This window comes from Balaenoptera borealis, assembly GCF_965194805.1.
Source record: "Balaenoptera borealis genome assembly, chromosome: 3".
NCBI classification, from domain to species: domain Eukaryota; kingdom Metazoa; phylum Chordata; class Mammalia; order Artiodactyla; family Balaenopteridae; genus Balaenoptera; species Balaenoptera borealis.
Window position 1 is genome coordinate 4,732,092 of NC_138866.1, and position 219,626 is coordinate 4,951,717.

The 219,626-nt window shown below is 45.5% G+C and overlaps 1 protein-coding gene across 10 annotated transcripts; it reads right to left on the reverse strand.

Annotated features, from left to right (window-relative positions):
* Positions 1-6,887: 6,887 nt before the first annotated feature.
* Positions 6,888-211,706, reverse strand: EML1 (EMAP like 1). Of its 10 annotated transcripts, none has more exons than XM_082387711.1 (26): positions 156,445-156,715; positions 94,896-95,078; positions 79,128-79,263; positions 65,034-65,090; positions 61,916-62,050; positions 49,835-49,863; positions 48,858-48,914; positions 46,373-46,502; positions 45,651-45,800; positions 44,809-44,878; positions 42,979-43,089; positions 42,030-42,125; positions 40,345-40,479; positions 39,516-39,615; positions 37,823-37,977; positions 37,251-37,283; positions 35,679-35,804; positions 35,292-35,423; positions 31,992-32,059; positions 29,195-29,283; positions 12,220-12,317; positions 12,021-12,108; positions 10,556-10,651; positions 9,166-9,296; positions 8,435-8,598; positions 6,888-7,583 (listed from the first exon to the last, which is right to left on the reverse strand). In XM_082387711.1, exons 1-25 carry the CDS (start codon positions 156,650-156,652, stop codon positions 8,473-8,475), a joined length of 2,739 nt encoding a protein of 912 aa, XP_082243837.1. In that variant the 5' UTR covers positions 156,653-156,715; the 3' UTR covers positions 6,888-7,583; positions 8,435-8,472. The 10 variants fall into 10 exon arrangements, with proteins under 10 accessions (XP_082243837.1, XP_082243838.1, XP_082243836.1 ...); XM_082387712.1 differs by having other exon boundaries at positions 6,888-7,280; positions 156,445-156,714; XM_082387710.1 differs by lacking the exon at positions 156,445-156,715 and adding an exon at positions 211,539-211,706 and having other exon boundaries at positions 6,888-8,598.
* Positions 211,707-219,626: the final 7,920 nt, after the last annotated feature.

Consider the following 219,626-nt stretch of genomic DNA (forward strand, 5'->3'; position numbering starts at 1 on the left):
CTAAAACTTCCAAACTATGTTGAATAATAGTGGTGAGAGTGGGCAACCTTTTCTTGTTCCTGATCTTAGAGGAAATGGTTTCAGTTTTTCACCATTGAGGACGAGGTTGGCTGTGGGTTTGTCATATATGGCCTTTATTATGTTCAGGTAAGTTCTCTCTATGCCTACTTTCTGGAGGGTTTTTATCATAAATGGGTGTTGAATTTTGTCAAAAGCTTTTTCTGCATCTATTGAGATGATCATATGGTTTTTCTCCTTCAATTTGTTAACATAGTGTATCACATGGATTGATTTGCATATATTGAAGAATCCTTGCATTCCAGGGATAAACCCCACTTGATCATGGGGTATGATCCTTTTAATGTGCTGTTGGATTCTTTTACTTAATTAATTAATTAATTAATTTTTGGCTGCATAGGGTCTTTACTGCTGCACACGGGCTTTCTCTAGTTGAGGAGAGTGTGGTCTACTCTTCGTTGTGGTGCGCAGGCTTCTCATTATGGCGGCTTCTCTTGTTGCAGGCTCTAAGCATGTGGGCTTCAGTAGTTGTGGCACATGGACTCAGTAGTTGTGGCTCACGGGGTCTAGAGTGCAGCCTAAGTAGTTGTGGCGCACGAGCTTAGTTGCTCCACGGCATGTGGGATCTTCCCGGACCAGGGCTTGAACCTCTGTCTCCTGCATTGGCAGGTGGATTCTTAACCACTGCGCCAGCAGGGAAGCCCCTGTGCTGTTGGATTCTGTTTGCTAGTATTTTGTTGAGGATTTTTGCATCTATGTTCATCAGAGATATTGGCCTGTACTTTTCTTTTTTGGCGACATCCTTGTGTGGTTTTGGTATCAGGGTGATGGTGGCCTCATCGAATGAGTTTGGGAGTGTTCCTCCCTCTTTTATATTTTGGAAGAGCTTGAGAAGGATAGGTGTTAACTCTTCTCTAAATGTGTGACAGAATTCACCTGTGATGTCACCTGGTCCTGGGCTTCTGTTTGTTGGAAGATTTTTAATCACAGTTTCAATTTCAGTGTTTGTGATTGGTCTGTTTATATTTTCTGTTTCTTCCTGGTTCAGTCTTGGAAGGTTGTGCTTTTCTAAGAAGTTATCCATTTCTTCCAGGTTGTCCATTTTATTGACATATAGTTGCTTGTACTAATCTCTCATGATCCTTTGTATTTCTGCAGTGTCAGTTGTTACTTCTTTTTCATTTCTAATTCTGTTGATTTGAGTCTTCTCCCTTTTTTTCTTGATGAGTCTGGCTAATGGTTTATCAATTTTGTTTATCTTCTCAAAGGACCAGTTTTTAGTTTTATTGATCTTTGCTATTGTTTCCTTCATTTCTTTTTCATTTATTTCTGATCTGATCTTTATGATTTCTTTCCTTCTGCTAACTTTGGGGTTTTTTTGTTCTTCTTTCTCTAATTGCTTTAGGTGTAAGGTTAGGTTGTTTATTTGAGGTGTTTCTTGTTTCTTGAGGTAGGATTGTATTGCTATAAACTTCCCTCTTCGAACTGCTTTTGCTGCATCCCATAGGTTTTGGGTCATCATGTTTTCATTGTCATTTGTTTCTAGGTATTTTTTGATTTCCTCTTTGATTTCTTCAGTGATCTCTTGGTTATTTAGTAGTGTATTGTTTAGCCTCCATGTGTTTGTATTTTTTATAGTTTGTTTCCTGTAATTGATATCTAGTCTCATAGCATTGTGGTCAAAAAAGATTATTGATACAATTTCAATTTTCTTAAATTTACCAAGGCTTGATTTGTGACCCAAGATATGGTCTATCCTGGAGAATGTTCCATGAGCACTTGAGAAGAAAGTGTATTTTGTTGTTTTTGGATGGAATGTCCTATAAATATCAATTAATTCCATCTTGTTTAATGTGTCATTTGAAGCTTGTGTTTCCTTATTTATTTTCATTTTGGATGATCTGTCCATTCGTGAAAGTGGGGTGTTAAAGTCCCCTACTATGATTGTGTTACTGTCGATTTCCCCTTTTATGGCTGTTAGCACTTGCCTTATGTATTGAGGTGCTCCTACCTTGGGTGCATAAATATTTACAATTGTTATATATTCTTGGATTGATCCTTTGATCATTATGTACTGTCCTTCTTTGTCTCTTGTAATAGTCTTTATTTTAAAGTCTATTTTGTCTGATATGAGAATTGCTACTCCAGCTTTCATTTGATTTCCATTTGCATGGAATATCTTTTTCCATCCCCCCACTTTCAGTCTGTATGTGTCCCTAGGTCTGAAGTGGGTCTCTTGTAGACATCATATATACGTGTCTTGTTTTTGTATCCATTCAGCCAGTCTATGTCTTTTGGTTGGAGCATTTAATCCATTTACATTTAAGGTAATTATTGATATGTATGTTCCTATTACCATTTTCTTAATTGTTTTGGGTTTGTTATTTTAGGTCTTTTCCTTCTCTTGTGTTTCCTGCCTAGAGAAGTTCCTTTAGCATTTGTTGTAAAGCTGGTTTGGTGGTGCTGAATTCTCTTAACTTTTGCGTATCTGTAAAGGTTTTAATTTCTCCATCGAATCTGAATGAGATCCTTGCTGGGTAGAGTAATCTTGGTTGTAGGTTTTTCCCTTTCATCACTTTAAATATGTCCTGACACTCCCTTCTGGCTTGCAGAGTTTCTGCTGAAACATCAGCTGTTAACCTTATGGGGATTCCCTTATATGTTATTTGTTGCTTTTCCCTTGCTGCTTTTACTATTTTTTCTTTGTATTTAATTTTTGATAGTTTGATTAATATGTGTCTCGGCATGTTTCTCCTTGGGTTTATCCTGTATGGTACTCTCTGTGCTTTCTGGACTTGATTGACTATTTCCTTTCCCATGTTAGGGAGGTTTTCAACTATAATCTCTTCAAATATTTTCTAAGACCCTTTCTTCTTCTCTTCTTCTGGGACCCCTATAATTCGAATGTTAGCACGTTTAATGTTGTCCCAGAGATCTCTGAGACTGTACTCAATTCTTTTCATTCTTTTTTCTTTATTCTGCTCCCTGGCAGTTATTTCCACCATTTTATCTTCCAGCTCACTTATCTGTTCTTCTGCCTCAGTTATTCTGTTATTGATTCCTTCTAGACTATTTTTAATTTCAGTAATTGTGGTATTCATCACTGTTTGTTTACTCTTTAGTTCTTCTGGATCCTTGTTAAATGTTTCTTGTATTTTGTCCATTCTGTCTCTGAGATTTTGGATCATCTTTACTATCATTACTGTGAATTCTTTTTCAGGTAGGTTGCCTATTTCATCTTCATTTATTTGGTCTTGTAGGTTTTTACCTTGCTCCTTCATCTGTAACATATTTTTTTGTCGTTTCATTTTTCTAATCTTTGATGGGTGGTGTTGTATTCCTGTCTTACTGGTTGTTTGGCCTGAGATGTCCAGCACTGGAGTTTGCAGGCAGTTGGATGGAGCTGGGACTTGGTGCTGAGATGAGGACCTCCGGGAGGCCTCACTCCGATTGATATTCCCTGGGGTCTGAGGTTCTGTGTTACTCCAGTGGTTTGGACTCGAATCTCCCACCACAAGAGCTTGGGCCCTACCTCCGGCCTGGGAATCAAGATCCCGCAAGCTTCATGGTGTGGTTAAAAAAAAAAAAAGGAAGAAAGAAAGAAAAAAAGGAGCCGTATAATATCAAAGAATAAAAAATAAAATAAAATTAGATAAAAAATATATTAGGAAAAATAAAACTATAATTGAAACAACTGCAACAAGGTCAAATAAAACCACAACAGAAAAAAGGAAAAAAAAAAGGGCGGGGGGGGGGCGTGGGTAGGGAACAAGCCAAAAGGAGGGACCACTAACAAAGTATAAAGAATAAAATAAAATTAGAAAAATAAAAGATTTATTAGGAAAAATAAAAATATAAAAGAATCAACAACAATGAATCAACAATATAAAACAGAACCCCAATCTAAAAGAGGAAAAAGGAAAAGAAAAAAAAAAAGCCTTGGCTATGGGGGAAAGAGTTTAGGTGGGGAGTGGAACTTAGGCAGGGGCGGGGTTTAGGGTGGGGCGGGACCTAGGCGGGTGGGGGGGAGACGTTTGAGTGTGGGGCGGGGCCTAGGTGGGGTGACGTTCAAGCATGGTCGGGGCCTCTGCTTAGGATCTGCTCCGAAGGGGAGAGGCTGTATGTTGGAAGTAGGGCCTCTGGAGTGTGGGGTTGCGGAGTTTGGCGGTAGGGCCCTGAGTGAGGGTGTGTGGGTGGGGCTTAGGCCCAGCGTGTTGGAGAGGGTCTCAGAGGGGGTCTCCGAGTGTAGAGGTAGGGCCCTGGATGGGTTTGCAGGGGCAGGGCTTGGGCCTGCATGGCAGGACGGAGGCTCCGAGGGCAGAGGATTAGGCCCTGGAGCCCAGGAGGCGCCCCAGTGCCTGAGTGGACAGGGAAAGCACTGGCCCTGTTCCCTTCCGTTCCTTCGTGCCCTCCCCCACCGTCTCCCCCAGGGTCTCCCCCGTCCCCACTGGACCCCTAACTGTGGGTGGGTCCCGCTGGGCGTAGGAACTCCTCCCCTCTCCCAGCCGCCCCTCAGGGGTGCAGGCCCCGGAGGTCCGGCCTTTACTTTTGCTCCCCTTTCCCTCCCTCCCTCTCCCTCAGGATCCGCCCGGCTGGAGGGGGCCTCAGTGGGCAGAGGATCAGGCCCGGGATCTCAGCAGGCTCCCGGGGGCCCACGTGGTCAGGGGAAACCTGGCCACGCTCCCTTTTGATCCTCTGCCCTCCCAGTGGTCCCCCAATTTCCCCCTTTGGGCGTGGGATCCCTTCCCCTCCCCCAGCCGCCCCTCAGGGGCGCCTGTCCTGTCCCGCCTCCACCTAACCTCCCCCCTCACTCCCCCCAAGCCCCACGTCCTACCCGGTCGCTGGGGGTTCCTCCCGCCCCCTTAGGTGTCCGCGGTCCCCCGCCGGGGCCTGGTCGGTGCCCTGGCTGTGAGACGCGAATTCCGCGTCCTCCTGGTCCGCCATCTGCTGGACTTTTAAAGTCCTCCAGGCCCCTCCCCACCCACAGTTAGGAGAGAGAGTAGCAACGAGGCTTTCAAGATGCCAATAAGTTTTGAAGCTGGGTGAGAGGCTTTCTCTACTTCTGTGTATGTTTGAAATTTTCTATTAAAAAAATTGAGAACCAGTACGAAGAGTAGCCTGGAATCAGTTTCTACCTCGCAAGAAGTACACACTATTCAGCTTGCTTCCCGGTTGTGTATTAGATTGACCCCCTTTGAGAAAGCCAGAGAGTCTCCAACGTTACTTCTTCTGCGCGCTCTTCTGCCTCAAAGATTAGATGATGGTAGCCTGTTCCCAAATCAGAGAAAAAATGACCAATGAGTGCTGTGTGCAACCTCTGGGCAGTGGAAGCGATCCCTCAAGAAAAACTGGAGGGGTTGGGAAGATGTCTGAGTGGGCTTTCCAGTGGACCACGGACAGCCCCTCTGACCCACTGCCAGGGTGCACCTCATGCAGTGGAAACCGCAGATGTGAGTCCACGGATGCCAGGATCCACTTAACGAAATTTCCCCCCATGCAGCTCCAGCTGGCTCTGGAGGCCTCCCACCCCGTGCCCTCACCCCTGACCTCGTGCCCTCTCTCCTCCACTTGCCGAGGCTCTCCCACCACGCCTGGATCCCTGCCCAGCATCACTCTGTACACAGATGCTGGAAAACCATTTGCTAAACGAGTAAAGAGCCCACAGTGGCTCCACAGCGAGCACCAAATCAAGCCACCCGGCTGCCGGGTCCTCCACAGCCCTCGTGTGGGTCTCTTTTCTGCCCCACCCAGCCCTCTGCTGGCTTTTCTCCTTCCCTGCTGACAGCTCATGCTCTACCTGCCCTTGAAGTCCATCGGAGTCCCCCTGGCTGGGTCGGAGGCCCTCTCCTCACCCTGCTTGCCCAGGACCCGCAGACTCAGCACACCCTGGCTTCCGTGTCGGCCTCCTGCGGAGAGCGTCACTCACGATGGCACCTCCAGCCCGATTTCTGTTCTGCACCTGCTAGCCAAACACCTGCTTCGCACTTAACACCTGGATGTCTCAGCGGCCCCTCACCTCACTCCAGCCTGTCCCAGGCCTGACTCATTATCCTCTTTCAAACTTGCAGTGCCCCCCATCTTAGCCGACGGCACCAACATCTGCCCAGAGAACAGTCGGGGACCTGGGCCTCACCCACCGCCCCCATCCCGTCCATCGCCAGGCCCTGCTGACGTCACCCCAGAAACCTCTCTCAGACACTCCATTCACCTCTCCCCTGTCCACCGCCTGCACCTTAGTCCACGCCACCATCACTTCACCAAGATTAGGGTAATAGTCCCTCAACTGTTACTCTCTGCAGTAGGGCTGAGAGCTGATGTGGCCATAGGCCACTGGGAGGAACAGGCCTGGCTCTGCTTCTGGGGTCTCTCATTCCAGCAGAATCCTGGGGTTCTAGGCCTAGTTTGCCTGAGAGATGGTAAGTCGTGGTACGTGGCCACTGCTTGCTATGTTAATGAATACCTGCAAAGTTAATACTGAGAATTTCATTTAAAAGGTAGGCAAGTATGAAGGTAGCAATAATGATTTATATACATACCCCTTTTCCATTATTGAGCTTGGGAAATACTGAAAGTGTATAGAAATAAAAGTAGATCTTATAACTTTTGAGTTAATAATGGGTTTCCTTCCTTTCTCTGATCTGGTTATTCCTTAAATATTAATTTTAAAATGATTATTTTTGCCAGTATTTACATAACCAGGTAAACTAACAACTGGGTATGGTAATTAAGCTAAATTCTTGGGAGTTCCCTGGCGGCCTAGCGGTTAGGATTCTGGCCTTTCACTGCTGTGCCCTGGGTTCAATCCCTGGTCAGGGAACTGAGATCCCACAAGCCACGTGGGGTGGCCAAAAACAACAACAACAACAACAAAAAGCTGAATTCTTTATAGTTATCTAATCTGATGAATGCTTACACACCATATGCAAACTGCTGTTTTATTTGCAAATGACCCAGGTGAGAAAAAAAAATCTGGATATGAAACAATATAGTGTGAATCATATCTAATTTTAAATATTTTAATTTATATACTTTCGTGATTATAGGTCAATAAGAAATCCACTTTTCAGATTTTATTTCATTACAGAATATATTTGATAAGGATACATACAAACAGAATCATCTTTAATACATATCGTTTACTGGTGCCCGGCATTTCCGCAGCAGGCTGGAGATGTAATAAAAAATGCTTCCCAATGTTCAGCTTCGTCGGCCACTCTAAACAACCAGTGCTGTAGAGTTGATGGTTCAATTCATTTACTTGCCTAGAACAAGTAAAAATCTTAACATTCGTCTTTAAGTCTGTTTATTACTCTTCTATTTTAAAATCTGAGATACATTCCCCAATGTAAACAATAAATTCCAATCTGCCACACAACTGAAATGGATAAGGCCTTCTCTGTTTTACTCAGCAGAGCGCAATCTTATTTCATAGCGTGATAAGCCGTCCATGCACAAAAGACAGGAAAAGAAGCTGCCCTTAGTACCTGGTGGAGCCTTCCAGACTTCTCCCCGCTGCAGGTGTATGGTACACTAGAGAGATATCTTTTTGACTTGGTCTACTTGGTCTTAAAATACAAATATACAATGTCCGTAAGCATTAAAATAGTAAAGCCTAGCCTTACGTATTCATTATGAATTGCTAAAATCCTATACAAGTACAAATACCATATCATGCCAATTAATATACAGAGGAAGGTGGCTAGTTGTCTCCACCATTCACCAGGGCCTGTGAACAGGGAACAGAGGGGACGTGATTCGTGTAGGCTTTAAGTGGCTGACTGCATATGGTTAGGCAGACAGTCTAGCTGGAACTCTGAAATGCCTGGGTACCCTGCTGCAATAGTTAAGTTAATCTGGAGTAGAATCTGCTTAACACAAGAAGAATCTGACCCCTTTCTCACCAGCCTCCCAGAGGGAGAACTGAATGAAACCTTAGAAAATGTTAACCAAATAAAGTCTTATTTGCATTTCCTGATTCAGTTGTGCAAATCAGTTATCCATACTCTTCTCCATCGACTTATCCTTTTAGGACCAGTTAATCAACAGCGATCATGATTCAGTACCTCGTTATCATAAATATTTGACTTAGCAACCTCCATGGTGACATAGTAAAGCCTATATACAATCTTTGAAAAGGCATCTGTGACCGTTTTTGAAGAGTTCATAGAAAAGTTATGAAGGATACACCAGTCACTTCTCGATGTCACCGTAATGTAAACCTTGGCATCTTTTTTATATTAAGTGTTTTATATATTGTACAACAAAAGAGAGACCTGAATGGCTGACCCGCTGTGACGCTCACCGATCCACTAAGCTAAGGTAACCAGTAAAGGGCAAAATTTTCCTGAGGTTTGTGAGAACTCTTCAAACAAAGCAGAAATCACAGTGACCGAGTGAGCGAAACTCGAGTCTGTACCTCCTGGCCCGTTCTGCTCCCCCGGGTTCTTGCCGGGACTAAATGACCCGCCACTGCATGATGCTCGTGTCTTTGCCGCCAGTGGAGATGAGGTGGCTGTCGTCACAGAGGAAATCGACGTTGGTCACGTGACTGCTGTGCCCGCTGTACACGTGGCTGGGAGCCTGGGGAAGAATGACATGGAGGGAGCTGAACGCAAAGCCATCGAGGCGGGCTTGGAAGTGCTGGACGTCTACGTTCGTGCCAAACCGCATGGCGCCCCTATACATTGAGAATCTGGTCTGGAGGGGACGGAGGCGGGCAGGGAGAGGTTCAACCCCAGAGGCTGCACCAGGCACAGGCCGGCCCAAAGGAGGGCGGACCGGGTGCAGGGGTGGAGGGGAGGGTCTCCTAGGAGGAGGGTCAGGTCTGGGAAGAACGAGGAGGGGTGTTCCAGGCACTGGTGTGGGCTCGGCTCAGCAGGGCTGGAGCAGAGGAAGCCATGGTGGACAGCAGAGGAGGGGGGCCCACGAAGTGCAGAGGTGGGCGAGCCAGAACCAGATGGGGGGGGCGGGGTTCTCTCCGGAGGGCAGTGGAGGGGGGCCTGAAGTGCCCTGGGGCAGCCGAAGGACGGTCACCCCTGCGTTTGTGACTGGTGGCATCACTCACAGCAGCTTTCTATTCAGTTACCAACAGGCCAGGCGGTAAGTGCGCCCCGTGGGGTAAGGCTAGAGAAGGAGATGGGCCTTTACCCTGAACCGTGAGCAGGGGTAGGAGAAGAGGTGCACTTTGCCAAAGTCGTCACCGGTTGACAGGAGTTTTTTCTCGTGGGCCCGACAGGCGGCATTGATGTCGGTTCCGTCCGAGCCTTCTGGCCACACTCCTAAAACAAAGACCCCAGACAGAGCACTGGAAATACCAGGACACAGGGCCACACTGTGTGGGGACTGGCCATCGAACTCTCACGAAAATAGAAATGTCCCAGATTTAGAAACCAGGCCCAAGGAATGCTTTGTCTCAGATCATCTCCCTGCAGGCTGTTCCGGGAAACCCTCACTGCGTATGCTGTTCTGCTGCATGAGAGTTGCGGTGACAGGCCTTCAGGGCTTCCACCTCTTTCGGGCCCCTTCTTGACGCTACAGCAGAAAGCAGGCCAGAATCCCTGGTTCTGGACACAATGGCTTGCTTTTTCCCCAAAGCATCTGATGGGAAGCTGACTAGTCCTAAGCCTGCAGTTTCCTAACTTTTCTTTTTTGGGGCTAACGCTTTACATATGAGAGGCCCTCCAAAGGGCTTTTTAACTCTGGGACTGCCTGTGTGTTTCAGGCGTTCCTTGGTGTCAGCCCTTCATGGCTGCTGTCTGCCTGGTGGTACTGGGCAGGTGGGGTGTCTGCTCACTGTGGGCTGGGTGAGGCAGCAGCTCTGACTCCACAGCCCTGTGCCCAGGTGGGCCTGGGGTGTGGTCTGGGGGATGGGGTCTCCTGACCATTGCTTCAGGAAACCCTGTTGGTCCCAATAACTTTGGATATGAGAGAGCTGCAGGCACATCAGTTTCTTAACAGGCAGATCTAGAGTAAACCCAGGGCGTCCTAGTATTCAACACCAGAAGATGGTAAAACGCCAGCCCTAAGGAGGCTTGTGAAATTCTGACGAACTTACTTACAGTCATACATACAGAGATTATAAGTACTGCCTTTTCTTTTTTATTCTACTAAATTGTGGCAATTTATTTTAGACCATTTATAAACATATTCCTAATCTTAACTTTGAAGGAGGTGAAAAATTTAGTTTAAGGGCCAAAAAGATACAATCACTCTAACAAATCGTAAATAAATTGATCGGGTGCCATCTGGTCCATTTATCTAGGACGTTTGGCACTACCTCATATAAGAGGCTTCTAGAGAATTATCTCAGGACCCATTTCGTACGAGAGAAAAGGGTTCTGGTTCCTCTCGCCTGGCCAGAGCTGGGCAAGCCCTGACCCTTCCCCAGGGCTGCAGGGACTGTGTCCTGTGTCCTGTGGGGTCCACAGGGTAGCAGAGCAGTTTGAAGCCGACCAAGAGATTTCATTACTATTAGCAAGTCATTCTAAAAGTAGATACATCCTACGTTTGAACAGAATGAAAGGTGCAGAAACCTTACCAAAGACGTGGAATCCCAAAGTGCACGTGTATGTGGCCCATTCGATGTCTCTCGTAGTTTCCACACTTACAACTTGCTTACAAGCAGAGGGAACCCCTGGAAAGGCAAATGCAGGTCTGGTGACATCCGTGCCAAAGCCCTCTCTCCTTCTTGGGCAAGGCTGGGCCCTCGGAGCCAGGCCCCATCGGCTACAGAGCCCTCTGGGAGGGGGAGACCATCCACCTCCCAGCTCCGCGGGGACCGTGCTCACTGCCCAAGCCCCAGGGCCTCAGCAGGGACCCCTCTTCTTCCGTTTCTGCTCGTCTCCTTCTCTGGGTCTGTTCCCCCAGTCCGGCTTCTTTTCTTTGACCACCTCTGGTTCTGAGGCCTCTGTCTGCTCACTGTCTCCCTGGATACAACTCTACCCCCTGCTGTTAGGCTCCCTGGCCCTCTCCCAACATACGCTTGGGCGTGCGCACGCACACACAGATGCACACACGCGCGCACACACAGATGCACACACACACACACACAAACCCCATCCCTTCAGCTCTGAGTCAGGGATGGAAGCTTACGGAAACCAGTCATACCAAGTACCTGGGGCGTTGCAGGTGATTTGTTTGTTCCCCAGTTAAACTCTCACTAGTGGAGTATGAGACCACGTCTGAGAAGATTCTAGACCCCTGGCCTGTCCCTGAAAACCATCCCCCACTTCTGCCCCACATCAGGCAGGGCCTCCTGCCCCGCCCCAGGGAGGCCCCTTTCCGCCACCACCAGCAGCCCTGCCCAGGCCTGCTCCTCAACAAGGGGGTGCCCCCCCCACCCACTGGCTCTTGATGCCTGTGGCCTTGTATCTGAGATGATATTTCCTCTTCCTTAAAATGGGACAAGCCAGAAAGTGCTGTGGATCACTTGAGAGCCTGTGGGTGAAGCACGCTGCACTTGCTGGTACCTTCCGCTGGGGCAGAGACTGGGCCCGCCTCTGCCCCGGGACCCTGCACTTGGCACGCGGCAGGTGCTTGCCAGATGCTGGAGGAAGCAGTGCACGGCACGTAGCATGCGCCTGGCAAGTGCAGTCTTCACCATTCGTGCCTCCGCTGCCCGGCCCTGCCTGCGCTCAGACCTGGCCGGGAGGGGCTGAGGGAGGAGGCGGAGGGGCCCAGGGGGCTGCTGGGTCTCTGCCCGTGAGGGTGATGCCTTCACGAGGGTCCATCCCTCTCGCCCGGACAGCTCTGACCCGCTCTCTCTGCCTCTCCCTGCAGGGCCCGGCCTTCTCCTCCTGGGGGCCCGAACCCCAAGTATCTCAGTGCCAAGGCGGGGGTGTCCAGCCCAACTCCTGTACTGCGCAGAGGAGGGGCCCAGGCCCAGAGACACCATCATGTGCCCACGTTGTATGGGGCGAGGGTTTTTGCAGGAGGCCCCATTTGGTCTCAGAGTGAAGGTTCTACGTGATCTGCACCCAGACCACACCTGGGGAGCCACTCACAGTAAAGGATTTCATAGTCTCCGGAATTCGACATGAGGAATTGTGAGTTTACAGACCAGTCCAGGTGAGTGATGAAGCTGGAATGACCCTGGGAGAGAAAACACTGGGTGAGTTTCACTCGCCTGATGGATTCCCACCCACACTGTCCTGGCGTGACAAACAACTGCACAGACCCACGAGGAGAGACCAGCACGCTCACCGAGCACTTGCCGACCCGTGCGTACTTCCTCCCGTTGTCGCTGACTCCGTATATGTAGATGCAGTTGTCATGGGAGCCTATTGCTAAGAAATTCCCATCTGCGAAAACACGCAGGATTACATCTCAGTTGTTAAGAATAAACATTTTATCAATTACAAGCGATAATGCTAGTGGCCATTACAGAGTTAGAAAAAACAGCCATGAATTATTTCAAAGAGACAAAATTTGCTTTTAAATGAATCTTATACCACTTCCAAAGCTATCTTTTGAAAATCCACATCTGATCAGATTCTGCCCCTTAAGAAAACCTTCCCTGGTTGTCCCCACTGCTGAAGGATCAAGACTCAGTTCCTCAGTGGGGCCCCCAAGGCCCTCCAGGATGCGGCCGCATCACTCCTCATTGAAGAGACCGGGTTCTCTCAGGCCTCTGGCACACTTCCTCCTGCCCCCCCCCGACCTGGAAAGCCCTCCCCCTCACCTCTGTGCACACTGCCCCTCCCCCCCTGCCTGGAGGGTCTTCTCCCCTCACCTCTGTGCACGCTGCCCCCTCCCCCCCTGCCTGGAAAGCCCTCCCCCTCACCTCTGTGCACACTGCCCCTCCCCCCGTGCCTGGAAGGCCCTCCCCCTCACCTCTGTGCACACTGCCCCTCCCCCCCTGCCTGAAGGCCCTCCCCCTCACCTCTGTGCACACTGCCCCCTCCCCCCATGCCTGGAGGGTCTTCTCCCCTCACCTCTGTGCACACTGCCCCTCCCCCCATGCCTGGAGGGTCTTCTCCCCTCACCTCTGTGCACACAGCGCCCCCCTTATCCCCCCCCGCCCCACCCGGAAGGCCCTTCCTGCTGCTCTTCCAATGGGCCATCAGTTAGCACCTCCTTTACCCAGGTTTCTGGCATCAGGAAAGCTTAAGGAATGAGGCCATGACGCTCGTGTAGAAACACAAGGGAAGGAGCTCACTGTAATGTAAAAGCAGAGCAGCCCCTGTCTCTGGCAGATGAACCTGCCAAGTGTGAAGCCAAAGTGGGGAGGCCCAGAGTGTACTGGGAAGGAAGTAGGGCCTGAGAGACTAGTCTGGAGGAGGTCAGACTTTCCTGGGGCCAGGAACCGGAAGGAAGGAGAAAGGAACCACATGGGGGGCGGACAACCTGCACCCAGAATGGAGCCTAGAGAAGGGGGGTCTCTGCCCACGAGCTCGGGGACAGCAAATGCGTCCCTCCTCTCACTGAGCGCCAGTTCCTCCATCCACGAAGCACGGCACCTTCTCATCGAAATTCAGAGGATTCCCTTGGACAATGTCTGTAAAGGTCCTAGCGGCCAGTGGCACGTCATGAGGTCAATAAGGGTTCTCCCCCCACCTCTTCCCCCTGGTTTTCCTTCTCGCGAGGTAGGAAGACCTACAGGAAATAGCATGGCCTGGCACCATCAGGAAATGGTATTTTCGGAAGTCTTGGCCAATGCCTGGTCAAAATCCAGGTGTCGGCAAGTCAGAGTTAGCCTGTGCAAAGCAGGACTCGTGAGTGGGTGGGGTAAGTGGGCCGAGGACTGCTGAAGCTGGGGGACGGGCCACCCTCTGCTGCTGATGGTTCTAGAGAAGGCCAGAGAGCTGCCCGGCAGACCACCTGCACTTGATCCTCCAGCAGATGAAGCCCTGACGATAGTGCTGAGGATGACAGTAGACAGTAAATGCTAACAAGAATTACTATCAAATAATCATAACAGTCGACATTTGTTGAGTAACTACTATGTACCAGTACTATTATAAACTCTTCCTGTATTCACTTATTTAATCCTCATAGACCCCTGTGAGGTAGATATTATCTCCACTTTTCAGGAGAGGAAACTGAGGCATGGATGGTAAAGTAACTTGCACAAGGTCACACAGGTTTATGGAAGCTGGGATTCGAACCCAGAAGTCTGACCAGAGCCTGAGCATTTCTTTGCTAAATGCCACTGCCCCTGGGACAAAGAATAAGGGTAAAGAACAGCTGAAAATCTGATAAATGATGTACGCATCCTGGCTTGTACACTCTTTGTTTTAACATCTTTATTGGAGTATAATTGCTTTACAATGGTGTGTTAGTTTCTGCTTTATAACAAAGTGAATCAGCTATACATATACATATATCCCCATATCTCCTCCCTCTTGCGTCTCCCTCCCATCCTCCCTATCCCACGCCTCTAGGTGGTCACAAAGCACTAAGCTGATCTCCCTGTGCTATGCAGCTGCTTCCCACTATATCTACTGGCTTGTACACTCTTAAGCACAACGATCTTTAGATAAGAACGACCTCATCATTTGTTAACTCTAAAATAATGAGCTCTCTTTCATCATGGAACCATTTGTTATGATTTTGCCTACTCCATCTTTTATGATTTTGACTACTCTAAGTACCTTATAAGTGAAATCATAGAATATTTGTCTTTTGGTGACTGGCTTATTTCACTTGGCATGATGTCAAGGTTCTTCCATGTTGTAGCATGTGTTAGAATTTCCTTCCTTTTCAAGGCTGAATAATATTCCACTGTATATCACATTTTACTTATCTGTTCATCTGTTGATGGACACCTGGATTGCCTCCATGGTTACTTATTGTCAATAACGATGCTATGAACATGGGTGTACACATACCTCTTTGAGACTCTGCTTTCAATTCTTTTGGGTATGTATCCAGAAGTGAATTGCTGGACCATATGCTAACTCTACTTTTAATTTTTTTAGGAACCACTGTACTGTTTTCTGCAATGGCTGTACCATTTTACATTCCCACCAACGGTGCACATTTCTCCGCATCCTCACCAACACTTGTTGTTTTCTGTTTTTTTTTTGATAGTAGCCATCTTAATGGGTGTGAGATGGCGTCTCATTGTAGTTTTGACTTGCATTTCCCTAATGAGAAGTGATGTTGAGCATCTTTTCACGTGCTTACTGGCCATTTGTATGTCTTCTCTGAAGAAATGCCCATTCGAGCCTTTTGCCCGTTTTTGAGTGGGTTGCTAGTTTTTCGGTTGTTGCTCCAGGAGCACATGAACAGTTGCCTGTCAGGGGACTGGAGGTGAGGGGTGGGTAGCTGCCACTGTGCTAAGAGCTGAAACTGACTGAAATTAACTGCAACTTAACCATCCAAGTCTTTCTCTGGAAGTTGCAAGCCTTCAATAGACTCTGGCTTTCCAAAACAGTTCTATCAGGCAGATTCTGCCAGTTGCTGTCTAGGTGGGGAGACAGATTCCTGCTGGTTCCTACTCACCATCTTCCCAGAATCCTCTCTCAAACCCCCCACTTAAAAGCCAACTTTGAGGTATAATCTACACGCAATAAAATGCACATATTCTAAGAGCTTTGACAAAAATACCTGTATAACTACCATCTCCATATCTGTTTTTAAAGATGAATGAAAAATAGGATTTCACAATCTCCCTTGGCAATTCACTTCTAACAGCCTAATGAGATTGTAATTTCTCCTTAAAATTCGAAATAGAAAGTTTTCATGTAACGGTTTAAGCTCATTCATAAATATGTAATAAAACTGTCTGCCTAATACATCAAAACCAAGCAGTTTCAGTCAATATGCTAATCAGAGGCCAGATGAAACCCAAGTGCTGCCTATTTCTCGGGCCTCCAGAGCACTTTCTCATCCTGTGAACCACGTCCTTTCACCCATAAACTCTCTATGCCTCACCCCCAGCTCTCTCTGAGACTACAAAATTCCTAAACTTACTCGACTAAAAGAAGCTGGCATTTGATCCCAAATAGAAATCAGCTGGAGGACTGACTCATAAGAACAGAGAGCAGGGGTCTGGTCACCCGGAGGAGAAAGATAGCACCATAGCCAGTTTCACTGACTGCCTCTTGACAGGGTTTGGGGATGGGTTTCCACACAGCTCTTAACTAAGTCCAGCAGTATTTTAGGAGCAGGGAGAATTTGTCCAGCTGTGCAAACGACGAAACTGAGGTTCAGTAACTTGCCTGAGACGACACAGCTCAGTGCGTGGCAGGGCTTGGCCTGGGCTGGAAGGACGAGTGAACTGTGGGCATGGGAGGCAGTGCGCCAGGTGGGGGCACAGCAGGGTCTCCAGGGTAGCTGTATGGCTGCTGTGCATCTGCCCTGCTTGTCACACGGGGCAGGTGATCCGGGGCTCCGCGGGAGACTGCTGCACCTGTACGGGGAGCACGCCTGGTGGAGCGCAGGCTCGGGGACGTTGTGTGGGCAGGAGAGAGGTTGGCTGGGTGGCAGGGGCTGCATCCCAGCGGGTCTCTAGTCCCACCTGGGCAGCAGAGGTGGGATTCGATGCTGGGGTGATGCAAGTGAACACCAGATTCTGATTCATTCTTATAAAAGCAGAGAAACTCCACGTTTCAATGATACGGATAAGATTAAAGAAGAGATCAGTATAATCACATGAGCAATGCATTAGTTCACTGTGATCTTCCCTTTTTCATCTTCACGTTTAGGGTTTTAGATTTTTAATCCAAGTTTCAACAGGTTGAAACTAGACCAGGCAGGCTAAGTGTTTGCAGTTGGGCTTAACAAACATGAAATTATCTTCTTCCTATCTCTTCTTTTAAAAAATTTACAAATTTAATCCAATCAAAACTCCATTGGTCCACTGACAAAGTGCTCTGTAAGGTTCCTGATGTGCGTGTCAAGTTTGAGAACTGCCCCTACTACAGTTCTATATTTAATGAACCTACGAGGGGCCTGGCAATCGTAGTTGACTATGGTTTCAGTAAAAATTCACATAACATTAGCTTATTAGCATTAGGCCATCTTATGTAAGATATTGCATAAATGAAAACATGTAATAAAATGTGACTGAAATGGTTATCAGATGACCCACAGAAATGCCTACAGGTTTGCGGTTCTCAGGATGCCAAAGAACCCCTCCACCAGCCCACCCACTCTGGGCGATTCTAATGCACGCCAAAGGCTCTGCTTCACTGGCTCCCAGCGTGCACCTGTGTCTGGGACTATCGCTCTGAACCTCCCACTTCAACCAAACGCCAGATACAGATTAGCCACTGAAGCCTGGACCTCTCACTAGTGCCTGCGGAATTGAGAAATTATCTGAAAAGATTTAGTTCTCAGCCCATACAGTTTAACTTCAGGAAGCAACTGCTCACCTCTCACCCCCCCCTGCACAACATAACATCAACCTTAAAGAGGTTTTACAAAGCAGTCTCACTTCCACCTAAGCTCATCCTACACAACCCATCTGCGGCAGCAGGTAGGTGTCTGCTAGCGAAGAAATGTGATCATGCTGAAGTTTGGGGAAGGCATTCTGGCTTATTCATGATTTAACTTGAATTTTAGGCTAGCTAAAACAGCCTATTTGTGGCCTATCAAACATACACTGTACATCTGCTTTACTCATTAAAGAAAAGGGTGCATTGACCAGAAGTAAAGAATATCCACGTTAAAAATAAAGATTAAATGCCTCTCTTCCTGGGATGCCAGTGCTGGGCCTCCCTCAATGATAAGATTCCTTTTCCAGGCACCAGGTGCCGTCCTGACTTGCTGTGTATGTGCTCATCTGTTCTTTTTTTTAAACCTTGAAGAAATGTCTCCCTGACTTGTTTGAAGTTCTTTGTTCTGACAAGAATAAAACTGTGCTGCAAACCATGCTTCTCCGGAGCAGCGCCTCAGAATTATCTGAGAGGCTGTCTCCTGGGCTATGGTCCTCACTTTGGCTCAGTTCTATGCCCATTAGAGACTGGCTTATTGATTATTTCCATCTACATTGCTTGGTGTAGTTGGCAGGATATCAAAAAAAAAAAAAAAAACCCCACGTGGGGTCACCTGGAGTCTACTTTTCTCCCCCCAGCCTTTGATATTTATTTATTTATTTATTTTTGGCTGCGTCGGGTTTTAGTTGCGGCCCGTGGGATCTTTCGTTGCGGCGCACGGGATTCTCTCTAGTTATGGCGTGCGAGCTCCAAGGCGCATGGGCTCTGTAGTTGCAGCACGTGGGCTCTCTAGATGAGGTGTGCGAGCTCAGTAGTTGTGGTGCACGGGCTTAGTGGCCCCGCGGCATGTGGGATCTTGGTTCCCTGACCAGGGATCGAACCTGCGTCCCCTGCACTGGAAGGCGGATTCTTTACCACTGGACCACCAGGGAAGTCGCTGGAGTCTACTTTGGATGGATGCTGGGTATCAAGCACGGACCCTCTGAGCCCCAGCCCCAGACCCCCAGCTTCACAGCACTCTTCGGTGGTTGAAGTTCGGTGAGTTGAGTTCAGTTGAGGTTGGTTGGTTCGGTGAGGTTTTCCTGATGTCTGGGTCTTCTTGTATGAAGTGGCAGTCCGTGACTTTTATTTGAGCTGTCATCTTAAGACCTGGACTCTTAAGGGGGTACCAGTACATTTCCTAGGTGAAAGGAACCTAGCGGGAAGTTACAGGCAAGGGATCTAGATGGAGTTTCCAGGTAAGAAAACTAGAAGGAATTTCCAGGCAGGAAAGGCCTAGAAGGAACTTTGGGGTAAACTGGGTTGGTTGACTTTTTCTAAAATGTGGCTTAAAATTGGAAAGATTTGTACTGTATAATAAAATGAAACTAAAATAAATCAGGAAATTGCGCTTCTAACGCCTAACGGCTCCCAGACAGGCCAGCCACTCACTGGAACTCCGGCTGGCTTCTACAATTGTAGAAATAATCTAGCTCTAAAATGGCCAGAAGGGGACTCTTCTGACATTCTAAAACTGATTTTTGCATGTGCAATTAAAGAAAGCTGGCTTGATAAATCATTTTTCTTCAAAATTCTGACCTGAGAGAATAAAAGTACTCCTAGGAGCAAACTTGAAGGTATAACTCTTATCATGTCCTTGAAATGCAAGCACAGCCCACACCGCCTGAGACCACAGCCTTGGCTCAACTAGTAGAACCTAAAACTGCAGAAAAGGGGAAATGAGACCTTTAAAAACTCAAGCAGGAAAACTATGAGATCTCTGTCTGTCTATCTGGATGTGTGTATGTCTGTATGTACATTATAAATATAACATGCTTCTACCTCCAAATGATATTATCAAAATTAATTTGAAAAAGAGCTCTATTTAATTGACTTAAAAGTAAGTGCTTACTAATGAAATATTTCTAACTATAACAAGAAACTAACCCCTCACATTTTTAAAGTATCATATGATCCAGGATTAATCTTAAATGAAAATAAGTTTAAGTTGTTGGTTTGGTTAATACAGACACGTCTTTAAGTCATCAGCATTAAGTAAAATACTTTTATTATACCTAGGTTTATTGAAAGGAAATTAAGGGACTTCCCTGGTGGTGCAGTGGTAAAGAATCCGCCTTCCAATGCAGGGGACGCAGGTTCGATCCTGGGTCAGGGAACTAAGATCCCACATGTCGTGGTGCAACTAAGCCCGTGCGCCACAACTACTGAGCTCGTGTAACTCAACTGGAGCCCGTGTGCTGCAAAGTACAGAGCCCATGCGCCTTGGAGCCTGCACGCCACAACTAGAGAAGAGAAAAAAAACCCCGCACACCACAACTAGAGAGAAGCCCGTGCACCACAACGAAGAGCCGGCGCGCCACAACAAAAGATCCCGAATGCCTCAACGGAGATCCCACGTGCCGCAACTAAGACCCGACGCAGCCAAAAAAATCTTTAAAAAAAAGTCAATAAGCTCATGTTATCTCTGTTCCAAAACTTGTCAACAAGAAAATTAACTTAGTATGATGATGTTTTCATAAGTAGGGAAATAGAGATACATGAGATAAAACTTTTTAGGTAAACTCTTTAAGAATAATTAAGTTTTATATATAGTACGTTTACTTAAAAATAGTTCCTCCAGATTTTGGTAACTTGAAACTTTATAGAGTTTTGCTAAGTTAATATAAATTATGGAAATTCATTAAATATACAGATCATTTCCAAATAAGATAAAATACTAAAACTTTAATTGCTAAGCAAATCTAAGTTTACCTACTTTGTCTTCTTATTAGAGAAAAACTAAAGATGTTTGGGTTTATTGGACACACATCTTTTTAAAATTTATTTATTTATTTATTTATTTTTGGGTGTGTTGGGTCTTCGTTTCTGTGCGAGGGCTTTCTCTAGTTGCGGTGAGCGGGGGCCACTCTTCATCGTGGTGCGGGACACACATCTTATACCACATTGAGAAAAGAAATTATGCTATAAGAAGATGTATGTTTCTAGACGTTATAGAAAATGTTCATAAGTTTGCCAATCGGGAAATGTTAATATGGGAAACAGTTCACAATTGCTTCTTGGTTTTTGCTAGAGGTTAATGTTTTTTAAGGGTTAAAAATTATAATATATATGTAATTCATGCTACTAGAAATAATAAGGGAAATATTTCAGTATACAAGGAAAATAAGATGTGTGTTTTCAGTAAAAGAAGATACGGAATGGAAATGCATTTTGTTAAGGGAAAAGAAAGTGATTTTGTCCTGAAGCATCTCAAAGAGAGATATTAAACTAATTAGGTTTATTTGGTGTGTTAAATAACATGGGAAGCATGGTCAAATAAAAGATAACATTAAGCCTTCTTTATGTTCTGTCTATGTAAGTATATATTATAGGTGTTCCAGAAATTATATGAAATTCTTGGAAATCTTATCTGTCCCGACATAAAATGCTATTTGTCATCAAAATTGAGGCTCACACTAAAGGGCCTGAACCCAAGTATTAGGGAAATGCTCCAGCTGACTTTCAGGCAAAGGCAACAACAAAATCTGTAAAGGTTATGTAACGATGTAGATACAAAAAATTTTCTGCTTCTACAAAAGTTAACCCCCCATTGTTAGACTTCTGCCATCCTGACGCTTGTGACGTGGCAGCAGTCTGCTCCTAAACCAGATAAGATGGGCAGACAGTAGCTGTGAGGTAAAACAGCCAGGGCTATGGGAAACCCATGACGGCTGCTTGGCTCTCCCTGCTCCCTGGAAAACCCCATTTTTGTTTGATGGGTTAAAGCCTTCTCTTGCTGCAAGGCTAATGTCCTCACAATGACAAAGAAACTGTTAGAAATGGTGCTTTCCACTTGGGATATACTTTCCACAATCTCCAGTGTTCAAAGGCACCCATGTCACTGGGAAAATCATATAAGCCTTAACAAAAACCTTAAAAATTACTTGAAATTATCACTGTCACTATCACTCTCAATCGTCAGACAAGGTCAACAGAACTGATGGAAAAACTGGACTCAAGTGGAACAAAAATTAATTACATGGGATTGAATGAACTGATAAATATGATTATAAGTTTTGTGACTTTCATCTGAAATATTACTGGCTTTTAATCTTTGTTTTCCAGATAAGGGAACCTTTCCCCTTAAGCTAATTATGACTTACAGCAGTTTAGTAAATTATACCTTTGTAAACAGAATTGAAGCATTTATCTTTTCTCTTTACCTGACCTCTCCAGAATTTGGAAACTCTTAGGTTCCCAGCAGCCTTTCCAGGTGAATAAGGAAGGCCCTTTCCTGGCAGGTGCAGTAACCTCAAGATATTTTGGACCTTGAGAAAAGAGCAATTCACCTAAGTCTATAGGTATCGCAGGCAGAATCTAATGGCAAGTCTTTGGTGTGGCTTTCCTGGCTTTGAGAGGGCTTTTGAAAGTTCAATTTGAGATTCCCTATGAAAAGTTCCAGCAAAGCCAAATTTAAAAGAGCTTATATGATCAATTACATTTATTTAAGTAATCAGGCCAAGTTTACTGAAACCAGACGTATTTTGCAAACAATTTAGTCTTAATTTGACTATATTTGGTAAAAATGAGGATTATCTATTTATTTAACATAGAATTGTATATATTTATTTAAAAGCCTGCATGTTCTTCCCTGGACTTAAAACAAAGCACAGCACGTTGAATGCTGGCCACATGACTAAATACGAAATTTCTCTTCACTCACACGTGAATCTGGGCTGGGGATGGGCATCAGATTAAGTTCTTTTTTTTCATCCTTAAGACCATTTCAAGGTCAAGTTATTTGCTTTGTTAGTTTTTCAAATATTTATTAGCTAAAATGAGGATAATTTGGAAAGAAAAATTATGTTTCAATAACACACCTTTGTGGATATTGAGGTTTCATATATATTGAGGTTTCTGTATTTACTACCTACATCCAAGATGCTTCTTTGTTGCTATGTTACATTAAAGTTTAACTGAATTATTAACAGGATATTCTAAGCTTGTTTCTGAAGCTGATTACAGTTATTTATCTTTGGATGAAGATCAGATGCACCATGACCTGCACCCAGGAGATTATGAATACTGTAAAAGACATTTTTTAAAGAACTCTCTCTCCAACCTAGATGGAAGGATCCTTATCAGGTACTCTGCACAGTGAAAGTGAAGGGAATTGACTCCTGAATTCATATTCCCCACTTAAAAAGGGCCTCCGCACCAGACTGCTCTACCTCTACCTTTGAGGACTGCTAACCTCAAACTCACCTTAAAACAACCATCAAGCCAGGTAGAGAAGATGACAACAACAGTAGACCGGTGGTCCACAAATCCAGACTAGGTCTGGAAGACCCATCCTACCAGTTCAATTGAACTGTTTACTAAATGTTTGTCTCCCTATCAAAATTGAAGGTTACTGTTTTATTTTTAGCTATATTTTTGCCCCAAAGTTCAGGATGGAAAAAAAATTCTTTAGTAAAGTTATCACAGAGTATAGCTATGGGGGGAAAATCTAACCAATTGGTGGATCTGTCGTCAAATTCCTTGGTCAATACAAGACCGATATAAGCCCCTCATAATACGTATCGCTGACCGTTCAGGTTTTCCTAATGTGACCACTCACCCAGACTAACCTCTCTCTGACCTAATCTTTCAGGTTCAAACTTTTCAACATATTAATATGTCCATCCCTTGTCTGATACTATCCTCAGTCCTTAGAGACCGAGCACAACTTACCCTAGGGCCCCTTGATCTGTCCCTTACTTAACTGAAAAATGTCTTGAAGAGAAAAATGCGAGTAAATTATGCCAGCAACTACTGTATATTAAATACCATGCAAATGAGTTTTGGAAAGTCTACAAGAGAAGTGATCCATAGTTTAATATTGTGTTGACAGGCTTCTCTGGTGGCGCAATGGTTAAGAATCCATCTGCCAATGCAGGGGACACAGGTTCAAGCCCTGGTCCGGGAAGATCCCACATGCTGCGGAGCAACTAAGCCCATGCACCACAACTACTGAGCCTGCGCTCTAGAGCCTGCGAGCCACAACTACTGAGCCCACATGCCACAACTACTGAAGCCCACACGCCTAGAGCTTCTGCTCCGCAACAAGAGAAGCCACCGCAATGAGAAGCCTGCGCACCGCAACGAAGAGTAGCCCCCACTCACCGCAACTAGAGAAAAGCCCGTGCGCAGCAACGAAGACCCAACGCAGCCAAAAATAAATAAATAAATAAATTTATAAAAAAAAATTGTGTTGACAAAACTCCCAATTCATGAGGCTATCAATGAGAGCACTCTGGGAGGGATCACCTGTGCTCCCCCAGGTTTTGTCTTCATAAGTGGTATTGGAATTGACCCACCTTCCCAAGGATGGGCACATAAATTTCTTAAAAGCTGACAAATAGAAGGTTTACTCTTATTGGGACATTATGTTACTCCATTGTCTGTACATCAGGAAATAGATGAACCTCCTTTGTCTCTTCATTACAGAGTCAAGAGAACCATGTTAGCAAGATACTAAGATACCTGGTGGCAAAATCTTTGGGGAATCTTAATTCCTAGTGCAGGATATATGGTTTACATATTGTTACAAAAAAGATGATCAGAAATCTATCAGCCATCGTTGGTTAAATAGCCAAAGAGACAGCAAGAAGCATTGCAGCACAACAGACATCCCTAAATTCCTTAGCCCAAGTAACATTAGATAACAGGGCTGCCTTAGATTTTCTACTGGCTAAACAAGGGGGTGTTTGTGCTATTATTGCTCATACTGTTTGTTGCACTTATATCAGTACCTCTGGAGAAACTGAGATGCACCTAGAAAGAATGTCCCAAAAGGCAAAACGGTCATAAGATATAAGAAAAACTGACCCTTTAAATGATCTGTTTGGTTGGCTCCCCTCAGATATAGGCAATTTTTTTGTTCTGCTTGACAGATGATTATCATTTTCATAATGTGTATTATTATTCTTTTCCTAGCCATCAAGTTACTCATGACATATATCACTGCTTGCTTTAAGCCTACTGCTAAAAGCACATGTACAATGTTTGCATGACAATTTGATACAACTGAAAAAATATATAGCCTATAAAATATTTCCCAATTAGCATACCTCTGTACTTGTTCACTATGTCTGCTTAGTTTCCCCCTAATGTGCATAACTAGGCAAATCTCCATACATATATAAACAACAAAAAAGAGGCCAAGCACCAAGGGACATGATGGACACAGGGCAGGCAGCAACCACCCTGACATCAAGGGACAAACATTTTGATCATCAATGCTTTCTATTGAAAGATTTATGATCAAAAGAGGCAATTAACGCAAAAATTTTCACATACTGAGACATGGAGAAATCATTCTGGCTTATACATGATTTAACTTGAATTTTACACTAACTAAAACAGTCTGTTTGTGGCTTATCAAACATACATCTGCTTTAATCATTAAAGAAAAGGGTGCACTGACCAGAAGTAAAGAATGTCCATGTTAATTTACATTCCCACCAACAGTGCAAGAGGGTTCCCTTTTCTCCACACACTCTCCAGCATTTATTGTTTCTAGATTTTTTGATGATGGCCATTCTGACTGGTGTGAGGTGATACCTCACTGTAGTTTTGATTTGCATTTCTCTAATGATTAGTGATGTTGAGCATCCTTTCATGTGTTTGTTGGCAATATGTATATCTTCGAACCTAGGGGCAGGACAGGAATAAAGACGCAGACGTAGAGAATGGACTTGAGGACACGGGGAGGGGGAAGGGTAAGCTGGGACGAAGTGAGAGTGGCATGGACATATATACACTACCAAGTGTAAAATAGATAGCTAGTGGGAAGCAGCCACATAGCACAGGGAGATCAGCTCGGTGCTTTGTGACCACCTAGAGGGGTGGGATAGGGAGGGTGGGAGGGAGACGCAAGAGGGAGGAGATATGGGGAAATATGTATATGTATAGCTGATTCACTTTGTTATAAAGCAGAAACTAACACACCATTGTAAAGCAATTATACTCCAAGAGAGATGTTAAAAAAAAAAAAAAAAGAAGAATGTCCATGTTAAAAATAAGGATCAAATGCCTCTTTTCCTAGGATGCCAAAGCTGTTACTCCTTCAATGATAAGACTCCCTTCCTAGGCACCAGGTGCCATACTGACTTCCTGTGTACATGTTGATTTGTTTTTTTTAACCTTGCAGAAATCTACCCTTGACTTGTTTGATGTTCTTTGTTCTGACAAGACATAAAACTGCTGAAAACCACACTTCTCTGGAGAAGTTCCTCAGAGTTATCTGAGAGGCCATCTCCCGGGCAATAGTCCTCAGTTTGACTCCAAGAAAGCTCTTTTCTACCCCTATTATAGACTGGTTTATTGATTATTTCCCTCGACACTGCCTATGTCACTGACTGCAAAGGCAGCATTTATCACGGTCAAGCCTGGCAGCTGGAGTGTATTGGTCCTTCCCAGCATCCTGGGGGTGAGCTCCACCCATAAAGTTCAAGAATTGTTTGCTTTTCCTCTAGCTGCTAGCACAACATCCAGAACTTGCAAGACACTGATGGAATGAGAAAAAAGCCCTCATAGTTTGATGTCTTCTCTTAGCAAAGCACAGCTCAGGGAGCCACTGGGAGATGGCTGCAAATGCAGGCTGGGATTTGGCAGCAGTTTCCTGTGTGGCAGCCTGTGTTTGGGCATCTAATTGTGTGTGTGTGTGTGTGTGTGTGTGTGTGTCTAAAATCTGTAAATACCTGAATCCGAAAAGGAGCCAGCCGGTTATCTACAATAGTATAGCCCACGTGCCTGAAAAATCTCGTGTGCAACGAGAAAACTCATAATGACGATCACAGTGTGCTTTGCAGCTAGTCAGATGCACTGTAGTTAGTCTGTCTGCATTCATGCATCAACTAATATTCACCGAGCATCTATTCTGTCTATGTATATATTACCTCCTCTTTGTACTCTGTTGCATCTCCTCCCAGCTAGGTGCTGGGCATACAGTGCTGAATAAAACACTATGGGACTCGAGGCCACAGCCCGAGGATCTGGGGCCACCACCACTGCCACTGCTGCTGATGACATCACATCACCCATGCCATCTGCATAATGCTCTGCTCTTCAGAGGGCACGTTCACACCTCCTCTTTTGGTTGAGCCCCACAATAACCTGTCTGATTTGACAAGGGACAGCTGGCTAATGAAGAGAGGGCACTGGATCCACATGCAGGTCGCCCTGATTTGGCCCAGGCTCATCACCTCTGCCCCACACAGCCTCCAGTCAATGACTCTAAAACCTGAGAGGCAGAGTTACTGGTAGTGAGAGCTCTCTGGTCTCCAGGGGACAGTCATTAGTATAACTGACAAGAAATAGAAATGGACTCCCGAAAGGACTCTGCTATGTTAGCAGGAGCTAATAGATATCTGAGGGCTTTCTAGAAAAGCAGCTGTAGATGAGGCCCTCCTGCACTCAGCAGAGGTTCAAAATAACTAAGAAAATGATGAGAAGCACGTAGGAGGATGCAAAATATTGCCCAGGATGAACAGAACGAAATAGGACACTTAAAATGTCGAGTGAAGTAAGGTACTTCTCAACATGGAGAAAAGGTCCCCAAGGTGGCTGTGCAGTTGTCTGTTTAGGATGAGAAGTTATAAGTCTTTGGGTGCAAGGGTCTAAAAAGGGTATTCTTTCTACAAGGTTACCTCTAGAGAACAAGAACATAGCCCCACCATGAGATAGGTACGACCGTCTATCAGCTTATAAAATAGAAGACTCCTACAGAGTGATGGCAAGTCTTGGCCAAGTATTTCCAAGGACTAAAACTGCTATTTCCAGTAGTGTTCACATAGCTGAAGGTCCTACATATCACAGAGAAAGAGTGCTTCCTAAACCAAAAGCATAAATGATGAGGCTTAGAAACAATGACCTACCCAGTAGCCATGAGCATCCCAGGAACCCAAGCTGTCAAAAGGACTCAGGAGCCAAACTGAAGTGGCCAATAATGGATAAACTGTTCCACGTACCATAACCATCACAGACTGAAACTTACCAAATACACTTACATTCATAATGGCACCAAAACCCCCACCAGCAGCAACTGATCATTGTTAAAGGGAGCAGAGAACAAACTCACTATCTTGGAAACTGGTAAATAAAGGGAAAGAAACTAAGCATTTATCTTGGTTAACTCTACCATATGACTGGGTAGCAAAATAGTATACTATTTGGGTAACAAAAAGTAGATGAAGGGAAGTTTCTCTTTATAGAAGTACTATATCTGATAAATGAAGAAAGGCTAAAATAGAAAAACCAGTCCCCTTATGGATCTAAGTGTTGGGCAGTGACGGCTCTAATGGCATAGACAGCGAGACAAGCAGACCTCATGTGTCTCTTGTAGGAAGAGGAGACCAATACACATAGAGCCGGAAGAGGATCTAGATCCCAAATTACATTACAGGAAATATGGGGGACAGAGGGACATGTTAAGCAACACCACAGAGATGCACTCACAAAAATCCAGAGTGTGGAAAATGCTCTGGGAAAAATGAAGCAGCTTCTTCAACAAATGAACTGCAAGTGAGGGTGGCGTGTGTTTGCCTGTGTGTGTGGAGAGAGAGAGAGAGAGAGAGAGAGAGAGAGAGAGAGAGAGAGGGCACCTATGGAGTAAAAGAGACTTATGAGTACAAAATGTACATATGGGGACTTCTTCCCTGGCAGTCCAGTGGTTAGAACTCCGAGCTTTCACTGCTGAGGGTGTGGGTTCGATCCCTGATCGGGGAACTAAGATCCCGCAAGCCATGAGGCGCGGCCAAAAAAAAAGAAACCAACCAAAATGGACATATGATCAATGTTCCTAGCAGCATTATTCATAATAGCCAAAACACAGAAACAATCCAAATATCCCCTAACTGTTGAATGGATAAACCAAACATGACATATCCGTAAAATGGGATACTATCTAGCAATTAAAAAGGAATAAACTACTGATACACATACAATAACATGAATAACCTCACAAACATTATTTTAACTTAAAGAAGTCAGATGCAACAGGTGACGTGTTGTACGACTCCACTGATATGAAATGTTCAGAAAAGGCCGTTTATGTTGCCTAGGGCTGGGGGTGGGAGTAGAGATTAATTACTAATAGGCAGGGAGGGAACTTTTGGGGGTGATGGGAAGGTTCTAGAACTGGATGGTGGTGATGGTCGCACAACTCTACAAATTTACTAAGAATCACTGAATTGTACGTTCATAAAGAGAAATATTGTATGTAAATTATACCTCAATAAAGCTGTTAAAAAAGGGTCCTCATCTTTTTTAGATCTCTCTATTTATTAACATTAACAGATGAAAGGATAAGATGTCTGGGAACGGCTTCAGCAACAACATGGGAGGGGGCAGTGGGTGGGGCTATGGGTGAACAAAATGGCTAAGAGTCGATAATTGCTGAAGCTGGGTGATGGGTACATGGGGGCTCGTTACGCTATTCTGTCCAATTTTGTCCCCGTTTGAAATTTTCCGTAATAAAAAGTTAAAAAACACACAAGTAAACTGTTCCAAAGGCACCTGGCAAGAAAGCATGAGTGCATGAGAGGCTATTATAAATATAATAAAGGTTCTTTTTGACATGCTGAAACAAACAAACAAAAAAACCCACACAAGCATAGTGACCCAAAGAAGGGAGGTTGAGAACGCCCAAGTGCCACAATTATGTGCAGATATAGTTTAAATTTTGCTCTTGAGGGGGCTTGTGAATGTTTTTCTTTAAAGACATCTACAGAGAACTTCATCAATCTGTCAGAGTGAATGGACCGTATTCTAACCTGGTGAGTAACGCATTACAGACAGCTGTTCATTTCCATCCGTGTGGACGGTGACCAAGTCTTTCGTTTCTGTGTCAAACACGAACCACCTGTTGTAAACATGGGGAAAAGTACAAATCAGTTGTTTAGTGAGAAAATGAAGACTATTACAGTCACAGCAAGGCTATTAAAAACAATTAACCTAAGAGTTTAAAAATGCTCTGTATTTGCTTAATAAGAATTCTTATTCCCAGCTTTCATTTAAAGAAAATTTCCTACATATGAGCATTTCCTAAAGATAGGAGCAGCAAACTGGGTACTATGGGAAATGATTCAGTTACTGATGCTATGGCAGGGTTCCCTGGTGTTTGAGTTTTGTCACTTACACATTAAAGGAGAGAAAGCCCTGGGCAGGGAAGATGAACCAACACCTACCCCCAGCCTGTGGCCAGAGGAAGCAGCAAAGGGGCCACTGCACAAGCTCACTCAGAGATCTGGCCCAGGGCAAGGCAGGATGGGTATAGGAGGATGGGGCCGGGAAAACATCCAGTGCTGCTGCAAGCAGAGCTGGGCCAGCATCTGACCTTCTGTGATGCTGGTGTGCAACCAGCTGGGTGAAAGAAATGACCCAGAGAATGGCAGAAGGGCGAGTAGAGGACTGGCCTTTGAATTTAGCCTCTCTGGGCTCAGTTTCCCCAACTGTAAAATGGGAATAAAGGCCCAGAATGACTTTGCAGGCCCAGCGTCCAATCAGTCAAATTATAATGGACATGGAAGTGCGCCGAATCCTCTAATCAGGACACGGTACTCGGTCAATGTTTGTTAAATGGTGGGAAGATTGAACTCTCCTGCCCACATGTTCTCAAGTAGTGGCAGTGAGTGGGATCCCAGTGTTTTCAGGGATGAAAAGGAATGTGGACTCCCTGCTGCTGCCGTTTCAAACCTTGATGACACACATCCGTCGGCGTGTCCACTGAGCCGGAGTCACTATCCACTCAGGGCCCTAATCAGCACCACTCAAGGGGACTGGCTGACCCCTGACATCTGGATTTGGCGTCTCAGCTTTGCTTCCTTGCATCTTTAACAACCATTTACCTTTAATGTGTGCTATTTAACTTTTTTTTTAATATAAATTTATTTATTTATTTTTGGCTGCCTTGGGTTGCTGCACGTGAGCTTTCTCTAATTGTGGCGAGCGGGGGCTTCTCTTCATTGCGGTGCGCGGGCTTCTCATTGTGGTGGCTTCTCTTGTTGCGGAGCATGGGCTCTAGGCGTGCGGGCTTCAGTAGTTGTGGCGCACGGGCTCTAGAGTGCAGGCTCAGTAGTTGTGGCGCATGGGCTTAGCTGCTCCGCCGCACGTGGGATCTTCCCGGACCAGGGCTCGCACCCGTGTCCCCTGCATTGGCAGGCAGATTCTTAACCACTGCACCACCAGGGAAGTCCCTGTGCTATTTAACTTTAACAGAGGTCAGAATAGAAGAAGCAGAGAGACTGGGCTGTCTGGGCTGTGCCTTTGAAACATCGTGTTAACCTGCCCCATCGAGAGCTAAGCCCGGTACCAGGACCAGGGGTGGGGGAGGCATAAACGAGGGGAAGGATTAGGTTGCATGTTCCATCTCTCTTCCTCCTACAGGACACTGTCTGTGATTCTGAGCAGCTGGCACTGTCCCATACCCTGTCCTGCCACACAGAGTCAGCACGTAGCTGACGGCAGTAACTGGCTGGCAGCCATTCATCAGAGCCTGCTGAGTTGGAAGCTTCAGATGTCTCTAAGAGAGGTCAAAGGAGTGTGAGTGTGTGTGTGTGTGTGTGTGTGTGTGCGTGCAAACATTTTCACGAAGGATTCTGTTGGATACAAGGTGCCCAACTCTTTAAGATGTTGCCACCTATGACTTATAAATGGTTACTCTTTCTTTATACATACTCTAAGTTCCTAGCAACAGAATCTAAGTGGCATTCCTTTTTTTTTGAAGCACAGTTGCTATACAATATTTTATAAGTTACAAGCGTACAATGTAGTGATTCACAATTTTTAAAGCTTACACTCCATTTATAGTTATTATAAAATATTGGCTATATTCCCCATGGTGTACAATATATCCTTGTAGCTTACTGTATACTTAATAGTTTGTACCTCTTACTCCCCTACCCCTGTGTTGCCCCTCCCCACTTCCCTCTCCATAAGTGGGACGCTCTTTAGAGAGGAGGGGATCACCAATGGTATATGAATTAAGCTATAATACGTGTAGATACTATGGGAAACAATACAAAAGTATAATCGAATCTTATATCGTCACAACTTACAGAGGAAGAAACAAACTCAGAGAGGTTATGTAACTGGCTCAAAGACACACTGCGGCTAAGTGGTAAAGCTGGGATTCAAGCGCAGAGCTAGGGCCTGGCATATCAGAGGCGCTTTGGCAAATAAGTGTTGGCTGAATCAGACATGAGGCTCAGGATCTGGGCAGTTTCTAAAAGTCTGACAGGGCAGCGAGAAAAAGCATTTAAAATCCGCAGTGCTTTGAAATGCTTTGTTGCCCCATTCCGAAGCTGAGAAGCCCCACAGTCCTGTGTGTGCGGAGCTGGGGCCTCTTCTGGGAGAGGGGTCCACAGCTTCCCTCGGGTTTTCCCAAAGTCCAAAACGTGAAGGGCCACTGCCTCAGGTTTCACTTTCGAGCTCGGACTTAATTCCCGGCAAGTCATTAGGAGCTGAGAGGGGCAGCCGAGAGCTACCCTGTGCCTGTCGCTGGGGACACACAGACAACAAGCCTCTTTCCCGTGAACTCTGAAAGCCCAAGCCATGCTGACGTGCACTTACCTCCCAGTCAGCGTTCCGACTGCAACCACAGACCCTGAAGGATGAAAACCAGAAGACTGAGCTGGGTCCTAGAACATTGTAAAGGAAGTGTAAATGGACGGCCAGACACCGCGCGGCCACATAAAACACTCGCAGGCACGGCTCTCACCCCTTAGCGCTACCTGGCCCCACTTAGAAAACCTCCTTTCTCTCCAGAGAGGAAAACATTTTCCTACTTTAAGGAAGGTCATGTCTCAATAACACTAAATTTTTTTTCTTTTTTTTTAAGGGATAGTTAGGGAGTTTTGGGATTGACATGGACACACTGTTATATTTAAATTTATTTATTTATTTATTTATTTATTTTTGGCTGTGTTGGGTCTTCGTTTCTGCGCGAGGGCTTTCCCCAGTTGCGGAGAGCGGGGGCCACTCTTCATCGCGGTGCACGGGCCTCTCACTGTCACGGCCTCTCCAGGTGCGGAGCACAGGCTCCAGACGCGCAGGCTCAGTAGTTGTGGCGCACAGGCCTAGTTGCTCTGCGGCATGTGGGATCTTCCCAGACCAGGGCTCGAACTCGCGTCCCCTGCATTGGCAGGCGGATTCTCAACCACTGCGCCACCAGGGAAGCCAATACTAAATTTTTATCCTCTTATAATTTTTCTCTTTCTGTCTTATATCCTTTCACAGCTACAGTCATCAGATGACAGATCAACAAAGACACGTTCTTCCTCCAAGTCTTGGAAGTTCCTTCAGTTGACCCCCATGCTGAATGGGAAGCTTGTGCTCAATCTGTCTAGAATTATGACCCCTGCACCCAATGCCATCAGGTCGATACTGGGTAAACGCCCCCCACTGGGTGCAAGACACCATGGTAGCCCCAGACGGATCTCAAGGTGAGCAGGGCACGTTCCAGGTTTGGCTCTAGTGGGACACGTACGTGTTTGTTCCTAACAAGGTGCAACAAGACTGATGAGAGAGGTAAAAGGAGCTGGAGAGGGAGCATTAGGTGAAGTCAGACGGAGAAGCTGGGCCGAGGCATCCCGGTGCTGGAAGCCTTTGACTCGGGCCTTCCGGTATAGGTGAAGGCGGACGTGGACACATCAATATTTTTTTTGGATCGAGTGTTAAGGGGACAACAATATGGTCAAGGAGGTAGAAGCATCACAGTGTGGGGCATATGTGAGGAATGGCAGGTGGAGTCAGCGGGTTTACAGGGTGGGGAACGGGACAGTGCATGGGTGATACTAGTAACGTGGGCTGCCCTGCCATGTCAAGGACGGTGATCACTGGGAAAAACACAGTGAGAATAACTTTTTCTTTTCACTAAAAAGAACGATGTGATCGAATCTATGTTTTACATCACTTGGTAGGCGGGCTCAGGATGAACTGAAGTGAGAAGAGATTAATCACAGGAAGAACAAGAAAATAGTAGCACTGGAAATGGAAATGGAAGGAGGCACTGAGATACCACTGGAGAAACCGACGAAAAAAGAGAGAGAGACCAGAGAGAAACTCTTCAGGGACTGATGACATTACTGCGATGCTTTTCCAAAGCGGGAGCTGTGATTAAGCTCAGGGCCTCCACTGACACACAGAGAGAAATCATGTGCCCTTGAAGCTTTACTGCCTAGTTGATTTGAGGCTCATAACATTTTTGAGATGAAGACACTTGAGTGTTTCTGTCTAGTGGCCAGTGGGTAAAGAAGCTACGGAACTGCAGATCTTTTTGGGCTCCGGTTTGGCGCCCGTGCCCTGATGCCAGGCTGGTGATGGAGTAACTGGCATTGCTTTCGGCCAGACTGCTGTGTAGACCGAGGCCGCAGGGAAGGCTGCTCTCCTGGACCGTCATGTCCCTGATGCATCAGTGGCTGCCAGCTCTGCACCAGCCCTTCATGTATTCGCCATTCCACCTGGTCCTCCAAGCCCCCACCAGGGGACAGTCACGACATGGGCCGCCACTTCCGGAAGCTATGCCTTGCCACCTGGGCCACTCCCGCTCTTCCCTCTGGTGGCGGTGTCACCCCCAGGCCTGTCATCTCAGTGATCAGCTCCCCCAGTGACCAGCCAGCTCCAGTCTCTCACAGACCTTCTCCAAAAGCGAAGGGCAGGGGCTTCCCTGGTGGTGCAGTGGTTAAGAATCCGCCTGCCAATGCAGGGGACATGGGTTCGAGCCCTGGTCTGGGAAGATCCCACATGTTGCAGAACAACTAAGCCCGTGAGCCACAACTACTGAGCCCGTGTGCCACAACTACTGAAGCCCGCGCGCCTAGAGCCCATGCTCCGCAACAAGAGAAGCCACCGCAATGAGAAACCCATGCACCGCAACGAAGAGTAGCCCCCGCTCGCCGCAACTAGAGAAAGCCTGTGTGCAGCAACGAAGACCCAACGTAGCCAAAATTAAATAAATCAATAAATTTATCTATTAAAAAAAGCGAAGGGCAGGAGGGCTGAAACATGGACCCAGCACATCAGGAAATGCCGGCAACTCTGCGGGGGCTGAAAGGAGGACGTGTGGGGTCTACAGAGGGGCAACCCCTTACCTGGGGCTGGATGTGTCATTAAGGGCGCAAGCAAGATGGGAGGTGTATTTCACTCACTACAGTATGATGTGGCGGAAGACCCTGACTTTGGGAGTCAGATTGAGCTGGGGGTGAACACTGGCTCCATCACGGATTCAGGGACCTTGGTGAGCTATTGACTTACCTAAGCTTCAATTTCCTAATCAATAAAATCAGGGTAAAAAACTTCAACCTGCAAGGCTGCTGCAAGGATTAAGGATAATACATGTACAACGCTTGGTATGCAAACAGTGCTCGATAAATGCAGACACTGCTGTGTGGTACGTAGGGAAAGGATACTTCAGCACTCTGATGTACAATTGGAGTTCCTTTTGCAAAGGTCAAAGACATGCTGACTTTAAACTTTACCTTTACTGTCAAACTCAAAGTGCAGAGATAAATTAAACTATACGCTGTTACAATAGTTAATAAATTCTCATTCAAAAGGTACTCTGTAAATAGAATGCAGGCTCATAACAAGGGTTTTTCAGGCTTTAAGCCAGAAGAGATTGCACTTGGGAAACCCAGCAACCAACTCGGAAAGGCTCACTTGCTGTCCAAAAATGCAACAGCAAACTTCCGAATTACATGGATGAGACCACTTGAGGCAATGTTTAAAGCAGTGCAATTTGAAGGAGATAAAGGAAGTGACATTTGCTTTGGGACGAATTTATATCACTATTAATCTCATGCAAAAAAAAAAAAATCAACATGTTCCAGATGAATTTTTATAAGAAAGATGGAATATAACATGCATGTCTACCTCTATTATTTTGTCCCAGACAGGCCGGTGACCAACAGCGTCCCACAGGGTGGCATGCCTGTCATGCCCACAGGTCAAGAACTGAGGTTTTGAGGCATGGATAGCCAGTCCCCAGAGCTCATCAGTGTGACCCTATAAAGAACCGAGACAAACAAAAGCTCTCTGAAATATTACAGCCAACACTCAGGAGCCCTGCAGGACCATGAACCATGGCTTACTGCACACTCTGGAATTTCTCTCATCTGTTTTTCTTCCTCGCTGACTGAAGCCGAGCAAGGCGATGTTAGTATAAAACACAGGAAGAATCTCCTCTTTGTAACTCTGTCTTACGTTCTACTGTTACACAGAATGAACGTTGTTTGGTGGGCTTACTGAGCTGGCGCGTACCTGAGTGATGGGTGTGAAGTTTCCGGACAGCGTGCCCTGTAGAACAAAGTTTCTGGTCGTGCCTATCAAGATCACATCGCCTTTCCCCTCAGCCACTGTCCGTATGGGACCAAACTGTTCTGGAATCTGCATTGAAAAGATTTCAAATGTCATTAAATTCTTAGCTCCATCATTCAAAATACTTGTTTATCATGATGATAGCTCCTATCACAAAGACATACACACACGCATGTGCTATGGAGAGAAAGTACTTGAGTGAATGATCTCAAATCTTACATTTAAACTCCAAACATTTCATATACCTTAAAAAAATCAGCAATAGTAAGGTTTTTTTTTTTTTAAATATAAATTTATTTAGTTTTGGTTGCATTGGGTCTTCCTTGCTGCGCACGGGCTTTCTCTAGTTGCGGCGAGCGGGGGCTACTCTTCGTTGCAGTGCGTGGGCTTCTCATTGTGGTGGCTTCTCTTGTTGTGGAGCACAGGCTCTAGGCGCACGGGCTTCACTAGTTGTGGCTCACGGGCTCAGTTGTTGTGGCACGTGGCCTCAGTAGTTGTGGCTCATGGGCTCTAGAGCTCAGGCTCAGTAGTTGTGGCGCACGGGCTTAGCTGCTCCGTGGCATGTGGGATCGTCCCAGACCAGGGCTCAGAACCCACGTCCCCTGCATTGGCAGGCGGATTCTTAACCACTGCGCCACCAGGGAAGCCCAGCAAGGTTGTTTAAAAAACAAAGAATAAAACATTTTTTTCTTGACAAAATATAAAAATAAGAAATACAACTGAGTAGTCTACTCTTTACTTGTTATGACTTCTGATAGCAGAACCAGGTAAAATTTGGAAAGTAAAGAATATGTAACATGCTGTAATAAGAGTTCCTAAACATTTTTTATAACTTAAAAGGATAAATTCTTTGGCAACGTCATTTAGTTTTGAAATCCACTGCTCATGTTGGCAAACATATACGATTATCTAAGTGTTAATAAAAATAATTTCAAAATACACCAGCCAAGAACAATTTGCGATGATAAAATAAACAGAGGTTCTTGCACTCTATAAAAAGAACAAAAAATCGCAGCGAAACCCTGGGGTGGACTCCAGGCGCTGCGGCTCTGGGACGGTGCGGAGCAGCCGGCTCTCACACAAACTTCCTACTTCCAGCTGGTTTGTTAGCGCGGATTTGAGAAAAGCTGGTAACAATCCATGCTAATGAAGAGGAGTTACAGGTACTTAAAAATGATGAGTATCTTCTATAAAACTAGGTGAGACTTTGGAGTATTTGTTAGGATTATAATGTCACTTGGGTTCATCAGATGCTGGTCAAATCTTATTATAAAAAATGCTACCGCAATTAAAGTCTCCATGAAAGGAAGGTGATTTCCAAAGCTCAGATAAAGGCCTTCCTTTATGAAGAGGAGGAATCAACAAAACCAAATTCTCATCCTGTCAGAGCACCAGGCCATGCTGCTCTCTGATGTAACTGTGCTGGGTGCATCTGACTTAGAAGTTGGAAGAGTTCTACAAGGTGTCCATGCTATGCTAGAGAGGAAGAAACTCAACCTTCGGATTGATGCCGACCTTGGTATCTGTCTGCTCATAATTTCCCAGGGCCTGGGGGAGAGAAAATTCAGTGAGTGTGTAGAAGGAATATTGAATTTCTTGCCTCTGGCTCCTGTTGGGAGGCCAGGGCTGCTAACCAGGTAATAAGGAGGTGAAAGAGATGCCAAAAGGGGTCAGAGCTCTAGAGATGATACTGGCACTCAGCCGCGCACAAAGTAGATACTCCGTAAACACTAGTTCAAAGTGAAAATGTCTCCAAAGTAACACGCTGGAAATTAAAGTGAAAAGAGAAGAAACGTTTTAACGATTAATCAAAATGTGGATAAATGTTCCTTTGGAAAAGTGAGATTGGGTCTCTGATAAAAATATTCTAGACGTGAAACGCGACCACCTCACATTTTATAAACCTAATTCCCTTTTAGTACTTAAACTGCCTTCGTGATTTTAGTAAAATACTACCCTGTTTAGGAAAATTTTATCTAAACAATTCTCAAAACGGTAAGCTGAAGATTTCAAACTAACAAGGAAACTGGTCAGTGTAACAGTTTAACGTTCAAAATGAATGTCAATAGCATGACTTGCTGTCTTACCTCGGTTTTATGAAGTTTCTGGTAGTTTCCATCCCAAGAAATGAGCTTCCGGTCCTTCCCTCCTCCCGACACCAGCGTGCCGTCCCTCAACATACAAAGTGCAAAAATACCGCCCTCGTGGGCCCCTTGAACTGCGTAGCTTATTCGATTCGTACCTAAACACAGCAAGACCAAGCTGAGGACATCGTCAAAGGCTCACCTCTGCCCATCTCATTTCATTTTTGTTTTAAAACGCGATACTGTTGGTTACAACATCATTGCAGTGTGAATCTATAAAGGATCCACTTTCTAGAAGTTCCCAGAGCACCAGACAAGCATGAATTGGATTACTTTATAATTAAGGAAAACAGGGGGAGGGGGTTGGGGGAGGGACGGACTGGGAGTTTGGGGTTAGCAGATACAAACTATTACATATAGGATGGGTAAACAACAAGGTCCTACTGTATAGCACAGGGAACTATATTCAATATCCTGTGATAAACCATAATGGAAAAGAATATGAAAAAATATATATATGTATATGTATAACTGAATCTCCTTGCTGTACAGCAGAAATTAACACGTTGTAAATCAACTATACTTCAATAAAATAAACTAAAAAAAAAATAATTACGGAAAACACGCTAACACGAAGCATAGTGTGTGAAGAGTACAGCCAGACTACATGTGGCTGAGAAATGAGCTGTGTGTCTCTGGACAAGTGACTTAACTGCTCTGTCTCAGTTTCCCCCTTGGTGTAATGGGGCTACTGCTTATCCCACTGGATTGCTCTAAGGGTGAAATGAACTGATGTATACGTAGAGTCCGTGGCACCCAGAGTAGCAGGGATACTACAAAGGTCACCGTATTAGTCTGAAATTACATTGGTGGGTCTGTTTTCACCTTCACCCCCAACTCAAATACTAAGATCCTTGAGGACAGGGATGGTGCATTTTCCCTTTTTTCCTGGCATATGGTAAGCACTCATAAGTGCTCAGTGAAGAACTTCCCTGGTGGTCCAGTGGGTAAGATGCCGAGCTCCCAATGCAGGGGGCCCGGGTTTGATCCCTGGTCGGGGAACTAGATCCTGCATGCCGCAACTAAGAAGTCCGCATGCCGCATCTAAGACCCAGTGCAGCCAAAATAAATAATAAGTAAGTAAATAAATAAATAATTTAAAGTAAATAAATAAATGCTCATTGAGCTTGACCGAACAAATGTTTCTGAGCAAGGAGACCTCCTTACCACACCGCTTGCCCACTGACAGCGGGGATGCCCATCTGACTCATACGTACGCTCAGCATCCAGCGTGCTGCCTCAGACACAGTTAGACTCAGTCAACGCCTGCCAAGCACTACGTGGGCCAGAGAAGTTAAATACCGTAGAGCTAAATAAACAGCCTTTGACGACTTCATCATCATAAGCTGTTATCAGATCTCCTAAATAAGCTATTAATTCCATTATAACGTCTTGGGCTTAAAGAGCCTTTTAGAGCGACAGAAGTCCACAGCTTACTAGTCTCATCTTCCTCAGTCCCAGTTTTTTTTTGGTTCCAAGTTACACCCGCACACATGCACGTATGTACCTATGTACCTTGGAATCGAATGGTAAACCTGGAAATGATATGAACAGACAATTCTTACAGGAGCCACGTTTGGCTTCATACTTATAACATCACCCAGAAATGTCTGCTTTGGGAGGAATCACTTGTTACCTTTTCCCCATACCAGGATGTTGCCACTTGAATCTCCGGTGATGGTGTCACCATTTTCAGAAAAAGTCACACAGAGGACAAACTTTGGCTTTTCTTGCTTCTGCAGAATATTGAAGAAGAATACATATATACAATCAAGACACCCTTTTGTTCGTATTAATACCATCTAGAAGCACAGTCACCCCAAGCTGGATAGTGTCAGCTTCTGCTACCACACTGTGTGCCTTTCGTTCTTATCCACCATTACGTAACTTATGCCCTGAGATTACCTGGTCTAAAATAAAGAGATTTCTGGTACTTATCAGGTTGAAGGCAGTTCGAGCAGAGGAGGGTGTTGGAGAGGCTAAGGGGCCGTGTTGCCGTGACTATGGCCTGAAGGATGGGCCTGGCATCCTCTTAACTCAGCCTCTGGGCCCACAGGGCAGCAGGTGCCCTCCCGGTGCTCTCACAAGGCCCGCAGATGCTGGACTCAGTGGCACAGAGACTGCCCATCGCTCTCTGCAGAGTCCCACTGAGGTCTCCTGGGCGCCTTCCTCCTTGCTCTTTGCAGCCAGCAGGCCTCGGCGAGGGCCCCAGCCCCTGGCCATCCTTTCCTGGTGCTTCTCCCTGTGTTGGTCCTTCCTTCTCAGCATCGCCAGTGTTACCCATGAGATACGAGGGGCTCCCCAACTCTGCCAGGGATCTCCAGGAACAGTCTTTATCACGACACCCTCGCATTTGCCAATTAAAACAAATTCTAGCACTGGGATGCCTCAAAGCTTCCTTAAAAGCTAGGTGACTGCAAGTACCATTGGTGAAAAATAAAACGACGGATGCAATTTCACTTTACCTCGAATAATCCTTGCTTCTTAATAAGGGAGCTTCCCTCTAGTGTCCAAAAGTAGAGATGGGATTTTCCACAGGTAACAATTATATTCGTGTCCGTGGGGTGGAAATCCGCAGCAAATACAGCTTCATTGGAACACTTCGTGCAAAACAGGAGAATCAGATGTCTCAAGTCTCTTAAGACACTTAAGAAAATAAATAAAATCTGAACCACAAATAAATAATTCATCAAGGTAAGCACTAGGCCTCTTGATATTTTCTCCCACTGAATTCATCTGTTGTAATCACTGAACCTGTGTCTGTGCGTGCCGACCCCTCCCCCCCCTCCTCTGTCTCCCCCACTGCACTGAGCCCTGAGGATGGGGCCACGACGTCATCCTTCTGTACGGGGACTCACAGGAACTGGGACAAAGCAGGCACACAGTGAGCTCCGGCTGAAGGGCGGCCGGGGAACTAAGAATCGCAGGTTCATCGCCATCTAGCGATCGGAAGGGCCCCGGAGTCCGGATTGCATTCGGCTCCATCGCGCCTGGCCCACTTTGGCTGCCTTGTCTGTCTGGGGAGTCCCTCCTGATTCTCATCCCCAGGACTGTGCCGGTGGTTTGGCGAACGAGCCTGGAATCCAGTAGGGGATCTGGCTCTTTGGGTACCACTTCACCACCCTCACCCTGCTATCTTGATTTCCACGACTTGCACCCTGGTCCCATGAATCTGACCCTGATGGCTCCTTCTGCTTGATAATTCAGTTATACATTCTTAAACCTGGAAAATAACTTGCTCTGATTGCTTCCAACCCAGCGACGTGGCAAGAACTTAAATACTTGAGCAGACTATTAGAAGGCACAGCTATAGAGTAGAAATAGTTATTTAATGCCTTATTAGAATACAGGGTCTGCATCCCACACACAAATAAGAGAGAAAGTTATGTAAGTGAGGTGATCCAATGGCGCTCCTAATGTTAGGTAGGTAAAGTGACCCAATGGTGATCCTAATCTTAGGTAAGTCAGGTGGTCCAGGGGTGATGCTAATCTTAGGTAAGTCAGGTGATCTAAGGTTAATGGATGCCAGGGTGAGAAATCTGAAGTCAGTTCTATAAGAATAGATCCAATCATGGTTTTAACAGGAGGAAAGCATAAGAAAGCTTAAGGAAAGTACACTGACATAAGGAAAGTCCAGTGGGTCCCACTGCAGGAAGAGCCCCGCTGGGAGGACCCCATTCCCGAGTCCACTCAGCTCGGGACAAGCTCCGTGCTGGCTGTGCTGCCCGCCCCCCCCCGTCCCCCGGCTCCCTGCCTGGCCCTCCCGCTGGGCAGCAGGCACATCTCACTTGTCACCATCGCGCCAATGTCTCCTCAACACGTGTGTTCAAAGGGGACGCTCGGCATTTGTGGATGACGGAGAGAACGTGAGCAAATGAGCGATGGAGCAAATTAAAAGGGTGGTGACTGTAAAATGAGGAGGGAAAACCCTTACAGACGCTGTGGTGAGAAGAAACCCTACCAGGCCTTGGGAATGGGGGAGGGGTGCCGGTGGCCAGAGGGCTTCTCGGTGAAGGGGTCCTGCCTGGGGGCCGCGGCGGGGACAGAGCCCACAGCCCACCGAGACACAGAAAGCTGGCCAGGAGCCAGCAGGGGAAGGCGCCACATGGGAAAAGGACAACACAGCCCAACACGAGGCTTGGAGAGAGACCTTGACATCCGCCAGTCTCTCTTCCTTTTGCCAGTCCCACACGGACAGCACGTGGTCATTGGAGTCATCCACGGCACAGAGGTTGCTTCCTCCATTCTGGAAAAATAAAAAGGTATTCACAGGAAGATTGCATTTGAGAATAAGCTAGGTTGAGAGTGATTAAAAAGGAACATAATTTTATTGTTAATAAAGAGTCCGCTACATCTTCATTAAAGGATATTTACCCACCACCGTCGAGACCTGCTCATGACTTGGGCAGACAGACAGGGGGAGCAGGGGAATGCGGGGTGACAAGGGACAGGAGCGGGAGGGAGGGGTCGGGGGGTGCGCTTCACCACTGGTGCCGTTAGAACCGGCCTCCTAGGGGCTGCAGAGCCCCCGCCCTGGAGGAGAAGGCACCTGCGGCTCCGGGGCACAGGTGTGTGCTGAGCGAGGGCCACGCTACCGCAAGGCCGTACAAGGGGAGGGGGCACTGGGGGTGAGGTGCGCGGTGTACGGATGTGAACGCATGCACGTTTCTGAACTGGCTGAACAAGTGCTTTAAAGGTGGCTCTGTTGAACGGGCACAACCTGAGGAAGCCTGGGAGACCACGAGGTCCAGCCAGCCCCTGCTTATGGCCAGGCAGCGAGCCAGCCGGGCTGGGGACGGCACAGACAGGCAGGGGAAATTCAAGGCCAGAGCAGGCAAGACTGCTCCAGGAGCCTGAAGACAGTGTGGCTGCAGGGCCTCTTCTCATCACCGTGGAAACGTCTGATTGGGAGCGTGTGTCACCGAGGGGGCGCATGCGACCTCTGAATGAGGGACCTGGGATGCGGGACGTTTCAGAGTCCAAATCTGTACATACACCTGGGCAGTTACGGGCGTGTTAACTCTCTCCCTCTTCAACCTTGAGCTGATTCTCTCCTCCCTGTGGACAAAGGCTGCAATACCCACAGGGCTCATACTTACGGATTTTGAGAACGCGATACAGGTGACGGCTCGGTCAAAAAACCCGATTCCGATGACGTGCAGCGTATTCAGTGTCACAGAATCCCAGATGCGCACGTTCGGGGGCAACTGCTGCTTAGAAAACAATGCAGAGTCACCCATTGTGTCCAGTCTACAAACTTATCTTTACCTTGAAATTATGAGATTAATGTTGTCAAAAAAAAAATTTTTTTTTTAATGCATTTGAGGACTCTGCCTTTTTATATAAATAAAACATTCCCAATCTCTCCCAGAGGTCGTGGCTCCTGGGGCCAATTTAACCTTAGGAGAGGTCTACCGAGCTTTAAATTTTGAAGAGCCTGTTATTGATAACTACACCACAGGAAGTGATATTCTCATTTGTATATCGAATGTGTCTGAGTTTTAAAAATGAAAAATGACGAAGAAAATGGAATCTCATTTAAGGGTTGTTCTCGCAAAGTCTGTATTGTTACTAAGGAGCAAGTGTAGTTCAATTCATCACGATGGTCGCCACCAACGGTATTAAGATCTTAACATCCTTGGGCCCCACAGGAAATTGATTGTACACAAACGAAAATTTAGAATTGTTATGATTAGTTCAAAACCCTCTCAACTATGTTAATTTTCCTCTTCCTTAATAGAAGAAAGCATCACAGAATAATCAGCAGGTTTATCAAGAAAAGGACTAGCATTGTACCCCGTAGACGGGTGAACTAGGTTCTAGGTTGGACTTGTCTCTAAGTGGCTGGGCGTCTGCAGACAGTCCCTCGGTCTCTCCAGACTTCTCCACTTGTAAATGCAAAGGGATGGTTCAGATAGCGATGACATTTTCTCTGGCTCTAAGGTTCTGATTCAATTTCAAGGCCAGAAACTGAAATACACAGTTAATCCACTAGAGGGAGGAACAAATGATTTACTACTGATTTCAAATAACTTTTAAAGATCATTTAACAGTAAAAAAAAAAGAAGATGAAGACCCTGTTCCCTCTGTGTTTACAGAATAGTAGTCTGATTTCCACTGTTCCTGTTACCTCCTTTCAAGTACAGGATTTTAACGGAAAATAGCATAAATATTTAAAATTTGATGTTATTAAAATATTTTCTGAAAAATGGTAGCACTCATGATAAAAATGGAAGAACTTAATGTAATTCGTTTCAGATCATACACTGTGCATGGATACACAATGCTATACAAAAATAGACATCAGAAAAGTAACAAGAAGTTTTGGATAAGACATGACAATGACCACAGATGGTGGTAAATAAGTACGTGGAAGCCAGTTCTGAGTTGTTCTAATTTGTCAAATTCTACTAGCTCCTTCTCTGATTCCTTAAAATACAAACTGAAGTCTTGCTGAAGTGCTTACAAAATTTGTGCTAAAATCCTTCCAGCAGCCCTTATAGATTACACCCAGGCACAAATTCCACGGGTTGAAGTCATGATTACAGGGAATTCATGGCAGAGGGTGTCTGAAAGTCACTGAAGAGGCAACATGCCCCAAATTCAAATGATTATTTATTATGATTTTAACTATGCTTATTAAATGTGTACTTAACATTTTAATGTTTATCATGTGTGTAAATAAGTATCTTAAGAGTTAATGGATTCTTAGGCAAGAACAATGCTATTTAAAAATTAGCTGAAACTAAGGTGAGCTCAAGGGGCTTTTAAAGTCAGAGTAAGAACTTTAATTTGCAATAGAAAATTCAAATGAGGGATTAAGAAGTACTCAGACATTTTATATCTAAGCAGGTTTATTCGTCAGCAAAATTTTCAGAAAATTATTTTGTGTTACCAGTTCATTACAAAAATATGAAAATATAACTCACTTTTCCATCCTTAGATGTGCCTGCAACTTGTCCTGTGGCTATCGTGATCCTATCAGGATGAACTGCAAGGCTAAAAAGAGATATTTAAAAAACATCTACTCTTTAAAGGTAAGCTTCACTCTTCCCTTGATCAAATATAATCTGGTCAAAAATTTACAAGTAAGATATACACAGTGCCTAACTTCTTACAGACTCATGATAAATTCTCTAAGCACCTCATTTCATTTCATCTTAATTCCTTTATCTATAGAGAATTTTCAAATTCAAAGAAAAAGTACCCTCTGCTTGGGAAATACCATTTCAATCTCAGAACCACTTCATTAGTATACAATCTTTATTAAGAAGTCATTTGAGTATATCAAATAGTAAAAGCACCATCTTTTTCCAACAGCATTTTAATAACTGACCAGGGAATTAGGATAAATAGAAATACATAAATCCATCTATTCATCCATCATCTTTCCCAGATACATAAAATCACTACCAAAGGTATAAATGAATTATAGGAATAGCAGACCCAGACATGCACACGAGGCAAAACATTTTTATTAAAAAATAAAGACCCAAATTAGAAGCCGTTAGCACGAGAAAGCCTCCAGATAGGGGTCTGTTAGAGCTATTTGTTTAGGTTAACACGGTTGGTTAAGATGATGTGTTATCAGGATAGAAAACTAAAAAGGTGTCTTAGAGAGTAGGCTACGCAGACCACAAAGAAGAGTTTTCCCCAAAGATCCTGTTTTCTCAGATCCCTTTCTTTCTCTTTAGTTATAGCCCATCACTGAACCCTTTCTGCCAATGCTCTTCCCACAGGTGTCAGAGGAATCCCAGTTTTGAGGACTCACCACTTCACGTCATCATTATGGCCCGTGTAATGCCTCTGAAGCTGCTCCTCCACATTGTACAGCACGACCACGGATGCGATGAAATACACAGTCTCGCCCGTCGGAAGCAAGTACAGGTTGTTACGACAGTCTCGACCCCTGTACCCATAGCTTCGGGTACGTCAAGACAAAATAAAAAATGTTTTTTAAAAGTAAAAAATAAAGTAAAATAAAAACCCAACTCTTTCACATGCTCTGTTTTCTTGTCTTTCATTTTTTTCTTCTTGGAAGCTCATTCACGTTCCCAAATCTCATACTACGAAGGCTCCAGCAGCTTTATTTCAAGAATGCTAGTCATACGGCTGACTCAGATTTTTGTGGCTTAGATTTTGTGGGAGATTTTTCGTTTTCTTTTTTTTTAAAGGGTATTATATCTGCGCTACATGTCCATTTAATATAAGCCACACACTGTATTTCCTTCATTTAGTACTGGGTTCATCCTCATTTCTTCCCTTAATTAGTCGGTGTTAACTTGAAGTTAGGCTCCCAAGGTTGGCCAAGTCCCTATTTGGCTGAGGGGGGAATGCTAGTCCTTTCTTCCAGGGTAACCCTCTTTCTTTCTTTGGGTTTAAAAACTTTTTGCCAGCACGGTTTAGTTACATGATTTTCTACAGCTGAATTTCGATAAAAGCATTCATCGACTGATTACTTCGTGTAAGACATAATCAATAAATAAAGGATACACCCATTCCAGCTTAAGTCTCTTCGTTGGTAGTTCTACTTTTGCTTCCAAACTGTAAGAATCCACTTGATCTTTGGGCATGTGCATGGTAACAGGGCGTCCACGAAGAAACATTTTTACATATCCTTCTTCTATGAAAAGAACAAAGAGGTCAGTAAGATACCTCAGTGCCCAGCGTACCTGAAAAAAGGTTATATTGTCTCTAGCCTTTCAGTGGGAAAGCGGAAACTTTGCCCTTTATGTCATTTCTGGTTAAAGTCCTAGGGAAAACTACCTAAAACACAAACAGTTTGAAACAAAATTTTTCATCTTGTTTGCCTTTGACATTCTGCTTACTTAAGTAATGTAAGAAATTGTAAAAGGCAGGAAAGAACTGGATTCCAACAATTATTTTCCATGAGAGATTTTAGTGCTTACGTTTCATCATCAGGAGGGGGAAAAATGCCATCCCCCCCAAAAAATTACAACTAACACAAGAAATCCACTTCAATTCTTTATTGAGTTCAATGTATATACAATTTCAGTATCAAAATTCACAAAATATCTTTCAATATTTAAATTGGTGTGTTATAGTGCAATGTAAAAATGTGTCTTTATGTATCTTTTACACTGGACAATTCTTTCAAGTGTAAAGAACACAAAATCAGAAGTACATGCTAGGATGCATGCAAAAAGGAAAATGCTCAAAGAAAAGCTAGAAATAGAAAACCAAAGAACAAAAGACCCATTAGAGAGAGAAACTGGGAAATAAACCTTTCTTAAACAAACATTTTTAATAACAAAATAACTTATGATGTTTTGATAAATTATAGGGATGAAAGTAAAACCCAATAATATATTGACAAGGGGCAACTCCTGGACTTTTAAAAAGAAACGACTTCGGGTTTTCTGGCTACAGTTTTCAGGATATAATAAGACCAAAGAAAATGTCTTGTGAGCTCTTGATGAATTCTGTTCCGATTCAGAACTCACTGCATTCTGATGCTTCACTGCAGATCAAAGGACTGGGTCTTAATGGCATTTAAATTGGGCAGTTGGGACCACGGATATCTGTACATCACTCAACAGAAAAATCCTCCGCAGAGAGGAAATTGCTGAGGAAGTCATAAGGTAATTATAGTGTCGTAAGTACCACATTTACAAATTAGTTTTGTAAGTCTTATTCCTAAGGATTTGCAAACAATGCCACATGCAACATTGCCTAAAAGTTGAGAGGCCATCCCACTTTTATGTTATGGTGTGCGTGCAATTCAGGTCATAAATGCATGCGTGTGATACACTCTTCACTCCTGCGTACAGCGTGCCAGTTGCTGTGTTCTGTGATCCTCCTCCCCAGCTCCGCTGGGACTAGCCCGTCTGAGGCCCACAGCACCGCAGGCTTTCTTATCACCCCCCCACCCCACCCCAGGTCATCTTAGATACTGCTGCCAAACCTGTCAAGGCCCACAATGGATTCAGAATCCTTCTCCCATTCTCTTACCTGCTGGACCCAAAGCTCTAACTGTCCTGCCCCCCTCTTCCCGTACGTGACCTCACTGGCCACAGCTACCCCCCACCCCACGGATCCTTCTCTCTCTCTGCCCCCTACACACCAATCCTGCTCCGTGCCTCTACCCATGCTCGCCTCAGCTGACCTCTGCCCTTCCTTAATCCCTCACCCAAATCTCAGTTCATCACACAGTGTGGCCACCTCAACTGAAGACCCTAAAAACACCCAGCAGACCGACAGAAGGGGGACAAAGAGGGGCGGGTGTGACAGCTTAAATGACAAGCGATTCCGTTAATTCTCTTTGTAAGGGGAATCATGGAATGCAGATTCAGAATAAAGGGAATATAATGCCATCCCACAGCACACACAAGAAGCCTAGTGTGGGTGTATATCATCAACGTAAGTGAAACATCTACTTGAGTATATCGTTGTTATGTGCTGGTAAAGTCCTTATGATGGAGGTTTGCTCACTGGGCAGTTCTACATCACTGGACTGGGCAAAAAAAGCGCTGGAGTTAGCCTTGGCACTGTTTTGTACTGGTAAGTCAGACATTCTACATGTAAAATAAAAAAGGCAGCAAGGGAAAGCAATGGTTTTTTTTTTGTTTTTTTTGGGTTTTTTTTTCAGGCATATTAGGATAACAGCACACACCCACCAAACCCCAAGGTGCTAGAGGGAGCGGCCAGCAGCAGTGCAGGTTTCAAACAGTGGGGCATCCAGGGGTTGCCCTATAGCTCTCTTAAGGTTCATACAGATTTTAAAAAGAGTTCCTATAATCAGCCAATAATCAATCAAGATCCAATTTATAGCTACTCGTTAAAACCCACCCAAGTAAATGCTCAGGAATGCTTTTAACTTCCAACGAATCCACGCGGTTTGCATCACAAAAACATTTTCATACAAGGAGACTATCTGTTGGCCTGTATGAAAAGAGTTTCTGCAGCCTGGGTCACGGCTTTGCTCAGAGAGCTATGAGGTTTCAGAAGTGCCGCCTACCTTTGCAGTGTGTCACCCGGCGTTTCCCTTGTGATTTCGGAGACAGAGACAGAAGTGCTGGGTAAAGAGACGATGGGGCACTGCAAGAGTGACTCGCCTGTCGGGGAGCACTCCCGAGCCCTCAGGCCCAGAGGCTCCCGGCCCCCCTGCTAGAAAAACCTGGACACGTTTCCGGGATTCTGACAAGTGCACTCCAGACCTAGCTCTGCAGGCTTCGGGCGATTACATTTTCAGTGAGTAATTTCATGCTTCTCGAAAACGAAATGAATACTGAAGCACATGCGGATAAATAGGAAAGTCCGACTTTTACATTTCAGTTGTGCACTCAAGGGGAAAAAAAAAACTTGGAAAATTAAGTGAATTTATTTAACCCGCTGCACACTTGTCAGTGATTTTGCGTTTTGAAATACGCTTTCAAATAAGGTCACTATTCTCAAAATAGCAGCTCCCTTATTATAAAATGTGTTAGAAAAGACATATAGAAAGGTATATATGAACTATTAGTTTGCAGTTTAGGAAATCAAAGGCAGAAAAAGAAACAAAAAAGTTGCTTTTAGACAAAGTTATAACTGGATGCATCAGAAACTTTCCCCTTCAGAGAAATGCAAATGTTGATGATGGGGGGGGGAGCCCCATTAGTAAGGAAGGGATAACAAAGGCAACAGGAGTCTTTTAACCTAGACTTTTGTTTCAGTATAATGGCATCTCACTCTTGCTCCTTATTGATGTATGTTGAATCGGTTTAAAGGGGGTGAGTAAAGGGTTTAGTCTTTATGACCATCTTCTGGGTGGTCTCTGTATGACGTGAGCCATCAGACCCCCAGGTACAGGCTGACAGTGAGTACTCAGCCCCCAGTCCTGCCACGTGGACCCCCATGTTCTGCCCGTCCCAGCTGCCCCTGAATAACTACTTCTTATCGCCCCTCAAGTTCTGAGGTGAGTGAGGGGCGCCCGCACCAACATTCAATCAGCCTTACCTGCGCTGAAGACCGGCTCCTTGGGTTTGCTGTGGAGATAAAACCAAACCAGTTTGTAAAGGGAGGCTGGGGGTGGTGGTTAGTCTCATTCACAGAAGACCCCACACCCACTAGCTGCCGCAGTTTGTCACACGGATGCTGTTAAAAAGAAAAACAAAACCATGTAACTGCAAAGAGGAAGAACGTAAACAAAAATGTCCAAAACCAGGTGCCAGAGACGACAATCCTGACTTTATCACCAAAGCTGTGCTTTTTATGAGAGCAAATAAAGGTTTGGAGACAGAAAACATGTGGTTCATCATGACGGGAACAGCCCTGCCTAAATGTGTAGAAAGGTTTGTTTTCCTTCCCCACGCTCTTCTGGCAGATTATTTGAAGAACTTACTTAAAACTAGCAAACTCCTGTCACAGGGGCTTTGGGGAGAGAACTTTTAGCGCCCAGCTCCCAGCAGGGATGGGTACGGGGTGGGTGGAGGGAAGATGAGGGGATGGGAGAAAGGAGGGAAGAATAAGGAATATGGGGGTGTGGCCACATCCTGGGACATATGGGGATCCCCACTGTGGGCCTTGGCCAGGCCGAGACCCCCCCACGACTGCACCTGGGAAACCAGAACCCCACCGTGTTCAAGGTCACACCACGAGGGACTGAGGTCATCCCTAGGGGCAATTCTCCCACAGGACGAGGCTGCACGGGGAGTCCCCCCAAGTGCAGGAGAGCACAGCCCTCCCCGTGACAACCTGACAGCCGCCTGTGGGAAGACTGTCACCTCGTGCCAGACGAGGGAAGGGACGCCCAAGCACGGCAGGAAGTGCGTCCTGTTCAAACCCAGAGCCGGTGCTTGAAGCCAAGCCTGTGAGACTCCGACGTCCACGCCGTCTTCCAAGGTACCCCTACCCCACCAGAGTACCTCCCGCTTTAAGATGGGGCACAAGACACAGTAAATAAATGAAGCCCGTCCCAAAGAGGGCTGGGAGAGCTCTGAGCCTGCAGAGGCACCTACATTTTTTGTCCGCGCATGTTGAAAACTACCTACTGGAGCAGATACAGTCCTAATGTTACTTTTCTCCTTCATTTTAAACTTGAAATACATTGAGAAACACCACCAGTAAAAACTACCCCTAATTCCATGATGTAATAAATGATATTATTTATTAATGGCCTTGATTGTCAGATAATTTTATGAGTACATGGCGGGAAACTCTTTACTGATGCTTTAAAAGTGGTTTACTGTGTTTCAAGTGGCGGATCTGCTATGGGCTGAGATTTCCGAATGCGAACCACTGGTCACTGAAAATAGTACTCTGCAGGCCCCGCACACCTTTTAACACAAAAGCCTAACTTCCATCAGCCCTAAAGGCCCAAAACAACCTCTGTGGACCCCGATATTTTTCCGATCTCATCTTCCTGTCTCTCCCCTTAGTCACGGACTTCCAGACACTCTGTCCCTGCTGTCCCGAGACTGGGCCAGCAGCTCCCAAGCCCGGCGTGGACCCCAGCTTCCCACCCTCCCCTGGACAGCGCATGGCCGGGCGTGTGCTCAGAGCCGCCCCGAGAGGCCTTCTTCGATGCTCCACTTTGCGGCCTCCTCGGTCCTGCTCGCCACGCCCCGCCTGGCTTTATCTTTATTAATCTGTCTGTCCCCGTCAGGAGGGAAGCGCAGGAGAGCAGAGATCTTTGTTCACGACCGTGTCCCGGGGCCTGTAACAGCCTTCAGCTGCTGCCTGGAAGCTGGTAAGGCCTGGAGCCCTCCCTGCCTCTGATTCCAGCTGGCCCCGTGGGTGCGCGTCTGGCCGGGTGGGCTGGGGGCTGTCCCGACGGCCCTGCTGCCCCCCACCTCCCCCGAGGTAGCCGGTACTTCCTGGCGCTTCTCGCTGTCCTCCTGGTCAGTCCTCAGCCTTTACTGCACCTTCACTGCACGCCCCCCCCCCTCCACGGCCCCCTCTCAGCATCTTTGTCCCTCCTTCGGGGTGGTACCCGCACAAGGCCCAGTGTGGAGCGTCCCTCCCGGGCCTCCTGCGGGGCCCTCGGCAGGTGCCATGCCTGCGCTCAGAAAGGGTGGCTGCAGGACTCCTGTCCTGCTCCCAGGCTTTGTCACAAGCTCACCGAAGGTCTGTGGAAAAGGGTGTGTGTGTGTGTGAAGGTTCCCCTTGTGCCTGGGGCTCCCGAGAGGTCTACACCACTCGGCCTCTCGGGATTCTACAAGCTTTCAGCTACTTTCTTCTTACACCCGTTCCTTCTCCTCCTGCGGCTCTGCCAAAGATCCCAGCAGCCAGGGCAGTCCCTCCTAAGAGGGGCTTGTCACTTTTGGGGTTGGAGTTCGTCATATCACTCGGTGACCTGGGCTCCACGGTGGGCTCACCTGGCTTGTTCTCGTCGCTGGGGGGAGCGACACTCTTGTGACTTTCTAAGCAGGAGCATAAGTCTTAACTGCAACGTTTATATCTTATTAGATTGACAGGCAGGGCAAGGACACAAGAGGAAAAGCTAAAACAGAAGACTACAAAGCAAACCTACTGGTTAGGTAAGCCAGGCAGGGAATTAGAAGACAGGAATGTTATGTTTCCATCATGACTTTGATCACAAAAGCAGAAAGATGCCAAGTCCATGAAACAGACATAAGCAATCTGGAACCCTCCCTAGAGGTAGAAAAGAGCAATTACAGATTATGTTCCTCTTAGAAAGAGAACATCCATAGGGGAATGTGAACTTCAAATATAGGGAGGCCCGTGGAATTCTGATGCTGAAGCACCATAAGAAGATGGATGAAAGATCTGTTAAAAGATCAGAAAAAGGCAGCCTAAGTGTTAACAGCTAAAGGTCACTGAGAGGTACCAGGTACTGAAGTTCGCACAGTTCTTTACACCTTGCTCTAAACGATGCATTACCTTTTGGGTATACAGGTATTGTATTTAGAAAACATACTATCGCTAGGCTTCGTTATTTTAGAAAGTTCAATTTTTATAGAAAAACATACTACATTTACTTTAGAACCCACGATTCCTGCCCACGTACCACCCTCCTGAAAGGCAAGAAGCCTGGGAAAAGGTACTATTCCACTCACACATGCACGTCTTATAAATACAAACCTATAAAATGACAATAAATCTTCCCAACTATTGATAGAAGGGCAAACCCACAGAACATGTGATGATGATCCAAAGTTAAAGGTGCTGTGGCCCCAGGTCAAAATCAGTCAATGGGAGCCGCGCGCCAATCACCTGTCCCACCATGAATAGAGCTGACAGTGGGCCCTTCAGACCCAGCACGCTGGAAACACACTCGGGCTGTGAACTCACTTGGAACGGGAGATGACAGCCTCTCAAGGTGTGGTGTAATTTGTCCCTGGGCTCCCATTCCTTAATGTGAGCTAAGCGGAAAACTGAAGTGGGTGACTTCGCACTGCCTCTGCCGCCAGGGTGTGGTTCCTGGGGGCGGGGGGACAGTGAATAAACTCTGGGACCAGAATGAGGCTCCATCCATCCCTATCCAAGTTCGGAGTCAGTGCAGATGTTCCCCACCCTGAAGCCCAGGACAGAAGTAAGCCCACAGGAGAGAAAGGATTTCCCTTCTGGCAAGCAAACCCTCGTCTCTTGGCTATTCCGGCCTCAGGCTGCTGGGCCCAAGATCTCCAAAATGAACCGTGGTGCAATCCGGTGCGGGTTTTTTTACTGCTCTGTTTTTGGCAGGAAGGAGATGTGCTGAAAGAGCTTGGCTGTACACTCCCTAAAGCTGGAAGGTTCGGGAGACTCTCCTAAGGACTCTTCTAACTAGAAGCAGTACCTGGGGGTCACGGAGGACGCGAGGCAGCCTGGAGCCTTCACCAGACCAGTAGCTGGATCTAGAGGCAGTAGGAGGAAACCAGACAGTTGGCCCAAAGGAAAACTCCCACCCGGAGCTGTGAGCTCACACCACGAAGCAGCTATAATCACCTAAGTCACATGGTATCCCCGAAAATGTTCACTGTGGACTTTGGTTGCCAGGACTGTCAAAAGCAGCTGTTTCCCCTTCATCTGATATCATTCAGATGACTCACTGTGGGCTGGGTGTTTGTAAGGGGGAGAGTCCAGCCAAGAACTCGTTCAGACTCAGATGCAACGAGTATTCCCTGCACTGCTCCTCTGCGGTGGGATCCGCGCTTAGCACGTTCGTATCTGTTACTAATTTACCCCAGGGTCCTGAAAGCCGGTCTCCGACACATGGGTGACGCAGGTAACAGGGAGCTCTGGAGATGGGAATTAGGGCAGACTGACAGTGGCCAAATGCTTCCGAGCAGAGATGCTTGCTTTACAAAATGATTAACAAGGGCTGATCGAGGAGGAAACCGTTCCAAAGTCAAACATGTTTTTTCCCTGCAACTTGTTCATCTACAAAAACGGCACCTCTCGGCATACCATGCCTCCTTCTGAAAATGACTTCACTTGATGAATTGTGATCCCTGCTGGGAGTCAAGATACTCTGCTGTGTAAATAATGATTCTTTTTATAAATTGCCCTTAAGTAAGCAGCTGTTAACTACAGGTAGGGTCATTCAGGAACCATCTATTTAAAATATTTAGAAGTTGCTATTGGGGACAAAAGCTACTGCTTCATGGACATTTCCAACCAATACTTCCAGTTTAACGTGGCAGAAGGAGCACAGGATTTTTTTTTTTTGGTTGCACTGGGTCTTAGTTGAGGCTCGCGGGCTCCTTAATTGCAGCAGGTGGGCTCCTTAGTTGCAGCAGGTGGGCTCCTTAGTTGCAGCTCCAGGGCTCCTTAGTTGCAGCAGGCGGGCTCCTTAATTGTGGCATGTGAACTCTTAGTTGTAGCATGTGGGATCTAGTTCCCTGACCAGGGATCGAACCCAGGCCCCCTGCATTGGAAGCACGGAGCCTTACCCACTGCACCACCAGGGAAGTCTCAGGAGCACAGATTTTGAAGGCAGTTGGATTCGTGTTTCATTTGGGCAAATCATTTTACCTCCATAAACTTTAGATTCTTTCATCTACAAAAATGGGGCTAAAACCACTGTGAGGTATAGGGTACCAGCAGGATCATATATAACATGTAACAAAGTATCTAACACATGGTTATTAATTAATATGACTTCCCTCTTCCTCCTAATTTCACTGACAATAACCTATCAATACATGTATGTATTTTTGAGCTCTTCACCTAACAGCCTCAAAACTAAAACAAAATAAAGAATACCATACCAGCACTTATTATTTTAACATTTGTTAAAAACTAAATGACCCCTTGGCTTAAAGAGTGAAACAATCTTTTCATTTGAAAAAAAAAATAATAAGATGATTCATTTAAATCACCTAATTTCCAGTGTTTCGGAATCCAAAATGCAGTGTTAAAATCATCTACCAATAGGTGGTGCTGTTTGCATAGTTCTTAAATGACTACGGTTTTAAAATCTCAGTACAGTATATAGGTAACATCCTTTCATTCATTCAGCGAATGTTTATTGAGCACTTACTGTGTGCCAGAACTGTGCAAAGTGCTAGGAATACAAAGAAGAAAAAATGACACAGCTCTGCCCTCCCAAAGCTTAAGGGGGCGGGGGGCGGAATGTGTGGGGAGCCCCTGGAGGGTGGGGAGGGAGTTACAGTTACAGATAAAGTTAAGGGGCAGGAACAAAGCAATCTGGAAGGCAGCTAACTCACCAGGGCGCTAAGGCAGGCTTCCCAGAGAAAGGGGCACCCTGAGCTGGGTCCTGAAGGATTAGCTGAAGTTCTCCTCCTGCCAAGTTTCCAGGCACATACATATGCCACTCAGGACAAGGGACAAACCTCCACTTACTAAGTGTTAAAAAGTGTAATTCATCAAGCTATGCATTTGTTTGGTTTTGGTATCTGTTTGATTTTCTAATACTACAATAAAAAGATTTTTCTACATATGCTACCTTCTTACTTTCATTCGGGTTTCTTTAATGAAGACTGAGTTTGAATATCTTTTCCTTAGTTAATTGGCTACGCGTGTTTCTTTCTCAGTGAACTGTCTCTGTTCAAACCTTTTACCCACTTTCCGATTGAGTTAACTGTCTTTTCCCTCACTGGTGTGTGTTGTGACCTTTGGAAATGAAGGACATTGGCCCTTTTCAGTTGTGGGTGTCATTCACAGTTGTGGGTGTCATTCACATTTTCAGTTGTGGGTGTATTTGTTGAGAGGATGAGTCTTCGTGGATTGCTCCTTCCCACTTCCCGCCAAGCCTTAAGCTCTGTCCTGCAAATGGTAGGTGCTCAGTGAGTCAAGCAGTGCTGGGAAAGGGTATGAGTAAGGTGAGAGAAATGTTCAGAATTTCTGATTCCTCCCTTTTCGGGTTGGGATGAGATCAGAAATGGGAGTTGGAGAATTCTGGAATGTCCCAAGAAAGAGAGGCACTCAAGACTGGGGAGTGGGGTGAGCAAAGGTGTGCAAGCATCAGCTCCGACTCTGGGATGGAGAAGGCATATAACAGTAGTCATACCATCTATGGAGCGCCAATGTCGGCAAGCCCCATGCTACGTACACCATCTTGTTTAATCCGCACAACAGCCCTGAGAGGTAGGTATTAGTTTTTACTGGTGCTGAGGGAAACCCCAAGGAGGTTAAGTAACTAGTTCACGGTCACATAACAAAAGTGGCAGAGCTGGGATTAAAATTTGGCTATGGCTATAGTGCCCCATCCGTCTACACTCTTTTTGTTATGTTGACTGGGGTAAAAAGATTCATTCAACAAATATTTATTGGGTACCCACTGTATGCTGGGCATTGTTCTAGATGTTGGGCCGGTCTGACTGGACTAGAAAAGCCTTGTTGGTATCCAAATGTCCAACAAAAGTGCATTCGCCTAGATAAATAATGATCCACATCTGAAATAACGTTGTAAGAGTATATTTCCTGACACAAAGACATGCTCATACAGCACATGAAAAAGAGGGTTACAAAATGTATGCAGAAGAATATCCTTTATGTAAAAATTGTATACTACACACATGCAACACCCTAGAAATAAAAGTCTGGATGGAAACACAATAAAATGGTAGCTGTGAGTTCTCTGAGTGCTGAGATTATAGGGGATTTTCCTTTCCTCTGTTTTGTACACTGGGATATCCTAAAACACATGTTTACTTGTGTAATAAATAGATTACTTCAAAAAGGAAAATAAATTCTGCTGGGGGAAAGGGAGAGCCAGTGTTGGAAGTCATGGATTTCAGGGTACAAGACGGGGTAATGAGCCAGTAGATGAAGGACCTTGAACCCAGGCTGAAGATTAAGATTTAGATTCCAAAAAAAAAAAAAAAAAAAGATTTAGATTCCACCATCAGTGATGCTAAAGGAAAAGAAAAGCAATGCTGAGCCTTGAGGACCTTGACGTGTCAATCAAAAGACTGCCTCATTGGTGTGCGGAAAAGGGAACCCTCCTGCATTGTTGGTGGGAATGTAAATTGGTGCAGCCACTATGGAGAACAGTACGGAGGTTCCTCAAAAAACTAAAAATAGAGTTGCCATATGATCCAGCAATCCCACTCCTGGGCATATATCTGGACAAAACTATAATTCGAAAAGATACATGCACCCCCTATGTTCATAGTAGCACTATTCACAACAGCCAAGATGTGGAAGCAACCTAAATGTCCATCGATAGATGAATGGACAAAGAAGATGTGTGTGTGTGTGTGTGTGTGTGTGTGTGTGTAATGGAATATTACTCAGCATAAAAAAGAATGAAATAATGCCATTTGCAGTAATATGGATGGACCTAGAGATCATCATACTGAGTGAAGTCAGACAAATACCATATGATATCACTTATATGTGGAATCTAAAATATGACATAAATGAACTTATCCATGGAACAGAAACAGACTCACAGACATAGAGAACAGACTTGTGGTTGCCAAGGGCGGGGGGGTGGGGTGCGGGGTAGGGATGGATTGGGAGTTTGGGATTCGCAGATGCAAACTATTGTATATAGAATGGATAACCAACAAGGACCTACTGTATAGCACATGGAACTATATTCAATACCCTGTGATAAACCATAATAGAAAAGAATATACATATATTATAATTATATATATTATATATGTAACTGAATCACTTTGCTGTACAGCAGAAACTAACACAACATTGTAAATCAACTATGCTTAAATAAAATAAATTAAAAAAAAAAAAAGACTGCCTCACTGAACGCTAGAGCTTAAAGAAGGATGGAGCTAAGCGTTGCGCTCAGGGCTCTGAACCTTACAGCCTGGACAAAGCAGCCAGTTGCACAACACAAAAGGGGATCTAAGGGAACACTTTTATGTGGTAGACATCTTCCTAATTTTGAAGCTTTTTCCATATTTGTTTACTCCAAAGACGGGCAGTTTACTTGTGTGTTACAACAAGGTTTCCAGCAGATGGCTGAAACATTTCTTGTTCTAACAAAATCAGCTCATATTGCAACAACTTTTTGATGGAAACAAAGTGTCTTGCTTACAAAGTTGATATATCTTATTCCCATCAGAATTACAAAGGGGGAACCAGTTGGATAATTGAAACATTTTATCAGTCTAGCAACATCTAACATAAACTATGCATTATAAACAGTAGTTGTTTTTCTGTCTGATATAAAACATCTTTTTAAAAAAATTTAAAAAAAACCTCTCTTGGATTAGTCTACTGGTGACATGAGATAGTACAGGTTGTTTATCAGAATGTTATTGGCGATTCCCTATTGAAATTTAGTAAGTACTTCATTATGACACAAATCACTGTATAACTGCTAATATTCACTTACGATCAATAATATATAAAGTGACTATTACATTGCCATATATTGTTTTTGTTCTTATGAAAGTTTTGTCAGTACAACGATTAATAAGCGCTGTTAAAATTCTGTGGCTGATTACAAGCAAAATATTTTAAAATGTTAACTATTCTAAGATAAAAGTCTACAATGTCACAAGAAAAACTGTTGACTCTCACGACCATTTCCAGAGAAAATGAGATACAGGAGCAAGAAAAGTGAAACTCTCAGGAATAATAGTTTCTATGAACCCAAAACACATAATTATTATTAAATAAATTAATGTATCTTGGAAAATGTGAATGTTTAGGACATCAAAAACACTATTATTTTATGTTCGACAGTAAGATCTGTACAGTTTATAGGGAGTGTAATTATTATTATGGAGAAATATAAATGTTGAAAGGAGCCTCTTTCTAATTTTCACAAAAGTGCCAGATGCACTGAAGACAGCTTTGTATATGGTGTGCGGTAATTGTGAGCTTTATAGCAAATAGTCTGTGATTGATACAAGTTAAAGCACTGCCCTGTGTGAATGACTTACTTCTGCAAATCAGGACAGACCCAAAGTTACACCTCACTCACTCACATTCTGATGAGCTTTCCTGTGAATCTCGGGGCCTGCACACCAGCTCATTCTGATGTGACATTAACAATCATGAGAATATATGGCCGGTCCTCTGAATCCACAGGTTCTGCATCCGTGGAATTAAACAACCACAATCATAAAGATCCACGGTTGGTTGAATCTGTGGATGCAAAATCCACTGACTCAAGGACTTGAGTGTCTGTCCTTGGTATGGGGGTGGGGTCCTGGAACCAATCCCCCTCGGACACCCTGGGATGACTGTATAATACTTTATTTCTCCCCAACCAATTTTACATTTTGCCAAAATCCAGGTTGCACTCATAGGACTGTGTCCTGTGAATGTACGTTAATATGTGTTAGACCAAAAAAACACTAATAATTTCAGACGTCATCCATCACCTTCATCTCACCAATGAGGAAATGAAGTTCAGAATTTTGGAAAGCCTCATGAATTATTTTCTTCTACTCTGCACAGGTCTCGATTTATAACAGCTGCCGTTACTGAGTGCCAAGTGCTACGATAGGTGTTTTCCTACTCAGTTAGCTCTTTGACAAGATTCAAGGGAATTAGGTATAAAATCCCTAATTCACAGAGGGGAAAAACTGAGGCTCAGAGAAGTTAACTGGCCAAATTCACTTACAAATCCAGATCTCCCTTTTACTCCAGAGCCTGTGTCCTTTCCATTACATCTTGCTGTTTATAGTAACCAAACACGGACAATGTGTTAAAATGCAAGACAGTATCCTGGCACCATGGACAAATACTTGTGTGTGATGCAGAAGAGGTCACGCTGCCTTAGACCACCGAGGATCATGTTTCAAAGGGGAACTGCATCGAGGCCACCTCTCTATCCCTTTCTTTGCCTGCTTTAAGCCATGGGGACTGGGCACTGGTCCATTCGACTCCAGTTTTGATTTGGTACAAGGTCAAGGTAGCCCAAGAGTGGGGCTCTTCATATGGGAATGGAAAGGAAAGATGAAGGTCAACGGACAGGCAGTAACAGAGCACCAGCTTGACCTTCGCCTCTATTGCTTCTCAGCTACTTCTTCCTTCTGTCTGAGTTCCTGCTGCCATCATTCCCACGGGCCCCTAAAGGTGTCTGTCGGTACCAGCAATGACCTAAGAGAAGGCAGGAACTTTCTCTCTGAAGCTCCTTAGGTGCAACTCAACCAGTTCAGTGCTACGTGGGCCTCAACTACTATTCCTGGGTTCTAATGAGACAAAGAATTTATGTTTAAATGAACATGTTTAGTTGCCTGAATTATTTTTATAAAACGATTAGTAAATTTTCCCAGTCCCTCATTTCCAAATCAGAATTTCCTACAGTAGCATTAAAAAACAAAACCCAAAAAAACCCTTTGTAAATATCTTTCATGGAAATCTTTACCCAGCGCACTCAGCAAAGCCATAGGATTTAAAAGATACAACAGATCTGGAGTTTGCACAATGCAGATTCTTTTTGGAAATTCTTAATACAAATCAGATGTGCAGAGAAGGAGCCAAGTTTTTAAGAACTGCCAAGATCTAGACATCTCAGGTCAACTTCCAAGCTTACGCTGAATTCAGAGAAGCCTAAAGGCCACCCTGCATCTCCCACTTACGCTCCGCTACCATTGTAACTACTTGGCCTTATTTCCAAGGTATTATCACCCAATTAGCATAATCTTCTGATAAGAAGTTCTATTAATAGTCTAAATTAGAAGACAACCCCATGTTAGTGGCTTTGAGATTGTTAATGGACTGTGGACTTGACCTGCTAGAGATATGAGAGGCCCCTGTATCTCTTTCTACAAAACATATCTTTTAGGAATAAAACTGAAAAAGGGTTTAAGCTTCCTTTACAGGACTGAATCAGAATGGACTTACAAGCCTGGAATTTTTCCAGCCTGTGGGTTGGCGTCCACTGCTTTATGACTAAGCCTTCTCCTTACACGAACATTTGGAAAAAAACAAAACAAAACATGGTTAGCCTGTGAAGCTGAAATTCCTTCCTAAGCCTTGCTCAATAGAGAGAACAGAATTAAAGCACAATGTTTAAAAAGAGAGAATAAAGTACATTGAGTAGATATATACAGAGACAGAGAAACTGATCTCATATACACGATACATTCTTAAACATAAAACAAGCTCTTAAAATGCCCCAAATTAGCTTTCACTAATAAAATGTTACTATTAGTTTAACAGGGAGCTATCATAATCCATTATAAAACCAACCTCAAAGGAAAAACTCAAAGCATGTCTCATGAAACCAGAAAGAAAATGGTTCCTAGTTCTGGTGTTAGCTCAATATTAAAAAGAGTTTCTGACAAATCATAAAATGACAACTTTTCACCCAGTCTGTCGTAGGAAATACTGTTCACAAACAAGCCACTAAAATTAATTTTAAAATGGCAGCAGAGAGTATTAGAAATATAAAGTGCTCCGTATGGAAATTCAGAACAGGTTCTCAAATTCCATGGAGTTGGTACTAAGCAAATTCTCAGAAACGACTTCTGTCTGAATAGGAGCCCTGAGAGTTCAAGTTGTAATTTTCTACTCGCATGATAGCTGGTGTGAGCTGTGACCGGCAGCTGTTTGATTAGCGCCCACAATGACGTCAGGAGAAGGCGTATGTGGCATGGAGGGCTCACAGCTTGTGTGCGTATTAGGGGGTCTTCTGATTCACCTCTGGGAAAAGAGGCCACACAATATCTGAACCGCAGGAACCAGCAGTAAGACGCCCCTTACCTTTCACTGTTCTTTTTGCCACTAGAAGAACTGCTGGTGGATCCCGTGCGATTCCGGTTTCCTTTGGAATCCCCATAGCTTTCCCTTCGACCACCAGGAGATACCCGTTCGGAAGAGCTGGTCCTCTTGATGGTACTAAAAGTACAAAGTAAATGACAATGAAATCCTTCACGGAGTGATTTTATTTTACTGCTGAGTGTGAAAATACATACATAGAACATTCTATTTCCATGTGGATATTTAAAAGATAGACTGGTTCGAAATTCCTAACTATAGAGATCAAAAAACTTTTCAGAGTGTCACTTGAGATCAGTGCCTCTACTCATTGCCTTTGTAACTGTGGCAATTAGTGTAGTTCAAGGTCTTAGACGAAGCTGAAAGGTAAGATTCCTGACAATACCGTGAGAACTCTCCAGGGGCTTAGTGGGGTGACCCCGCCCTTGCGCAGGTTTCAGTTGAGACTGGTGGTGCTCAACCAGGGGTGACTCTGCCCCCCAGGGACACCTGACAATGTCTGGAGACACTTTTGCTTGTCACAACTGGGGCAGGGGGAGGGCTGCTACATCTAATGCACAGAGGCCAGGGACGCTGCTAAACACCCTGTAATGCCCAGGACAGCCCCGCGACAAAGAAGGATCCAGCCCCAGATGTCAATAGTGCTGATATGGAAGAACTCTGGTCTAAAGGCATATGTGGAACAAAGACATGCCACTCTCTGTAGGAGGCCTCTGTTTAGAGGTGGTACCCATGCAAGTGCTTACTTCCTTCTGAATAACCAGAGGGACTAGAGCGGTTGGAAGCCTGGTGAGGGATGTCTGGGGAGGACTTCCTGAAGATTGTCAGTTTCTGGGAGACAGAAAGCGAACGGCTTGAACGTGTTATAACGACACAGTCGGGAAGAGCCTGTCCTAGGAAAAGGGATACCCCACGCACAGGTAATTCACAGGCGTGAGGGGTCAGTTAGCCAGGGCAGGGGCTGTAGGTTGATGGTTTGCTCTTGGAGCCCGGAAGTGTATTACAGGCATCCCTGTAAAGTCTGTTTGTTTGTTTGTTTTTATCTTCATCATTAGGCCATATGTTTCCTGAGATCCCGTCTCATTTATCATTCTTATATTCTTTGCAGAGCATAGTATAGAAGCTTGATAAATATTAATTAAATGAAAGGGTGAAATAAATGAAACGATCAATGGTAGTGTCACACTGACCCTGTCACAGGTAGAGGCATGTGATGCTATAATTTAGCACCTGCTCCGTGAGAAAGAAAGAAGGACAAGAGTGGATGGTGGTACCGCTCCCGGGTGGGGCTGCGGGGGGAGGTCTGGTCTGGATGCACAGAGTCAAGGTGCAGGTGGGCGATAACGCAAGTCTGCAACCCAGGAGGTGGCTCGGGTCTGGCCCTGTCAACTGGGGGGGGGGGGCACTGAACCATGGACGCGGAGGAAATCTCCACGCCAGGAAGGAGAGAAGATGAGAACGAAGAGAACCTCCCCGGGAAAGAGTAACTTTATAAGACGTGGGATGAGGAACTGCCACAGGAATCTCAGGTAGCAGATAAACCCCGAGGGACTGGGGAGGAAGAACCCCCCGAGGACAGTGAAGGTGCTGGGGTTGTGGATGCAGGAGGGGGACCTCGATGATAAAGCCTCAGGGCCTCCAGTCAGGGGAGGGTGGAGACGGACCTGAATTTCAATCCGGAGGACACAGCAGCTGAGAAGCTTGAGACAGTGAGACTACCGCCCCTGGGCTGGATTCCAAAGCCCTCCTTTCTCACAATTAAATAACACAGAATGTGCAAGAGCCTTGCACACGGGATGCTCTGCTGTCTTCCCTTCATTCTCTTTTTCCTCCTCATCTCTGCCTCCCTTTGGGCCAACTTTAAGTCCTTTTTCCTCTGTAACTTCCAATCGGTCAGTAAATAATCTCTTAGCACGTTTTCAAAAACTGCACGGTGTATCGGCTTTTGAAAAACCATCTCGCTCCCTGAATGAATGAACATAAATAAAATGACCATAATCATGATGATCTGAACACACTTTCTGCGTAGTCTTTTTGGTCACTGAGGAAACACTGAATTGACAGCCCCAGGATCTCACAGTTGGGATCTGCACCGGTGTGTCTTAAGGTCAAAATGTGAATTTTTAGAACTCTCAATTTGAGGACAAGGAAATTATAGACCTTAGGAGAGCATTACATTTCTGAAATTTAGGATTGAAGTCTAAAAATTACAGAAACCTTTGTGTTTAAAGTTCAAGATCTTCCAGTGACGAAAAACACCAAGCTAATTTCACGTTGTGGGAGCGCTCTATGCTAAGCATCTGGCCTGCCGAGGCTCTCAGGCATGCTGCCCCAGCAGCTGGCAGCCCTGAGCAGCACCTCCGTAGTGTCCTTGTGGGAGTTCAGGGCAAGTTCATGGCAATTTAAAGGCTTGTATAAAACACCCTTAAAGAGCTGAAAAGCCATGACTGTTAATCAATGATAGCAAACGTTAACCGATTTTCTAATAATCAACACTCAACCTGGTGGCTGGAAGAGTTAAGAGGGGAGATCAATGATGGAACCATGGGCAGCAACGGTTCACATATATTAAGAGCTTCGCGTTTTATATGAATCGTTTAATTTAAACCTCAAATCCCCTGCAAAAGTATCATTATCCCTATTCTACAGATGAGGGGACAGCTTCAGGGATATAAAGCAACACGTCTGAGGTTACTTGACCCCCTTGCTCTCTACTGGGCCTCCTAGTTAAGGCCACCTAGGGAATTCCCTGGTGGGCCAGTGGTTAGGACTCCTCGCTTTCACTGCAGAGGGCCCGCGTTTGATCCCTGCTCAGGGAACTAAGATCCCACAAGCTGTGCGGCATGGCCAAAAAATAAATAAATAAAATAAAGACCACCTGCAATTTATGAAACACCGAAGTACATTAGTTTTGAGGACCTGTTGAACAGAGATGTTGAACGCCTAAAAATCCAATAAAGGTCAATAATTAATACAGTTATATGATTTAAGACTTGATCAATGGCAGGCATCAGATAAGGCCCTCTAAGCTACTGCACTAAAAGGGTGGTAAAACTACCGAAGCAGCAGCGAGGGTTACAAAGTAAATCTAAGTGCTCCTCACCTGGGTGTGGAACTGTTCAGTTTGCATGCACTGAGAAGACTCACAGACCTGTTTAATCTACGTATGAGAGGCACGGAAACAAAGCAGAATAAACATGAGTGCGATAATAGAAGCGTGGAAGAATATTTTGGTAAACTTCAATAAGTTACAGAATACACCGCACATTAAAATGGGAAAACATTTTGGTTTGCATATATAGACTTGGATATAATCTATCGCGGCTCTTTCAAGATATTTGTCATTCACGCATTTGCATTAAAATGTTAAGCTTATAAAAAAATCTACTATTGTTGTATACGTAGAAAAAACAAGAAATTTCCTTTTGAGAGTCAAGAGCTCTCATGAATTAAAGAGGATTTACTAGGGCTCAGAGTGAAGGACAGAAAATAGAGCTTGAAGACAAGACATTTGCAGGAACAAGGGCGGCCAGAGGAAGTAATACTGTATACTCGCTGAGAGAAGCCTCCTTCAATAACCAGCAGGGAATATCAAGGAAGTTATGCTCCCTCTGGACAGCAAGTGAGAAATCATGCTCTTTATTTTGAAAGTGGTAGAAGTCCTAGCTTGTGAAAGACTGTATAATAACACAGCCCATTTTTTATTGCTTAAGGCAAGCATTTTTGGTGTAGAAATGCAGATACCATCATTTCTCTTTTCCCTTCTGCTCTCAACCTCCACTCTCAAACCCAAAGTTCTGAAAATACAATGGTTCTTTACCTTACACTACAGTTGCATTCAATGGTTTTTGCCAATTTGAACTAAATTTTAGACATAATAAAATCTCTGCAAAGGGAGAACAGAGGAAAAATGGCCATCTTTCTTCTTTTGGTTAGATAATAACTCTAAATGTAATAAGCTACCATAGCATCTTTCTTTCATTATGTGATTTAAAACCAAGAATTGGTTTTCCAAAATTTTGCAAAAAAGATCCCAAACTTTTACAATGGAAAAAAAATACTGGGACTTCCCTGGTGGTCTGGTGGAAGATTCTGCGCTCCCAATGCAGGGGGCCCAGGTTCGATCTCTGGTCAGGAAACTAGATCCCGCATGCCGCAACTAAAAGATCCCGCATGCTGCAACGAAGACCTGGCACAGCCGGGTCCTATTTATAAATAAATAAATAATAGAAAAGAAAAAAAGAAAGAAAATACTAATCTGAGGGGAAGCTTGTACTCGTGACCCAAGATTTTCTGATGAGGTCATTAGTCATGACAGCCGGAGGGATTAACGCTAGATTAAAACGATTATCTACTCAACAAATACTCATTTGGAATCAATTTATACTGGGCTCTACGCTGAGCACGGGCAAATCAACATGGGACCAGGAGTAACCTGGTTTTTGTCCTGCAAGGGGTGAGGTAATTGTGACAGATTGAGGTCATGCAACTTCAGTAATTAGGAAATGCTCTTATCTTTGTCTAAAGACATCTTTGTAGCAAAAACCAAGGCATTTTCTAAGAAGGTTGGTGGCCTTAAGAGAATTTGACAGACCAAAATAAGTTTTTTTTCTATCATATGAAGCCAACTACCTGAGCCCAGAGGGGGCTCAACACTTGTAACACTTCTGATAAGACAATAAGTACCAATTCATCTTCCTCTGTTCAACAGCACCAACTCCCATTTCTAGCTTGTTACAGAGATCACACTCAAAACCTGAATTTATCACATACATTTCAATGGATCTCAATGATAAAGAATATATTAGAAAAAAAAAAAAAACCCAAAGCAGATTTAAACCATGTAAGTACCTGGCACTGACTTTGGTGCTTTTACAAATGCTGTATTTCTAATGAGTGCAACTATTTTTCTAAAGGACTATCAGCTGTTTGTTTGAAAGCCATAGATATTTACCATCCTACCTTCCAACTGGAGCAGAGCATTTTAAAAATAATGCTCTCTTTTTGTACCAGTTTTGTTCTTTTGATCTCTCTTCTCACAGCTTTGCCCTATTGTAAAGCTCTACTTAGGAGTGGAAAGAATGAGTGATTGTTTTGAGCCAGTGGAAATGTTATTCTATTGTCAGCTCCAGCATCCCCACTGAGGAAGGTATGACCCTACAATGTCTTCCCCGGATTTTCTGCCTTTTCTCCTTTCACTAAAGGAAACAAAGCTTTTCCCGAGGATTCCAAATCACGCCCCCAATCGAAGTCTTAATTGGCAACACAAAGCACAGCCCCTGGGTGCTGGACGATTTCCAAAGGGGATTTTGTTCTTTAGTACTAGGCTGAAAAAGCCCCAGAGAAAAGAAAACAAACATATACCCATCCACACACCAGAGATGCCCCAGCTTGGTTAATTTGGAACTCTGATTACAGAAAAATTCCTACATGATTATAAATGTATTTGAAATGGCTCGGAGGTTGTTTTAATCCTAACAGGCAGAATGCCCAGCTTGCTTCTGTTTTCAAAATTCTCTCCTAAGGAGAGATCTATAGGAACTTCGTCACAGAGTAATTATTATATGCCACTGTTTGGGTTTCCAACTTCCAGACAGATGGGAATTCACATCCACGGAAGCCCACAAAAGGCAGAGAAACAAAATAAATGAATCACTATGCTCCACACCGAAACACCAAGAGTCTCAGACACTCAGTCTAGAAAACCACGTATTTCTAGTTGGCTGCCGGACAATAGCTTATCAAATGAATAAAACTGATTATTTTGTAAATTAAAAAGAAAAGTCTACAGAGGCCTAAGAACATTTCTAGAAAGAAGGTTATTGTTTAAATGCTAATACACACACGCACGCACACACGCACATACACATATATATAAAATATGATGGCTACTGATTATCCTTCCCCGCCACCATCCTTTCCTTCTAAGGTAATATTGCTGAGGGCAAGCAGTGTCCATGAGCTCCTTCATACACGGCTGAAACGGGGGGCAGAGGACCCAGGCTTCTGCTCACAGCAAGGGGCCTGGTCCTGTAATGGGAGTTCAGGCCCTGCAGCCCCATATTAATGGGCAGTTCTGCCTCTCAGAGTTGCAACTTGCTGCCAATCTCTGCTCAGAGTCACCCTCGCCCCTGCCTGCTACTCCTGTCAGCACCCTCAGGGGCATCTCAGAACATCACTGTTTCTAAAGAGCACCATCCAGACAGGATGGGGCACACAAAAGGGATGGTTTCCAAAGAGTAATTATATCAAGCATTTTTTTATGAGTAGATGTAAGCGCTGACCTGGAAATCTTTGCAAGAAGCAGCCTATCACAGTGAAAGGAGTGTGAGCTCTGGATCCAGGCAGACCTGGGTTTGAGCCCAGGTTCTCTACTCACTTGATCCCGGGCAAGTTACTTCACTTCTTTGAGCGTCAGTTTACCCACTGGTAAAACAGGGATAATAATATCTACCTTGGAAGGTTGTTTTGAGGATCAGTGATAATGGTATTAAAAGCTTGATGCTTAGTGTGCTTTTATTATCAAAAGATAATTTCTATCATCATCACTGATTTAAAGAGGGGCTGAAGCACCATTATGGCTCTTTGTCTTTTTCACATCCTGTGAAAAGAAAGTATCAATTAGATTCTTCAGCAGAGCCTCACTCCTGTAGTCATCTGCATAAATCTCCTCCCCCAGCCTTATCCTACCCTGAATCAGTGTTTCAAATACTAGAACTCAACACACAATTTGCCAGGGATTCTAACAGTTGTGCCAATTAATCCTGCAAGGTCTAAGAAAAGCATAAACAGTCTATTAAGTGAAGGACATTATTGTACTACATCAAAGTTACTTTGGATCAAACACAGAGCCTTCTACAAAATCAAAGTGCAAGAATGCTTGACATATGCTCTCATGAAAGGAACTGAAAGCTAGAAATTGTATCTACATTTCAAATTTTACTTTTATGATTTTTTGCTCTGAAAAAAAATTTTCCTTTTACTTAAATGCCAAATATGTAAAGAGATATAAATTTTAAAAGTTTATTTTCTTTAAGAATAAAGAAAAAGAATCTCATTTTTTCATTAACTACTTGCTACTTTAAAAAGTCAATCTTGAAATTCAACAACTCACTCTTAAACAGCCAATGAGTTAAAGAAGAAATCGCAAGAGAATTTTGAAAATATCTAGAGACAAATGAAAACAAAAACAAAACATTCTAAAACTTGTGGGATGCAGAGAAAGCAGTGCTAAGAGGGAAGTTTATAGCTGTGAAAACACATTAAAGAGAAGAAAGATCTGAAATCAACAACTTAGCTTTATACCTCAAGGAAACAGAAGAAAACAAGAACAAATAAAGCTAAAAGTTAGCAGAGGGAAGGTAATAATAAAGATTACAGTAGAGATAAACAAAATGGAGAAAAGAAAAACAGTAGAAAAAAATCAATGAAACCAAGAGTTGATTTTTGAAAAGATCAATAAAATTGCCAAATCCTCCATTAAACTGAGAAAAAGAGAGAAGACTCAAATAACTAAAATTAGAAACTAAAGAGGGACCATTACAACTGATATCACAGAAATAAAAAGGATTATAAGAGACTACTATGAATAAATGCATGCCAACAAATTGAATAAACTAGAAGAAATGAATAAATTCCTAGAAACATACAACCTATAAAGACTGAATCCTGAAGTATTGAAAACTCTGAATAGACCTATAACTAAGTAAGGAGATTGAAGCAGTAATCAAAACTCTCCCAACAAAGCAAAGCCCAGGACCAGATGGCATGACTCCAGAATTCTACCAAACATTTAAAGAACTAATACCAATCCTTCTCAAACTCTTCTAAAGACTAAAGGGGCAGTGGGGGCACATCCAATCTCATTCTAGGAGGCCAGCATTATTCTGATACTAAAAAAAAAAAAAAAAAAAAAAGACACAACAAGAAAAAATACACGCCAATAACTCTGATAAATAATGATGCAAAAATCAACAAAATACTACTAAACTGAATTTAACAGCACATTAAAAGGATTATACACCATGACCAAGTGGGATTTACACCTGTAATGCAAGGATGGTTCAACATAAGAAAATCGATATAATATTGTACATCACATTAAGAGAATGAAAGACAAAAACCACATGATCATCTAAATTGATGCAGAAAAAGCACTTGACAAAACTCAACACTCTTCATGATAAAAACACTCAAACTAAGAATAGAAGAAAACTACCCCAACATAGTAAAAACCATATATGAAAAGCCCACAGTGAGCTCATACTCAATGGTGAAAGACTCAATGGTGAAAGCTTTTCTCCTAAGGTCAGGAACAAGGCAAGGATACTTACTCTCATCACTATTGAACACAGTACTGGAAGTCCTAGCCAGAGTAATAAGACATGTAAAAAAATAAAAGGCATCCACATTGGAAAGGAAGAAGTAAAACTATCTCTGTTTGCAGATGACATGATCTTAGGGAAAACCCTAAAGATTCCACAAAAAAACTGTTAAAACTAATAATTTCACCAAAGTTGCAGAATACAAAAACCAAAACACAGAAATCAGTTGTATTTCTATTCACTAACAATGACCAATCTGAAAAGGAAATTCAGAAAATAATCATAACATTTATGATAGCATCAAAAAGGACAAACTACTTAGGAATAAACTTAACCAAGGAGGTGAAAGACTTGTAGACAGAAAACTACAAAACACTGCTGAAAGAAATCAAAGAAGATACAAATAAATGGAAAGTCATCCTATTTTTGTGGGATTGGAAGACTTAATATGTTAAAATGTCTACACTACCCAAAGTGATTTACAGATTCAATGCAATCCCTATCAAAATACCAATGGCATTTTTTGTAGAAATAGAAAAAAAATCCTAAAATTCATATGGAATCTAAAGGGACCCCCAAATAGCCAAAACAATCTTGAAAAAGAAGAACAAAATTGGAGGACTCACATTTCCTGATTTCAAAACATACTACAAAGTAACAGTAATCAAGACAGTGTGGTACTGGAATAAAGACAGATAATATAGACCAATGGAACAGAATAGAGAGCCCAGAAATAATCCCTTGCATGTATGGGCAAATGATTTTCAGCAAGGGTGCCAATACTACACAAGGGGGAAAGTCAGTTTCATCAACAAATGGTGTAGGGAAAACTGGACATCCACGTGCAAAAGAATGAAGTTGGACCCTTACCTTACGCTACATACAAAAATTAACTTGAAATGTGTTAAAGACCTAGAACTATGAAACTCCTAGAAGAAAACAGGGGGAAAGCTTTAGGACGTTGGATTCAGCAATTATTTCTTGGATATGACACCAAATGTAAAAATAAACAAATGGGACTGCACCAAACTTAAAAACTTCTGTGCAAAGGAAACTATCAATAGAGTGAGAAAGCAATGTATGGAATAGGAGAAAATATTTGTGAATCATGTATCTGGTAAGGGATTAATATCCAGAATATATAAGGAACTCCTACAATTCAACAACAAAAAAATGAATAACCCAATTAAAAATGGGAAAAGGACTTGAATAGAAAATTTTCCAAAAGATATATACAAATGGCCAACAAGCATATGAAAAAGATTCTCAACATCACTAATAATAAGAGAAATGCAAATGAAAACCATAATGAGATATCACCTCACACCCATTAGAATGGCCACTATCAAGAACAGAAAACAACAAATGTGGGCAAGGATGAGGAGAAATTGGAACCCTTGTGCACTGTTAGTGGGAATGTAAAATGGTGCAGTCATTATGGAAAACATTATGGAGGTTCCTCAAAAAATTAAAAATAGAATTACCATATGACTCAGCAATCCCACTTCTGAGTATATATCCAAAAGAATTCAAAGCAGGATCTCAAAGAGATATGTGCACACCTATGTTGATTGCAGCATTATTCACAATAGCCAAGAGGTGGAAGAAACCCTATGTCCATCGACATGAATGGATAAAGAAAAGGTGATATATATGCACAACGGAATGTTATACAGACTTAAAAAAGAAGGAAATCTTGGGACTTCCCTGGTGGTCCAGTGGGTAAGACTCCACGTTCCCTGTGCAGGGGGCCCGGGTTCGATCCCTGGTGGGGGAACTAGATGCTGCATGCTGCAACTAAGAGTCGGCATGCCACAGCTAAAGATCCCGCATGCTGCAACTAAAAGATCATACATGCCGCAGTGAAGATCCCGCGAGCTGTAACTAAGACCTAGCGCAGCCTAAATAAATAAATAAAATACAAAGCCACTTAAAAAAAAAAAAGGAAATACTGTCACATGCTACAATATGAATGAACCTTGATGGTATTATGTTAAGTGAAATAAGTCAGCCACAAAAGGACAAATACTGCATGATTCCACTCATATGAAGTATCTAATGTAGTCAAATCATAGAAACAGAAAGGACAAAGGTGGTCACCAAAAGCTCTGAGGAGGATTTACTGTTGAAGAGATATATTGGGTTGGCCAAAAAGTTTGTTCGGGCTTTTCCTTCCCATCTTAAGGAAAAATCCGAACGAACTTTTTGGCCAACAAATAGTTTCAGTTCTGCAAGACGAAAAAGTTCTGGAGACCTGCTGTACAACAATGAGAATATACTTGACACTAGTGAACTGTACACTTAAAAATGGTTAAGATAGTAAATTTAATGTGATGTGGTTTTTACCACAATTAAAAATAAAAGAAGAAAAAAATGGTAACAGATGGCAACCTGAAACTTAAAAAGTCAGTCTGTCAATCTTATAACATCTAGATGAATAAAAGACAGTCCATATCTACTGCTGCCAATCAGAATCCAGAAGGTCATTTCATGTTGATTATAAATGAACGATTCAAAGAAGTATTAAAAAGGTATGAAATGAGGCTGAGAATTTCATTTTAAAGTTCTAAAAAGCCCTGCAAAACCAATTTTCTTAAAATTCACAAACAATAAGTACATGAAACTCTATCTGATGAAACACAATGCAAATTTGCTTGGTGAAGGATAAGCCTTTACGTATAAACACTATATGTTTAAGAGCTAAGACGGGACTGTTACATTTTCATTCCGAGTCACAACGCAGCATCAAATCTACTCTCACCAGCCCAGTGGGTATCCCAGCACGCTGCAAAGCATACTCACACCCCGAATCCCCAGTGCACATAAAGCAAGTTAGCATTTTTTTTTTTTTTTTTTTTGGGCTGTATTGGGTCTTTGTTTCCGTGCGAGGGCTTTCTCTAGTTGTGGCAAGCGGGGGCCACTCTTTTTTTTTTTTTTTTTAATCAGTCATCAATTTTATACACATCACTTTATACATGTCAATCCCAAATGCCCAATTCAGCACACCACCATCCCCACCCCACTGCAGTTTTCCCCCTTGGTGTCCATATGTCCATTCTCTACATCTGTGTCTCAACTTCTGCCCTGCAACCCGGTTCATCTGTACCATTTTTCTAGGTTCCACGTACATGCATTAATATACGATATTTGTTTTTCTCTTTCTGACTTACTTCACTCTGTATGACAGTCTCTAGATCCATCCACGTCTCAACAAATGACTCAATTTCGTTTCTTTTTATGGCTGAGTAATATTCCATTGTATATATGTACCACAACTTCTTTATCCATTCGTCTGTTGATGGGCATTTAGGTTGCTTCCATGACCTGGCTATTGTAAATAGTGCTGCAATGAACATTCGGGTGCATGTGTCTTTTTGAATTACGGTTTTCTCTGGGTATATGCCCAGTACTGGGATTGCTGGGTCATATGGTAATTCTATTTTTAGTTTTCTAAGGAACCTCTATACTGTTCTCCATAGTGGCTGTATCAATTTACATTCCCACCAACAGTGCAAGAGGGTTCCCTTTTCTCCACACCCTCTCCAGCATTTGTTGTTTGTAGATTTTCTGATGATGCCCATTCTAACTGGTGTGAGGTGATACATCATTGTAGTTTTGATTTGCATTTCTCTAATAATTAGTGATGTTGAGCATCTTTTCATGTGCTTCGTGGCCGTCTGTATGTCTTCTTTGGAGAAATGTCTATTTAGGTCTTCTGCCCATTTTTGGATTGGGTTGTTTGTTTCTTTAATATTGAGCTGCATGAGCTGTTTATATATTTTGGAGATTAATCCTTTGTCCGTTGATTCGTTTGCAAATATTTTCTCCCATTCTGAGGGTTGTCTTTTCGTCTTGTTTATGGTTTCCTTTGCTGTGCAAAAGCTTTGAAGTTTCATTAGGTCCCACTTGTTTATTTCTGTTTTTATTTCCATTACTCTAGGAGGTGGATCAAAAAAGATCTTGCTGTGATTTATGTCAAAGAGTGTTCTTCCTATGTTTTCCTCTAAGAGTTTTATAGTGTCCAGTCTTACATTTAGGTCTCTAATCCATTTTGAGTTTATTTTTGTGTATGGTGTTAGGGAGTGTTCTAATTTCATTCTTTTACATGTAGCTGTCCAGTTTTCCCAGCACCACTTATTGAAGAGACTGTCTTTTCTCCACTGTATATCTTTGCCTCCTTTGTCATAGATTAGTTGACCATAGGTGCGTGGGTTTATCTCTGGGCTTTCTATCTTGTTCCATTGATCCATGTTTCTGTTTTTGTGCCAGTACCATATTGTCTTGATTACTGTAGCTTTGTAGTATAGTCTGAAGTCAGGGAGTCTGATTCCTCCAGCTCCGTTTTTTTCCCTCAAGACTGCTTTGGCTATTCGGGGTCTCTTGTGTCTCCATACAAATTTTAAGATGATTTGTTCTAGTTCCGTAAAAAATGCCATTGGTAATTTGATAGGGATTGTATTGAATCTGTAGATTGCTTTGGGTAGTATAGTCATTTTCACAATGTTGATTCTTCCAATCCGAGAACATGGTATATCTCTCCATCTGTTGGTATCATCTTTAATTTCTTTCATCAGTGTCTTATAGTTTTCTGCATACAGGTCTTTTGTCTCCCTAGGTAGGTTTATTCCTAGGTATTTTATTCTTTTTGTTGCAATGGTAAATGGGAGTGTTTCCATAATTTCTCTTTCAGATTTTTCATCATTAGTGTATAGGAATGCAAGAGATTTCTGTGCATTAATTTTGTATCCTGCAACTTTACCATATTCATTAATTAGCTCTAGCAGTTTTCTGGTGGCAGTTTTAGGATTCTCTATGTATAGTATCATGTCATCTGCAAACAGTGACAGTTTTACGTCTTCTTTTCCAATTTGTATTCCTTTTATTTCTTTTTCTTCTCTCATTGCCGTGGCTAGGACTTCCAGAACTATGTTGAATAACAGTGGTGAGAGTGGACATCCTTGTCTCGTTCCTGATCTTAGAGGAAATGCTTTCAGTTTTTCACCGTTGAGAATGATGTTTGCTGTGGGTTTGTCATATATGGCCTTTATTATGTTGAGGTAGGTTCCCTCTATGCCCACTTTCTGGAGAGTTTTTATCATAAATGGGTGTTGAATTTTGTCAAAAGCTTTTTCTGCATCTATTGAGATGATCATATGGTTTTTCTTCTTCAATTTGTTAATATGGTGTATCACATTGATTGATTTGTGTATACTGAAGAATCCTTGCATCCCTGGAATAAATCCCACTTGATCGTGGTGTATGATCCTTTTAATGTGTTGTTGGATTCTGTTTGCTAGTATTTTGTTGAGGATTTTTGCATCTATATTCATCAGTGATATTGGTCTGTAATTTTCTTTTTTTGTAGTGTCTTTGTCTGGTTTTGATATCAGGGTGATGGTGGCCTCATAGAATGAGTTTGGGAGTGTTAATTCCTCTGCAATTTTTTGGAAGAGTTTGAGAAGGATAGGTATTAGCTCTTCTCTAAATGTTTGATAGATTTCACCTGTGAAGCCATCTGGTCCTGGACTTCTGTTTGTTGGAAGATTTTTAATCACAGTTTCAATTTCATTACTTGTGATTGGTCTGTTCATATTTTCTATTTCTTCCTGGTTCAGTCTTGGAAGGTTATACCTTTCTAAGAATTTGTCCATTTCTTCCAGGTTGTCCATTTTATTGGCATAGAGTTGCTTGTAGTAGTCTCTTAGGATGCTTTGTATTTCTGCAGTGTCTGTTATAACTTCTCCTTTTTCATTTCTGATTTTATTGATTCGAGTCCTCTCCCTCTTTTTCTTGATGACTCTGGCTAATGGCTTATCAATTTTGTTTATCTTCTCAAAGAACCAGCTTTTAGTTTTATTGATCTTTGCTACGGTTTTCTTTGTTTCTATTTCATTTATTTCCACTCTGATCTTTATGATTTCTTTCCTTCTGCTAACTTTGGGTTTTGTTTGTTCTTCTTTCTCTAGTTTCTTTAGGTGTAAGGTTAGATTGTTTACTTGAGATTTTTCTTGTTTCTTTAGGTAGGCTTGTATAGCTATAAACTTCCCTCTTAGAACTGCTTTTGCTGCATCCCATAGGTTTTGGGTCGTCGTGTTTTCATTATCATTTGTCTCTAGGTATTTTTTGATTTCCTCTTTGATTTCTTCAGTGATCTCTTGGTTATTTAGTAACGTATTGTTTAGCCTCCATGTGTTTGTGTTTTTTACGTTTTTTTCCCTGTAATTCATTTCTAATCTCATAGCGTTGTGGTCAGAAAAGATGCTTGATAGGATTTCAATTTTCTTAAATTTACTGAGGCTTGATTTGTGACCCAAGATGTGATCTATCCTGGAGAATGTTCCGTGCGCACTTGAGAAGAACGTGTAATCTGCTGTTTTTGGATGGAATGTCCTATAAATATCAATTAAATCTATCTGGTCTATTGTGTCATTTAAAGCTTCTGTTTCCTTATTTATTTCCATTTTGGATGATCTGTCCATTGGTGTAAGTGAGGTGTTAAAGCCCCCCACTATTATTGTGTTACTGTCGATTTCCTCTTTTATAGCTGTTAGCAGTTGCCTTATGTATTGAGGTGCTCCTATGTTGGGTGCATATATATTTATAATTGTTATATCTTCTTCTTGGATTGATCCCTGGATCATTATGTAGTGTCCTTCCTTGTCTCTTGTAACATTCTTTATTTTAAAGTCTATTTTATCTGATATGAGTATAGCTACTCCAGCTTTCTTTTGATTTCCATTTGCATGGAATATCTTTTTCCATCCTGTCACCTTCAGTCTGTATGTGTCCCTAGGTCTGAAGTGGGTCTCTTGTAGACAGCATATATATGGGTCTTGTTTTTGTATCCATTCAGCAAGCCTGTGTCTTTTGCTTGGAGCATTTAATCCATTCATGTTTAAGGTAATTATCGATATATATGTTCCTATGACCATTTTCTTAATTGTTTTGGGTTTGTTTTTGTAGGTCCTTTCCTTCTCTTGTGTTTCCCACTTAGAGAAGTTCCTTTAGCATATGTTGTAGAGCTGGTTTGGTGGTGCTGAATTCTCTTAGCTTTTGCTTGTCTGTAAAGCTTTTGATTTCTCCATCAAATCTAAATGAGGTCCTTGCCGGGTAGAGTAATCTTGGTTGTAGGTTCTTCCCTTTCATCACTTTAAGTATATCCTGCCACTCCCTTCTGGCTTGTAGAGTTTCTGCTGAGAAATCAGCTGTTAATGTTATGGGAGTTCCCTTGTATGTTATTTGTCGTTTTTCCCTTGCTGCTTTCAATAATTTTTCTTTGTCTTTAATTTTTGCCACTTTGATTACTATGTGTCTCGGTGTGTTTCTCCTTGGGTTTATCCTGTATGGGACTCTCTGCGCTTCCTGGACTTGGGTGGCTATTTCCTTTCCCATGTTAGGGAAGTTTTCGACTATAATCTCTTCAAATATTTTCTCTGGTCCTTTCTCTCTCTCTTCTCCTTCTGGGACCCCTATAATGCGAATGTTATTGCATTTAATGTTGTCCCAGAGGTCTCTAAGGCTGTCTTCATTTCTTTTCATTCTTTTTTCTTTAGTCTGTTCTGCAGCAGTGAATTCTACCATTCTGTCTTCCAGGTCACTTATCCGTTCCTCTGCCTCAGTTATTCTGCTATTGATTCCTTCTAGTGTAGCTTTCATTTCAGTTATTGTATTGGTCATCTCTGTTTGTTTGTTCTTTAATTCTTCTAGGTCTTTGTTAATCATTTCTTGCATCTTCTCAATCTTTGCCTCCGTTCTTATTCCGAGGTCCTGGATCATCTTCACTATCATTATTCTGAATTCTTTTTCTGGAAGGTTGCCTATCTCCACTTCATTTAGTTGTTTTTCTGGGGTTTTTTCTTGTTCCTTCATCTGGTATATAGCCCTCTGCCTTTTCATCTTGTCTATCTTTCTGTAAATGTGGTTTTTGTTCCACAGGCTGCAGGATTGTAGTTTTTCTTGCTTCTGCTGTCTGCCCTCTGGTGGTTGAGGCTATCTAACGGGGGCCACTCTTCATTGCGGTGCACGGGCCTCTCATTATCGCGGCCTCTCTTGTTGCGGAGCACAGGCTCCAGACGCTCAGGCTCAGTAATTGTGGCTCACGGGCCTAGTTGCTCCGCGGCATGTGGGATCTTCCCAGACCAGGGCCCGAACCCGTGTCCCCTGCACTGGCAGGCAGATTCTCAACCACTGCACCACCAGGGAAGCCCAGCAAGTTAGCATTTTAATGAACTTTACGAGTTCTTCTAACAAGCCCATGAGGTAGCATTGCAGAAAGAATTTCTTTAAGGTTTTCTATGCTATATTACTACCAGATATTTCGTTTTTTTAGGGCATAAAAATTTAGAAAACTGGCCTGGCATATAAAATGTACAATTTTAATATGACAACTATGAAATTACAGAAAATTAAGAGCAACCTATGCTCTATCTGACAAACATAAACACCTGAAGCTCCACTGTTAGGCATCATTTAAAAGTACGAGCTTATACAAATTTTACTGATAAAAATTTACGCTCGGTACAGCAATCTGAATTTTGCTATATTCCAAGCCCTTGGGACTTGGGGGCAGCATATTCATTTTTTATATAGGGTATACTCCCACTTGTTTTTCCAAAAGAGAAGTTTAAGTAAAAACACAAAATGGTGCACTGCGGCTTTAGTGAATGAGATTTCAAAGACTGTATGATTACAACTAAAAAAACGCAGAAAAATAAATCGACATGGTTCCTGTTTTGGCAACACACCAAATAGTGTGCTTTTATAAGCTTTAACTCAAAGGAGAAATTTTAAAGTGTCATATAAAAGAGTAATACTTATTTTAGCATCTGAGCCAGAACTGCTTTCAGAGTTCATCTAAGGCGCTTCTTGCCTACCTTTTGGCTGTGGCAGGTACAGCGGTTTCTTTCCTGGCCCCCGAGGGGGCTGGCAGGGAGCCACTGGCTTTCTTTGGTACCACAGTGCCGTTGTTGACGGTGGTTCTTAAAGGCAAGGTCTGCACCAGTGGTCTTGCTGTAAGACAAGCAGAAAAGGCAATCAGAACTTTCGCCTTTTCAAGGAAACTCCTTACAGGACTTAAGATAATGTAGAAAGAAAAAGGACGTCCATTTCAAATGCTAGCAGAATCGACAAAGGTGCAAAGACAACGGAGCTTTTCAACAATGGTGCTGAAACAATGAACCCGGACACCAACCTCAGACCTTACACAAAAATTAACTCAGAAGGGACCACTGGCCTATGTGTAAAATGCAAAACTATAAAACTTCTAGATGAAAATATAGGAGAAAAATCTGGGTGACCTTGGGTTTGGTGATGGGTTTTTAGATACAATACCAAAAGCACATCCATGAAAGGAAAAATTGATAGCTTGGACCTCATTAAAATGAAAACAACAACAAAACTTTTGCTCTGTAAAAGACATCATTAAGAGGATGAAAAGACAATTTATAGACTGGGGGAAATATTTGCCAATCACATAGCTGATAAAGGACTTGTATACAGAATATAAAAAGAACTCTTAAAATTCGACAATAAGAAAATGAAGAGCCCAATTAAAAAAATGGGCAAAAGATCTGAACAGAAACCTCACCAAAGAATATATACAGATGGCAAATAAGCATATGAAAAGATGCTCAACATCTTTTATCATTAGGGAAATGCAAATTAAAACAATAATGAGATATCTCTATTACACCTATTAGGATGGCTAAAATCCAAAACACAGACAACATACCAACTGCTGGCCAGGATGCAGACCAACAGGAACTCTCCTTCATTGCTGGTGGGAATGCAAAATGGTACAGCCACTTGGGAAGCCAGTTTGGCAGTTTCTTACAAAGTTGAGGCTTATAAATTTTCCCATAGGATCCAGTAATTGTGCTTACACTAAGTATTAACCCAAATGATTTGAAAACTTATGTCTACACAAAAGTTTCATTTAATATTTATAGCAAGCTTTATTTATAACTGTGAAAACTGGAAGCAACCAAGATGTCCTTCAGTTGGTGATGGATAAACAAACTGTGGTCCATCCAGACAATGGAATAGGATTCAGTGATAACAGGAATGAACCAATCCACACAACCGTGGTTGAGTCTTAAATCCGTATTGCCAAGTGAAAGGAGCCAGTCTGAGAGGCTATATACTACATGATTCCATTTAAAATGACATTCTACAAAAGGTTAAACTATAGAGACAGAAAGTGGATCAGTGGTTGCCAGAGACTGGGGGTGGTGTCACTAGGTGAAGCACAGAGATTCTTCAGGGTGGTAAAGCTATTCTGTGTGATATCGTAGTGGTGGATGTGTGAGGCTATGCATTTGTCAAAACCCACAGACCCTTACAGCACAAAGAGTGAACCTTAATACACGCAAATACAATAATAGCCAATAAGGAGATAGGGGAACCCCATGACGGAATGCAGACTGTGACAAAAGAATCTAACTGCATTACAACTGCATTACAAACATGCAATGTAACGGAAGGGGGTGGAGAGGAAAGGTGCAGACAAAGTAATTCTGGTAATGAGCACAGACTGGAAGACTACAAAAGGAACTGCACATAAGCACTGTATTCTAGTTGGTAAAGTTGTTTCCCACAGGGCCATATGGTAGGAGCCAGGCTTCTCACTGTTGGAGAGGGAGGTTACAGACCAGCAAGGGGGGAAGGCTAGAATGAACCAGGTGGAATGGAGAAGAGGAGGAGACATCAGTGTGAACTCATGTCTAGCTTAATAGAGACAGAGACACACAGAGACGTAATTATAGGTAAGTCTGTGTACATGGGTTGTATAAACACATCTATTTCCCAGCTCTGTCTGCTGAGAGACCCAGGGCCCAAACCTGGGTTTCTAATACCATTCTACAGCAAAAGGAACCAGGGCTCCTTGGGGAAGCACCTGAATCCAGGGCTGAGACAGGGAATATCCAACATGAGCCTGGAGCATCTTATGGTGCCAGAAAGTAAGGAAGTGCTCACAAAACCCACACTGATGGGGGTGTGGCAAAGGGACCCAGGAGCCAATGGGAAGAGCCAAAGCCACAATAATGTGAGCAACAGAATAAATAGAGTAGTACTGGATTATACCCCCAACTATCAAATAAATATCCACAGGTTCACACTGATATAAATACATGATGGAATAAATACATGAGGAGGACAAATCCCCAGGCAGAAGAATTCTGAATAATTTATGTAGATACTTTGTCCTTGAGATGGTGGAGCATATTCTCCACTCTTTCCGTGTGGGCCGTGCATAGTGACTTCCTTCTAAACCATGCAGAGCGGAGATGTGGCGAGAAGGAGAAACCTAACAAACACATCTCAGGTGATCAAGGTCAACATCAACAGTGGTAAGTCATGTTCATAGTACACATCCTTGGTAGATGTGATGAGAATGGCACCTTACCCCTGTGGTCTTTCTCGCTAAACCCACCCCCAGTCTAATCATGAGAAAAACATCAGACAAACTCAAATTGAAGGACAGTCAATGGATTATCTAAGCAGTACTCCTCAGAACTGTCAAGGTCATCAAGAGCAAGGAAAATCTGAGAAACTGTCAGTTCAGAGGAGCCTAAGGAGGGACCATGACTAAATATAATCCCAAATGGGATCCTGGGACCAAAAAAGGACATAAGGGATAAACTAAGGAAATCTGAATAAAGTATGCCCCTTGATTGAAAATAATGTATCAATATCGTGCCATTAGTTGTGACAAATGCGCCATGCTAATATAAGATGTTAATAATAGGGGAAACCGGGTGCAGGAGATATGGGAACCATCTGTATTCTGCTTGCAACGTTTCTGTAAATCTAAAACTACTCTAAAATTAAAAGTTTATTTTAAAATGCTAGCAGAATTTATTTTCTTCATCCCAGAATTAAATCTACCTCAGTGCAGGCTCTTAAAGACACTACCAGTGACAAAACTGCCTAGAATGTCAAAATTTTAATATATTGAAACTTTTCAGTGCCTAAAGCTGAGGGCCAGACTACCTTTTTTTTTTTTTAATTGTGAAAGAGACTTTAAAAAGCCACCGTCAGGCCCCTCCAGCCAGAGCAGAACACCCTTCTCCACTCTCTCCAAGCGCTCTCTTTCCTCATTCCCTGAACACCTGCTCCAGCCAAGGGCCTAGACCAGGGCTCAGAGCTAATATTCCACAGTGAAAATACCACAGTTCCAAAACAGAGATCCTGAATCTTTCCTAACACACACAATCCGCTCCCCGTGCTGATGTCCACTCTCTGCAGGGACAGAACCCTTCCCAAGTAGGAAGAAATGCCATCCTGGGCCTCCCTGGTGGCGCAGTGGTTGAGAATCTGCCTGCTAATGCAGAGGACATGGGTTCGAGCCCTGGTCTGGGAAGATCCCACATGCCACGGAGCAACTAAGCCCGTGCGCCACAACTACTGAGCCTGCGCGTCTGGAGCCTGTGCTCCGCAACAAGAGAGGCCGCGATAGTGAGAGGCCCACGCACCGCGATGAAGAGTGGCCCCTGCTTGCCGCAACTAGAGAAAGCCGTCGCACAGAAACGAAGACCCAACACAGCCATAAATAAATAAATAAATAAATAAAAATTAAAAAAAAAAGAAATGCCATCCTCACCTCATCTCTATCTCCTCTTTCTACTTCACCTACCATTTCAGTCTCCATTCTGTCTTTTGTTTTTTAAATACATGTACTGTGTTAGTGTCCTCCCCAAAATTCACGTCCACTCAGAACCTCAGAATGTGATCTTATTAGGAAACAGTGTCTTTGAAGATGTAATTGGTTAAGATGAGGTCATACTGGATTTGGGTGGGCCCTGAATCCAATGACTCGTGTCCTTTCAAGAAGCCCATGTGTATATATGTACATATAATGGAATACTACTCAGCCATAAAAAAGAATGAAATAATGCCATTTGCAGCAACATGGATGGAACTAGAGATGATCATACTAAGTGAAGTAAGTCAGACAGAGAAAGACAAATACAATATGATTACACTTACATGAGGAATCTAAAATATGACACAAATAAACTTATCTACGAAACAGAAACAGACTCACAGACATAGAGAAGAGACGTGTTTGCCAAGGGAAGGAGGGGTGGGGGAGGGATGGATTGGGAGTTTGGGAGTAGCAGGTGCAAACTATTATATATAGAATGGATAAACAAGGTCCTACTGTATAGCACGGTGAACTATATTCAATATCTTGTGATAAACCATACAGAAAAGAATATGAAAAAGAATGGCATTGACATATATACACTACCAAATGTAAAATAGATAGCTAGTGGGAAGCAGCAGCATAGCACAGGGAGATCAGCTCGGTGCTTTGTGACCACCTAGAGGGATGGCACGGGGAGGGTGGGAGGGAGATGCAAGAGGGAGGGGATATGGGGATATATGTATACGTATAGCTGATTCACTTCGTTATACAGCAGCAACTAACACAACAATGTAAAGCAATTATACTCCAATAAAGATGTTAAAAAAAAAAGACTAGTAATACAAGAAAAAAAAAAGAATGCATGTATATGAATAACTGAATCACTTTGCTGTACAGCAGAAATTAACACAACATTGTAAATCAACTATACTTCAATAAGATAAATTAAGGGGAAAAAAAGAGGCCCAGGTGAAGATGCATAAGGAGGAGAGCTCGCCACGTAAAGACAGAGGCAAGAGACTGGAGTGGCACGTCCTCTAGCCAAGGACAGACAGCAGCCACGAAGCCCGGCAACAGGCATGGACCAGTTTCTCCCTCAGAGCCTCCAGGAGGGACAATGTTGCCAGCACCCTGATTTCAGCCCGGTGGCACTGACTTCAGACATCTGGTCTCCAGAACTGTGAGGGAGTCAATTTCTGTTTGTACTAATTCACAACAGAGGCCCTAGGGAGTGACTACAGTACGCATATCAGCTTGCTGGGCGTCTTTCATTCCAGTGTCACCATCTCTGCAGTGGCTCCCCCAGCACAGCTCCTAGAACCGAGGGCTGGTTTCCCAGTGCACTCAGCCGGTTCTGTTCAGGCCAATCTCCTTAAAAACATCCCTCATCCATGGTCGCCAACGGCTCCTGACAGCCCGCTACACCACGTGACAGGTCATCAGAACCCACCAAAGTGTAAAAGCTGAAACAACGATGGCAGCTCTGAGTGCCCGGCGCCAGGCAGAGTGCTAACAACTTGAAATGCGTTATCTTGTCCAGCGGGGACAACACGACTGGTCCAGCTGCATTTCACACCCGGGCCTAGAGGAGGGAGGGAAGAGGACAACGTCCCCCGACTCCCAAGCCCCTGTGCCTCCAGGCCACTCGCTATCATCCTGCTCTTTTACAACCTCAGTGATCAGAGCTCATTCTCTCCACCGATTTTCTTTTTCCCACCACGCACCCAGGCGCTCCAATATCCACCCCCCCACCCCCCAACAAGCAAATCCGGCCTCATTCCTACCTCCTTAGCTTGTTTCTGTGGAGAAGAATTCCCTGGACTTAAAATCCAGATCGCTGGGCCCCATCCCCAGATTCAGGAGGTCTGGGGCAGAGCCTGAGACTCTGCATTTCTAACCAGTTTCCAGGTTGCTGCCGCTGCTGTTCCAGGGATCACACTTTGAGAACCATTGGTCTGTGCCATCCTCCAGCTTCGAAGGGCCTCTCCTCGTTAGCCCAGGCCTCCCTGGTTGCCCCACTCTGATCTTCTGTCACACGTCAGTCTGTAGCTCACAGCTGAGTGCCTGATTGCGGGCTGTTGTTTCAGGCGGGCTAGCCTTACTTCCCCAGTTAGAGTGGGTGTAGACGTCGTGCTGGGAGGGGGCATCACCTAGATCCTTCTCCGTGTGCTTGGGGAGTGGCCTGGACTCCACACCGAGCCCCAGGCTTACTGCCCCGTCTCCTAGGCTGAGAGCAGCACAGCTATAGCTAATCCCATGCCTGCAGGGCCAAGGGGAGGTAGGTCACCAGACCCTAAGAGAAGAGACGTTGCTGGGGGAGCAGCTACATCCAGGGGGTGGGGACACAGCCAACCTGAGGGGCCCCGTGTGGAAGGAGTCCGGGGGTAGATCCTCTGACCTCACTCTCCCTCCTTCCACTCCCCAGCTGGGGGTCCCCCTGCTCAAACCTCACCGGAGCGGAGAGCGTGGGGCTGGTCGGTGTGGTCCATACAGCTCAGCTCCCGGGGCAGAGAGCTGGCTGGGGGAGGGTAAAGGAAAGGGCCTGGAGGGGCTGATGGAAGACGCCTGGCCCCCAGCTCCTCTCCGGCACCTGGGCCAGGACCTGCCTCACCCACTTACATGCCCACCCAACCAGGCTGGGCGAGCCTCCTGGGCTCCCCTGGTCCCTGCTTTGCCGCTGTCCTCACATTGTTTATTCCTGCCCACTCCATTGCCCGGGGGCTCCACGAAGGCAGCAGCCCCTGTAATGTTGACACAGACGGTGTTCAACATGCATTTGTTGATCAGACTAAATTTCAAGAACAAAGACCCCACTTTCAAGAAAAGGCATTGTGTTGCCATTTCTGAGCCACTGTTGTTTTTTTTTTGGAATTTTATTTTTTATTTTTTGGCCGTGCCACACGGCATGTGGGATCCTAGTTCCCCCACTAGGGATCAAACCCTCACCCCCTGCAGTGGAAGCACGGGGTCTCAACCACTGGACCCCCAGGGAAGTCCGTCTGAGTCACTGTTTTTTATTTTTCCTTGAGTCATAATTTCAAAATTCAGTCTCATAATAATCTAGTATTGTCCTTCTCCCCAAAAAGGAAATGGGATTTTTTTAAAGCCCATAGAAAGAACATCAATTGCAGGCAACGGGTCTTCTCAGAGGGCATAATAAACCTTACACATTAAACTATAACAGAGTAGCATCAAAAGCAAACAGAATTGTTAAAGTTGTAATGAGAAATCATAAAAGAAAAATAGTGGATATGGAGAGGAGGAGGGGGAGAAGGAGGGAGGGGGGGATGGCGGCCACTCTTGGAGTGACAAGAAGTTGGAAAGGTTCTCATTTTGGCAAGATCCAATCATCACTACATCCTTATCTTGATAATATCCTTGGCTTTTTGTCACCACTGACTTCTTAAATAGCATCACGACTACACCAATATGCTTGCTAAATACCTATTTTGCACACGACATCACGTCAGGTCTCTTTCATGTTTCCGTATCTAAACATGATTTAGGAAAAAATGTTGCCACCATAAAGAAAAGTTCTGGAAGAAAACAGTGTCTCCTAATGTCCACTTTGAACAGGTACTAGCTTGGACCATGAGGACAGCAGGACACGAGAACAGCCATAATGAGTCACTTTTCAGACAAGTGATCTCAGAAACTGCAGAAGAGAAACAGCACCAGGGAAGGTTCAGACAAAATTTCCTGCTCATCAGGTGCTAAGATAAATGGATCCCTGGCTTTGAGATGACACCAAGATATGAGACATTCTTCCAGTTCGTAACAGGTTTTTAAAAAATAATTATTTTAATTGTTCTCAGGGGCCGAACATAGATACATAGCACTGAAAGGAGAATTTCTCAAAATAAAAGGAGAATGAGTGATACATGATATATGTTTAGAAGGGATTGCTGCCGCTGCTGTTCCAGGGACCACACTTTGAGAACCACTGGTCTGTGCCATCCTCCAGCTTCAAAGGGCCTCTCCTCGTTATTGGAAGGGATATCGGGATGGTTGGAGGAGCACAGAGGAATAAAGGGCAAAGAGTCTTGAGTTAGGACCGACTCATTCTCAACTCGGCTTTATTACGTAGCCTTGGACAAGTCACCTTTCCAAGCCTCGGCTTCTTTGTAAAATAGGATAAGAGTGCCCACCTTGCAGGGCTGCTGTGAGGGTCTGGAATGAGGAGTGGCAAGCTGCATAGTGTCCTGCATGTAGCAGCACGTAAAAGGTGGTAGCTATTATCCCACGGCCACACCCAGATGATGAAATGCTGTGTTTTGGACACCGGGATGCAATGTCATATCTTGAATGCAATGTCATCTTGAATGCAACGTCGTATCTTGAATACAATGTGAGAAGAATTAAATGCAGGATTTCAGTTATGAGCAAAGGTGCCTGAGGCAGAATCAGGTCCAGTGAGTGTCCCCACTGCATCTTGCACACACACGGAGGGGTCGAGGAAGACCCCAGACAGTTCTCAGCCCCAAAACAGTTGCTTTCCTCCTCGTGCCCAGGCAAAGTGAGAGGGGGGAGGAGAGTGCAGAAGGAGCTCAGGTCTGGGAGTCGGGGGCCAGGGCGCGAATTCCAGTGTGTCCTCGACTGGCAGTGTGACTGCAGACAAGACCCTCTGGGCCCCACTTCCCTGATCCATAAAGGAAAGACTTCAGTCTATAAGTGCTCTAAGGGTGGCTCTTCCTGCTCTGAAATCTAGGACCCTAATTCATGTGAGAAGAGTGTCCAGGAGAGAAACACCCGAGCTTCTGTGGGACTTTTCACACTGTGTAAGTTCCCTTAGATCCACCAACCCACCAGAAGTGAAGGAGAGGGGCCACTGAAGCGGACAGGCCTTGTCAGAGGGACAGATGCAGTCACATGCACAGTGTTCATGGCCCCCAGTGTCCTGTTACCGTGCGTACTATTTAGTATAAGGTCCCCATAAACTACCTCGAGTTAACATCCCTGAAAAATGACTCCAGAGCGTGGGAACTGAAAATCTCTAACATGGGACATCCCCGGCAGTCCAGTGGTTAAGACTTCGCCTTCCAATGCAGGGGGTGCGGATTCGATCCCTGGTCAGGGAGCTGAGATCCCACCTGCCTCGTGGCCAAAAAAACCCAAAAAACATAAAACAGAACCAATATTGTAACAAATTCAATAAAGACTTTAAAAATGGTCCACATCAAAAAAATCTTAAAAAAAAAAATCTCTAACAAAGGTATTCAGAATCTCAGGTCTAAAGCATTCACAAGTATGCCTGAAATAAAAAGGTTTCATCATTCTAAACAGGGGGATTGGAATACTCAGACTTCCATGAAGTACTATCTGTGGCAATATATTTCCAAAACTACAGTTGATGTGAATATAGAAATTCAAGTATAGGTAGTCAAATCTACTAATGCTTATTATTATGATACTGTCATAATCTAAAGATGAAGAAATCCTTTTAACTTACATCACATTAATAACTCAGTGTGCAATATTTGATAAGTAAAACTTTCCATTAGGTTTCACAATAAATTTAATTATGCAAAGCATGACCATGTATGTGATTATGTGTAGAAATTCAAAGTTTAACACACCTGACCATTATGAACCCAGAATTCCTAATTATCTACTTCGAAATTGAAAAGATGTCTATATTTGGAATTGGAGAAGGCAACTTGCTTTTGCTAAATTGTCAGACAAAGTAGATAATTACTTACGTGCTGGGGAAGGTTCCCGTCACTAATACCTAGCAATATTACAGATGCATTTATCCTTGGATCCAGCAATCCCACTTCCAGGAACCTATCCTAAAGATATACTGGCAAAAATAAAAAATGCCATACACACAAGGCCAATTATTTGTAAAACAAAAGACCACCCATAGGGAGTGGCACATGCCCACTTTTTTCTACTTTTATATGCATTTCAACATTTTCATAATACAAAGTTTAAAAACAATCTTTCTCAGTCTCTGAAAAACTGAATATATCTACCAAGCCTTTTCTACAAATCACTAACGAACACCTATTTAAACTGGGGAAGGCAATTAAAGAGGAAAATGGAAGAAACTATAGCATGTTCTGTCTAAAAGAAAGCACAAGTTACTTTCTGCAATTAAGCAATTTGTAAGGAGAAAGATAAGGAGAAAGCACAGTAGACGAGAGAGGGAAAAATTGCTAATTTGGTTAACCGGGATAAAGAACTAAGTTAAATATTCATTAATTTCATTCACTGCAAAGAACTTAAAATTTTTTCATTTGTTAGTTGCACCTAGCTAATAAAATTTGTGAAAGGACTATGATACAATATTTTACACAATTATATGCTGAATATGATTTGTTGTATTTGGGACACTTTGCAAATCAAATTAAACCTTGAAAAAAGAACTCTCATTTCAAGTCATATACTTATTCATTTCTTAAATATTTGGTTTGATTTGAATAATGCTAATTTAAATAATACTGCTAAGGGGGATATGCATAGCCAAGCAACACAGATGGCAGAAAGAACGTATGTTCAGCCAGGCTTTGGGTCTAGTCCCAGATTTTCCCTAACCAGCTGTGTAACCTGGGGCAAATTATTCCATCTCCTAGAGGCTGCTTTCTCATCTGTAAAATGGGCACAGTAATACCTACCTCAAAGGGTTGTGGAGCGGTGAAATGAGCTAATGCATCCAAAATATCTATTGCAAAGGCCTGTACCCACCCAATTAATAAATGGTAGCTACAAGAATTATTATGACTATCAGGGCTAAGTGTTAATGTAGCAGAGGCTACTTAAAGACAACCTGCAGTCAGCTTTCAACACCAGTTGCAGAGACTAAATTCTGAGACCAGATTTTGATGTCCTGGAGCAACAGGACTGTCTTGCTTGTCAGCATCTCCAGCTGAAGGTTTTTGCTTATATTTATTCACTCTCCGATCTGTTAATTAATGGGGCTATTAATATAAAGAAAAGTTTGCAAAAGGTGCATTCAAGTTTTTTAAAAGGCAAGCTGCCCAAAGACAGTCTGAACTCCCAAGCAAAATCGAAAATGAGAAACAGGAACTCTTGCTGGTTAATACATAGCGAAGCAGACCATCCCCACATACATGGGACAATGACAATATTTTAACCTACATTTTACATTGAAATCCTGTAACACTCCCCTAGCACGGAAATGGAAATTAGCCGTGCATGTCTACAATGGATCTATTATGAACTTAACTCCAAACCATGATTCCTTCTCTTCTTTTATTTTAAAATTTTATTTATTTTATTTTATTTATTTTTGGCTGCATTGGGTCTTCATTGCTGCACGCAGGCTTTCTCTAGCTGTGGCGAGCGGGGGCTACTTTTCATTGCAGTGCGTGGGCTTCTCATTGCGGTGGCTTCTCTTGTTGTGGAGCATGGGCTCTTCAGTAGTCATGGCACGCAGGCTCAGTAGTTGTGGCTTGTCGGCTCTAGAGCACAGGCTCAGTAGTTGTGGCGCACGGGCTTAGTTGCTCCGCGGCATGTGGGATCTTCCCAGACCAGGGATCGAACCCGTGTCCCCTGCATTGCCAGGCAGATTCTCAACCACTGCGCCGCCAGGGAAGTCCCTCCTTGTCTTCTTGAGAACACACGTTAGCACGCTCCAGCCTCTGGACATTTGCTCTGAGCTACTGACCTTGGTGCAGTGAAGATCAGCTTCAGTGGTAAGAAAGGAGTCACTTTTAAAACACAAATTCCTTCTGCTTATTAAAGAATACACACCAAAGAACATTTAGAAACGAAGTAAAAGTATAAAAAAAGAAAAAAAATCATCCTCCTCCCACTCAGAAAAAAAGAAAGATAACTCTTGTTATACTTCTCTCCATTCTTCTTTGCATAGATTTTGCCTATTTAGTTGAAAAATACAACATATCCAGTTTTATATCCTGATTCTACCTTTTAATATAATACACAAGCATCTTTCCTGTTGTTACCGAGAACACAAACATTTTTAAAGATTACATGGCTTTCCATCATACGAGGATCCACAGTTTTCTGGCCATACCCCTATTGCTTGCTTTTGCTCAATTGTTTCCTACACAATTTTTCTCCAATATACGTAATTCTGCAAGGAACTCCCTACTTCATCACATGTTTTTCTGTATTTACACTCAGAATAGCAATATAATGGTGTCTGTTCACTGCATTCTGTGCCCCCAGTCCAACCACAATACTGGAAAAACTTTAATATCAGCAAGAATTTTAAGAATACAGGCCTCCAGAAACTATTTGATTCTCTTTTCTCCACTGTATGGGAGCCCAAGCTCAGTATAATTAAAACATCCCGAATCTTCCTATCTGAAAGTAAATCCCACCTGAACAAAGCAAACTTTGCAGGCTGAGGTTCTCTACAGTCGAGATGCATGACAAGGCAACAAGTTCTTCATATGTCTTTCTTTTTAAATAACAAAAGCAAAGGAAAAGGAGAATAGCAATCCTAAAACCCAGGGCAGTATCACCGGGTTAAAAAGAGGTGGAAAATTAGCACAAAAAGCCAATCCCGGGGACAGAAAAAGGTTACCAAGAAAAAGTAGAGTCTGAGACATAACTCTCTCTCTATAAACTGTGTGTCCACAGGCCTCATATTTTACAGGGTTGGCCACAATCTTTCCTCTGTTTCAGGAGACCTTGAACTTGATCTGTTAGTGAATTATCTTCATGAGACTGCAGTTCTCATTGGTGTACTAGTTAAGTCATGTGAAGAATGATGATAAAGTAAGTCAAAGTTTAGATGTCAGAACACCTTTCTTCAAATAAGTGAAGTACCATCGTGAAAAGGATAAGCGTTATTATCCGTGGTCTCCCAGGCAATTACTAAGGCCAGAGAGTGGACACGGCGGTCTGACGGTTCAGGACGGCGGCAGAGGGGATGTCGTGCTCACCACGCACTTCCTTTAGGCTGACCCACACGGATGCTCACTGCCTTCCAAGGCAGCCTGTTTCTCTGTGGCACAGCCGTCCCTGTCACTGGGCAAGCGGCACAAAGATGTGCACCAGCAGCTCAAAACACTGAGCCCTAAGCTTCTGACAACTATCTTTGGGGAAAAAAATCATTTAATATTTAAAAATTAGAATGCCACGTGTCCAGGCTACTTCAAGCCTGTATTAGGATGGCAAGCCCAAAGAATGGCAAATGATAATAATAATGTGGCCTTCTAAGAACCAAAGGAGGTTTGTCTCAAAGCCGTCTTGTCTAAATATCCCCTAACTAAGCCACGGCTATGGAGTGCCAGCTGTCCAGATAGAGGTGTACATACCGTGCCAACACGGCACTCTCTGAAAGAGAAGCAGCGACCCAGGGCTTCTTATGGAATCACTCCTCCTTCTCCCCTCTGCTCCCACCGCCCTCTAACTGCACCCACAGCCCACTGAATTCAGGGCGTGCCGCTCACCAGCTTTCTTACAATCTTTTTTCTGTTTCTTGGTGTGACTTTGGCTCTCGTACTTTGGTTTATTTTCACTTTTGAAAATAACGTTAAAAAGAAACATCAGATCTAACTACGAAAAAAAGTTAAAAGTTTCCAAAATTCAAACTGTACTCTTAAGCAAGAAAATAAAATTCCTGGGCAGGCCCCTTGTATTATTTTTCCCCCTCCTTTTCTAAAAATAGAAGTTTTAGAAGCCTGAAGTTGTATATAAAGCAACGACTTCAAATGTACCCTTTAGGATACGGTAGTCATCAGATTTATTTTTGGAAAGCCGAGTGGGTCAAGAATACCTAGAATAACCTGGTTTCTATTTAAAATACCCTAATTGCTTTGTAACTTAGGAGAAAAAGATTATTTAAAAAGATTATTCAAAATGTAGACATCGCCCAGTGTGTATATCTCACATGGAGCTGGTGATAATTATCCTGAAGGACAAGGAAATAGATTTCTTTCCATAAACGTGTGAAAATGTATCCAAGACCAGAGAAAAAACTAACATATGCAACATCAAGACAGTACCCTCTCTTGACTCCAAGGAAAAGCTGGTAACTGTGAAATAATTTGTTAAATCCAAACAAAATAAGAAAGTTAATTTTAAGGGGACATTTACATGCCGCAGACTCAAAATGTTTTAACTAAAGGAATTTTACAGCCAAGATGAATTCTGTTTTGTAGAGTTAGCCATGAGGAAAAGCCGTTCTGGCAAAAGACGAGCAATGCATATTGGTTGAAAGCAGACGTCAGGGTACTAACTAGGAGGAGAGAAGCTTTTACGAGGCGTTTTATTTCCAAAATTGTAAGAAGAGGGTCACTACAAAGTTATTTAAAGCACAAATATTGCTTTTTGTTTTGTTCCCAGGCACCACTGGGAAATGAAATGGTGATTTAAATGTGCCAGAAATCCACTATTTATAGGTATAGAATTCTGTTGTAGGCTATGTTCTTCTGGACAAAAGAAAAAGGGATTTAAAAAAACCAGGAGGCTTTGCCCCAAATGAGCTTACTCGCTAGAAGGCGGAGGGAAAGTTGGCGATGAGCTTCAGGGTTCTGAGCAAATCAGGGAGGGGCCTGCCCGCCTCTGGGTCCCAGTCCTCAACTCAGAGCTTCAAGTGTGGCATGTGATCAAGTAAGTGTTTGCTGTGCTGAACTGGACAACAGTGTAAACTGAGGACAGGCTTCCCTGGTGGTACAGTGGTTGGGAATCCGCCTGCCAATGCAGGGGACACAGGTTCGAGCCCTGGTCCGGGAAGATCCCACATGCCGTGGAGCAACTGAGCCTGTGCGCCACAACCACTGAGCTTGCGCTCTAGAGCCCGCGAGCCACAACTACTGAGACCGTGTGCCACAACTACTGAAACCCACATGCCTAGAGCCCGTGCTCCACAACAAGAGAAGCCACCGCAATGAGAAGCCCATGCACCTCAACGAAGACCCAATGCAGCCAAAAAACTAAATAAATAAAATAAAAATCTTTAAACTGAGGACAGAGAAAGAGATGAGAGTCACCAAAAGTTTCTAGGTGAAACAGCCTCCACAGGGGCCCAAAGAATCGTGTTTGCTTTGGTTTTCGGTTTTGTTTTGCAAGCTCTCTCTATCCCAGAGAGTCTGGATAAATGACTGTTCTCTGGTCCACTGTGGACATTCCTTCCTTGACTTAACCAGCATTTACTGGTCACCTACAACTGTGCACCGCTGGGCTACAATTCACCAACGTCCAGCCAAAAAATACTGTCACACTTTGTGTGATGATTTCAACAATCCTAAGGCTGCTTCACTGTTTTTCTAAGCTTGGGTTCTCTGTCAATATGAAGAGAGCAACATATTTGCTGGAGCAAGAATCTGCGATGAGCTACCATATGATCCATCAATTCCACTCCTGGGCATATATCCAGAGAAAACCTTAATTTGAAAAGATACGTGCACCTCTATGTTCACTGCAGCACTATTTACAATAGCCAAGACGTGCAAGCAAGCTAAGTGTCCATCGACAGAGGAGTGGATAAAGAAGATGTGGTATATATATAAATGGAATACTACTCAGTCATAAAAAAAGAATGAAATAATGCCATTTTCAGCAATATGGATGGACCTAGAGATTATCATACTAAGTGAAGTAAGCCAAACAAGGACAAATATCATATGATATCACTGCTATGTGGAATCTAAAAAAAAAAAATGATACAAATGAACTTATTTACAAAACAGAAATAGACCCACAGACACAGAAAACAAACTTATGGTTACCGAAGGGGAAAGGAGTGGGAGGGATAAATTAGGAGGTTGGAATTAACATTGACTCACTACTGTATATAAAATAGATAACCAACAAGGACCTACTGTATAGCACAGGGAACTATATTCAATATTTTATAATAACCTATAAGGGGAAAGAATCTGAAAGAAATAGATACATAGGTATGTACAACTGAATCACTTTGCTGTACACCTGAAACTAACACAACACTAAATCAACTATACTTCAATCAAATTAACAAATAAGGATACTTAGAATGAAAGAAAAAAAAAAGAATGTGCCATGAGCCCGATTCCCGTGAGTCTCGAATGCCCACCTTTGGTAGGTCCTTTCCTGTTGAGCACGGCCTGCTGCTCCTCGGTGATGTTCAGCCGCCGAACCACATCGGCCAGAGCCGACTTGAGCAGCTGGATGTCGTCTTCCTGCATCTGGACTTTCTGCTCCAGGGAGGCGATGCGGTCTGTCACCTCCATGCTACTGGCGGCAGAAGCGCTGTCATCTAGACCGAGGGAAAGGGGCAAATGAGTCTCAGCTGCTCCCCAGAGAAACCAGACTAAGAAACATACACCAACACGTTGCTATTATGTAACACAACAATATTTAAAAGCTGGAGACCACTGCTTGTAGGCAAAACTCGTGCAAAATCTTTTTTTTTTATTTAATTATTTATTTATTTATATTTTGGCTGCGTTGGGTCTTCATTGCTGTGCGCGGGCTTTCTCTAGTTGCGACGAGCAGGGGCTACTCTTCATTGCTGTGCGCGGGCTTCTCTTGTTTTGGAACATGGGCTCTAGGCGTGCGGGCTACAGTAGTTGTGGCTCGTGGGCTCTAGAGTGCAGGCTCAGTAGTTGTGGTGCATGGGCTTAGTTGCTCCGCGGCATGTGGGATCCTCCCAGACCAGGGCTCGAACCTGTGTCCCCTGCATTGGCAGGCGGATTCTTAACCACTGCGCCACTAGGGAAGTCCCCGTGTGAAATCTTTTAAAATTAAGAAGAACTGCACTGCTTCATTCTGCTACCGTCTTTTCATTCTCTAGGTTTGTGCTTTTCATTTTTTTTTTAAACTGTGGTTTTAATTGTCATGATATTTTTCTAGATTCAGGCCATTTTCTTTTCCGTGATATCAGAGAATCTCAGAACTAGAGTGGATATTAGAATACATCTACTACAACTTCCCACACATGGCAGAAATTGACTGCATGGTCGTCTAGCTTTTGTTCCAATGATGCTGACAGGTTGTGCAGATAATCACAGGGTCATATTATCTTCCAGTCAAGATTCTTAAGGATTGGCTATTCTGACAAAACAACAGGAGTGGTCAAATCTGTTTGGTAAGCACACCCTTACAGCTAGAGTGATCATAGTTTCTTATCTAGAGGCACTAACTCCCAGTTCCTTACCACGGTCTACCAGGGCCCTTCATGATCTTCCTTACCTCTCCAACCTCATTTTACACCCTTCTTCTCTTCTCTTCCCATTCTCCAGCCAAACTGCCCTTTTTCGCTTACTTTAGGGATTTGGTATCTGCTGTTGCCTTTGCCAGAAGCATTTCTCAACCAGATATTTTCATGACCAAGTTCTGTTCTTTCGGTCTCAACTCAAATGGGAGTTTTTCAGAGAACCTTGCTAATAACCTTCCTTTAAGTTGTTCCTTTCAGTCATGTCCACTTTCTTTCTTTCATAGCATCACTATGACCCAGAATCATCTTGCTTGTTTGCTTCCTGTCTATGTCTCCCAACTAACATGTAAGCATCATGGAGTCTCTTCTGCTTCCGGGTATGAGAAACCCCTACTGGACAGCACCCCCTGAAGAAAGTAATTGTTAAGCCTGGAAATTATACAAATAATAGCAGAAGTACTGGAGCGTGGACACAAGCATATAGACTCTGGTGGGAGTTTGCATTCACTTGGTAGAAGGCAGATGGGGAACTATACAAGTAAATTCCCTTTTTCATGGCTTTGAGCCCAGGGCTAAGTGTTGTATACAATGGGGGTGAGGACACACTCAGAAAATCCTGTTGCCTTTTTGTCCTTAAAAAATAAAAAAGTGAAGTCTGAAAACAATGAACACTAAAAAGAGTGGGGAAATCCCAGAAGGAAAAAAAAAACTAGAGAGGGGATCCCCAAACTCTATCTCTTTACATCTCTGACTGACCTGTGAATCACACAGGCACAGAAGAGACTCGAAGCAGAGCCTGAAGTTCAAGCCCAACCAATTAAGGTACCCACTGAAACAAAGAAACAATACTTGTCAGAGAAAAAATAATAGAATACAGAATCTCCATAACTTAACATTCATAATGTCCAGGATATAATCCAAAATTAGTAACATACTAAGAATCAAGAAACAGAACACATTCTCACGAGAAAAGAAAATAAATTGAGTCCAACTCCAAAATGAACAAAACATTGGAACTAACAGATAAGGAATTTAAAATGGCTATAAGGACTATCCTCTATATGTAAAATGAGTATTTTTTTCAATGAATGAAAATTTCAGAGAGAAGTGGGAAGTATCGGCAGAAAGATAGAAATGAAAAATGAACTGAGTGGAAATTCAGGAACTGAAAAATATAATTTATGACAATAAAAAATTCACTAAATGGAATTAACAGATATGACAGATGAAAAACCAAGCAAATCTGAAGACAGATCAATTGGAAGTATCCAAGGTGAATAACACAGAGGGAAAAAATTAACAGAGCCCTTGGGACTTGTTAAGACAATCTCAAACAGTCCAACATACATTAAATTGGAATATAAAAAGAGAGAGAAGGGCTTCCCTGGTGGCGCAGTGGTTGAGAGTCTGCCTGCCAATGCAGGGGACACGGGTTCGAGCCCTGGTCTGGGAAGATCCTACATGCCACGGAGCAACTGGGCCCATGGGCCACAATTACTGAGCCTGCGCGTCTGGAGCCTGTGCTCCGCAGCAAGAGAGGCCGTAATAGTGAGAGGCCCGCGCACCGTGATGAGGAGTGGCCCCCGCTTGCCACAATTAGAGAAAGCCCTCGCACAGAAACGAAGACACAACACAGCCATAAATAAATTTAAAAAACAAAAACAAACTTGACCTAAAAAAAAAAAAAAAAAAAAAGAGGGAGAGCAGGACAGAAAAAAATATCTGAAAAATAATGGCCCCAAACATCCCAAGTTCAATAAAGGAAAGAAATGTAAAATTACAAAATGCTGAGCAACAACCAAGCAAAATAAACACAAAAAAGACCACCTCAAGGTCTATCATAATCAAACTGTTGAAAACCAAAGATAAAGTACACATCTTGAACACAGCAAGAGAAAAACAACATATATAACTATACAGGGAACAATAATCTGATTAATAGCTGGTTGTCATAAACCATGGAGACTAGAAGAGAGTGAAGCAACATCTTTAAAGTACTGGATGAAAAAAAATTCAATCTAGAATTCTATATCCTGAAAAAATGTCCTCCAAGAATGAAGGCAAATTAAGGCATTTTCAGATAAATGAAAACTGAAAGAATTTATTGCCAGTAGATCTGCATTACAAGAAGTTAAAGGAAGTTCTTCAGAGTAAAGGGAAATTACATACAATGGAAACTCAGACCCTCAGAAAAGAATGAAGAGCACTGGAAATGATAAATATTTGAAGGAGCTCAAGACTTTTTTTCTTTTTGCATTTTCCTTTGAGAATTTCAGGGGGAAAAAAAAAAGCAAGACTCAACTATATGCTGATCACAAGACACACACTTTAAATGCAAAGACACAGATAGACTGAAAGTAAATGAATGGAGAAAAAGATATAGCATGCAAATAGTAAGCATAAGAAGGCTGGAGTAGCAATATTAATATCAGATAAAATAGATGTCAAATAAAATGTATTACCAGCTATAAAGAAGAACATTTCATAATGAAAAAAGTATTAACTTATCAGAAAGACAATCAAAAATATGCCCAATAACAGAGCTTTAAAATACATGAAACTCTATTTGCAGCAACATAGATGGACCTAGAGTTTGTCATACTAAGTGAAGTAAGTCAGACAAATTTCATATATCATTTACATGTGGAATCTAAAAAAAGTGATACAAATGAACTTATTTACAAAACAAACAGACTCACAGACTTCGAAAATAAACTTATGGTTACCAAAGGGGAAATGTGTGTGTGGGGGAATAAATTAGGAGTTTGGGATTAACATATACACACTACTATGTATAATGAATAAAACAGATAATCAGCAAGGACCTACTGTATAGCACAAGGAACTCTACTCAATATTCTATAATAACTGACTATTAAAAAGAATCTGAAAAAAGAATGGATATATGTATATGTATAACTGAATCACTTTGCTGTATACCTGAAACTAACACAACATTGTAAATCAACTATACTCCAATATAAAATTAAAAAATTGAATTAAAAAATTATTAAGTAAAATACATGAAACAAAAATTGACAGAATTAAAGTGAGAAATAGACAATTCCACAGTTATTCCTCAAGATTTTAACACACCTTTCTCAGCAACTGATGGAACAACTCATTTAAAAAATCAGTAAAGACAGGGCTTCCCTGGTGGCGCAGTGGTTGAGAATCTGCCTGCCAATGCAGGGGACACGGGTTCGAGCCCTGGTCTGGGAAGATCCCACATGCCGCGGAGCAACTAGGCCCGTGAGCCACAACTACTGAGCCTGCGCGTCTGGAGCCTGTGCTCCGCAACAAGAGAGGCCGCGATAGTGAGAGGCCCACGCGCCGCGATGAGGAGTGGTCCCCGCTCGCCGCAACTAGAGAAAGCCCTCGCACAGAAACGAAGACCCAACACAGCCAAAAATAATTAATTAATTAATCAATTAATTTAAAAAAAATCAGTAAAGACAGAAGATATGAACAACATTATAAAGCACTTTGACTTAATTGATATGTATAAGAAACTACAGCCAATGATAGCAGTGTACATGGTACATTTACCAAGACACATCATATTCTGGGTCATGAAACAGACCTGAATAAACCTAAAGATTGAAAGAGTATGTTCTTTGACCACAGTGACAATAAATTAGAAATCAAAAACAATAAGAGAACAAGGAAACCCCCCCAAATTTTGGAATTTAAACAACACACTTCTATATAATCATTAGGTAAAAGAAGACATCACAGGAGAGAATAGAAAATATTTTAAGTTGAATGATAATGAAAATATAACATATCAAAATGTATGGGTTGCAGGTAAAGCAGGTCTTTGAGGAAAATCAATAGCTGTAAGTCTATTAGAAAAGGAGAGTATTCTCAAATCAATGATTCTCAGCTATCACATTAAGTAACAAGAAAAAGAAGAGCAAATTAAACCCAAATCAAGCAAAGGAAAGGGAAAGAGCAAAGAGCAGAAATCAATGGAGTAAAACATGAACAAGCAATGAAGAAAATCAATGAACTCAAAGGCTGGTTCTCTAAAATATCAATAAAGTGTAAGCTCCATGAAAGCAGGGATCTTTTTTGCTGGTTCACTGCTCTATGTTTCCAATATGTAACACAGAGTAAGAACTCAATAAATATTTGGTAAATGAATGAATAAATGTGTAAATGGGTATCTTTTATGAAGCATACATCAAATTAGTTTCTGGGGATGTAAAGATGACTGATTCACAGTCCTTTCTTTAGAAGCTCTTTTTGTGGTGGAGAATACAAATGTCCCCAAATTTCTAAAACAATGTGATAAGTTATATAATTGAGAAATATACAGAGTGATAAATGAACACAGAGAAGAAATATTAATGGTATTTGGAAAAACAGAAGAAAGTAGGAGGTTGGCCATGAAAGATAAAAACATTTACAAGGTGGAAAAGCAAGAAGAATCCTTTGTCCTTTTGGACTCACCTCCTAGAGAAATGGAAATAAAAACAAAAATAAACAAATGAGACCTAATGAAATGCTTTTGCACAACAAAGGAAACCAAAAACAAGACGAAAAGACAACCCTCAGAATGGGAGGAAATATTTGCAAACGCAGCAACCGACAAAGGATTAATCTCCAAAATTTACAAGCAGCTCATGCAGCTCAATATCAAAAATACAACAACCCAATCCAAAAATGGGCAGAAGACCTAAATAGACATTTCTCCAAAGAAGATATACAGATTGCCAACAAACACATGGAAGGGTGTTCAACATCATTAATCATTAGAGAAATGCAAATCAAAACTACAATGAGGTATCACCTCACACCAGTCAGAATGGCCATCATCAAAAAATCCACAAACAATAAATGCTGGAGAGGGTGTGGAGAAAAGGGAACCCTCTTGCACTGTTGGTGGGAATGTAAATTGATACAGCCACTATGCAGAACAGTATGGAGGTTCCCTGAAAAACTAAAAATAGAACTACCATATGACCCAGCAATCCCACTACTGGGCATATACCCTGAGAAAACCATAATTCAAAAAGAGTCATGTACCACAATGTTCACTGCAGCACTATTTACAATAGCCAGGACATGGAAGCAACCTAAGTGTCCATCAACAGATGAATGGATAAAGAAGATGTGGCACATATATACAATGGAATATTACTCAGCCATTAAAAGAAATGAAATTGAGTTATTTGTAGTGAGGTGGATGGACCTAGAGTCTGTCATACAGAGTGAAGTAAGTCAGAAAGAGAAAAAAAAATACCGTATGCTAACACATATATGTGGAATCTAAAAAAAAGAAAAAAATTGGTTCTGATGAACCTAGGGGCACCTAGGGGCAGGACAGGAATAAAGACGCAGACGTAGAGAATGGACTTGAGGACACGGGGAGGGGGAAGGGTAAGCGGGGACGAAGTGAGAGAGTAACATTGACATATATACACTACCAAATGTAAAACAGATCGCTAGTGGGAAGCTGCTGCATAGCACAGGGAGATCAGCTCGGTGCTTTGTGACCACCTAGAGGGGTGGGATAAGGAGGGTGGGAGGGAGATGCAAGAGGGAGGGGATATGGGGATATATGTATACATATAGCTGATTCACTTCGTTATACAGCAGAAACTAACACACCATTGTAAAGCAACTATACTCCAATAAAGATGTTAAAATAAATAAATAAAAGAGCAAGATGGAAGCATATGTACTAACATGGATAAATTTCTAAGACATCTTGTTGAGAAAAAAAATCATGTTTCAAAAAGACAAAATAATATATGTATTCTACAATATTCATTTATATGTATGCAAATGTATAGAAAAAGTTCTAGAAGGATAAGCACAAATTGTCATCTCTGGAGAATGCAGCAAGTATGGGATTAGAGGTGGTGGTCAAAGAGAAATTTAGACTTGCCTGTAATATTACAGTGTTTTAGAAAGATTATATATATGTGTGTGTGTATTACTCGTGCAGTTTGAAATTAATTTTAAACGAAGTGTAAGACAGATCCACAAAGAGCAATATGGAAAATATCATAAATAAATTGCCAAGTGAAAACAAGAAAACAAAACAAAACAAAACAAAACAACCAAAAAAAGAAGAATCCTTGCATTCCAGACAAAGGAAACAATTTAAACAAAACATGGGAACATGAAAGCATAAGGAATATTCAGATAATCATGGCCTTTGAAATTGAAATCTACCATCTCGTAACTTCTACTTACTGGATATAATTCTGTCTTGCCCTGAAATTCAAGCTCTGCCAACTTCCTAAGTAATTTAATTGTTTCATACATAGAAATGTTTTTCAAGTCAATGTCAAGTCAAGTGTCAATGGCACTTCTGAGGGAGAATAACAGGTATTAAATATCTGATAACCCAGAGAACTTATTAAGCACTCACACACATCTAAAATTGTTACCCTCTTATGAAGAGACATTATATAACTCTTCAAAAAAATGTATCAAGACATGTTTCTTTAAAGAAATCAAACTGTGAGGTAAGAACTTACAAACAATCCTCTTCTCACACTCCTCCCCTTCCTAGAACTGCGTACTGCATCCCTTACACTAATAATATAGAATTCACACTGTTTCAGCTAGGAACATGGGGGTAACCTTTTTCTCTGTCTCTTCCTGTTGATTGAGACATATAAAGAACTTTAAAAACCCAACAGTGAGAAAAGAAATAACCTGATTAAAAAAGAGAGAAAAGAAAAAAATAGGCAAAAGTCTCAAACAGACACTGCCAAAGAAGATATACAGATGACAGACACATGAAAAGATGCCAATGTCACTAGCCATTAGGGAAATGCAAATTAAAACCACAATGAGACATTGCTGCATACCTATTAGAATGGTTAAAACACAAAATATTAACAAAACAAAATGCAGGTCTTCTCTGGTGGCACAGTGGTTGAGACTCTGCCTGCCAATGCAGGGGACACGGGTTCGAGCCCTGGTCTGGGAAGATCCCACATGCCGCAGAGCAACTAGGCCTGTGAGCCACAGCTATTGAGCCTGCGTGTCTGGAGCTTGTGCTCCGCAACAAGAGAGGCCGCAATAGTGAGAGGCCCGCGCACCGCGATGAAGAGTGGCCCCCACTTGCCACAACTAGAGAAAGCCCTTGCACAGAAACGAAGACCCAACACAGCCATAAATAAATAAATAAATAAATTTAAAAAAAACAAAAAAAACCCAGAATGCAATGAGGATATGGAGCAAATGAAACTCTCCTACGTTGCTGGTGGGCACATAAAATGGTATGGTCACTCTGGTGACCATACCATTGCAGTTTCTTATAAAGATAAACATACACTTACCATGTGATCTAGCAATCCTAAGCACTTACTCTTAGTCTAGAGAAATGCACATTCGCATTCATACAAAGCCTGTATATCAGTGTTTATAGTGGCTCAATTCATACTTGGTAAAAACTGGAAACTACTCAAATGTGTATACACTGTGGTATATCCAACATAGTGGAATACCACTCAGCAATAAAAAAGGAACAAACTACTGATGCATGCAACGATTTGGATGGATGTCAAGGGCATTATGCTGAATGAAGACAGCCAGTCTCAGGAGGTTACACATTGCATGATTCCATTTATCTGATATTCTCTAAAAGACAAAACCATAGTGAAGGAGTATAGATCAGTGGTTGCCAAGGGTTAGGGTAGGGATAGAGCACAGGTGAGTTTTGGGGGGGTGATGGAAATGTTCTGTCCTGATGGTGGTGGTAGTTACATGAATCTATACTGTGTTAAAATACATAGAATTCTCTCAAAAAAAGATTTGTTGAATGTTAACATAAATAAAACAACTTCCTGAGAGTTCAAGTGAGATAAAGTCTTAAAGTCTTCTTCAAGTGAGATAAAGGCTTTGTCAATGAGAGGTTATTATTTTTGCTTGTTGAAGTTGGTTGCTTTTATACCATGAGATCTCAGCAAAGAAATATTTCAATGAAAACTGAATACTGGTTGCTCATTAGAAAGAGACCGTCCTTTAAGTTCTAGATAACTTCTTGTGAATGGACAGCGGTTCTGTTAAATTTCTCCATTTGTCCTTTGACGTGGATGGGAGAGCGCGAAAGTCCCACTTCATAATGTCAAGCTGATTGGAAGGGAGAAGTGGCGAGGATAAGATGGTATTTTATATCTGTCTTCCCTCTGGGCTCAATTACAGAGCTGACTAAAACCTTCAGTCACGTGCAAGCCTGGGCCATTGCAGACCTAACTGGGAAGGTCTCTGGCCTCAGGAAGCAGGCGGTGGGGGGATGGGGGACGGTTCTAGAGCTAAGTTAGTGTGGGAGAGAGTACTTGTAGGACCAGCGTGTACTTCAGTCATTAAAAGCATGACCTCTGACGTCAAGCTTCCTGGGTTCAAATTGCAGCCCTACTACCTACTAGCTACGTGACATAGGGCAAATTATTTAATCACAACGTGCCTCAGTTTCTCCATTCGGGAAGAAACAGCAGTTATCTACCTCAGAGGGTTGTTGTAATATTAAATGAGTTAATATAGAGAGAGCACTTGAGATCTGTTTTTGCATATAGTAAATGTTCTAAAAATGTAAGCTGTAAGCTATTGTCATTATTCTTACTGATAAAGATGACCAAAGCAAATTCAAGTTTAACATTTTTCCGTCAAGACTTCTATGTGCTGTCTGAACATTGTGATGCAAAAGAGCACGGAAAAATTAATTAGAAATTAGCGTTTTAACAAAATGTTTTCTAAGTCATAAAAGAATCTGGCATATAGAATCATGTATTCCTCTGATCTTTTTGGGCTGTCTGCCTAGACAGCTGCTTTGAAGAGGGTGCTACACCCATCAATGGGACCTGAGCACACGGACAGTGGTGGCCAGCAGTCCTGGAGGTCAATAAGTTGGCCTCTATCATCCAACCTTGCATTTTCTAATCACTATCATATAACCTACCAAGTAAGACAAGGCAGGCCTGCTCTACGTTCTCAAAATTTATGATGCAAAACAGCTTCCCTGTGGCCTCAGTTTACACTATAGATGGCTTTAATAAACTGCATAAATCAGACTCTATTTTAATTAGATTGCCAAGTTTGCATAGGAAAAAGTCTAATTTTAATATTTTACCCAAAAAAACCCTTCAAAACCCAAAAACCAAAACCCTAACCACCTGAATATCTGCCTTCAAATACAAACGATTAAAAACTGAAATGTCTGATCTGCTTAAGAGACCCTCCATTTGCGAGATGGGCTGAAATTTTCCCCAGGCCATAATCCTAGCGCTTATCAAATCCTGCCAGCACCACTGCTATAACCTGTCAGGGACTGACTTCTGCTCCTCCAGGTAACTGACTCTCGAGAACGGACCGGAGGCTTCTTGGCAGCAGTGGGAGCTGCCTGAGGTCCTCAGCCTTCTTGCGCACAGAAAAGGCCAGTGTTGTTCAAATGACTTTACATTCCAATTCAGCTGGGGCCAAACTGATTAGCATAATGAAAAACAAAACCCAAAGCTTGGTTTAACCAAGGCAAACCGTTTCCGACCTCTGTACATTGCACAGGAGTCTGGAGCACAGAATGGGAGAGCTTATCTGAATTCCATCAAAGAAAAGCTCACTAGATTGGGAATCCGGCCCAAATAAAACCTTCATACATTATTTATTTTAAAGTAATTTTCATTTCAGTGCCTCTAAAATTTATCTACGGAGGTCATTAAAACGGTGTTAACATGAGAGTGGCTTTATCTTTTTTCAAAGTTTTCGCATTCTTTCAAGCACCACTGCACTTTGTGGTGTTAGGGGAGGTTTGAAAAAGATGATATTAGTTTATATTTTCACTTGTTGAGTTTTGAGCTAAAACCACTGGCTGGGGCTGGGGTACCTTCTCATTTCCTCAGGAAGGCACGGGGATCTATTTACACACGGCAGGTAGGGTGTCCCTTTATCTTGGTATTGGGTAACCATCTCTCAGGTGGTGATCATGCTATGGGCAAGGGGGTAGACAGGATTTAATCTGAGATAGAACCAGACCCACAGTGGTACGAGGACCTTAATGTAGATGTCTCAGCTGGCCAACTTCTCTAGAAGATGCTCTGCCAGCAGCAGACCTTCCTGGGGCTACAATTTGCAGCCTCCTGGCATTTTGTCAAGGTCCAAATGTGGTTCAGTAAACTGGCTCTTGGAAAGCCTAGTAATCAGTGTCACCTGCACTGAATGGTCTGGGTCCTGGGGCTTTAGAGAGGACGCTGACCTGGGATTCAAATCGGGCAGCATTCAATTCCTGGGCCTGGCACTTAGGAGCTGTGTAACCTTGGCAAACGACTTGACCACTCCAGGAATAATACCATAACCTGTCTTCTGAAGTTCTTGTGAGGATAAACGTTAATGTATATGAAACATCTAATAGAATGGTGGCAAATAGGCGCTCAACACAAATGGTAGTTTAGTATTTCCATAGTCGATTGTTGTTAATATTGTTTATCATAGACCATCAGTAAAATCAACATTAACAATAGTTACTGAACAAATTCTGCGAGTATGTGCAGTGCTCGCCCCACGAGACAGGTCAAGGCTAGACTAAAAGGTACCATTCCTGGTCTGCAGCACCTCAGGTCAAGTTGAGGAAACGTGACATTAAGCTTAAGGTGAAGAATAGTTCCATAAAAGCCCTCTCCCATGACAGCACCTGATCAGTGGCCAAAGGATGGACCGAGCATTACACCAACGGCTCCATCCTGACTTCCCTCTCGTGAGAACCTAGCCAAATGCCGGCTTCTTTCTGAGTTTCAAGTGATGTCATGGACCCAGGTAGGTCCTACGTCACCCCTGGTTCCACAGGTAAAAAGATGACCTTGAGCTCTGCCCTTTCCCTAGATCTTCGTGTAGCTATTTGTGGCGATGACTTTCAAGTTTAATTACCGTTTTACAGTAAAAAGTGGCACAAAAAGATCTTCAGGTAACTTGTCTGTTTTACTCTATTTAAAAGGCAAGGAAAGTATACTTTTTCCTCCATTCATATGATTATCTCATTACCTGGAGATAAAAACAGGCTCTTGCCTCTAAATCTTCTGGTGATATGAAGGTACTGCTATTATCTGAGTAATAATGTTCCAAGAGCTCAAAGGGGGCCTATTCATTTTTTTTTTTTTTTTAATTTATGGCTGTGTTGGGTCTTCGTTTCTGTGCGAGGGCTTTCTCTAGTTGTGGCAAATGGGGGCCACTCTTCATCGCGGTGCGCGGGCCTCTCACTATCGCGGCCTCTCTTGTTGCGGAGCACAGGCTCCAGACGCGCAGGCTCAGCAATTGTGGCTCACGGGCCTAGTCGCTCCGCAGCATGTGGGATCTTCCCAGACCAGGGCTCGAACCCGTGTCCCCTGCATTGGCAGGCAGACTCTCAACCACTGCGCCACCAGGGAATCCCCCTATTCATTTTAAAAGGTAAACTTAGAATCTGTCCCCTTTATGTTGAGATGGTCTCTCTTTTCCCTAACTATCTAAAACAATAAGGATAGCACCAAAACAATAATAGCTACCCTTATTCCCCACCCACTATGTGTCAGACCCTATGTCTTGCAGTGCATTATCTCCAACCCATACAGCTTCCTCCAGCTGGGTGCTGTCCTCATTTCAGAGATGAGGTTGAAGAAGTTAGGTTTCTCATCCACCTCATCTGAAGTCACGCAGTGAAAGTGGCAAGCCAAGGGCTAGCCTTTACACCGTTTCCTGTGGTCCATCCAAATGAGAAGCTTTAATTCCAGTGGGACTTGTGTGGTACTAAGTAAAATATACATACAACTTTTGCATCATTTTACTTTTCTAAAATATTAGACAAATGCTATTTAGAAATCTTATTATAAGGTTCTAGTATTTTAGGAACCAATCATATAAGCAATAAGGACTAACAACCTTTCACTCAATAACCTGTAGGTAGACATCTATGTAAAAGCTGGCTTTCCATATTATGCACTGCTTGCAGAAAAGTTATATTTTGTTGTCATAGTCTGAACCACTATAGTATCCACTAGCAAAAGAAAAATGGAAACAGGTGGCGCAGAGAAACAACATATCCCCTGTCATTTTAAGGTCTGGATTTCAGCCCTACTGTCAGATCTGCAGCCCTGTACACTACTCCTGGCTGAAGGGCTCCAGCTTTATTTCACTTCTGAGACTGGCTTCTTCTTTGATCATCTGGGTCAGTCAGGAACTCTGAGCCTTGCTCATCCCTGGGCTGGACCTGTCACTTGAGTTCTCTCTCTGAGATTCATCACTTCAGAGATAATTACAAGAACTGACCCTATGCATCAGTAAACCCGTCTCAAATGACGCTGAGCAAACGTTCGTATACTTGATTGTGAGAGAATTCTACAACAGCCCTTAACTGCTATAAAAATGCTGGCATTGCCTACTGATTAAAGGAACTTCAGCAGAGCCTCTTGAATCTGGAAGGAAATGCATCAAGTTATTTTATGAGTCTTGGGTTGGAAAACAGTGGTGCTGGAGACCAGAAAAAAAACGCATAAGGTCACCCTAAGAAGCAATATGTGACTGGGCTGCATTTAGGTGACACAGAGTTTAAAGCTAACAAACTTTCCACTCAGTTCAATGAAACGTTACCAAGCGTCTTCTGGACCAGACCTGCAATCAACACTGCGACCTTCCATCTAGCAGAGGAGAGACTGGCTAACAAATAACTCTGCAGGAAATACAGGGACACAGACAAGAGAGCAATTAAACTGTCCCCACCCCGCCCCCATCACAAGCTGGGCATAAAAGCTGGCTGGAAATGTAATATGAGGACTAGTCAAACCTAGAACAAAACACAGGTGAAGGAGGAAGAGCAGGATTTCAGGTGAGCTACTGGGTTTCAATTAATGCATAACGGATGAGGCAAAAGAGGAAGAATAAGAACAATCGCTTATGGAAAGAACAGCCTTGAAATTCTCTAGTTGCCTATTTAGGAAATGTGTTAATTACTTTATCTTGAAAGATGCTAATTTCATTTTGCCTAAACCATAGTTACCAAGCCAGCAAAGACTTCCCATGGAGCCCTGAGATTCTTTGAAATCCTTAGAATGCTTATTTAACAATGAACACTTTAATATTTAATACTTAAATGTTTATTTTTAACACTATACACGCACTCCCACACATACCCACACGCACACGCAGACACACACGTGCATGCACACACACCCCTACCTTTGCAGACGTAATTCTGTTTCTTGTTTCTGTTAGATACTAAAAGACCTAGGTACTGTAAAGTCGTTAATACCTTTCCCCCACCCACTTTACAGTTTTCAAGCAAACAAGACATGCTGCAACTGAGCAGAAGAGAAACTTCCAACTGTGTGTGAAGTGATCTGCCCTGAAACTTGGGCTTTGCTCTGAAGTTCAGAAGCACAGGAGCACTGAGGCAGAAGTGGCATATCCAGTCTCTGGGACAGCTGGGATGAGAGGGAGGGGAAAGGGGTAGAGGGGAGGGGAGAGGAGAGGAGGGGAGGAGAGGGAGAAGAAACAAAACTAAAGCTTTGTAATAAAGCTCCTAGCAAGTCATGCAGGATCACCAAATCCTTACCATAAAAGGAAAGATTAAAGTTATGGAGGTGGGGAAGGGGAGAGCAGACAGAATGACAAGCCTAAGGATGGAACTTGATAAAGATCTAAAACCATAGTCTAAGTTTTTCTTTTACCTGGAGACTATGCAATATTTGCTCGTTACATTTGTCGTACACTTCTCCATAAGACGGCCTCAGTTCATAAACTGACCTAATAAAGAGTATCTAAAAAGGTAGGTTTAACAAGTTTTTATTTGATACAATGGTTTTAAAACCTTTCAGCAAAAGCAATAAAATAAAAGCTATTCTTATCTTCATTTTTTTCTACTAATTTCCATTAGTATAAAAATATTTCTATTTAAAGTACTCTACGAGGGAGTTCCCTGGTGGCCTAGTGGTTAGGATTCAGGGCTTTCACTGCTGTGGCCCGGGTTCAATCCCTGGTCAGGGAAGGGACGTTCCCGCAAGCCACGCGGTGCAGCCAAAAAATAAATAAATAAATAAAATCCACAGAACTCCCCGGCAGTCCAGTTGTTAGGACTCGGCGCTTTCACTGCTGTGGCCTGGGTTCAATCCCTGGTCAGGGAACTAAGATCCCACACGCTGCACGGCATGGTCAAAAAAAATAAAAATAAAAAATAAATAAAAAGTAAAAAAATTGAGTACTCTACGGTTACATTACCCTTAACACTAACTGTCTTCTAGACCGAATCGTTTTCATTAGTTTTAGACAATATTCCCTCATGTGAGAGCCTGTGCTTTAATAGTTGAGATGAAGGTCAGAAAAGCACAGTTTAAATGGTCTGAAATCCACCACTAGGGCTAAAGCCAGACCACTGGTCTTCAAGTTCTAAAACATACTGAAACTAGTGGTCCACCTTCAGGATAATACGGTAGATATGACTGGTTCATAGAAGACATTACAAGTGAAAATACCTAGGTTCTCGTTGTAGCACTTATCTTTTAGGTTCCTTTCAAAAAAGTGGAGCTACAACATTCTAAGGTTGGAATCTAAAGGGAGGTTTGAAATCTAACCTCTTCCACCCACATTCTTTTTTGTGATTATTGTTCTTGCTGTAAAGCTTTTTCTTTGCCCTTTCTTATTGACACTGTGTAACTACTTTTTTTTTTCAATTGCCATTAACTTCTGCTTTCAGCCAAGATAGAGCAACAGGGACTGGATTTGCCATCCTACCTAAAACAGCTAAAAAGAACAGACAAAATGTATTACACAATGGTTTTTAAGACATTGGACATCGGACAATGAGGGATAGTGATTGCTCAGTGATGACAAGCAAAAGAGGTGAACCCTATGACTGCCCCAGGATACAGCCTGAAGACTTTCCAGGAAGTGATGCCAGGAGGGGAACCAGGTGGAACCTGGAGGTCTCCCTTGGTGGAGGAGACCGTGCTGGAAGCCCAGAAAAGCCAAGATGACTAGAGTTCAGAAGGCAGAATACCGAAGAGGAGACACTTGCAAAGGGAGGAAACTTCAGAAATCTGCAGAGAATACCCCCCAAGTCTTCAGCTGAGTATTGATCAGCATTCACGTATGAGGAAATTACCCAGGTCTGGGGAAGGAACCATCCAATACGAACAGAGAGAGCACTCACCAGAGCTCACACAGGGCTGGGAATAGTTCCTGTCACCCTTAGCTGGAGTGGAAAACCACAAAATCCACAGGGCACTGGGTAGAGAACGCAGAGAATTTTACCCTAGACTAAATGCTACTCTGGTTCCCCCTAATAAAGCTTAAGAGCAAGACATGAAAGGACCAAACTGTTTCCAAGTAACTTAACCACATCCCAGAACAAAGCTCAAAAATTTTTATGGGAACATAAAAATATCCATCTCCCAACAAGGTAAAATTCATAATGTCTGGCATCCAACAAAAAACTACCAGGCATTCAAAGAAGCAGGAAAATATATGACCCATAATAAGGAAAAGAACCAATGGAGCAAAACTAACCTGGAAATGATAGAATTACTAGGCAAAGAAAATTAAAGTTATTATAACTGTACTGCCTATGTTCAAGAAGCTAAAAGAAAAAACTGGATGTGTTAGGTAGAGGCATAGAAGGTATATATTTAAAAAATAAGGCAAACTTCTAGAGAGGAAAACTACAATATACTAGATGAGAGTAAATGAAAAGATTACTGAACATGAAGAAACAACAATAGAAACTACCCAAAATGAAATTTCGAGAAAAAAAAAAGACTCAAGGGAAGGAGGGAGGGAGAGAGAGACAGAGAGAAAATGAATAAGAATGAAGCATCAGGGGTGTTGTAAGACAACTCCAAGTGTACTAATATCTGTGTAGCTCAAGTCTCTAAAGGAGAGGAGAGAGGGGGGAAACAAATAATAATTAGAGAAATAATGGCTGAAAAAATTCCAAATTTGATGAAAATTATAAAGTCACAGATCAAGAAGCTCAATGAATCCCAGGCACAGAAAACATGAAGAAAATTACACCAAGGCAGATCAAAATCAAATTGCTTAAGACCAGAGAAAAAGAGAAAATCAGGCAAACTAGGAATCCAGGTGAACTTCCTCAACTTATTGATAAAGAACATCTACAAAAAGCCTACAGCTGACACCACCCTTAATGGTGAGAAACAGGATGCTTCCCCCTAAGACTGGGAACAAAGAAGAGATGTCCCCACTCACCACTCCTATTCGACGTCATACTGGAAGTCCTGGCTAGTGCAAGAAGACCAAAAACGGAAGTGAACGGTATACAAATTGGGAAGGAAGAAATAAAACTGTCTGTTTGCAGATGACATGATTGTTTATGTAGAAAACTGCAAAGAATTGATCAAAGAACCTCCTAAAACTAAATAGTGACTAGAACACTGTTGCATGAAACAAGATTAACATACAAAAGTCAACTGCTTTCCCATGTACTATTGATGAACAATTGCAATTTGAAATTAAAAACATAATACCATTTACAATAGCACCAAAAAAAAAGAAAGTTATAAATCTAACAAAATATATTCAGAATCTATATGCAGAAAACTATAAAATTATGATCAAAGAAATAATAAAAGAACTAAAGAAATGGAAAGATATTCCGTGTTCATGTATTAGAAATCCCGATATTTTATGATGTTGATTCTTCCCAACTTGATCTATAGATTCTACACAGTCCCTGTCATAATCCCAGCAAGCTATTTTGTGAATATTGACAAACTGATTTATATGAAAAGGCAAAGGACCCAGAATAGCCAACACAATACTGAAGAAGGGCAACAAAGTTGGAGAACTGATATTACCTTTAAGACATCATGCTATTGGTGAAACAAGGGTCATATAGATCAATGGAACAGAACAGAGAGCCCAGAAACAGACCTACTCATGCAGTCAACCTTTGACAAAGGAGCAAAGGCAATTCAATGGAGAAAGGACAGTATTTTCACCATAAATAAATAAATACATATAAATAAATAAATAAAATCTAGACACAGACCTTACAACTTGCAGAAAAATTAACTCAAACTTTATAGAAAGGAAAATTAGAACATAGTTTGAACTGAATGAACATGAAAACACAGCATATCAAAATCTGTGGAATGTTGCTAAAATAGTTCTTAAAGAGAGTTTTATAGCTCTAAACACCTACATTAGAAAAGAAGAAGAAGGAAGAGGAGGAGGTGAAGGAAGATGACCTCAGCATCTGACTTAAGAAACCTAAAGTAAGCAGAAGAAAGTAAGTAATACACAGCAGAGCAGAAATCAATTAAATAGGGAAAATCATGAAACCAAAAGCTAGTTCTTGTGGAAATAAATTTGACAAACCTGTAGTCAAATTATTCAGAAAAAAAAAGAGAAAAAGAGAAAGGACACAAAATATTAATATGAGGAACCAGAGGTGACATTACTACAGATCTACAGATTAGAAGGATAATAGGAAATATTAAGAATAACTTTATACCAATAAATTCAATAACTTAGATGAAATACAAAAATTCTTTGAGAGACAAAACTACCAAAGCTCCTGTAAGAATAAATAGGCAATGTAAATAGTACTACTAAAGAAATGAAATTTTGGGCTTCCCTGGTGGCACAGTGGTTGAGAGTCTGCCTGCCAATGCAGGGGACACGGGTTCGAGCCCTGGTCTGGGAAGATCCCACATGCCACGGAGCAACTAGGCCCATGAGCCACAGCTACTGAGCCTGCGCGTCTGGAGCTTGTGCTCCGCCACAAGAGAGGCCGCGACAGTGAGAGGCCCGTGCACTGCGATGAAGAGTGGCCCCCGCTCGCCGCAACTAGAGGAAGCCCTTGCATAGAAAACGAAGACCCAACACAGCCAAAAATAAATAAACTAAATAAATTAAAAAAAAAAAAAAGAAATGAAATTTTTAGTTAAAAACTTTTCAAAATAAACAAACCCAGACTCAGATAACTTCACCAGTAGATTCTACCAAACATTTCAGGAAGAAATAACACCAATTCTACACACACTCTTCCAGATAACTGAAGAGGAGGAACTATTTCTCAACTCATCTATTAGACCAGCATTACTCTAATGTTCAAATCAGACCAATATGAGACAAAAAAAGTGCTGGCTAGCACATGGAGCAACTGAGTCTCTGATATGCTGCTGTGGGTGTGTAAATTGGTGCAGCCACTCTGGGAAATGGTTAAACCCACACCCACTGCCTGATCCAATCATTCCACTCATAGGTGTTTACCCAAGAGAAATAAAAACATATGCAGAGGGCTTCCCTGGTGGCGCAGTGGTTGAGAATCTGCCTGCCAATGCAGGGGACACGGGTTCGAGCCCTGGTCTGGGAAGATCCCACATGCCGCGGAGCAACTAGGCCTGTGAGCCACAACTACTGAGCCTGCGCGTCTGGAGCCTGTGTTCCGCAACAAGAGAGGCCGCGATAGTGAGAGGCCCGCGCACCGCGATGAAGAGTGGCCCCCGCTTGCCCCAACTAGAGAAAGCCCTCGCACAGAAACGAAGACCCAACACAGCCAAAAATAAATAAATAAAATTAAAATTAAGGAATTCCTAAAAAAAAAAAAAAAAAAAAAATGCAGATACAAAGACTGGAAACAGCCCAAATGTCCATCAAATGAATGCATAAACAAACTGTGGTATGTCCACACAGCGGACACACTAGTCAGGAATAAAAATATACTAACACTGAACAAGCAACAACATGGAGGAATCTCAAAATAATTACGCTGAGTAAAAGAAGCCAGAAAAGAGTACGTGCTGTATGATTCCATTTATATAAAATTACACAAGAAGCAAACTAATCTACAGTGACTGAAGATCAGTGGTTGGAAGGGTGGGCGAGGCAGAGGGATGATGAAGGGGCACAAAGAAACTTTAGGGGATGATGATTATCCTCATTATCTTGATTGTGGTTACGGTTTCATGGATACATGCATATGTCAAAACTTATCAAATTGTTCCTTTAAATATGTTTAGATTATTGTGTGTCAATGATACTTCCAGAAAGCTTTTTTTTTTTAAAAGGGGAGGAAAAAAGCAGCAAAAAAAAAAAAAAAGAAGAAAAGAAAAAAAAGTATATATACATTTTAATGATTCCAAAAAATCAAGTGTTACATGATACCAAAAATCCTTTGTAGAATGAGGCAAGATACAAAAAATAAGAAAATATTTGGCTTGGATAAAGAAAGGAAAAGGATAAATTGACCTGTTTCTGGACCTAAAGTTATAGCAGATTTTTTTCTTAATGGGCTTTAAAAAAAAAAGGAAAAATATTTTTGATTAAGGCCAGTGCTATATATGCCAGCAGTCATAGGAAAACTGTATTTCCCCCATCTCCCACCCCTGCAATTTTACTCTCTTAGAATAGCTTTTAAAACCCCACTGGAGGCGCAGTGGTTAAGAATCCTCTTGCCAATGCAGGGGACACGGATTCAAGCCCCGGTCCGGGAAGATCCCACATGCCACAGAGCAACTAAGCCCATGCGCCACAACTACTAAGCCTGCGCTCTAGAGCCCGTGAGCCACAACTACTGAGCCCGCATGCCACAACTACTGAAGCCCACACGCCTAGAGCCTGTGCTCCGCAACAAGAGAAGCCACCGCAGTGAGAAGCCCATGCGCCGCAACAAAGAGTAGCCCCCGCTTGCCGCAACTAGAGAAAGCCTGCACGCAGCAACCAAGATCTAACGCAGCCAAAAATAAATGAATAAAATAAATAAATTTATTTAAAAAAAAATCCCACTGGAAATTCCTCATTCCAAATTCTATAAAAGATACAAACTCCCTGGCTCACAGCTGCTAATGGTCCAGTGGGAGCAGTGCCACGGAGCCAAGGGCTCAGGTCCAAGGCCCTGCCAGATGCACTTCCATGGTACCTGTCCTAAGGGCTGCTGTCCTCCCCACCTGGTTCTCTTTCCACTGAGAGTTTAGAGAGTGAGACTGAGATTAAACAACCAACGGAACCATTCAGCTGAACATTCAGATCTATCCACAAAGACATTTGCCTCTCCACATTCGAAACCCTGCTTCCAACCCCCATACCCAAACACATTGGCAAATACTGCTCAGAGTACATTTCTATAATGTTATCACCTTCAAACAGCATTCAAATAACACAAATTGACAATCTAGTTCTCTAATTTCTTTAATGCACTTGAAAAGGATATTGGCACATTTGAGCATTTTCCAAAGCAAAATTTTGCAGTTTGATTTTTTTTTATATATTTTATTATCATTATTACTTTTTAAAATTTTTATTTATTTTTGGCTGCGTTGGGTCTTCGTTGCTGTGCGGGGGCTTTCTCTAGTTGTGGCGAGCGGGGGCTACTCTTCCTTGCGATGTGTGGGCTTCTCACTGCAGTGCCTTCTCTTGTTGCGGAGCATGGGCTCTAGGCGGTCAGGCTTCAGTAGTTGCAGCACACGGGCTCAGTAGTTGCAGTGCGCAGCCTTCAGTAGTTGTGGCACACAGGCTCAGTAGTTGCGGCATGTGGGCTCTAGGGCACAGGCTCAGTAGTTGTGGCACACGGGCTTCATTGCTCCGCGGCATGTGGGATCTTCCCGGACCAGGGATCGAACCTGTGTCCCCTGCATTGGTAGGCGGATTCTCAACCACTGCACCACCAGGGAAGTCCCAGTTTGATTCTTTATTCGAGTACCATTTGAAGTTTAATCTGAAAGATGAATGCTAGAAAAAATGGTGGGGGGGGAGAGCCAAGAGAGTGGGAGGGGGAGGGACAGGAGATGATTAAAATAACCTTGTCAATCTAGAACCCTCGGAGAATAAGCTTCCTAGAAAGCCAAGTATTAGGAGGGGTCATCCTTTCAAGGAACACATTTCTTTAAAGTTTCAAACATTCTGTTCAATAACAGAAAGATAAATCGCCCAATTAAAAAATGGTCAAAGGACTTGAATAGACATTTCTCCAAAGAAAGTGCACAAATGTCCATTAAGCACATGAAAAAATGTTCAACATCATTAGGGAATTGTAAATCAAAACCACAACGAGACACCCCTTCACATATACTAAAATGGGTATAATCAACAAAACTGAAAATGACAAGTGATGGAGAGGGTGTGGAGAAATTGAACCTTGTACATTGCTGGTGGGAATGTAAAATGGTGCAGCCTCTGTGGAAAACAGTCTGGTGGTTCCTCAAAAAGGTAAACATAGAATTATCACAGAATTACCACTCTACCTCTAGGGTATACACAGAAAAAGAACTGAAAACAGGGACTCCAAAGGGTATCTGTACACTCATGTGATGGCAGCATTCGTCACAACAGCCAAAAGGTAGAAATAACCCAGGTGTCCGTTAGCTGATGAGTGAATAAACAAAATGTGGTCTTTCCACAAACTTGACTCTCACTCAGACATAAAAAGAAATGAAGTTCTGATACATGCTACAACATGGATGGAACTTGAAAACATGATGCCAAGTGAAATAAGCCAGTTATAAAAAGCCAAATACTGTGCGATTCCACTTATATGAAATGCCTAGAATAGGCAAATTCATAGCGGCAGAAAGTAGATTAGTGGTTACCTGGGCCTGGGGGATTGCCGGAGAAAGAATGGGGAGTTACTGCCTCATGGGTACAGTTTTTGCTTGGGGTGATGAAAAATTCTTGCAAACAGATGGTGGTGATAGCTGCACAATGCTGTGAATGCAATTAATGTCATTGCATTTGTACACGTAACAATGGTTAAAATCTCAAATTTCATTATATGTTTTTTACAATAAAAAAGTACCCAGAAAACTCCAACCATTTTGAACGATTGGCTCTCAAGGGAACGATATGTCCATTCTTTCGTTCATCTGCTCACTCTGTAGCAGAGGCTGTCGGCACAGATGACGGCACCGAACAGTGCAGTGGCAGAAAAACAGCATGGACAGGGGCCCTCAGACCAGACTGGAGGGTCTGGAAGGCTTCTTGGTCCCGGTAACAGTGGTGGCTGAGTTTTAAAGGACTAAAGGAGCAAGCCAAACAGAAAAAAAAAAGGCATCCCAAGAAGTGCCACTCTGTATAAGAACAGCTAACAGAGTGTTCCAAACAAGAGCTAATGCATCTGGTATTTTAAAATAAAGAAAATGAAGGATGTGAAGAAAAAGGAACATTTGTACACTGTTGGTGGGAATGTAAATTAGTGCAGCCACTGTGGAAAACAGTATGGAGATTGCCCCGAAAACTAAAAACAGAACTACCATATGACCCAGCAATTCCACTGCTGGATATATATCTGAAAAAAAACAAAACACTAATTTGAAAAGATACATGCACCCCAGTGTTCACAGCAGCATTATTTACAATAGCCAAGATATGGAAGCAACCTAAATGTCCATCAACAGATGAATGGACAAAGAAGACTGGTGTATATATACAATGGAATACTACTCAGCCATAAAAAGAATTAAATTTTGCCATCTGCAGAAACATGGATGGACTTGGAGGGTATTATGCTAAGTGAAATAAGCCAGGCAGAAAAAGACATATACTCTATGATATAGCTTATATGTGGAATCTAAAAAATACAACAAACTAGTGAATATAACAAAAAAGAAGCAGACTCACAGATACAGAGAACAAACTAGTGTTTACCAGTGGGGAGAGGGAAGAGGGGAGGGGTAGGGGATTAAGAGATACAAACTATTAGGTATAAAATAAGCTACAAAGATCTATTGTACAACATGGGGCATATAGCCAATATTTTATAATAACTATAAATGGAGTATAACCTTTAAAAATTGTGAATCACTATATTATATACCTGTAACTTATATAACATTGTACATCAACTATACTTCAACTTTTAAATTTTAATTAAAAAAAAAGAAAATGAAATGCCAGTGGATAATAAACATAAATGATTTGGAACCATCAAGAGAAAGAACTGAAACTATCAAACATCTTTGAAATGAACCTAGAGATCAATACCCGGGCTGCAGGCACACCGACAACTTCAATTCCTTCACGGGTGAAGACTCTGCAGAGGAAAAGCACCTATTTGTCTTCCTACACCGCATGTGCACTGCAAGCCTCCTGGGTCCAGATGCTCTGCTGGGGTATTTCCAGCACGCATGTCAACTAGGTCCAAAAACTCTACGAGGGCGGCTGGGGCTGCCGTAACCAAGAAGCACAGACCAGGGGCCTCAAACAACCAAATTCACTTCCTCGCAGTTCTGGAGGCTGGAAGTCCGAGATCAAGGTCTTGGCAGGGTTGGGTTCTCCTGAGACCTCTCTCTCTAGCTTGCAGACGGCCGTCTTCTCCGTGTGTCCTCACGTGGTCTTCCCCATGTTCATGTCTGTGTCCCCATCTCCTCTTCTCATAAGGACACCAGGCAGATTGGATTAGGGGCCACCCTAATGACTTCATTTTAACCTAATTACCTCTGCCAAGACCCTATCTCCAAATAAGGTCACATTCTGAGGTTCCGGGGGTTAGAGCTTCAACATATGAATTTGGGAGTGGACACGATTCAGCCCATAACAGACAGTATTTGCAACACCCATGCCTTCTAGGTCCGCAGGCGCTACGAGGATATTGACACAGTGCTAGGACCGACCAGGTCCGGCTGCTCTGCCAGCGTGTTTGCTGGCTGCTAAATGGCTCTTTGTGGGGCAGGACTGTGACCGCCGTCACCACTGCGGTATTTATTTTGCACCTCGTGTGTGCACAATGCCTGGCTCTGAATGAATGAAAAAATAAATGGATGAATTTACTGACATTCTAACTCGCTGAAATCAGTATCTGGAACCACCTTGAATAGTCTTCTTCACTGTTCTGAACCACAGTCGTGTTCTGTCCCCAGTCAATACAAAAGTCTTTGTTTTGTAGAACATTCCTGGTCACAACAAAGTTCTAAACGCTCTCTGTTCCTGACTCATTTCTTCTCCTTGGCATTGACGTGACTTCAGCTTTCTTTCCTTTAAAATGGAATCACATTTGTAACGCTCAGAATTCTTGAATAGTCCAAACAGTCATGCTTTGCCCTAAGATGTTTTTCAAGAAGCAGGACAATACTAAAATTGGACAACTACCACTGTCTTACAGGGTGGTGCTGTCAGTGAACAAAGCAAAGTGTCCATCTGTGATGGCACGTGAGCCACAGTTCATTTTCACAAGGCTCAAGGGAGCTGTGGAGGGCTGTGGCACGTGGCTAAAAGTAACGATGCTCTGAGCGGCTGGATTGCAGTCCCCTGGAGAAGGGAGCGGTCAGGACTGGAATGCTAGCCCTCCCTGACAGTTGCTCAGTGCATCCACATAACTTGACTGTATCCTTTTCCTGCTCCAAAGCAATGCACGGAAGCACGCTTTAAACACTACAGACTTTCCAGATGTCAAACGGTCACCCCTCCCAAGAACGACCACTCATGATAAGCCAATTGTCTGTTACGTGCAACTGTGCACCAAGGCTTTTCAGCTGTCATAGGTACAGATCTCTACTTGCTGACGGTGAAGTTGAGTGGCAAGACTTTCAAACAAGTCATCGCTCCTGTGAACGGAGATGCCTAATGTCTAAAACAATTTTTTAACATGAAAGAACCTTCCTTTTCCCTTATCTTCTCTCCAAACATATCCAGCTTGACCATTCCCTGCAGTCTGTAGAGCAGAATTCTGGGAACCCGTAAGTGGAAATCCACGGCGTCCGTACACATGGCCGGGGCCTGTTGTGGCTGGAGCTGGTTATGGATTTAGTGAACTTGGGATAAGCTCCCGGGAACCACCAGGCACTGCTCCAGGTGCTATAGGTAACAGTTCCCATCCTTCGGGAACTCGGAGGCTCAGAGGGGAAAAACACAGGAAAACGTCAATGTCCACAGGCTATGGTGAGTGTTGGATGAACATATGGTCCTGAGGGAACAGGGAGGATAGGAGGTGTGGTAGAAAGGGTAGAGACTGCAGTCAGACATTCACTTCTGCTGCTTTCTAGCTCTGAGGTATCGGGCAAGTGCTGATCTCTCTGAGTCTGGGTCTCCTTATTAAAAAGTGTTATATATACTATAAGTGCTAGAGAGGAGAGTGAAGATTAGAAATAACGCATAGGAAAGTCCTTGGCTCCTAACAGTTACTCAGAAAACCACAGATATTCTTGTTTCATCTGGACAATCAGGGAGAGCTTCCTGGAGGAAATGGTACTTAACCCCGAGTGATCCTAAGTGATACCCAGACAACTCAATCCACGTCATTTCAGTCACTGGTTCATTTTCTTCAGAGGACTTAATACTCTAGGAAGTGACCTTGTTACTTACCTGCTTACTTACTGTCCCTCTCCCACTAGGATGTAATGCCCTTTCCGGGTTTGTTTTCTTCACTGCTCTTTCCCCAGAGCCTAAAAGTGGGCTTGGCCAGCTGGAGGCACGCAATAAACACATGTTGGAAGATTAAGCAGGCCAACTCTCCTCTAGTGCTTGTATAGCCCACAGTCTTTGCACACACGCTGTTTCATCTGCCTCTACAATGAACAAGCCATTGGGATAGATCTTATTTGGTCACTTAATCCAATTTCATAGATGACAGAAATTCAGCCTCAGAGAGGATGTATCACATGTGGACCCTAGGTCTCCTGTGGCTCTCGTGATGCCAGGCCACGTGGCCCTCTGCCACACCACACTCCACCAGAAGGGGCTCCGGCTCTGATGCCTAGGCTGGGACACAGCTCTGCCAGGCCAGGACAAGAGCAACACCCACTTGCAGCCAACAAGGTCCACATACGGTCAGATGCTGCTGGAGCTGGGAGCCAGCACCAGCCTAAGAAAAGAAGCTATTCTGCTGGCAGCGGGATCTCCTAAGTGACATATTTTATACAAAGAAGTGGAGTCAGTATAAAAAGAGGCCGGTTACACACCCTAAGGCAGCGTCCCCACCATCCCCTGGAACTGACGGGCATGGCAGGATGGTGAGTCTCAGAGACAGGGGGATGTGTGGGGCCGGGGGGCTCGGGCCTCTTCCTGGAGGAGGTGGCTGCTGGAGTGCCTGGGCCTTCGATGCACGGGGACCCAGCTTTTCAAGGCTTTGGCACTTGTGCGAATCCAGAAAACACAGATGGATTGGACTGGTGACAACCAGCATGTCTGCTGGGGCAAAGGAGGCCAAAAAGAGGGAGTGTTAAAATATGAAAAGGCTCGAGAGAGGTTCCAGCAGCCTGAAACGGGGACCAAAAGAATGGAAATAAAGAAACAATCGGAGAAAGGAGCCGGGTGAGGTGCTGGCCAGCAGATCCGCTCCAAGGGGGTGTCCTAGCCTGTGCTAACCTGTGCGGGCAAATTCAAGCCCAAGGGCCTTTCATTTGGGACACACGGGATAACAAAAGGAAAATTAACGGCATTTTAAAACAAACCCAACAAAGGTGTTCACAACAGTCACTGGTTCTGGGAGACCCAGCCCAAGAGGTGTTTTATAATAGAGGCTGAGAAGGGAACCGGGGAGGAGGCGGGGGGTGGAAAAATGACATCAATGTGAATAAAGGAAATCAAAGCAAGAGAGGGAAGGGATGGAGGGGGGCATATCTCTGCTTCCCCACCCTCACCCCCCAAGCTGGGAGCTCAACCTCCTCAGAGCATTGGTGGGAACAGTAATGATCTGTAACTCTAACTGAATTATCATTCAAATGATATCTGGGCAAGCACTTTGGAAATGTTAATGTACCTTATAAATATAAGGGATTATTACTAGTGTTATTCAAACAATTGAATGTTGTTAAATGATTATTCATCAGCCACCAGGGTCCCCTCCACACACACACACACACACACACACACACACACACACACCCTCCCCCTCTCTCTCTCACATAGATTCTCATACATAGCTCCTGTATTTGATATTCAAAAATGCCATTCATGACAGTGTTATGGTTTAAAAAGGTGGAATTTTTTTAAAAAAAAGAACCTTAGAATGACAAGCAGTCCTAGCCATACTGAAAATATACATGGTCTGCCCTCCGGTTAGATGCCAGAGCTTCTATTCACAATCATTTCCCACCACCCCACAGGCTGCAAAATGCCTTTGTTCAAAAAAGAGCAACGCAATCTCTCATTTCTGCACACCAGGCTGTCTGTCTGCTCCTATTACCGAGTGTTCCACAGCGACGTGCCATCACCGAAGCTGCGCTTCAACCTGCTTTCCTGATTTACTGCCCTCCTGATAGGGAGTGAATACTCTAGTTTTCTAACCACAGACACGCTTACTGTTAATGGTCTGTGGTTAGCCACAGAGGTACATTATAGAGACGAAACACAACTGTAGATCCTAATCTAAATGCTTTTTAGATCGGATCCTATTCCGTGTCATCATTTGCTGTCTCACGGTGTAGAACCTCTAGGACTGAGGAGATGAATGTCCCTTTCCTCCTGGTGCAGAAGGCACCAGTGCAATAACCGGAGCCCTTAAAAGACCCAGGTCAGGGGTATGTTACCCCAGACACGTCCTTTAACCCTCGATTCAATTTCCTCATCTGTACAATAGGGATAATGACCCTATTTCACAAGGTCATACTACTGAGATGCTCAAATTTACAGAGATCTATATAAAAGCAGGAAAAACTGTAAAGTTAGTGCAAGAATCCCTTCTGTAATAACCATGTTAGTTATCAGCCTCTGTTTCCACCTGCAAATGATGTCAGGGGAGGCTACTTTCTAAGGCACAGCTGGGAAGTGTGTAGGTTTTTTTAAAAAATCTTAGCCGAAATCTGCTACTGGGCCTCTGTGGGCTTCCGCCGTCAGCTGCTTCCTCCTGCGCCTTCCCCCATCTCCTCGTAATCAATGCGCTTCAGCTCACTTGACAGCAACTACTTAGATATTACACTTTAACACAGTTGTTAATGGAGGAGTCAAACTACGGCAAACGCAGCTTCGGTTGTGAACCTGCTCCTGGATCCTTACATGACGTCAGGACACGATGGGAAGTGGTTTGCTCAGAGAAAGTGCAATAGGTTAATGGAAAAATAATGATTCTGTGTCTTTGGTCTGACGTTTCGCCTATTACCAGAACTAGACATAGGACTTTCCTAAGAATTTGCTTCACACCAAACAGTAAAACTCTGATGCAGAAACCAGACTGGGAAGGTGCTGGGATATCAAGATTCTCCCTCTTCATCCTCGATAACCCTCTCCCTGCAAGCTGCCACGTGCTGAGCCTCAAAAGGTGTGAAGTTTCCTTCTGAAGGTCTCCTCCACGCCAGGCAATGTGGTTGAGTCTGGATTTCTCGGGACACATCAACACTCACTACGAGGAAGAGCAACACGCCATATGATTCATTTTCAGTAAACGCAAAACTAAGAATCTACTGAAAAAACTACCCCCCACCCCCAGAAAAGATACAGTGTATATGTAGGGCTAAAAAGCTTCAAATACAGATAGTTAAAGATAGATCAACTTTCACAACCACCTAGCAGGTTGATAAAGCCTCGAAAACCCTTGCTGGCAAGCTGCCTGCTTAGGAGATGGTACCACCCTCTGCGTGTAGGCACAATCCTTCCATCATAACTAACCCTCCTGGATCCTGAGTTATGGGGGAGTCCCTTTAATACACAGTCTGGGTTATAAGCAAATTGTCTGAGTGTCCCAAGTGTAGGATTAGAAGATATTTTAACTGGTTATCCTTTTTTTTTATTTTGATTTTTAAAGTACAGAAACATATTAGAAAAGATTTTAAAATGTAAAGAGAAATGGAAAGTAATCATCAGCCCTTCCCCCTCCCAAGTGAGGCTGCCAGTGCCAAGCCATGGCTCAGGCCCAACCTAGGCATTTATCAGGGATGCTGGGGGGCGGGGGAGGGGGAAAGGCTGAACTCCCAGTCCAGACTCTCCCGTCTTGCCACCCACGTCCGCTTCACACCTGCCACCATGGGGGAAACCACTAGAAAATGCTCCTGATACTACTTAGTTCTAAGATGGGAACAAATCCCCCTACTTCCCTCTTCCTGCCACTGCAATGCCAAAGCCCAGAGCTCATCCAAACCTCACGTGACAGATGGCACTTCTGATGTTATTGTTCCCATCTTTGGCCATCCGACAGAATGAAAATCATAACTTCTAAAAGTACCAGTATATCTTATTAGTATAAAGGAAGAAGGGTAAAATTTCTGCGAACTGGAAAACCATAGATGGGGGAAAAGCCACCCTATTTTTAAAAGAAAAAAAATATTCAAAGGGGTGGGTAAGGAAATATAAATCATAATTGGTATTTTCACCATCCTTTACAGATTTAAAGTCTGTGTTAGTTCGGGAACAAAAATATGTGTTATAGGCACCGTACTGCTCATAAAGCATCGTGTTTAGTATGAAACATTTAAAAGCATGCTCGGACCGTAACTAAACATTTAGTTGAAGAGTTATGACTTAAAATCTTTTCTCTACTCTTTTCTGCACGTGACAGGGACTAGGAAGACCCAGGTCTGGGTTTCCTTCCTCCCAGACCTACTGAGCTGCTGTGACTTCTCTCCTGACGTGAGCCCTCCTCCTCCTGGGTGACCTCACCAACCCTCCCGGTTGCAGCCACGACCTCTGCTGTTGACTCCTCAATTGACATCTCTGACCAGAGTCGTCTCGAGCTCCAGATCTGACTCCATCAGCCCACTGACATCTTCACCTGAAGACACGGGCATGTACAGACATGTATACACACGTGTGTGCGTAGGAACATGATACATGAAGTTAAACTGGCCGTCTTGCCTGTAACCACCTCCGCTGCTCCCTCACCTCTATGAATGCAGCACCGTGCAGCCTACTGTTGATCTACAAATCTCAGAGTATCCTTGGCTGCTTCCGTATTTCTTACCCATAGCATCAAATCAATCCTCAAATCCTGCTGACTCTTAAGCACCTAAGTATTCAGAATATTAAATACCGTCTCAGTATCTACAGATCTCATCTCCACTACCACACCCTGGTCTGGCCCTGGTCACATGATCTCTAGACTCCATCCAGCCTCCACTGGCTCACCTGTCGACAGTCTTACCCGTTCCCTTCCCACTCTTTTTCATACGGCAGCGTGATCTTTCTAAAATACAAATTGGATCACATCTCTGCTTAAATCCACTGTCTTTGGGATAAAATACTCAGCGCTTGGGATCAATCTGCCCTGTATATGTCTTCAGTCCATGTGACGCCCCAGCTCCTGTGCTCCAGCTCTAGCTGGACTCTTGTAGCTTCTCAAATACAGTAAGTCCCCTACATATGAACGAGTTCCGTTCCGAGACCGTGTTCCTAAGTCCAATTTGTTCGTAAGTCCAACAAAGTTAGCCTAGGTACCCAACTAACACAATCAGCTATATAGTACTGTACTGTAATAGGTTTATAATACTTTTTGCACAAATAATACATAAAAAACAAACAAACACAAAAAATAAAGAAAACATTTTTAATCTTACAGTACAGTACCCTGAAAAGTACAGCAGTCCAGTACAACAGCTGGCATACGGGGGCTGGCATCGAGTGAACAGGCAAGAAGAGTTACTGACTGGAGGAGGGAGAGGAGGTGGGAGATGGTAGAGCTGAAGGATCGTCAGCAATAGGAGACGGAGGGCAAGCTGCAATTTCACTCACGCCTGATGATGATGGTACAGGTTCTGGTTCCTTACTGGAATCAGATGCACATTCACATCTTGAAGGTTCATATGTAGTGCTCTTACTGTATTTCAAGCTCTCTCCTGCTTCCAAGCCTTCTCCCAAGCCACTCAATCTTCGTGGGACTCTCCCCCTCTTCTTCACCTGGATTACTTCTCCTCTCAAAGTTCATCAGCTCAGGGCTATTCCCTCCAAGACACACCCCTCACCACCTACTGCTAGAAGAGCAAGCTGGGCTGAGTGGTCCTCCGGCGTATTTCCAGAGCATCCCCTCGGCTGACCATTATCACTGCACTTACTAGGATGTTTTGAAGGCATCCATTTACTTGAGCCCTTCTCCACTAGCCTGAGAGCTCCTTGAAAACAGGGACGGGCCATTCACACTGGGCATCCTCAGCCCCTAGCACATTACCTGGCACAAAGCCGCCCCACTCCACCCTCGTGAAGGTGCCGAATGAAAAGCTGTTTCTAACACTGACAGCAGCAGTTCCAAAAGTACAGGGCAAAGACCCCTGAGAGTCCCTGAGACCCCTTGAGGACATCCGTGAGGTCAAAACGATCCTCACAATAATACCCAGATAGTATTGCCTCTGTCGCTGTGCTGACACGTGCGCTGATAGCACGGAAGCTGCCAGGGGGTAGGGGCAATGCTGTTGTGCCTTAGCCCAGACCCTTGCTGCCACTGAGGGCGAAAAGCTAAGTTCACGCAAGATGTCTTTAGTGAAGCTGCGTGATATCCTCACGTTATTCAAGCAAACCCTCGAGAACGTGCCTCTTTCCTCTGTGAGAGGAACGGAAAGCACAGGAGGCCCTTGGCTGCCTGAGGCCCGCAGGCCGTCTCAGCCGCCGTGGGCTCTGATTCGGGAAGCATCATTTTCACCTGAAGGAACGACAGAGCGGCAAACGGCGCTTATTCAGACGGAAGTGCTGTGCAGTCATTTTCTCAACAGTGAATGAAGTGAGCCTGTCCCGTCAAGATAAACAATTGACAGTGTTTGCTGCCCATGATAAAATCTGAGCTTTCAAGAAAAAAACAGAACATTGGAAAATTTGTATCAGCCCCCGTGAGCTGGACAACATCCCATACTTTAAGACTTTTCTGAAGACTTGGTGGTGATATTAACCCATATGATTCTTCTAAATTGTATAATGAAATGTGTCAACATTTGGAAGACCTGCATAACCAGCGAATCAATACTTTTCACGTGACTGAAGTGTGACATTAGAAAATCATGCATGATCCAAAGAGATGTTCAAATGAAACATGGACCAAAAGGTTTGAGAACCTCCAACCGCCAGGGTCAAACTGAAGGACTCAGAGTAGAAAGACAGGCCGACAAATTTCCAGCAAAATGGACTCCTCCCCTCTCTCAGGAATTGGCCGTGTGCTCTAGCAGTTAGAGGTATGACTTGTACTTGCATCTGACAATGGTACCATTTCAACTTAAGCTTTCCCCATTTAAAAGGAAACATGCACCTTTCGAAGCTGGGGAAAACTGAGAGGTGATGTGAATCAGGAGGAAGCCTGTGGACCAGGAGCCACAAGAACTGCCCTCCAGTTGTCAGCAGGGGCCCCAGGTGCCACCGGGTAAGCTAAGCAAAGCATCCAGCTTGCAAGACGGCAGTGCCTTCACCTGCAGCGGGAGGAGGCCTGTGTGCTTGCAGAGCACCTGTCTGAGGGGAAGACCTGCAGCTGAGCTCCTTGAGCACAGGGGTCCCCAGGCCACATGTCAGGTGTCACCCAACAGCATTTGGTATCAGTACTAATCCTCCAAAAGGAAGGCGTATCAAAAGTCAACGGTTGGGCTTCCCTGGTGGCGCAGTGGTTGAGAATCTGCCCGCCAATGCAGGGGACACGGGTTCGAGCCCTGGTCTGGGAAGATCCCACGCGCCGCAGAGCAGCTGGGCCCGTGAGCCACAACTACTGAGCCTGCGCGTCTGGAGCCTGTGCTCCGCAGCAAGAGAGGCCGCGATAGTGAGAGGCCCGCGCACCGCGATGAAGAGTGGCCCCCGCTTGCCACAACTAGAGAAAGCCCTCGCACAGAAACGAAGACCCAAACACAGCCATAAATAAATAAATTAAAAAAAAAAAAAAAAGTCAATGGTTACAGGGACTTTCCAGGTGGTCTGGTAGTTAAGACTGTGCTTCCATTGGAGGGGGGCAAGGGTTTGATCACTGGTCCGGGAACTAAGATCCCACATGCCGCATGGCGTGGCACGGCCAATAGAAAAAAAAAAAATCAATGGTTACAGTCGGGAGAGGGAAGGGGGAAGGGGCAGTATAGGGGTAGGGAATTAAGAGGTACAAACTATTAGGTATAAAATAAGCTACAAGGATATATTGTACAGGGAACATAGCCAATATTTTACAATAAATATCAACGGAGTATAACCTTTAAAAATTGTGACTCACTATATTGTACACCTGTATATTATATAATATTGTACAGCAAATATACTTCAATTAAAAAAAAATTTTTAAGTCAATGGGACGAATATGGTATGGAGAAATAAAGTGGAAAAGGCTAGAACGAGGGAAGAGTGAAACAGTATTTAAACATCTGTGCTCTGAAGTCAGCAGGCACCTCTGGAAGTACCTGCTTCACAGGAATCCCCACATTCTTAATCCTGCCAGATTCCTATCTCATAGGAGCCACCTTTTCCCTGTAAGCAAACACAAAATGCTGATAAGCATCTTCACCACAGAAGTAATGCCAGTGTCACCAACGTGGTTTATCTTTCAAATCACAAAGAAGATAAAGAAGAGATATCACCAACACCCTAAAGGTCCTCTCAGTTTACGCAACCCAGCAAAAAGCAACTCTGAGCTATGCTACCAGCTCCAATTCTGCTGCCCCATCAAAATCGTTCTTCCCAATGGCAGAAAGTATTACACAGAGCTGCTGCATTTGGCTACCGAAAATAAATATTGATTCCTCCCCATTTTAACAAAGACAAGAAGAAACCATTGTTTGCAGAAAAGAAAAAAACCAGATCATTTTAGATTTTGCCTCAAATAAATCAATGTTAATCGTGACGCAACAAGGGGTGTTATCATTACTTTATTAGAAGGTGTACAGTTTGTTTTTCAAATGAAGCCTCACAGATCTCAGTTGAAGCACCAGGGAAAATGCGAGCTCACAGATATCAAAGTGACAGGCAATGCTTGAACCATGAAATGTGGGTCGTACAATAATCAAACAGACCCGAATCTGAGTACTGGTTCTGTCCCTCCTTAGCTGTGTGACCTCAAGCAAGTTACTCTGCCTCTCTGAGGCTCAGTTACACCATCTCTAAACCTGGGGTAACCTGCCTACCACCGGATGGCTGTGAAGAGTAAGGAGCATAGAGACCTAGCATAGTGTCTGGCACAAAGGCATGCACTCAGGGGCTGTCTTTGCTAGAATAACGACCACCGAGACACATCTGCATGACAGCTGCCCTGCACCAGCCGTGCAGCTGTGGCCTGGGAAAGTGGGAAACGGTAGGGCATCTCTTGGCTCTGAGATAACCGGTCCTCGGGTTGGGATTCACCGAGGGGGGAGGGGGGAGGGGGAGAGGGCAGCGGGATGAGAGCCTCTGCGTTCTGTAAAACAGAACCCGTTTATATAACCCATTCTTTCCTTTATAGTTTTATGACCTATTAATTTCAAAGCTGTTTCATAATAAAATTGGTTCAGGGACGTCCCTGGAGGTCCAGTGGTTAAGACTCCGCGCTTCCACTGCAGGGGGCCTGGGTTCAATCCCTGGTTGGGGAACTGAGATCCTGCATGCTGTGCATCGTGGCCAAAAGAAGAAGAAAGAAAGAAGAAAGAAAGGAGGAAAATTGGTTCATTTGACCTTCTTTTTGGACTCTTTTTTTAAAAGATGAACTTTCACCCTGAATCCTTTTAGGTCCCTTCCATCTCCAGGTTTCCATGACAACAACAGCTCTACATCATCAGTGTTTGGGGGAAAGAACAGTGTCAGCTCTTAGAAGTGGCAGTAACACAAAACACGGTTGAAGGCTACGGTGTGTCAAGCACACGGACCTTCACCGTCTGGTGATGCTCTTGGCCTTGCAGTCTGCAGGGCCTTGAAGCCTTGGTCAGCTGAGAAAGATCTCGGCGGCCGGCTCGGCGCCCGGGCGGCCGACTTAGGCATTAGCAACCTCCCAGTAGGGAGGAAAGGAATTCTGGGGTCAGAGCTTCCAGCGCATAAACAGAAGTATTCTATTCACTTAAATTTTCATTAATTTTAGTTGATAACTAGTTTTTAATTTGAATTAGCATAATTACATGCAAAGTTTACAGTCTTCTTACATCTCTGTATTTTTTAACAGGTAAAGACAGTTATTTTTGTTGGCCTTGATAATCTACCAGATTATTTTTTCTACAAACAAGAACAACAACAGCATATAAATGTATAGGCTAGGGCATCTGAATTTTTGCCTTGAAGACTAGAAAGAAAAAAAAAAAAGTAAGCAAGATTTGTTTCCCCTTAAATCAAAAGCCAGTATTTCTCTTGCATGAGACTGACATTTGCTGTCGCTGATTGAGAAACACAAAATTGACAAGGTTGGAATTTCAAAGCATACAAAACTGGTTTGCTCAGCATAATGAGATTAATCATCTTTCCTCCAGAAAGGTAGCTAATGAAGATTCCTTGGCCAAACGTGGCGCTTTTTTTCTAAGGGCGGCAACTAATTTATTCAGCCTTAAGGCGCAAAATGCGGAGCTGACAGAGCAAGGAATGGAGTTTTTAGCAGAGCAAATTAGAGATCCTTTGCATTATGGCCCCTCTACCTACTCTCGGCTTGTTAGCCATGGATCAGAAGAGAGAATTATTACACTTAGAAACACTTTATATCCGTTCACTTGCTTTAAAAACCATGTAAGAACAGAAGCAAATTGTAACAAAGCAGTTGGTAACTGAGATGCTAGTCACTGGGAACTCCAAACAAACTATTCAGGGGCCTCTATTCAAAGGTTTGTATTATTTCCTTGACCCCTGAAACATTCCGCAACCCTGCAGAGAGGCCTGCATCCCCCTCCCACCCCCTCCCACCTCAAACCAGCCCTAAATCTTGACTCTGGGAGTCTCTTTGGTATGGAGGAAACCTCTGAGGCAGACAGATTGTAGCAGCCATTGTATACGGAGGGACAGCAGAATGCAGGGAGAAAGGGTCACCCAGAGGTTCCTGGCAGGGGGGACATTCCCACAAACACCTGAATGCTGGATGGTTCCTGCAAAGGCCTAATGGTCTGTAGACCAATCTGTCAGCCTCCCAGTTCCTATTTCTACTTACAGTGTATTAAAGAAGGATTGTCATCCGGATATTGCCTGCAATCTACACTCTCAGATTTAGGTTAGAAAAGACTCCTTGATTGACTCCCTTCTCAGTCTATACCCAGCTGCTTTGGTGTCATAAGGACAGAGCTTTGTCAATGCCCCCAGGCACACCTGACTGAGGGGGTCAGGCTGCCACACCTGCCAAGGTGATGTTGACAATGTCACCAAGCCCAAGCCACCCTAATGACAAGCGGACATTCCTCTGGTATATAAACTCCAACAACCATTTATCGTTCAGTAGTAGTGAGCAAGGCAACACGCGTTCTCAAAGACAATAGAGGCTTTGCCCTTGAGGATGTCAGGAAAGAGAGCGTGGAAAGAAGGGGAGGAGGTGAACCCCAAAAGACCTGGGAGGAAGCACCATGGGGAAACCCCAGACAGACATATCTGGATGTCGGGGTGCAGAAGAATTGGGAAATACTGTGCCATGCGGTCAGGGGCTCTGCAGCTCACAGGGCACAGTCTCATAGATTGTTTCGCTTGTAAGGATTATGAAGCCCACTTTGGGGCGTGGAAAACAGAGGTTAAATGATTCATGCCGGGAATCTGAAAAAGAGCCACCACTCCACTTGGATTGGGTTTTGAGTCCTAGAAGGGAGAAACTTGGCTTGGATCAACAAATAATTTCAGGGCCTCTGAAGGCAGCAGAAAAGGAAAAGTCTGAGGCCGGGCTCTGCAGATTGAGAGTTGTGTGTTCTGGGGAGGTGACTTAACCCTCAGCTCCTCCGCTGCGAAGACAGAGGCCAAGGCCAGTCTTGCCAGGAACTGCTGGCGGACGGGATGAGAAAAGACAACAAATTATAAGCTGTAGATACTAAGCAGATGCGAAGTATCACTGCTCCTCTTCACAAGCCAAGAGCCAGGCCTTGTTACTAGTAGACACAGATTGCTGTGGAAGGAAGAGAAGGAGGGAGGGAGGGAGGGGGGATGAGCTTTGTAGAGTCAGTAGACTCTCCCTGAACTTTGCTTTCCCGGGACAAACCTCGGCACATCTGGCTGCCTGGCTCTGCAGGCAGCTGGCTGGCCCTAGTGGCACTGTGACAGATGATTGTGCTACAAGGGCCTCATGGCTCCCCCCGGGGCACCACCCACCTACAAGCCAGGCTCTCCCCTGAATGTCAGTCAAGTGTCGGGCCAGCGTCCACGGATATGGTCTCAGCAGGAACTGCTCTGGGCATGGGCCAGCCTGGCCATCGGGTCCCACTGGTCCACAAACCCTCTCCCAATCCCCTGGGGCCTGACAGGCTTCTGAATCCAGGTTCTGCCTCAGAACAAAAGCAGGGGGCATATAGCATATAATACCCAACACCCCCAGAAGGGTCTGGGGCAGCACCCCTAATCACACTCAAAAATAGCTCTAGATGGCGGAGGAGTAAGACGTGGAGATTACCTTCCTCCCCACAAATACATCAGAAATACATCTACATGTGGAACAACTCCTACAGAACACCTACTGAATGCTGGCAGAAGACATCAGACTTCCCAAAAGATATATATATTTTTTTCCTTTTTCTCCTTTTGTGAGTGTGTATGTGTACGCTTCTTTGTTTCTTTGTGTGATTCTGTCTGTATACCTTTGCTTTTACCATTTGTCCTAGGGTTCTGTCTGTCCGTTTTTTGTTTTGTTTTGTTTTTGGCTTTTTTAGTATAGTTTTTAGTGCTGGTTATCATTGGTGGATTTGTTTTTTGGTTTGGTTGCTCTCTTCTTTCTTTCTTTCTTTTTTATTACTTTTTAATTTCTTTATTTTTAATAATTTTTTAATTTTTAATTTTAATAACTTTTATTTCCTTCCTCCCTCTCTCCCTCCCTTCCTTCCTTCATTCCTTTTTTTCTCCCTTTTCTTCTGAACCATGTGGCTGATAGGGTCTTGGTGCTCCAGCCGAGTGTCAGGCCTGCGCCTCTGAGGTGGGAGAGCCGAGTTCAGGACGTTGGTCCACCAGAGACCTCCCGGCTCCACATAATATCAAATGGCGAAAGCTCTCCCAGAGATCTCCATCTCAATGCTAAGACCCAGCTCCACTCAACGACCAGCAAGGACAGTGCTGGACACACTATGCCAAACAACTAGCAAGACAGGAACACAACACCACCCATTAGCAGAGAGGCTGCCTAAAATCATAACAAGGTCCTAGACACCCCAAAACACACCACTGGACGTGGTCCTGCCCACCAGAAAGACAAGATCCAGCCTCATCCACCAGAACACAGGCACCAGTCCCCTCCACCAGGAAGCCTAAAAAACCCACTGAACCAACCTTAGCCACTGGGGGCAGACACCAAATATAACGGGAACTACGAACCTGCAGCCTGTGAAAAGGAGACCCCAAACAGAGTAACTTAAGCAAAATGAGAAGACAGAGAAACACACAGCAGATGAAGGAGCATGGTAAAAACCCACCAGACCAAAAAATGAAGAGGAAATAGGCAGTCTACCTGAAAAAGAATTCAGAGTAGTGATAGTAAAGATGATCCAAAATCTTGGAAATAGAATGGAGAAAATACAAGAAAGGACCTAGAAGAACTAAAGAGCAAACAAACAATGATGAACAACACAATAAACGAAATTAAAAATTCTCTAGAAGGAATCAATAGCAGAATAACTGAGGCAGAAGAACGGATAAGTGACCTAGAAGATGAAAGAGTGGAAATAACTACTGCAGAGCAGAATAAAGAAAAAAGAATGAAAACAATTGAGGACAGTCTCAGAGACCTCTGGGACAATATTAAATGCACCAACACACCACTTATAGGGGTCCCATAAGAAGAAGAGAAAAAGAAACGGACTGAGAAAATATTTGAAGAGATGATAGTTGAAAACTTCCCTAATATGGGAAAGGAAATAGTCAATCAAGTCCAGGAAGTGCAGAGAGTCCCATACAGGATAAATCCAAGGAGAAACACACCAAGACACATATTAATCAAACTATCAAAAATTAAATTAAAAAAAATATTAAAAGCAATAAGGGAAAAGCAACAAATAACATACAAGGGAATCCCCATAAGGTCAGCTGATCTTTCAGCAGAAACTCTGCAAGCCAGAAGGGAGTGGCAGGACATACTTAAAGTGATGAAAAGGAAAAACCTACAAGCAAGATTACTCTACCCAGCAAGGATCTCATTCAGATTCGATGGAGAAATTAAAACCTTTACAGACAAGCAAAAGCTAAGAGAATTCAGCACCACCAAACCAGCTTTACAACAAATGCTAAAGGAACTTCTCTAGGCAAGAAACACAAGAGAAGGAAAAGACCTACAATAACAAACCCAAAACAATTAAGAAAATGGTAATAGGAACATACATATCGATAACTATCTTAAATGTAAATGGATTAAATGTTCCAACCAAAAGACATAGACCAGCTGGATGGATACAAAAACAAGACCCGTATATATGCTGCCTACAAGAGACCCACTTCAGACCTAGGGACACATACAGACTGAAAGTGAGGGGATGGAAAAAGATATTCCATGCAAATGGAAATCAAAAGAAAGCTGGAGTAGCAATTCTCATATCAGACAAAATAGACTCTAAAATAAAGACTATTACAAGAGACAAAGAAGGACACTACATAATGATCAAGGGATCAATCCAAGAAGAAGATATAACAATTGTAAATATTTATGCACCCAACATAGGAGCACCTCAATACATAAGGCAAATGGTAACAGTCATAAAAGAGGAAATCAAAAGTAACACAATCAAAGTAGGGGACTTTAACACCCCACTTTCACCAATGGACAGATCATCCAAAAGGAAAATAAATAAGGAAACACAAGCTTTAAATGACACATTAAACAAGATGGGTTTAATTGATATTTACAGGACAGTTCACCCAAAAACAACAGAATACACTTTCTTCTCAAGTGCTCATGGAACATCCTCCAGGATAGATCATATCTTGGGTCACGAATCAAGCCTTGGTAAATTTAAGAAAATTGAAATCGTATCAAGTATCTTTTCCGACCACAACGCTATGAGACTAGATATCAATTACAGGAAAAAATCTGTAAAAAATACAAACACATGGAGGTTAAACAATACACTACTAAATAACCAAGAGATCACTGAAGAAATCAAAGAGGAAATCAAAAAATACCTAGAAACAAATGACAATGAAAACACAACGACCCAAAACCTATGGGATGCAGCAAAAGCAGTTCGAAGAGGGAAGTTTATAGCAACACAATCCTACCTCAAGAAACAAGAAACACCTCAAATAAACAACCTAACCTTACACCTAAAGCAATTAGAGAAAGAAGAACAAAAAAACCCCAAAGTTAGCAGAAGGAAAGAAATCATAAAGATCAGATCAGAAATAAATGAAAAAGAAATGAAGGAAACAATAGCAAAGATCAATAAAACTAAAAGTTGGTTCTTTGAGAAGATAAACAAAATTGATAAACCATTAGCCAGACTCATCAAGAAAACAAGGGAGAAGACTCAAATCAATAGAATTAGAAATGAAAAAGGAGAAGTAACAACTGACACTGCAGAAATACAAAGGATCATGAGAGATTACTACAAGCAACTCTATGCCAATAAAATGGACAACCTGGAAGAAATGGACAAATTCTTAGAAATGCACAACCTTCCGAGACTGAACCAGGAAGAAATAGAAAATATGAACAGACCAGTCACAAGCACTGAAATTGAAACTGTGATTAAAAATCTTCCAACAAACGAAAGCCCAGGACCAGGTGGCTTCACAGGCGAATTCTATGAAACATTTAGAGAAGAGCTAACACCTATCCTTCTCAAATTCTTCCAAAATATAGCAGAGGGAGGAACACTCCCAAACTCATTCTACAAGGCCACCATCACCCTGATACCAAAACCAGACAAAGATGTCACAAAGAAAGAAAACTACAGACCAATATCACTGATGAACATAGATGCAAAAATCCTCAACAAAATACTAGCAAACAGAATCCAACAGCACATTAAAAGGATCATCCACCATGATCAAGTGGGGTTTATCCCAGGAATGCAAGGATTCTTCAATATACACAAGTCAATCAATGTGATAAACCATACTAACAAACTGAAGGAGAAAAACCATATAATCATCTCAATAGATGCAGAAAAAACTTTTGACAAAAATCAACACCAATTTATGATAAAAACCCTCCAGAAAGTAGGCATAGAGGGAACTTACCTCAACATAATAAAGGCCATATATGACAAACCCACAGCCAAAATCGTTCTCAATGGTGAAAAACTGAAACCATTTCCTCTAAGATCAGGAACAAGATAAGGCTGTCCACTCTCACCTCTATTATTCAACGTAGTTTTGGACGTTTTAGCCACATCCAAAGGAATCCAAATCGGAAAAGAAAAAGCAAAGCTGTCACTGTTTGTAGATGACATGATACTATACATAGAGAATCCTAAAGATCCTACCAGAAAACTAATAGAGCTAATCAATGAATGTGGTAAAGTAGCAGGATACAAGATTAATGCACAGAAATCTCCTGCATTCCTATATGATTACCCAATCTACAGATTCAATGCAATACCTATCAAACTACCAATGGCATTTTTCACAGAACTAGAACAAAAAATTGCACAATTTGTATGGAAACACAAAAGACCCCCAATAGCCAAAGCAATCTTGAGAAAGAAAAACGGAGCTGGAGGAATCAGGCTCGCTGACTTCAGACTATACTACAAAGCTACAGTAATCAAGACAATATGGTACTGGCACAAAAACAGAAGTATAGAGCAATGGAACAGGACAGAAAGCCCAGAGATAAACCCACGCACCTATGGTCACCTTATTTTTGATAAAGGAGGCAAGAATATACAATGGAGAAAAGACAGCCCCTTCAATAAGTGATGCTGGGAAAACTGGACAGCTACATGTAAAAGAATGAAATTAGAACACTCTCTAACACCATATACAAAAATAAACTCAAAACGGATTAAGGACCTAAATGTAAGGCCAGACACTATCATACTCTTAGAGGAAAACATAGGCAGAACACTCTATGACATAAATCACAGCAAGATACTTTTTGACCCACCTCCTAGAGAAATGGAAATAAAAACAAAAATAAACAAATGAGACCTAATGAAACTTAAAAAATCTTTTGCACAGCAAAGGAAATCATAAACAAGACGAAAAAACAACCCTCAGAATGGGAGGAAATATTAGCAAATGAAGCAACTGACAAAGGATTAATCTCCAAAATTTACAAGCAGCTCCTGCAGCTCAATATCAAAAAAACAAACAACCCAATCCAAAAATGGGCAGAAGACCTAAATAGACATTTCTCCAAATAAGATATACAGATTGCCCACAAATACATGAAAGGATGCTCAACATCTCTAATCATTAGAGAAATGCAAATCAAAACTACAATGAGGTATCACCTCAGACCAGTCAGAATGGCCATCATCAAAAAATCCACAAACAATAAATGCTGGAGAGGGTGTGGAGAAAAGGGAACCCTCTTGCACTGTTGGTGGGAATGTAAATTGATACAGCCACTATGGAGAACAGTATGGAGGTTCCTTAGAAAACTAAAAATAGAACTACCATATGACCCAGCAATCCCACTACTTGTCATATACCCTGAGAAAACCATAATTCAAAAAGAGTCATGTACCACAATGTTCACTGCAGTTCTATTTACAATAGCCAGTATATGGAAGCAACCTAAGTGTCCATCAACAGATGAATGGATAAAGAAGATGTGGCACATATATACAATGGAATATTACTCAGCCATAAAATGGAATGAAATTGGGTCATTTGTAGAGATGTGGATGCATCTAGAGACTGTCATACAGAGTGAAGGAAGTCAGAAAAAGAAAAGCAAATATCGTATATTAATGCATACATGTGGAATCCAGAAAAATGGTACAGATGAACTGGTTTGCAAGGCAGAAATAGAGATGCAGACGTAGAGAACAAACATATGGACACCAACGGGGGAAAACGGTGGGGGGTGGTGGTGGTGTGATGAATTGGGAGATTGGGATTGACATGTATTCACTAATATGTATAAAGTAGATAACTAATAAGAACCTGCTGTATTTAAAAAAAAATTTTTTTTTTAAAGAGTCACGTACCACAATGTTCATTGCAGTTCTATTTACAATAACCAGGACATGGAAGCAACCTAAGTGTCCATCGACAGATGAATGGATAAAGAAGATGTGGCACATATATACAATGGAATATTACTCAGCCGTAAAAAGAAACGAAACTGAGTTATTTGTAGTGAGGTGGATGGACCTAGAGTTTGTCATACAGAGTGAAGTTAAGTCAGAAAGAGAAAAACAAATACCATATGCTAGCACATATATATGGAATTTAAAAAAAAAAAAAGGTTCTGAAGAACCTAGGGGCAGGACAGGAATAAAGATGCGGACGTAGAGAATGGACTTGAGGACACGGGGAGGGGGAAGGGTAAGCTGGGACGAAGTGAGAGAGTGGCATGGACATATATACACTACCACATGTAAAATAGATAGCTAGTGGGAAGCAGTCGCATAGCACAGGGAGATCAGCTCGGTGCTTTGTGACCACCTAGAAGGGTGGGATAGGGAGGGTGGGAGGGAGACGCAAGAGGGAGGAGATATGGGGATATATGCATATGTATAGCTGATTCACTTTGTTATAAAGCAGAAACTAACACACCATTGTAAAGCAATTATACTCCAATAAAGATGTTAAAAAAAAGAAAAAAAGCTCTACAGAAGAGCAGAACTTTCACATGAAAAGGGAGAAATAGAAACCATTAAAAGCCACATGTTTCAATTCAGGGGAGGTTTTTCCACCCTTCCATCCCCCCAATCCCCACCAAATGATGTCCAATCAGGCTGAGTCTAAATAATAATTGAGTTACCAAAAAACATTTGGTGTTCAGAGCCTTCTGGATTTTGAAATCACAGATAAGGGATTATGGGCGGATTTAGAAGCTAGTTCTCCCTCAGGCCATTGGCTCTTAAGGCATCTGAGATAAATATGTGAGAGAGAAACCACGCAAACAGGCAGAGCCCAGCCTAGGTTACAGGGCACCTGTTGGAACACTGGATACGACTTCTGGGTATGCTTCCACCCACACTTCAGCCACAGTGGAAAACTGCACAAGTAAGAGGTACTGCTGCAGAGCCAGCAGTTTCCTCACTCTTTAGGATGATTTGAGAGAGGACAGGAATTTAATAAAAAAAAAAAAAGCAAGGCACTTTACCCAGGATGTGGCCCTGAAGAACAAGATCAACATTTGTCAAATATGATGTTTAAGTAGATAAGGAAATTTATGGTTTTAAGAAGATGCTATGGAATCCTGTAAATAATCTTGTAACAGCTTACGCTACATCCAGATTTTTGAATGTCAGGTTTTTCCAAAAGCAAAGCGTATCTATAAATCACTTTTTTCAAGGTCCAGGAAAACCACCACCACCACAACAAAATTTTCAGCATAGAAGGTGCAAGTATCTATATCATATTTTCTTGTTAAATCAAGTGCTCTTTTCAAGGTCGATTACCCGATCAGTGTAGATACTAACGTATAGAAGGCAACATGGCACCGTTCAAAGGACGCTGGGTTTTGTCAGGAGACTGAACTGAGTGGCCTTGGTGAAGTTACTTAACATCCATCAGTCACCTGATGGATCTCATCGTCTGTAACATGAACGTGATAAAAGAGTATTTATCTAACTTATGTTAGAGTTTGGTTGTGAGAATTAAGTGAGAAACAGATCTGAAGGTGCTTTGAAAACTATAAAATACTAGAGTGGAGATAGCGTCTCTCAATAAATCCCTCCAACGTTCAAGCAAATTACAGTGGTTGGCCTGTGTTTAGAGGCCCTGTCAATAACAACAAAAGGTAAATAAACAGAATAAAATTGTGTGTGTGTCTGTATATATATATTGTTTTTTTACCAAGTATGTACACAAATATGTATAATCCATGAACGCTGAAAGCTCCTACACTGACTCCACTCTACAATAACTAAGAGGCTTTGCTACATGTGATTGTGAGTTATTTCACCACTGTAAACAATGAAGAAGTGTTTCTGGTAATACTGGAAAGCTTTTCAGGATCAGGAAGTTCTCCCTTTGCCTTTCATGATGATTTAAAGATAGCATGGCCCTTTGTCTAATTTTAGTATTTGATTTTTCTTTTTTTTTTTTTTAAGCAAGTTAATTACAGCATCACCAGGTATTTTTCTGTAATGCAACTCTCTAATCCTGAGTAGTATTTGATTTTTCATTCAACAAGCATTTATTAGACACACACCATAACCATGCCCCGTGCAGAGCAACGGAAGGAAGCAAAATAAAGAAGACAATACAGGGTCCCCACCCTGAAGGAGTGTGCTAGCTGATCGTGGAAACAAAGGTTGAACAGATAACCATAAGGCAGGATGGAATGAACCAAGTGCCAATTAGAGGGGTATGTACCAAAATTTGGAAATGCAGAGGAAAGACCAAGTGACCCTGGATAGATCAGGGAAGATTTCACCCAGGAGACAATGTGTAGGCTGGGTCCCTAGGATAAACCGTGTTTCAATATGGAAACAGGAGGGGATAAGGATTGATAAAGCATGACTACAGAACCACAGAAGTTCTTGGCATACTGGAAAAGCAATGCACAGTTGACAGAGGAATGAATCCAACATTTATGGGATGCCTACGTGACATCAGGAACTAGGCTAGATCAACGTAGTTGCAACCATCAAATATTTATTAATGTGTTACAAAGGTAACACATTAATAAATATTTACATCTTGATTCAAGACACCACCACTGGACCTCTTGCGATTGCCCTCAGACCCTTCCCTGTCCTCTGTGCTGGGAGGCTAACTCTGGCAGGGGTAGGGGATTGCAACACAGCCCCTTGTTCCCTGGCTCCCCTCTCCGTTTGCCCAATGGGACACAGAGCAGCAGATGGGCGGGAGGGAGGAGAGTGGGGTCAGGGTGCTTCTTCTTCATAATTGGCAGAGTCATGATTTGAACCCAGACCTATCTGTCTCCAAAGCCCATGCTTTGAACTTCAGGAATGTAATCTGGTGATAGATTATAGAAGGTCTTGAAAGAAATGCACACAATCTTTTGTGCTAATTCTCAAGAGTTAATGACTCATTCTGGACATGTGTAGCCTACGCCTGTTCATCTTTTTAAACAGTCCTGTGTGATGCTCCAATCAGACACTCACGTCAGTAGATCGTGCCAAATGTGCAACAGCAATCTTTTAAAAAAAAAGAACAAAAAATCAGAGATATTCCAAGACTCCAGTCCAGATCCTTCCTAGAGCATGGGCCTCACATCTGCTGTTTCCTTTCTTAGATTCTTAGCTAGTTGAGAGAGAATGTACGCTATTGGTGATCAGAAGGCATATGTCCTGGAATTTCTTTAGCAAACATATGCCCCTCATCATCTTTCTAAACTGCCCTAAAATTCCCCCCCCCTCACCCCACCATTCCTAAGAGAGCTTAGACACTTGTTACCATTCTCTGCTTGTCAAAGTGGCTTCTGTTGCTGTTTGACGGTGTACACGGCAGTTTGGATTCTGAGCCCTGTTTCCAGGACTCTGCACCACCCTTCTCGAGTCTGGCTTTGCCCTGACGTTAGCTCTGGGGGAAGAGCACACTTTTCACTGCAGGGATTCCAGAGATAAGATGCTTAGACTTTACACAGGCTGAGCAGAGCTGCTGGTAACACACGTGGGTGTGATCTGGTGACACTCCAGCAGGGACTCTGACAGCCTCGAACTTTGAGGCTATTACCCCCCTCCCCTGGCACCCAGCTTTGAACCCTTAGTCAGACATTGTTCGGTTTGGGATTCTGTAACTCATGAAACTAGAGTTTCACAAAAGGTTGTGCAAGGGAAATAAGCCAGTTACAAAAGGACAAATACTGTAGGATTCCACTTATATGAGGTCCCTAGAGTAATCAAATTCTTAGAGACAGAAAGTGAATGGAGGGTGTCAGGGCCAGAGGAGGGAAGAATGGGATTTATTGTTTAATGGGGACAAAGTTTCAGTTTTGCAAAACGAAAAGAGTTCTGTGGACGGATGCTCGTGATGGTTGCACAACCATGTGAATGTACTTCATGCCGCTGAACTGTACGCTCGAAAATGGTTAACAGGGTCAATTTCATGTTATGTGTATTTTACCACAGTTAAAAACTAAAAAAGGGTTCTAAGAAGAGCAAGAGAGTAATAAATGGGATGAGGCTGCTGGAGAAAAACGGAAAGAACCAGAACTACCGACAGAAAGACTGAACAGTTTCCTTAATGCTTGGTCACCGCAGGGGAGGGGGCTACGTACAGAGCGTGTTAAAACTTTCTAAGTGGGCAATTACCAGACCAAATGACCGCTTCATATTTCCACTCTGAAATGACTCACTCTTTGGTTCAGCACACAGGGGCTGAGGGTCCACGATGCGTTCCTCTGGGAACTGCTGGTCTGGAGGGAAATCAAGGTTTGCAGCGCACCGAGACACAGCAGCGGGCTCGGGGCACCAAGAGAACCTCGCCTAAATTCATTATGCACCAGGGAGGCCTCCAGGGCCTGAAGCCAGGCTCTAAAGGTAAAGGAGGATTGGGGAAGGGTCCCTGTGGGGAGGGCAGGGGCACAGCATGTGAGGACGCACGTCAACCAGCCCTGCGCCTCCAGACACTACCCGGAGCCCAGGGGGCGGCCTCCAAGGCACCTGGGAGGAGAGGCCGCCCTGGGTCAGGGAAGCAGGCGGGAGGCTGCTCACGGACTCAGCCCTGCATCCTCAGAGCCATGGGTAGCTTCCATGGGACTTTGGGTAACTCAGAGATAAACGAGACTCCAGCTTTAGAAAGTGCGGAAGTGGTGTGATTTGAAGGGAAACGTGGGTGAAGACAAGGAACTTGTTCGGAGACCCTCTCAGCAATCCAGTGGAAGGAACTCAGATCTGAACCAGTAATTAGAGTGTGGCCTCTCCCAGAAGCAAGGGGCCAGTGAAAACCACCTCCCACACCCCTTCGTGTCTGGGACCGGTCCCATCTTTTGATCCGTTGCTCGTTCATCAAACACAACTGAGCACTTCGTAGCCTGTGGACTGTGGAGCCAGATGCCTGGGTTCAAATCCCAGCTCTGAAAAGGACCAGCCAGGAGACCTTGAGCAAGTTACTTAAACTTTTAGGGCTCCGTTTCCTCACCAGTCACAATGCAGATGATCACAGCAGCCATCTCAAAGGAGTGGAGTGAGGGTTAAAGAGGGGACACCTGTAAGTGCTCAGACTCTGTGACACCTGAGGTTGCCTGGTGAGACCGCCAGCACTGCCTGTGTCTCCCGCTCCTCCCCTGCCACGCCACACACACGCACACGCACGGTGCCCGGCAGTGGGCAGACAAAGATGAATGGGACGTGGCCCCCACTTTGAAGAAGCACAAGCTCTGGCTGGGAAATAACAACTCTGTAGTGTCAGAGCTATAATTAAGTACAAGATGCAGTCTGAACACATAATTTTATATAATTAAATTATGTCAACTCAATACGAGGCCGTTTTCTAGGAAGGCAAAGAAATGACACACAGAGCAGATTTTAGTCTTTGAGAGCAGCGGAGTGTGGGCAAGGCCGCGTAATTACTTTCTAAAGGACTAATTTGGTGAAGCCACGCTCACAGATCATTATCTTTATTATAGTGCCCATACATTCCCAGGGGAGCAGTCTCCATGTTTTACACACGGGATAGGGAAGCATTACAAGAAACTTGATATTACACGAAGTATCATCGCTAAGTTCCATTCCTAAGGATTTTCAACTGTTACTGACAACTGTAATTGGGCTAATATGTACAGAGATGCTACAGCATAAGACAGTCCTAACTATACCCAACTGCTTCTCGTCTGGAGCATATTTTTCTAGAAATGGTAAAATTCTTGTTACACAAAATAACTTTGGGGGGTTAATTGAACAGTCCAAACTTTTTTTTTACTGCTAAAAATGCCGGGTTTGCCAAGAACTACTTCCTTGTGTCAGTTCCTTTGGCTGAATATAATTTGTGTTAAGTCTGTTAAACCACCCCAGGCTTTTTGCAAATGTTTCTACTTATTGATTCAAGTGGACCCGTGTCCAGCTGGGGCTTTCTGTACTGTTTGTGCACGGGAGTCTGACTCCATCTGGCCAGTCTCCGCACTGTCCCACATCCGTATGTTTCTGGGTTTTACCCGTAATGTTTCCTTGCCTGCAATGCCTAAGTCTACTGGTTCTTTGATGAGGAAGAGAGTTAAATGTCACACGTGTGTGCATGTGTATCTACATTCCTGTGACATGGGTACCAATATGTATGCATGTGTACTTATATACACATGTGATATATAATATAAAATATATATATACACATTATTTCAAGCATACAGAAAAGTGGCATGAGTGTTTTCCCCTGTTTAACCTCAGTTTAGTGCACATGTTACACGGGAAGCATTTTGACTGGTGTGTGTGTGTATTTCACACACACACAATACCCATCAGGAAACCCACCAGGTGCAGGCTCAGCTGAGGAGCAAAAAAACACAAATGTGATCACCGGGAGCCTCTGCCTGGAAGGTGGTGACAGTCTAACGGGAGATCTGAAAATAAATCACCACGACAGGCCTCTGGGATCATCATGATGACAGAGGTTTATGTGGCCACCAAGAAAGGACACCTCACAACACTCGGGAGCCGGGGTGGTGGCAGGCGAAGGAGCTGGGACTCGGCGGAGACAGGCAGCTGCCCCCTGGGGGCTTTGGATGCCAAAGGGGAAGGAGGGGGGCCCTGAAGACTCTGCAACAGGAGGTGGTTTTCCAGATCAGACCTGTCTTCCAGGAGGAGCATTCCAAACAGCTAATTTCACCTGAGGTGAGCTCACCTTCAACGTGGATTCTGTCACCATCTGTATACTGATGGCTCTCAAACTTTTTATCTCCAGTCTGGACGTCTCCCAGGCTCCAGTCCCCACGTCCTACAGCCTACTCAGCCCGTCGGCTTGCATGCCCCACAAGCCCCAACTGAACCATCGTCCACATGCTGGTCCTTCTAGGTCCTTCTATCTCGGCCCACGGCACTCACTTGGGTGGGTGAGTCAGGAGCCCAGGTGGTATCCTTGATTCCTCCTCCTCCCGCTTGTAATGACTTAAGTCCAGGTGAGGTCAGCCCCTAAGTGCCCCCCCTGGTGGAAATCAGCATCGCCTCTCCCTGGGTTCACACAGCAGCCTCCCTCCTCCACCCTCCCCTGCTCTTCCGGCCACCACCCCTCCATGCTCCAGGGAGAGCCATCCTCCAAAAGTCCCTGCATATCTGACCACGTCACTCTCCTGCCTCAAAATTCTCTAGCACATTCTCTCTGCTCCTTGGAAATAAGACCAAACTCCTCAATGTGACCGAAAGGCCCCACAGGACACACCGAGCCTCATTTCAAGCTCTGCTCTTTTTTCTTTCACCACAGGAGACTTTCTTTCAGTTTCCAAAAGGTCCTTCCCCCCAACCCCTCCGGGCTTCCCACCCGGTCTGGAATGCTCTTCCCCGCCCTCTCCCCAACCCCTGTCAGCGTGTGGCTTCCACTCATCCCAGAAAGAGCTCACACAGGCCTTCCTCAGTCCGATGCCTGGCCACACTCCTACGCTTCTTCTCAGCACCATCTATTCCCGGGGTCATTAAACAACTCCTTGTGAACATGATGACGGGCGTCCAGTTCCCCAAGGGCAACTCCGGCTTCCTGAAAGCAAGGACCACGTGGACCTGGTGTGTTGCTGGAACCCTCAGATCCATGTAATGATGAGCACGGTGGACACTCAACCACTTGTTCAATAAGAAAAGGAGCTGAGACTGGAGGCAGAAAGGCTAGTGTGGGGCTGCAGTCCTTACAACGAACCCCAGATGAGAACTGACCAAGGTCTGAGCTAAAGCGCAGGGAGAAATGATGAGATACTTGGGGAGCAGAACCTCCCAGGCCCACGGAGATGGGAGGCCGGGAGAAAGAGTGTAGGACGATGACTAGGGAAATCTAGTGTTTCTAGGGAAAACCATGTTTTAAACATTTTTCATTGTCCTGTGCACATTGTAGGGATTCACTCGAAATTGGCTCCATTTGCCAAGTGAACTTAAAGGCCTCTCTCTCCATGAATGCTTGCCTAACCGTCTCTATCCTCATTATCTTTAATGTGAGCTGCCCATTGTCCTCGAAAGGCTTTTTGTGGGAATAATTTGCAGTCCAGGACAATAATGCCTTCCCCTCCAGAGGGCACAGCATGAAGGACACAGCCAGTCCTGGACCACACCGCAGTGCTGCACAACGATCTGGCCCCCACCCCTCGGAGGGCTGGCACCTCCCGTTCTCTCCCCCTCTGCAGGTAGCCAAGGTCTCCTGTGGAACTCCCCACCGTGGGCAGGCTCTGGGCTTGGCGTCCCTGCCCTCTTGCATCATCCAAGGGTAACGGTCAAATGTGCCCCTTCACAGAGGGGGTAGTTTATTAAAGTCAGAGAGTTTAAATCTTTTCCAGAAAACTGGCAGAAAAAATGTGCTACTGCATTTTAAGACACGACTAAGTACTCTGTAAAAATGTGGTTTTCCACACAAATAGTATTTTCCAGTAAAGATGCAGCTTGAGAGGAAACAAAATTGGAAGTATGTCTACCTAACTCTTAATGGAAAAATAAATACTTTAAAGAAAGATAAACTTCTGAAGAGCTATTTCTTTAAAGTAAACCAAGGAGGATGTGTGCTGGCTCCTGCTGGCCCATAAGGACAGACCCAGTCCTACATGATATTAAAACAAACATGCTGCTTTCAGCAGAATATTAAATGTACGTGCCCAATATCTAGCGAGAAAAACATGAAGCTTTGGGGGGAGGGTATACTGATAATAATTATATAGCATTTAAGGTTTACAGCACACTTTTTTATTATCCATGTTTCTGGTGGCATTTAAAACACTTTACAAATCCTAGAAATCTTCTATTAATAAGCTAGGATTTTTAAGATGAATAACCACAGTTTTCCTGAAAGAATTTTTGTAAGTAGTACAAATTACCATTGATTTTAAGTCCTTGGAGAAGCTGCTTTGCTAATAAAAGCAATGCTTTAATGTTCAATTTTCAATGCTATCCATGATTAAGTTTTTTACGCTTCTAGTTTTACAGCTCGAACAGACTGTAACAGTAGAAACGAAGATGTTATTTTTCTTTTACCCATCCTCCACTCAAGTAAAATGTTAATTTTTTAAAAAGACTATATGAAAAGGCTTACACCATCTCAAAAATTAATAACCGACCAATGATTACTTTTAAGCATCGTTTTGTGAATTCTCCACCAAAATGCTTGGGTCTGTTCATAATGTCATAAATGCTCGTGGTCTGGCTATAAGATAAATTCCCTGCCAGAATACCAAGTGAACCAATTAGAAGTTCTCGCTTAGCATGGGTGCTTGTTATGCACTCTCCCGTGAAAGCATTTTCTATAGATTTTGCTATCAGAGAAAGCGTAAATCAGTCCTCTGCCACCCCATAAGAATACGTAAGAGGTCTGAAAATACTTCATGTTGTTGAGTTCAGAGTGATTTCCTCACACGAGGTCCTTGATGATGTTTCAAACCCAACTATTTGCCAACTTGAAAATCCTATCCTAATCATAGTAAAGAGAAAGTGGTCAGAATTACAGATGCCAAACTATTTCTAAGATTTTAAATAAAGTATTCTTAACTCCCCCAATATAAATGCTTAGAAATGAAAACAAGTTTTCATTTCGCAACTAGAAAAAAATAAATGGCAGTAGCTCAAAAGATTATTATACTGACTTCAGAATGTCATTGGAAGCAGCAGGTTGTGAGTGTGGACTTGACCGGCCATGGTTATTAACAGGTAGCACCTGCAGGGGAAGAAGCCCAGCTGCACCAGGAAGTGGTAGATACGCCATGCATAGCCTTTAGAAGGAAGCTGATAAGGTCTCTCACAACACCTTTCCAGGCAAGATGGAAAAAATGCTATCAGCCAGAATCATAACCTTTAAGGCAATGACTAACTTCCATGTTATTATAACACTGAAATATTTTACTTAAGTGTTGGGATTATTTACAGCATTACGATACAGATTACAATCATCTTGGGCTGGAGGAAATTCCTCCTCAAAAAGAAAATGTAAAAGTAAGCAAAAAAAAGGGCTTAGCCTCAACATAATAAAGGCCATATATGACAAACCCACAGCCAACATCGTCCTCAATGGTGAAAAAATGAAACCATTTCCACTAAGATCAGGAACAAGACAAGGTTGTCCCCTCTCACCACTATTATTCAACATAGTTTTGGAAGTGTTAGCCACAGCAATCAGAGAAGAAAAAGAAATAAAAGGAACCCAAACTGGAAAAGAAGAAGAAAAGCTGTCACTGTTTGCAGATGACATGATACTACACATAAAGAATCCTAAAGATGCTACCAGAAAACTACTAGAGCTAATCAATGGATTTGGTAAAGTAGCAGGATACGAAATTAATGCACAGAAATCTCTTGCATTCCTATACACTAATGATGAAAAATCTGAAGGAGATATTAAGGAAAAACTCCCATTTACCACTGCAACAAAAAGGATAAAATACCTAGCCAAACATAAACACCTAGGAATAAACCTACCTAAGGAGACAAAGGACCTGTATGCAGAAAACTATAAAACACTGATGAAAGAAATTAAAGGTGATACAAACAGACGGAGAGATATACCATGTGCTTGGATTGGAAGAATCAACATTGCAAAAATGACTATACTACCCAAAGCAATCTACAGATTCAATGCAATCCCTATCAAACTACCAATGGCATTTTTCACAGAACTAGAACAAAAAAATCACACAATTTGTATGGAAACACAAAAGACCCCCAATAGCCAAAGCAATCTTGAGAAAGAAAAACAGAGCTGGAGGAATCAGGCTTGCTGACTTCAGACTATACTACAAAGCCACAGTAATCAAGACAGTATGGTGCTGGCACAAAAACAGAAATATAGATCAATGGAACAGGATAGAAAGCCCAGAGATAAACCCAGGCACATATGATCACCGTATTTTTGATAAAGGAGGCAAGAATATATAATGGAGAAAAGACAGCCTCTTCAATAAGTGGTGCTGGGAAAACTGGACAGCTACATGTAAAAGAATGAAATTACAACACTCCCTAACACCATATACAAAAATAAACTCAAAATGGAATAAGGACCTAAATGTAAGGCCAGACACTATAAAACTCTTAGAGGAAAACATAGGCAGAACACTCTATGACATAAATCACAGCAAGATCCTTTTTGACCCACCTCCTAGAGAAATGGAAATAAAAACAAAAGTAAACAAATGGGACCTAATGAAACTTAAAAGCTTTTGCACAGCAAAGGAAACCATAAACAAGACGAAAAGACAACCCTCAGAATGGGAGAAAATATTAGCAAACGAAGCAACTGACAAAGGATTAATCTCCAAAATTTACAAGCAGCTCATGCAGCTCAATATCAAAAATACAATCAACCCAATCCAAAAATGGGTAGATCTAAATAGACATTTCTCCAAAGAAGATATACAGATTGCCCACAAACACATGAAAGGATGCTCAATATCACTAATCATTAGAGAAATGCAAATCAAAACTACAATGAGGTATCACCTCAGACCAGTCAGAATGGCCATCATCAAAAAATCTACAAACAATAAATGCTGGAGAGGGTGTGGAGAAAAGGGAACCCTCTTGCACTGTTGGTGGGAATGTAAATTGATACAGCCACTATGGAGAACAGTATGGAGGTTCCTTAAAAAACTAAAAAGAGAACTACCATATGACCCAGCAATCCCACTACTTGTCATATACCCTAAGAAAACCATAATTCAAAAAGAGTCATGGGACTTCCCTGGTGGCGCAGTGGTTAAGAATCCACCTGCCAATGCAGGGGACACGGGTTCGATCCCTGGTCTGGGAAGATCCCACAGGCCGTGGAGCAACTAAGCCCATGCACCACGACTACTGAGCCTGTGATCTAGAGCCTGCGAGCCACAACTACTGAGCCCATGTGCCACAACTACTGAAGCCCACGCTCCTAGAGTCCGTGCTCCACAACAAGAGAAGCCACCGCAATGAGAAGCCCGTGTACCGCAATGAAGATCCAACACAGCCAAACATTAATTAATTAATTAATTAATTTTTTAAAAGTCATGGGGCTTCCCTGGTGGAGCAGTGGTTGAGAATCTGCCTGCCAATGCAAGGGACACGGATTTGAGCCCTGGTCTGGGAAGATCCCACATGTTGCGGAGCAACTAGGCCCGTGAGCCACAACTACTGAGCCTGTGCATCTGGAGCCTGTGCTCCGCAACAAGAGAGGCCGTGATAGTGAGAGGCCCGCGCACCACGATGAAGAGTGGTCCCTGCTTGCCGCAACTACAGAAAGTCCTCGCACAGAAACGAAGACCCAACACAGCCAAAAATAAATAAATAAATAAATTTTTTAAAAAATTAAAAAAAAAAAAAGTCATGTACCACAATGTTCATTGCAGCTCTATTTACAATAGCCAGGACATGGAAGCAACCTAAGTGTCCATCGACAGATGCATGGATAAAGAAGATGTGGCACATATACACAAAGGAATATTACTCAGCCATAAAAAGAAACGAAATTGAGTTATTTGTAGTGAGGCAGATGGACCTAGAGTCTGTCATACAGAGTGAAGTAAGTCAGAAAGAGAAAAACAAATACCGTATGCTAGCACATATATGTGGAATAAAAAAAAAAAAAAAAAAAGGTTCTGAAGAACCTAGGGGCAGGACAGGAATAAAGACGCAGACGTAGAGAATGGACTTGAGGACACGGGGAGGGGGAAGGGTAAGCTGGGACGAAGTGAGAGAGTGGCATGGACATATATACACTACCAAATGTAAAACAGATAGCTAGTCTGAAGCAGCCACATAGCACAGGGAGATCAGCTCAGTGTTTTGTGACCACCTAGAGGGGTGGGATAGGGAGGGTGGACGGGAGACACAAGAGGGAGGAGATATGGGGATATATGTATACGTACAGCTGATTCACTGTTATACAGCAGAAACTAACACACCATTGTAAAGCAACTATACTCCAATAAAGATGTTCAAAAAAAAAAAAGGGGCTTAGCCACAGTACATGTAAAACAGATAAGAATTTTAGGTGAAAACCAGTAAGAGGTAACAATGTGAAGTGACAAGCAAAAGAGCTAATACGATCTTGGGTTGCATTATTAGAAGTATAGGCTGTAGAACAAGGGAGGTGAAGTATCCGGCTCTACTCTGCTCTATTTAAAAACCATGCTTGGAATACAACATCCAGCTGTGTCAAATTTAAAAAGGCGTATAGAATAAAGAAAACAAACGTAGACCAGGAAAGCCAGGATGATTAAGGGTCTAAAATTGTGTCTTGTGAGGAATTTTTTTTCTTTTTTAATGGTAATGTTTAGCTGGAAGAAGACTTGAGAAAGAGCTATCATGACTGTCTTCAAACATGGGACAACCTAGCACATGGAAAACAGATTAAACCTATTTTCTCTGGACCCAAGGGACAGAACTGGGGCCAAACTTTGACTGCATTTAGGAACTGACAGTCTGAATTATACAAAGAAGGAATGAATTGCATGGAGGGACAGTGAGTTTCCAGTCCCTTGGAACTGCTCGAACGTGGGTTGGATAACCTTTGGAGCATCCCCCCATGGAACAGAGATTTCAAGCCCTGGCGGGATGGGTGGATTGAATCAGTGGAGGGCAAGACAGGCGAGGAGGACCAGAGAGCGCTGCCCTCTCCCTACTTTAGCTGGAGCTGCTCCCTGTTTATCTGCTTAACATTTGGATTCCTCGGTGAGCTGTACTTTGAAGAAACATTCAAAGGCTTAAGAAAGTAAACCATGAGATGAGATCACCTTTTTGGTCCCCTCGAACGCTGAGACTCTTACAACCTATGGCAACTAAGCAAGAGTGTGCATTGACTTGTTTTGATGATCTGTGACTGATGAGAGAATCAAAAGTGACTCACAGAAATGAAACAGCAACACTATGTTCTTCCCACCCACCTCCTTCCCTCTTTCATCCAGCTCCTTGACTCCCTATTCTTATATCAGCAAGGTATAATAAAAAGAGCTTGACATTTAGATTTCAAAAAATTCAGATTGGTTCCTCAAAAATGTTAAACCCAGAGTTACCATATGCCCCAGCAATTCCACTCCTAGGTATTGACCAATGAGAAATGAAAACACATGTTCACACAAAAACTTGGACATGAATGTTCCAAGTAGTATTATTCATGATAGTCAAAAAGTAGGAACAACCTAAATGCCTATCAACTGGTGAATGGATAAATAAAATGTGATCTATCCATACAGTGGAATATTACTTGTCCATATAAAGGAATAAAGTACTGACACATGCTACAACATGGATGAACCCTGAAACATTATGCTAAGTGAAAGAAGCCAGACACAAAAGGCCAAATAGTATATGATTCCATTTATATTAAACGTGCAGAATCTATAGAAACAGAAAGTAGGTTAGTAGTTGCCAGGGGCTAGGGCAACAGGGAATACAACCTGTGGGTCCTGGGGTTTCTTTGGGGAGGTGATGAAAATGTTCTAAAATTAGATAATGTTGATGCTTGCTCAATTCTGTGAATATAGGAAAAGCCACTTAATTGTACACTTTAAAAGGGTGAATTTTTATAGAATGTGAATTATATGTCTCTATAGCTGTTATTAAAACAAAGAAATCATACTGGCATCCAAGCTTTACTAGTTGTGTGGCCTTATAAAGTCAGAAAAATCTCTTTGAGCGTCAGTTTCTTCCTACGTAAAAGAGGATGGTAATTCTACCTATGTCAAGGGAAGGCTCTGGAAAAAAAAATGGAATAAAGGATGGTCAGTATTTCCCAAACGACAAACTGTCTTATAAATGCCAGCTTGAGTCCACTTTCCAACTACTGTAGTTTTTCTTAGGGCAATAAAAGAAGTTTGTGATTTCTAGCTCACTTTACAGAGTTCTAAACAGTTTGAAGAAAAAACATGGCACACATTTTCTACTTAAATGAGAAGGCCAGTATCTAAAAGATGAGAATGGATAGTCTTTTCAGGAGGCTAGATACTGCCTACATTCACATTTAATATCCATTACAAATTAAGTAGGAGAGATAGTAAGGAAAAAAAGTAGAAGGATAAAAGAGATTTCACTCATTACAACAACGTTTTTTCTTCCTTCCTTCTCATTTTTATTACTAACCTCTATCTTTATCTCACCAGGAGGACATTAACTGTGACAGTCATACAAATAAGAAGTATGGGTTGCATTTTCTGAAGCTAATATACAACTATGACTTTTTAGTTCCTGTCACTATCAAAAGCATGGCGTGTACCCACATATGAAAATTTATGAGTTCATCTATTACACTGCTGTAGTCCTGCCACTGTCATGTAAATCTCTAATTTAAAAAGAAAAAAATGTTTTTCAATGTAGCTAATAAAACATCCAAATGTTTAATTTAGTTCTTGGTGAAATGGTGTTTCTGTGATCCACTGCTTTAATTGAATCATCATAGTCATTAACTGGATTGTATTCATTTATATTTTCACTTAATGGAAGCCTCTTAAAAATGAATAATTTCACATCAAAACATCTGCTGCCTAAGACATCACCAGTGAACACTCATTTCTGCCAGATAGGCTACTCTTGCTTTAAACTTTATTCATAAGGTAACCAAAAAATAAACACAGAGCCGAGCTTTTTAAGAAAAGCAATTCAACAGTTGTGATTCAATTGTATTTTGAACTGATCTTATTGCTTGATTCTAGCTATTTTAAAGTCATTTTTTTCAAGGGTGGTTGGGGGAAGGATGGATTAGGACTTCGGGATTAGCAGATGCAAACTATTACATATAGAAGGGATAAATAACAAGGTCCTACTGTATAGCACACAGAACTATATTAAGTATCCTGAGATAACCCATAATGGAAAAGAATATGAAAAAGAATGTATATACTGTATAACTGAGTCACTTTGCTGTAGAGCAGAATTTAACACAACATTGTATTTATAAATCAACTATGCTTCAATAAAAAAATAAATAAATAAATAATAAAGCCATTTTTCTTTAAACTGTTAGTCATACAATATAAGAGCTGGTTTTTACTTTCTTCTAGACACCGTTACCAGTAAAATTCCTTACCGATATCGCTAACCTAGCAAATTAACAAGAAAAGGCAGAAGACCAAAACATTCATGAATAGATGTGTAGGTCAACTTCATGACTGAGCGGCTGTTTAGAAACAATATGACCAGCCCCAAACAACTGCTCCAATATGTGGAGAGTAAAACCGTTCCCATGACTCTAAACTATGTATTGTATAAAGGATTCCAGTGGCCAGCAGAGTACCAAATACATTCTGTCTGCTTTCAACTCTGAAATGTTGTTAAATGTGGAGAGAGAGCCAAAACTCTCTTCCTTTCCACTGAAGAGGGCATTACAAGTTAATGAAGGCTCACATGTGATTAATATGACAATTATAAGCTGCCAAAACTATCAGAATATATACTCTTCCATGATAAAGATGATAAATTTCACCAGAGATTAAAATGTCGTTACAGAGGATGAATCAACCCAGTGATCTTTATTGCCAAGGCTAATACCTCCAATTTGCAAACAGGTGTTGAATAACTAGAAAAATTCCCCTAAATCACAATTACAATTGCAAAATAAATTGCTCGAGTTGTCAAAGCATCTAGAATTCCAAATTATTCCGACTGCACTATAAGCAAATTCCATAAAACACACATTTTTTTTTCTTTAACAAACTTCTGGGATCCTCTAATAAAGCAGTAAATCCGACATATAAAAAACTGTATGGTTAACTTTTGTGCATGAATTATCACACATCATGTTCTGATATACTATGCAGTCTGCTGTGAAAATCTTTTTCAACCCTGCTAGTGAGATTAAAATCTTTCAAGCATGTAGGATTTTATATTTTTTTAACGATGCCATATTGGTAGCTATTAATATTTCCTTCCTGTAAAAATGAATAAATAAATAAATCTATCACCCCGTAAACAAAACAGTCGAAACACTTTTAAGCCACGTTCACTTTGCCTGTCCATTTAAAAAGCTCTAGATTGCTTGAAACTGTGATGATTTCATCAAAGTAGAACTGAATGGATCCTGAGGGTCCATCCGCGACAAACACTGCGCACATCCTCAAAGGAGTGTTTCGTTATTAAGTGATTTGTTTTCCGAGTTCTTCATCCAGACATTTCCAAACAGATGTGAGTTTGGAAGCAGAAAGCAACACGTCCCCGGAGCCCTGGGGCGGCCGGGCCTCCCCCCGCGCTGCCCGGCCGGTGCGCTCGCGCCGGTCTCCCGGGTATCGGCCGCCCCGCGCGCACTGGCCGAAGCCGGAACGGGAGCCGGGCGGGGCGGGGGCGCAGCGAGGCGCGGCCCGGGGCCCGCGGCCCAGCACAATGCGCCCGCGGCGGCGGGAACCGCGCGCCCCTCCGCAGCAACTTTGCACGGCCTCCCCGGCCGCCCGGCCTCGCCCCTCGGCCCGCTCCCGGCCGCGGCCCCCGCCCAGCCGGCCGCCGCCCCTCACCGTTGCAGAACTGGAGCAGCGAGGACGTGTCGTACAGGCTGCTGTAGCTCGAGAAGCCGTCCTCCATGCTGAGGCCGCCGGGCAGCGCCCGCTTCCCCGGCCCGGCCGCGCCGCCGCAGCTCACCCCCACACTGAGCCGAGCCGAGCCGCGGCCGGCGCTGGCGCTAGGGCCGGCCCTGCTGTGGCGGCGGCCGCTGCCGGTTACCATGGCAACCCCGGGCCCGCCGCCGCCGCCGCAGGAGCGCGAGCCCGGCGCCCGCTCTGCCCGCCAGGGGGCGGCCTCCGCGAGGGACGTGGCCGGGCGGGGACGGGACGGGACGGGACGGGGCGGGGCTGCAGGGTCCCAGGAGCCCAGGGCGGCGCGCGACCGGGGTCGGGATGCTGCGGGAGCGCCGCGACCAGGCCCCGCCTCCCCGCGCGGTCGCTGGCGCCCCCCAGGCGGGCGGGACGCGGGGGGGCGCGGGGACAAAGGAGAGGCGGAAACGCGGGAGCGGGCGCGCGGGGAGCGGGGGCGTCGCCCCGGCCCGGGCAACCCCTCCTGCGGACGCCGGAGACCACGCTCCCCGGGGGCGCTATCCCCGCGCCCGCGGGCGGCTCCAGGACCAAACATGGACAACTCGCGAGCTCATTTCGGCTGTCTTTCCACGTCGCAGCAACTCTGCTTTTGACCACGTCCTGCGAGGCGCGCCCCTCTTTCCGCACGTCTTCCGCCGCAGCACGGCCCTGCCTCGAGTGAGAATTAGCGCAGGGCTTGTAACTCCGCTTGAACCTTTGCTCTTGGGCCGATAAAAGATGCGGCTTCCCACTTCAAAAAGAGGCCGTGGTAATGTCAGGCTGGAAAGGCTGCGGCCTTTAAAGGAGCTAAAACATCTGCTCTGTTCTCTCCCCCTCTGATCAGCCCCTGGGGTGCAGATTTGTCACATTACACACTTGTTAGCTTGTTACAGGACCCACGGAAATCTGTATTTACTCTATCTCAGAGAGACGAAGAGTTGGGACAAAATATCATAGTAGTAGATAAATGCACAAATCCACAGGTTTGTAACTTTTCCATTCCCTGCGTACACATGCCAGGTTAATGGTCTGAGTTTCAGTGCCCATGGCCTGAAGTAAAGATGCTGGCAAATAACAAGTCAGTATGCAAGAGAGAAGAATGTGAGTTTGGTGATCCTCTGGCTTTGTCCAGAACAGACCGCATAGCGTTTATGCTCCCGGTTACACAACAGTTATAATTCACTTACATGTAAAATTCTGAGTGGGTCCGAGTTGTAGGTGTTAATTCCTGTAGGTTGAACACAAGTAGGTGAAATGAGAACCGAGTAAATAGTTACTATTAGGAAAACCTGGGGGCCTCACTGGGGTTCAGAGGCAGATAGAGGCCTGTCTGTGCAAAAGCAGAAGACGCTGTCAGGGATGGGGCTCTGGTGGTGTGCCTGGTGTGTTTGGCACACGGGGTACCATGACTGGCATTAGATGCTGTGGGCAGAAGGGAGAGGTTGAAGCCCTTATCCAGGTCCCGGTCAGGGAGACCAAGCAGAGGAAACAAGAGGGATTGTTAACGGGAAAAGTACATGGGGAGGTGGGGGGCTCACTCAAGGGCTGCAGGTGCTGTGGGTTTGACTGTGATCTGGTGTTTGAAGGACAGCGTTAGTGATTGTGGAGGAGAGAAGGAGCAGGGCCTGCTGACAGGCCAAGGGCTGGCCGGACAAGAGCAGACAGCCTGTATATAGATAGTGGGAAATAAGAGTGCGCAGAGAGAGAGGGGCACGGTAAGAGAGGTCCCGAGAGCCGGCAGAGGAGCCTGAGCCAGACCTGGCAGCAGGCGGAGGGAGGCTGGCACGAGCAGTGTTAGAGATGAGTCTGAGTGTGAATTGGACCACAGGGGCCGTGTCCTGGAGCTGGAGCAGCCCAGGGTGTCTGCAGTGCTCCAGAAACCAGACACTCAGGACCCAGACAGTCAGAGGGAAGAGAGAGGCTGAGGGATGGGCCAGAGGGAAACTGCTCCAGGACGATACAGCTGGAGAGACAGAGAGGCCAAGCAAGAGAGGACAGCAAACCTCCTGTTAGAAATGCCCCATAGCAACGGGGGATGCAGACCAGCTGGCCAGTGAAAGAATGGGGATGTGGGAATTGTCAGCAAAGAGGCTGTACATGAACTGTAAAGGAAAGAAAGGAAGGTCAGAAAGGAGCTGGGAACATCCTTGGAAAGGGAGAAGGACATTCCGAAGGAGCTGTCAAAGAGGCAGGACGATCAGCCTAGCGGGTTGTCTCATTAAGCGAAGAGCCCAGAAATTTGCAAGGAGGTGGGCCTTTTCACAGGTTTCTCTAGAGGACAGGTCAAAGAGGATGAGCCTGGGAAAAGGGCTTCGGTCTGGTGGCAGAGGGCTCCCAGGTGACTTGGAGCATCTTGGTGAAGCGGTGGGGACCGGAGCCGGGCTGCTGGACCTCAAAAGGAGAGCACGTGGGGACTTCCCTGGTGGTCCAGTGGTTAAGACTCCGCACTTCCACTGCAGGTGACATGGGTTCGATCCCTGATTGGGGCACTAAGGTCCTGAATGCCGCGTGGCGTGGCCAAAAAAAAAAAAGGAGAGCACATGTAGATGCACATTTCAGAACTTTGGCAGGGAAAGGAAATAGGGGCCAAATATAGAGGGCAGAAACGTCACATGAAGCCTCTACCCCCGCCCAGTACAGGTTGACCCTCTGCATCCCGAAAGCAAGAGGCAGGTACTGTGGAGGAGGGGTTTTGAGCACACGTACACATTTGAACTTGACCCTTCTCTCTTTTCTCATTTCCCATCTTTCTTCCCTTCTAGTCCAATCTTTATGCTATTGCTACTCTACTTTGTGGTTTTATACGTTAGGATATTTTGGATAATTGGTATTTAAAAATTGATATGTGGCATTCTCAAACTTGGAAATGAAGTGATAATCATGAATAAATGATCAAAAGATGATTCTCTTTAAGAATGTTAGCATTCCTGATTTATAATGTTAAAGGTATGATATTTGGTGGCCCCAACAAAGGAAGGTTGGAGAATAAAGAAAATTCAGAAGTGGGGCAAAGAAGAATTGAGCTGAAGATTTTCTTAGAGGATTTTACTTCCACCAGAGCAAAATTACAAATCACAATTAAGAACGCAGTCCACTGCTTTTGAGATGATAAAGATCATTATTACACTCTTAACCTAGAGTATTAAACAGCTCTGTTTTTCCCCACAATGATAAAAGCCTTACTCTAAAAGGGGCAAATTTTAGTGTAATTACAAGGATATGCATGTTAAGTCAATTAGGTATAATCTACACAGCATTTTTAAAAGATCTATGGAGAAAGTTCAAGAAAAATCTCTGAAAACCTAATTAATAATGTGAGATTTTGTGCCCAAACATTTTAACAGGCTGTTATTCCACGTCATTTTGAGAAAATTTATGGCCTGAGTCCAAAACATGTTGTTGTCATAAATGATGTATGCTCTCTAGGACAATATAACCATAGCATTCAGTGGCATTAATAGCAGCATTTGTACAACATGTGAAAAAGAAAGGAAAATGGGAGCTCTGTAGCCATTATTCATGGAGAAGTAATAAAAAAATACCCGGAAATGTAAAGCCTTGTGCATCTATAGTTTAATTCAACATTCCTCCAAAAATAGTTCTGCAGGACTAGGCACCATGCAGGGGCTGGGGATACATCACACAAAACACAGTGCCTTCCAAACTGCAGGTGTCATGAAGTTAAAGAGTCACATCAGGGACTTCCCTGGTGGCACAGTGGTTAAGAATCTGCCTGCCAATGCAGGGGACACAGGTTCAAGCCCCGGTCTGGGAAGATCCCACATGCCGCAGAGCAACTAAGCCTTGCGCCACAACTACTGAGCCTGCACTCTAGAGCCCTTGAGCCACAACTACTGGCCTGTGTGCCACAACTACTGAAGCCCACGCGCCTAGAGCCCATGCTCCGCAACAAGAGGAGCCACCGCTCGCCACAAGTAGAGAAAGCCCACGTGCAACAACGAAGACCCACCGCAGCCAAAAATAAACATAATAAAACAAATTTTTTAAAAAAGAGTCATTCAGCACTTTAAAAAATGAAACAGAATCAACTATACTTTAATTTTTGTAAAAAAGAAACAGAAAACTCCATTCTGGGTATATACCCAAAGAAATTGAAAGCAGGGTCTCGAAGAGATGTTTGTACACCCATGTTTATAGAAGCATTATTCACAATAGCCAAAATGTGGAAACAACCCATTTTCCACTGATGGATGAATGGAGAGACAAAATGCGGTCTATCCATACAACGGAATACTATTCAGTCTTAAAAGAAAGGAAATTCTGACACTTGCTACCACATGGATGAGCCTTGAGGATATTATGCTGAGTGATATAAGCCAGTCACAGGAAGACAAATGCTGCATGATTCCACTTATATGAGGTCCCTAGAGGAGTCAAATTCATACAGACAGACAGTAGAATGGTGGCTGCCAGGGGCTGAGGGAGGGGGAGTTAGTGTTTAACGGAGACTGCGTTTCCAGTTAGGATGATGAAAAAGGTCAGGAGATGGATGGTGGTGATGGGTGCCCAACAGTGTGAATGTACTTAATGCCACTGGACGGTACACTGCAAAGTGGTAAAAACGGCAAATTTTATGTTGTATGTATTTTACTACAAGAAAAAATAGATGAAATAGGAAATATCAAGGTGCACTGAACATAGTAAGAACAAGCATTTTTACCTGAAGTGTTTACTTGAAATGTCTGTAGGTGTGCTGAGTTGGGATGTAAAATGTATTTCTCCCTGTAGGTGACATAGAACAATCGTACAAATAAATATGTCACTACAAATTGTGATAAGTGTTATGAAACAAAACCAGAAGGAAGGGTTTCAGATTATTGTGGAGGGTCTGAACTGGACTGAGGCGTGAAAGGAGGGCACAAAACAGCAGTGGACAAAGAACCAGTGGACGTTGCTTCAGGCAAATAAGGCTCATCTGGGGAGCTGAGATTACCGAGGTGGGAGACGAGGTGGTCTGTTCACAGGGGGGTTCTGATTTTATTCTGAGAGCAGAGAAGTTGCCTCTCAGTTAGTGTTTTGGGTTAAATTGTGCCCCCTCCTGCCAACTTCATATGTTGAAGTACTAACTCCTGGTACTTCAGAGTGTGACCTTATTTGGAGATGGGGTCTTTACAGAGGTAATCAAGTTAAAATGAGGTCATTAGGGTGGGCCCTAATCCAATATGACTGGTGTCCTTATAAGAAGAGGAAATTAGGACATAGACACACACAAAGGAAAGACCATGTGAAGACACAGGGAGCAGACAGCTGGCTGTCTCCAAGTGAAGGAGAGAGGCTTGACATCCATCCTTCCCTCCCAGCCCTTGCCCACACCTTGATTTTGGGCTTCTAGCCTCCAGAACTGTGAAACAATAAATTTCTGTTGTTTAAGCCTCCTGGTGTGTGGTAATTCATTACAGCAGCCCTGACGAACTAATACAGTTAGTATAGAATCTCAAAGTCAAGAATTGGATATTCCAGAGATTCAGGACACCATTCATCACTGATACTAAATTATAAAATATAAAATACACTTTCTCATGATAAGACTGTTACTCTATAAAATGAGAGCTAATCACAGATTCTTGACATCAATAAAGAATATTAAACGCCATTGTCCCCAACTTGCCTGCTGACGCAGCAGTATTTTTCTGCAACATCCCTGACAAATGGTCACTTGGCTCATTTCAAAGTTGAAGAGCTTGAATTATTAAAAAGATTGCTGGTTATTTTTATCCCAAACCGCCCTTCCCAAAGCGTCCTTCATTGATCCCACTTTTGTCTGGTCAATTTAATCTCCCTCTGTCGTGATGCAGGCTGCTGTCTGTTCTGAAAGGGTGCTCTAACAGCCTGTGTCCCGGTTTCCCCATCTCTGCTTTGTTACTCCAGGGTTAACTTGCCCAAAGAGGGGTTAACGACATCATTTCATTCTCTGATGCCTGCCACAATAAGTGCACACATCTTGGCGTGGACTTCCAGTCTGTTTGTGTTCCTGCCACAAATGCTGTCTTTGGCATCCGACACGCTCCTGCCACACCACGTACACGGCAACCCCTATCCACGACTCTCAAGCGTGCCATGCACGTGAGTGCTCTCTGGACCTCTGCCCACACCGTTTCCCAGTGCTGAGTGCCCACCTCCCTGCCTGCCAGCAGAGAAGCTGCCTCATCTGGGAGGGCTTGGTGAGCCCCCCACACCCCCCTCACATCTACTGGTTCCTGATTGCATCCCTTACATCAATCAGCCTTGTCTTGTAGAACGTGTGTGTGTGTGTGTGTGTGTGTGTGTGTGACCTGAGTGGCATCTCCCTTAAATAACTTGGAGATTATGATTCTATTGATACAACGGAAGTTTGTATTGATTTTTTTTTTTTTTTTTTTGAGCAGCCAGGCTATATGCTGTTGGTTCATATTGAACTTCTGGTCAATTATAAACCTATCAGTCTTTTTCAAATGAATTACTGTTGGGTCGTCTCCAACCTGTACTGAGCTAATTGATTTTTTAAAAAATTTTTAATCTAAAGATAAGATTTATCTTTACCCCTGTAAAATGTCATGTGATTTGTTTCAATCCATCCTTTTAACGAACCAAAATCTTTTAAACTCTTGACTCTGGTATCTAACACATCAGCATTGTGACAGCAGCGAATGTGCTGTAATAAACCCTTTAATGTCTTCTTCACCCTTGTAGTTGATAAACACATTAGAAGCGCAGGGTGGGGCTAGCGGAGGAGTGGAGCTCTCACATCGGCCACACCTCACCAGCTGCATCTCCACTGATCTTTTTATAAATACTCTGGATGTGTCTGTCCAACTAAATGTCAAGTCACCCAATTGTTTGTTGGCCCAGCCTATTTTTCTCTGTACTTTCCACAGGGTTTTGGGAAGGCTCTTTACCAACGTTTTGTGCATCCAGCCTGGTAACCCCGTGAAAAGAGGGAATGAGTTTGGTTTGCCTCTTCGTAACAACATTTCCTTCCAAGTGAGTTCACACCAGCTCTTCAAAAATCTGTTAAAATTTTTGCTCAGAACCAATATTAATATCAAATTTATTATCTGTATTTTCCAGAACCCAACTTATTCTGCTTTTTGGAAAATTATGACATTTTTCCCTTCCCAGTTTTCTGCGACTCCCATCTGGCCAAATCCGAGAAAGTTTGTGGAGGCCTAGAGACTGGATTGACAGTCACTAAGTGCCACCCGCCTGCCCCCATCTCTCACCTATCTTGGGCTCTTGACAATTTCTCCTAAGGGACATTTCTTCAACTCTTCCCACTTTTAAGATTATTCTCCTTATTGGAGAAAGAGAAACCCGCAAAGTCCGAGATATGCAGACTGGCTTTCAGAGTCCTTCAAGGCCCCCATTCTCTGCCTCAGTCAATCCATTCTGCTTTTTTCTTTTTTTTTTTGGCTGCACCGCATGGCTTGTGGAATCTTAATTCCCTGACCAGGGATGGAACCTGGGCCGTCTGCGGTGAAAGCGCAGAGTCCTAACCACTAGGCTGTCAAGGAAGTCCCTCATTCTGCTTTTCATTCCCCAAACACCCTGCAGTTATCTGCTCCTGGGGCTTCACGTGCATGATTTCCTGGAAATATCCTTCCGCTCATCTGTGGGCTCAGCTCTTAAGCTGCTCCCTCTTTGTCCAGCCGGAGTCCCTGCCCCCTCCACTGCTGATGGCTGTCTGTACCGTTCCTCTGTGCTAAACCAACCTGCTTTTTGAACTTCTGTAGAAGCTGGGGGCTCCGTGGGGGCAGGGCTGAGGCTCTTCACTCTGTATTCATTCACCCTCCCGCAGCAGCCAACACGTGTCTTCCTGGCGCTCTCCCTGGCCTCGCCCCTGGCTGGGAGCCGCATCCCCGCGCATATGCAGGCGGATCTTGCAACTCATCTCACAAAGGTGAACCCAGCTCTCTGACTACCTGTGCAGTGCTGGTCCCGGATGGGCTGGGGTGGGTAAGAGGCACCGGAAGAGAAACAGCGCTCTGTGTAATAAACACAGCCTTATCAACTTCATTATCCTATTACAAAAAAGTCGACACTGCAGAACCATGAACTTCTGAGCCTCCCACAGATAATCTGCTAATAGTCCAAATGGGTATGAAAACTCCTTGTTATCTAAGAAACCCATGAGGTTTTTTCCCTCAGAGGTTAGCCACTCAAAAGCATTCTTAATGATTTGCGTTGATCAAAAGAATTTACCTATTTTGAAGTGTCTGAAGTGAAGTGGAAAATTAAAAGCAATATTGGTTGGTTTTCTCTCTCTTTTTAATCCTTTTATTTATTTGTTATTTTTTAATTTATTCTTTTTGTGGCCGTGCCGCACAGCTTGCGGGATCTTAGTTCCCCGACCAGGGACTGAACCCAGGCCGCAAGCCATGAGAGCTCAGAATCCTAACCACTGGACCACCAGAGAATTCCTGGTTTTCTCTTTTCAGAATGGCATTCCATTGAGGAAACTCAGTGTTAAAATCGTCCCTTATCCATACAGTAATGCAAGTACTGCAGTGGATGGCAAACGAAATTTCCGTTGTGGCATCTCCACCGAAAAATGTCATTTTCAGGAATTTTTGTTCATTTGCTCCATTGTGTCACCTGTGAGGTTTTACAGCAGTTCTTGCCATACCACCAACTAATCACAGAGTAAATATTCTAATATTAGGTCAACTGCTCATCTCAGTGTGCTGGGGCAGCCGTGTTTAGGCTTGTGTCCTGGCATAATAATCCCCCTTTGACCCTGAAGTATTCTAGTTTGGATGACAGATTATATAGTCATCCTAGCTAATATGGAAAGATGTAGACTATACCCATATCATGCACTGAAAAAAATTATTGAGGTTCATACAGTTATATTTACAATGCCATCCTCAGCTTCCTCACAGCAGCAAAACTGCAAGAAATAAAAACAAGTTGCCGGGGCTTCCCTGGTGGCGCAGTGGTTAAGAGACTGCCTGCTAATGCAGGGGACACGGATTCGAGCCCTGGTCTGGGAAGATCCCACATGCCGCGGAGCAGCTAGACCCGTGAGCCACAATTACTGAGCCTGCGCGTCTGGAGCCTGTGCTCCGCAACGGGAGAGGCCGCGACAGCGAGAGGCCCACGCACCGCGATGAAGAGGGGCCCCCGCTTGCCACAACTGGAGAAAGCCCTCGCACAGAAACGAAGATCCAACACAGCCATAAATAAATAAATAAATAAATAAATAAATAAATAAATTTAAAAAAGAAGTGGATTTATAAAAACACGTTGCCGGAAATCTGAATTATCCATCAGGAAAGTCAAGTAAAAGGCCCGCTTCTGAGGTTTGCCTGGTCGCTTCCTACAACCCCCATCAGAGCCCTTTTCATCCCAGTGGCTGAGATACATAATGCTTATTTGTAATTAACAAAGGGTCCTGGAACCCTTGCTAATATATTTGCCTATGGTCTGCAGACTCTAGTTATCGCATTGATTAAGGCAAAGGTTTAAAGGGTCTTCTGAGCAAAGATCACTGGTAAGATGCTGTTCCATCTCCCCCAGTCATGGGCTTGTTCACTGTGTTTTGTTTTGTTTTTTTTAATTGAAGTATAGTTGATTTACAATGTTGTGTTAGTTTCTGGTGTACAGCAAAGTGATTCAGTTTCATATATATATATATATATTCTTTTTCAGATTCTTTTCCATTATAGTTTATTACAAGATATTGACTATAGTTCCCTGTGTGTTCTTCATCACAGATGGTTGCTGGGTGCTGACTATTGGCTCACTTGTTTGCACACACTCAGTGCCCACTCTGTGCTGGGAACAAGGGACACAAACGGGACTAGAGTAACACCTGTCCCCTGAGGGTCTCATCGTCCAGGAGGGGAGTAAACACCACAGGAACACACTGAACACACAGGAGGGGACCAAGGCACCCAGGAGCTCACTGGGGGAGAGTGCCATTGCTGTCCATGCATCAGTCACCATCCGTGCCACAGGCCTGTGGGGAAGGTAGTACTGCCTCAATTTCATGTGTAGGGAAGCTCCTTTGTGAGCAGAGGGGCAGGTGCCTGGCCTAAGGTCACCTTGCTGGTGAGACGTAGAGCCAGGATTTAGATCTGATCCCGTCAGGCCCCAAACCTTGCTTTTCTGCCCTGAACTACCACCTCAGCAGCTGAGGATGGGATAAGAGAGCCTGGGGGAAGGATGGAAGATTTACCCAAGAATAAAAACTGACAGCTTGGTTGGGGACAAGAAAGAAGAACACCCCAAGATAGGGTATGGCCATGGACCTCGTCCTGTGGGGTGCAGGCCCCAGGTCCAACTTACCAACAGTACATGTGAAGAAAGTATTTGCTGCTTGGGCTTGAGACAAATGAAGGCATGAGGATTACTGAACCCCCAGGGGCTAGGGCAGGCAGGGAAGGAATCCAGGTTGGGGGTGTTGGATGGGACCAGAGTTCTGGCTTTGATGGATCCGAGAGATGAAGTAAGCGGAGAGGAGGAGATAAAGTCATCCAAGTAAGAGGCTAGAAATGCACACCCAGTGTGTCTGGGAAATGAGGCGCCATCCAGCTCTGTTCAAGTCAAGGATGGGACAAGGAGGCCAGACAGGAGGTATCAGGCTGCATTGCGGAGGGCCTAGGACCCCTTACTAGGGGTTGGACTTGGCCCATGGACAAAGAGGAGTCCCTTGGAAGCCTCACAATTAGGCTGTGCTTCAGGAAGTTTGATGGGGAAGTGCATGTAAACGGGACCAGGAATCACAGGGCAAACTAGTGGGCCACAGGCACAGTTCCCGGTGAGGCGGTGACAGCCTGGGTGTGGCCATCGTCCCAGGCGGGTGGAGAATTGGCCAGTCGGACCAGGTTATTGATACAGAAGACGTCAGGGGAGGGTCTCACTCTGAGAGGGACGGAGTGGGACGTCGGGAAGAGAGGTGAGTGCAGGGAGAAGGCCGAGGCCTTGGCAATGAGGATGCATTTGGGGACACAGAGGCTGGACAGATGAGCTGTAGCAAGGCCTGAGGGCCAGCGGTGACCAGGAAACAGGCAGTCAGGCTGGGAAAGGAGAAAAGAGCTGGAAAACCCGCCTTGTGGGGCAGCGTGGTCAGAAGGGGCTTTGTCAGGAGGAAAGGGTCAGAGGAAGGAGAACTGGTTACAATTCAAGGAGAAGGGAGGTGGTGGCTGGAACAGACTTCCAGAGAACACTGTGTGTGTGTGGGGGGGGGGGGTCACTTGGGAAAGAAGGAGGAATGGCACGCCTTCCGGGAGGAGGGTCAGAAGGATGAGATGGGTGAGATGCTGCAGAAAATGTGAGGTTTCATTCATTTGTTCAACAAATCTTTGTTGGCAACATGATCATCCTTGTAAGGAAGTTCTAACAATGACTTTCTAGGGAAAGACAGCACACAGATCATGCGTATTTGTCTCCACATTCTGGGGACACTCATCATACCCACGGGACAAAGAGGATGGAAGAGGGGACAACTTCAATACAGCTTCACAGTGGTAAACAGGTAAAGGAAAGGTGTGGTCTCATCTGCCCCAAACAAGCTGAAACTGAAGCCAGCAAGCTGGGGGCAACCAAGGAGCACCCCACTTCCCACAAGAGAACAAGCAAAGATTCAGGAACTGACAGCACCACTATGGAAGTGGGGACACAAGAGAGGCTGAAAACAGGAGGATTGGACTTCCCTGGTGGTACAGTGGTTAAGAATCCGCCTGCCAGTGCAGGAGACACAGGTTTGATCCCTGGTCTGGGAAGATCCCACATGCCTCGGAGCAGCTAAGCCTGCGAGCCACAACTCCTGAGCGCGCATGCCACAACTACTGAAGCCTGTGCACCTAGAGCCCATGCTCCACAACCACTGCAATGAGAAACCACTGCAATGAGAAGCTTATTCACCGCAATGAAGAGTAGCCCCTGCTCGCCACAACTAGAGAAAGCCCTCGCGCAGCAGTGAAGACCCAATGCAGCCAAAAACAACAACAACAACAACAGAACAGGAGGATCAGCCAACAGTCTGCTTAAGAAGCTGCTATGGACTGAACTGTGTACTCCCAAAATTCCTATGTTAAAGCTCAAACCTGCAAAACAACTGTATTTGGAGTTAGGGCTTTTAGGACGTAATTAAGATTAAATGAAGTCATAAGGGTGGGGCCCTAATCTGATAGGATTGGTGACTTTATAAGAAGAGGAAGAGATCTCTCTCCCTCACCCCGAGAGGACAACTGCCTCCAGAACTTCAAGAAATAAATGTCTGATGTTTAAGACCCCCAGTTTGTGATATTTTGTTATGGCAGCCTGAGGTGACTAACACAGAAGCAGTTAAACCCCTTCCCAATCTCCTTCCTCTTCCAGCAGAAGACTGGAGTTTTAATCTCTGAAACAGGTGAACTAAGGTGTTCTCAGCACAAATGGATACCAGGGGGGATAATCAGGGAGGAAGACTGTGAAGATGAGAAAGAAGTGATGGCCTAATGCTGAATGGTGAAACCTCACCCCAGCCCCTTCCCATCCTCAGTTCCTGCATCCTGGCAGCCCAGTGTCTGCCGTCCAGGGCAGAGTGTGGAAGACCCTTCTTTAGGGACCATGACAAACTCTTGGGAAAAGACCTGGAGGTCAGGAAGGTCAGGAATCACAGTTGTTGACAAGTCCTCCTGTGGACAAATCTCATCTGTGGACTCAGAGCTCCGTGCAGCTTTTGAATGTTCGTCTCTAAAATTTGAACGGAGAGCCAAGGATCTCTAAACAGTTGAAAAAATATAAAAGGAAAAAAGGGCAGGGGAACATGAGGAAACAGACAACACAGAGAATAGAAGGATATAAAAAGATCATCAACATCCTCAGAGGCTGACGTTATTGTAGCCACAAAGCAAGGACAAGATACTAAAGTTAGATGATAAAAATGAGTATTTGACAAATGTAGAAAACAAACTTATGGTTACCAAGGGGGAAAAAGCTGGGGGGGATAAATTGGGAGATTGGGATTGACACATACACCCTAAAGCAGAGAAAACAGATAACTAATAAGAACCGACTGTATAGCACAGGCAACTCTACTCAGTATTCTGTAATGACCTATATGAGAATAGAATCTAAAAAAGAGTGGATATATGCATATGTATAACTGAGTCACTTTGCTGTACAGCAGAAACTAACACAACATTGTAAATCAACTATACTCCAATAAAAATTAATTAAATAAAAAAATGAGTATTTGGAAATTAAAAATATGATGGTAGAAATAAAATCTCCACAGAAGAGTCTAAAATAGAGTTAAGATAGACACACTACTGTATATAAAGTAGATAACCAAAAAGGACCTACTGTATAGCACAAGGAACTATACTCAGTATTTTGTAATAACCTATAAGGGAAAAGAATCTGAAAAAGAATATATATATATATATATATATATATATATATATATATATATATACACACACATATATATACATATATATATATAACTTAATCACTGTGCTGTACACCTGAAACTAACATGACATTGTAAATCACCTATACGTCAATTTAAAAAATTGAAAAATAAAATAAAATAGAGTTAAGGAAATCTTCCAGAAAAATAGAATAAAAAGACAAAGCAATATAGAATATAGGAGAAAAAATTCAATAATCATATTGGGAAGTTCAATGTCTGAATAAAAGGAGTTTCAGAAAGAGAAAGTGAAGAAAATGGAGGGAAATCGGCAAATAAATAATTCAAGAAAAATTTCCAGGACAAAGGGACATGAATTCCTGCATTGAAAGAGCCTGCTAAGCGCTCAGTACAATGGCGAGACAACCAAACACGGAAATTTATATCCCTGTGACATATTACAACACTGGAGATAAGGGAAACGTTCAAAAAGCTTGCAGAGAGAAAACAACAGGTCTCAGACAAAGGATTAAGAATTACAATGAAACTGGATTTCTCAACAGTGATGAAAGGAGCTAGAAAACAATAAGGAAATGCAAAAAAGTAAATTTTGGCGGGAAACTTAATTTCAACCTATAATTACAGACAAACCATCCAATCAAGTGTGTGAGTAGAATAAAGATATTTTCGGTCATGCAAGTTCTCAAAAACGTAGCTCCCACGGGCTCCCCTTTCTCAGGAAGCTACTGCAGGTTGTGCTCTACCAAAATGAGGGAGTCACCAGGGAAGAAGACGTGAGATCCAAGAAACAAGGAACCCAGGACAGAGGTGAAAGGAATCCCCATGAAAACGGGTTGAGAGCTCCCAAGACATCAGTTGTGCAATGGGCAGTAATAACTGTGTTAGTGGGCAGCCAGTCAGGTTGCAGCCAGAGGACAAAGTCTCTGGAGAAAGGCTGCCAAGAAGACGAAACTGAAAACTATTGTAAGATTTACACATAAGCCAGAGTATTTGGGGATGACTTAGTAATAGGTACAGGGAAAACAGAAGACAGTTACTCACTCCAGGAAAACAAAAAAAATTGTACAAGAAAGAAAACGCAATCAAATACTATATGACTTAACCATGAATAGCGTTCCATAGTCCTAATAATATAAGCATAAAACGATCAAATTAAAAAATTATGACATAGCTATATTGGAAAGACAGGGAGAAGTGTGCGTGCATGTGTGGGTGTAGAGTGAGTGATGGGAAAGAGAACTAGGTCTTCATCTTCCATGGTGGGAATTTAACAGATAACAAATTCCTGAACCTGGAAAAATCAGAAAGCATCACTATACCCACGTTATTTCAAGAAAGATAAATGCATTCCAAAAGGAATAGATAAAATATTTGGAAGGAAGTTGCTTCTGGGAAGTGGAAATGTGGGGATGGCATAGGGAATGAGGGAAGGTAGCTGCTCTCTCTCTCTCTCTTTTTTTTTTTTTGCATTAAGCCTTGTAGAACTGCTTGATTTTTAAAAATATGTGCCATATGACTTTAATAAATTTAAGTTTAAAATCATATGTACATTTTAATCTAACTTCTTGAACTTCAATTTGTTTATTTGCTCTTTTTTCTCACAAAATCGTCTTTTTATTTTTATTTATTTTTTATCAAGGCCTTCATTTATTCATTCAATCAAACAAATGTGTTTTGGGGTTTTGTTTTTTGTTTTTTTGCTATTCAAATACACAATTTATTCCTTGGCTTTGGAACATTTTGGCATTAACCCAATAGGGTAAAAGTGTCTTATGTTTATTTGTTCTTTAGTTCATTCGTTTGTTGGTTCCTTCATTCTACAGACATTTGTTGTGAGCCTTCTTTTTTTTGTTTTTTTTTTTGTTTTTTTTTTATGTGAGCCTTCTTCTGAAGGTCAGTTGCCATGCCAGATAAAGATAAAGACTCAATTCCTGCTGCTAAAGGACCTTCCCTTTTTACAAGAAAAACTTAAAGGAGGTTAAAGATTTATGTGCCTTTTCACTTTGTTTTGCATGTAAGATGGGTTTCTGAAGAACTCTGCATTCTACATTTGTAAATCAGTTGAAGTCTTGGGAAGATGTATGGCTGGAGCTTGCTATTTAAATCTTTTGGGAAAAAAAACCCCTGCATAATATATGTGTAAACTCATATTTTCATATATTGGCCACTCTGGTGAGAAATAGATGTGGCAGCAGGAAAGGTAATTTGAGAACAAATTTATGGGTGACATTATTGCCATTTGGCAAGAGGGGAATTCATTTATGACCAATATTACTAATGACAACAAATGAGAATTCACCTATATTCCATTCACTGAGCTGTGGTCCTTAATTGCGTTATTATGTGCATTCTTAATGATGTCATTTAGTGATTAAAAACAAACCATAGCCAATAAACGGGATGGTAATGTGTTCAGCTGTACATCGTTGAGATTCTGCATGAATTAAATTCACAGGTTCTTAATTCCCTCCTTTATAACAGATATACTTGCTTCCTTTCAGCTTCATTGATACGGGTACAGAGGAGAACCTCTTCTATATATTTAATATACGAACGGATATGTTACCTGCTAAGATTTCATTTTTGCCTGTAGGACATTTTATTGCACCAAATTAGAGAAGCAGGAAAATATTCTTAAAAGATAGCCATCATTTGGAAAAACCATCTGTTTTAGTTGGAAGAGTGTACACATGAACTGTATCATGAAAATTTGCTGTGAAAGTGCTCTTTCTCCCAAATGTTACTTTTGCGCTATGACTATTTATAATGTCCTGGATGAGTCTACAAAATGTTTTATTCAAAGTCCTTGTTGCTCTCCCAAGACTGCCATTATGAGGAAACAGTAGAGGGTAATAAGTTACGCTCGTGTATTTGGCATGCCTTTCAAGCTGGTACAAAAATCACATCAGGCAAAATGCATCCCAGAGCAACGAAAACATCTTTTCCACCTGGTGGCCAGATTGGCCTGCTCAAGTGCAGCTCTAATCCTATCACTGCTCAGCTCAAAGGTCCCCCGTGGCTCCCCGCTGCCTGCTAAATGAAGAGCCAGGGGCCAAGCCATCCTTCCCAGTGTGGGATCTATCACACGTGTTCAGGCCTTGGCTTACTAGCCTGTGAAATGGACCGTTTGCTGTTCTCTGGATACACCCCTACTCTGTCCCATCTCAGACTTTGTGCGGTCCCTTCCCGTTGCTCCGTGTTATAGACTGAACTGTGTCCCCCTGACATTTCTGTGTTGCAGCCCTAACCCCCAATGTGACTGTATTTGGAGACAGAGCCTATGAAGGGGTAATGAAGGTTAAAGGAGGTCATAAGGCCCTACTCTGATAGGACTGGTGTCCTCCTAGGAAAAGGAGCCTCAGAACTCTCCCTACCCTCCACGTGAGGACACAGTGAGAGGGTGGCCATCCTCGAGCCAGGAGAGAGTCCCCCCCCAGAAACCTAACTTGCCGGCACCTTGATCTTGGACTTCCAGCCTCCAGAACTGCGAGAAAAGAAATGTCTGACGTTTAAGCCACCCAGTCTGCAGTATGTTGTTATGGCAGCCCGAGATGATTAACGTACTCCCTATTCTCCAAGTCTTCATCTCTCAAGGTTCATCAAATGCCATCTACTCAAATGGCACCTGCTTTGGGGACCCCTCCTCCCTCCTCTGAACCTGGTACTGTCCAGGGAGACCCTAGCCCCGTGAGACCTTGCCTAGCCCACCCCGTGGGCTCTGCACGCCCCGAGAACAGACTCGCTCCCTCCCGATGCTCTGGATGTAGAAAATAGATTTGACATGGAAACATGGGTTCCTGTAACTTTTCAAGAAGGCTGTGGCGCCCTGCCTCTGTGTCTCGGGCAGTGTGCCAGGAAGCTGCATTCCTAATTATCTAGCAGTATTAAATGTAAAGTGTGTCAGTATGAAGAGAGGAACAGCCTTTTTAATTTTTTTATTTTTTGGTATTTTGTAACCAGAAAAGCTCTTTATGATCATTGGACTAGTTTCCATTTTAAGCTAATTAGTAAATTGCATTTTTGGCTCTTTAACTGGCTAGGTTAAATTTAGCTCATCTTTTCCCTTCAAGTCAAGCTGTCAGTGGGATCTGCAATTAAAATTTTCACTCTCAACTTTCTTTCCCATTCAGGGGAGAGGTTGGCAATGTACCCCCTCTTCCCAGCCTTCCTCCCTTCAGCTTCTCCCCATCCCAGGGCTTCTCATGGCTGCAACTGGACAGCTCCCTACCCCTCTGCTTGCTGGCCAGCCGTGAGCAAGGCTGACATCCCTGGGTCACACCCACAAGCAGGCAGGGCATGTGCCCATGGCTGCAAATCAGCCTCAGTCGTGCAGCTGAACACCTATCGTGCCTCAGATCCCAAAGGAGTTATTTAAAATATGCAACCAACTATATGACCAGGAGCAGGAGCCTGGAGGTGCCCCGATATGCAAGGCAGGAGCCCTTCCACTGCTGGACGCAGGAGGTCTGAGGGGGTCCCAGAAGAGGAGGCTGGGTGGCAGGAGGAAAGGGCGCATTCGGTGGAGGAGGAGGGGTGGGAAAACATTGCAGAAACACTGAGCTCTACAGAAGTATTTGAATCTTCCAACAATTGCCATGGCCAACCCCAGGTGTGCCTGCTGACGCTGGGCCCTGCCTGGCCCCAAAGACGCCTGAGAAGGTCACGGTGAGGAGCGTGGATGAGTTCATGCAGAAGTCACAAGGCCACCCCTGCACGGCTATCCCTGAGAGCCAGGAAAAGCCCCCCACCCCTAGAATCCCACCCTCTCACCTCCAAGCCCTCTGCTCTTTGCCTGGAACTCTGCTTCCCTCCCTCCCCACCGCCCCCCACCCTGTCTCCCCTTGAACCTTGCAGAGGACTCTTCCACGGCCCACCCCCAAGTGCACTTCAGAGGCCCAGTTCCCCAGCCCCTCAGTAGGACGCCCTGAGAGTGGGAGTGGGGGAGATGCTCACGCAGCCTCCGTCGGGCGGAAGAGAGACCCCAGGCCAGTTCCCCCTGCGTGAGCAGCTTGCTGACCCTCCTCCAAGGGAGACGGGGAGTCACAGAGCAGCCTTATGAGCAGAGGCTCGCAGCCGACTTCCCTCGTGGTTGTTAAGCAGGACGGGCTGGTGATTTCCAAGAAGACAGGAGGAGGCCTCCATTATGTGGGCACCAACGCCTCTCCGGGTCTCTGTGCTGCTCCGGGAAGAAGGGCGGAGTGTGTGACAGGGAGCAGTGCCCACCTCGGTCCGGCTGTTCCTCTTCCCATGCACCTCTGTTTTCTGCATATCTGGGTGATGGCAAGCAGGGCGGAGGAGGCCCCGGGGGACCAGCTGCGGTTAAACGACATGAGCTCTGTGGCCTGGGGACTCTATGCAGCAGAGAGGGAATCCGGGAACAAGCGCCTGCGTCTCCGCAGTCCGAGTCACTTGCAATTTCAGTGGAGAATTACCTGTGCAAAAACTGGAAAACATTTGTTCTCTCCCAGGTGTGGGACCCTGGGCGAATGCCCACCCCTCTCTGGCCGACACAGGAGGGAGGTGGGTTCCAAGACCTCCTGGTGTCCTCCCAGCCCAGGTGTCCCGTGCTCCCGGCTGTATCGAAGGCTCCCAAACACCTGTCCATGGAATGGTGACAAAGGTAGGGAGTGAGGTTTCCATGGCAGAAAGTGAATTTAATTTCAGGACTTGGCCTTATTCTGCGATTGTCCATCTGGCATCTTTGTAACCTTTGGTTTATGAAATGATGGCCAGAGTAGATGGTCATTATTTATTTATTTATTTTGGCCATGCCACACGGCCTGCTGGATCTCAGTTCCCCAACCAGGGATTGAATCCGGGCCATGGCAGTGAAAGCCCAGAATCCTAACCATCAGGCCACCAGGGAACTCCCAGATGGTCATTATTTTTAAATATCCTTATTTAACAAAATAAAAAGTTGGCAGCCTTATGTTTCTGTCCTGGATGGCCAGAGATGTATGAAGTCTGTGAATCCCATTTAGCAGGGAGTCCTGGGTCCTGAAGGACTCTTACTGCGAGCTTTGGTCACGGTAGCCCCAGAGGGGTGTGGAGGGGGAGGGGACACAGATGTGCACCCCACCTGTGGGGAAAGCATCATGACCACCATGCTCATAGTATGTTCAGGATGCAAAGCTTCTAAACCTTGTGCAGGGGATTGAGATGCTCTTGTGTTTTGTTCATTCAGTGAGCTCTTACGGTAAAAGCACCTGCCCCTTATCTGCCAGGCGTTAGAGCACAGTGGGTCAAATCAATTTAGCAGAGGACTGAGACCAGTCTTTTTTTTTTTTTTTCTTAGTGTTTTAAAAAATCTTTATTTATTTATTAACATCTTTAAGTATAATTGCTTTACAATGGTGCGTTAGTTTCTGCTTTATAACAAAGTGAATCAGCTATACATATACATATATCCCCATATCTCCTCCATCTTGCATCTCCTTCCCACCCTCCCTATCCCACGCCTCTAGATGGACACAAAGCACCGAGCTGATCTCCCTGTGCTATGCGGCTGCTTCCCACTAGCTATCTATTTTACATTTAGACCAGCCTTTTTTAACTGAAAGATTGTGGAATAGAACAGAAATGATCAGAGTATATCATATGCAGACATGTAGTAGGTAAGTATTGATTCATGAACCTTTTGTTTCAAGTATATATAAATTCAAATATTCAAATATTTTAAAATATGTATATATGTGTATATATTCTGCTTCTGTATGGAGGAGTAAATTGCTCACAGACCAACCCTCCTGCAGACAACATATACAAATCTATAAACTATGGACAATATAACCAAAAACAACAGGGCCCTAGAGGGTAAACATAAGTAGAAACGTTTTGGAGCAGCATCAAAACCTGGAAGGATCAACCCACAAGGGGCAAGTTTCCTATTTTTGTGGCTTTGCCCCGAGGGCAGTCACATTTGTGATGGGGGCATGAGGTAGCTAAATTCTAGTAGGAGGCCTGTTGTCCCTGTGGGCAGAGGAACAAAGAGAAGGAGACTTAGACAACCAGGGTCACTGGAGAGTGGGAAGGAACCCCACAATGGAGAGAGCTGGAGAAGAAAAATCCAGATTTTGTGTGTAAACCCTGCCCAGGTCTCTGGCTGAGCCCCAAACATGTGCCTGGCAGATCAAAGCAGTCTGAGCTCCCACCTACCACAAGTGTCATAGAGTGTAAAGTTTGAGTCTAGCCAAGTTCATTGCCTAAGGAAACAAAAACATCAACGTTCTACAAAACAATATCACTGAATCAGTTTCCACAACACAACATTCACAATGTCCAGGATACAATCCAAAATTACTCTACACATGAAGAGCCATTTTCAAGAATAAAGTCAATCAATAGATACCGATCCTAAGGCAACCCAGATATTGGAATTATTAGGCAAGAAATTTAAGCAGCTATTATAATACTCAGTGAGGTAAAGAAAAATATGTCCTAATAAAAATATACGACATCTCAGTCAAGAGATATAATACATAAAAATGAACCACTTGGCAGCATTATTCATAACAGCCAAAAAGTAGAAAATATCCAAATGTCTATCAACTAATGAATGAGGAAACAAAATGTGGTTCAACCACACAAAGGAATATTTTTCAGCCATAAAAAGGAATGAGTTACTCATACATGCTGCAACATGGATGAACCTTGAAAACAGTAAGTGAAAGAAGTCAGTCATATTGACCACATATTGTATGATCCCATTAACAGGAAACTTCCAGAAGAGGAAAATCTATGAAGACAGAAATTAGATTAGATATTGCCAGCAGCTGAGAAGAAGGGAATATGGGGATTGATTGCTAATGGGTACTTGATTTATTTTGGGTGTAATGCAGTGTTTTGGAATATATAGTGGTGATGATTGCACAACTATGTGAATGTACAAAAAAAAAAAAAACCCACTGAATTATATACTTAAAAATGAATCAAATGAAAATTTCAGAACTAAGAACTACAGAATTTAAAATGAAAAAAGTCATGGGATGGACTCAGAATGAGAATGGAATGACAGACTGAAAAAATCAGTAAACTTGAAGGGAGATGAATAAAAAATTTCCAATCTGAAAAAGAGAGAGAGAAAAAACATAATAGAATAAAATTAACAGAGCCTCAAGGACATGTAAAACAATATCAAAGTCTAAAAGTCCCAGAGGACAGGAAAGAGAGAATGGGGCAGGAAAAGTATTTGAAGAAATAATAGCCAAAAACTTCCCACCGCTGGACAAAAACATACATTATAGTTTTAAGAAGCTCAGCAAAATCTGAATAGAGTAAATGAAGAAAACTATGCCTTAGGCACATCATAATCAAACTGCTGAAAACCAAACATAAAGTCAAAACTTTGAAATCAGAGAGAGAAAAACCATGCATTTCATACAGGGGATCAATGATTTGAATGGCTGCAGACATCTCATTGGAAACCACGGAGTCAGAATATAGTGGAATAACATCTTTAAAGTGTCGAGGACTTCCCTGGTGGCGCAGTGGTTAAGAATCTGCCTGCCAATGCAGGGGACATGGGTTCAAGCCCTGGTCCGGGAAGATCCCACATGCCGCAGAGCAGCTAAGCCTGTGCACCACAACTACTGAGCCTGCGCTCTAGAGCCTGCAAGCCACAACCACTGAGCCCACGTGCCACAACTACTGAAACCTGCGTGCCTCTAGAGCCCGTGCTCCGCAACAAGCCACCGAATGAGAAGCCCACACACCGCAATGAAGAATAGCCCCCACTTGCCACAACTAGAGAAAGCCCACATGCAACAATGAAGACCCAACGCAGCCAAAAATAAATAAATTTATTTAAAGTAATAATAATAATAATAATAAAGTGTCGAAAGAAAAAAATATCATCAACCCAGAATTCTATATTCAGCAAAAATATCTTTCAAGAATGGAGATGAATTGAAGACATTTTAAAATAAAGGAAACTTTGGTAATTCATCACCACCAGACCTGCATTACAAAAATGCTAAAGGAAGTTCTTCAGTTGAAGAGAAATGAGGCACGTGGGAAAATCGGATATTCATGAATGAATAAGTGGCATCAGAAATAGTAAATATTTGGGTAAATATAAAAAGCGATTTTTCTTCTTAATTAAAAAAAATTACATGTAACTTTCTGAAGCAAAAATTATAACACTGTCTTGTGGGATTTATAATAGATATAGATATAATACATTTTGCAACTGTAGTGTAAAGCAGAGGTCCCCAACCCCTGGGCCGTGGACCAGTATCAGTGTGCAGCCTGTTAGGAACTGGGCCGCACAGCAGGAGGTCAGCAGCAGGCGAGTGAGCAAAGCTTCATCTGCCGCCCCCCCATCGTTCGCATTACCTCCTGAACTATCGCCCCCCAGTCTGTGGAAAAATATCCCACTAAGCCAATAATTACATTAAATCTTGGGCTAAACATTCTAGTTAGAAGGCAGAGATGACCAGAATGGAAAAACAAGTAAGACACAACTATATGCTGTCTACAAGAGACTCACTTTAAATATAAAGACATGTGTAGACTGAAAGTAAATGGGTAGAAAAAGATGTAACATGTAAGCAGTAAGTATGAAAAGGTTGGAGTGGTTTTATTAATATCATGGAAAACAGACTTCAGGACAAAGAATATTACTAAAGCTAAAGAGAAACACTTCATAATGATTTAAAGTTCAGCATGTCTTCATCAGGAAGACATAACAGTAATAAATGTTTATGTGCCAAATAGCAGAGCCTCAAAAAATACATGAAGCAAAAATTGACAGCTTTAAAGGGGAGAAATAGACAATTCCACGATCATGCTAAGAGATTGTATCACCCTTCTCTCAGCAACTGATAGAACAGTTGGAACAACAACAACAACAACAAAATCAGTAATGACAAAGAGGATTCCAACACACCCTGACCTAATTGATATTTATATGTACAGGTTATGCTATAAAATATATTTCTAACTATGAATCATTTCTTTAAAAAAAAAGTTTGAGAATCACTCTGCCAAGGCAAACACAGAGGACTGAACCATAGACCCTTAAAATTCAATATCTAGTGGGGGAGGCAGACACAGATCATGGTAATATAATTGGAAATTGCTATAAGGAAGACTAGGAAAGGGAAGGGATTAATGTTTACTGAGTATCCACTATGTGCCAGGCCCTGTACTCCACACATTACATAGTTATATAATTCTTGTTACTTGTCCAGGTGTATTATCATCCCCATTTTACAGATGGGGAAACTGAGGTCCAGGGAGGTAAAATTACTGGGTTCGTGTCAGAACTGGGATTTGAATCAGCTCTGACTCTTACAAAATGACCATAGGAGGACAGAGAAGGTAGTTCCTTTACTTTTGAGGAAAGTGGAGAATAATGGTATAGCGAAGTTGAGGTGCCATCAGAACAGGGTGGGCAAGAGAGAAATGGAAGAGTGTGAGCAAAGGTGAGGAGCGGGGAAAGTTTGTATGTGGTATTTATGGATGTCAGGTGGCTGGAACTTGGAGGGAATGGGAGGGGCTGGTGGCAAGTGTGGCTGGAGGGGTCTACAGGCACTAGATCAAGCTGAGCCCCATTTCCATTCCCAGACAAAGGGAGAAAGAGAGGCAACAACAAAATAAAGAGCACATCTCCCCCTCCTTGGTTGGCTGCATGTGGGAGACGCAGCCTGGGAGGAATTTTCCCTACACTTAAATTGAGGGTCCCCAATGTAATGTCCTGAGAAAACCTGAGCATTAACAGCAGGGACGTCTAGAGGACATCGTGACACTTGTCCAAGTGCTGACATACATATTCCCTGCCCCCAGTCCAGACTGACGGCTTAAAGGATGGGGATGCGTCGTGTGGAGACATGTAAACAATTAGCATCCCCTTCACTATCCGGGAGGCCCCAAAAGGAGTGAAATAAGATGGACCACATAAACTAAGGAACCTCGGACTGTCTGCATTAGATGCATGTCTAGGGGAAGAAAGGGATGCCCACAAATGAGAAGGCACTTCTTTCCCTGCCCACTGCCAGGGAGGCCAAGGTTACTGAGGTTCAAGGCCAGCATTGCCTACTGAAGGTGACTCTGTGGAACTTCTGGCTCTGACTTCCACGGGGGTTGCCTCCTGCACATGCTCCAGAGGGCCTTCTCCTGCTGGTGCCCCCACAGGGGCCCTGGAGCCAGGGCCATGCCTTTTGGGTCGGTACTTTTCTTGGCATCTCAGGGATGAGTTCTGCCTACAGGAAGACCTCAAGCTGGGTCAAGTGTCCCCACAGGTGACCAGGATGCCATCTGCAGAGCAGGCCTTGCTGCCTGCACGCTGACACCCTCCAGCTCCCCAAGTGTCCAGCAATGCTGCAAAACCCCTGCCAGCCTGACTTGCCAAAAGAGATGATTAAGGCTGTTCCCTTTTCTGCTTCTCAGGCAAGTAGCTGGCAAATGGAGGCTCCGGGGGCTGGCTGAGAAAGGAGGACCAGAAAGGGATGCTCCGGTGGCTTCCCCTTGTCGCTGGAGGGGTCTGTGGTTCCTGCCTACCTTGAGTCCAGATCAAAACAACCAACCAATGCCAGTTTGGGTCGCTCTGGAGCCCCAAACTCATGACAAAAAGACATACCTGCTCTGGGGGTTCTGGCCAGTGAATTTCTAAGTCTTCACCCTTGACCAGCTGTTTTGGTGCATCTGAGCAGGGATTCTCTTTGTGCCCATGAATCGAATGCTACAGTGCACGTGGTCGTTCTCGGCGTGGCGCCCCGTCCGCCTTCTCTCCACCTCCTCCCTTTTCTATGCTCCAGCCCCGTGGAATTACTGATGGTTCCTTGAGTTGCATCAGGCTGTTCTGTGCCTTTGCCCGCCTTCTTCCAGATTTCTTCCGAAATCTCTTCCCCTGTGGCAGCTCAGGGAGCTCCACCGCCTTCACCCTCCCAGATCAGACTTAACCCTCTGGCTCACACGGCTGCCCCGGGAGACTCTCTTAGCCCTCAACTCGCCAGGCAGAACAAATCCTTCCCTCCTCTGGGTCACTTCTGCCGACAGGACATCCTTCTGAGAAGTCCACTTAACACGTGCCATCATAATGACCCTATTTTCTCAACTCTAAGACAAACCCTTTTGCTTTTGAAGGTTTCCGAAATAAGGCTGACTCTTAATGTTCAGTGCATACCTTTTGCGTAGGAGGGCTTCTCCCCTGTTCCCCACCCCAGGGAGAAGCTGCTGTGAAATCACAGGCAGGTCTTAGAATCAGGGGGACTCAGGCCCCTCCCCCAAATTATCTCTATGCCCCACAACCTGGCGCAGACGGAACTTGGCAAGCATTTGCTGGATACAAAGCGGAATTCAGTTCAAGCATTTCTTGAGGCTGCACTAAGTCAAATCACCTGCTCTGCAAAGTGGAGGGTTCTGGGTAAAGGTAAAGCAAAGTTCCTGCCTCTAGGGGGTCCCAGATGTGTGTGTGTGTGTGTGTGTGTGTGTGTGTGAATGGGGGGCTGGAGAGACCATAAGGAATGCCGTCGACTGTAACGCAAGATAAAACCACCTGCAACAGCACCTTGGCCTGCACTAAGTAGAGGTTTTGTATTTGTTTTTTGTTCGTGATTTTTTTTTTTTTTTGGAATAAGTTTTTACAATTTGTCAGTGTCTTGAATTTTTTCTATCAATCCTATAGAGAATCCTAAATTCCCATTTGCCATTTTCATTTTGCAGAGAGAGGAACCAAGCAAAGAGTGCCCAAGGTCAACAGCTAGAAAGTGCCAGAACCAGGACCCGTGGCCCAGCTGGTCTCATTCCCTGACCCCCGCGCTCTCTTGGCTAGAGTAAACTCTGCTTCGTGGGACCTAACTCTCCTCTTTAAAATGTAAAACATGTAGCCCACTCTTCAGCAGAAGTCTAATCTCAGTTCTGTGAATAAGAAGTAAATCCTGAAGTTTCTCTCTATGCCTTGTTCTCACGCAGTCACCATGGTGATGGGAAAATATTATGGGAATATGAATCAGCAGAACCAGCGAAAGGGCCTTTGGAAAACCGTGACTCCCAGTGGACATGCCGTATTTTCAAAGCAAACACTGCAGAATGATGGATTGCACTTTGCTTCCTACAGAAACTGGAAGGACGGCCTCACTCCGTTCGCGACAGCGCCACTTCTCCGGTGATTACTGGTCTCCTCTCCTTTTGGTAAGAAGAGCGCTGGCCGTTTATTAGCAGGATTGCTGCTCGGTAACATGGGATTGTGATTACCTGCTGGCTTCGTTAAATTTTAAACATTTTTCCTTGCCAAGTGGAACAAATTATTGATGTTGATTTGGGTGGATATTTAACATTGTCCAGTAGAATTTCAATGGTGAAGAGGTCAAGCCTGGTTTTTAAGTCTAGAATGATGACCAAACATTAAATATTGTCTGAACGTAATGACTGGCTTATCCTGTTCTTGGTAAGCCTCCCTAAAATTCATAGTAAATCTATGTGTGATAAAAAAAATACCAACTGAGTTCCTCAAAAAAGTCAAAATAGGGGCTTCCCTGGTGGCGCAGTGGGTGGGAATCTGCCTGCCAACGCAGGGGACACGGGTTCGAGCCCTGGTCCGGGAAGATTCCCACATGCCGCGGAGCGACTAAGCCCGTGCGCCACAGTTATTGAGCCTGCGCGTCTGGAGCCCGTGCTCCGCAACAAGAGAAGCCACGACAGTGAGAAGCCCGCACACCACTCGCTGCAACTAGAGAAAGCCCGCGCTCAGAACAAAGACCCAACACAGCCAAAAATAAAAAACAAATAAATAAATAAATTTATAAAAAAAAAAAAAAGTCAAAATAGAACTACCATATGATCCAGCAATTCCACTTCTGCCTATACATTCAAAACAACTGAAAGCAAGTGCTTGAACAGGTATTTGTACACCCATGTTTATAGCAGCATTATTCACAATAGCCAAAGGATGGAAACCACCCAAGTGTCCATTGACAGATGAATGGATAAAAAAATATATATATGGTACACCATGAAATGGAATATTATTCAGCCTTAAAAAGGAAGGACATTCTGACATGTTCTACAATGTGGATGAATCTTGAGGACATTATGCTAAGTTACAGTCACAAAAAGACAAACACTATATAGATTCCACCTATATGAGGTTCCTAGAGGAATCAGATTCATAGAGACAAAAAAGTAGAATGGTGGTTGCCAGGGACTGCCGAGGGGTGTGGAATTCAGAGTTAATGTTTCAAGGGTATAGAGTTGGTGTGTTGCACAATGGGGAGTTCTGGGGATGGATGGTGGTGATGGTTGTACAACAATGTGAATGTGCTTAATACCACTGAAATGTACACTTAAAAATGGTTAAGATGGTAAATTTTCTGTTATATATGTTTTATCACAATTAAAAAAAAACCAGTTGAGGAATGGGCAAGGCAGCGGTTGGTGTCCCTGAGCTCTGATTTGGATCTACTGCTGGCACTTTAGTCCATGTCTCACCAAGCATGGACGGTGCTGCGGTCGTGTGTGGTCCACCCTGCTTCCTCTGTTCTCTTCCTGAACTGCCTCTCTCACTCCTGACTTGGTCGGCCACCTCCTTCTTTCCTTCCCACTGCACCTCAGGTGTCTCCTGCAGAAAGCCTGCCCTGCCCTTCCAGGGCCCTCATTATCCTCCATCTGTTTACAGGCCCCTGTGCCCCCTTAGTCTGCAGCCCTTGAAAGCAGGATGCAGTGCCTCGGGACTCAAAGCATGAACTTCAGACCAGTGGCATCAACAGCACCTGGGAGCCGGCTAGAAATGCAAACTATCCACCCAGCAAATCAGAATCTTGGGGGGTGGGCTCAGGAATCTGGATTTTACCAAGTCCTCCAGGTGAAGAGGGGTTTGTCACCCATCTTCCACCCTGCCCCCCGACGATGGCTCTTAGCCAACAACTGCCCGGTGAGCCAGCAGGATAGGGCAGCCCCTGACCTCAGGTAGGGGCAGACTCTGAGGGGCCATGCACCCTGCAGAGCCCCGCAGGATGCAATCCCACCTAGTTTGGCCTTTTTCCCTTCCCTGCCCTGCGTCTCCCTCTCCTATACCGGTTTCTCTTGGGAGCACGGCTCCGGGGAAACCACCTTACATACACAGCAATGGCTCATTGATTTTTGCACTGTGGGGCTGGACATGCAGGGGGTGTCAGTCATTGTTTGTGTTAAACTCTATTGCCTAACATCTGTCAGTGCATTTTTTAATAAGTGTTTTTTTATTTTCGCCAAAGATGTCATTTCTTTCAACCGAGGGAGTGACACACTAAAGGGACCATTTACAATGTCACTCTTTACCCTCATTCCTCCACACCTTAGTGAGTGTGATGGTTCAATTTCTGTGTCAGCTTGACTGGGATAAGGGTGCCCAGATCGCTGGTGAAACGTTATCTCTGAGTGTATCTGTGAGGGTGTTTCTGGAAGAGCATTTGAGTAAAGAAGTTGGACTTGGGACTTCCCTGGTGGCGCAGTGGTTGAGAATCTGCCTGCCAATGCAGGGGACACGAATTCGAGCCCTGGTCCGGGAAGATCCCACATGCCTTGGAGCAACTAAGCCCGTGCGCCACAACTACTGAAGCCAACGCGCCCTAGAGCTCATGCTCCGCAACAAGGGAAACCACCGCAATGAGAAGCACGTGCACCGCAATGAAGAGTAGCCCCAGCTCACCACAACTAGAGGAAGCCAGCATGCAGCAACGAAGACACAACGCAGCCAAAAATAAATTAAAAAGAAGTTGGCCTTGGGAGGGATAAGTTAGGAGTCCAGGATTTACATATACACACTACTATATATAAAACAGATAAACAACAAGGACCTACTGTATAACACAGGGAACTATATTCAACATCTTGTAATAGCCTATAACAGAAAATAATCTGAAAAAGAATATATATGTATAACTGAATCACTTTGCTGTACACCCGAAACTAACCCAACATTGTAAATCAACTATACTCCAATAAAAAAAAAAGAAGTTGGCCTTCCCCAGTGCAGGTGGATACCACCCAAGCCACGGAGGGCCTGAACAGAACAAAAAGTGGAGGAAGGGCCAGCTCATTCTCTCCTCTTGAGCTGGGACAGCCATCTTCTCTGCCGGTGGACATCGGAGTTCCTGATTCAGCCTGGGACTGACACCTAATGGGACTTCTTGGCCACCCTTTCTCAGGCCTCTGGGCTGGGACTGAATGACACCCCCAGCTCTCCTGGTTCTGAAGCTTGCAGATGGCAGACACGAGACTTCTCGGTCTCCCGTGATCTGCCATCTGCAAGATTTATGATAGGAATTGGCTCAGCCAATCTCCTCTTATTTCTCTCTCTCTCTGTCCTGTTGTTTCTGTTTCTCCAGAGAACCCTGACTAATGCCCTGGGCTCTCCTCGCCCTGCCGTAGGCCGTCCCCACCTGGAGGAGGCATCTGAGGCCCTCAGCTGACCTGTGATGTTAGCACCGTGTGAAGCGCAGCCCCGACACCCAAACCCTGCCTTCCAGGAGGGTCTCCACGGTTAGCAACCTGCTGGAGCCAAAGCCTCCCTCGGCCCGGCCCCTCCCACTCGGCAGATTTGTGTGAAGGGCAGGCAGTGACGTCTCGGGCCCTCTGGTGTCCCCCACTGCCCTGAGCGGCCCCCCGTGTCACTATCCATGCTCGTGTGTGTTGTGCAGCTGTGCTGAGGCCCCGAGAGCCTAAGGAATGTGAATGGTAAAAGCTAAAATCAATGGAAGCATCTGTACGGCTTAGTGGAGGATCCAGAGAGAAATCCCAGGCCCGAGAGTCATGACCAGGACACCAGCTCCGCGTCCCAGGCGCACGGTGGCTGCCAGGCGCTGCTCTAAGCACTTCTCAGGGGTGGCCCTGGGGCTTCCTCAGAGTGACCCAGGGAACCTCGCTGTGGGTGCGCCTGGGGGTCTGCCTCTGCGATCCTTCCTGTTGTCCATCCTTCTTTCCTTCTTATTGCTGCATCGCAGTGTGGTGCATGAATGTACTGATGGTTGATCGAGTTTATTGTGGACGAACATCTGGGCAGTTGAAGCTGTCATAAAAGTGCTGCTGTGAACATTCTTGCCTTGTAGTGAATACATGTATTTATGTCTGTCTTACACACACACACACACACACACACACACACACACACACTTATATACATGTACACACCTCATGCATACATACCTAGGAATGTCATTCAGCTTTAGCAGATAATCTCAGTCTTCCAAAATGCTTCTTACAAGTTACACTCTGCCAGCACCAGGCGTGAGTTCTAGTGGCTCCAAATCTTTATCAGCATTTGCATTTCCACTGGCATAATGTCTAAAACAAGCAAAGCTAATCTAGAGTGAGAAGTCCAGTAGTGTTCACCTTGGAAGGGGTGGGAGGGGTATTCAGGTGCTGTAGTGCTCTGTCTCTTGATCAGGGTGCTAGTTACATGTGTGTGTGTTCACTTTGTGAAAACTCAAGCTGTGTTCTCACAATCTGTGCACTTTTCCGTATGCAATGGTCAAATTCAATTAAAAAGTTTATGAAAAAAAGTAAACTTAGAAACAATCCAGGGGCACAGGGGCCATTATTGTCCTTCTGGTTCATATGAAGATGCTGAAGGTCAAGGTCACGACCTGGTGCTGGGTTCACTGTCAGAGTCAATTTACGTGAAGTCCCTTTCCTGACGCATCCCCACGTCTGTTCGGTCACTGAATCATTTCTACCTCCACGGTGTTTCTCTAACTGGTCACCCGTTTCCGTTCGTGTTACTCCTCAGGCTGGATTTTGTCACCCTCAAATTTCATGTTAACTTTGCCCTCAATTCCAGCCCAGGTGTGATCATTTTGAATACTCATTCTGTGATCTCCCAGGCCACCTCTTGGCCCCAGGCTCGGTATCATCCACGAATTTGATAAGCGTACCTTCCATGTGTCCATCCAGACACCCATACAAACGCTGAGCAACTTTCCTCTGCCTGGGAAGGGGCGGCCAGGTCCCATGACACCCAACGAGAGCCCTGGCTAGATTGCCGTGGGCTCAGCGATCTGTTCTGGTCTGTGTTTGACACCCACCACATGGCTCTGCCAGCCTGCTTCCTCCCAAATTACCCACAAGCGTGCTATCTGGCAAACAGTCCTCCACTGGACAAATACGGATTCAGCACCTCCTTTGGGAAGGCCCTGTGCAGGCGATGGTCTGGGTACAGAGCTGGATTGAACTTGGCTCCTACAGAGCTGAGAGTAGAAAGGTGACTCTGGAGCCAGACAGCCAGAGCTCAAATCCCGACTCTGTCACTTGAAAGCTGTGTGACTCTGCCCAAGTTACTCAGCCTCTCTGAGTCTCAGTTTCCTCATCTGTTAATAATAATGTCCCTAGGGGTGTGGTGAGGATTAAGTGAGTTAACAATTATAAAGCTCTTGCAAAAGAGAAAGCGCTTTACAAGCTTTGGATGGCATTACTTCTGGATCCATCTGTGATTCCTTGTTTCTTTTTTTCCCTGCTTGCCTGTGGTTCCCCCAGGGTCAAACCTTGGTCGTTTCTGTGGCCCTCGGACAGCAGAGAGCGAAACATGCACCGGAGGCACTTGGGTGAGATGCACCCGTGTTTGAAACCCATCTCTGTACTTACTGGCTGAGCAAGACGCTGTTTGCACAGCCTAAGATGAAAGCAGGGCTGCCGCACGCGGGGACCGTCAGCCCAGGGTAGGTGCTTGCTTGGTGAGGCCAAGATTAATACCAGCGGCTGGGGAGAGAAACGTGTTTCAGGCTGCAGGAGACTAGCGGCGTGAAGGAGGGACGGTCGATAGATGGTCCTCCTTTAGCAACGCGACACAGGGATTGAATCAACAAAAGGCTGAAAGTCATTTCCCGTGACCAGTGACTTTTAAAATCCTGCACAGTAACGCCCAACATCAAGGACTGATTCCATGCATAACGCTCTGCCATCGTTAAAAGCGGTAACTGTGGACATGACGCACCGATGTGGGAAACTTACCACAATGCTGAGAGGAAGGAACAGGGGATACCATTTGATGGGTGGCTTGATTGGCAACCCTGCTCAGAACAGGTGGGGAGAGAAAGGAGGCCCACATGGCTGGCAATGCTGGGTTTCCAAATGAAGGCACTACAGTGGATTTTGTTTTCTTTTTCTCTGTTTAATGCAGAGGTTTTGTTTCTTATACACGTTTGGAAGTTGACTTTTTTTAAAAAAATACATTTATTTCTGTATTTATTTTATTTTTGGCTGCGTTGGGTCTTCGTTGCTGCGCGCGGGCTTCTCTAGTTGCGCTGAGCGGGGGCTACTCTTCGTTGTGGTGTGCGGGTTTCTCATTGTGGTGGCTTCTCTTGTTGTGGAGCATGGGCTCGAGGCGCATGGGCTTCAGTAGTTGTAGCACGCAGGCTCAGTAGTTGTGGCGCACGGGCTTAGTTGCTCCACGGCATGTGGGATCTTCCGGGATCAGGGCTCAAACCCGTGTCCCGTGCATTGGCAGGTGGATTCTTAACCACTGTGCCACCAGGGAAGTCCTGGAAGTTGACTTTTTAAAAAAATGGAATGGTTTAAGCCTAGCCCTTTAGCTCCTGATCCATGAACAATCACGGTGTTTTTGAGGGCATAGCCCTGGCCCTGTTGCCCGTGAAGATGGTTGAGGCTGGGCTGGGCTGGGCTGGAAGCAGTGCCTGAGTGTAGACGGGCGTCCTCCAGACCCACAGTGCCACATCCCAGCTGCTGACTAGGACAAGCCCTTCCCTCTCTGGCCGAGGCCTGGACCATACGATATGCACCGGATTCCTGCCCAGGCTGCTGGGAGGCTGAAATGAAAGGAAGGGTGAAGTGGCCACACGTGGTGGCCATGGGTGCAAGGAAGGTGCTGGCAGTCACAGGACATTCGCTAAGAAGAGAAACCTCGCTGCCCAGGAATGCACACGAGGCCGGCAGAGGCGTAGCTGGCAAGGAACAGCCGAACTGTCGGAAAGCCACGAGGTCAGTGAGATCAGGAAGTGGGCACGTATGGCAGCAGCTGGGGAGGAGGAGCGAGGGCCCCCCAGGGAGAAGCAACCTTCAGCCAAGGAGGCCGTGCAGAGCTCACCTCGAACCCCAGCCCTGATGGCCCGTGTGCCCACCGCGTGCACCACATCACCAGTGGGAGGCCAAGGCTGGCTCCCGCGAGGCAGGGGGCCCTGCGCTGGGGGAAGCAGAGCCCCTTCCTCCCCTCCCTGCTAGAACCTGGGCCCTACCCTGACTCCTGGCCCAGTGCTCGTTGTGTGATGCTGGGGCCACCTGCACCTGAACGCGCTCTGATCTGGAGGAGCATAAGCTCTTTAAACGACAGGTAAATTACACAACTGGGCGTCAGCTTCTCAGCTGCTGGGGCCTCGGTAAAGTCAAACTTCTTTCAAGATGTACGGGCCTGAAGCAAGTCTCCCAGACGAGCGCAGACCTGCTCTGACCCCAGTGGCCCCTCCAGACCTGCCAGCATTGTCATTGGAGAAGCAACAGCCAAGTAAACACCAGATTCTGTGAAAACCAAGGTGCCATGTTTTAACAGAGCTAGAGAGGCGTCCTGCAAGTTCACTGTGATGGGGAGGGAGGGAGGAAGGCAGGAATACGTGCTTTATAAGAAGTTTTTGGGAGCAAGACTTCTGACACAGGACTGAACCATTCCCAGCCCTCCTTGGCCTCCCCAGGAAGCCTCGGTTTAAAAATGCATAATTTATGCGGATGAGCCTATGCATATTCATGAGCTTGCAGCCTTCCGAGGCCAGTCGCTGTCTGTGAAAAATCCTCCCGCAATGAATTATTGCGTGAAGGAGCTACGGAAGCCGAGGGCAGGCCTCCAGTCCTCAAAATGACTACAATCTCTAAAGCTTGCTTTGAAGAAAATGCTCCCAATGTGCCTGCCTTTGGTCAAATGAGGGGGGTTGCAGAGAATGAAGTCTCCACCGTGGGGAACCCCTGAGCCCCCAGGCTGCATAGATCAGGGTGGACCAGCAACATTTCAGGGAAACTGAGGCAGGTCTCCGATCCCCAGAGCAACCCTGCATACCTAGCAGGTGTGACTCAAGACTAAGCCTCCTAAGCCTCTGATCACAGACTAGCAAGAGCCTAAAAGGCCCTCTGGTCAGTTATCATCCTTTCTGGGCCTCAGTCTTTCCATCTGTTGACTGGGGAGGCTAATCCCTCCTTCCATTGACTCTGAAACATACTTTTGACATTTAAGCACCTTCAAGACAGAAGTGTGCCCTGCCATCAATGCCTTGACTGGGGTCAGGGTTTGAATGGCAGTGTTTCCTCTTTCTAAGCGGTCCAGAAGATAAAGTGTGTGTTACAATCAGTGCATCCTAGGCTCTGATGAAATACAGCAGTAAGCTACCATTTACTAAGCACCTATTGTATGCCAGGCACCATGCACACCACTAAGCACAGGGGCTGGCGCATAGTAGGTGCTCAATAAATGTGCGTTTCCTCCCCTTCTCAATCCTAGGAAGAAAGGGCAGTCCTGCTCATGGCAATTTGCCTGGGAGAGAAATCTGTTCACGAAACTCCTTATGTCCGCATTTTATTCAGGGAGCTTCATGGTGTTTGAAGCATTAATTAAGTGGTGCAGGTTTTTTTTTTTTTTTTTTTTTTTTTGTGGCGCAGGTTTAATTTGGATTTGGGGTGGGGTGGGAGGACTGAAAAGTTTTCCCAAACTAGTCACAACCCAATTAGAATGTTACTCATGAACCCCAAGGCAGTGATTCATTTACTATTCCAGCTGGCATTTCTTGCTTACAAGCAACTCACCTGTGACTCAACTTTGATTTTGCTTATTAAACATTAACGAGCACACTTCCTCATCCCCAAAAAAGTCATTTTGGAAGCCTTGCTGCACCTGAGCTTGTGCGCCCATGACTGTATATTTGTGTGTGTGTGCGTACACGCACAGGTGCGTGCACCTGCACCCTGGGGTGAGTTCATCCAGGAGTGTCCCGGGATGTATGATGTGAGGGTCTGCAGTGCTGGCTTTGTTGACACGTGACCTGTGCTGTCACAATAGGGCCCTGCACTCGGCTTAATGTTCTGCTTGAAATTCTTTTGCACCAGGCCCTGCGAATTGTGTAGCCAGCCTGGGTGTACTTGTGCATGTCTGCACGTCTGTGTGGGCGTGAGTCCATACAGATGGGGTGCAGGAGTGTGTGAGGACATGTGTGGGTGGGGACTGAGGAAGTGGACATGAGGGAACATTGAGTGCCAGAGGGTGCCTTAGAGAGGGACCCACAGTCCACAAGGGAAGCCCCAAGATGCAGATTCCATGGGCCTGGGTGCAGCTCAGGAATGCAGGATTTTCGCAGGCCCCTCCCTCAAAGTGACTACAGTTTGGGAACCACTGGCCATAGGTCTTAGGTACTGAAAATCAAGGCCATGACACAGCGGCATTCTTTAAGGGTGCGTTAGAAACTCATGCAGCTCAAAACCATCTCACCGCCCACGCTATTATCTGAGTTCAGGTTCTCAAAGGACCAGCCGCCCACCAGGAGCGCCAATGAACCAGTGAACCTTGAGGCTGCTAGCCAGGGGAAACCCAGCCAGAGGCCTCCCTCAGCTTCCCGGGCCCTGAGCCAGGAGGTGACTCACGGCAGAGCAGGACAGAGTGGCCTTGACGGCCAGCCCTCCCAGCCCGCATCCCTGCATCAGTGGGGCAGGGCCAGGGCTGCCACTGCTGCGACTTCTCCGATTTATCAGCATGGGTCGTACAGTGGGCCCTGCTCCCATGTTCCCGCCCTCGTCCGTGTTCCTGGCCTGACCCTCACCCACACTGAGACCCACCCTAAATCAGAAGTGATTGGCATTGGCCAGCACCCCCGATGCCATCAGGGGATGCCACCTCCAGAAGCCCAGGGGAGGTCCTAATTGTACCCTCCTGGGGCCTAGCTGGCACTGGCCCTCAGATTGCTGGCACCTGACCCCACCCAGAATAACTCTGTTCCCAGGCTCCATCTCACTGAAAAGCCATTCCAGGGTCAAGGTGGTGCCCCCTCGCTGAGCACGTCACGGCTGGGTGAGGGGCTGCAGGCCAGCAGGCTGCCGCTGCCGCAGGGCAATCCCTTGAGCCGTCTGAGCCTCAGTTTTCTCATCTGTGAAACAGCCCTTTCCTGTGCCGGCCCTTGGCCTGGGGTCTGGCTCCTGCCTCCGGCCTCCCTCTGGCCACACGTCCTCCCAGCAGCCCCTCTTGGCCCCCAGAAGCTCATCTCAGTTCCATCCCTGCCCTGTGGGGTTCAGGAATGCAGACACTCATCAGCATCAGTGTAAATTAGACTTAGAGTTCTGAAACCTATGGTTACCAAGGAAGGGAAGGGGGGAGTGGGATGAATTGGGAGACTGGGACTGACATATATACACTACTATGTATAAAATAGAAAACAAATGAGAACCTACTGTATAGCACAGGGAACTCTACTCAGTGCTCTGTGGTGACCTAAATGGGAAGGAAAGCTAAAAAGGAGTGGATATATGTATACGTATGACTGATTCACTTTGCTGTACAGCAAGAAACTAACACAACATTGTAAAGCAACTATACTCCAATAAAAATTAAAAAAAAAAAGTAAATCAATATACTCCAATAAAAATTTTTTAAAAATGTATCATAGGGCTTCCCTGGTGGCGCAGTGGTTAAGAATCTGCCTGCCAATGCAGGGGATACGGGTTCGAGCCCTGGTCTGGGAAGATCCCACATGCCGCGGAGCAACTAAGCCCGTGTGCCACAACTACTGAGCCTGCGCTCTAGAGCCTGTGCTCCGCAACGGGAGAGGCCGCGACAGCGAGAGGCCCACGCACCGCGATGAAGAGTGGCCCCCGCTTGCCGCAACTGGAGAAAGCCCTCGCACAGAAACGAAGACCCAACACAGCCATAAATAAATAAATAAATAAATTTATTTAAAAAACTGTATTATAAAAAACGAATGTATGTTTGAAATATAGTCACAATCTGAAAACAAAACCAAAAAAAAAGACTTAGAGTTCTGCAAGCTTTGGGTGGACCAGGAGGAGCTCCCTGTCTCCCAAGAGGAAAGTGGCCCCAGGACGGGAAAAAGGCTGGCCCAGCACCACACTGCCAGCCTGAAGCTGTAATGGGACAGACATTTTCTGCTACTCCCTCCCTGCCATTGAATGATTTCTTCCATAGCTGCCACTGCCAAACACCTACTGTGTACCAGGCACTCTGCAGGCTGGATTCTGGAGCCCCTGAAATGATCATAAGTGGTAGGCAGGGCTGTCATAGATGAGGAGATGAGGGCTCAGAGCGGTTAGGCATCTTGCCCAAGGACACACAGCTTATGAGACCTGGGACTGAAGCTGGGGCCTTCACAACGACACCTCGCCTCTGAGCAGCATCAGCCTAGCCCCGAGCTCCTCTGGGCCTCTAGGGTCCCCATGCCAGCCGAGGCTGTGTAGCTCCCATGGGTCCACCCTCAGATCCCTGACACAGCCCAGGTGGCTGGGAGCACAAGGCCAGCCCTCCTATTATTCACACCTCTCTTTGTTTGCCAGTGGGGAGCTGGCCCAGAGGCCCCAGCTTTGCCAGGAAAGATAACACGCCAACACCTGACTCATCCTCCTCTGCGCTCCATCTCAATTTCCCCAAAGAACCCAAAGGCCTGTTGTTCCTGGCCCAGTGCAGGAGGCTGGACCTCCCTCTCATGAAAGGAAGACAAGCCATCAGCAGGATTACAGGGTTAGAGTTACAGCTTTCCCTTGTGGCCACCTGTTCCCTCCTGTAACACTGCATGGGCATGAGGGGCGGGTGCCTGCCCACTGCGGGGTCTCGGGCAGGGGCGGCATCGGCGCCCACAAGCCCGGCTTCACCTGCATCGTGGAGCCCATGCAACTCTTTTCAAGGTCGGTGCTACTAGTCCCATGTTAGAGGTGAGGAAACTGAGGCTCACTCAGACCACACAGCCGGTGGATGACTTTGCCAGGGATCCCTGCCCCATGCCGGGTGGCAAGCTGACTCACTTGTCCTCAAAACAAGACTCAGAAGAAGTGAACTCGTGTATAAGCACACCCTGCCCGTCCACACCTCTACATCTAACGTGATACTTGCCTCAAGCAGAAATCGTAAAGAGAGAACAAAAATGCGAGGCCACAAAAGGGAGCCATGGAAGGTCAGCCTGCAGCCCCCCTCACCCCTTCCTCCTCTTCCTTCAGCACAGGGAGCTGGGCGGCTGATCTGGGAAAGAGTCACGGCTCCAGTCAGAGGTTCGATGGAGTCCCTGGATCAAAGGATGCCTTTGGTCTCCAAGTGTCATGGGTGCCACCATGGGGGAAGCAGGGCAGGGGGGCGGCCTTCCAGGCTAGGAGATGGGTCCCTCCCTGCCCTGGCAGACCCTGCCACGCTGGTGATGCCGCTGCCCACACAGGGTTAAGATGATGTAACAGGAAGCAGCCTAGTGCTGGGACAAATTAACGTCTTCAGAATGTTGGCAGGCACTCCAGTGACACCTGGGCATGAGCAAAACGTGGCAATGTCTTGTGTCTCCCCACCCCCAGTGATGAGACACTTTAATATCACCCACTGCAGCTCCACCCATTTTACACATCAGGGAACTGAGGACCAGAGAGGAGAAGGGATTTATCCATGAACCCCCAGGGCCAAGGGGGACGTCACATGGGGTGGATGGGGCATTGGTTGGAAAGCTCTCTGGCTTTGCATCCCAGCAGCCCTGCAGTTGAACCCTCATGCCTCCACGGACTAGCTATGTGATGACCCACACCCTCTGACCCTCGGTTTTCTTGTCCATAAAACGAGAGTGTTAATAACACCCAGCTACCAGGGTTGCAGGGAAAAGATAACAGACACTACGACTTAAAGGCTTTGCAGACAGCTCTCAACCCTAAGTCTGCGTAAGGGATGTTGGAGGAACCATGACTAGCAGCATCAGAGAAATAACAAGACAGTTTGTTGAACACCTGCTATGTGCCAGCTTCCAGACGTAAAGATGACTCAGACATAACTGCTGCCCTCAAGATGGTCAACATCTAATGAGAAGATGCACGGAGTGGAGTGACGGAGGCACACAGCGGAGGCTCTTTCCTGCCGGGGAAGGAGACGGGGGAAGGGCAGGAGGGCATCCCTGGGAAAGATAAGGCATTCCAGGAAGAGGGAGCAGCACTGGTCAGGACCAAAGGGCGAGAAACGGCGTGAAATATGTGGAGTTCCATCTGCTTGGCTGCACGCGGGATGTGAGGGGGTGGGGTGCTGGCAGGGCTGGGCAGGGAGCCTGGGGTGGCCAGCGGTGTCAGGCCACCCAGCGAGGGCCAGTGGGTGCCAGGCCAAAGGGCTCAGACTCAACTCTAACGGGGAATTCTCCCTGAAGGGTCTCACTAGCTGAAGTGTCAGGGACCCCAGGCCACTGGGCTGAGACAAGAGGTTGCCCCGCGGAAAGGGCAGGTGGGGGGCTGGGGAGCTTCCGTGGGGGACAAGTCATCAATAGGCAGGACCCCCCAGCACGGGCTGCGCTCGCTGTGCCACCTCCCCTGCCTCCTTCTCACGGCCATCTCGAGGTGGGCCCCGAGCTACAGACGGGGAAACCAAGGCTCAGCCAGGGGCAGGCGCTCAGCAGGGAGTCGAAGCGGGGCCACCTCCCACCAAAGCCCTTGCTCCTTCCTTTGACTATGCTGCCTTTCAGCTTCCTGGAGTATTTCTTCCGTTATCCACACATTTCAGGGCTTGTTTCCTAATTCAGGCTTCACTATTTTAAAAAACTTCTATTTCAAAATGTGCATTTTTTATGCATATTTTTAAAAGGTAGCAGCTGATTCTTCTGGAGTCAGCCCCCCATGCGTCCTCTCCCTCCAGCCCCATTTTCTCAGGGCCATAAATCACTTTCTTAAAGGGGGCCGGGAGACAAGCTGCGGTTCACCAGCCAAAGAGGTTTGGGCTCCTGAGGCCCAGAGGGGCAGCCGGGAGTCGCCAGGCCCTGAGGCAGGCACTGCTCCCCTGGGAAAATGCCCCAGCCCCTCGTGTCTGCTCCTCAGACCAGCTGGCCCAGAATGCTTTCTGCCGCTGCAGGCCTGAGCTCCGAGACCCTGATCTTCACCCTCTTTGGCTGCACACACAGGGCTCAGGGATGTGCTGGGGGTGAAGGTCCAGACCAGCCAGGTCCTCAGTCCTGTGAGCCTGGAGGGTGCAGAACCGTCAACATGGGAGACATTCTTGGGGGGATGCTCTGGTTGCCAATAAGGAGAAATTTGGGGGTTTTACTTGCACTTAAAAATTTACCTGTTGTTGATCTGCAATTCACACTGAAGCAGACGTGTGCATTCTATCCGGCAGCCCCGGTGTCGCTCACAGCAGTTACAGTGAGTGCCTACCCATGTGTGTGTGTCGTGGCGGAGTCCAGGGACAAGGACTTGAAATAAAAAACGCCTCTCCTGGGGGCTGTGCTGGCTGCACTCTCTCCAGGCAGAGGGCTTGGAGCTCCCAGCACGCTTGCACTGAGAGCCGGCTGATGGCATTTTAAACACCAGTCGCTTGCCGGGTCCATCAAGAGGGCCTCTGGAGCAGCTCCGTCTGGGACGCGGTGATTAACAGCTCCAGCCTGGGCTGGCAAAAGGCCTTGGCTTTGACACCTCTTATCTTCTGACGCTCAGAATCACTGGAAATTAGCATCTCCACTTCCTTCCTGCTGCTTGCTTGTAAAACCCAAGTGAGGTCTCTCCACTCCTCTGCTCTAAACCCTTCCACAGCTCCCACCTCACAGAGGGTCAAAGCCAAGGGCCCCTCTTGGACTGCAAAAAGGCCCTTCACAACCTTCCTGCCCCCTCCTCTCTGGGCTCATCTCTTCCCACACCCCTATTCACTCTGCCCAAACTGACCTCACTGGTGTTTTTTGAAGAGATCAGGCACCTCCACCTCAGGGCCTTTGCCCCTGCTGTTTCTTCTGCTGGGAACTCCCTTCCCTCAGCCATTCCCAGGGCTCACCGTTCAACTGTCACCCTCTTCGAAAGACCTTCCCGGGCTCTCTCCAAAGCGCTGCTCTCTCTCTTCCCTGATTCACTGCCCTCCATCCTTTTCACCCTCATCACCATTGTACATCCTTTGGCTATTTATTTTGTTCATTGTCTGTACACTGAAGTGTCAACCCTGTGAGGGCAGGGACCACACACTCTTTACAGCTGATCAACAAATGTTTGTTGACTGACTGATTGACCAAATGCTGCTGCTGCCTCTGCTTCTGTGCCAGGTCACCCAGGACCTTCCATGCAGCAGGCCTCGCTTCAAGGACTCGCTTTGTAATAGGAAGACCCGTGTGTGAGGCTGTCTTCAGCACCCTGGAGGCTCAGCTCCTCCTGGGCCCTGGATGGCTGTGCTTTCGTGTGCCTCTGAGCCAGTCGTGCTGCCCTCTGATCTGGAAGACTCTTCCCTCCCTCGTCACCTCCCAATTGCCCCTCAAGACCCAACTCAGGGTCACCTCCTCCAGGAAGCCTTCCCTGTCTATCCCTCATAATTTGAGTCACAGCACATGGGTTGCTGGGCTCTCATTGTCCTTCTTCTCAGTTGTCTCCCTTCCCAGCTGTGACAGAGAGCCCTCTGTGTCCCCAGGACCCTGCGGTGGCCCGACCGACAACAGGTGCTCAGGGCATGATTGGCAGCTAAGTAAACAATGGCTTGCATAGTTTCTTTGTATTTTCTTTTAAGATTCTCCTTCATAGATCCTGGTGCTTCACTAGAAGATCTTTAGAGGCACTGGCTCCAGACTGGTTCATTTCACAGGCAGGAAAACTGAGACCTGGAAGATGAAAGGCATGGGAACTAATTCCTTTCCAGCATGTTCTCTGAGCCCAGCACCAGTGTCTGAGCAGGGTGACTCCTCCCCTGGCCACCCCCAGCTGCTGTGGGACTCTCCGTGGCCATTCCTTGGGGGGCGGAGGTCACAGCCTGCACCGAGGCCATGGCTTACTGGGATGCTCAGCCCAGACCGAGTCCTTCTGGAGAGAATAGACTTGGATTTTTCATAGAACGATTAAAAGGGTTTCTAAGCCCCCAAACTTCCCTTTCCACAGCAAGAGAAAAGCCTAAAGAGCACAGAGAGGGTAGGGCAGGGAGAGGAGGGGCCCAGGAGGGAGGGAGAAGGGCAGGGGCCACAGGTAAGGCGGGTGCTTGCTGGCTCTCCCTTGGGGCAAAGCCACCTAGAGACATCTGAGACCCTTGGGCCATTTCCTTTGGTCCCCAGCAAGAGCCCCGGGAAACTATAAGCTTCTCTGAAGAATCCTGTACTTGTGCCTGCAGTGGGCTGAAGGGTGGTCCCCAAAGCTATCAGGCCCTAATCCCTGGACCCTTTGAATGTTACCATATGTGGAAAAAGGGTCTTTGCAGGTGTGATTAAATTAAGGACGTCAAGATGGGGAGATTATCCTGGATTATCCAGGTGGGCCTAAATGCCACCACAAGCGTACTTATAAGAGGGAAGCAGACAGAGATTTGGCACACAGAGGAGGAGAGGGCAGTGTGGCCTTGGAGCCAGAGATGGGAGTGATGTGACCACAAGTCCAGGATGTCCAGAACCACCAGAAGCTGGGAGAGGCCGGGGACAGAGTCTCCTCCAGTGGGAGCCGAGCCATGCTGACCCCACAGGAAATTAATACAGCGCCTCAGCCAAACTGTGCAGGAGCTGGGGGAGTCGGGGAGGAGGGGAAAAGAAAGCGGGACCCCTGGGGTTGAAGCCACCTGACTCACTGGGGCTGGGGTGCAAAAGCTGGGCCTCCTTGTCTCAGACTCCACGGTGCAGTCTGTACCCCAGAGCTTCCGCACGCAGGGCCAGGCTACTGCAAGGTCCTGGGTGACCCAGCAGAGAAGCAGAGGCGGCAGCAACATTTGGTCATTAATCATTCAACAAACATTTACTGATCAGCTGCAGACGAGGAAGGCGTGGTCCCTGCCCGCACTGGAGTGTACAGACAATGAACAAAAGAAAGCTAGACGTGTTTCTCTCCAAAGTCTTCCCATGGAGTTGACAGTTTTATTAAACCACTATTTATTTTATTAAACTATTATTTTAAAAAAAAAAAAGGGGGGCTTCCCTGGTGGCGCAGTGGTTGAGAGTCTGCCTGCTAATGCAGGGGACACGGGTTCGAGCCCTGGTCTGGGAAGATCCCACACGCCGCGGAGCAGCTGGGCCCGTGAGCCACAGTTACTGAGCCTGCGTGTCTGGAGCCTGTGCTCCGCAACAAGAGAGGCCGCGATAGTGAGAGGCCCGTGCACAGCGATGAAGAGTGGCCCCCGCTTGCCACAACTAGAGAAAGCCCTCGCACAGAAACGAAGACCCAACATAGCCATAAATTAAAAATAAATAAATAAATAAATAAATAAAAATTAAAAGAAAAAAAAAAAGGAAAGCATTAAAAAAAAAAAAAAAAAAAAAGAAGGCCAGATGTCACCTGAAACCCTACCCTTTTTCCCTCCCTCCTCTCCTAAAGCCTCTCCTAATAAGCCACGTGCATAGGATAGAAGCTCTGCTCTAATAGAATCCCCCCCCACTTCTGCCCTTGACCGCGTGTGCTATTTCATTCACACTTAGCAGCCGTCCTATAAGGTATCATCAGCCTCGTTTTGCACATGAGGAGACAAAGGCCCAGGGAGATTATATGACTTGCAAAGACCACACAGCACCAGGTGCAGAGCTGGCATGCCAGGGCCAGCCTGTCTGATTCCCCGTCCCTGCTTCCCACCTGTGTCCCGCGTGACTGTGGACATAGTGGCAGGATGAGGAAAGAACCTGGGACTCCTGCTGGCTGCAGCATCCACACCCAGCCCCAGGGCCTGGAGCCCTCTTAGGATATGACCCGCCCTTCCCAGGTTATAGACTCAATTGAGCGTTCCAGGGCCATCAGGGTGGGCTCCAGAATAGAACATAATTGTTCCCTGGGGGGCAGCCTAATGAGCTCGCCGTCCAGCAGTGGATTTGTTTTCCACCCGCTGACTGTGTTCTCTCACCTCCCGCCTGGCTCCTGGCTCAGGTTTCTGCTGCACAATCGGCCTGACCATCGGCACCTCTGCCAGGTCCCAGGCTCTTGCCCAACCTCATGGGAGGATGCTCCCGGCCTAGTTCCAGAGCTCTCTTTTGACAGACGCAAGGGTACAAATCCAGGAAGGGCAATGTCACCCCCCTTGGGACCAGCCACGGGGAGGAGGCCAAATAACTCATGATAAGAAAACCCACAGGTGCCCACCCCCCCCGAAACCCAGATGACAGGCCGGGCTTGTCTTCACTGCGCATGTGGTCTGGACACCTGCCTCATCTGCATTTCACCAGGCTGCATAGACACAGCCCAGTCACTTGGACTGCCCAGCCGAGCAGAGCTTCAAAGCTGGGGAAGAAGTCAGCCAGGGCTGGGCCACTGCCAGTCAGCACCTTCTCTGATGATGTTTGTCCCTTTCTTTGGAACTTGCAGAAGCCTCCAGATTTCCAGCTTTCTCCATGTTCCTCCTTCACACCAGCCCTCAGAGGAGAGGCTCTGACCCCAGCCTGCAGCTTCAAGCAGCAGATGTTTGCTGGCAGCCTCTCTGCACCAGGACCCTAGAATTATCTCACTGAATCCTCACCACAGCCTGTGAGGCAGCTGCTGATGTCATTATCCCCATTTTACAGATGAGGAAACTGAGGCATAAGGTCTCAGAGCCGAGAGGTGATGGCCAACAAGCACATGAAAAGATGCTCAACACCATTAGTCACTAGGGGAAAGCAAATAAAAACCACAATGAGACACCACTTCACACCCACTGGGATGGCTAGAATCAAAAAGATCGTAACAAGTGCTGGTGAGGATGCGGGGAAATCAAGACCCTCACACACTGCTGGTGGGAATGTAAAGTGGTGCAGCCTCTGTGGAAAACAGTCCGACCGCTTTTCAAAAAGGTAAACATGGATCCAGGAATTCCACTTCTAGGTGTATAACAACCCAAGAGAGAAGAAAACCTATGTTCACACAGAAACTTGTGCACTAGCATTCACAGTGGCATTACTCATAAGAGCTAGAAAGTAGACACAAGCTAAATGTTCATTACTTGATGAATGGATAAATAAAATGTGATCTAGATCCGTACAATGCAATACTATTTATCCACAAAAGGAACGAAGAACTGATGCGTACCCAAACACGAACGAACCTAAAAATGTTAATGCTGAGCGAAAGCAGCTGATCACAAAAGGCCACGTATTGTATGATTCCACTTACATGAAATGTCCAGAACAGGCAAACCTATAGAACCAGAAAGTAGAGTACTGGTTGCCAGGGGCTGGGGGTTGACTGCTAATGGGTTAGGGGTTTCTTTGGTGGGGGGTGTTAAAAATGTTCTAAAATTGATTTTGGTGATGGTTGCATAACTCACTTTCAATGGGTGAGTTGTATGGTATGTAAATTACATCTCAATAAGGCAGTTACCAAAAAACAAAAAAAGTGATGGCCCAGGACTCTCCACAGAGCCTGCAGCCCTGAAGGTCACTGGCTATACCCTCCTGCCGCCCTGTGGGACTCAGAGGGGCCTGAGCACAACTCCCCTGACCGGCTGACCCCCCAGCTGATCCCACAGCTTCAGGGCAGGCTTGGGAGCCTGGGACCCCCGCATGCTCTGAGCTAAGGCCACCCCCCAGACCCCACAGGACCAGGGAGACCTCAGCTGTGCCCTGTCCTCCTGCCAGATGCGCCTGTGTGGATGCTGATTGGAGTGGGGCTCCTCCCAGGAATTGGACGGTCTCACGATGGCACAGCTGCCGGTCCTGGTGGCACCTATTTATTTATAGCGCCTTTGCCTCCTGGGTTGGGTTCATGGTTGAGGCTCCTCCTCTCTCAACAAGTTTCAAGATGGAAAGAAAAGGGAAGGCATTCCATGCGGGCTGAGGGATGGAGTTTTTGCAGGGCCTCCCCATGTCCACCTCTGACAGCGCTGAGGGCTGGATTTCCTCCTGGTCACGCCCCCAGATGTCAGGAAGGAGTACCTGCTGGGGCGGGCTCCCAAGATCCAGGCTGGAACTCAGTGGTAATTCATCACCCACAAGTGCCCAGGCCTGTGAGACGGGGACAGTGCCCCCTCACAGAGCTGTGACGGCACGGGGTAGCAAACGCAGATGGGAGGGAGCTGCCCGGAGCAGGCCACGCAGCCGCTGCTCAGTGAACCGGAGCTCGTGGCCGTTGGTGCTTCTCTCTCTGGGAGGAACTGGGGAGGCCTGGGGTGGGGCCTGCCCGATGGGTGGAGCCACAGCCCAGGCTCTATTCCAGCCTCAGCCACACTTCTTGGGTGTGAAGGTGCCAGGAGCACCCACCAGCAGCAGTTCAGGGATGGACTTTAGCCCCGGGCTGCGTGGAGGGGCCCCACCGTCACAGGCGCGGCTGCGCCCCCTGTGGTCCTGGGGCAGAGCCGGGGGCCAGCACCTGGCTGACAGGCACCGAGCAAGCAGAGAACTGCTCCAGAGACATGCTGGGCCTTTGGAGGCCCCTCCGGAGTCCTAAGATTCTGCTACAGGAAAGAGACCTGATTATCTTATGTAACATTCCTGAGCCCAGATTCTGATGGAAACCTCTTCAGAAAGGGCAAAGAACTTGCTGGAGGTCACTGAGTACTTTCATGTCAGGACTGAGCTCAGGGCCAAGTGTCCAGGCTTCAACCCCGGTGCTCCCGCTGGCATACCCGTGCCTTCCAAAGGAATTCAGAGCGAATCTCATCTGCTGTCTTGGCTCTCATAAAAGCCCTCTCCCAAGCCTGCTCCCTGATCCACTGGCCTTCTTTGGGAAGGACTAAATCTCTCCCAGCCCCTCCTCAGGCTGCAAGGCTGCTTGGTGCAAAAGAGGAGACCCAGGTTGGGACCAGCACACCTGCCTCCTGGTCCCACCTCCCCCACTGTGTGCTCTGGGGTAAGTCACTCAATGTCTCTAAACCTCAGTTTGCCCATCTGTAAAATGGGAAAACAGTGTTTACCACATAGGGTTACAGTATAAGGAGAGTTGTGCTGAATTAGGTATGCGAAAGGACCTAGGAAAAGGGGAGACAGCATTTATTTAGTGCCTACTGTATACAGTCTCACTTAGTGCTCTCGTAACTTAAGTCTATTAACACTGTGGAGGAGGAAACTGACGTGGGTTGGTGAAGGTAAGTCTGCAGGAGGAGACCCAGCTCTCCCCTCACACTGCAGGGTCCAGAAGGACATGTGCACAGAGGACGAGCTGACGACAAACACACTGAATGAGGGTGTCCACTCGGACTGCCAGCTCATCCCTCCAGCGAGAAGCGGCAGGAGGGGTGTTTTCGGCACCAGTGCTTTGACGTGTTTTTCCACCCAGAATAAATGAGGTGGGATTCCTAGAAATGTGTTTAAACCTGGTAGAGAGTTCTTTAAACAGTTTGACTTAGATGTTGAAATACGGGGCCCAGAACTGCAGGAACATCTGTGCCCCAACACGAAGCCCAACATCCCCAAATTCCAGTTTTAAGTCTTGCAATTTGGGTGACATCATCGACTCTTGGGGCAGGGCTCGGAGACCACCTCCAGTCCCTGCAAACATTATTTTTAAACCAGGTCTGATCTCGTTATACAAAACAACGTGTGTCATCCATTGCCACAGGCCTCTGTTAGGCTGTGCATTTTTATTTAAATTCGTTTAGTTATATACTATTAAAAGTCAGGTAGGAAAGCCTGTAACAAAACTGATGCTGCAGCATTTATTTGGTGATGTCGTACAATCGAGGAAACAGTGTGTTTATGAGAAGAATGAGGTACAGACTCACAGTTTTTATTTTCCAATATATTTGCATAACCATTTCCTTCTAAACTCACGTCCTGTTTTTTTAATCTGTTGATCTCAGTGATTAAACTGGCTCATGAACTATTCATCCCAGCTCCCTCCTTTGTGCCTTAGCAAATAATAAATCAAGACAGCTTTTTGGCAATAAGCAGCAAACTTTTCTCTTGCTTATGTTTTCCTCGCTGGTGTTGTGACCACATCTTTCAGAAATTAATTTTTGGGCTTTTCAACGCAGGTTCAAATCTGTGGGAGAGAACACGTTTTGAGAAATCTTGCCCCTGGTTTTGGGATTTGCATATCAGGACTCATGATTTACATTTCAGAGGCTTGCTGACCACAGCACATACAATATGCTCCAAACATTTCATAATTAAAATGGATTACTTTTTAAAGAGTCAATTGGGAAAAAAAGTTAATGGGGGGCAGATATTACTAATCTGTTCCCTAATGGGAACCTGTACCCTGCCCTCATGCCATTAGGTGCGGCTATAGGACTTGTTTTAGCTGATGAAATGCTGGTAGTGATGATACTAATCACTTCTGGGAAGAAGCATTTAATTGCCGGTGTGATGTCTCCGCCCATCCCTTCACCTGCCTCATGAGAGGGGGAGCTCGGTCCCTATGGAGGCATCACACCCACTGAGTCACCATGTAGGCGACCTGCCCTGGAGAGTTACCCAGACCTGCAACAGACTTTGCATGAGCGAGGAATACACCTCTGTTGCTTTAAGCCACTGAGATTTATTTTTTTCATAGTATACCGAGCCCATCCTGAGTAATAGTACAAACCAAAAGGGGCTGTTTTGATCAATGCAAAAACTGGAAATCAATAAATATGGATGATAACAGATACCTTTGGCCCATCTCAGCCACCAGTTTCTGTATTTTATTTTGCCTGCATAGTTTCAAGAAAAAAGCTGATAAATGGTTGCAGATACCAACAGCTTTGTGTCATTTTAAACATATAATTTAAAATATTTAAAATGTATCCGCTATCTCAAGAAAGGTCAGTTAGAATGGACCCAATACTTTAAAAGAACAGAAGTGGGGGGGGGGGGGGGAATTCCCTGGCGGTCCAGTGGTTAGGGCTCAGCACTTCCACTGCAGGGGGCATGGGTTCCATCCCTGGTTGGGGAACTAAGATCCAGCATGCTGTGCGGCGTGGCCAAGAAAAAACAAAAACAAAACAAAAAACAGAAGAGGGTAACTTTTATTTCCTGGTTGAATTCCTAACAGCTTCTAAGCTGTATTTCTTGTCCTAAGTGTAAAAGCCCCCGAGGTTGCTTCAGACACTGGAGCTGGGACTGGAGCCGCGTAGATTTCTTCATTTGCTGCTCAGAGGTTCACGGGTAGAGCCGGGGTCCCTGAGCCCTGCCTGATGTCTGAACACAGGACACATGTGCAGAGCTGTGTGCTCACCTGTAGGATTCTACCAGGGTGGATGCAAATTAAAAAACCCCCTCTGGGAACAGAAAGGGAAGGAGGCTTGTTCTGGGTCACACAGCAACGAGCCCCCAACACATCTCCCAACACCTGGTATCCTGTGAGCGGTACAGGGGTGTCCAGGTTGGCACCAGTCAAGCTGTTTCTGAGCAAGAGAAGCAGATGGTGGGGTGAGGGGGGCCCTCCAGGAGTGCAGGGTCCCTGGGGCTGCAGATTCCGGGGAAGGGTCCCTGGAGGAGGTAGGGCCCCACCAGCCTGGAGGACGGGCCGGCTCTGAGCGGGAGGAGCGAAGGGGTGAAGCCCGCGCACAGGTGCCGAGGGGCCTGTGTTAGGGAATCAAGTCCCGGCTCATCACTCTCTAGCCGGTGACCCTGAGCCAATCTCTCTCTTGGGCCTCAGTTTCCCCCTCCATACATGGGGATCCACGGGTAGGGAGTGTGGACTTGGAGTGTGGCGTGAGCTGTGACGCGTGGGAACCGAGAGGGGCGGAAACGGGGTGCTGTCTGGAGGGTCCTGAGCCGCCCCTGACCCCAGCCTCCTGTGCCAGGTCTGACGCTCCTCAGGTTAAGCCCTTCTTGCCGTCACTAGCACAGGTACCTGGACCACCTATGGCCACAGTTTTAAGGTTCATTCCTGAGGACCACTGGCTGCCACCCATACCTCCCTCGGCCCGCGGTTCACGGGAGTCTGAAGGCGACATCTCATCTAACCCCCATGACACCCCCGAGGCCTTGGTGTCACCCGCACTTACAGATGCGCCAGCGGAGGTTGAGAGAGGAGGAAGACCCGCCTGTGTCCCGGGATGGGGACAGGTCTGCCTGACCCGGGAAGTCATTCTCTGTCACCTCCAACGCGCTGTGACCAACCCCTGGGGCTTTGCCAGGTCACCGCCCTGCACCCCGAGTCCCTGACAGATGAGCCGTCTGTCCTCTGGACCGTCCTGGCAGGGGGGCAGCATCGGGCCTCGGCCTCCCCGGGCCCAGCAGCTGCCAGGTCCTCCCGTTCTCCCCCCACCCCCCAGTGGGCCTCACCCTCTCTGCTCAGGACCATTTCGCCAGCCTCCTCCCCGGCCTCCTGGCCCCCAAAGTCTCTCTCCTGACCTTTCAGCCCCTCCTCCCACGTGGAAGTGATCCAGGCATCTCCCCGGCTCCCAGCCAAGAGGTGACAATGGAACCCAGTTGCTGTCTGAGGTCGGGGACAGCCCACACCGCCAGGAAGGGAGCCACATAGAGAGATGCTGAGACCCAGGGGCCAAGCCTGCCTCTCCTGGGAGAAGACACTTCCTCTCCAAGAGTGGGGCCTAAATAATTAATAATTATTAAATAAATAATAATTAAAGCGTTTTGCTTTTATCTCCTCACGGAGATGCTCGCCCCAGACCCAGGCCCAGAGATCGGTCAGTAACCGTAAAGGAGAGCAGGACCCAGCCCACAACTCGGACGGAGGTGGAGGCTATTCTGCACCCTGGCGGGGGGCCCACCTCGAGGTCTGGGGGCAGGAGGTTGGGGCAGGCTGACTCTGGGCTCTGGGATGCCAGGAGCTGAGTGAGAAAGGGGTGGACCACCCCGATGTCAGCCCCCAGCCCCCCTCCCCCCAGAAAAACCACTTACAACTGTACAAACAATGTGACTGCAGTCCCTGGGGTTGGGGGGATGGAGTGGGCAGTGGTGCTGGTAGAAGAAGGTTTTACAGGAGGAGAAAGGAGGTCACTCTGCTGGCTGAGCCCTCACTCAGGTTAGGGGTGTCCATCCTCACCACACCCTCAGGGAAGGGCAAATGTCCACCTGTCACTGAGCCCCAGAGAGGTTAAGTGACTTGCCTAAGACCACAGAGCCAGGGAATGGCAGAGCGGGGATTCAAACCCCAGGCTCTGATGGACCTGCATTCAGGTGCTCTGCTGAGAATACAACGGCCTATTCCTTGGTGCTTGGAATCATGAAATTGCTTTGCTGGAAACTTTCCCAAACATAGGAGGAACTGACAGCACAGAGGCTGGATTCTCTTCCTGTGGAGTTCTGCCAAGAGGTCAAAGTCACCACAAGGTCAAAGGCAGGAAAAGACAGTCAACAGACCCAGGATATAAGGAGCCCCTCTACCCAGGCATGTGCCAGCACTTACAGACACTGTGTAAGTCTCAGGGCCAGTGAGGGACGTGGCAAGGCCCCACTTTACAGATGAGGAAGCCGAGCCTCAGTGAGGAAGTGAGCTGTCCAGCCCTCCACCTTGCTGAGGGGCAGAGCCAGGTCTGGAAGCCAGGCGACTGTAAGGGAAGCACCTTCACTGGACATGGTTACAGGCTGGCAGTTCTCGGTGCAGGCGAGTTCCTGCTATAAATATGATGCTGACTCCTGGTAACCTTAGCCTCCAGGCTCCCCTGCCCAGGCACAGGGCCATAAATCCCAGAGCGGACTACCTGCCACTGCGCTCCGTGCTGTGGAATTTTCCTGACACTCTAACAAGGTTCCACCTTTTTTTTTAACAGGCTCCAAATTACTGGAAATAATTGGAGCCTGTAACATTGGAGAAATGTTGAGCTAGCTGTCTCCAAATGAGAAGGGCCATTGCTCACAGGAGAGCCAGAAATACCTGCAAGATGGCCAGCTTCCCCATCCCCCAGGTAAGCAGGGTAGGACTTCCTGGAAGAGGCATCTGATCTGGGTTCTGCACAAACAGGGTCCGGGAAGCTGGGTTCAAAGCCCAGCTCTACTATTGACCAGCTGGGTGAACTTGCACAAGTCTGTCTGCTTCTCTGTGTTTCAGTTTCCTTAGTTATACAGTGGAGTTCATGCCACCCCCCTCCAGGGATTAAACGGTGTGTCCACAATGGCCAGGACACAGCAGACAGTTTGGTCCCTTCATTTTCCTTTTTGGGTTGCAGCTCATTTACTGGTTGAATAATAAAAACAACAGCTATGACTGCTAACAACAACCCTGGCATTATGTTCAGTGTGTTACATGCTTTCGGTCACTTAATCCTCCCTGGAACTTGAAGAGCTAATGTCTATTATTTTTTATTATTTATTTATTTATTTATTTATTTATTTATGGCTGTGTTGGGTCTTCGTTTCTGCGCGCGGGCTTTCTCTAGTTGCGGCAAGTGGGGGCCACTCCTCATCGCGGTGCGCGGGTCTGTCATTATCACGGCCTCTCTTGTTGCGGAGCACAGGCTCCAGACACGCAGGCTCAGTAATTGTGGCTCACGGGCCTAGTTGCTCCGCGGCATGTGGGATCTTCCCAGACCAGGGCTCGAACCCGTGTCCCCTGCATTGGCAGGCAGATTCTCAACCACTGCGTCACCAGGGAAGCCCCGCTAATGTCTATTATTGTCCCCATTTAACGGATGAGGAAACTGAGGCACAGCACCCTTGAGTAATCTGCCCAAGGTCACACAGGTCGTGGGCAGAGAGCTGAGAAATTTCCCACTGTCTACACGGACACAGAGATTGAATACTGAGAATAGGTGGAAATATTTCACAGCAGCCTCCTGGGCCCAATCACTGCTGCACAGTAGGAATCCAATAAAGACTTGAATTTCAGACAACAGACTCTAGGAGCGCTCCCCCCTCACCATAAACAAACATACATCCCTGCACACAGGCTCTGTCTTTACTCCTGCCAACCAGGTGTGATCCCAAGCCCAGCACATCAGAGACCAAAGACCATCACACGGTATTTTGTGGGCGGGAAGCCAGGCACCAACCTCACCCAGAGAAGCCCACCCAGCCAGGATGGGCAGAGCAAGAACGCCGCCCACCAGCTTCCGACCCAGCTGACCTCCTCCCGACCCGACAGAGAAGACTGTCTCCTCCCAGCCTCCAGCCACACACAGACACACACACGCACACACACACACACACACACACACACACACTCGGTACCCATTCCATCGCCCCGAAGGGCTAATATTGTCAGAGAAGACTGTCTCCTCCCAGCCTCCAGCCACACACAGACACACACACGCACACACACACACACACACACACACTCGGTACCCATTCCATCGCCCCGAAGGGCTAATATTGTCCTGGGCTTCCTGAAATACCCATCCCCACAGCAGGGTGGTTTTACAAGCTGCTAAAAGCAGGGCTGTGTCCCTGGTGGAGGGAGAGAGCTATTCCGGGTTTGCGTCAGGTGTGGGCAGAGCCAGCCAGAAAGGGCCTGTCTGCGCTCCCCCCACCATGCTGGCTCAGCGCACAGCTCCTGGCAGCCACAGCCCAGAAGAGGGCGAGGTCAGGCCGGTTTTGTCGATGTCCCCCTCCCCAACACACATACACACACCCTCTGTTCCACATCTGACTCAGCCAGGCCCAGGCGCTGGAACCGTCCATCCGACACCATGCAGAGTGGGCACACACCGCTGTTGCCCACAAGGCGCCCACAAGGCACCCTGAGGCCCTCCGGGACAGCCTGACCGGCCCGAGATTCCCCACGGCGACGTCTGACGGAGAAGGAATCCGTGGCCTACAGGCACGCAGCGGCTTAGGCGCCGAGACTTGGCTGGAGGGGACCGGGCAGGGATGCACAGGCCCGTGGGCTTCTGTGCACCGGCCCGGGACCCCCACTTGCTGTTTCCACGAAGACACTGCTAAGCGCTCACTACACACCTGCAGACGCTTTCATGCGTCATCACATTCAATGTTCACGACCCCCTGTGGGTTACGTACTGTTACCACTGTCTCCTTTCTCACCTGGGGACGCTGAGGCTCAGAGCAGTCAAGCCACTTGCCCAAGGTCACCCAACTTGGAAGTGAAGGAACTGGAACTTGAACCTGGGCAGCCTGACTCCGGAGTCCCCAGTACCTTCCCTGGATTAAGCTGTCTCCAGCCCCACCCGAGGCAGGTTCAGGGTGACGTCCACGTCAGAGCTTGTCTTCAGCTGGACGGAGCCAGGGGCCGCCAGCCGGGGAGTCCCCGCCATAGCCCCTCACCCCGGGCAGAGCGGAGGACATGTGGGCAGACTCCAGTGTCAGACCACCCCTCCGCCTGCCTGTGTCCCTGGCCATTTCCAGCCTAGAGGATGTGGGGGCCCATGGGGGGCCTGCTTTGTGCTGTCAGACCAGAAGCTCAGAACTTCCTGGAGGTCTCAGACCTCCGGGGAGTCTGATGGATGCTGTGGGCTCCCCCTTCCCCCTGATGACAGGTAAACGTTCACGCACACTCGTTTGCACGTGATTCCAGAGGCCGGCACCCTGAGCCCACCCAGGGTCCAGCCGCAGCCAGGGCCCCTGCTGCACCTGGTGGGTCGCTCCGGACGCCCCGCTGAAAGCCGGGAGGGTCTGCAGCAGAAACAGCTTCCTGCTCTACCCCCGTCAGGAAGCCGGGCGGGGGTGGGGGGGCGTGTGAGGCACAGTGAGCTTTGAAAGTCACTCGCCCCCCTCCAGGAGCCAGCCCCCCCAGGCATCAGGCCCAGAGGAAGGGGGTCCAGCCCCACAGCTGCCTGCAGCCTGCGGGGGGCCCAGCGCCCTCGGTGACCAGTGGCCTTGGCTCTGCAACCAGAGCAGCAGTGGGTAAATATAGCGCTGCCACTCACCGGCCGAGGGGCCCTCGCCGTCCGACATGGTGCAGGAGATGGGCGGGCAGCCCGCCACGGCCCGCGGGGACGCTCAGGGCCCTCGGCGGCTGTCACCCACCTGGTGGGGCTCGCGGCTGCCGGCCCCGCTCAGCGTCCAGTCCCCAGGCAGTGTCCTGCCCCGGCAGCCCTGGCTACCCGCCCCCCATGCTGGATCAGGCAGATAAGAACGCACTCCAGGGCCAGGAGCCGGCGGGATTGGTGGATAAATCTGGGCACTGCCCTCCCCTGCCCGGGCCTCTCCGGCAGCCTCAGAATGTTGCCCAAGAAACCGCTGCACCCCTGGGTGCTTGGTCAGGCTGCGAGACCCCCGCCCCAGCCTGGGACCCCAGAATGCCTGCAAGCTCTCTCCCTGGGACTGGTCCCACCCACGCAGTAAGGTGCACTTAGGGGCGTTAGAGAAGGATGACAATGAGTGATGCCACCCTGGAGCATGTGCCTGGTGCCGGGGTCGTGCTGAGAGCTGCCACACTTGTCCTTGCTCTCAGGTCCCTGGGGCGGCCTCCCCTATCTTCTCCATGTCACAGAAGGGGTTAAGTGACCTACCCAAAGCCGGTTGGGGTGTGACCGGAGCTGGGCTCTGGAGCCCGGCTGTCTGTCTCCAAGGTGACTATAAGGTGTGTCCCTCGCCTTTGTTTGGCAGATGGGAGCCGTCCACACTCAGGGGCACCTCCGCCTCCTGGGTTCTAACTGCTCCATGTGTGCTGGGGGAGCGGGGAATGGAGATGGACCCCCCCCAAGGGCAGCCATGTGACCCTGTGTCTGGCACAGAGTGGGTGGTCAGGAAATATCAGTTGAGAGAACACACCTCAGCAAGCACTTAGTATGCACTTGCTGTGTGCTTGCCTAAGAGCCAAACCAGTCCCGCTCCTGAGTCCCCACAGGGACCCAGGTCAGAGACCAGGGCAGTGAGGCAAGTGGAGGGCTCTGGGCTGAGTTCCCAGGGCTCGGTGCCGGTGACTCCAATCCCACCCCACCCCCCACCCAGGCTCGAGGTCTACCTTGTTCTGCATGCAGAGCACAGAAGGAGTACGGTGACTTAAAGAGAAGGCGGTATCAACCCCAGTCAGAGAAATACTGGAGGGCTTCCTGGAAGAGTTGGCATTTGAGTTACATCTTTGAGGAATAAGAAAGTTTTTTCAGGGGAAGAAAGGACACTCCAGGAAGAGAGACCAGCAGGTGCAAAGGTAAGAAGTGGGAAAGCTCAATTGGAGAGTGACAAGGGACCCTGGCAGGGGCTGGAGATAGTAGTGACCCCAGGGAGAGAAGAAGGTTGATGCTTGTGAAAGGGGAGGCATACAGGGCTGGGGAAGCCAGGGCAGGATTCCTGGAGGAGGGGGCAGATGCTGGTGGTGAAGGGTCCACAAGCCTCAGAAAAATGAGAGGGGGGTGGAATGGTATTCCAAGGCATCTAGCAGCTCTTCCATTGGCAATGAAACTTTCCTAGCCCGGAGACCTGGGGAGTAGAGGCAGGAGGGGCTCCCTTCCAGAGATGGGGTCGGGGGAGGGCTGTAGAGTCACACCAGCTGTCAGAGAGAACAGCAAAGGAATTCAATCCATGTGAGATGGTTCCAGGCCTCTTGGCCTTTGACTGTGGTGTTCCCTTGGTCAGGAATTCCCCGTCCTCCTCCCCAGTCTCCTCCTCTGGGAAGCCTTTTCTGACTGTCCCTAAAGGCAGGTCAGAGGACCCTGCACTCTCCTCTGCAAATTCTGACCTCACTGTGGTCAGTGCCTGGTCCTGGCTGTGTCTACCTCTTGGTTGGCTCTTGCTGTTATGAACAGTAATGAGCTCACTGTCACTGGAGGTATGTAAGCAGGGCTGGACAGCCACTGGGTGAGGACACAGTGGAGAGTTCAAGCATCAGGTGGAATTAGATTAAATGGCTTTGGAGTCCCTGTAGAGTGACTTGTCCTGGTTTCCCTGGACATTTCCCTGTTTTAGCCCTGAAAGTCCTCATGCATCCTGGGAACCCTCAGTCTCAGGCAAACAAGGACTGCTGGTCATCCTGGGTCCCTCCCAACTGAGATTTTTATTTTAAGTGAGAAAAAGACAAAGAAAGACTGGCTCTGTCTCTGGAGCCCTAAACCCCCAGTCCCTCCACCCCAGAAATCCTCCCCCTCTTTCTGCACCACCTAGATGTGATTCCAGGACTGGGATTCTAGGCGTGAGTGGAAACCTAGCTGCCCTGTGCCTTGGGAGGGCGCGCAGGAAAGAAAGGAGGCAGGTCAGCAAGGAGAGAAGCAGCTCTTCTGGGCGCCCCCGACCTGCAGAGTGGGGAGGAGTCTCTCCCGCTGGGTCTGGAGGACTAACGAGATAACGCAGCAGCAGGAACAGCACGGGTGGCAGCTGTATCTCTAGGGAGGGGCTGGAACCAGGTGGGACCCACGTGCCCAGGCCTCCACCTTACTTTTCCCCCGGAGCTGCAGCGGGAGGGCATGAGAGGGTTCAGACCTGCCTCGCTGTGTGTCCTTGGGCAGGTCATGGCCCCTCTCTGTGCCTCCATCTCCACATGGGTGGAGCATTTATGAGAACCTCGTGCACCCAGGCCTGGGTCAGGCTTGGGGGCAGGGAGAACCCCACAGAGCCCTTGCCATAAGGCACACATGGTCCCGTGGGGCCTCGCAGGCTGGGCTGATGGCCCCATCATGTGTGTGTCATCTCCGGCAGCGTGTGCTTGGGGGTCCCTGGGCTGGGCCCCCAGAGGAGCACACTGGAGAACCCACCTCAGGGTGCCCCCCGAGACCACCTCAGGGTGCCCCCCGAGACCACCAGAGGCCAGGCCAGGTACTACGGGTGTGCCCAGTGCTGGACAAACAGCGGGGCTGCAGAAAGAGCCCCACCAAGGCACCTGGACTCCCAGGCAGAGGACTCCACCTTGGCCACTTCCAGGTGGGGCTGCAGGACCAGGGCTGGGGGAGCGTGATGTCAGATGAGCCGGGGTCCAGTGCCAGCTCCACCTGCCCTCCTTGGGGACTGGGACGAGCCACCCCTGCCTTGGTTTCTCAACTGGATAAGTGAGGGGTGACGCCTGTGGGGCCTTCAGAGAGGCCTAGCACCAGGGCTTAGACACCCTGTGGGTACAATCCACCTCCCCACCCTGCAGCCGTCTGTCTGTCTGCCCCTGAGTCCCACCCGGCGGGAGCCGGCTCCCTGTGCGCAGGCCACTTCCTCTTCCTGCCCCTGGCCCCAAGTCCCTTCCTGTTTTCTTTAGTGTGGGAACATGTATTGGGGAAAAAACAACTCGATTCCTCTGCTCCTGAGCCCACTGCGTGTGTGCTCATGAGCATGTGTGTGGCAGTGTGGGGGTGTGCACCTGTGTGCATGGGAGCGTGTACACGTGTGTAGGGGAATGTGTGTGTGTGTGTGCACATTCCTGCGTGAGCATGTATGTGCGTGTGTACTTGGGGGGCGGGTACACATGCACCTGCGCCCTCTGGCTCCTCCCAGCCCATCCTGCAGCCCTGACTCTGCCCAGCCGAGGGCACCTGTCGTGTCCCTGTCATGGGCACCGAGACCTGGCATGGTCTTAGCTCACAAGGAGCGTGTGACGTCATTTCAACCGCCCGGTGGGCATCCATGATGGGCAGTGGCTGCCGGGGCCTGAGGCGGACGTGGGTGCAGCCTCCTAGGGGGCTCACGGGCACATGGGGGGTGGCGGAGGAAGGGCAGGGCAGGGGGCAGGGCGAGGGGGCGTGGTCAGGGAGGAGCAGGCTGACACCTGGAGGGGGAGCCGGACACCTGGACGCCCAGGGTCAGGTGCAAGGTGGAGGAGAAGCTCCGGCGAAGAGCTCGGGGTGCCGCGGGGATGGATGTGGCGGGAGGTAGGGTGAGGGGGCGGGCGGGCTGCTCCTGTGAACTTGGCAGTCGGCCAGAGTTGGGGTGCGTGGAAGGGAACAGGGGGTAGGAGGTGCACATTCGCCGGGTTTGCTCTGAGCTGGGGTCCCTCCCGGGCCCTCCCCAACATCGTGCGGTCTCAGGGGAAGCCATGTCCCACTTCACAGAGGAGCATGAGCACGACCCTCGCAGTGACTGCTTGCCTGGGGACCGTGCGCTCAGCGACCTCCCACACCCCACTTGCTCCCGCATCAGCCCCTCAGTTCCCCCGCTCAGCCAACCAGCGCCGATGCTGGGAGCAAAGTGACCCAGGAGGGAGGGAGGGTCTGGGCTGGCCCGATCAGAGGTGGGAGGGCATGGGAGCCTGGCGGGGTCAAGGTGGACGCCCTGCTTCCTGCGGGCACCTGCTCTCCCCACATTCACACAGACCCCAGCTGGGTCTCAGGGGTCCCGGCACCTCCTCCCTGCTGGACACCCCGTCTTCCTGGCCGCCCCCACCCCGGTAAATAGAGGCAGGAAAATTTCAAACAAGGAGCCTCACCTGGGGCCTTGGTGACCATGACTTGAAGAAGGACAGAGGATGTCCCCGTTGGATGGACCTGCGTCCCCTGGGTGTGTGGCCTTGGGCGGGCCACCTAGTCTGTCGGGGTTAGGTGGGGCGTGCGATGCACAGCCAGGGCCGAACACCTGCTCCGTCCACCTCCTTAGCTTAAAACAGACACCCCCGTAACAGCTCGGGTCACGGCGGACACACACCCAGAGGCACGCAGCCTGAGACACGCAGACACGGACGCTGAGACCCGTCTGCACAGCCTCACACGCGAGAGACAGAGATACACAGAGACAGGGAGACCGCAGACACACAGAGATATATGGAGAGACACGAATGGACACACACTTGTGGGGCTCACACACGCACCCATGGGCTCCCATATACATAGGCTTACACACACACACACACACTCCAGTGCAGCTCTGGGAGCTGGTTTCCCACACCCGGGGCACCCCCATCCAGCCCAGTCACCCTAAGCTGATGGCTGCCTGGGTGGCCTTGGGTGCGCCTCCTGGTGTCCAGGCTCCCGGCCAGGAAAGAAGCCTGAGAGGCCCGTCAGCTGCACTGGGTATCCCTGGGGTGTGAGGGTGTGGGCAGCTCCTGGGTTCCGTGGGGCAACCCCTCACCTCTGGGTGCAGGCCAAGGAGCCGCCGTCATTTGGTGTGTGCGAGGGGCGGGTGGCCCAGGGCACGCGGAGCTGCTGGGGAGGCTCTGGTCTCCTCCTCAGGCTCCTGGGCTCACAGCAGGGGTGAGGCCCCCAGGGACAGTGAAGCCCCACCTCTCGGGGCCCTGTCTGTAGAAAGGGGCCCGGGGTCACAGTACAGCTGGGCCCGGGGCTGGCCAACGCCGCCATCACGGACTCTTCCCCAGCCAGGATCCCAGGGCCGCCCGAAGGGCTCTGCCCCCAGGCTGGGGATTCAGGAGCTCTGCCACGGCCGCATCACCCCCCTCTGCCCCCCAAAAGCTGAACCAGTGGAGCTGGGCCCGAGGACAGGGAGTGCGGAGGGGAGACAAGCCCTTTGCCCCTGCCCACCTGGCACTGACCCTGGGACCCTCCACACCCCACCTGGGAGGCCGGGCTCCTGCATGAAGGGCTCCAGGACTCCCCACCTCCTGCCCGGCCGCGCCGCCTTGAGGTCCACGGAGCCTCCTCCAGGGCAGGCCTGGGGCCTGGGCACGGCCAGGTGGAGCTGCCTCGGGCACAGCCGAGAGTGGGAGGCTCCGGGCCTCCTCTGGCCCCATCCTCTGCCGTGACCCTCAGGCCCCCCACCCTGGGCGTGACCACTCGGCGTGGCTGGCCGGGGCTGGCCCACCAGCAGAGGCTGCCTAAGGTTGGCAACACCAGGAGGGTGACCATGGTTTCCTCCAGTGGGAAGAAAGTGCGGGAGAGCCATGTTCTGGGAGAAATGAGTGTTTTTATAGCCCTAGACCATCTGTCCCCATCCCAACCCTGATTCAGAGAAATGACCCTCCTCTGCAAGTCTCCTGCCGCCCGCCAGAAATACCCCAGTGTCTGCCTCCTCCCCCGGCTGGGGTTATTTTTGGACGTCCAGGCAGAGATGCCCAAGGCTGTCTGGAGGAGCCCAGGGTGAAGTCTGGGCAGACGTGCATTTAGGGGATCGAGACCCTCCTTTGGGTCACATACTTATCAGGAAGCCGCCTGCAGATGCAGGATTCTCGCCTCAGAGGAGAGTAAGCGTCCATGCGGGGGGGGTGCAACGCAGAACGAACCCCTGGCTTGAGTCCCCTCTCGCCCCTCCCCTGAGGTCGCCTCCAGGTGGTCATCCCCTCTCGTGATCACCCAGGAAACCCCACACACACTGTGTTTGTGGGGTCTGCCTGGCTGGACCTACTAGGGTAGCGGACACCATACCTACTCGGCCAAGACAACCAGGAGGGGCTGAGCCCCATCCAGAACCTTCCCAGCAGGGCAACTAGTTGTGGTCCTCTGCCCACCCATGCTGGCTGCCACTGAGGCCCAGCAGGGCCACCAGGCAACCCCAGAGCCAGCCTCCAGTCCCAGCACCCAGAGCACAGAGGAAGATATCCTCCCATCTGACCACGGCTGGGCCAAGCTTCTCAACCCCACACCAGCAGACAAGGCTCCTGAGGCCCCTCCCCAACCCAGCCTGGCCAGAAGACACCCTGAGGGTCCCCCATCACCAACCTCCAGACCCCTGGAGCTGAGGGCACCGGAAGTGACTTCCGGGGAGCATAAAATGCATTTCAGGTGTTAGAGCAGCTCAACCCTGAGGGATCAGGGGGGACTTGGGTGAGTGTGCAGGCTGGAAGTTTCCTGCCTGGAGTGAGATTGTAGACCCACCTCACCTTGTCCAGGTTTACAGATGAGGGGGAGGGCTAGGAAAGGGTCATCAATGCCCGAGGTCCTGAGGGAGGGAACGGCAGGGCAGAGGGGACCAGACCTAGGGAGGCAGCAGGAAACAGCCTGACGCCATACTCATCGTTGGGCATTTCTCCACCGCGGGACTTTTCTTGCCAAAACCTTCCCTTCCAGGTGAGTCCAGACCTCCCGGCTCGTCCCACTGCGGGTCTGCCGGCATCCCACCACCAGACGCAGGCCCACGGCCCGGATAGGTGAGGGGGAACCACCGAGTGATCGCTGCCCCCCACCCGCGTGGCAGTGCCCCTGCCGCCCCACCAGCTGCCTGACCCTCGCCAGGCCTCAATGCCCCATCTGTGAAATAGGGACCGTTATGCCCGCCTCCTTACCCCTATCCCAGTGGTCACTGGATGCCCCAGACCACTCGCGCCTCTCGCCCTGACCCCTCCTCCAGGAGGCTGGGCTTGCGTCGCCTCGAGTCCCTCCCCCTCCGGACCTCCGGGCCCTCCGAGGGTTGGGGAGGCACCGCCCACCCTGCCTGCGGCGGACCCGCAGTTCTGAGAGCTGCGCCGGGGCGCCACCGTGTGGCTCTTCTGGGAACTGCACTGCCCGGCCTCCTCCTCTGGACGTAACAGCAATAGATGCCACCGCCCGTTACAGTTACAGCTGCTGAGAGTGCAGCACTGACGCTGAAAGGCTCTGTGCTAAGCCCCATCCACGTGGAACGTTCTTAATTCTCCCACAAAGCTTCGGATGTGGGTCCTGTTATTTGTCCTCCCTTACAAATGGGGAAACTGGGGGGCGAAGCGCCGTAACCAGTGACAGATGGGGTAGGATTTGACCCCAGGAGGTCTGGCTGCAGGACCTTGGTTTTAATCCCATCCAGCTTGCCTGGGCCCCGGGGGTTTGTACCAGCCCTGTGCACACTGAGGTCTCCTGGCGGGGGGCTTAAAAGGAAAGGTTTCCAGGCCCCACCCCAGCTGACCCGATCCAGCTGGCCCAGACACACCCTTCTCAGAGCCACAGGAGGTTCTGGCCTCCCCACCACCACCCCAAGGCAGGGAGATGGAAACAGAGAGGGTGGGGTGTAGCTGGATAAGGGCCCAGCTGAGTGCTCAGGTCAGTCCGGGGGTTGGGGGAGCAGGAGGGCCCGCACTCAGCAAGGAATCTGCAGCTACAGAGGCGCCCCAGAGGCCAGACGCCCCGCCCCAGAGGCTCAGATGCGACCACCCTCGTGGGACCCCATGTCCAGCCTGGGCTGGGAACGCAGCCCCATCCTAGGGCAGAGCACCCACCTGTGCTGAGCATGCCACTTTCTCC

Excerpts from the sequence above, each read along its gene's own strand:
- EML1 (XM_082387711.1), bottom strand. The coding sequence starts at position 156,652 with ATGGTAACCGGCAGCGGCCGCCGCCACAGCAGGGCCGGCCCTAGCGCC. Across the intron at positions 37,284-37,822 it reads AGAAACTTCATAAAACCGAG|GCCCTGGGAAATTATGAGCA; the intron begins GTAAGACAGCAA and ends TCTCTCCCCCAG. Across the intron at positions 35,424-35,678 it reads ACTTCACACCCATCACTCAG|GGTCACACTGATGAGCTCTG; the intron begins GTACGCGCCAGC and ends GGTTCTTTATAG.